At 28.9% G+C, this 267,346-nt stretch overlaps 4 protein-coding genes, 2 long non-coding RNA genes and 1 other non-coding gene across 12 annotated transcripts; 5 read left to right on the forward strand and 2 right to left on the reverse strand.

Annotated features, from left to right (window-relative positions):
* Nucleotides 1–19,476: 19,476 nt before the first annotated feature.
* LOC129957378 (110 kDa antigen-like) lies at nucleotides 19,477–21,927 on the reverse strand. The gene is made up of 2 exons (XM_056069670.1): nucleotides 21,714–21,927; nucleotides 19,477–21,250 (listed from the first exon to the last, which is right to left on the reverse strand). The coding sequence occupies exon 2, from the start codon at nucleotides 21,243–21,245 to the stop codon at nucleotides 19,761–19,763; it is 1,485 nt and encodes a 494-aa protein (XP_055925645.1). The 5' UTR covers nucleotides 21,246–21,250; nucleotides 21,714–21,927; the 3' UTR covers nucleotides 19,477–19,760.
* A 17,862-nt stretch (nucleotides 21,928–39,789) lies between these two features.
* Nucleotides 39,790–152,449, forward strand: LOC129957062 (proton myo-inositol cotransporter-like). 3 transcript variants are annotated; one of them, XM_056069198.1, is made up of 10 exons: nucleotides 39,790–40,474; nucleotides 122,616–122,775; nucleotides 123,960–124,165; nucleotides 125,639–125,753; nucleotides 126,615–126,778; nucleotides 127,833–127,947; nucleotides 128,638–128,879; nucleotides 129,220–129,372; nucleotides 131,255–131,414; nucleotides 145,507–152,449. In XM_056069198.1, exons 1-10 carry the CDS (start codon nucleotides 40,093–40,095, stop codon nucleotides 145,589–145,591), a joined length of 1,782 nt encoding a protein of 593 aa, XP_055925173.1. In that variant the 5' UTR covers nucleotides 39,790–40,092; the 3' UTR covers nucleotides 145,592–152,449. The 3 variants fall into 3 exon arrangements, 1 of the variants encoding a protein (XP_055925173.1); XR_008782730.1 differs by lacking the exons at nucleotides 39,790–40,474; nucleotides 122,616–122,775; nucleotides 123,960–124,165; ... (4 more) ...; nucleotides 129,220–129,372; nucleotides 131,255–131,414 and adding an exon at nucleotides 131,487–140,182; XR_008782731.1 differs by lacking the exons at nucleotides 39,790–40,474; nucleotides 122,616–122,775; nucleotides 123,960–124,165; ... (5 more) ...; nucleotides 131,255–131,414; nucleotides 145,507–152,449 and adding exons at nucleotides 131,487–140,182; nucleotides 142,956–143,116.
* A 7,463-nt stretch (nucleotides 152,450–159,912) lies between these two features.
* LOC129957983 (U4atac minor spliceosomal RNA) lies at nucleotides 159,913–160,041 on the forward strand. The gene has a single exon (XR_008783080.1). It is a non-coding gene; the product is annotated as a U4atac minor spliceosomal RNA (small nuclear RNA).
* Nucleotides 160,042–160,624: 583 nt separating this feature from the next.
* Nucleotides 160,625–169,540, forward strand: LOC129956504 (uncharacterized). Its single transcript, XM_056068424.1, has 4 exons — nucleotides 160,625–160,630; nucleotides 160,748–160,823; nucleotides 166,574–166,713; nucleotides 169,373–169,540. The coding sequence occupies exons 1-4, from the start codon at nucleotides 160,625–160,627 to the stop codon at nucleotides 169,538–169,540; spliced, it is 390 nt and encodes a 129-aa protein (XP_055924399.1).
* A 2,380-nt stretch (nucleotides 169,541–171,920) lies between these two features.
* LOC129957636 (uncharacterized) lies at nucleotides 171,921–179,949 on the forward strand. Its single transcript, XR_008782801.1, has 3 exons — nucleotides 171,921–172,026; nucleotides 174,228–174,324; nucleotides 179,310–179,949. It is a non-coding gene; the product is annotated as an uncharacterized LOC129957636 (long non-coding RNA).
* Nucleotides 172,830–228,186, reverse strand: LOC129957634 (mediator of RNA polymerase II transcription subunit 14-like). 3 transcript variants are annotated; one of them, XM_056070066.1, is made up of 24 exons: nucleotides 228,068–228,186; nucleotides 220,446–220,606; nucleotides 218,844–218,976; nucleotides 216,715–216,809; nucleotides 215,058–215,136; nucleotides 214,315–214,444; nucleotides 213,179–213,219; nucleotides 210,601–210,688; nucleotides 207,982–208,089; nucleotides 206,523–206,566; nucleotides 205,166–205,254; nucleotides 204,508–204,706; nucleotides 201,047–201,158; nucleotides 197,316–197,441; nucleotides 196,635–196,713; nucleotides 194,663–194,822; nucleotides 191,811–193,367; nucleotides 186,196–186,658; nucleotides 183,124–183,323; nucleotides 182,096–182,281; nucleotides 179,609–179,716; nucleotides 179,350–179,472; nucleotides 178,063–178,264; nucleotides 172,830–172,999 (listed from the first exon to the last, which is right to left on the reverse strand). In XM_056070066.1, the coding sequence occupies exons 2-24, from the start codon at nucleotides 220,550–220,552 to the stop codon at nucleotides 172,938–172,940; spliced, it is 4,491 nt and encodes a 1,496-aa protein (XP_055926041.1). In that variant the 5' UTR covers nucleotides 220,553–220,606; nucleotides 228,068–228,186; the 3' UTR covers nucleotides 172,830–172,937. The 3 variants fall into 3 exon arrangements, with proteins under 3 accessions (XP_055926041.1, XP_055926042.1, XP_055926040.1); XM_056070067.1 differs by lacking the exon at nucleotides 228,068–228,186 and adding an exon at nucleotides 227,761–227,926 and having other exon boundaries at nucleotides 204,508–204,664; XM_056070065.1 differs by lacking the exon at nucleotides 228,068–228,186 and adding an exon at nucleotides 227,761–227,926.
* On the forward strand, nucleotides 228,132–234,621 carry LOC129957635 (uncharacterized). Of its 2 annotated transcripts, XR_008782800.1 has the most exons (4): nucleotides 228,132–228,557; nucleotides 233,154–233,286; nucleotides 234,147–234,246; nucleotides 234,356–234,621. It is a non-coding gene; the product is annotated as an uncharacterized LOC129957635 (long non-coding RNA). The 2 variants fall into 2 exon arrangements; XR_008782799.1 differs by lacking the exon at nucleotides 228,132–228,557 and having other exon boundaries at nucleotides 228,698–233,286.
* Nucleotides 234,622–267,346: the final 32,725 nt, after the last annotated feature.

The following is a 267,346-nucleotide window of genomic DNA, read 5'->3' on the forward strand; positions in this document are numbered from 1 at the left end:
CTCCATTAAAGACAAAAAATTTTATTCCCTAAATAGTTTCATCAAATCAATTAATATTAGTTATGTCACATTTTTCTGTTATGAACAGTTACGAAAAATCGGAGACTTTGTTCCTTATTTCCTACGACGTATGTTAAACAATCACGTCGTTAGGGTTACACGAGCATTATCATTATCCCCTTGACCATTACCAAGGTATCAATAACAATCGAAACCAAAGCATTAAAGTTCCCAGCCATCCAGCTCCTTTGCACATACATTGTACATTAAATATATACACTACATACAAAATGCAGAATCTGGCATTTTCGCAATACGAGGATGCTACATCCAACATACTGTAAATATTTAAGTTGTAAGTAAACCCAACTGATCCATAATGAATATGTCTGGAGCTGAGAACCCAATGAGAAAGAACCTGCTCACAAACTATATACTTCAAATATTACAATTTCCACTGGAAAAAAATGTTCTGATATAATGCTTCATATAATTAATTCTACAACCGTAGCATGATCCAAAAAAACTTCAGGTATAAAACTCTTGATCCCTCACCTTTAGAAAGATCACAACAGAAAAGTAACAAGACCACCTCACACGTCATCGCTTTAGAAACAACGCTTTGCCCAAAATGGACTGACCCTCTGACCTTTCACTATTTTGTACATACAAAAGTGGCTTGGGAGACATCTTAAAAGCAAATTTGCGGACATCCATTTCAGAAATGTACGGTGCACACTGGACCACTATGTTTGTTGTTTACTACAGTTTCGTTTGCAATGCGACCTTCATCCATGGGCAATTCATAATAGAAACTTGTTAGTTATGTGTTTTTCAAAGTCCCTAGCGTTTGTCTTTAGATTATACATGCAACGATAAAAATTGTTTGCTTAGATCTGTATTATACTCATTTTTATTAAAAACTACTTTGCATAAAAGAAGGAGAGTGTGAAAGAACAAATTTACGTTTCTAAACCTTACGAATCACGGAAGTAATATAAGAAGAGAAAAAAATAGAAGGAAGGAAATAAAAGTTTTTTTTTTTTCAAAATATTTCAATTTCATTTCGCAAAAACATTCCGAAGAAAAATATGCTTCAAAATGGTGATATGATTCAAATTTTTATTCAGAGAAATAATGTCCAATGAGCGGATTTAGGAAAGTGACTGCTGAAGTATTAAGCGGGACACTCGTGAAAGAAGAAAGGACTTACCTGGAGAATCCTTAATGAAAAACATAATATAAATTATAATAAAAATTTCACTGATATAGAGGTAAGTTCTATACAAATGTTTACAGATCTATCAGTTGGCATCTGGAATAAGCTTCAAAGGAATCTGGAAAAAAAGACTTTCGAGAAAGAATATGCACAGAAATTTTATAGCGTTAAATTTTGTTGGATACATATAAATATTTGAACATATTGTACTACTGTATAACTTTATTATTGAATTGTATAAGCATTTTCATCATGATTCAGATAATATTGCCATTGCATTTATTTTAAGGCTGAATTCATTGCATTGAACGATTTTCTGAAATGGCCTCGATACATTTCGAAGAACGTTCAACGTTTTGTTGTAATTTTTTTTTTATCTACACTAGGAAAAATAGAACTGGCTGCCGACTTCATGAAACTTGATTATTTGTTTAGGTCCAAACATGGTTCTTGGAAGAAACTTGAACTTATGTTGTTGTGCTTGGGATTGAAAAAAATGTTTTGTGGCCTGCAGCCCTTCTAGAACATTCTGAGCACTTTCTTGGAAGCTTATAAAAGCAGCCAATGAACTTCGACCGACAAATTTAAAAGCTCCAGAATCTTGCTATAGATTTAGAGAAAAGCAATTGTAATAATTTTTAGTACGATGTCTTATTCGCGGAGAATAGGTACCATTTATCTAAAGTGCAATTTACGATGTGAGTTACTCAAACTTTTCAAGCGAAAGTATATAATAAACTATTAATAAATCGAAGTTCGAAAGTTATTTATAATTTTATTAAGAATTAAGTAAACTATCGATAATTTTCAAAAATAGTTTTAAAGAAATCTTAAAATTAAAAAAAAAATCTTTTACTGTTATTACCTATTTAATTTCCATATATTTTTTCCTTAATAGTTTTTTAATTTAATTTTATACTCAATATGTAAAATTCTTTTATTCATTTTTCATTATTAAGCTAAAGGACAGATATTATTGCATTAAAATTTATTAATGGTTTAGTTTAGTTATATTAACGTCCCGTTGTAAAGCAACACTAGGGCTATTTTTGGGGCGGACCTCGTCATTTTGAACCGCGGTCAGATGACGAGGACGACACCTGAGCTGGCACCCCCCTCTCCACACCACACCATACCAGCGAGGACGTTTGGCATGACGGATTTAACGTGCAACAGACCCCCTTACACGACGGTTCTTCGGTGGAATCGGGTCTCGAACTGAAACCCTACGGTTTACAAGCCGAGACCTTACAACCAGGCCACCGCGGCCCATTTATTAAAGAGATACCAGTATTTTTATAAAAAATATATTTCTATATAGACATTTTGTAAGTATTTCTTGAATGAATCTCCTACCCTGTTTCAAGTTTGTTTGACATGTTATCGATGTTATTAATATGATAAGATTCTTTCTCAATTATCATTTCTTTCATTAAAGTTATCGATGAATTTTCAATTTTTCTACGATTTATTTTTTATCGTATTTTCTACTCGTTAAAAACTGTTGCACCCACATTCTTTTCCTAATATCATCACTTTTATTTTTACTTACAAAACTTCATCTTCCCTCAAACAGTTGTTTATTTGGATTTAATGATTTACATGTGTTACCATTTAATTTAGATCATCTTAAGCAAATGTGACACTTCGTTGTTAAACATCACATAATTAAAAGAGAGTTCTTTTTGAAAGAGTTTCCAGCTGAGAAGAAAATTGCAGATTTCTTTTGCACTTGAAATCATAAATGTTCAATTTTTATTAATTTTTCACGCATTCATACTGATAGAATGACTTCCCTTTCGAAACGTATTGGCTAAAACATATATGTATGTAGATTACGTCATTCAAAATTTATAAAAGGTTGTGTCCAATTACTTACCACCCGAAACTTGTGCTGGTTGTTGTCGAAGTCCGCAAACGACGGCTGGACGTAGACGCCCTCCTCCTCGGCCTGCTCCCGCAAGCGTCGGTAGCAGCACCTGCAAAATATTTGAAAGAGACAAGATCAGTATTTATGGATATGGAAAAGAAAAAATAAAAGCAGATCTGCTGAACATTTAAACGAAATGTATGCTTATTGTCTTAATAAATTGTGATTTCGTCTGATGAAATAATGTCTTAACAGGCAGATTGACTCAGAATCCTTTAATAAATTTTTGAAATAAATTAAATAAAATATACCATTCCTCCCTTTTATTTATTATTTATTTATTTATTTTGAAATTTATATCCACAGTCTAAAACTTGACTTTAGAATAGTGTCTCATTCATCCAAGGTCAATCTTTTTCCTTGTCATTTTCCGCTTAATGTGACAATCCTTTTTATTTTTAAATTTAACTTAAATCGTTTGCTGCAATTTTTGTAGCTCTTCAAGACTGCGGACATCTGGGTGTTTTGGGACACAATTAGCATGGGGTTGGCATGCTTGGCGAGAAACAGAATATTATTATTAACTCTTATGCAGCATATAACTAATTAACGAAAAATTTTATTTTCTTTACATTTTATAAATTCTGAAATTGGAGGCATCTCCATGTTTCAAACTAAAAGAAGAAAAAATGAAGTTAAAATGTATTTCATTGCTAAGAAATGGTGTAATCGTTAATCTTAAAGAAAGCTTTATGACTTATTTATGCCCCTTTAACTTGCTTGAAATCATCTTATTGTTACAACAGCGATAATTTTTTTATATTTCTTTAAATTTTGCCTCTAAACATTTGTCTCATTAAAGCTTTAATACTTTACTGAATGTTAAATGAATGATCAATTGACCATTTTTGCATTTGATATACCATCTAAGATATATTTACTTTTTTTTTATTTCGAATGTGTCGGAAGGAGACGAGAAGAATTACATGTATAATTTTAAATGTTGAATAGGTTTTTGAAATTCTTCATGAAGCATTATATAAAATGTCTTATATACACAAAACGAAAGTATCCTGAATTAGTGTTTCTTTGTTAAGTTCATGCCCAGGAATACTGTGAAAGAACAGCTTTAATATATGGTCATTTTCGCCCAAAAAAATGGTTTGAAAAATATTCGAGCGAAATGGTCGAATGTGGCGCGAACGGTAACAATAGCGTAACGGTAGTTAAAGGAATTGTGAAGACTAATTTTTAGACTGGAACATCATGGATAACACATACGTCTCATATTTTTAAAGAAAAAAAGGCAGGCGTTTCTTTATTAAAAAAAATTATGATTTAAAGCTATTTTCTAGAATTTTTTCAAATATTTGTGGCAATAAGTATCAGTTTGTTTTAAATTTAACGATTTCTCCTCATTTATTTCTGCATACTAAGTTTTTGATATATCTTTAAGAATTCTTCTTTATAAAAAGCAATGTCTGCATACATCTGTGGTATAGATTTATAAGCCAGATAACATCTCCTGAACAGGAGTGATCACTTTTGTCTTGTGGTCTTGTTCCTCAGTTACGACCCCAAACATTGCGAGTTCGGTCCTCGCTATCGCCAATAGCTACACATCCTAACTACCTCAATATTAATCATGCCCAGGAATACTGTGAAAGAACAGCTTTAATATATAGTCATTTTCGCCAAAAAAAATGGTTTGAAAAATATTCGAGCGAAATGGTCGAATGTGGCGCGAACGGTAACAATAGCGTAACGGTAGTTAAAGAACCACCGAAAAACTGCCAACCTCGCAAGGCGCCAAATGACTGTACATGAAACCTCAGCCTCACTTTCAGAGCGCAAGACGGGTGAACAATAGAAAAAATTCAAATCTATTTACTTGAAAGAGAGCTATGCCAACAAGAGTTGAAATAAATATGGGGACAGGTTAAATCTGTATCCTAAACTATCGCCAATACGTTAATCTAAGTAAATAATCAAGGTAGTAAAATTGGCAGTTGTTTTTAAATTTAAATAGCTAATCATGAACTTGAATGTAAACTGTACGTGATAGCAAAGATAGTTTTAATTAAAGTCTTAAATTAAAGATATTTAAATCCGTAAAAAGCAATTAATCTCTGACTGAGATCCCTTCTTTGGAAATGGATTGCTTCTTGGATTTTTATCATTAACAGCCATCTTAAATCTTAGCTTTTGAGACTTGGCATCTTTAGACAATATTAAAGGGGATTAGAATTCAAAATGATTAAAAGGAGATAAGGAAAAATCTAAGATGATTTCCGGTTTATCGCCGAGTATCACAAAAGTACGCCACCTTTTTTTTTTTTTTTCAATCAATGCTCATCTTTGTGAATTAAAAAGAAACGAAAACTAATGCTTAAAATTAATATCTACTCGCCAAAGTTGAATTTTAGCCGATACTGACAAATTTTAAATTGAAACTCTAAAAAACGTTTATTCCCAGTCCCTTCCTATATGTTCACTTCAGGCGAGATTTTGAATAATTGGCAAGGTCTTATTGCGATTAAGATATCGGTCAACACTCTTTAGTATCCTTTTAAATAATTCTTTGGCGACCTGGCATTATTCTTAAGTGCAGTAAAGGATTATGACTATACGTTGTTACTTAAAAATCTTAATACCTAGAAACAAATTGAATGCAGCAATTTTCATGAAACTGTTCCTAACTGCAATGACACAATCTATAAAGATTTGGTACTTGTCAGTTTTAACGGCTATCAAAACGCGCCAAGAAAAAACTTCGCCAAATTATAAAAATATACTCAAGTGCATAGATATATATATAATAAATATATGCACAAATATAGATCAAATCACATACAAATCGCAAGCTACCAATTGAAATGACCAAATTGGCGAAATTTTTTCTTGGCGCTATTTGTTAGCCGACAAGTACCGAAAATTTTTGTCGTATGTGAAATACTGATTGACCATCTCTTTTCTAGAAAAGATTGTCAAATGTGTTTTATGTTTGCGGTACCTTAAGACAAAGATTATAGTTTGTATTTTGTAATTTTCATCAATATTTTGGCTACAGAAACGAACTAAATATTAGAACTAAACTTGTACTTTGACATTACAAATAGAAATTCAAGCGACTTCCTACCAATTGAAATTCTGCATCAAAAAATGTGTTGCAAAAATTTATTTTGTCGAGATAACTGTGGAGAAAAATTTTACTTACCTGAACCTCTGCATGTATCGAAATAACACAGAAATGTTAAGAAAAAAATGTAAATCTGCTCTACTATGAAAGAAACAATACATTTGAATAAAATTTAACGCATTACTAAAAAAGAATTTCGGATTGCTTTAATATTATGGTGCAGACAAACTCCTTAAATTTAGTATGCTGGTTTTAAATCTCACATTTTAACAATTTTAAATACTTTTTAGTAAATACAGATGAAATATCTTTACTACTGTTTATTCACTTTATTAAATTAGAATATCTTCTGAAATTAATTGAAAATTATTAAAAAGGGAATAAAATTTAAAATTAAATAGAATTGTGCAATTGTAGAACTAAACAGAATTATAGTTGCATCAATTATTTAGACCTATTGAAAGCCAGATTAAATTTGAAATATTTTTAAAAAATCAATTTGATGCATTTGAATCTTCTAAGTTAAAAAGATATATATTTAAATATGAGTTTATACTACTAAATTTCATTTTCAAAATTAAAGTTTGGACCCTACAGAGCTAGCTCATTCAGTAATCAATACAGTAACATAAATTTTTTTTGTAATTTAACGTAATCATGAGAAAGAAAAATATATTATATATGAAATAAAATTGGATGCTGAAATTAGTCTTTAAAACTTAATATTTTATTGGTAGGCAAATTAGTAAAATTTTCTGAAACAGTTAAAATAGCTATCAATTGTTAAAACTGATTGATGTTGAAACCAAGAGAGGCTGAATTATCACTTAAAGAAATATAAATTTTGCAGCTATATTGCATTTTTAAGTAACGAAGATAATTGCAGTATTTGCATTTTGGAGGTTTTTCCTAATACATTTTAGTTTTGTATTTGTATTATTAACTGCACGCTATTGGTAAACTTTAGTTACCAAAGAGCCTATAAGCATGCGAACATTGGCGATTAATCTCTGGCATGAAATTAATACAGAAGTACCAATAATTTTAAATATCTGCCTGATTTTTGCATATCTGCAATGATTATTAGTTGCTAGCAAGCTCGCAATATTCAGATCACTGTGCTGGGCAGTCATACATTAACCAATAAATGAATTTAAAAGTGTTTCTTCCCCTTACAAGAACAAAAAAAAATATTACACTATCAAATCATAAATTTGGTTTCATTAATGTGCAATCTTGGAATTGCCCTTAGGTGCGCCAAGCTTTGATGCTTAATGGCAAGCTTAAATGGCGGTTGCTTCGCAAATAGCAGAAATGACAATTTAAAAGAATTCAAGATTGGTGACTTTACCTCGTTTCCATTTCTAACAAGTTATTTAGTATGAATTTATCAATATTTATCACTTATCATTTACATTATCTTTTCGAAATTTTTTTCCCTCAAATCTGTAACTGGTCTGTTGAAGGATTTTAAAGATTTGTTTCACGGCAATATAGATATGTTCCATCATGCAATTTTAAAATATGTATTTTAAAAGATTAAAGTGTTAAAACAGTTTGTATAAAGGTTGTTAAAAGGTGTCTGTGATACTTTTCCGTTAGTCGGGCGCAAATGTCGCCAATTGTGTACCAAACGCGAATTTGGCGTAAGAAATTTGGTGAAATTCTACATTATTTGGCGATTTTTCGCTTGCGCCCGGCTAACGAATTGTGAACCAAACGCGAATTTGGCGTATGAAATTTGACGGAATTCTATGGTATTTGGCGATTTTTCGCTTGCACCCGACTTACGGAAAAATACCGTGTTTGTATTTTAAAAGTGTTCTTAAAATTTGTATTTTAAATAATATTATGATTAAAAAATGTAAGAAGAAAGTAACGAATTTGTACTCTAAGTGACCACAACTCAACGTTACATAAAAATAATTTGGTTGAAATTTCCAGTTAAATTCAGTAATTTTGTTAAGAGCTGCCGAATCCTCTCATTGCCAACACACCTCCAAGATGCTTATTTAATCGTGTTTGCAATGGAAAAGATTGGTAAATCTGTTAACAAGAATTCAAAATTGCCATTCAAAATTTAAAAATAAACAACATTTTTGTTTTATCTTTACAACTCCAAAATATTCTTCATATGTCAATGCACTGGTTATAAACAATTGAAATTTTTAATTAAACAAAACCACTAAAATGCGAGAACATGCAAATATCCATCTTATTGTTCCAGCAGTTTCTGAAATTCTTGCAATGTATCAAAGTCCTTTCCTTTCAATATATTTATTCCTCATAATTATGCTTGGCGACAAAATGTGTAGCGAAAAATATCGTAACTTCTTTAATTAAAACTAAGCATAGTTTCTATTAATTAAACTTATGTCGTAATCCAGTACGTTGAGGAATCGTAATTTCCTTAACAAGAACAATCTTTCGTGGCAAATTCCATTCTTTCCATTAAAATTTCATAATGAAATTGAAATTTAAGACAGATATTTTGATGAAAAAAAAAAAACAAATTCGTAAAATTTGCAATTTTTTTTAAACTCAGATTTATGGGCTCTATGTAAGAATAATATCCGCCGCTAAGTTAAACTTTTCTAGGAATATCTTTCAAATGTGTCCAAATTTTATTAAAATTATAAAAAGATATCATTTCTTGTAGCAACCTAACACTGCGGATATTTTACGCGGTTGGAGGCAATTGGTACAATTTATCGGGCACCCACACTCAATCAAATGTTACATTAAGAGCAATTTTGGTACGATTCAGTTTTAATAGCACCCAAAGAGAGCCAAGAAAAAATTTCGCCAAATTATAAAAATACTTAAGTGCATTATTATTTAATACAAAAAATATTGAACGTGCCAATCACATGCTATAAAGTATGGCGATTGAAGTCGCCAAATCGGCGACAATGTTTTTGGCGTTTTTTCGTCACCGTTAAAATAGAAAAGTACAGCAATTTAATTTTTTGGCGTTTTATTTTCGATAGAATGAATGTAAACACATTTTAGATCTCAAACATTATCTTGCAACAAACATAAAAATAATTCAAAATTATAGGTATAAATTAAATATATAGTATACCAATGTCGTCATTCACAGAGGAGAACTGCGTAAATTAAACATTAATTCCGTTCAAATAAATCCGTAAAAATTTTTTTATATAAACAACAAAGACCAAATCATTTATTATTTTATTGTTTGACTTTGGCAACTTCGTATTTTTGACTTGCGTAGTTTTGCGTATAGAAAGACGATACCAAATTTTCCTTTGGCGAGGTTTAATTTGGCGAGTTTAGATTTAAAAGAATTATAAACCTAACGGTCATCTCAAAGTTTTCAATAAATGGTTTTATTTCTGAATTTTAGGAACTAAAATGGCTTTTCTCAAATTAGTTCAATGAAAATAAGGTATATTTGATTGCCTTAACACATAATTCCAATCAGTATTAAAAACGTTGCACAACTTGAAAATGAATAGCACATAATAATACAAAATTATGAAGAAGCAAAGAATTAGAAATATATTGTAGAATCTAAACGTAAGTTTTATTCAAGATAAATAGGAAATAATATACATTTCATAAAGAAAAGTTTTAAAAATTTGAAATAACGAACTTACAGCTTCATACGGAACCAGTTCAACGCCATCTCTATTTCTATCTGAAAGAAAGTATAATTAAATAAAATATCAACAGTTCACAAATATAATACAGTATATGAATGAAAAATTGTCAAAATGTCACTTTTCAACAAGTTTTATCAAAGCAAATGTAGCTCTCGTAAAGTTGGTCAGCACAGAAAGCCAAAAAATCCAATATGGCTGACTGAATAGTGAAAAAGAAGCTTCTAGATCAAAATACGTCATACGTGACGTCATCACTTTAATTGTTTGCTTTAGTTTATATTGTTAGATGAACAATTATATTTTCAAAAATATTTAATGTTATAAACAATGACTGCTAAAAATCAAACAAAGAGTTCCTTTCAAATGTGTTTATATGCGGAAATGATAAAAAATATATTCATTCTTTTTTAATTTTTTAAAGCACAAAAAATGTCAGAATAACTTCTTAATTTTTTTTCCAACTAACGACTAAACCAACAAGTTTTAATAAAGAAATGGCTTATGAATTCTTTCACTAGTAGGATTAAATGAAAGCCAATTCGTTCCTCATTAAATCTGCTATGTTAATTTGAGACATAATTAAATCAAAAATGATTGCTAAGAAATTAAAAAATTGGAAAAAAAAGACAAACTTATTTACATGACAGGTTTGGACTTAAATAATTGAAGATATAGGATAAGGTTCTATTAGTTTTTCCTCGTTTTATTCTTTGGTATGATTCATTATCTAAATACTCTATAGGTGTATATTTTTTATTTCTTTTATTTTCTTTTTTTCCTTTTACTATTTTTAAATTTACTTCCTCGCATATGTAGTATTGAGAAAGTATAGTAGTCACCAAAAAATTCGAAAACGAGACTTTAACGAAATTTCAAGTTTCAGACCAAACCGAGTTCTGAAAACCCATTTTTTGGAGGGTATCCGTCTGTCTGTCTATGACAAAGATAACTCAAAAACGCTTTCAGCTAGAAGGATGAAATTTGGTATATGGTCTTTACACCAAATTTGCAGAGCTTTTGCAAATTTTCAGTAAAATCTATGTAGAGGAAGTACGTGTGTCGAGCTATTCGAATATAAGTTTACACGATAATTATAAAACGTAGAAAGCTAGATAGATAAAATTTGGTGCCCAGGATTAATATTTTTAGTGTAAACACTTGTTAAAATATGAGCCAAATCCAAAAGGGGATCGAACGTCTGTCGGACTGTACTTTCAGAAACACGTTAAGGTAATAACTTAAAAAGCAATGATTTTAACATATCAAATTTTGTTTAGAAAAATTTTGTTTTGAAGCAGGACTCGAACCCGGGGATCACGGGGAAGACGCACTACCCCTAGGCCAAACGCCGGTAGCATAATGTTATTAAAAGAATAAGTGCTTGGGTAATTTGTCTTCAAAATGTATAAAAAGTATGCTAACTGCCCTTTGTCCTTTGTGATAATATCACTTCACTTTCTGATTCGTCTTATAAACTGTGCAACTTATGCACAGAATCTTTCTTTCATAGCTTTCAGCAACAGTAGAAAATCACAAGATTAAATATTTTACGGCATTGGAAGATGAAGCCATAGAAATGGTTTGAATTTCAATTTATTGATGATAAATAATGCAAAAAATATGTTTTAACAGATTGCCAAAATTCACGAAAATTTTGCTCAATAAATAAATTGATATTACTGGAAATTTATTTATTATTTTTGAAATTTAAAAATGCGTAAATGTCGTTTTTGTGCAATTATATTTTCAGTAATTATTGCGGGAAGTTGCCAGATACTTTCAGTTTCTTAATTAATAAAAATTGTAATTAAAATTTCAACAAAAAAAAATCGCTCCGAAGTGCGCATTTCAATGATCAGTTTGCTTTAAATTTTATGGCTTCTTACTAAAGGTCTAGCTTGCAGAGCGCCAGTACATAGACATTACTGATAAATTTAAAAAAATCACTTGAAAAGTATAAATCTACCGTCTTTTTTAAAAATAAAAATAACATTATAATCTTAAATTCATTATATTGAAAAAAAAATAACACCTATTTTTTAAAATATATATTAATTTAAAAAATTTTCTCTAGAAATTTAGCAATAGAAATCTCATTAGAAACTATTTATTGTTCTTCTTTTAAATGTGTATTTATTTTCATATTATTGTTTTAATACTGATAAAAATACCTAAGTATAAGATTATTTTATTATAGTACATTTTAAAGAAGAAAAATATCTCATTTAAATTACAAAAAAACTCGCAGATGTTACGTTCAATTTTTCATAAATTTCATAATTTAAATGTTGTTCTATAAGCAGTATTTTGATAAATAAAATTCTAAAAATGGCTACTTGTAAAAGGAAAACTGCCAGCTCCAGCACAAACCTTCTTAAAAAACACAGCCTAAGTTTACTTTTTTACCATAGATATTCTCTTTTATTATTAATAGAGAAAACGATGGTCTAAGAAATAACCTGAAAACTACAAATTTGTCATCTTATTTAAAAATGACATTATATTCATCAAATTTTCTCTAGAAATTTAACAATAGAAATCTCACAAGAAACTATATATTGTTCTTTTTTTTAGATGAGTATTTGTTTTCATACAGCTATTTTATTATCGATAAAAAATATCGAATTGTAGTGTTATTTTATTATAGTACATTTTAGAGAAGAAAATTTTCTCATTTAAATTACAAAACAAAAAATATTATTTTAAATGTAATAAGTCAAGTTACTGACTTGTTCTATAAGTAGTATTTTGATAAACGGAAATCTAAAGATGTCTGCTTGTAGAAGGAAAACTTTCGCCTCCAGCACCAGCCTTCTAACAAAACTCAGCAAAAGTTTGTTTTCTTGCCAGGAAACGCGGCACGATGAAACAACCAATTTAAAGATACACATCTCATGAATGCCTCTGATAATGGTTTTCCTCCCATTGGCAAGAATAACTACATCTGATAAAATTAATCAGCGGAAGTGGTCTCCCAGAAACTTTCTCGTATACACTCTAATGAAGATACCATCCCTTACTCCCGCATAAAATTTTGAACCTTCGGCTAGGCCCTGAATACCTCGAATCCTCAGATTTTTACTGCTAGAATCAAACTCATAAAAATGTTATGCTTCATAGTATATTAAAGAAAATCGATATTTATATATTAATGGATTAGAAATGGCAAACAGTAGTTATGAAATATTGATCATACGACTGAATCTAGCGTTTTTATTGAATACAAAATGCAATCCTAAGGGGTTTTTTTGCGATTAATCTCTGGCACGCAAATAATAGACAAGTACTGGAAAATCGAATATGCATTTTGGATGCATTATTTTCCCGCCCAATTGAAACTAACATTTGGCATATAGAAATATAAGAAGATCTCGAAAGAAATACCTTATACGATACACCCGAATGCGAAGAGTTAAACATGGGCATTAAATATATTAGTAAATATTACGTTGCTGAAATATGGGCAATGACAGAGAGAAAAAATATAAAAGAGACTGTTTCTATATTTGAAAGAGGGATTTTAAGAAGCATGTTTGATGGAATTAAATGTTAAAATTATTGGAGAAGAAGAACGAACTCGGAAATTCACAAACTATACAAAAAGTCAAATATTATTATATTTATAACAACGCAGAGGATTAAATGGACAACACACTTAATAAGATTGGATGACAATCGAACCCCTAAAACAAAATTTTTGGCGAAACCGTTTGGTGCTCTAAAAAGAGGAAGGCCAAAATTTCAGTAGAATGACTGCCTGGAAAAACGATTTGAAAAGTATTAAGGCGACAAATCGGAAAACTTTAGGCAAGAATAAGACAGCATGGAATGGAATTATGAGAAATACCAGGCCTAAATGGGGCTGTCGTGCTAGTGAAGAAGTTTTTCATGGTTCTCCGTTATCGTGTTCATATTTATAACAGATGGACAGATAGAAAGATGGATTTCCTGTTGATGTATTACAACATATTCGCCAGTCGCGCTAATGAAAATGTATAGTAAAATAAATAAATAAAATAAAAATAAAAGAAGGAAAACCGATATAAATTTCGGAAGGCCTTTTATTACTTATTAAACTCAAAATTTGATGAAAAACTACAGTTTCAATAGCAAACTCAAGTAACAAATTTTACTTCTCATACGATAAAGTAAAATCTTTGAAATTGAAAGGTCTTGTAATTTTCATTGTTAATAGAATAAATTTTTAAAAACTTCGTCCAAAGATTTCTCTGTGGCTATTTGATATCAACCGAAATGTAACATTTTTTCCACCATAACTTCAGAGCAAATTATCACTGAAAAAAATATTCTATTTCAAATTTTGAAATTTCATCTTTTAAATAATACGAATTTCGTTTATCGAATCTTTCCTTTGATTGTTTCCAATTTGTTCACAATTTAATAAATAAATGAATAGATACAGATGATTGAGAAATGAATACGAAAATTTAAAGATATTCCTTTCCTGGCAATGGTAAGTATTTGAATTATTCTATTTTTATTTTTTTATATTTCTATTTTTATTTATTTTCATATTTTTAACAGCATTTTTAAAGTGTTTTAAAAGATTTTATACAAAGCATAGTTGCCAGAAACACATTAGCAAAATTTAAAAAGAAAAACAACTGACCGTTCCTATCAGGATTTAATAAATAACAATTTTGATTATTGATATGGAGAAAATTCGCGATTTTATAAAATCGCCTGGCTCATTTGATATTCTCATTTTAATTAAAAAAACATTTCAGACGATAACAAAATTTTGTTTATTATAAATATTAGATAATAAAATAAATTTTGCATTACAAATTTTAGATAATCAAAATATATTAATTCTAAGCAACGCCGGGTATATGAATTAATTAATAATATAATAGATTTATGGGCGATTCTTTTCTAACTTCATTACATTTCTATAACGTCAGATCTCAAAAGCAACTAAATAAAATAAGCTGAAAATAAATTTATTACCAAATTAAATATTTGTTTTTATATTTTATTTACTGTTTGTTTTTATACTAGACTTAAAACTTTTCTCTTAATTATAGCACCATTAATATACAAACAAAAAATATATTTAATTTTAGTATATTTTACATCTAATGTAATTGCGTGAATTTTAATGTATTTTATATTTAGTATATTTGTTATTAAAACAATGAAAAAAATTGTCGCAAAGCACAGCTTTGAATATTTTGATAAATTTATTAAATTTAGCGGAAGTGAAAATTATGCGGAAGTAAAAGTGATGTAATTGAAAATCTATTTAAAAAATTAAATTGGTATAAAAATAATATTTGTATAATAATAGGTTCTTGAATTAATGAAGAAAATGTTTAATATTTCAATTAATTCTAAATGAAAATCTACAAACAATTTGGAAGCATCTGCTGTAAAATTTGGTTGCTCTAATGAATTTGGATGTGGTAAGGATGTAACTTTTTCTTATTTAAAATAGCAGTGCGTAAAATATATTTTAATAAATATGAGTTATAGGACAGTGAACTGTTTGAAACCTTAAGCATCGTGATTATATCAGAATTATAATTATTAAGTCAAGCAATATAAATGATTGATAATATAATTGATATATTGTTGCACTTAATAGATATATAATTGATACCACTTAGTGCATTTTTACTTTCAATGCACAAAGAGAAAGTATCACAATCGTCAAAAAATTGAACTCGAGATTTTGAATAATTTTGACGTTTCAGATCTTCTGTGTTCGAAAAACAATTTTTAGGCATTACGTCTGTCTTTGAACAAGATAACTCAAAAATGGTTTGAACTAAACAGATGAAATTTAGTAGGATTTGGTTTTTGGTAGACTTTAGACCAGATTTGAAAATTTTTATCAAATTTTGAACGAAATTCATTCACAGAAAGTATATTTATTTGTATGTTTTAGAGCAATTGAACAAGCTATTTAAAAAAATATAAATATATGCAGATGTGGTGAAGAGCTTATAAGCCAGTTAACAGCTACGCTACACGAACAATTGCTTTTGTTTTGTGGTCATGTTCCTGGGCTGCTAACCGCAAGATCCCAGGTTCTAGCCTAGCTCATACCAAACCGTTACATTGGTGACCTCGGACGATGAACCTTCAACCTTCGTACAGCTGTGGCGGCGCCATCTACTCGCAACCCTATTAAGGTCCCTATCAAATTTTGAATTAAATACCTTCAAAAGATTTGACTGTCTGTCTACTTGTACTTTCGCATGCACGTAAACTGAATAAATGAAACCACTTTGATAAATAAAATTTGTTACACAGTTGTAGCATCCATTGAATAGATTAATAAAAATTTTGAACCAAATATGTCAAAGGATTGATCACTGTTAGTCTGTACATTCCATGCATGTAAACGTAAGACCCGATGGGCTAAATGAGTGAAATTTGGTATGTTATCTTGTAACTAAAATTGCAGTTGTGTATCAGACTTTGGTTTTATTCAGCTTAAAAAAAGGTATTCAAAATGCATATTCGATTTTCTTTTCTATACTGCGTAGTACTAAGTGTTCATGTGAGGGTCTTTCAAAGTGGAAATCTGAACATTCGTGGCTTTCACATCTTAAACCAAGATCCCAAAATTTTATGCGAGGGGTGGGGATTGCGCATTTATTACGGCATATTCGAGAAAATTCCGATGTCACCACTCCCTTTTGAAATCTACGACTATTTCATACGATTTAAAATCCAGTTTTTAGGCCATGATTAAATGGTTGCCCTGTAGAATTAGATAAAGAATTCCGTAACTTGCATTTGTGTCTAATATATATATTTTTATGCCGGCGTCCTGGCATAGGAGCAGGGCATCTTCCCCGTGATCTGGGCGTCCCGGATTCGAATCCCGGTTCGGGCATGGTTGTTCTTCATCTGTGCACTATCTGTGAGGTGTGTGAATGTGCCCCCCTGTAAAAAGTGGTTGTGCAAGCAAATGTGTGAGTTTCATCTCCATATGAGCTAGTAGTCAGACTTCTACCCTCAGGTGCTCAGGGGTCTTTACCCTCAGAAGCTACTGCACTCCCTTTCCGTGGTAACGCGGCCACGACATCAACATATATTTTTTATCCGATTGCTTAAGACTACATTTAGAATTTTCAAAAATCAAAATATTTTCACGGAAGTTTGAATTTTATTTCTTTATTAATTTTCTTACACTTGGATTTGCTGCAGTCTTCTAAATTATATTTTATTAATACATAATTTCAATTCTTCCCTGGGAGTCACGCGTTGCCTCATTAAAAATGACTTAAAAGTATCGAAAGGTTAAAGCCCCCATGTGTGATATTTCATTTAAATAGAAAATGTAACAACAGAGTAAATAATGCTAAAAACATGTATTCTGAAAAATATTGTTGGTCTTCTCAAAACTTTCTCGCATACTTAACACATTCACTGCCATGTGCATCACCCGTGGGTCACACTTATCTTCTAATTACTCTCTTAGATGGCATATAATTTAAGGATAGCAAAGAAAGGTTCATCTAATTTTATAGGGGTTCGGACAGAAGATTCGAGCCCATTATAGTGAATGGGTTAATAAGGCCACCAACCCTCACCCACCCCCGAATATAAGTGTGGATCTTGGGAACGGCAAAGAATGCGACGGTTGCTAAAATTTTAATTTTCACAATTTCGAACAAGATCTTTTTGTACTTTTGTGCTTTTTAAGATGGAAAACAGACTATTCATTTTAGACCTTTTCCTTTCTTTCTTTTTTTTTTCTTTTGAAAGATTAAAACCTAAATTTGACCTGTAACTACACTTTTAGTAACAAAACGACATATCTAAATTAATACTTATAAATATTTGTGTGTTTTTTGTTATCGTGTTTATTTGCATAGTAGAAACGCAGAACGACAGATGATCCGCTATTTCGTTTAATATTTAATACGGATGTATATTATACACTGGTGTGCCGCGTCGACTTGATGGTATCTCGTCTTCGGTGATGAAAGCTTCCAAGTTGGAGGTCCGAATCGGTCTAAGACCAGGCATTTAAAAGGATCGGCACATATTAAGTCCATCGTTGCTAAACATCCTCCCGCTCATGCGAAAGCTTGAAGAGGAGGTAACTCAGGTGTCGTCCTCGTCGTCTGGCGAGGTTCATCCAAATAGCCCTAGTATTGTTTCTAAAGAAGATGCTAATATAACTAAAATTGATAGCTTTATTTGATGAAGAATTTAACTAACGAATGCGACTAGGAAGGGTTTATAAGCATCTAAATTTTAAAAGACGAGAAAGGTTAAAAGTTAAAAATTTGACTCTTTACATATAGTGTGGGTGCTTTACCATGATTTTAATTTATTGTAAAATATATAGGCAATGTTGGTTCATTGAATATATGAAATGTTAGAAATTTGAATATATGAATCATTGAATAGATGAATGTTTGAATCATTCATTAAACTCTGCGAAACACTGAATAGTTTATAAGGCAATTTGCACTTGGACGGAATATATTATTCAATCTCTTGCAAAAACAAAATTGTCATATTCATATCACTGATTTTATTTTTGTAATGTCTAGATCCTTATAATTTTTTTACAAAGTTGCAACCAATAATAGTAATTATTTCTATTGTAATTAATAGTTAAAAATTTTGTCTCTAATGCTAATGTATTTTTCTCCAATAAATTTTTAAATTCTTGCTAATCAATTTAATAAAATTAATTGGTTAGTCTTTTTTTCAATAAAAATCTAATGTGTTACTTTTTTTCCTACTACGTATGTAATAAAATATTTACCTCTAGAAAGCATATCTAGAAATTTCGCGTTTATAGAATTTTTAGTTAAAAAGGAAAATTGCAAAAAAGCTTTTATTCTGTTATGATACAATAGTTAAAACTTTCTCTTATATTTTTTTTCCTTTTTCATACATCCTTTGTCTTCTCTTCATATTTCTGAAGTTTAGTTTAGCTTAGTTATATTAACGTCCAGTTTGAAGCAACACTAGGGCTATTTTGGGACGGATCTCGTAATTTTGAACCGCGGTCAGATGACGAGGGTGACATCTGAGCTGGCGACATTAGAGCGGCATTTATTTTAAAAATGTTTAAGTTTCATAAAAATCATTAAAATAATTTTTGAAATTTAAAAAATCCGATTTTTTATTTAAATAAATGTTTGCTGGTAATAAAAAAGTATGAGAAAAGAAAATATTTAAAGATTCAGTAAATCTATAATTTAAAGATAAATATAAAATAATATTTAATTGACGATAGTTAGGGGATATAAATTAAGCAACTATTTTCAGTTTTTGGTGGTGAAAGCGCACCAAATTTTCTGAAATACATTTTGGAATAATAAACTTTTTCACTTAATTAAGTATCGCAACTAAATATATAGACAGTTAATAGTATAGGCTAGATTGTAACAAAAAAAAAATACAAATAATGTTATATTTCAATGTCGCACTGACCAAGTGATACTAAAGTGATTCTTAGTTATCTACAAAAGAGGAAAAAGCGTTTATCTTTGAACTAAGCAAAAAACTATTCAAATTGGAATCAAAATTTCAGTCAACATAATGAACAATGGAGCATAATATTATAAATAATAATGAAGTGTAACAAAAAACATTTATTCAGAGTATTGACATCAAATATAGTAAAATATAGAAGCAGAAACATATAAAACCAAACATTACTATGTATTTAAAATCCATAGTTATAAAAAGCTCCAGTGACTTTGTCCGAGTTATCTAAAATGTGTTAAAAATTGCTTTTATCAGGATTTGAAATAAAACTGCAGTATTTTATGTTAAGATAATTGCATGCAATAGAATATTGCACGTTAAAAATCTTCAGTATCATACAATTAGAATTCATATATTTGATAGGTTTTTACCATGAATAAAACAAAATTTACATGATAAGGTGAAACTATGCTCTCAAGTTTCATCTTTGGTTCCCACAGTTTTTGGTGTATTTTCTGATTCTTCCTGAGGTGCATCCTGGATCACTTTTGGGACATTTTCCGATTCTTCCGGAGGTGCGTCCTGGATCACTTTTGGCACATTTTCCGATTCTTCCGGAGGTGCGTCCTGGATCACTGATGGCACATTTTCCGATTCTTCCGGAGGTGCGTCCTGGATCGCTTTTGGCACATTTTCCGATTCTTCCGGAGGTGCGTCCTGGATCCCTTTTGGCACATTTTCCGATTCTTCCGGAGGTACATCCTGGATCCCTTTTGGCACATTTTCCGATTCTTCCGGAGGTGCATCCTGGATCACTTTTGGCACAGTTTTCGATTCTTCCGGAGGTGCATCCTGGATCACTTTTGGCACAGTTTTCGATTCTTCCGGAGGTGCATCCTGGATCACTTTTGGCACAGTTTTTGATTCTTCCGGAGGTGCATCCTGGATCACTTTTGGCACAGTTTTCGATTCTTCCGGAGGTGCATCCTGGATCACTTTTGGCACATTTTTCGATTCTTCCGGAGGTGCGTCCTGGATCACTGATGGCACATTTTTCGATTTTTCCGGAGGTGCATACTGGATCACTGATGGCACATTTTTCGATTCTTCCAGAGGTGCATCCTGGATCAATTTTGGCACATTTTCCGATTCTTTCAGAAGCACATCCTGGACGGTTTTTAGCACATTTTCCGATTCTTTCAGAAGCATATCCTGGACTGTTTTCAGCACATTTTCCGATTCTCTCAGAAGCACATCCTGGACTGTTTTTAGCACATTTTCCGATTCTTTCATAAGCATATCCTGGACTGTGTTTAGCACATTTTCCGATTCTTTCATAAGCATATCCTGGACTGTGTTTAGCACATTTTCCGATTCTTTCAGAGGTGCATCCTGGACCGTTTGCGGCACATTTTTTGGTTCTTCTAGAGGTTCATCTTGGATAGATTGCTGCATATTTTCCAAATGGGCCAAAGATGCATCCTGAACTGTTTGTGGCACGCTTCTAGATTCTTCCATTTCCATGGATAAATCTCGTTGATAAGATGCATTTTTTGTCTGCTTTGAAGGTGATGTTGTCACAAACAGATCATCTTCCTTGCATACTGCTTTTCTTTTCTTCGTCGGCGATGGAATTAATGATACGTTGCTCAAAAATATGTCTTTCTTTTCTTTTACAGGTGATCGAGATATGTCTGAAGGAGATTTTGAAGGAGATGTTTTCTTTTTCTTGAGAGGTGGTACTTCAGGTACTTTAAAAATAAACTCATCTCCCTCTTTATTCGTAGATGTAGATGGTGAATCTCTGGATTGAGGCTTTTGACGTAGAAGTTCCTTTTGTAATTCGGACAACATTTCTACAGGTATCTTGATCTGTAACTTAGGTGGAATTCCTTGTTGTTCCTCAGATCGCGCAGATTTATCTTCTTCCTTATCACCAGGATTTTCAACGTTTTCCATAATTTCTGAAAACATAAAATTAATTATTGTATTTAATTGGAAATAGAACTGAATAATGAGGTTATCTGTAACATTCGCAATGATTCCATAGTAAAAATGCTTCACTCAAACTTCAGTCTAAAGTAAATTTAAAGCTTATGTTATCTAAAGCTTGCATTTTATATCGGTTATGAAGAGATACTATTTAGTTGGTTGGTGTGTTCTATTGGCGACAGTGCTATATTTGACAACGTTGCGCCAAGAAAATGGTAAAACCATAAAGCCGATATTATAACCATAAAAGCACACTTATTAAAATATAAAAGCAAATGTATCAACATAAAATTTGACGATACAAGTAATAAATAGGCAAGAATGTAATTCTGTAAAAAAGTTAAAGTTTGTAAAATTTTCTAAGTAAAATTTTGACAATTTTAGAGATATACAAACTGCTTCAAAGCGTTTAAGTTAATAATTATGAATACTCACATTTCCAAATAAAATATTCGAATCAATATACCTAACGTTCGTTTTAAAATCTAAAATACTAATGTATTTTATAAACTGTTGTTGTAAAATTTGTAGAGAATGTAGCTTCAAAACATTCAGCAGCTTGTAACCAACTTAATCTGCAAAACTTTAGAGTATCTGTAAAGCAGGGTTCACACGAAGCCAACTATTGCGCGCAATGGAAGACCACGTCTACCTCAGGAACATCATATGACCCCAACGGAACAATGGTTAATGGTTGTCTCCTCGAAAAAACTATTTGTTATTGTCCAATTGCGATCACGTGATCTTCCTGAAGTAGCCGTGACCTTCAAATGCGCGCAATAGTTGCCTTGTGTGAACCCTGCTTAAGGCTTTGTCTTGCACAAGAACTAAAAGGAAGAAACTGATTTTATGAAATGACAATGTCTATAACCAGTAAGTATCGCACTCAGGTTTCGATTTGTAAAAGTATTCCAAGACGGAAGTGAAAACATCGCACCTTTAATGCTTCTTGTATGATGAGTACAAACTTCGGTTTGCGTCATGAAGGTGCGATTTTTAACATCAGATTTAACCCTTGGCATCCAGGATGCAAGGTGTATCATTTTAATTGTTTTACTTTCTCGGATACGTAACATACAGGAAGTACAGTAATCGTTAAAAAAATTCGAAATCGAGATTTTGACGGATTTCCACGTCTTAGATATTCTTGTGTTCAAAAAATACATTTTTGACTTTATATCTGTTTGTCTATTTGTTTAAGACAACGCTAAACTCAAAAATAGTTTGAGTCAGACTGATGAAATTTGGTACTTTCTTTATAAAGAATTTATAAATTTCTATCGAATTTTCAGCGAACTCCGTTTAGAGGAAATCTGTCTGGCCATCTGTTCAAATATAATTTAATCCGATAACTAAAAACAAGGAAAGCTAGATAAACAAAATTCGATGCACAAATTTAAAATCTGTAGTGTATATACTTTTTTTTAAAGCCGAATTCAACAAGGGATTAACCATTTGCTGGTATGTACTTTCAGAAACTTGTGAATTTTGTAACCCCAAAGCGCAAGTATGCCAAATTTGGTATTGGATTTTGTGACTACAAGTATAGTTTTATATCAAATTTTTGCTCCAATCATTTTAGAAGAACACGTCTAAACTTCAAATTCCTTTTTTCAGATACTATTGCCAATAATCGCATGCCAGAAATTAATCGCCAAGGGTCAGACGATGGGTTCAGTAAAAATGCTAAATTCACGCCAAATGGTAATATTTCGTAACTATTGCACGCCAATGCAATGCAAAGCTTCTCTGGGATAATATGTTTATTAGAGAGTATGTGAGATAGTTGTGGAGAAATCACTCACTATACTTACTTACTTATTTATTTTTTAAATTTTGTCAAAAGTATCTCAAAGATCGCCAAAAGTATCTACAAAGTGGTAAGATTTATATTTCAGAGCAATTCAAATGAAAGCTATTATATCTATTTATTTTAACAAGTCCTTGTATTATGTGTGTAATTATGCATCGAATTACTTCTAGTGCAAAAAGTGTTAAGTAATGAGGTATATAATCCTACATCTATTCCTTCTGGTTCATCTATTTCTTTTAATCATATTCATAAAGATATTTTTTTACCAACTGCCTTTGGCGACCAATTGATTTGCCGGGAATATTAGATGTGTATAATTTAAATTAAAAACCCTTATGTATAATGATATTTATGTTCTTTTTTTTTTAAGAAATGTGTTTTTCTAGGAAAGTAGGTGACTATCATATCAGTGCCGTGAAAAAATTAAGCATCTAAGCAATCAGTTTGTTTTGAGGAAATGTAATTTACTTTTTTAATTTTTCGTATAAGTTGTGGGCTCTGATATTTTGTAGAAATTTTCTTCCTTAACTCGTTGAAGGCCGTGCTTTACATATTCGGCTCGTAGCAGAAGTTCTCATTCAGAGTAGAATTTGATGCTAGTTGAAAACGCCTATATTTAGTTATATCTCCTTTTTTTTTATCCCGTCGTTCACCGTGTGAATCGCCTGTGACTCACACCTAATATCTAATGATATATTCTTTTTATTACAATTAAGAGATAACAAAGTGGTAAGCATCTTATTAGGTAGTGGTTTGAATTAGAGACACGATTCATGGCAGCGAACATAGTAATTGCCAATACCGGAAGAAAATCACGTGATTTAATTATGAAAACTACGTAAATTTCACTGCAATAATGAAATCTGTTGAAAAAAGAGCCGCGGTAGCCTGGTGGTAAGGTCTCGGCTCGTGAACCGTAGGGTTTCAGGTTCGAGACTCGATTCTACCGAAGAACCATCGTGTAAGGGGGTCTGTTGCACGTTAAATCCGTCAGGGCCAAACGTCCTCCCGCTCGTGTGGTGTGGAGAGAGGGGTGCTATCTCAGGTGTAGTCCTCGTCATCTGACTGCGGTTCAAAATTACGAGGTCCACCCCAAAATAGCCTAGTGTTGTTTTACAACAGGATGTTAATATAACTAAACTGAAGAAAACTTTGAAAATTATTTTTTTTAATTGTCAGAAATAAGAAAAAAAAATACGTTGCGACAATTAAATTAGATTTATTAAAAAGGATGCTTTTCAAATTTTAAAATGGTCCAAAAATTAAATTTGTGTTATAATATTTTCAGAATTTATAACGGAATATTTCAAAAAATTCGCTTGATTTTTTATAAATTGAAATTATAATTTCAAAGAAAAAAATGTTTAAAGGTACGTATTCTCACCGAATCGTGATAACTCAAAAACGGAATGATTTAATTAAATATGATATTATACATTTAGAACATCGAATAATATCGTAAAAATATTGCTTAGTATCGTAATAATAAAGATTTGATTTATTTCACCTTTTTAAAACTGGAATTTTGCAATCTACTTTTTATACAATTCTTTAATTTTTGTACCGATGTGAATTCTATAAAAGATAAATTATTTTATAATTTTCAGAAGTTAGTTTCCATTCAACCAATTTCATTAACTAAGCATTAAATTATCTTTTATATCATTTTGGTTAATTTTAAATAAATTTTGGCAACAAATGATTATAGTACTTGCGAATTTGTGAAAAAAAAAAAAAAAAACGATAAAATTCTTCCTTGATATTTATAGTTATGAACAGTGAAATATATTAAAGACTAAAATATAAAATTCAATAAATGTTTTTGAATGTACATTTATTAGCAAACGATAAAATAAAGCTACATCGATATATTTAGAATATTATGATCGAATACATATAATAAATGCATCAAATTTTAAAAACAAACAATTCATTTGATTAAAAAAAATTGTTAAGTCAAAACTAAATTGTAAAATCTGTAAAAGGAAAAATGGCACTAAAAACAAAATAAGTTGAAAAATTAAGCCAAAATGGATGTGTAAGAAAAAATCTAATCAAACATTATAATTGAAAGTATATTTCAAATATGGTTAAAATTACAGTTCATTTAGATTATTACTCTGAGTGATTTATGTTTTTATGATGAACGTTTAATAATAAAAAAGGCCCATCTCTCTCTTTTTTTCTGAATCTAATGTTTTCATAATTTCTAACACAAAAATGATTGTCTAAAAATTGCTCGTTCCGAGGTCCACACTGAATGCTGAATTTTTAACTCACTGTTGGACTTTCGAATTAACTGCAAGGCCAGAAAAAGCAAAATCGTAATAACTCCAAAAAGAACGGAAATTATTGATCATAAGAGCAGCACGTGAAAGTATATTCATTCGCTTGTTAAAAAGGGCCATTCCATGTTCACGTGTTAAACGTAAAGTGACCTGTTCTAATATAAGTTTTGAAATAAATGAACATGAAATAGTAATTATAAAAACTGATCTTTTCTTGTTTGGAATCTTTTTTCTATTAGTTAAATTATTTTTCTGTGATAATATGCATTTGTGAGGCATGGTTATTAGTTATTAAATTTTGTTGAAATTCTTTAATGTCCTTCTGTTCTTATTTGAATCATTGATATTCGGTTGCATCATTAGTGTAAATGTTATCAGATTAATAATAACATTTTGTTCTAAAAGTATATGCATTTACAATTATATATTTAAAAATATTTTTTTAAAAATTAATGAACCTTTCTCCATAGTCGCTATTAATTTAAATTATTTATTAGATCATTTTTACCTTTTATAAGTTTGCTAATAATGCTGTGCGATAGGGAAACCTTTTGACCTAAAAGAACACAGCTCACGGAGAATGATTGACATTAAAAAATTCCTTATCGAATTATTAATCTATAGCTAAATATATCAGAATTCTTAAACCAAAATTTCAAATACTTTTTCAAATGACCATCAGCTTTTCCATTCTATTACAATAACCAAAAGTTGAACAATGATATTTTTTTAATTCTCAAAATGTTTGTGAGATGTAAACACAAAACAAGACAAGTAAAAGCAAGCTGTAAATATGAAATTTGCAGTTTATTATTGTTCTGAGATTGTGATGTCATTTTGGATACAATAATGTAATTAGGAATCAAAGAACATATTATACATTGTAATTTCATTGTTTCAAATCGTAGTTAAGCATGTGAAAATAGTGCAAGTAATCTCATTCACATTCAAATGTTCGAAGAGAAGGGAAAGGGTATTTTTACTTTTTTTTTTTTTATCTAAAGAAACCAAAAAGTTTTACGGCAACAAGTACCGAGTTTATAAGCTTGACAACAAAAAATTTCAAACATCATTTCAGTAGAAAATATGACTTATATTCATTTAATGCTAAACATTTGTAATTACTTTCATATTATTGTAGATGACAAAAAAAATTATTATTTTTTTAAAATACGTTAATTTTACTTTACAACAATAATGCAAAAGATTTCATTATTCTCCTATTTATTTTTTCTATGAAAACTATTATGTCAATGCAGACGATTTTTATTTTTTTAATTTTAACTAAGTTATTATTAACTCGATAAATTTTTTCATAATTTTAATTCATTTGTTTTAATGAAAACGAATTTTATATTTATGTATATTTAGTAAGTTGTGAATGGCATTAACAGAAGTTTTAGATTGAGTTGGAGCGGATTTCTCTATAGTAAAATTGTTGAATAAAATCTGGATAAATCCTTTTGTTTTTAAAGATAAGTATTTTATAACTGTCCTAAGAATAATAAAACAACCTTCTGATCACTGATTATTTCTCCATTAGATGATTGCTTGTTCGATTATATGAGAATTTACGTGAGCGAAAAACATAAGAATCTTCATTTCGAAATTTTAAAACAATCGTCTTCATCAGCAGTTATTATAAGTAATATTTCTTGACTGCTTTTTTCCTGTGAGTTAACTATGATAATCGATGAACATAATCAAAAGTAAGTGACTATCAATTTTATCTAATTAGAATGACTCTCCATGAACAAAATTGGATATCCCAATCAAAATTTGCAATTTCAAAAAATAAATCTTGGGAGGGTTAATTTTTATTTTCTATAATATTGTTAAATTGATAAGACTTAAAATTAGGATTTATACAAAAACCGATTTTTTGAAAAACTGGTTTTCAAATTCAATATTTCCAAAAAAACCGGTTTTCGGATATTTTTTTTTCAAAATAGGAAAAAATTTTATATTTAATTTATATAAAATAACAAAAAATGAAATCTATATCAAAGTCAAAATCTAATAATAATAATAATAATAAGGATTACATATAGATATTACTTACACAAAATAACAAAAACTCAAACAAAAATTTCAAATAATAGTTGTATTATTTTCACTAATTTTAATTTCTCTAAGAAAAAAGGATTAAAAAAAAATAGAATATACATTGGACAGTGGCTAAGTCTTGTTTCTTATTTTGGACACAATATTGCCTGAAATTGAAAATGCTCGTAAACTATCTGCTGAGCTTGGTTTTATAGTTTTCATGGCATCAAATAATAAAGTTTTTTGTTCTTTTATTCATTGCCTGAAATAATGAAAATTCGTCTTTCAGTGTCTTTTGATTTGTAAGTTTTCTTCAGGGTCTTCAAAAAACTTATGAATTGATTTTTCCATGAGTTCTTTTAAAAAAGCATTACTCTGATGAGTAGTTTCTTCGATTTCCCTTTAATCAGAATCGATTTCCATATAAGAATTCGGAAATATTCTAGACAATATCTTTCCAGATAACTTAATAATTTCGGTTTTTTGAAGCTAAAGAAAGTACACTAGATTTCTTCGCAGAACTAGAAATGTTTTGTGGATTTTGCAAATACAACAAAAGAGTTGCTAATTCCACTTGTCTTCTTTCTTGAGTTCGTTCTTCTAAAGCATATAGAAATTCCAAACTTATTTCATTTTAAATTTTTTAGTTCATTTAACAGAGATTCAAATATACCTTCACATGTTAATAAATTGGCATTTCGTCGCCCTAAGCCTTCAGCTGCTAGACGAATCGCTCACAAAACTTTATGAAATTCTAAAAATTTAGGATATTTATTTTATGATATGTCTCCAGTTTTCACTTTAGAATATTAAGCAAACGTGTCGTCATTCAGGACGGATTGCACATATGTATATGTACTAACATAAAATAAATCGGTTAGGCATGTCTTTTCCAAGTGCGAAAGATGTTCCACGTGTGGCCAGTGCTTGTGCGCAGTGCATAAGCACTGGCCAACGCAACTCGCAACGTTGAAAAAATATGTTTGCTGTCCGTTGCATAGAATGAATAGCAAATCAAATAAGTTTAAAATTTATTTTTGCGTAATAATATGAATTCTTTAAACCTGTTTTCTTAATTTAAAAATCGGTTTTCAAATGTGACAAATTTACTTTTAAAAAAACCGGTTTTTTAAACCGGATTTGAAAAACCGTCAAACCCTACTTAAAATAAACGTATGATTTCTCGCCAAGTAATCAAAATCGTGCAATCGTTTTAAAATTTACGAAAAGTCTGCTATCTTTGATGTTTACCAGAAATAGTAACAGACAGCTTTTCCGCTGCAGAAAAAAGTTACATTTGGCGAGAAATCGTCCCAAAATATTTCAACTTGGGGGACTGCATCGATTTTGTCTAGCCGCTAATTTTTACAAAGGGTTTTTATAAAAAAATTACAAATAAATGTTAGCAAAAATTGAAAATACTAAATTTGAAAGAAAGGCGCAAAAGTGAGGCAAGAATCTTATAAGGCTAAATATATACAATTAAGTCGCCGAACTAGAATTTTTCTAGAATGACATCTCGCCAAGGCCATCTTACCGTACTAAACAGTACGGTACGATCGCCAAACTGCAATTTTTTAAAGGCGATAAATTACCAAATATGATATCCAACTGCATTCTTTAGTTAATTTTTGAACAGTTTTCTATTGTTTGGCAAGATTTGACAGAGAGTGGGGACGAATCTATAGATTTATCCCAGATTATTATTTATTATGCTGAAGTTTAATTCATTTTATTGCATTCCTAAAATCTTCGGTTTGGATAGACAATTTTGGTTACAAGGCGGCGGATCTGTGGCGAGTTGTTAATATTTCGCATGATTTGATTTACACTGGAAAAAACAATACTGCATTTTCTAGTTTTATCAAGAGAAGATTAATGAAATAAAGTCGATGTTAAGTTGAAAGTTTTATGGATTGCCTTTACCACATTTGGTATATTTCATTTATACATTTCATTCAAAATATACCGAATTTTATATTTGGGTGTAAATAAACTGACAGGAAACTAATATTTCTTTACTTGGCTTGCTCTTCGGCTTTTTTTGCTCTTTTTATCGCATACCAATTCTTATTAATTATTTCTCTATTAAATCTTTGTAATTTTTGTAAACAAGTATAAAAATAAAATAATTATTAAATTTCTGTTTTATGCTTCAATGCATGTTATTTCATTATTTTTTTATCAATTAGTTTTTACCTCAGGAAAACGAAATTCTTTGATTAGATAACAATTTTTTAATTGGTCTAAATTGCATGATGATGAAGATTCTTAATTCGATCAGTTTTGGTCTCACATTAATGGATTTTTTTTGTGTGGTTTTGTGGAATATTTTTAAAAATATTCTCGTGTCAAGATTATTTAACTAAATATAAGGCTAACTAATAAGGCTGGGAAAATGTATAAAAATTAGTCACCTTAAATTTTGTAACTGTGCATTTATTGACTAATATATCATATTAACTAATATAACATACATTCTCAAATTGGAATGCATGACTATCCTAATTATTGTCATGTAAGAACATAATATTGTTTTGGTTAGGGAGTTCTGAAGCTCGAAATCGCATAGACAATGCATAAAGCATAAATGGCAATTTTTATCATCATCTTTTAATCGCATATATATTTTATCTGCTTTTACCAGTATTGCATTATTACGCGTGCTTCTTTGAAAGCAAATGCGTTTTTAAAAGGTTGGCTTAGAACTATGACATCATAGCTGTTATTTGATCTCAAAATCGGTCGAGCTCCAAAACTTTGTTTGCCAGCTAGAAAAATTCAAAATGAAAGTTTAAAAAAATTATCATTACATCATAGAGAGACAGAGAGAAGTCTCGCAATTGTTTCAAACTGGTTTAAACTGGTTAATGACTTAATTATGCCAAATAATGACTTAAAAAATAATAATGTTCTCACATGATAAATTAAAATTTGCGATCGTATATTTCATTTTAATTTTGAAAAAAAAATGTTTTATTTAAAAATCATTTTTTAGGCCATAATTAGAGAACGCATGTATTACATTCGGCAAGGCTGAAACTTTTACGAAAATCGGTGTTTACATCACACATATGCAATGGTTCTACAATAATCCATCTAGATGTTTCAACAACATTTTTTCAAGATACATTGTCACGAAGAGCATTCATTCCTTCTCAAACTTACTTCTTGTTTATCTCCTAAGTCACTATCACATTCACATGTACAGGAATCAGACAGAACTTATCTCAGGAGATTGTTTTTCGATTCCCTCAGGCATCGCCATTTCCAGAAGGATTCTGAACAGTTAAATATCCTTATCTTTTTCATAAAAGATTTAGCAGGAAGCTATTGCAAATGGTGTCTGTCAATTTTTCCAGAATTTCCATAAAAAATGTGGATGCCTAAATAAACCCAACCGGAGTAGTCTCTCCAGAACTTTCTTGCATACTCTCTAATAAATGCGCTAACACCATTCCTCCTGAGCAAGGCCGCGATTGTCTTGAAAGATATTACCTTACAATAGCTATGCGAGCATGAAAAATTTCTGCTCTAAAATTGTCGCTTAAATAGCATTTTGCATCATTTCTTTCCTTTTCATGAATTATCGCTTATTGTATGGAAACAATATCGGGCATTTGGTGGGTGAGAGGGTAAAATGCTCCCAAACCCAAGATTTGAGGTGGGGTCAGGGGATGGGTTTCTCTTTCTTTTTTTAATATTTTTAAAAACCAACCCCAAAACTTACTTACACACAGTCTAATAAAGGTGCTATCTCAGAGAATTCCATCCATGGTATTGGCGTACAATAGTTACAAAATATTAACCTTTGGAGCGAATTTAGCATTTTTACTGAATTTGTCTTGTGATCATTGGTGATATTTTTGGAAGGGGATTAATCTCTAACATGCGTTTAAAGGTACAAGAAAATCAAATTTATGTTTTAGATGAATTTTTTCCATCCACTTGAAACAACATTGAACAATTGTAATTACAAAATCACGGAAAGAATTTCATATATTTGATCCAATGCGTTTTTACAGAGTTTGTATGCTTTCGAAAGTACATACGGATGGACAGACAACTCTCTGATATTTTTTATCATGTGAGAACAAGATGTTTTGGCTTGAGGTTTTTGACGAGATTTGAGGCAACAAATTGTTGAAGTCTCAAAATGCGTGGGCAACAAATTGGCGGTTATTCCTTTTTTTTTTATTTTGGAGTCGGCTTTAACAGTATAGCTTTTTAAATATCTATTGCCTGCTAATGTAGTTTTATTTTTGAGTCGGTTTTCACAGTATAGCTCTTGAAATATCCATCGTTTGCTAATGTAGTTTTATTTTGGTATCAGCTTTCACAGTATAGTTTTTCCATTATCTATTGTCTGCTAATATAGTTTTATTTTGAAGTCGGCTTTCACTGTATAGCTTTTGAAATATCTATCGTCTGCTGAACTTAATTGTTATAAATCCCGCCTAAAAGAAATTTTTAAATGCTTTTTAAAATTATAGAAAAACTTGTATCGCAATGTAATTGCAAAGATTTAAAAGGTAATTAAATACTTTTTAAGATAATGTAAAAATAATTATTGTGCAATAAATATTTCCGAAATTATTGGCTAAAAACAACGAAAAGTATCTTAATTTCAGTTATTTAATTAAATATTTTAAGAATTAAAACCGAAAATACAACTATTGGCTCAGAAATATTCCTCAACATATCATGCACAATTTTCTATTTTACTATCATCTTATGATTATAATGTCACAATTTGTTCTTGTGATATCAAACATGCACTTTCTGCATTTTCTGCTTTATCTCATATTGTAGTTAACTTCTTATTTATGAATTTTCTAGAAATTTAATTCCAAGTTTCATATAAAACATATGGGTCTCCATTGTTTATTATTTGAATCCTTTGGCAGCAAAACAATTAGGGTATTAGGGTGTAAAATATACAATTGGGAATCATCTTGAAAATGCACAACTATCATGTTTTCGCAAAATATTACTGAAATGATCCCAATCTTGTATTTTTATAAAAAGAACCAGAGGGTTTGAATTTCATAAAACTTTCTTTCATACTCTTTCATAAATTTGTCATACTAGAGAACGCCTTGTATGGAAATGGCATACTATTGTTCCGTAATGTTAACTTTTGGCGTGGATTTAGCCTTTTTATAAATCTATCGTGTCATCGTTGGCGAGTTATTTAGCAATTAATCCCTGGCATACAGTTTTTATTGCATCCGAAAATCGAATTTGTGTTTTAGACGCTTTTTTCTCAGCCGATTGAAACAAAAATTTGACACAAAACTGCACTCGTAATCACAAAATCCCATAACAAATTTGATATATTTAAGTCATTGTGTTTTTGAATTGTCGCTTTTGCATGTTTCTGAAAGTACAGACCATCAACTCTTTGTTGGATTTGGCTCAAAATTTGACAGGTGTTTACAGTAAATTACAGTATTACAGTAAAGATCTTAAAAATGTACACCGAATCTTATCTGTCTAGCTTTCTTCGTTTTGAAGTTATCGTGATAACATATGTTCGAACAGCCGAACAAACAGACTTCTTCTGAACAGATTTCACTCAAAATTTGATAGAAACCTACATATTCGGTATAAATATATATATCAAGTTTTAACTGTCCAGCTCAAAGCGTTTTTGAGTTGTCTTTGTCACAGACAGATAAACGGACATTTTTTGAAAATGCGTTTTTCGGACTCAAGAAGGCCTGATTCGTCCAAATCTCGAGTCCGAAATTTTCTCATGATTACAATACTTTCTCCATACTTCGTATTTCGTATACGAAAAAGTAAAAATTGTGATATAATCTGATTTTAACAAATAGTTGTTAGCCATTATGCTACAAACAACATTCTTTCTAAAGAGTTTGTAATCGTGAACTTGAAATCCATGAAATGGCTGTTGTCCTCCATTTTAATTTAGTCTAAAAAGGTTAATGTTATTTCGAAACTACATTTAATATATAAAACAAATCTTAACATAAATGTTAAAATATATGAAGATGACAAATTTTGACTTTCTTTATTATAGTTTTTTCTTTGTGTTGTTATGACTTATGGCGCTTTATAAGCCCGCTGACAGTTATCTGTCAATGATTTAAGCCGAGATAGCGTCCCTTGCTTTTTCACTAGCGCCACCTAGGGCCAGGAGTACAACTTAGCTACTTCATGCGTTACATTCGCTTGCACAACCCCTTTTTACAGGGGGGTACATTCACACACCTCACAGATAGAACACAGAAGAAAAGCAACCATAGCCTAACCGGGACGCCTAGATCTCAGGGAAGACGCGTAACCCCTATGCCAGGATGCCGGCGTTTTATTTTTATAAGAAGAATATATATCGAGCTTAAAGATTCCAGCAAAAAAATTTAATAAATTTCAATTTCAATTTGCAAAATTATTCATTGTAAATGTTTCAATATTTTCTTATTCAAACAATTGCATATATTTAATTTCTTTAGGGTTAAAAAAGAATTTATCTGTCAAAGAAGTTCATTGAGAAGAATGTACAAAAAACAAAAGCTTTTTAAAAATTATTGATATCGCGTCAAAACTTCAATCACTTTTATTGCTTTATTTTTCATTCCACTTTTTATGACTTTTGTTAAGGTCAACTTCTTTTTAATAATTAGAGATTTTCCTTCAAAAGCAATAATTACTATAAATATTCTAAAGTTAAACTGAACTTAAAATAAAATTTTGGCTCTAAATGAGCAAACAGATTCTTTGAACAGAAGCTAAGAATAACACAGGATTCTTCGACAAGTGTTTATTGGTTTTTCATTAATGATTTCTAATCTTCCGAGAATTGTTATTGAAATAAGAATTGACGGAATACTTTTTTTATGTGTATACTTAATATTCGTGTACAATATCTGGAAGATCAAGCTTCGCTCGGCAGTTTTTTTTTTTAAAATTTTTATTGTTGCTGTAAAATCATGTTTTTTCGCAGAAAATATTTAGATATGAATCACATACTGATTACACATGAATATTTTTATATAGAGTATACATATGAATAGTAGTATACATAGAGTATACATAGAATATATAGAATATACACATGAATAATCATATATTCCTACTGACCTTACCTACATATGAACTGGTCAGCTAAATAAAAAAATCATGAATGCACTTAGTTTAGCATGTTATTCGAACCAATCTGCTATACTACAGTATTCATTTTACAGTTTATCTATCATTACTTATATTCACGAACTTACACTCAGTTTTTACCATGGTGAAATCGGGTCCGAGAGGGCGCTATATGTCATTTTCAGCATGAGAGCATATAAAAAAAGGCTCCAATAATTAGTTATAAAAAAATTGTATAAAGTCGAGTTTTTTCAGGTAATACACCTATATAGATAAACTTAAAAAGCAAAATCTTATCTAAATATAAAATTTGATCCAAATCGTTACAGCCGTTTCCGAGATACACGAAATAAATTTATATATATAGAAGAATTGCTCGTTTAAAATTATAAAATATTCGTGCACTAAATTCAATTATCGCTTTTTTACTGCAACAGATAAACATTTTTTTAAGTGAAAAATTTTTTTCCAGGAAATATTTTTCGATACACAGAAACAGTTTTTCTAATGAATATTCTAAATTCTTGAAAAAAGTTCTATATACGGAAATTTCCGATACATGGACATTTCATTGTATCTTTCATTTCCTAGAATTATGAAAAAAATTATTGGAAAATTAATTTTACATTTAAAAAATTATTCTGTATTTTTAGATGATTGCTTAATACGGAATATGTAATAGCTTTTTAAATATTATTGAGATCACATCGGAACTTCAATCACTTTGTCGCAACTTCATTTCCCTTTTTACGACTTTTATTAAGGTAAACTAATTTTTTATTATTAAAGATTTACCTTCAAAGGCAATACTTACTAGAAATATTCTAAAACTAAACTGAAAATAAAAATTTGGCTCCAAATTAGAAAAAATATCGTCTGATGGTAAGTTAAGAATAACATATGACTCATCAACAAGTGTTTATTGATTTTTCATTAACGATTTCTAGTCTTCCGGAAGCTATTATTAAAGTAAAAATTGACGAAATAATTTTTTTAATGTTTAGTTAATATTCGTGTTTATATATAAAAAAATTGAATGATCGCTTATTTATTGCAACAGATAAACATTCTTTATATGAAAATTTTTCGTCCAAGAAATATTATTCGATATACAGAAACAGTTTCTATTTAAAATTACAAATTATCGGAAAAGTTCGATATACAGAAACAGATTCTATTAACAATTAAAAATTCTTGAAAAAATTCGATATACAGAAACAATTGATATAAAAAATACAAAATTCTTGAAAAAGTTCGATGTACGGAAATTTTCGATATATGGGAATTCCATTTCATTTTTCATTTCTTAGCATTATGTAAAAATCAATTTTTCCAAGGTAACTAATTTTTTGTTTCTAAAATTATTCAGCATTTTCGGATGAATGCTTAATACGGATATACGTAATAATGAGGGACTGGAAGGAATGTTCAATAAGGAAGGAAATTAGGATGAGGATTTAATAAGGATATATGATTCAGACACTTCAACCATAGTTCCCAATACAGATTGGACTGGTTAAAACTAGTGGATAATAATTGACCCTTTTCTTTCGCCCTTCTGGATTTAAAATAGGTAACATATTTGGTCATGGATCTCACACGTGAAAATTTGTTAAAGCCGTCTTTATTATGAATATTGTTGAGTTTAATAAATACCAGCATTTGTCGGTATTATCTGGTTCATGCCAGCCAATAAAGTACTTTTTATTTAATTTATCAAACCAGTTTTCTTTTTTTAATATGCATTTGTGAGATAGTTTATTGTTAGAACTTAGCAAGACGTGAAATGACACGAAAAAAACTCTCTTAATAAAAATTTTCAAATACTTCATTAGCAAAAATTATATAAAAATCGAATTCTTAATCCGAAATATTGTAGCAAAATAATATTATAGTGATAAAAGCATTTTTTTTTTATTTTATCGTCTGCGTTTTTATAAAACTGTTTCGCTATTGTTTTTAAAACAAGTGTTACACATTCTGAAAACTATTTCAAAATAATATCAATTGTGATATATTTTTGTCAATTTTTAAAATAAAATGCACACATAAATAAGTTTTCTAAACTGAATACTTTAATTTAATGACGTATATTAGAATTTTCTATGTATAAATAAATGCACGATGAACAAATTATTCGAAACGCTGTCAAGACTAAATCGTTGGATATAGAAATACCAAATTTGGCAAGTAGTTATTTTTAGATATTAGATGCTCACTAACAAAAGATTTTTCAGAATTTTAATTAAGTCTTTAATTAAAATCTAATCGAAATTTTCAATAACTTCAGAGAATATTATTTCACAGGAATTATTTTTATATGTCACTTTAAAATTCATAAAATTATTAGGGAATGTATTTTATTTCAAAACTATTTTTCTGTAGTTTTGAAACATTAAAAAAATATTTTCTAACAATACTATCCTTTATTCCAGTTGCTGTATTTATACTCACGTGTAATGCGACGATATCAAATACAGTTTTTGTGTGCATGTGTTTACTGCTTTGTAATTAAAATGAAATAAATTAAAATAAAAAAAATCACCTGTGTTGTCATTTGTTAATATTTTTTGTGTATCAATTTGTATGTGAATAAATAAAAGTAGGTTTAATACAACAATTTATATTGCTTTAGGGATATGAGTTTGAATTTCAAGAAATAGGAAATTTCAGAAATAAAATGTGGCAACAAGAAGGAAAACAAATATTTCTACTCAGTAAATATTCGACAAAAAAAAAAAAAAATCAGACACTGAACAGGTGCTTTGATGACCCTTTATTTTTTTAACATGATAATGTTTATATGTCGGAATACTGTCTGTGCAATGTGTCATGCAACATATGGGATAAAAAAATCAATTAAAATTACCTATTGTTCGCCAACGGATTCTAAAACCCTCCGAGCTTTTGCATATGCGTTAGGATAGGTTTAATTCGACAAAATAGGGTGAGAGGAAAGATGAAAGAAAGAGATGTTTACATTTAACTATAAAGTAAATTCCGGAAATGCGAACATCTTTCCGCGTCTGCACCCCTTTGTGAGATAGAAACGTCGAAAAGCGGTAGTCTCAGGATATTGAAACGAATAGTACTAGAGTATTGGATTTAAATACCAAATTTGAATCTAACCAACATTTCTTGACTAATAAGTGCTCATCAAGAAAGAAATTTTCAAAATTTTAATTAGATTTTTAATTAAAAATAACGTTTACTTTTAATTTAACGTTTTAATAATTTCGGAGAATATTATTATACAAAAACTACATTTAATAATTTCAAAAATTCTGAAACTGAGCTACTAGAGATTCTAGTTAAAAGTTTTATTTTTAAACGTATAATAATCAGTGCAACAATTCTTAACTTTTAATAAATATTTCGAAATATTTTTAAGTATATAATTAATACTTTAAATTCTTTTAGCTGCAGCATTTAGACATATGTACATTGAAGCAATGGTAAACACATTTTTAAAATAAACACATTATCGTACACACACGTTGTCTTTGCTATAATGAAAGATAATTTTTTTTAAAGATTATCGAAAAACAGACGAATCATGTCTAAAATAATAAGAGATGTATTTGTATGTTTGCGAGAAGAGGCTCAACTTTTCTTTATTTTTTTCTAAATAAAGAAGAGTTTATTTGAATAAGGGCTATATGGTGAAAGACAATTTCACAGTTAAACTACTGAGCATTTCAATATAAATCCTTCATCACTTTGAGCATTCTTTCCTAGCTTTGAATATTCAAAAAATTCTCTTTACTTAGTTTCTGCATAATAAATTTCGAAAAACTTTTAAAACTTAAAAAAAAAAAAAAAAAAAAAAAAAAAAAACCGCAGAAAAAGGGTTTTATAATTTTAAAGATAAATTTTTGGAATTTTAACGGAGAGGTATCAGTTTTTGTGTGATTACATACTACGGCATTCTACGAGGAAAATGCTAAATTTTCTGTAAAGTATTCATTATTTAAATCTTAAATTAAAATTTAATGAATTGAAAAAATGGCATTTATAGTTGCAAAATTGCATTAAAAGATATGAAATGCAAATATAAAAATCAGTTTAATTCCCAAAAAATAGATTTGGAAATTTATTTTAACGGTGTCATAAAGAAACCTCTTCAAACATTGAGAATATTAAATAAAAAAATATTCATAAGTTTTAAAAAAATCGACTTTTTAATGTAATCACTTACCTTAATCCTAATAAAACAATTAAAATCTACTGGATTAGCCAATTTCAGTTACATTTTAAGCGAAAAGTGAAATCATTTCTTCCTACTCTCTTTTTGGTTATTTACACAGATTTTCACAATTGTTGATGACACACACGCACGCACACACACAAAATCAAATTAGCATAACAAACATTTCAGTCTTAAAATACATTTATTGTAATAAAATGTTAATAAATGAAAAAGAATCTAAATTTAAAAAAAAATAAAACGCATCAAAAATGCCTTATTGCCGTGTTTATTTTCGAGTACCGTCTATAAATTAAAAAAAAAATAACAAAAACACTAAATAACAATTTATCCAGTTTATCCGAGACAATTCACAATTTATCCATGTCACACCACATGACTTTTTTTTAATTATGGTAAATAAAAAAAAAAGAATGAAATATAAAGAAATTAAAAATAAAATATTTTCTTTTTGTAAATTTCATTGACTTAATTTTTTTTTCAAATAAAAATCTGTATTTCACTTTTATATAAACTCTCTCTTAAAAGAATCCTACTGACGCCTCTGGATATGGATATTAAGGATGAGCAAATTACGTATTTTAATATTTGCGTATTTAGAAATTATCAAAATTGAAACATCTCTAAAACCAGCTTTGCAGCGATTACTTAAGAGTTAATATACAATTGCTTATGTTTTCTCGGACGTATCAACTCTAAAGGCTGAAAAACCTGTAAAATCGTAAATTTCTTCCATTTACGTCACTATCAACAGATGTCGCTACGTGAGAGCGTTATCTTTTCTTTACAATCCAAACGCCGTCGCATTAAGCATTATTTAGAAACCTTTCTTCAACCAGTATTTTAGTCACACGATAGATATCCTAATTTAAACTAAATTTATCTTTTATCTAACAAACAATAGGTTTTATTTGCTTAAATCTCCAAATTTCATTCGTTGAAATTGTTTTTAACCACCATTCTCTTTGGGCGGTTACAGAATAAAACACCTGTAGGATATTAAGATCAATCAATCAATCAAAAGCATCCGCAGCGATCGCAGCGCCCTCTCCATCACGCAATGAGAGTATACTTGTCACAACAAACCTTATTTGTTTAGTAATGGTCTGCAGCAGGTTTGTTGTGATTTGACAGCCAGACGTTCGCTTGACAACACGCTCTTCGCGCGCTAAATTCTACTGCTCTGAGTTCTCCAAGCTTTTCCGAAACCTAGAACCTCTCTTCAATTCACCAACCACCTGCATCAGACTTCATCAAACAGCCTAGCGCTTTAGCATTGAATGTTGCCTGGTGAAGAAGCAACTTGTTGATTTTTTCAAATTTGACATTAGCATCTGAATCATAATGGAAGCATCAGAACAAAGCCCGGTCTTGGAATCTGCACGGACTAAAATGGGACCATCATTCTTCGTTATTGTAGTGGCCGGAATGTCGGCCATCGGTGGGCTTCTCTTCGGCTATGACACTGGAGTGGTGTCCGGCGCTATGCTTCTAATAAGGGACCGTTTCCAACTGAACAGTACTATGCAAGGAGTAGTGGTCAGTGTGACCATTCTCACGGCATGGGTATTTTGTTTGGGAGCTGGACAGGCAGCCGATCGTTTCGGAAGAAAGAAAGTAATAATCACAGCTAGTGTGATTTTCTGCATTGGCAGTATTGTCATGGGGCTGGCAGAAAATGTAGAAATGCTAATTGCTGGAAGAGTCATCGTTGGCATGGGAATCGGTAAGTAATAATCTTATTTAATGCATAACCTTAATTACTAGCTGCATTAATGAATACCTATATTAGTTTTGAATCTTATATTATTCTATATTTTATTTAAATCTAACATTCACCCAATGAGCTTAATAATAGTGATCACTGTCATAATTTACAACTTGGTCAGTGGCAAGAAAAGCAGTGAAGCAAGTATTGTATTTTCTAAACTTTTGTACCATATGAAAAAAAGAGTATGATCCACAGCTAAATAATCATAAAAAATTGTCACGTAATAACAATTCTTTTTCACAGTTTCGCACAATTGCTGCATACATATATATATTAGATTTTTAGTAGAGAATACATATATATTTCAAATTTTCAGTGGAAGTCAAAAGTAAACTTGCAATTGGTTTTGCAACGGAATTGAGATTAATACCACTGCAGCTTTTTTTGATGCAAGATTAGTTATATCTCAGTCAATCTTGTTTCGAGAGTAACTGAAGCGATTCTAAATTTCTTGTCTTCTTGATTGATGGCCAAATTTGGAAAGTGCTGCTGCATTGTAGATTATATATTTTTTTATTGAAATATAATTTTTTTCTCTTTTTTAGCAGTTGTAATATAGATTTTATATTTTAAAATTTGAATAATGGTATTGCCTAGAACTTTAAAATTAGCAACCCAATTGATAAGTTATATGTATATTACAAAGCTGCATTCCAATTTCTTTAAAGTATAGTTATAGGTATGCATTTGTAATATCTTAATTCTGTATAAATACAGGCAAAAAAATTTCTTTAAATCCTCTTTGTAAATCTGATATTAATATGCAAAACAAATATTTTAGTTACATTCATTCTGATTATGTTTTAAAAATTTACATTTTATTTTGTACTGAGCACTGTAAGTTGAAACTCATGAATACATATGTAGTTCAAAAAGATTTTATTAATTGATTTTATAAATTAAATTATTCTTTATTATTTGAGAATATCTTGCTTTGAAAGAAATTAAAATTTTTGTAGAATGGTTCTTGAGTTTAATAGAAATATAATAAATTTGAAGTTTGATTGTAAAAGAATTTTTTTAACATATTTGTTAATCCTGTAAAAGATGAAGACAAAAAAAAAATCCCCATCATCTCTAATAGTTATGTTCAAACAAGCAAAGAATTGCATTCATCAAGTGAAAAATATCAATTTCAAGTTTTAAAATCATTAATTTTCCATGAGATATGCCAAGAACATTTACCAGTCTTCAACAGTATGTAAATCCTTCGCTGTTGTTAGTACCAAAACGTGTTATTTATTATTTATTTATAGCTTTACAGCAATATAATTCAGCATTATAGTTCTTTTATAACTTTATGAGTAATTTAAAATTCTTAAATTTATTATTATAAATATTAAGAGTTAGGATCAATTGAATTGGAATTTTGGAAATGTATTTTAATTTAAAGAAGTGGAAAAGGCTTCTGTTAGTTGTTTGCTTCAATTCTGTTACTTTTTGACATATAAATAGTATTCACTGAAACTCACTTTTTCTTTTAGTTTCCATAAAATGTTTTTTTTTTTTTTGGTAAAGCTATTTAGTATATTTTTAGACATAATTTCTTGCTTTGTTTTATTCTTTCACATTTAAATAAGGATAAAATGCATTTATTATTGTTTTTACAACTGTTTTCAAGTTGTCTTTTCAAAGTAGTATAAAGGCTTCTCAAAATTAAAGTGTTATCTTTATTTCTACCACAGCAGTTGAATTTCATTAATTCATTTTGTATGTGTAGTTTTTAGTTATTACAATAACAATTATTACCTTTTATGAAAAAAAAGCAATAATTTTTAAAAACTAATTTTTTTAAAATTTCCATTTTACTTGTATAGTAAATTATTTTTAATCTGAATGCTGTATTTTGATCCTTTGTCCTTTTTATATATTTATAACTGTTGGCTTAATCATATCTGTAAATTTAAGAAATTTAGTTTTGTAGCAATTTTAAGTACTGTTTCTTGTTGTAGTTTATGTTTGTGTATGTTGCCTTTCCTAATTTTGGATATATTTCTAATAATCAAATTCTTATGCATAGTACCAAGAAGAAAAAAAAAAAAAAAAAAAATAGGAACTCTAAGTGTCAATATCAACTTTAATTATTCATAAAATTAGATATAAATGAACTGATCCTTTAAAATTTGCTAGAATGAATTAAACTACTACCAGAGAAAAAATTTTTAAAATGTTTTCACTCATGATAATAAATAAATAAAATATAAAGGTGAAGATGTTTTAACAGAATGTAGTTTACACGAATGAGTATTCTTGTTCTGACATAGGGGAATTTTTTCATAAGGAAATGTTAATTATATTAATTCTTTTTGTTTCTTATTTAATTTTATTAAAACTAATACAACTCGAAATTCTCTGATTTTTCCCCTCCTTTATTCTTTATGCTCGTATGCAATTATACAGCTAGTGTATAAATGTTATATATGCATAGTTATATCTGAATATGCTTCTTTTTATTAATATAAGGAATAGTTTTCTTCAGATATCAAAATGTTTGTAATTATTCCTGAAGAATTTTTTTAAAGGATTTCACTATATTAGGTAATGTGCTGTAATACATGTCTGTAAAAAATCTGCCTGGTTCAATTAGATATATCCTTAATTTTAATTTTCATGTTTATAATAATTCATAAAAATTGATTATTACTGAAAGGTAAATAGCTATTGTGCTGATTCTTGAAATATACAAGTAATTTTTTGGTATTGGTCAAAACAATTTATATTATTTTTAATACAATTTGCATTAAAATATTATTCATGTAATTTATTTAAATTTTAAAACAGTTTCGTAGCATGTGATAGATATCAAAATGTGCATAATATTTTGAGTTACTTTTTATATCATTATTAATTTTGAATCAAAATTCTTGTAATATTTTTTGGACACGCCTGCCTGCATGCATGCTGTCTATTTAAAATATGTTTACTACCTTAGTAACAGCATACAAATTAGTAAACATACAAATATCATTTTGTATCTTTTAATTTACTATATCTAATTTTGATTTATTTTTTTAAAATGGTATACTTTATGATGAGTCATATATTTGGATTATTTGGTCAATGCATCTGTAATAAGATAGGGAAGAATATCTGAGTTTTAAGTTCTTTTTACTGATTTGGAATTTTTTAATAAATATTTGTTTTTATTCTTGTTTATTTTGATTGCTATATATTCATAGCAGAAGTAAAGGTATAAATAACAAGAGTTTGATATTTATCATCATCGTCATGTATTAATAGTTGTAAATCGTTAATTCTCGAAACCGTAAAAAATTTCAGGATTTTTTAATAATGTCAGAAACAATTTGATGGAGATCTTAATACCTATGTCATAAATAAATAAAAATAAAAAAAATTAAGATCATGTGCCCTTTATATTGAGAATTATTATTATATTATTTTATTCCTTTTTTTCTTCAAATTGTGTAATAAACGTGTACTTTCTTTTCATCCAATAGACATACTTGCATGTAATATGATTATCTTATATTTAAAAGAACACTTTATTTAATGAACACCAAATGACTCCTCTAATTAAACATATCTTCATTTAAACAATCTCAGCTTGCAGTCTTGGCATCAAGATCTCCCCTCCACCTTTTTTTTTTTTTTTTGCATATTTTTAGTTTTTAACTAATTAATTTTGCTTTAGTAAAAAATTGCTTTTATTGTTTTTTGCACATTTTTTAAGATTTTTTTTCAGGGATTCTTTAGTTGACATTTTGACAATTCAAATAAGGCGCCTTGAATTTAGTTTCGTTGCCAACAGGAAGCAAAGGCAAGTAAAGATGACCCTAGCGCTAGTCATAGAGGGCGCCATGAGTACAAAACATTAGTGTGCTAATGTAACTTTTTAAAATAAACTGTTTTGAGGATGGGAAAAAAATAATATTCGAACGCCATTTATACTTGCTGAATGAGATTTCTGTTACTTTTACGTATACATATATCTTTTTAAATCGCATTAATTACAAAAATGAGGATGGGAACTGAAAGGCAGCTTAATGTTCTTGCTGAAAATCTTTCTACAAAAAGATTTAGATGCAATTCTTCTTTTATGACTAATGCTTTTTTAAAACGAAACTGATTCCAATTAATTCTGTGTTGTGCTTACATTTTTGGAATGGATCCCTTAATAATGCATTAAGAATGCTTTATTTATTTATTTTATTTTCGAAAAATTATCAAGAAAGAGATTTTGAAAGGAAATAGTTTAAATGTCACTAAATGATTGTTTCGAAGTCCACAAAAGTAATACCTTATATTGGTCACTTTATATCATCCCGTCATATTAAGGCTTGCTACAGTTTATACCAATTTTGAAGTCAAGGTTACAGTGGAAGTTTAATTTTTACTGGTTTTGAACACATTCTTTTTGTATTTGTATACAATCTTGTTGGCAGTACACTGCAGATAATTGGTAATAGCTTTCTTCTCGTTATAATAAGTACTCTTTACATGTGGTTTGTACTATATCTCTGATTTCTGAATTTAAGAAACGGTATTAAAGTTCCATTTCATTTTTTTTTTGTCGCTTACTGCATCAATTTTATCAACTAACAAAAGAAAAAAAAATAAAGTTATAACCTTGAATAGGAAAAGGAAAATAATCAGAACATTGGATGGAGCTTGAAAACTGATATACTGAAATTTATAAACGTTTTCTTTTCTCTCTTTATTATGCTTCCTTCACTTCAGCCTTAAACAAACAATTAAAGGTCTGAGTCAAGGGCACACTGCGAAATAACACTTTCTGTAGTATTCATGAAAATGCATCTTATGTCAGGCAAGGCTCTACCGATAACACACCCACGTCTTTTCCCATTTCGTAGTATTCCTTTATCGATAATGAATTTAACCATTTCTACATGCAATTTGTTTTCTCTGCTTAGCTGAAAGGAATCAAATGTTTAGATTTTTCCTATACATAAAAAAAATATGATCTTTAAATGTGAAAGAACCGATTTGTACTTCCCAGTAGAGCAGTGGTGTGATTTAAGTCTGACATCGTGAGTCAAACATCACCCTCCCGTTCGGATGCGGAGAGGAGAAGGATGCTAATTCAACCTCGTCATCTGACTGCAACTCAAAAGTATGAGGTTCGTCCAAACTCACTTTTATGTTGCTTACAAAGGGAAGTTAATGTATTTAAATTGAACTAGTAAAGCAGAAGTTCATAACTTGTGGTATAACTCCCTTTTTTTAGTATTTGATCGTAACATTGGTAATAGCGGAAAGCTCAAAATGTAGAGGGAAAAGATATTGAATTTTCTTTTTCCAAATTGATGAGAAAAGTTGGAAGTTATATCTCCAAAAGCTTGCTCAGTAGTGTTAAAAGAAAGGTATATCAAGAATTTGATATAAAATCATTAAAATATTTAATACTTTCTGCAAACATAGAATTAATGGAAAAATCACGCTGATCTAATGCTAATGATCTAATTAATAATAAATATTTCAGTAAGCTTGACGTAATTGCAGACATGAGATTATATGCTCGTTTCTGCCTAATTATTTTTAAACTGATTTTAATCAAACAAATACAAGGACTGTATTCAAATTGTGTAGCATTTGAATAGCTGATTATTATGATGAGTTATTATTAGGTTTTGTCATGAAATAATAAGAATTCATCTTGACGCTCTTTTTTTTTAAAATTTATTTTTCATATTTGTAATTAATAATAATGTGAAGAGAATAGAATAAAATGTATATTCAAAAAATAAATCTCTCGGATGATATTAAATTAATTCGAGTCGTTAAATTAATTCGTCGAGTTTTAAGTGAATTTAAGCCTTTAGCACCTTCTCTAATTCAATAAATGAAGTGGGCAGTATTCATTCATTTATTGCGAAATTCGAGAAATAAATATTAAATTATGATTTGATTAATGCAAATTAAATTATTAAAGATATGAAATTGAACTATTAAATCTCTCTAATTCAGAAATTGACTCCATTTACGGAGTGCATAATCAAAAATATTCAGGGAATACGAAACACAAACCAAATTAAAATGTACATAAAAAAAGGAACATCAAAGCTTAAAGAATCACGAAGTTCTAAACTATATAAAGGGTGTCCCAAAATTAACACAAGAGTTGAATTTGCCACCATTCATGGAGTAAAGTATTGGCAACTCTATTAAAAAAAAACCCATTTGATATCTAATAGGTTAGTAAAAATGGAATGTTATACGTTAGAACGTGTTTTCATTTTTGAACAATATTTAAAAAATAATGAAAGTCTGACGGCCACAGTTCGAAAATGTGAGAATTGCCCCCCTAGATCATGTGATTTAACACCAGTGGATTTCTTTGTATTGTGTTATTTGAAGTCAAATGTCTATGCCAACAAGCTCACCAGCACGCGTGTGTTGAAACAGGAAGTTCAACGCAGCATCAATGAACTTCAGCCACATTTATGCAAAAGCGTTATGGAAAATTTCGACAAAAGAGTGCGTATGTGCCAGCCCTATGTGTTATTCCATACATAAACCTATCCTGGTCCCTTTACAATTCAATGGAAATATAAAAATTTAAAGAAAAAAAAGCTGTATTTTTATTTAATTCAAATCTTACGTTAACACGTTGCCCTATCATGTAACGCTCCTTTTTTTACTAACCCTAAACTATCAGCTGACAAATATTTTTGTTTAATACGGTTGCCAATTATTTATTGCATCAGTGATGGCAAATTAAAATCTTGCGTTAATTTTGGGACACTCTTTATAAATAAAAATGCAAGCAACTAGCAAAGGTCAAAAAATAAACTACACACAAGCACAATACCAACACAGAAGCAACACATCATATAATGAATGTGAAGTTACCCAACGATCCCTTTAAATATCTTACAAAATTTATACAGATTAAAGCTTTTAATGTACTTAAATTTAAAATAAACATTTGAAAGAATACTCTGATTAAATAAAGATCTTGCAAGCACAGTGAAATTTATAGAACCCAGAATATCAATGCAATCGATCGAACCATTGATAGCCTTATAAAAGGAAAGAAGACATGAAATATCTCGTCTGCAGTACAAACTAGGCAAATTAAACATATAACGTAAGCAAGAAGAAGGTATATCTTGAGAGTAAAATCTACTTTTCTTTAAAATCCTGGACATTAGATCTATACATCGCCGGATACTGAGCAGTTTGTACGCGCAGGTGCATCACAGCACCTGCACGTATCTCTGTATGATCAAGTTCATTAATTGGGAGATAGGTTAACATTAGATCTAATTTATGGCAGATGATAAACACGCTAATTAAGTTTTATGTTTTGTATACAATACGGTTGACTTGACATTATTAAATTCCCATATAACGCAAAATAATGAATCTTTGTTGCAAGGATTCGTCTGAAAAGAGTATTAGTTCGAAATGGAATTTTAAAAAAATCGTGTGTAGAAAAACAATAGACGAATGTATTTCAAAGGAAACGAATCAACATTTTTATAATGTGTATCAAATAAATTCATTCAAGTATATTTTAATTTAGAAGCAAAACAAATCGGAAAGTGCCTGTAAACAGTTTTTTTTCCTTCATATAATTAGATAGTTTAATAATAGTTTTTATTGCAGCATTTTGCATAAATATCAAATCAAAGTATTAAGACTATTTGAAAAAGTAAAAGTTCTAAACCTTTGACGTAATGTCATTTTATAGACATTAAATTTCTTCGCTATCTTTTTTTTTTTTTTTTTGTATACAAAGTACAGTAATTGAAAGCATTGCAATGCTTAAAAAAAAAAAACAAAAAAAAAAAAAAAAGACAAAGATTTCGATGAATTTTTACATTTCAGACCTCACTGAGTTCGGACCTCACTGAAAACACCATTTTAGAACTATGTCTGTTTATCTGTTAGCTCCATAATTAAAATAAAATGCTTTGAGACAAACCGACGAAACTGTATGTGTTCTTTAACACCAAAATTATAAATCTCTATCAAATTTTGAACAAAATCCATTTTTAAGAAGACTGTCTATCCTAGTACAAGTGAATATAAGTTCAAAACGTAAAGAGCTATATGGTTAAAATTTGGCATATAAATTTAGCATTTAAAGTGTAGATTTGTATTGAATTTTGAAACCATTTCGTCTAGAAGTTGACCATTTGACGATCTGTGTGTTTCGCTTGCATGTAAACATGATGATTAAAAAATGAATAAATGAAATTAGTCTTTGTCAAACTGTAGTTATATGAAATTTTGATTCAGTCTGTCTCAAAAAAAGGTGCCCAAAATGCATATTTGTTTTTTCTTTAACTATGCTATGTCGCAGAAAACTATCATATGCTGAATTTTGAAAATAAAGTTCTGTACTCTAGTGTGTGGTGAAAGCTTATAAGCCAGTTAACAGCTACGCTACCCGAGCAATTGCTTTTGTATCGTGGTCATGTTACTGGACTGCGAACCACAAGGTCCCAGGTTCTATCCTCACTCATCCCAAACCGCCATCTACAAGTGCATAGTAGGAGACAGCATCTTTGTTAGAAAATATACAAAAAAAAAGTTTAGAATATATACAACTTTTACTATTTCTAATCAATAACATCGCCATGACTTATAAAAATACAATTTAGTTTGTCTGGGTGATTGATATCAAATCGTGGATTAATCAATTTTGATTGACGAGTCAGATGTATACGAAGCAGGCCTCTGTTTGTCATGTACAATTTCTAAGAAAAATAAAAATAACTTTTCTCAGCGGAGAATGTTTGTGGCCTTGAACCGCCCGTGGCCCGACTGAAATATAAACATTTTGAGATCTGAATTATCCAACAGTGCACTGAACGGTCTATTGATCCTCTGATGTAAACTCGTTACGAAATCTATTATTCTACGTCGGATCAAAAATCATCAGTTCCATCATCGTCAGTTTATACTGGATATCTGTACACTATGAAGCCCTCGTTTCAATCACTGCAGATAATCACTCTTGTACTCCTGTTCAGAACTAAACTTCGATTCGCTTTTAGTTTGTATAAACATTGTATTGATTATGTAATCTGAAAGTTGGTTGTAATTATTATAAGCTTAATAGATTAAGATAAACTTCATGATTAGTTGGGTAAATGGAACTCATTTTAGCTTCATTCAATGGAAATTATTAGTATGCCTCATGAGTTTTTTTTTTTTTTTTTTCCGCACTGATTTTAACTTGCTATATTTATAAAAAAAAAATGGACTTACTTGTTCGTCATCTGTGGCATCAGTTTCAATTGATCTAGAGCTCTTTAAAAGTATATTTCGTTGTACATGATAGCTTTTTACTTTCTTGTATAGGTAGGATAGTGAAAGCTTAATAATCGTCAAAAATTTCGAACTCAAGATTTTGACGAATTTCCACGTGTTAGATCTCCTTCTGAGTTCGAAAAGTATATTTTTGGAAAACATCCATCCCTCTGTCTGCTGTCTGTGACAAAGATAACTCACGATCGCTTTGGGCTATACGGCTAAAATTTGATCTATTGTCTTCATACCAAATTTGCATATTTCTATCAAATTTTGAGCAAAATCTGATCAGAAGTAGTCCAGCTGATAATTATAAAACGAAGAGAGCTAGATGGATAAGATTCGGTACGCATATTTAACACCTATAATGTAGACATCCGTCAAATTTTGAGTCAAATCCAAATACGGGTTGACTGTCCGTCGGTTTGTACATTCAGAAACATGTAAACGCGATAATTGAAAAACGCAATGATTTTAATATATCAAATTTGATATGGGATTTTTTTCAATTTGTCAAAATTGTGTCAAATTTGTGTTTTAATCGGTTGAGGAATACGTGTCTAAAACAGAAATTCGATTTTTGGATACTTTAACGCATGCCTGAGTCAATCGCTAAATAACTCGCCAAGGATGATAATAGATTCAGTAAAAATGTTAAATTCACGCCAAATGTTAATATTTCGTAAGTATTGTTCGCCAATGCCATATAAGGCGTTCTTTTTATGATAAATTTATTAGAGAGTCTGCGAGAAAATTTTGGGGAGACAACGCCCGCTGGTTTTACATGATTATTATGGCAGATTTGAGATACACTGAAGTGAATAAAAGAAATTGGTTTAATAAAAATACTTTTTGATTTCTTTAATGCAAAACAAACCATCAAATATTGTAAAAAGTGAAATTTGTAATTATTGTATGATGCAGTTTAGTTAAAATTATGTTGAACTCAATTTTTCAAACGTATTTTCATAAATCAAAGTAAATATTTTCTACTTTTGAGTAAGATATGAATTGATAATATGATACACTCCCTTTCATTCTCGAATTCCAAGCATTTCTGAGTCTGCGTAGTTGAGATGTTTATTCAATATAAGAAGTCAGAAATAACATGATTCATAATTTAAATGTATTCTTCGTTATGGTATAAGGTATATGATTTATTTTATTTTTAAAATATCTTGATATGATGTATTGCAAAGTAAAACTTAAATATCTAATAATTAATTTTAAAAAATATAATAATACTTGCAAGATATATATTTAATTAAAAAAAAATAGAAGATTAAGTTAATAAGCAGCTTATGTATGATAGAAAATTTGCGAAAATCTCTATTCTTTACTGCGAATTTTCACCTATATTTTAATGCCATTATGTGCTTGCTATTTAAAAATATTTTTCCTAAAAATCTTTAATTATAGTACTCTACTGAAATAATTAATAACTTAACTTAATAAAACTTAACTTAACTTAATTTAAATAAAAAATTAATTTATTTGATTGATAAAGCAAACGAGAGTTTTACTCATTCCAAATGCATTAATGAAAAAAATATTGTAAATATCGTCTGCTAACTTTTATATTAATTGCGATTTTCCCTTTCTGCTATAATAATTGATTTTTCCATAATTTAGATATACAGTGGCTCAAAAAATTGAGAGTACACTTTAGTTTTACTTCATAAATCCGACTTTCAATATAAATAACACATTACCGGGAAGTGCAAACATGTTTTTATTTTTACACATAACAAATGGTTAAATTTAGAGTAAAAATAAAGAAAAATTAACAAAAAATTTCTAAATTGAAAATTTTCAGAAGCATTTTAAATAAACATACGCAGAATTTTGCCTCAAAAAATTGAGAATACACCAATGAAATTTTTGCAATATCACGCATAGAAATAAAGTGTCACTATTAAATTGCATGTCTTTTGGCTCTTATAATGGCCTCTAAACGTCATGCTACCGATTTGACCAATTTTTGGTGGTATCTGAAGATATTTTACCCCATTCTTCTTGCACCACTTTTTTTAAATGGGTTTTGTTTCTAATTTTGTGTTTTTGAACCACTTTTTCGGGTATGGTCCACGAATATTCAATGGCATTGATGTCGGGGTACTGTGGTAGTGTGTGTAATTGCTATTTACAATGAAAAAGATACCATATTTTGAAGTTACGTGTATTCTGTTTGGGGTCGTTGTCTTACTGAAAAATGAAATTTCCATCTAAACCCAAATTTTTAGCACTTTTCTTTAGATTGCTGTGAAGTATATCCAAGTAAACCGTATCATTTATAATGCCATTTATAAAAATTAAATTTCCTACCCCGGATGAAGCCATGTAACCTCAAATCATCACGGAGTCACCATCATGTTTAATTGTAGGACGTACATTTTTTGGATACAAAGCAGTATTAGGCTTTCTCCATACAGTAAGATGGTTGTCACTGCCAAATATGTTGAGGTTTCTTTCATTACTAAATATAGATTTCTTCCAAAGGTTATTGGTCTTCAATTGATGAGTTTTTGCAAACTTCAAATGCTTTTTTTGGATTTACAAGCTGATGAATGGTTTCTATCTAACAATGCGACTTTTATATCCAGCTTGTCTAATGGCATTTAGCACAGTTTCAACACTTACACTTCTGCCTATCATTTGGAAAGTTTCTGCAACAAGTTGGAGGAACCATATGGTAGCAGCAATCTAAAGGAAAGTGTTAAAAATTTGGGTTTAGATGGAAATTCCATTTTCCAGCAGTACAACGACCCCAAACAGAATGCACGTAACGTCAAAATATGATGTCTTTTTCATTGTAAACAACAGTTACACACACCACCACAGTACCCTGACATCAATGCCATTGAATATTCGTGGGGGATACTCGAAAAAGTGGTTCAAAAATACAAAATTATAAACAAAACCCATTTAAAACAAGTGGTGCAAGAAGAATGGGGTAAAATATCTTCAGATACCACCAAAAATGGGTCGAATCGGTACCATGACGTTTAGAGACCATTATAAGAGCCAAAAGACATGCAATTTAATAGTGACACTTTATTTCTATGCGTAATATTGCAAAAATTTCATTGGTGTATTCTCAATTTTTTGAGGCAAAATTCTGCGTATGTTTATTTAAAATGCTTCTTAAAATTTTCAATTTAGATATTTTTCGTTGATTTTTCTTTATTTTTTTTCTAAATTAAACCATTTGTTATGTGTAAAAATAAAAACATGTTTGCACTTCCCGGTAATGTGTTATTTATATTGAAAGTCGCATTTATCAAGTAAACGTAAGGTGTACTCTTAATTTTTTGAGCCACTGTATATGTTTATTTTTCGAATAAAAGCTTTCCGTATAAATTAAAAACAGGTAGTAAAAAAAAAAAAAAAAAAAAAAAAAAGACTGAAGCAATACATGAAGAGATTTTTTTTTTACCCGAGATACATCATCATTGCAATGCTTTTTTTCCCTATAAAATGCCAATCATTGCTATTAAAATAGTTTTTCTTCAATCATTTTTGTTGTGAAATGCCATAAAAGTGTGTTCTGGCATTTAAAAGGGTAATTTTAATTTACCATCTCCTCATAAACGATTTTTATAGCTCTCATTTTTTGATATCATGCGTATTTGCGTATGTTATATATTTCGTTCTTGTTGGCTACGTCATACAAGAAACTTTAGTATTCTTTGGTCTTTTTTTCTTTTTGGTCATTTTTTTTTATTTGAAATCTTAACAATAATTATCTTCCAATAATTTTTGCTCTTACATCACCATTGAATGACTGAGTTCCCTGTGAAATGTGCATTTAAGACGCAGACCAAGGGATGTCACAATTATATGCAGTCAACACAATGTTGCGATTATGTAACTTATGATATTTCGTCAGAAATTTCTCGCACTGGTTCGCCAGGCGCGGTTATGTATTTTTTTTTTTTTTATGAAATCCAAAAACTGCCGAATTTAAGATAAAAAAAAGGACATAATTGTTCAGTTAAAAAAAAAATTGTGTTTAGCATATACAAAATGTAATATTTAATAAAATCGTTTTCTTTTATTCTGAACTTTTACTTCTATTTTGATGAAATACAAACGAATAAAAACTTACTTTAATGTAATGTTTTTATGAGAAAGAAAAAATCATTTTTTTAAAAATATTATTTGCTAACTTTTAAATAAATATGGTTTTGTTTTTCTGCTGTAAAAATTAATTCTTCCAAGAATGATTGTGAATGAGAGTTTTCCAAAATGAATTTTCCCAAAATTGTTGCGAAAAATGAAGGGCAAGTCCTAACAACAAATTTTAGAGTTCATTTCATAAGATGATTTCTATTCTTTTTTATCTTTTCTTTTATGAAACGTCGATTGCTGCATTTAAAATTGTTTTTATGGAATTATTTTTTATTGCAAAGCACTATAAAAGTATATTTTGAAATTTAAAAGCGTGATTTAAATTTTACTGCATCGTCATAAACATACTTATTTTATAACGCACATCTTTTTGGTATCAAGCCATTTGCTTATGTTAAAACATTTTGCGCTTAAAGACTATATTACATGTGAAACTTCACTCTTATTTGCTCTTTTTTTTTTTTTACGATGTGTGAATTTACTGGTTTATCTTGCATCGTATTGGCAAGAATCTTCCATCATTTTCTGTTCAAACACTGCCATTGAGTGACTAAGTTTCCCGTGCAGCTTGCATGAAAGCGCGGATCAAGGCCTGTCACAGTAATAGAAAGTCAACACAATATTGCACGCTTATGTAACTTGTGACTGAATATTTCGTCACCATTTTTTCCACTTTACGTCTAACTCGTCATTTTTTTTTATTATTATTATTAAATCAAAAGATTGCCGAACTTGAAAATGGGGAAGGAATTTGTGTATGTGGATTTATAACAGATTAAAGATAAGATAAATTTTTAAATATTCGAACTATTTTATTTTATTGTAAAGCGTTTATTTTTTTAATTAAATAACAAAATACAGTTTCAGGAAATGAAACTTATAATCTAAAACATTTCAGTATTCCCACTAGAGAATTGATGATTTTTCATTTGCATATAAGAGATTATATAATTAAAATATAATAAAATCTGTAAATAATATTCTTTTTATATGCATTTAATAACCAGATGCCGCAACTCCCCTATTTGCTCGATTTTTGTTAATTATTCTTGCGTAAGGCAAATATAATCTTTCCACAAATGCTGTATTCGAGAAAAGTATTAATTATTTTTAATTATTAATTATAAGTTTTTAAAAATTATTAAGTTTTTTTCGTGCTCTGTTTTACTGTCACCTTTAAGAGTTTCAGACACGCATAACCTTCCCCTTCAACGTAAACTTTGGAAAATTAATTTTTTTTTATTTGCTCTTATATAATATATAAATTTTTCAAAAAAAAAATGAATTCTACGTTTTGATGAATCTCCAAGTTTCAAATCTTCTTGAGTTCGAAAAACACGTTTTTGGAATTACGCCTGTATTATTGTGAACACCATAACTAAGAAACGCTCTGATCTAGACTAATGAAATTTGGTAAGTGTGTTTTTTAAACCAAATTTATAAATTTTTATCAAATTTCAATAAAATTTTTTAGCCCTTAAATGCATGATTACTTGTTTTGAATTTAAAAAAAAAATCTTTTATCATCGGAAATTAGTCATAGGTTACTTCTTTATACTTATAATAAAGCTCAGTGTGTGTGTTGGCGTTCTACAGGCCAGACCGTTTGACCTACAGATACCAAATTTGGTACATATATACCTTGGAGGTCGAAAATGTGCTCCTGGGGTCCCTTTTTTTGAATTTTTAATTTTAATTTTAATTATTAATTAAAAACTAACTTTCCCGCCAAAAAAATTTCATTTCCCCACCGGCCAATGAGTAAGGCTTCAGTTTTTTCCCCCACGCTAATGAGGCTGGGCTTAACATTTTTCGACCGACTATTTCAAACGATTCTGTTTATTGTTTTAATGTTTTATGCATTTAAAATTAAACATTGTTAATGAATCGATCTTTCTGATTCATCCTGAAGTACTTTTGAATTAAAATAAAACAGAATAAAGGAAATTAAAAATTTCTAATCTGCATAGCGTTACCCCAACTGGCGTAGAAAAATTCACGCATTTGCGTTACCATAACTGGCGTTGAAAATTCAAGCATGCGCATTGTGTTCTGATTGTCGACAACTATTTTCAACGGATTCGGACTTGATTTAAATTATTTTTTGGTTAGTTGTGTGCTCTTGTAATTAAAAATTGTATTTATGTTAGTCATATATTTTTTGTATGTGCTTATAGTTTTAAGTATATCGGTTTTTACGTAGTTTTTTTAACCTGTTTTCGACTGATTATTTTAAACGATTCTGTTTATTTTCTTAATGTTTGATTAATTTAAAATTAAGCATTATTAATTAATAGACCTACTCAAGATGAATCTGAGAAAATTTTGTTGACAAATTCTTGAGATATTGCATAAATTAAGAAAAATATTCTTTATTGCCCATAAGTTTTAAATGCTCAGTGACTCTGTTTTCGGTAATCATATTATTAAAAAAAATGCGTTGTTTCAGTAAAAAATATTATTATATTAATTACAGATTAATCATTTTCACTTTAATTTAAAGCGCAAATTCTACGGGAGCTAACAGAAAATTAGAGATATACATATTGCGTTATGACTGAAGGCCTTTATAATATTATATGACTATCAAAATTTGAAGTTTTAAAATATTTTGATGAAGAGGAATTAAAGTAGGTATTACATAAAATATTTAATTATTAAAATTTTAACGAACATGATCGGCGAGCCAGCTGGTCGGCAAAGGCGGCTAGTAATTTAATATAAACAGAATATCGACACTATTCAGTGCCCAACAACTAATTTTTTAAACTTTATTAATTGGTATATATATCTAATAAAAATAAACTAAATGAAATTAAAATTTATTTTACGTAGTTTAAATCAATAAATGTTCCGATGAATTAGCAATTTAAAATTTTATGCAGATCCTCGGTTTTTAGAGTCATATTTAATAAAATATTCTGTAGTCACTAATATTTTAAATTTAAAAAAATGTCCTTTCTTTTTCAATTAAAACTGATTGGGTTATCAAAATTTGAATGCCTGTATTCTATAAAAACGCACGATTTTAGGCCTCTCCATCGACCGTCTTGAGGAAAATACGGCAATCGGCATTTGGACATTTCCGAGACTGATTGTTTAAAATAATGAAATTGTTCGTTGTCCTAAATGAATAATATTCAAAGTTTTATAACTCGGTCAAGCGTGATTGCAGAGGATTGAAATGTTAGTTTGTCAAGATTATTTCATTAATATGGTTTATAGGATCGAAGGAATGTATAAAATTTAGACTTCATAATGGTTTTCAGAAGTACATTTATTGATTGAAATAAAATATTATTTATCGCATTTAAATCTGTTTGAAAGTAAAACTGTATTTTATACTGAATCAGAGAAATTTTTATTTAATAGTTCTTTGAAATATTGCATAAATTATATAAAAAAATATTTTGTGGTACGCATATATATATATATATATATATATATATATATATATATATATATATATATATATATATATATATATATATATATATATATATATATATATAAATTCTAATTTCAATTTAATTAATTTCCAAGATTTTATCTTAATTTAGCCCATAGTAAGTTCATTCTCTTATTTCTTGACCCAATTCCACTTTCTCTACTTAATTAATTCAAGAGAAGCTTTATAAAATTGCTGAATCGGCTAAACGCCGACACATTCTCAAGGTCCGCTTGAAGTGGTAGAAAAATGTCCAGTAAGCACATTCTTTCTTAAAAGATCCCTGTGTCTCCTTTACATGTGATTGGCATGCACAGAAATCCCTATCAGAATCTTATTAATATATTAACACTATGAAGAAATATTTTCCCTATCAAAATCTCAGGTTATATAAGACGAGGGATAATTTATTTCTCGATTATGCTTTCCCAGAATGGATATTAAAATTAATTTTAAAATGTAAAAAGTCTTTTCAATGTCTTCGAACCTGCCGTCTGCTTCACATAAAATAATGCTTACACTTTATATATATATATATGTAATGATATTTTAACTCTAATTTCAATTTAATTAATTTTCATAGTAACTTCATCTTAACTTAGCCCATAGTAACTTCATTCTAAAATATTCTCTTATTTCGTGATCCAATTCCACTGTCTCTACTTAATTAATTCAAGAGAAGCTTTGTTAAATTGTTGAATCAGCTAAAATCTAACTTTCCCACACTACTCGTGAAGAGATAACATACCGCTGATCAAGCAAATTCTTTTTTTAAATCTCCCTGTGTTTCCCTTACCGTGTCCACCCGTGTAACGAAAATCCCTATCGAAATCTCATAATACATTAGCACTGTAAAGAAATATTTTCCCTATCAAAATCATAGGTTATTTAAGACCAGGGATAAAATGTCTAAGAGCTCTTCCCTCATTCCTTTCTGTGTCGTTCTGTGTGCTCGTCGCTTGTACATATGCTTGCTTCTTCAAAATGAAATAAAACGACGTCACGAAATGAAAAGTATCTTCATTGTCTTCAAACTGCATCATGCTTCACAACAAATAATATTATATATATATATATATATGTTTGTAACACGGAAATGTAAATGTATGTCTTCAAGACCAAAAAAAAAAAAAAAAAAAAAAAAAAAGTACTTGCGACTTGCGTTCTCGATGATCATCAACAAGGCGCAATCACTTCAAGTGTGCGGATTGAACCTAAAAAGTCCATGATTTTCACATGACCAGTTGTATGTCGGATGTTCACGATTCGAACAATCAAGAAATATATTTATTTTTACTGAAGACGGAAAAACAAAAATTGTCTACCCTAAATCACTTGAATAATAAATAATAAAAAATTCAAATAATAGAATAAGTATTGTTTGTACTTATCCCTTATGTATCATTCAATTTCAATGAATATATTCACTATCGACAATCAAATAAATATCATTGTTTCTATCATTCCTAATTAATCAAGATAGCTATTTCAAATTTCCAAAATTATTTCTTCTGCGGCAGCAACGCGCCGGGTACCAGCTAGTAAAAAATAAATTTAAAAAATCCAGGTAATAATATGGTATATTTATTTTGAAAAAAACTGTGTGTTGACTTTTGGCAACATATAGTATTTCCCAAAAATTCAGCTTGTATCGGATATAATTTTGAAATACAACATCAGACATTGATAGCTTACCTGACAGCAGATGAGAAGTAATTTTTTAAAAATTAGATTAGATAGATCACTCTTTCATAGGGAACTTGGCAATAGGAACTATCTCTCAAAGTAACACACTGAACTGTCAATTTTTTTCTTTCATACATGATTTATTGTCTATAGTTATCAACGAGTTTTTGAATAAACTTAAATGGAACTGGATGTGGACAGTTGGCAACAATATGCATTGAAGAATTAATATTGTTTGGCTGTCTGTCTGGGTTAAGTACAAGTGAAATTGATAATTACAAAATCCACAGAGCTAGATAAATATGATTTTTATTATTATATTAATTTGTAAATATTATTTTAGCTTTTAAACTGTAAATCTATACCAAATTTTAAGCCAAATCCTTCATTAAAATTGACCGTCTGTCGGTCTGTATATAAATGTGATAATTTCAAATCGCAACGATTTAGATAAATGAATTTTGGTATGCAATCTTGTTAATAAAATTATCATAACGTGCCAAAATGTATATTTTGTTTTCTTCTGTGTACTACGAAGCACAAAATGCTCATGTGCGGAATTCAGAAAATAAAAATTTCAGTATTCGTTGAATTCACAGTTTTCCACTATCTCCACATTGTTTATGCAAAAGAGAGGAAAAATGCACCTTTAAGACGGAGTATGCAAGAAAGTTTGGTGAAAACCACTCCCCCTATGTTTTATGTTTTCCATTATCATCATCAAAGCTTTCGCCTATCTCTAACCTTAAAAATAAGGGGACGAGAGCTTGAAAATTTCTGATTTAGATAAATATGTGAGGTAAATTTTTAATCCCAGGATGCCGAAAACAAAAAATGAATACTTATTGTAAGCCCTAATGAAGATTTTTATATTTTTCCTATATCATCTGAGATAAAATCTCGTGGACGTTCTTTTTTTTTTGTATATTATTATTCTTTTTCTGATAAACACAAGAAGAATATGCAAAATGTATAAATAATGCAACTTTTTCTATGTTAGTGACGCGTCTCTGTCATGTGATGGTGCTGGTCCCCGCTAGCAGCTGCTACCAACCACTATGACTCTCTCAATTTGGAAATGAACCACCTGCTTTCTACTTAGCATGATTGGTCTTGATTTTTTACTCTCTTTCATTTTCCAGATGTGAATGTATTAATGTCTTCATTATTATTTTCCGCGATGGTTATGCTATCTGAAAGATTAATCAAGCAAAAAAGCGCGGAAATATTTATGAGCTTTAATCGTATAATACTCGCATTTTTTTTTTTTTTTTTAAACTTTTTATCCTTTGCTTGGCGAGAAAAATCTGTTTTAATCTAGATTGCTCCATTAAAAGAAATCACTGATTCTCAACTATTTATTAACTCTGAGGGTTGCTGTAATGTCTGATTAAATAGTACTTTCTTTTTTTAAAATGTTCTAATTGATATACAGGATGTTGCTGTGTGAGTGTGGCAAAAAGAGCAATATTTTGATTAATTACTAACTATTTAAATATTTAATTAATTTTTGAACTTTGAATTTATTTTTTATCTTGCTTTAAATAATAAATGTGTAAAATGGTTAAATTCGACCGATCTAATCACCGATTATCGATTGTCAATTTTTTAACTCGGAGGGTTCCTCTAATATCTAATTAAATGACACTTTCTGTTTTAAAAATGTTCTAGTTGATATACCCGGTGTTGCTTGGGATTAAAATCGTTTTATCTATAATAACTTTTAATGCAGTAAGTATTTTTATATAAAATATTATAATATGCAAAATCCTTTTCAAGACATATGTATTGGAATAAAAGACAAAAAAAAAAAAATAGTGTTATGGTAGTTTTAAGTCTTAACGTTGCCTAACAGAGGAGTAAATTTTCCGATTTCAAAATTACCTGCATTAAATTTTCTAAAGAATTTATAAGAAACGGCAGAAAAATTCCATAAAAATAAAGTTGGCATCGTAAAAAAAGTAAGTTTTGAAAGAAAATTTTTTTTTTTTTTAAGGCTGTACATTTTTTTCTTCAGAATGATTTTCTCCAAATTTTCTGTGAAAAAACAATTTTTTTTTTGGTTGATTTTTTATAAACTGAAGAGTCTACTGTTGTCGAAAATCTGTTTCATTTGATCTCAGGGGCTTTATTTTTCTTGACTACGTTTCTCCAAATCATTTAAATCTGCTTTTAGACATTGTTAAATCACTATTTTGAAACAAACGAAAATCTTATAAAAATAAAAGAGCAATTTAAACCGGGGGGGGGGGGGTAGTCTTCGAAAAACTTTCTTGCAAATACTCTAATAAACGTGTTATTCTAGAGAAAGCCAAATATGGAATTGGCGTTAAAATAATAACGAAATATTAACCTTTGGCATGAATATATCATTTTTACTGAATCTGTCATGTGATCCTTGGAGATTAATAGGTGGTATGCGGATAATAATATTCGAAAATCAAATTTGTCGTTTAGATGTGTTTTTTCCAATCCATTAAAACAAAAATTTGACACAGAATTACTTTTGTAGCCACAAAATCACATTCAAATTTGATTTACTTAGGACATTACGTTTATGAGTTATCGCGTTGAAAGTACATATCAACCGACGTTCAATCCTTCATTAGATTGGCTCGATAATTGTTTACACTGTAGAAGTTAAATACGTATATCCAATTTTCATTCATCTAGCTCTCTTCGTTTTGCAGTTATGTTAATTTATATTCAAGAACTAATTATACATACAGACTTCCTTTGGACATATTTTGCTCAAAATTTGATATAAATCTATATATTTGGTGTGAAAACCGTGTACCAAATTTTAACCGTCTAGTTCAATGTGTTTTTGAATTATCATTGTTCGATAGACAGACAGACGGACGGATATTTTCCAAAAATGTGTTTTTGACCTCACTGAGGTCTAAAACATGGAGATTCGTCAAAATCTCGAGTACAGATTCTCTATGCTAAGTACATGAGAAAGTAAAAAAAGAAAAAGAATTGAAATCTTTAACTTTTTTAAGATTTGAAAACTAATTCGGCCATCATTTCACAATCAGTTTATTTATTTAAAATTATATATATTTTTTTTTATATAAGAATAAATAAAGTTCGAAGTAAAAACATTGCAGATTAGAAGCACTTCATTTCCGCGAACATTGTCCGCCCTTCAACTTTCGGTCAGTGTTTCTTTTATAAATAGAAAATCGATGAAAGATAGATTGATTTTGATTTGAATCACGCTCGTTGCCATGAGATTTTAAATCCCATCATTGAATCTCTTAATTATCTGTAGCCGAACAAATGTTTGTTTTTCTCAAGGCGCTTCAAATCAATGGGTGCCTCTCATTAATCGGAAAATGATTTCATATCTCGGATGTTTATTCACTTTCAATGGGAAAAAAATTGGCCTTAATGGGAAAGCACCGCTTTTTTAGCCTTCTTTCCGAAGATAAATTGAATTTTAATCTGAGAGTGACCAGATATTGGAAGATCAAGGGATATGGAGTTATAAATGTAAGATCGAATCTAAATCAATTTCGATTAATACGGCATGTTTAGATATTTCGTCATTCTCTGTAATGAAAACATGAACCTCGCTTTGGATTAAATAATAAATATTCAAAGTAATTAAGGTGCAGAACTGGTGGCATTATTGTTTTCTCGTAAAGCATAAAGAAAGTATAGTTATCGTTAAAAAAACTCGAGCTCAGTATTTCGTCGAATCTGTACGTTTTAGACCGCTCTGAGTTCGAAAAATATATTTTTGGAAAATGTCCGTCCGTCTATCCTTCTGTGACAAAGATAAATTAAAAACGCTTTTGGCTAGACATATGAAATTTAGTGTTCAGGTTTACCACCCAATTTGTAGCTTTCTGTCAAATTTTGAGTAATATCCGTTTAGAGGAAGTAGTGTATGCGGCTGTTCGAATATAAGTTATCACGCTTATTACAAAACGAAGAGAGCTAGATAGATAAAATTTGGTATACAGATTTAGTATTTTTAGTATAGAATTATACCAAATTTTGAGCGAAATCCAATGTGGGATTGATCGTCCGTCTGTCTGTACTTTCAGAAACATGTGAACGCTATAACTCAAAAACACTAAGACTTATATGTATCATATTTGGTAGGCGTTTTTTGCGACTTTAAGTGCAGTTTTATTTTAACTTTTTGTTTCAATCAGTTAGGAAAAACATATCTAAAACATAAATTCGGTTGTCAGATACTTTTGACCGCATATTGTGATATAATCGCCAAAATATTCGCCAAAACACCGTTTTTCATAATCGCTGACAGTACGGAAAACGTACATATGCATCATTATATCCTAGTCCTATAATCTTATGTTTGATTCCTATTATATTTAAAAATAATCATCGCATCTGTTCAAAATACCAATAATCGATGTATTGTAATATAGTGTATAAGTTTAATATAGTGTAACTGTTATACGCCAGTGTCATACAAGGCGTTCTTTATCTTCCAGCAATATTTTGCAGCATGGTCCACAATATCATGCCGGGGGTGGGAGGGGGATCACACTTTTTTTAGAGTATGCGAGGCAGTTTGGAAAGATCATACCCTCTGGTTCACGTTCTGTTAACTTAATTCGTTATTGATTATAATGTAAAAAAAAATAATAATAATCCATACTTTTCTGCTGATGTTTATAAAAAAAACACGCATTTATTCCCGTTTTCTCCTATCAAATATAGTTCTCTTTTAATCATATACAGTACACTCCCGATTATCCGCGGAATTGGGTGACGCGGCCGCCGCGGATAACAAAAATCGCGGATAATCCGAAAAAAGCTAAAAACGGGTATAGCATAAGAGAAAACAGTCATTCCAACTTTGAAAAATCGTAAACAATAAAACGTAAAAGAAACAGCAGGAAATGTTTCACTAACGCTTAATATTTTAGTATATCACTCAAAACTAACCTAAAATGCATATTGTTAATAAAAACAGAAAAGTGCTTTGTACTTACGAGAGGCGTCAAGGATACACAGAAAAATGAATACATATGTACTGCTTTAATGCTATAATGTATTATGTAATTACAAAAGCATAACTGTAAAACTACACCTTTTTGAAGAAATCAGTCATTTGTGTTTGCTTCTTGCTTTGGAAGCATTTTCTCTTTGCTTGGAAGAAGAAAAAAAAAAACTTTGTACGGCAGGCGCGGATAATCCGCTCCGCGGATAACCTGCCCTCGGATAATCGGAAGTCTACTGTATTAACTTATCGAAAAAGAATAATGCTATTATAATGTTTCAAAATATGATAATCTTTGAACCAAAAACTTATCTGGATGTTCCCTGAGGGAATGGCAAAAATCGCCATTGCTTTCGATTTCAACCCCCCCCCCCCCCACACACACACACATCACCTCCTGATCCTCAGTTCGGCCTTCTGTTTTGTCTCAGTTCCGATCTGAAAGACTAGCCTCGTTTCCGCGTCAAACCACGACCTCCGTAATACAAGGCCTCACAACTCCCAACGCGTTCAGCCCGTGACGTCACGAGTTAGGATGAATTTTCAGGAAAATTCTAAAGGCAGCTGGTGTAAAAGAGTGCGGTTAGTCACGGTAGATGTTGGCGTAGCGAAGTGCTGGTATTGTGTTACTGGTTTTATTTAAAAGTTTTCTGATCTTTTTTTCATATTAATTTTAATTTATTGTAATAAAGATGCCTAGTGCGTGCTGTGTTCCTAATTGTAAAAGTAATTACACGAAAAATAGCCCCAATATTTCAGTACTTTCGTTTCCAAGAAATGAAAACACTAGAAGAGCATGGATCTCTGCAATAAAGCGGGACAATTTCGTGCCAACTAAATATAGTAAGGTAAGTTTCATTCTTTTTTGTACAATTTTTAGTTAATTAATTCTCTTGAACTGTGAAACATTTAAAATTATGTATAGCTTCCATTTCTGTCATTTTGTTTTCTCTACATTTAGTTGCTTATGCTTCCAATTACTTTGGTATTGTTTGCTTGAGCTAAATAAAAAATTTCTTTGTTTTATTGTTACTTCTCATAGTCTTTTTTTAAATTTGTTCTTAATATTTAAAATGTTTTGTTTCTGTATCTTTTTAATTATACTTCATATATATTTTTTTAAAATTTGACCTAAGCCTAATATTTGTTTCATATATGTAGGTCTGTGCTAAACATTTTCCAGAAAATCAGTTTTTAACTGTTAGAGAAGCGTTTAATACCAGTACAGGAGAACTTATTCAAGTACCAATGGAGTATAAAAGGTAAGTTTTTTTTAGAAATATGTAATAATTATCACCAAAATCTTACAAAGTACTTAAGTGATTTACTGTTATTATACTCTTATAAAAAAAGTTTAAAATCATCTAATGAATAATAAAACTTAATTTTTTATTATATATATCATGACTATAGATTGTAGCAAATTAAATTTATATTTTGTTCTAAAATATTATGTAAAAAAGTTAGATATAGTTGTAAAACAATATGAATTGCATGCTCATATAGGTTTAGAAAATGGGGGTAAACTTTCTTTCCCGCAAGAACATATTTTAAATGCAGTGCTCTATAATTTTACAGTATTTAAAAAAATATGCAACGAATATGAGTCTGAATTCCTAAAACTTCACGATCAAAGAAAAATAGTTTCTTGCCTTACATATTCTATTCTAGAAGAAAATGAATTCTGTGATAGTGGAGCATGTGATGAAGGTCATCAGTTTAATTCCATTATCTGGAAAGTTTGGTGCTCCACAAATATATTTTTAAATAATTATGTTAAGAAAAAAAATGATAATTTAGCTAAAGCTTTAGTTCAGAAAAAAAAAACCTAGCTGTAAAGAAAGCAGAAAAAAGAAAGGGAAAAAAAAAATTAAAAATTACTAACTTGAAAAAGAGGAGGGATGATAAAAATATTTAATATTAAATTTTCAAGCATAACAAGTAATATCAGTATAAATTGTTAATTGACTTTTATCACAATTGTTTCTTTTAATATTGTTATTAACTTTTATTTATAAATTTGTATTTTAACTTTATTTAATATTATAATTATTTTCATTTGTCTGTGTGAAATTTATAATAAAGTTAAGAAACAAAATGTATTTTGTTATTGTCTCTGAAAATAAAATGTTATGAATCAAATAGTGTGTGATTTTTTATTTGTGTTATCCTTTACTGTTACTTCAGATTAAGTATAAGTGCATTGAAATGTGAAATCAGATGTAATAAAAGCTAGTTTATTAAATTGTATGAATTACTAATATATTAAATGAAAACAATTCTTAATGTGAAAAAACAAGGTGTGAAAGTAATTCTTTTTTATCAACAGAATTAGTTGGTGTAAAATTTAAATCTGATATTAAATACATTAATGTTTTATTTGAAAGCTTTAAAATCATTAAGCTTTAAAAAGTCTTAATGATTAATTTAATTTCAAGCTTTAAAAAATATTTTCAAGGAAAAAATAAAACGATTTTTAACAGCTTTTAATAAAATAAAAAAAAACTATTAAAACAAGAAAACTAACAATACCTCAATGTATATATCTAATAAATTCACATCTTCGAAAGTTTGAATGTTATTAATTGGTCAATACGCTATAGAGGACTTTTAAGATTTTCTATCATGCCGTTTCTTTTATTCACACGGGAAAAAATAAATCTTGAATTTTATGCAAGATTCATGTCTTAATATTAGGAATAGTAAGTTATTTTTAAGTGAATTTAAAATATACCTACACATCAAGGAAGAAAGCAGGATTCTGCTCACGGCAGGCAATCATCCTAATTGTGTGACGTCACAAACTAGTTGTGAGGCCTTGTATTACGGAGGTCGTGGTCAAACGTGCGCATTCGACTGTCATGATCTCGCGGCACGTGCGTACAACTTGAAAGTTTTCCAAACTTTAAAGTTTAAAGAGGCAGAAAAAACGTTACAAAAATAATTTGAAGGTAATTTAACTGTATATCTGAGGCGTGGAATGCCACACATATTAGGTATTGATAACGTCATAAACTTATTCGAACTTGTCAAACAGGCGCGGAAAGTGAGAGTTTGTTTATCATAGTTTTCCATTTTTTTTTTTTTTTTTTTTTCGAAAACATTCCTAGTCGAAAACATTTCCTAGTCTTTTGTGTTTCCTTGATCAAGGTCAGAAACTTGTTCTTGCTTTTACTTGTGAATGAAAAGCTTCCTCTCCTGCTCATTGGCTCATTATTGTTTGAAGAAAGTATAACTGAAACTTTTGTGTGAAGACTATCTCTGAACAGATTTTACTCAAAATGTGATGGAAATCTGCAAATTTGGTATAAATGCCAAATATCAACCGTCCAGCTCAAATTGTTTTTGAGCTATCTTTGCCGCATACAGAGGGACGGACATTTTGCAAAGCTGTGTTTTTCGAATTCATAGAGGTGTAAAACATGGAGATTCGTCAAAATTTCGAATTCGAATTTTTTGACTATTATTATACGTTCTGTATACTACGTATACGAGAAATTAAAAATAAATTTTAACTATATTCTAATTTTTGCTCTTTAGTTTATAATTCATTGTTATATATATATTAAAGACTCTTGAAATCAGTTTTCTGAAATTCGCTATTTTGTACTCCACACATATGAATCAGTTTCATTGAATTTATCGATTGTTAAGCTTTGAAAATATTAAAACAATATTTTGCCATTGAGGACACTGCAAGCGTACAAAATGTCAGAACTCTTTCATATCTATAATAAGAAAATCCTACAAAATCTGTAATGCTGGGTGGAATTAAAAATAACCCAAATATTTTAGTCTGCATCATTATCTGTTTTTCCGCCAAACAACTATTTTTTTTTTTTTTACCATGCTTAAATTGATGTATCGTTGTGGAAACAAACCTAAATTTGAATAAAAATTAGTTATGGAATCACAAATTTCAAATTTAATTTGGATTTTTTATGATGGACTGTTGCAAAAGTTAATGAGCTGAGGTCTACAATTTTTATTACGTTATATTTATGCTGACTATTACTATACGCTTCTCATTTTGTGTGAAGATTATTGCTGATATTTTCTTTCCGCATTCTTTTTATTTTGTAATAAGTACTGCTTTTTTCTGTTTGTGGATCACTATTTGTTTTATCCTATTTTATGATTTGTTTTAATTCGAACGTTCGTGAACATTATAGATAGGAAAGATTCTACTGCGACGATAGATATAAGCCACAAGAGATATAATAAGATGGCAATAAAAATGAAAATATTTTGCAAATGTAATTGGAAATCCCATTTGCTGGGAGTATGTCTATCAGAGTTTTCCAGTTTTATAGATTTATTATGACTATTTTTATTTTTGTGTTAAAAAATATCTACCTTTTATTACCTTAATAAAAACATGTTTTCGAAAACTTTATTTTTAAGTTTGTCTTATTTTGCTATCTCATTCTTGCTAATCTTATATGTTTGGGTACTCTTAATGAGATTTCTGAAACATTGTTAGAACATAAAATTTTTCTGGGACTTCTTGTTTAATCTAACTTTTCCTGATGGTACTTTCTTGATCAACAGTTTTTTTCCGGTAGGAGTTTTAAGATCTTTTTCTGAAACATTAAGAAACATTATTCTTAAAGCAGCGTCGTATATTTTTAAGAAAAAACATTTCAGCGTGCTGTAATTTAGACTTAGGTTTTTAAAATGGGGAGTGTGGACGGAATCATTCATATATTAGAATTTTAAAACTCAAAAAGTAATAATTTGCTAGCTGATTTGCTGAAAATGGAGTTAGTGATTTATTAAAATTTTCATTTCATAAGTATAAAAATGGGGGACATTTTACGGAATGCATTTTTCTTTTTGTGGAATGCATTTTTTTTATTTCACTGAGATAACTATAATAAAAGAAATTATTATACTATTAACTTGCTTTTATTATAGATAGTAAATACAGTTTATTATAGATATATAGCAAATTTAATATCTATAAATTTAAAATAATATGGAAAACCAAAATAAAAAAAACAAAAACAGTCCTAACTATTTTTATTTTGAATTCATAACCCTTAGGTATGTCATCAGTGATTTCCCCCACTTAGAAAATCCCGATTACAAAGTGGCGAAATTAATTGGCGAAATCAGCTCAATTACTAAGTCGGGGAACTGTGTTAAGATTCTGTTTTGCGATATCTCTGTAAAATGAAAGACAGATGGGTCTTTGACATCGTCGTACGACCATTAATAGCATATCTAGGGTTCATGAGTTTTCATATAATGTATAAAGAGCGCATATAGTACCGTATTTTATGATCACTCGTGTATCCCCCCCTCCACCTTAGAAAATGCATGGTTAAGTAGCGTTGCTATAATTTCTGCCGAAAATTTGGGAATAGAAGAGAATAGGCGATCATTAATGACACCTTTGGGGACATGAGCTGACATTTAAAATAAAAGTTGACAAAATCGGATCGGTAGTTAGGACTGGAGAACTGATTCTTTGATTTTCAGAATTATTTTAAATTTATTAAAAAAATATTATTTTAATAATTTATTATTATTTATTATTATTATTATTTATTAAAAGTTGACGAAATTGGATCAGTGGCTAGAACTAGAGGACTGATTCTTTAATTTTCGTAATTATTTTAATTTTCGTAATTATTAAATTTCGTAATTTCTTTTTAATTAGATGAAAACTTTCTATAATGAAAAACTCAGAAAATAATATATATTGAATTACCGATTTTGTATTGTGCATTTGAGAGTGCAATTAGTCATTAATGGCATTACCGAGTAAATTTGTTTATTTGTATTATATTGCATTAGAATGTTTATCTTAAAAAAATCTATTAAATTTATAAAAAAAATGTGGGCTTAACTAGCAACCAAATTCATTTGACTCTGGAAATTCGAGAAATAGATTTCCACTTCTTTGAACGTACGCTTGAAATAAATATTACTTTGAGAGGAAATGAGAAAATCTTAACTGTAACAGTGACCCTATTTAAGTGAAGCATAAAGCGTATCAAAACATCGAAAACAACCTATTCCTAAACATTTTCATAAGATTTATTTTCCTCGACATAATCATTAAATATTTATCAGGTGGAAATAAAATATCTTTTGGCAGTTTGGGATATATATATTCGGCGTAAACTCATCTGTGAAAAGTAATTAACAGAATTGTCGCTTGAAGGGAATGGCCATTTTCCACTTCGTTTATTTTTACAGATGTACAGCAAATTTCATTTTGTCGGCGAGTTAGATATTGCATTTTGATACTTTGAGTTATGGGCTCTTTTTGAAGCGTTCATTGCTTGCGAATGAATTATGGTTCGTTTTATATTGTATTTTCAGGAGCTGGTGATGTGTATCAAGTTTATTTCGTAAACTTTTGTAGCTAGCTGTACAGCTACTAGAATGGATGTCATTTTTGTAACCAATGAATGCACCCGATACATTCTGATAGCAGTAACTTATATTTGAGGGGTTTTAATTTTTAAAAATTTTCTTATTTCCTCGTATACGAAATAGAAATATACAAAGAGGATGAATTGTAACCTCAAAGAATATGAACCCGGAATTTTTGATGAATCTCCATATTTCCGATCCTTCTCTGAGTCCTAGAAATGCCTTTTTTTGAAATTCTGCTTGTCTGTCTGTGAACTCAAAAATGTTTTAAGTTAGATTAATGAAATTTGGTATATGAACACAAAATCTGTAGATATCTATTCAATTTTGAATGGAATCGATTCAGAGCAAGCCCGACCAGCTGTCTAAATGTAAAATAACACATTAACTACAAAACAAAGCGACGTTTGATTCACAATTAATATGTTATTGTTTTTGTTGTTGTGTTCTAATAGCACTTGCCATAGACAGGTCGTCCACTGACTTCACAATTAATAAGTAAAGAGTATATATTATGAAATTTGGAGCCAAATTTTGTAAAGAGTATATAATATTATTATCAAATTTGGAGCCAAATTTTGTAAAGAGTATATGTCATTATCAAATTTGGAGACAAATCTTGTAAAGAGTATATGTCATTATCAAATTTGGAGCCAAATCTTGTAAACAGTATATATCATTATCAAATTTGGAGCCAAATCTTGTAAAGAGTATATATCATTATCAAATTTGGAGACAAATCTTGTAAAGAGTATATATATCATTATCAAATTTGGAGCCAAATCCGTTTATGAGAATTGGTTCCTATCCATCAAAATTGAATCCAAATCTGTTTATGCAATGACTTATATATGTGAAATTTGGTGTATGATTTTGTGGCTATAATTATAATTATGTGTCGAATATATGTTTTAATCGGACAAAACAGAGACGTTAAATATATACATTTAGATTACTGGTATTCTTGTATTAACTTCATCCTACCGATAAATCGCAATAATAATAATAATAAATAAAAAGAGGAGGTGCCAAAGATAGTATTATTAAGCTCTTTTGTAGCTGTTGTTCGTCTTTGGTATACAGTTAATAATACACAAGTACTGTTACTGTTATTAGAGAAATTTTCAGGGAGATTACATCCGTTATATTTTTGAGCTGTTAAAATGCCCTTTCAAAAATTCTAGGGTTATTTCTTCATATAAACGTTATAGTTTTTCTTTTTAAATGTTCGTGAAATGTAAGCAAACAAAATGCTGTTTATCATATTAATATAAACTATTTTGTATCGAAACTTGTACTCTGACATGAATTTTAATTTTCCGCTCACAATTGTTTGCATAGTGTAAAATTTTGTTTCTAAGAACTAATTTCTTTAATACTGCCAAGTTTAGCTACTTAATGTTACATGAAGAAGCTGAAATTCTCAAAAGCAATATTAAGAAATTTTTCTAATGTATTAGCTTTAAAGATTCTTCATTTCATTGTTTGACTGTCAAATCTTGTATATTTCAGTCTTCATTTTCGATTGTGACCCTAAAAATAAAATCGAAATTCTAGAGCGAATACAAACCAAATTTATGCTCTATTTGCTTCATCAATTTTATTCTTAACATGAATCTTTTGCTGCTTATCTGTGTAATTTGCTAGACAGTTCTGGTCCGAAATCCTGATTCTTCATTTTTCTTTTTTTCTTTTTTCTCTTTCTCTGTTTTGGATAAAGTCATCAATAATATGATTGATTGCTGTGGTATGCTAAATTGTATATATTTTGTTATTTTTGAATGTTTAGTATCAGCTGCTTATTTGAGAATATGTTTGTTAAATTTAACTATATGAATAAAATCTCATTATATAAAATTTATAAAAAAAAAAAACTCTAACTTCATAAGAAGAATTTTTAATATGTCCTTTTGTATTTTTTAAATAAATAGTGGCAAACTTTTGATTCTAAAAACACTAAAGAATATATAAGAACATAAAGATTTCGAATTAAATGTTTTAAACTTAAAAATTTTTATGTTTTTTATAATGCTTTTACGATTGAATATATTTAATTTGTATTCCTCTATTTATTACTTTTTCCTATACGTAGAATTGAGATGATATGAGTATTGGATATGTGATTTTATGACTACAGTTGTCGATGAATCTGTTTTCGAGTACAATTTTGTGTCATATTTCTTTTTTAATCAAAAATATATCTAAAATTTAAATTCGATTTTCAGATACCATCAGCGCATGTCAGGGATTAATCGCCAAATAACTCGCCAAGGATGACACGATAGATTCAGTAAAAATGCTAAATTCAAACTAAAAATTAATATTTCGTAACAGTTGTATACCAATGTCAAGGCGTTCGCTTGCATGACAAATATATTAGAGAATATTCAAAAAAATTTTGGAAAAACCACTCCCGCTGGTTTTTTTTTCCCCCTTCCTTAATGTTTTAGTTTGAAATTTCGAAATAATTTTTGCATTTTTGTTTTTCTGTATATATATATATATCTTAGCATTTTTTTTTTCAATAATATTTTTTCATTACATTTCGTACTAAATATTTACCACAATGTTATATCTGAAGAACAACGCGGCTTGAATATTTATTGTCTATTATAACTCCACTTTTAAAGTAATATACATATTTTGATGCATGCAATGAATTCAAACTCAGTAATACATGTCATAAAAATGTGGTTTATTTTTGTTGAACTGTTTGCTTGAAAATGCCTTCTTAAGAACTTTATTTCCTCTTGATTTCGTTGTTAAAGGTCTTCGCATATGAGTTATCGGATATCTTCATTTAATTCTTTCTTAATATTTAGAAAAAGCGGAAATAAGCGAAAGTTCCGTGGCAGTTGAAATCATAAGACGATCATTTTACATGGTAGAAATTATCTTCAATGAATTGTTTCAAAGCACGTGTTGATATCACATGATTCGGACAGAAAGGAACTTGCGTAAGTAAATCGGAATGATTTTAGTTGATGGAATAAGATTTTTGCCTGTATGGTTTGTCTTGTTTTACTTTCTACATATACTTTGCTTTACATTGGAAAATAATAAAGAGAAATGTGAAGAAAGCTAACAAACTGAGAGAAGTATAAAATAAACAAATAGTATATTGACTAAAAGATTCCTCTTTTCTCTTCATTTAAAAAAATAAAATAAAAGATGTGTTGCAGTGTCGTGCCATTTTTTGTTTCATTTATTTAAAAATTTGTATTTATGTAATTAAGTGAAATTCAGAAATCGTTTGCTACTATAGAAATTCACATTTGAGTCAATTTCTTTAAATTACGAACAATTGCTATCAAAAATAAGGAAGATTTCATGAAATTTCATTAGATAGTTAATTTTTTATTGGTCAAAAATTCCATGCATAGAAAATATTATTTCATCATTGGAGGTATTTTAAGTCATTAAATAATTTATGTCCAATTTGCAATTTATAATATTTAATTAAATTATATATCAATCTTTAAAAAAATATTATTAACTTATAAAGGAGAAATCGACTTTTTTTGTTTGTTTTATAAAATTGTAAAATCGTTTGATACAATCTAAAATTTTTCGGGAAATCTCAAGATTCTAGGAGTGAAATATGTTTTATGAGGTTAGCGTCAGTAGTGTAATTGTTTCATTAAAGCTGTAGACCTGATGTGATCTAAGAACTTGTTTTTACTTTTTTTAAATCGTTTTCAGTTAGTTTTCCACAATGCTGATTCAATAAATAACAACAATATATAATAAATAAATATTTAAATTAAATAAACGAGTAAAGGAGGCAGATAATGAATTAGTAACTCGGATATATGCTGGCGTAGGGCTGCGCGCCAACTTAACATAAAAATAACTGAACAAATAATCATTTTATTGAAAAAATTTATCAAATATTTTATAATGTGTAAATATGATACCAACATTGTTAATGTTTCGACAGGGTTTAAGTTTTTCGATGTTTTACACTAATATAATTCATGTTTTAAATTATATCCAGGTTGTTAAAAATGACGTATTTTGCATTCATAATATTAAATATACTCTCTTTACCAAATGTAATGAAATCTGCCACTTAAAAATTCTGCAAATTAATTTCTTGCACTCTATTGACGTGCTATGCACATTATCATACATGCCTTTGACAATTTATATTGCGAGAGGCTAATTTATTAATTTATATTAAATAATTGTATAAATTCATAATTGATATGCGATCTAATATTTACTGTTAGACATAAAGAAACCATTGAAAATAAATATTTCTTATTTAAACCACTTTTAGTTTCGATTTTCTCATTAACGATACAATATTTTTTTTCCAGACAACGATGAATCTTCATGATCTGTTGATTTGATTAAATGTCATTCAGTGTTTTGAAGCTTTATCAAATACTAGCCTCTTTCAGCGACCAGTTGTTCGCTCGCCCTATTAATAGTATTAATATAGTCATATCAATCCATTTTTATAAATTATACCTTATTACGACAGATGATTCTCCATAAAGATTGAACAGCAAAGTAGTAATTTTGAAATTTCTACAAAAATAAAGATTAATGGTGGGCAAGCGAATAGTGATGGCATATCTAGGTGCCACGATTTTTAATATAAAATAAAAATTGGTGAAATAGGAAGAGTGGTTAATGCTGGAGAACTCGATCATGGTTTCCTCCCACAGAGAATTTACAGTGACGTAGTGTTGTTGAGATTTCTCTCGAAGATGGAAGAGGGGCATATCTAAGAAGTATGAACTTTAATATAAAAGTTGGCGAAATCGAGCCATTGGTTGGGACTGGACAATTGATTTTTTAAATGTTTTCTAATTATTTTAAATATATAGTTATATTATAAATATATTAATAATTTTCCTTTGAAGTTGATTCTGTTTTTTGTAATATTCCTAATTAGCCTTTGGTTATATACAGGATATTTACCTTTCTTATTCTTTACAGTAATTGTAATTTTTGTAATTTTTCGCTGATATTCTCTGGTATAACATATTTGGGAACACGGTAATTTTTAGAATTCGTTTATATCAGAATTCTCTATTATTCTATCGAATATTCTATCGCTGTAAGAACTAATATAGTTTCATCTTTTTACGAGTGAAATTTGTTATTTCGAATGTTCGAATTGCACACACCTTCCACTAAAACGAGATAGAAGAACAATCAAAATCTAGGATTGCCGCTGCCCTGCTTCGATAAAGGAGCACCTTTATCAAAGTGTGACGCATTCCACCTACCTTTCTGGATTCCACGTGAACTGAAGGTACACCGCACGTTTTCGGTTCTTCTATCGCGCTAATGATAGATAATATTCTAAAATTTACACGAGACTGTATCTGACCAGTTTATTGCACCAGGAACGAAAGTTTACTACGCGAAACGTGATTGAAAATGAGAGTTCATTATTGTCATAATGTTTTGTTACGATATCGAAAAAAATATGAATTAAATTTTTTCAATTCGCAAACCCACTAGTGGCAATGGTCTCCCCCAAACTTTCTCGCATGCTCTCTAATAAAGGTGTTAATCCCAGAGAACGCTTTCCATGACATTGACGTGCAATAATTGTAAAATTATCACCTAATTCTTGGCATACGGTTAATAGTATCCGGAAATCGAATTTGTGTTTTAGACGCGTTTTTCTAACCGATTGAAACGAAAATTTTACAGGGAACTGTACTTGTGGTCACAAAACCTCATGCCTAATTTGATATATTTAAGTCATTTCATTTTTGAGCTATCGTGTTTACATATTTCTAAAAGCACAGACCGTCAACCTCTTGTTGGATTTCGCAGAAACTTTGATAGGTGTGTACTTTATAAATCGTAAATCTGTGTGCCAATATTATCAAGCCAGCGCTCTTCCTTTTGTAGTTGTCGTATTAACATATATTCGGATAGCCAGACAGACTTTCTGAAAGGATTTTGCTCAAAATTTGATAGAAATCTAAAAATTTTGTGAAAAGACCTTATGCCAATTTTCGTCCGTGTATCTCAAAGCGTTTTTTTAGCCATCTTTGTCAGACAGACAAACGGACATTTTCCAAAAGTCTGTTTTCCAAGCTCAAGGAGGTTTAAAACGTGGAGATCCGACAAAATTATAATACTTTCTTTGCACTATGTATAAGAGAAAGTGAAAATGGTAGCAAAATACAAAGTGAACATTAATTGAAATAGTTTAATAGAAAAATGTTTTATATAGAGTATTATAATTTAAGAGTTTTTCATCGAAATTTGAAATTTGATGTATAGTCCGTATAAAAATATCGCACCCTTCTAGTTCAAACGTTTCTGAGTTATCCTATTTATAGATAAGTAGATATATATAATTCTAAAAAATTGTTTTTCGGACTCTGAGAGGTTTATAACGTGGAGATTCGTCAAAATCTTGAGGTCAAATTTGTTGATGATTATTACAATTTCTCATACTACTTATACGAGGAAGTAAAAACATCTTTAAAGATTACAGAAAATATTTATTGTTATATGAAGCAATTAGAGGATGCTAATTTGTTATTGTCAGTAAATATTTTAGCAGACTAGCTCGTATTATGCTATATATCTAAATCACGTAATCCAAATCGCATAAATACATAACTATATATCCGTACCTATTACATAATTGAAAACAATACACACGGATTTTGGTAAAACTTCAAATCCAAACAATTGAAAAGCAGAAAATGAATGCTCTGCAATTTCATCATGCATTATTTCGCCATGTATTATTTCAACATAACTGTAAATTATGCGAGCGAAAGTGGCAATGAATAGGTGCTTGACTGAAACGCAGACAGCTGTAAAAACAACAAACGGGAAATGAATTTGCGTTTTGTTTTTACTCGAAAAATGCTCCGTTTGTGTAATAATAGTGAAATACAAGCATGCGCTAGGCGTGACTCATCTAATCAAAAATAGTTTTTTGTTCTTATTCGCATTCTAAATATAGGGAAAGGATTATTATTTATTTTATTTTTTGTGCTGTGTTAATAATGAAGAATATGTGATCTGGGCGTCCCGGGTTCGAATCCCGGTTTGGGCATGGTTGTTCTTCATCTGTGTTCTATCTGTGAGGTGTGTGAATGTGCCCCCCTGTAAAAAGGGGTTGTGCAAGCGAATGTGTGAATTTCATCTTCGTATGAGCTAGAAATCAGACTTCTGCCCGCAGGTGCTCAGGGGTCTTTACCCTCAGAAGCTACTGCACCCCCTTTCCGTGGGAACGCGGACACGACATCATCATCACTAAATAAATGTTTAATCGAGCATTTATTTATTTATCATATAATATGATAAAATGCGACCATGATTATCTGTTGTTTTAATATCAAAAAAGTCAACAAAAAAGTGTTTAACGTAAAAAATTATTGTTATTTGTTAAAAAGCAAATTACCAAATTTTAAGCACACAAGTCTTCCATTAATTTTTCTACTTCCCGAAGGGGTGAGATGCGAAAAGATAACGCATTTCCGGAATTCTTTATCCTTGCTTCAATAGATATTTTTTCGTTAAATTTTTTTTAACGAAAAACAAAATTTAATGTTTAGGCAGCCCTTAAAGTAAATAAAAATGCTTTAAAATATTTTATTGTGAATTAGCTTTTTTCCCCGACAATATTACGAATTACCCGCAGTTTTTACGCCTCGCAAATCCCCGAACAGTCCGAATTCACCTTATTGTTAAATGTAAACTTCTCCTCCTTTTCTCTCCTCACCCCTATTTTGATTAAATAAATGTGTCCTGACTCGTGCGCAAAAACGCGGGGAGAAATAAATGTGCAGTTTTAGTTATCTTAGACCAAGTATTAAATACTGTCTGTTCTTGATCGTTCTATTTTTGAATTATCGCTACAACATATTCGCGAATATTTACATAAACAAATGAACAACCTTAAATTGATTTGATACTGATGACGACACAATATACTGTGTAACCAACCTCTTTTAACGATCATAATTCGTTCCCGAACTTACTCGTGATTCGAAACATTTTAAATGAAACAGTTTTTTCCTTGGGAATCCATGCAAAGTAAGACAGTGTGTCCATTCCAAAAAAATATTCAAACAAATATATATTGATGTAATTTATTACTTACAATGCTGTTTTTTTTTTTTTCATTATAAAATTATCTAAAGATATTTGCCTTTTGCTATGCTTCACAATTTGGTGAAAGTGGGGCACAAGATTATCGTTAAACAAATTTTTAGTGCACATAGCTAGTGTCTTTTTACTTTCTCGTATAGCATGCTAGTATGAAGAAAATATTGTAATCGTCAAAAAATTCGAACTCGGGATTTTGACGGATTTTTACGTTTTTGGGAAAATGTCCATCTGTGACAAAGATAACTCAAAAACACTTTGATGAAATTTGATGTATGGTCTTTGCACCAAATTTGCAAATTTCTATCAAATTTTGAACAATATCGAATTAGAGGAAGTCTGTCCGACTTTTCGAATATAAAATAACCTAGTAACTGCAAAAACGAGTACATAAAATTAAGTATAAAGTTTTAACTTCTATATTGTAAACACTTTCCAAATTTTGAGCTAAATCCATCTAGGGATTGACTGTCTGTCGGTCTGTACTTTCAGAAACACGTAAACGCGATAACTTAAAAACGCGATGACTTAATTCTATCAAATTTAGCTTGGGAATTTATGACTACGAATTTAGTTTTGTGTTTAAAATTTTTTTTTCAAGCGGCTGTAAAAAACAGATCTGAAAAACAAATTCGATTTTCAGATACTATTAACAGTATGAATGAATAATTCGCCAAGTTAATCGCCAAAGATGGCACGATAGATTCAGCAAAGATGCTAAATTCGCGCCAAAAGTTAATATTTCATAAGCATTGTATTCTAATCATGCAATGCGTTTTCTGGGATAACACCTTTATTAGAGAACATGCGAGAAAGCTTTGGGAAGACTACTCCTACTGTTTATATTCTGTTTTATTATTATTATTATTTATATGAACCACTCGCTAAGAAAAGTTTATCTGTACCGATTTAATTCATCTTACTAGTTGTTCATGTCTTTTAGTTACCTCGTTCCCATGGACGTACAGGTAGATAGACGTTCTCTAAATATATTTCGTCCTGTGTTTCAAAAAATTTTCATGTTTGTTATAAAAACCACATATCTAATTTCATTTGTATAATTCGATGTTATTTTATTTTAAGTAATCGCATTTACTGACAGAACAGACTGTCATAATTTCGTATTGCTCCATTACCCATAATTCCATGTTCCAATTATGACACTCAAGGAAATCTGACATGTGGATATCTATCAAAACCCAAAGGCCGAAATTTGATTTACTTTCTTTATGTGTATTCCGGGGCCGGGATAGCCTGGTTGATATGGTTTTAGATTCGCGTCCCTTGGGTTGCGAGTTCGAACCCCGCCAGCCGAAGACTCCTCGTGTGTGTGGTGGCTGGCGCACGTATAAATCTGTCGCGCTCACAAAGTCCTCCATGTCGAGAGTAATACCACTGGAGGTACTGGATCAGGGGTGATCGTTCTCTGATTCAGGTCTAAACTGCGATCTGTGGATGAGTGAATGAAATGCATGAATGAAGTCCACCCCGTAAAAAGGGTTGTGACGTGTGTGGCTAAGACGTAGTCTTGGCCCTAGTTGGTGCTACTGAAAAACAAGAGACGCACCCTTGGCTTAAAATCACTAACTTGTAAAGTCAGTGGGGGGCTTGTCTATGATAAGTGTCATTAGAAATAACAACAACAATATGTGTATTCCGTTCGCGAGAAAATAAAAAAATGATAAGAATTTGCGTTTGCAATATGTTTTATATTAATGCTTGATGTCTTCATACATAAGCGTGCTAAAACGCTCTACCTGGCGGAACGATTCAGATCGCCGCAACCTTTTGAAAATACTTGGATTTGTTATTCCGCATAGTTTTTGTTCGATAAAAAAAAAAGTGTGTACGTGTGTTTTTATCTAACAGGAGGTGTGCTCCTTTGGAATTGATAGAAACCGAGTATTTTCGGAAATAACTGATAAAAGAAAACACATCCAGACAACGTGACATTTCGAAATAGGCAGCTGTCTTTCTGTGAAATTTTTTTACTTTTCGCAACTCCATATTTCTTTTACTGATTTTATTGTGTTGCGTATACCGACTGTGATAACTATTTTTCTACCACGTTTTCACGAAAATAAAATCTAATATAATTTTTGTTAACACTATCAGAAAATAAATTCTATAAACTTATTTTCAGGAAATGATTTATTCTTTTCATATACAACAACGTTATTAAAGGTTTATTGGAGTTCATTTTTATTCCTGCGGAAGATTCACGGTTTATATTGCTTAACCAGTTAAGTGCATTTGACGTGTATACATGTAAATCTAAATCATCATTTTGGCGCGGACGTTGTGCAATTTTTTTTTTATTTTCTTGTATAAGAAATAGAGAGAAAATATTTTTATTGTTAAAAAATTCGAACTTCGATATTTTGACGAATTTCCTCGTTTTAGACTTCTTCGCGTTTGAAAACTACATTTGTGAGAAATGTCCATCTGTCTCAAAAACGATTCGAGCTAGACGGATGAAATTTGATATACAGTTCTTATACTAAATTTGGAGATTTCTTTCAAATTTTGAACAAAATCCGTTCACAGAAAGTCAGTCTGGTAGTTCTGATATAAGTTAACATGATAGCACTGCAAAATGGAAAGAACTAGATAAGTAAAATTCGGCACACAGATTTAACGCATATAACGTAGACGCATTTCAAAGTTTGAGCCAAATTCGCCAAGGGGTTGACCGTCTATTGGTCTGTACTTTCAGAAACCCGTAAATGCGAAAGCTCAAAAACGGAAACACTTAAATATATTGAATTTGGTATAGCATTTTGTGATTAAAAGTGTACTATTGTGTCAAATTTGTGTTTCAATCGGTTGGTAAAAACGCGTTTAAACAGCAAATTCGATTTTCGGATACTATTAACCACTTGTCAGCGATTAATCGCCAAGATTCTCGCCAATTATCGCACGAAAGATTCAGAAAAAGTGTTAAATTCCCGCCAAAGGTTAATTAAGTATTGTATGCTAGTGTTATGCAAGGCATTCTTTGTAATAACGCAACCATTCATATTGCCTTCGACGTATATATGCGTCATCAATTGACTTTAGAAAAGGGGAATTTGAGGGACTTTAAAAATTTCCGCTGTTAACTGGTTAAAAAAGCCATGCATCCAATGTTGCATTGCTTTAATTTCTTCTTGTGATCTCGCTGACTGCAGAGCTATATTACAATGGCAAATGCTTGAATGTCAGCTCCCTGGGCACCCAATACTTAGCTTTAGTATTAAGTTGTCCAGCGAGCTTTCATCGGTTAAATCTTCCAACTTAGAAAATGATTGTTCCCTGTCTGATCTACACTTACTCTTAGTGTTCCCCTAATCCGCCTGTTGATGGTGGTTACTATACTCTTCTGATGGCCACTTTTGGAAAATTCGAAGATCTAATTGCTATTTTCAAGGAGCTGAAAGATTCTTTTCTCTTAAATCTATTGTTTGTTTCTTATACTAGACGTATAAGAACCTAGATGTACTTGGAACCCAGTCTGTCCATGGGTTGATGGCTTACGTTGGTGTGTACTTTTAAATGTATGCAAATGCGGTAGTTTAAAAATATATATATATTACAACCTTAGTAAATGGGGCCGCGGTGGTCTGGTAGTAAGGTCTCGGCTTGTGAGCCGTAGGGTTTCAGGTTCGAGACCCGATTCCACCGAAGAACCGTCGTGTAAGGGGGTCTGTTGCACGTTGAATCCGTCATGCCAAACGTCCTTCTGCTGGTGTGGTGTGGCGTGGAGAGGGGGCTGCCAGCTCAGGTGACGTCCTCGTCATCTGACCGTGGTTCAAAATGACGAGGTCCGTCCCAAAATAGCCCTAGTGTTGCTTTACAAGGGGACGTTAATATAACTAAACTAAAAAAAACCTTAGTAAATGAAATTTAGTTCACAATTTTGGCAACTCAAGCCTAATTTCTTATCAAAATTTGAACCATGTTTGTCTGAAGATTGCTCCTCTGTTGGTCTGTATTTTCACAAGCGTGTAAACGCAATAATTCAAAAATCCAGTGACTGAAATATATGAAATTTGGTGTGTGATCTTGTGGCTACAATTATAGTTTTTGTGCTAAATTTTGCCTTCAATCGGTCGTAAGATAGATGTTCAAAGTTCACAGTAGGCTCTTTGGTAACTGTTGCCCACCAATGAATCGGGGCTAATAATAGAGAAATACATTTATTAGAAAGTATGTGAGAAAGATCACTTCCACTGTTTAACTCTTGTTTTTGTAAACACTTGATCTTAAAAACATCAAAATATATATTAAACTATCAAAGTCTTCAGAAATCTTGTTAGAATTTTTATATAAATTATGTATATAATCGAATTTAATAAATACAGAAAAAGTTCTGCTCGGAACAGCAAAATGAATATTTTGTAAAAATATCAACACGATCGATCATATGATAGATGACTCTAAAAATAGATCAAACAGGGGGAGGGAGAAAGCACACTTAAGAAAGCTTTTGTTGAAGATAAGCTGAGTTTTCAGGAATTTGGAGCATCTTCAAAAATCAATAATTCGCAACTGAATGGAAATAAAAAGAGGCCATTTCAACAACAAAAAAAAAAAGTTATGAAGTCAAGTCCCTCCCTTCTAACAAAACCTTAATCTATTTATTTACTTAATATTTGACTTTGGCTACCAGCTGTATCCTCGGGGTTATTGGTTATATTTAATTCCAGTTAAATCATTTAGATATAACTTCGTGATTACGCCATATTATCAAACGTTAAAACTGTGCTATTTTAATTATCTTACAGTTGTTCTCTTTATAGTGCACATGGCCCTTTCTATTGCAGACAATCCCATAACAGCATAGATCTGTTAAAAACGTAAATATTTGATTTATTTATCTCTAAATGTCGTGATATTGTAATTTCACTTGTTTATTTCTCTTGTAAACTACACAAATATATTAAAGACTATTTTTCTCTATCTTTCAATATGTCATGTTCAACATTCAATGTCATGGGACTAGAGGACATCAAAGAGGTTCAAATAAAATACTTTTCTGAGAGAAATATCGAGCAAGTTATACATAAGATATTTAATTTAAATTATATATTATCAATGTAGACAGAACCAAGTCACCAAAGGCGACTAATAGGAAATAAGAAACTAAAGTTACATGATCGCAAATAGTTACATACATTTTGAAATAGATTCTGAGGACGCTTTATTTTGAATGGCATTATGATGTCATGGGACTCGGTTCCATTAGGAAGATTCATGTGATCAATGAATAGAACATGAATAAGGCTAAAATCACACGGTTTTATATCAGTTTTAATACTTTAGTGAAGAATGGACAATCTATGTATAAGAGATTTAATTAAATTTAAGCATTTCTACAGCTCCCAACAAACCAGCTGGTCTGCAAAGATGGTTAAAGCGTAAATACTTTATACTAAACATTATTTCATATATCAGACTTTCGAAATATTAATAATAACTGTTGAGTATTTGAGAATTAAGTTTAATGATATCTACCCGTTACAGTTAGAGTCAGTGTTTACGAGTTCTGAAATGGCCGTTGAATTAAGAGATAATACCCTAAGAAAATCGGGAGTTCTCTAAGAATGAAGGGGAAGAGGGTAATTAATTAAATGAAGGGAATGTGCTTGACTTTCTGTGGACGAAGCATTTTGGCGCACTGTGACCACATCTTTGGCGCCTAGAAGGCGCGCCATGACAGTGATAGATCTCAAGGATCTATATGAAGCATCTGATGGCTTGTTGTTCAAGAGAAAGAGAGAAGTATGGAGTGGAATACAGAGTTAGAATATGCTCATAGAACTGTAAATCTTATTATTATTTCAATTTAATTGGTTGCGATATCAATGACATATGAAGGGTAACTTTTATCTCTCTTCAGTTTTGTGAAACTGTTGAAGAATGGATTGTTTTGATCTATTCACAGAACTTAATGATGTAATCTTTCTATTATTAGGGGGATTTGTACCTTCTAAAAAATTCGATTTTTCAATTTGAGTCGTCTCATAAAATTGGAAACATTTCATTTATCGCAGAAATGTATAATGCACTTTGAAAAGCTCAAAGAAAAAGTTATAGTTCCATAAGATAGAAAAAATACAGTAGGTTTTTTTTTCCCTCCTTTTTCCTCAAACATTTTTTTTATTTCAAATTTTTGTCCATATAAATAAAATTCCTTTCATTGCATCTTATTTGACAACATTTACGAACCGCTGTGCATCTGTTATATCTATTTTTATTTATTTTTGTGCAATAATATATTTTTAAGAAGCTATTTATAATTTAAAAGTACCATATATAACATTAAGTATTCTTTAAATTGTTTTGTTTTATAATGGAAATAAATTCGTTGCAATTATTTAACTTATACTCATGTAAGATTCTAATTTTTGAATGATTTCATTCAGAATTCATTTTTCTGAACGCATTGATTTGTAGCTACGAACTTGAAGATTGCTTCAGAACGTATATTCGACGTACTGTTAAAAAGAAAATCTTTTAAGGAGCAAGTATTTTTTTTTTGTTATTTTATAGTAAAAACATCTTATGTTTTGATATATATTTATTAAATTTGAAATCAAATGTAATTCTTGGGGGGGGGGAATCCCTTTTATTGCAAGTTATTTTTCGAAGATTTTCTTTTGTCGAGAACATCTCAATTTCTTCAAGCAAATAAAATCAAATAATACAATAGAAACTTTTGTTTCAACTAAAAAAATTAATTAAAAAATGATGTGATATAAATAAAATAAGAAAAATGAAAAGAAATAAATATAAAATTTGAAAATAAATATGAAAATAAAATATATGCAAATAAAAAATTATAATAATTTTAATTGTGTATAAGAAAATATTTATTTAATTACAAAACATTTATTTTTTATTTTTAGTATCTGAATGTTTTAACGAAATGTTTTGTCTTCTTTACTGAGGGAAAACGATTTTTCAATATACTAGCGGTTATTGTCACATTAATTTTTATAAGATATCATGAAATCAAAATAATTTTCTTATGACGTCAAAGTAAATCAAAATTATTTTAATACTCCGATTTTAATTTTTGAATCGAGATTTCATTTTATTGCATTTAATTTGTAAGTTAATGTCTGTTGTTTAAAATGATTTACTTTAAAAACTTGTGTTTATATATTTATTTCCGAAATTATTATTTAGAAATTTTTAACATCGTTGAAAAAAAATCGTTTGGAAACTCTTTTTTTAATTATTTTAATGGTTTAATATTGTTCTATTCTTTCTTCCATTTACGATTTGATTTTGTATCAAGTCGTGATTTCTCGGTAAATTGATCGGAACGAAGTAATAGATGTATTATTTTTTTATTGTTTTTTATTCCAGATTTCCGCGAGTATCTTTTTCTCTGATCCTTTTCTTTCGTATTTTTCCTTTGAGATCTTAAATTGTTTTTCTGTTTACAGAGACATTATTCCCGGTTGTTTCGTTCATTTGTTTTCCTTTAATTACTAATACTTTCCGAATTGTTTCCTTTTCTTTATTTATTTGTCTACTAGTTCCAATAATCAGCGTTATCTTAATTTGTCGATTCCAAATTATTAATATTATTTTTATCATTATTACTTTGCCTTGGGAATAAATACCGGTTTTTCTTAATTGTAGTAACTAAATCAGTTGTGACTTTGTTTATTTTTAATATTTCGCTATGTTAACTAAAATTTCAACTGACTGAATCTAACCCAGTTTTGGGCTCAATGTTTCTGTTTCTAAAGATTTTTCACATTCAGTGAAACACCCCAATTCATTCATTTTTTTTATATATAAGCAAGTAATTCATATTGAAAAAAAATATTTAATGATTTGATTAGTTAGATTGAGTTTTGAAAAATCAATTTCGAAAAAAGTTCCCTTTCCATTTTTTGCTACATTAAAAGTATGATTAAATTAATTTTGTAGAAGAAATTGTTTGCTAATAATAAATTTACCAATCCATAAAATATTATATTATTATTATTTCTTAATTCTATATTAATTAAATATAGTATTCTATAATATATATTCTATTCTATAATATATAATATATATTCTATATTAATTAAATATAATATTAAATATATATTAATATAGTAATTAAATAGTTCTATATAATTAAATATAGTATTATTTCTTAATTCTTAAGAAATAATAAATTTACTAATTTCTTAATTTTTTAAAACTTGACTGCTATCAAAAATATTTAATGCTTATTTTCTTATGAGGAATTTTATGCAAAGACTTCTATGTTAAAAGTCCAAAAATTTGCTTCAACTTGAAAAGATATATCAGAATGTCCCCTTTTTAATTATTAGCGAATACTTTGCATGAAAAATTAAAATATTTTCTAGATTTAGATTTTTTAAAAACTGGTGTCTGTAGAATTTTTTTTCAATTTTCCCTTTATGCGGGATATTGTATTTAATGACAGTTCATTATAATACTTCTTTAAAATATTACTACTTTTAGTTACTTTTAGAATAATGCCATTATAATTATCTGAAATAAACAATCATCATAATCATCATCAAAATGCTATTATAATTATAATCGTGGCAAATGCCTCTAATCAATCGTATCAATAGATTTTTATTTTGACCCCTCTTCCGCTCCCCAGTACTAAAAGCCTTCAGATTGAAGTTCAGAAAATCTTGATTTGTAATAAAGGAGACGTGTGTCTGTTAACCCTTTCTAGGGACGTAGGAAGTATGCTTCCCACCAAATTTATCAATCTTTGTATGAAATTATGTAGGTTGGCATAAGTTCTGACAATTTTTTTTAGAAAGACAGAAACTTACATGCTTCAGTTCTTTATCTTATACAAAATGATGTGTCTTGATTTGGTTAATTAATTATTAACCAAATTAATTAATTAATTAATCAAATTAAATTTATCTAATAAGCTAAATGAATCCCTTTTCTTATTCTAATTTCAAGCCTAAAAATATTTTAACATAATATGACTAGAAAAAAATGGCCCTTTAAAGGGTTAACTTACTATACATTAGACCGTTTGTTCTAAAACTACCACATTTATACCTTGGAAGGTAACAAACAATATGAATTGCCAAAATTCAGGAAAATTTTGCGCGACTGTTAAGGTGACATCCTTAAATATACAACTTTTTAAAAAATATTGAAGTGGTGTAAAAATTATTTTGTTATTTTTAAAAGAACGTCAAAAGTCGGCTTAATTTTCAGAATTAACTTGAAATTTTTTAAAATCCTTCCGAGGTATGAATTTCCATCTTCTTATATATGTGTCAAATTTGCTAGTTGTACGACAAACGGTCTAGCCTGTAGAGCACCAACGCGCATACAAACATTCATTTTTATTTGTAGTAAAGATTTATTGATTTTTTTGGTTTGTGTCCACTAGTTTGTTTCATAAATTGCCTACTTGGGTCATCGTTGATTGAAACTAAAGTCTAGCCGCTCTAGTTTTAATCTTTTGGTCTGTTATCACTACTATTTCTTCTTGCATGCATAGAAAGTTCTTGAACATCAGGGTGTGGGAAAAAATGGTAGTGAAATAACTGCGTAACTTTTTTTATCGGACCTTTTACAATCCATTTATATTTCATCTATCAAAATATTTCGCCATGCAAGGGCAAATCTGGGTAACTACAAAAAGCTGTTATTTTTTATATACAACAAATATTTATAATTGATTGATTGAACAGCTGATGATAATTTTTTTTTATATATATTCTCGTGTTGGTTTCATCTATTTCATTTTTTTTTTCATCTACAAAGCTTTTCTGGAAATAGCTTACTTGCTTAAAATATTTTCAGGCTTTTTCTGGAATATTCGTTTTTTACGAATCGGCTCTACCGGTATAGTTTACATAATCGGAGCTAAGTTGATAAACCCTGTGAACTGGTTCTTTTAGTAATTGGTTGAATTTTTTTTTTTTACTTCCTTCATAATTTTTTTTATTTGTCTTCAAAATCTTCCTTTTTAAGTAATTGTATATATTTCAGACATCGTTGATGAAGTTTTATTTATGTAGTTTTATCTATATTTATTCCTTAATATCAGAACCTTCATACCAAGGGCAGAAGGTTTATAAAAAAATATACACGTGAGGAAATAAATATGAATGGATGAGAACTTTTTTTTATTTGTTTTTCTTATATGAGCTATGATTTTTAAATGCTCTAAAAAAGAAACCAAGTGAAAAAAAAAAATCCTTTTTTCAAGTCATTAGCAAATGTTTTTTTTTTCTGAAATATTTTTGTAAAGAATTTTATATATCGTTCTAAAGAATATAAATACATTTATAGTCGTTTGAGAATAGGTTTGACTGCTTCTTCAGGTTGCCCTGAATTTTTAAAATACATTTACAAGGTGGTGGTATTTTCCGCGATTATATAAAAAAAATAATTGTTAAAAAAATACTATTTTAATTTAACATATTGTTTGTGTTATATTGTATAATCGGTATATGGTATCTTGTATAATCGTTTATCTTCGTAATTCCGTAAAAAAGTTCCATAATTCAAAAAATAGAAAAGAAAGGGAGACTATAATTAATGAAAAATCTAAAAGAAAATGTGATTAGAAACTATATAGAAAATATTAACGAAGCTCTTTAAATCTAGATAATCTAATTTTGGTCTGTAATAGACCATGGGAGAATTTTTATAAGCCCAATATTTGCAATTGTTTTAGGAGTCGTTTTGATTCCGAGAATTCCTGTGATTCCGGGAATCTTACATTTTCTTATAAAAAAAAAATAAAGTGGATTTAAATTATGTTATTTAAATGGGAATAATTTATTTAGTTTTCTTCAAAATTTAGAATTTTGGTAGGATTTAAGAATGCAAAAATATAATGTGGGAATGTAACCAAAGATGGAGAGCATATCTTTGTAAAGCTATCAGCGGTTAAAAGTGATGCAAACTACACTCGATATGGGAAAACTTGTACTATGATGCAATAATTAGAATTGGGATGTAATGTAGGATTTGATTTCAAGAAAATAGTAATTAGTATGAGTTCTTGAAAGTTATTGAAGTGGTGAAATTTTACAATTTGCAATGTCCATACGTTTCTGTCTACTTGGATTTTCGTAAAATAAATCGCCTTTATCTTTATAAAATCCGAATTGAAAGCATTTACTAGATGTCACTTAAGCATTACATATGGTACCATCCAGCTAAAGTTGCTGATCTAGCAAGGCTGGAATCAGATAATCAAAGTTAGAAGCTAGCTACACATCTAGTTTTGAAAAAAGCTTTGAAACTTTTGTGTTAGCATTGAGACCATTTATAATTATTCCTATTGCTTTGATCAATAAAAATTCGATATATTTGGTTTATGTGCCGTCAACTCATTACCATCATAGTTATTTCCTTTGCCTTGATCGACGGACATTCGCTTTATGCGGTTTATGTATCGTTGATTAATTACCATTAAATTAATTCTCATTACTTGGATCAATAGAAAGTCGATATATTTGGTTTATGTGCCATCGATTAATTACAATCATAATAATTTCCATTGCCTTGATCGGTGGACATTCGCTTTATGCGGTTTATGTATCGTTGATTAATTACCATTAAATTAGTTCTCATTGCTTTGATCAATAGAAAGTGGATATATGTTTTATGTATCGTTAGTTCATTACCATTATAATTATTCCATTGCTTTGTTCTATATAAATTCGATATATATGGTTGAGGCAACATTGATTGATTACTATCATTATTATTGTCATCATGATGGTAATAACCTTTATGATCTTTCTTATGTCATTAAAAGTTCGATATATGTGGTTTATACATCTTCGATTAATTGCTATTATAATTTTCCTCGATACTTTTATCATTGGAAATTTGATATGCATGGCTTTACATCATTGTTCAATTATCATTAGGATTATATTTTTTACTTTGATAAATGGGAATTCGATATATGTAGATTATATATCGCCGATGAAATGTTATTATAATTTTCCCCCAGTTCTTTGATCATTGGAAATTTGATATACGTGGCTTATACATTATTGATTATTTCCATTTCTTTGATGAATGGAAGTTCGATATATATGATTTATACATCTTTGATTATTTAATATAATTATTCTCATTTCTTTAATGAATGTAAATTCGATATATGTGGTTTATATATCATCAATTAATCACCATTAAAATATTCCCATTACTTTAATGAATAGAAATCTGATATATGTAGCAAATGCATTGTGAGTTAATTACCGACACTGGTCAAGGGATCACTGAATTTACAGAAAACTCAATCTGTGTTTTTTAGTTTCATTTTGTAACCTTGGGTCCTACAGTATTTCCGAGTAATGCTGATCCATATTGAGTCACGTGTATGAGATCGTGACACGTGAATTCGCCCCACGTCGCATGTTCTAAGTCGGCGGAAATGGTATCAGTCTCGGAGATGGATGGTTCGAAAGCAAGTGAAGGAATAAGTTGCTTTCTGTTTGTATAAGAAACATGAGTAATTTCACGAGACGAGTTGCTAAATTGGTTGTGACCTTCGGGGGGTCTTTTGAGTGTCATTCAAATGCTGCTTCTGTTATAAATTAACTTGCACTTAGCAGCTATATCATATTATACGACCTTTCATATAAAATAATGACCTTCACAAAGAATATTTTTGTAATGAGATTTCTACGTAAACCCAGGATAACGAATACTGTTAGATTCTGCTTCTGCTACGTTGTGAATGTATATGGATAAACAGGGTCGACCCGAACAAAAGTGGGCTTAGGGAGAAAGTGATTTGAGGGTCCTTGAAAAGAATTTTGAACAACAAAATAATTTGTTGCATATCGCTATATACAAATTTGCGTGGTGAGGAATACGTGTAAATAATGAATAATTAAAGTGTTTTTGTAAATTCTCATCAATTTCAATCAAAGATATAATAGTTAATAAATGGAAAATAAAAATTATTGCTTCATCTATGTCTCTACTTATAATAAAGATGAATATATGTATATGTGTGTATATGTTGGCGCTCTACAGGCCAGGCCGTTTGACCTAGACATTCCAAATTTGGTTCAGATATATTTTAGAGTGTGGGAATGTACATTTTGGACTGATTATTTTGAAATTTTGATTGATTAAAAATAGGCTAGATTTTGGATGTTTCCTCGCGATAACTTCCTAAAATATTTCCGCACAAAAATAATTTTTATACTATTTTGAAGTCTAAAAATTATCTTTCCAGTGATTCCAATTTAATTGCTTTAATTCAATTAAGCCTTAAACATAATTCAAAGTCAACAATTTCCTCATTGTTATGAATGAAACGAAACCGTTTTCATTATTTCTTCAAATATTTATTTGATCGCGTGATTTTCTTCTTTTCTTGAAGGCTAAAGATGAATCCTGTTTTATAATATCTATGTAGTTTATAGGACGAATAAAAAAGTAAAGTTGCAATGAACCGGACATAGTAGCGCTATGATATCAGGGAACTGGTCTCCATTAGAAAAGTGTATGTTACAACGAACGGAATATATGTAAAACTATTGAAATAACTCAGCTTTAATATCTGGCAATATGAAGGAATCAGGAACATGAATCTTTATCTAAACGGTTTCACTGAAATTAAAACAGTATCTCCGCCGAACCATTGATCGCGAAAAGCTAATAGTAAACTTATAAAATACAACTTGATATGCAAATTGTTAAAATATGCTATTTTTGTTTCATTTTCCCGCACGTTTATAGCAAATTTCAGTATAATATTATTATAATTTCAGGGGGGAGCGCTCTAATTAGAATCAGATTGATAAAATGCTTTAAAAGGTCAATCGTTTTTGGCTAATACTGGATTTCAAGTATTTTTGTTTGTTTGTTTTCAATCTTTTAGTTAGATTCAATTCATTTGTTGTCCATTATAATAATTTAATTTCGCCTCCTGATTCCTGATGTAAATGGGTCAAATAAATAGCAGTTGAATACCTAATTATTTATTGCTTTTTATTAGTTATTAGTATAATAGTTATTGAATATCGGTAACATAAATGCTTCCCTTTTTAAGTGTAGAATTTTTTGGCACTTTTCAATTAAGTTCCCCAGATAATTTATTTTGAAAGTTGGATTCATATGTTTCTAAACAAAAAAAAAAAAAAAAAAAAAATTTAAAAGATTCGTTTTGTGTAGATTTTATAAATTTCTCTTGTTTTATTAATGTGAAACATTTTTGAAAATTATAAAAACATTGTTAGCATCCTTTTTACTATTCGTTGAGTGCTTAAAACGCTTCGTACACGTGTTGACCTGATTTGGTTATCAGTTTTTGATTGAAAAACGGAGTATTTGATCCGAGCTCTTATTGTTTCATATTATCTTACTATCGAAGTCAGAAATATCTTAGCAACAATTTACTTGCGGATTTCTAATTACAAAAACGTCATAAAACACGGAAATCGTTTAGGACGGGTTGTTATCGACGTATCTGTTCAACCTTTGAATAATAACGAAATTTTAAGATATGAATATGCACGTGTCCCATTAATATTCTTATGTGTAATACTCTTGAAAGTAAATTATTTTGAAATAAGATTTGAAGCCATGCAGTATTTAAAAAAGAAAAATGATTTTGTTTTGTTGTGTAACAAATTATATTATTATAAATTGGAAATTAACTTACCACTTTTGACTTTTGGCTATCAGCTGTTCTCCTGCCAATGACGTAATCAATACAGCTATTGAAGCTAAAGGATTCTTTTTAGATTTCCACCCTTGGACAATATAAAACTGTAATGTTTTTGGGATTTATTGCGAAAATGAAGGATAGTGGTAGCTAGACGACCATTGACGGCATAACTGGGAAGTCATTAACTACCATATAAATTAAAAAGTGGTGTTATCGGACCAGTGATTGGAGTTGAAAGATTTTTTTTTATCAATTATTTGAATTACTGGATTGTTATAATTAAAATTCGCTTCTTCATGCCTGATGGCTGATAATTTTATAATAATAATTGTACTTGCAACATATGCACATGATTGAAGCCTTATAATCTTTTGGTGTCTTCACCAAACTAGTTATTCTTTTTTATTAATGAAAAATTAAGTATTTCGCAATAATTTTACAATAACATATTTATATTTGAGGGTTTCATGTATCTATAACATTACAAATTTTTATAGAAAAAGTTACAATTATCACATTATATTTGTTAGTTAGCATTAAGTTACTTTTAATGAAAGACATTGTTTTATGCGATTTATTGTAATAAACAGAGCTTTTTAATTTATTTGTTATTTAAAATGTGAAAATCTGTTGCATCAAAGAATCTCATTCATTCTTAAAAGATTACAGACTGTTTCAAATTATGTTTTAAAACCGCAGAATGTTAATTTTTTCCTTAAGTTATTTATAATTTTTAAAGAACAATATAAAATTCTACTAAACAGCATGAGTAAAAATTTTAATCTTTTTACAGTTTAGAATATAAAAAATATATTTGAAATTCGGCCGTCACCGGCATATAAAAGTAAATACTAAAGTTAAGAATGAATTCTTAAGTACCAGAAAATCACAAACTTATTTTCGAACTATAGAAAGCTTTTTCAACATCATTAAGATAAAGGAAATCTTATTTAAATACTTTAATTCAAATATTTTGTTTAATTAAAATTTATTTAAAAAATCTTTGGCACTTCCGTTTTGTTTGTAGCACAATGAAAATATAGTTTCTAATTAATAGAAATTTTAACTGATAGCTTCATTTTAAGAAACATTTAATAAAGCCTTTTTAATGGTTCATACATTTTGTGAACAAAATTTTGTAAGAATATATTCTCTAATTTTCATTTCTAAAAGAAACAAAAACTCGGGTATTTTGGCTTTTATTTATATGGTCGAACCCATGACTACTAGCCTAGCCTTCTCATAGAAATATGAATTGTCAAGAAATTTAATTGTAAAGACAAGGTTTGACCTTTCTAATCGAATGTCGAATTTTCTAGCTTAGCCTATGCAATAGGTCCTAAAATTAAAAGTATAATGTTTAGATTGTATTTGTATTCGAATTTTAATCGCTTTTTCAAACAATATTTCAATGCTGAAGTTAAGAAAATTTTATTGTTATTGTAAATATTATTATAATTTAGACTTAAATTATTGAATGAATAGAAAAAATTATTTGTCAAATTTAATAAGAAACAAACATAATTATGGATTAAAGAAATGAATTCACATATTTAAGCACTCTTTTAAATCAAGTCATCTGTTTCCTGTATGTTCGGAAGATAATTAGAAGAAAGCAAACATTACTCTGATAAAGCAAATGAACCAAAATTCACAATAGGAAGTAATGCTCTTTACAATAAATAAAACCGAGAATCGTCTTGTTATGTCAACAATTCTGCAGACACGCGAGGTGGCTAGAAGAATATTATAGAAAAACATTTCGATGATTTGTACGGCGGGAAGGTCAAACAGCAGCTGAATCAGCAGTTCTCAGTAAAATGGAATCAGCTGATTCTCAAACAAAGTTTATTGACAATGAATTATAGACTATGCGGGTCAAAGAATTCGTATTATTCTAAGCGGATTATTTTTTATTTTTTTTTTATTTTTTGATGTAGTTTAGGGGAAATAAATTTTTGAAGTAGGGATTGAAATTTTTGTAGTTTAGGGATTGAAATTTTTAAATTTATTGTGACATTGTTCTTTTTTTTTTAAAAAAAACATTCTACATTTTGCATAAGGCGGACTGGATTTTTTTAAGTTTCAGCTGATTTCCTAGACCTTCACTTTTTTTACTTTCTTGTATAATGAAGTATTTATAAAATGTGCTTTTTTAAAGTATTCGATTCGAAATTTGAGAAATCGGCACGTTCCATATCCAGAAAAGACATTCTCGGAAATTCTCAAATCGCGCAAAAACAATTTTTGAAACTATGTCTGTATGTCTATCTATCTGCAAACACTGTATCTGAAAAACGCATTGAGTTGTAGTTCGTAGTAATGGAATGAACTGCGTAGTTTTAACGCCAAATTTTTCTATCGAAATTCGGGAGAAATCCATCTGTCTACCTGTCAGTCGATATAAACATGAAACACAATAATTGAAAAACGCAAAAAAAAAACAAAAAAAACTGTGTGGGTGAAATTTGGTATACAGATTTGGATCATGATTGTAGACATTGATTTTGGATCAAATCTGTCAAAGATATGGCCATATATTGGCTTGTATAGTTACGTGTATGTAGATGCAGTCACTCATAAACGCAGCGACGTAGATAAATGAAATTTGGTACGCGGACGCAAATTTAGATTGGAGACAAATTTTTTATCCAATTCATTCGAAAAAAAGACGTTAAAATGCATGCTCTGTTTTATTCATTATATTATGGCGCACAATATGAGGCAAATTGCTTCACTGCACGCGGAAGTCTGAGATGGGAGTATTCACTCTTGCGGATTGGCCTGACCTTTGGGAGTTTGCCGCCTCTTTCTCCACATTTCTCCTTTCACACTGTGCTATCAACGGGCAAAAGAAAACAGAAAAGAAAGTACGACTGTCTTAAGTAATGAGAGCGTTGAGGGGGCAGTATTGTCGCTATTTTATATTGGAATAATGCAAAAAGAAAATCTGGAAACGTTATAATGGATTTTTTTTTTTTTTTTTTTTTTACTTCTCATTTTAAGCAAATCCTAGCATCGTCCCCTTTTTTACGTAAAAAGTGCCATTTTCACGTCCATTCCATTTTTATCTAAAGACTTTTCACACCTGTTCCGTTTTTATCTAAAAAGTTTATTGCGATTTTTAAATTAGAATATTAGAAAATTTCTTCTGAAGAAAAAGTATTTGGTAGATTTTATTATTTTTGTTAAATGGAATAAGAATTTTATATTTAAAAATATTTATGTATGTCTTTTAATGACTTCTATGTCGGAAAAGGAGCACTTATTAAAGATTGCTATCTCATCATCATGTGGCCTATTCTAATCCTACATTTCTAGATCTTACTTAAACGAAATTCTTGAAATATTTTGTCTTTTTATCTCTTAATTATGGTTGATCTTTAAAAGATTGGTGATTAATTTTCCTTATAAATATCAAGGATGAAAAAAACAGCAATGTTGTATTTTCGATTTATCATATCTAAATATACGATTTGTTTGTATGAGATTTTAGAACTCTTTAATAAATTCATTTAATTCATTGCACGCGAAAGACCCTTTTCAAGTATTATTCTTGATTGTTCATAATTTTAATGTTTCTTTATTTCAAAAAATATAGAGGGGAGTTAGTTGTAAGATAAATCCGCAGTTTAGTATTCACTTCCCGACTTTTCCATACAGTTGGAAAATTAACTCCTTTTTGTTCTCTTTCTGTCCTACTCTGCATCCACTAAATATGTGAGAAAAAAGGCAACAAACCTTCGGAAACCACGACAATTTGAAGGGAAAAGCGAAAGTGCTTTATAAACTTTACGAATCCCACCACCCTATGACAGATTTGGTCCAAAATTTATTTCATGTGTACAATTCTTCTTTCTTTCGCCACAGAATATCCCCGAACTTGGAATCTCTAGGATTCGCTGTCGGTTGAAAGGATATACGTGGAAGTATTTATTAAGATAAAAGAAATACACATAAAAAGACATAAAATATCATCAATACACATGAAAAGTAACTATATACTATATCATAATGATGAAGGAGGTGTTTGGTGGAGAGTATGAGTAGATGAAATCTATTGAAGTTAATATATTCTGGAGAAGAGCTTGGTTGAGAAATGAAACAAAAATTTATACTGGGCTTGGGTCTGGGAGAAATCAATTCCTCGTTCTCTTGTAGGAACCGTACAAGATTTCTAGTTTTAACCTTGGACATCTTGTTTCTCATAACGTTGGTCCACCAGATATTTTCTAGGTCGTGGGTGGGTTTTTTGAGATGAAAAGATGTGGTGAGAGGGCAGGTAGTGGCATAATGAAGGAGAGCGCCTACTTCGCCGCAGCCACATTGATCCGATCCTTTAATATGGAATCTCTTGAAATATGAAGGGAAAGGGCCATGGCCAGTTGCAAAGATAATGTCAAGCCTATTCCAAGATGATGGGTTAAAGGACACTTTCGAGATGATTTGATGGATGTTTCTGCCAGTTGAGCCATTGTCCCATTCTTCTTGCCATCGCTGTAGGCTCAATTCATTTACAATACTTTTCAGATGGCTTCTAGGAGCTGGGTATTGGACTGGCATACCTGCAGAAATGGCCTGTTCACCCATGTTGCTTTTTGCGTATCTCAGTTATCGTCTTCATGTGGTCACAGAATGTCAGACTTCCGTTTGATAAATTTTGACCAAATTTGATATTTGTATATTTCATATAGGACATTATTAAAAAGTAATTATTTTTTTAGGTTTCCAATTTTTAAAATGTGCATTTATATTCAATAAACATTTATATCTCCAATTAGTTTTCCGCGTGCAAAACGTTAAATATAATTCAATTTTTACAAGATGCATTGAATCAGATATCACTCTGCTTTTAATTTTTAAAAAATAATGAGTAAAGATATATGTTTCAGATTGCTAACTTTTATTACTTTCATTACAAATAATTTACAATCACTATCTTAAATAAAGATGAAAGTACATATAAATAAACAACATGGTTGCATGCCATGCAGATTTCCATTATATTGCTCTAGCGAAGGAATCGCATTAATATTTAAATTCTCAATTTTCCGTTCCATTCTAAATGTCACATTCTGTTTGGGAATGTTTTATATTGATCGAGTTAAGAATAGAAAGTACTCTCGGGAAGTTTAAGTTCTCCATGTAATTTTTATTTTGAATAAAAGCGACTTTGAGCTGCTTAGTTTAAATTTACCGACTTAAAATCCAATAATTCGATAGATGCGTCGGATTTTTCAAAGCACGTCGAGCCGCAAATTGCGTTATATAAGCATTCTTAATGAATGTATCTTGCATTTTTAATCAATGTTTCAACTAAAGGGAAGTGTCTGGTCGAAATTTCTGAAAGAGATACGCGACAGCGGATGAAAAGAAAGCATTAATATGCAAAGTAACATTTTTTAAGTGCTGTTAAAGCTGATTTTCTGAAAGAGTTACGCGACGGCAGATGAAAAGCAAAGCATTAATATGTAAAGCACATTTTTTAAGTGCTGTTAAAGCTGATTTTCTGAAAGTTTGTTCGAGGAAGAGAAGAAATGTATTGATGACAATTCAATTTAAGAAATAACCAAAGAAATTTAAGCACAAAGAAGAGGGGCAATATTATAATATACTAACCGCTTTTGGCTACCAGCTGCTTCAGTCCAGAAATATTAGTTATATTTAATTTTAATCAAATCTTTGAGGCATAGTTTCATGTTCATGAAACCGTTAGCAACTTGTTTTGAAGACCCAGTTGTCATATTCATTTATGTCGTGTTATTTTAATAATCTTGCACCTATTCTCTTCACTGTATACATGAACCATTCTAACTGTGTCAAGTGCCATGACATCATAATGCTAATAAATATGTAAGATTCATCTATGTTCTCTTTCTTATTTCTCTCGTTAACTATTCGGATATTGAACACAATCTCTCTTTAGTTTTCAACGGTGAAAAAAAATTGCGAGAACAAATTCTTCACGAAATAATGGAAATAATGAAAACAATTTGAATTTTTTTGCAACAATCTAATCAGTTGATTAAAATTATGTAAGCAGACTTTTTTTTTTTTTTTTTTTGAAAAAATTTCCAGAATGCAGAAAAAATTTGCTCCACATCTAAATTGATGTCATTAAAAGGATATTTTTTTTAAATTTTAAATGGTATAAAAATTAATTTTTTGTATTAATATTTTTGGGGAGTTGTCGCAGAAAGACGACACATTCTCACTTAATTTTTAACTAGGGTGTTTTAACTAAAATTTCAAAAATTGCTCCGAAGTGCACATTTACCATTTCAAAAGCATGCTTGTGCCAAACATCGTAGCTCTATATTAAATGATTTGCTTATAAAGCTTTCTTCTTTATTATTACTGGAGATTACTTAATCATTAAAAAAATGATTTACACCTGGGACAAAAGATATTTGATTATTTCGCTGATCTTACTAATGGCTAAGAAGAAAAGTATAACGAAAGACAAGAACGCAATAAGTAGTAAGATTATAAAACATTGCACTGTCACCAAAAAGAAGAGCGCTTCACTTTTTAACTATTTTATTTTTAATTCGAATAGAATACACAAGTGTTACTTGGAATTGAAACTAGGATCTTTCGTGTGGCAACACCAAAATAAAAATATTAACGCGTAAATTACCTTAACTAGTGGAAATAGCGTATTTTAAAAATTTTCTATAACACGTTATGGAAGATATAGTATGTTGTAACTGGTGTTTTATAGATCCATTTAATTTTCACTTTTTTTCTGAAAATCGACCTTTTTAATATCATCTAAAATTGCGAAATAACATTTTTAAATTAATATTTTTTTCCCCTGTTTTCCCGCGAATTCAGATAGATAGGAAAGTACACTTATACACTTATTTAGACGAATCTGTTTTCATCATTGCATATTTCGAAGAATGATGTAAATATCTATCTGTAATTCTTGCCAGGTATTCTCTTCTGTGTAATGTGTACACAAGTGAAATTCCAAAAATTTAGCTGAAATTTTAAAAAAATCATGATAATTAAAATATTTTTCAAAATTTACTCTTTTTGTAATTTATTCATGATCGATTTGAGCTATCTGGACATTCGACGGCTTATTTGATTATTTTTTAATACTTTACTATTTAAACTCTTCCTCTCAGATTATTGGACTTTTATTTAAACACAGAAGGGAGAGGGACCGATGTTTCAACTTTCCTTTCCTCTTTATCCTTGAGGGCCGTGGTGGCCTGGTTGTAAGGTCTCGGCTTGTAAACCGTAGGGTTTCAGTTCGAGACCCGATTCCACCGAAGAACCGTCGTGTAAGGGGGTCTGTTGCACGTTAAATCCGTCATGCCAAACGTCCTCCCGCTGGTGCGGTGTGGCGTGGAGAGGGGGTTCCAGCTCAAGTGTCGTCCTCGTCATCTGACCGCGGTTCAAAATGACGAGGTCCGTCCAAATTAGCCCTTGTGTTGCTTCACAACGGGACGTTAATATAACTAAAACTAAAAAAAAAAAAAAAAAAAAAAAATCCTCTTTATCCTATCTGATATTTTTGTTATCCGGTTTGGATGGTTAACCCAACAACTTGTTGCCGCAACTTTTATATAGCTTTACCGTTTCGAAGAACAATTTGATTGGATTAGATTAATGAGAAATATTATAGCTATTATTCAGACTTAGATCTTCCAAATTATTTTATACTTATATACGAAAGATTGCTTGAATCCCATTCTTTATAATGTTTTTATTATAATTACTCTTTGTGACTCGTAATTTGACGTGAATCACTAATGTAATGCATTCCCCCCCACTTCACCCGACGCTTGCACGTGCCTCATGGCTTGGGAGGAGTTAAAAAATGTGATTTCCTTGTACCATTTCGAAATAATTCTATTAAAGCGTAAAATCCACAACTTCAGGTCTGTATTTGGTCTGCCAAATAGTTTTTCTTCCTTGATATGGTAGCAAACCAGCGAGAGTCGTCTCTCGCATAGTCTCTAATAAATTTATCATGGCAAAGTTACACGGCAGTAGAATATAAAAATTATGAAATATTAACTTTTGGAAATTAGACATTTTTACTGAATCTATCATGTCATTCTTGGCGAAGTATTTGGCGGTTAATCTCTGGTATGAGGTTAATAGTATCTGAAAATTGAATTTTTGTTTTAGTGCGTTTTTGTCTATCGACTGAAACAAAAATTTGATTTTTGATTTGAAAAACTGTGTTTGTAGTCGCCAATTTTCGTACCAAATTTTATATATTTAGGTCATTGTGTTTTTGAACTATCCCGTTTGCTTATTACTGAAAGTACAAACAGACAGACAGTCAGCCCATTATTGTATTTGGCTCAAAATTTGACAAGTATCTCCACTATGGATATTAAACCTGTGTACCGAATTTTATCTATTTAGCTCTCTTCGTTTTGTAATCATTTTGTTAACTTATATTCGAACAGACGGACTCTCTCTGAACAGATTTTACTCAAAATTTGGTGAAAAAATCTGCAAATTTGGTGTAAAGACCGCATATCAAATTTCAACCGTTTAACTCTTTTTTTTTTTTTTTTTTAAATCTTTGTTCAAGCACTTTTGTTTGTTCGAACGGATGGACAAGTATTTTCAAAAATTGGTTTTTCGAACTCAGAGAAGTCTAAAACGTGGAGATTCGTCAAAATCTATAGTTCGAATTTTTTGAAGATTACTATGCTTTCTCTATATTACGTATTCAGGAAAGTAAAAATAACTATCAATGCTTCTTGTGATCTTTGTGTCATCTGTGAAAATAAATACTTTTATTTATTTGCTATATGATATCATTCTGACATAATGCGTCTTAAAAGTCCTTTTATATAAATGCTTATTGATATAGTGTTGAAATTTGAAGAAGGGTTCTGTCGGCCAGGGGCTTTTATAGCCATTTAATTCTATTCCGAATTCACTAAATCCAACTCAAAATCATTCTTATATTGCCTCAAAATTAAACTAAATACAAGAAATATGCAAAATAATGCGTTTACTTTTTAGAATATTTCCTAATAATTAATGCTTTATTACCAAATATGTTAATAATATAAATTAATGTCATGTTAATAAAAATAAACAGTTTCAGAATCTTGATTTTTGTTATTCTTGGCATTTATATAATTCATTGATAAATAAAAAATTTCTGATTTCATTTATCTGGAATGTAATGTTATGAGCGTTACAACATCTTCCCGAAATCGTAAACTAACCAATTTTAATTTCCTTGCTATTATTTTTAAATATCGCATAACCTTAAATTGCTTATGACAAGATTTATTTTTTAATAAATTTATTTTATCATGATAACTATATTGGCAGATAAAAGTGTCAAAATTGCAATAAATATTATGCGGTAATAGACATTATACCGATGTCGATAAAACGTTTTTTGCTGGAAACTTCTTTTTACTTACTATTCCATACCGAAACAAATACAGGTGCTCACACTTGACGCTTTTCTGGAATAATTCCCTTCTCCTCACATGTAGCGCAGACGATTCCGAGTTGCCTCTCACGCTGGCTGAAACGCATCGAGGAACGAAATCGATCCGAATTCTATTCGGAATTTGTTCCATAATCCTGGAAATTCTTATTCCATTTCTTCTTTAATCGAAAAACGGTTCAATTCATGTGGCTTTTTATTACTTCGTTTTTTGTTTTTGTTTTTTTTTAATTTTATTTTCGTCGAGTGGGTGAAAGCAGTTATCGTTTGGTTATTTCCCTCTTCGCCTCTTTTGTTTGTATTCTTTTGGCGTCACGTGACTATTGACATTTTGATGACTGCATTCTTAATTCGGAACATTTTTCTTCACGAATTTTCTAAAGAAGACGTTTAAAGAATTTTTAATGAGGAATTACTCGTTCTTTTTTAACACGTTTTCAGAAAGTCGTTTCTGAATGAAAGTGGCTTTTTCGTTTTCTCATTTTTTCTCCCTTCTTTTTTTTTTTTTTTTTTTTTTTTTTTCTTCAAACTGTGATATCCATTTTTTTACATTGAATCACATACTGAATAAAGCGCACTTTTTTATTTAGCTAATGTTCTGACAAATAAATGAGCCCTAAATTTATCTCGAAATGACTAAAATGGCACATTCTACAAATTCTGTTTAATTTAGGTAGATTTTCTCGAGAAATGGTCTATTTTGCTGACCCTTATGCCAAAACTTGCTCCATCGGAGCTAAAACCACTCATCTTTCAAAAATTCACGCATATATATAATAGTTTCAATTTAATCGTGGTCTTAAAATTAATTATTTTGTAATTACTTCGATTCAAACTTCACTTTAACTTCTAATTTGCATTTCTTAGTCTACACTTCAGTAAGATTAAAATACTTGCTCAGCGAAATTTCAGTAACTTTTAACTATAAGATCTGAATGATTTTGCACAAAATGAAACTAGAATTAATTATTAATAATAAATCATTCAATATATCATGAAATTTAACAAAGAAATTTAAATGTATGTCTAAAAATTGAACTTGTTGTCTGATAAAGTAAGTTTTGTTGTCTTTGAGCTGGCGTGGTATATATTGTAGGGAGGATAAAATGCTCTAATGAGTTCGTAATTCAACCCATATACCTCAGCCTCCTTAATTATTAAATATTATATAATTAACAGTTGGCTCATTATAATAATAAACAATTTGCCATCCTTCTTAAAATGAAAATTATTAACCCTACTCATAAATAAAAGTAGCACAATCTATTCCCCCCCCCTTAATTCGCTGGAGGTCCGGTAATTCGAAATATAATTTTATTTCGGGACTAAAGAGATACGAAATCGACATTCGATTCTACGGAAAATCAATCCTTATTCATGTAAGTTTCTTGACGTTTTTTTTATGAGCTATTTTTACAACCAAGCTATGAAAATCCTTCATGATTTTGTGCATGCGCCAGAAAGCATTTATTTTATCAAAAAAAAAAAAAAAAAGAGTGCGAGGAAAGATAAAAAAAAGGAGATATATACATTTAGTAGCAGGGTGAATTCAGATAATTCACGGAATTAGTAGGCATAATAACCGCTTGTCTTTCTGCGTATCATCCCTTAGTGAAGTACAATCATCGAAAAGTGCTAGTCTCGGAATCCTGAAACGGACAGTTATGATGAAGCAAATAATTTGATGCACCACAGGCTAAACTGTTAGATTGCGAGAAACCAAATTTAGGGCATATATGCTTTAAATATTGGAATGTGGAACTTGGAAAGATTTGACTTTTTAACTAGAATTAGTTACAATTAATGAATTAAAATGAATCGAAATTTTGGCGTTTTTCCGCAATAACTTCCGAAAATATTATTACACAAAACTGATTTTCACATCACTTTAAATTTAAAAATTTGCCTTTTTGGTGATACCATGTTAATTGTCGCCCCATTTCCCCCTGGATTTTTTTTTTCAATTTTTAACAATAGATTTCATTTTTGCACTGTAGTTTTGAATGTTTTCATTGTTCTCTCAATTATTTAATCGTGTGATTTTTTTTTTCATTGCTTTATGCAAAGTACGAAAAATTCTATTTAATATCTCTATAATTCATTAGGATTAAGAAAGTGAAGTTATAATGCAGCGAAATCTAGAAGATAAATAAACTATTTAATGCATTATTTCTCTATGATGTCGTGGGCCTTAACTCCTTTGGGTAGGTTTATGTGTACAATAAATAGAACGGGTGTAAGGCTTTTAATATAGCATTGGTCTAATATTTATTACAATTTGATGCGCAAAAATACTTTTCCGAGAGTATGCATAAAAGATTTAATTAAAAGTAAATACTACAAATATTTCTGATGAACTAGTTAATCACCAAATGCGGTTGTTAAATAACTGTGGGACTGTAAATGGCTTGGAAATTCATTTAGTTTAGTAAATGCATGAAAACAAAACTTTTTTCAAATAAACACAAATTCAGTTTTTGAATACAATTCATTGACTTGCTTAAACGCTACTTTATTCCAAATTGACTTCAAAATTGACTTCTAATCTTTTCTGTGCGCGTTGTGTTGACTGCTGCAGAATAATGGTTGAGGAAAGATACATTATAACAAATAATAACATAAGCAGATAATTATAATGCCAAATCTCATAAGCAGATTAAATCGATAAAACAAACAGACTGAAATACTGATACAGAATGTTTACTATTAGAAAGTACCAGCTAGTTTTATGAAATATACAAAAATGTTAGAGAAAACGAATTTCTGGAAAAAAAAGATTAAACAATTGATATTATACAAGGAGTATTGTTTGATATATACAAGAGAATTAAAAGCCAACAAACGAGTGTGAGAAAAATGAATGTGATGGAACAATCTTTTAAAAGAAAACACGTTGCCTAATATAAAATATTTTGCTCCAAATAACCAACATAAATAAAGTGTTTAGTACAAGTGAATTAGAATGGAGAATGTTTGAGAACAGATAACTACCTGCAAAATGTTAAGAAATAGAACAAAATGGAACATGAAAATACGTGGGAAAACAAACAAAAACATTTCGTCAGAAATATTGGGTAAGTGATGTAATATATGAGACATCAATAAGAGAATGGGGAAAAATAAATTCAGATTAGTCAATATGACTAAAGTCGTATTCAGTAATCCTTGTATGTAAATTGGTGACCTTAGCTTTCAAAATGATTCTCTCACAAAAGGTTTTTATATCATCTTAAAACTCCATGAATTATCTTGTTAATGACCTTTATTTCTGTAGTATACTTTTTATTTTTTATTTTTAAGAAATATTTAAATGTTAAATACGCAATTGTAACAATTTTTCATAAAATTCAAGATTTTTTTTTAAGGAAATTCAAACTTTTTTTAACATTTAATCGCGTGCTTTCCCATTTTTTAAAAATTGAGACTAAAATAATAAAAAAAAGGCATTTTTTTTTTAATTTCGAAATATGATTTTTACTTCCCTTTTTATTTTTTAGTATTATTTTTTATACTTTTATTTTATAGTATTATCAATTTACATGCATTTTAATTAATTTTTGGCTTAATTTAAATTTATATTTTTGAGTCGTCAAATTTTTGAAATTTCAAAAATATATATTCCATGTTAATAACATTATGCGCGAAATATTATTATGCAAACACTTGTCAACGAAAAATGATAACTCAAGTGTGGGAAAAATGAACATGTCCCTAAATCTTTATCTCATTTCGGGTACTTTCTTTCAAAGATATGCCTTTCCCTCCAGATAATGAAATGATAAAACGAGGAAATTGTTCTGAATGTTTAAGTCATAGAAAATCTTACAAATGTTGAAGAATGTTGCAAAAACAATTTTTAAGAAATATTGAATGTTTGATTCTCTTTCAAAAAAATCATCATTAGGCCTATGTTGGAAGATAAAGATTAATAAATCAGTTTGAGGATGTAACTAATGTATTCTTATTTGGTCCACTAGAAACAACAACTTATTTAAAATCATTCAATTCATTCAGAATTGTTTAAGTAAAAGAGCTGTTGCAAATGATATAATTTTAAAATGAGTGGAAGTGATGCTCCCAAGATTTTCTTCCATATTTCCTAATAAATGTGTATATTTTTAATCGTTTGCCATTGACGAGCAATAATGACGTAAAAGTCTATGAATGTCCGATCTTTTACGATGAATCGCTGTGATGCAGTTAACATACCAGTATATCGAATATGAATATATTTCAGATAAACTTTTTCCCGTTGATTTAAATCAAAATTTGACAGAGAACTACAATTGGAATCCCAAAATCAAATACCGAATTTCATATGCATTTTTGAGTTATTGCAATGACCTGCTTGTAAAAGTACAAGCCGACGGGGGGGGGGGGTCAATCCTTTGATAGATTATTTAAAATTTGACACATACTATATTTTAATTGCTAAATCTGTGGGCAAAATTTCATCTCTCTTTTCGTTTTATATTTTCATGCTTACTTCTGCGGGCGTCCTGGCCTAGGGATAGCGCGTGTTCCCCGTGATCTAGGCGTTCCGGGTTCGAGTCCTGGTTCGGGCATGGTTGTTCTCTTCCTTGTGTTCTCTCTGTGTGTGTGCTACTTTCATTTGAGCTAGAAGTCAGACTTCTGTCCTCGAGTGCTTAAGGGGTCTTTACCCTCAGAAGCTACTGCGCTAAAATTTGGCTTAAAATAGTTACACGACGAAAAAAAAAAAAAAAAAATGCTCACTTTTATTTAGACAGCTGAACAGACAGACTGCCCGTGAATAGATTCTGTTCGAAATTTGATATAAACTTACTAATTTGAGATGAAGATTAGCTATTGTCTAGCATTTAGGTGGGTTTTTGGTTGAACGTATTGTAATGATCATTATCTTTTTTTCAATTATTTTTCTAAAAAAATTGGCACGTAAGATCTGACATGTAAAAGTTTTTAAAATTTGATTAATGTTATCTAAAATTCATACATTGTATGTGATAATATGCTGCATTTCAAACAAAAAATATCTATGTATATGGTTATATTAGTTTAAGTAAAGTAATTAGCTTATCGCATTGTGAACTAACATCGTTTTGGAATGATTCCTTGAATAATGTGGAACAGGTTTAACTGTAAAAGTATCCCTCCCCGTTCCTCAAACCCCTGAATAAACTAATAAAATTAAATTAGCATATATTTTTAACCCCAAAAAATGTTTGATTTGCATTGCCTATATGTCATTTTATTTGAATTTGTTAGAATTTTTAACCAATGTACTCATAAAATCCAATATTTAAAAACTATGCGGCTCAGAAAAAAAGTTTATAATGCTGTTTGGCGTAAAATGTTTCTTTAATGATTTTAAAAATCAGTATTTTGCGTTCATTTTTATAAATTATAATAAAATTCGAACTTTCTTTTTCAGTCTTCATTATTGAGTCCCAATTTCAGGGGGGGGGGGGGATGAGGATGAAAAGTGGGAGGAAATTCTGTTGTTAAGTGCGAAATTTGTTTGCCTCATACAGAAAGCGGTATTCCACTTCTAGTTTTTCGTCATCCAATATGAGATAAAATATGATGTTAACGTTCTCTTTTGTATTCCGAAAACAAAAGATGAAGAAACCGATGGTATGCTTTCGTTAATACCAATTGTTCTTTGTAACATTGCTACAAAATCGGCGCTATCAGTGGCACTTCAGATGACGTCTATAAAAGTATGCGATGTGTGTTCTAAAATTCACACCTTTTTTATTTTCATTCCACTGATAAAGAAAAACAGGTTAGCTATCAGTATTGAATTAAATGTTTTCTTTATTTTTCTTCAACATGTGAAAGCAGCCGCTGATAAAAACTCATTTTTATTATTCCAAAATCAATAAGTATTTATTGCGCGAATAAACATTTACTCGTAACTCTGTGTTACAGAGATATTACAAAATGGTTACAAAACTGAAAATTCGCTCAAGTAGGACAGATAAATACTGCACTTATTGATGTTGTGTTAATGATTAGGAGTGCTGTGAAGTATTAAAATATTGTCATATTTCCTGAAAAAAAATGTGAAATAAACCAACTAACCCCCTTTGCTAACCAACTGTTCGCTTCCTATATTAATAGATGATCATTTATTTAGTAATACCTACTAATTTTGATTAATTAATCTGTACCAAATGAAATTATTGTTTTAAATTATTTTCGCATAATAAATGGGGAGTATTACGATTGGTTAGTCGTGTGCACAAAGTGGAAAAAATTGCTTAGCGAAATCGGTCCACTTATTGAGGCTAGAGGGTGATTTTGCGATATCTCTCGAAACGGGGCTTGTTACAAATTGCTCGAAATTTTCCAATTTAATTCATTATGGACAATATGTGCTTTATACCGTACTTTTGATGTGTGATTGGTGACGACCAAAAACTCGGATGTGTGAATCGATCTAAGGAAAATGGGATCCCACCAGTAAAAGCAGGATAACACGGCAGTGTGTCGATTCCCTGCCGACCAGCAGACGAGCGGCTGATGATGAACTGGATGTTATGAGACGCCTGTTAGACGAAGTTGAGGAGTCATAACACGACCATTGTACTACAATCGGTATTGAACATTTTTGACATTTTTTTTCCATCATTGCTGTCGGCTATGCAGTAATGTTCCGCAACCGTAACTTCGAAAAATACCTACTATTGTCCCATTGTCTAATTTTCACTTACTTTGCACAGAAAGAAAGCATTTTTATCATCAGAAAATTTGATAAATCAAATGATTTTGATAGATCTTCAATTTTTAAACTTCACCGAATCCTGAAAACATATTTCTTAGAATAATGTCTCGCTATCCATGTGAACACGATCATTCAAAAACGTTTTGAGCTGGATGAAATTTGGTATATTTTCATTTCTGCAAATTTATAGATTTTCTATCAAGGTTTGGACGAAATTCATTCAGAGGAAATGTGTCTGTCCCATTATTCGAATATAAGTTAACACAGTTACTTAAAACAGAGTTGAATGTATAAAATTTGGTGCGCAAATGAAGCACCTGAAATATAGTTCTATATCAGATTTTGGACCACATCTCCTGTAGAGTCTGCATTTCGAATTTATGGTCTGCATTTTTCGAATGCATGTACACGTGATCATTCAAAAACGCAGTGACTTAAATATGTGAAATTTGATCTGGGATTCTGCCACTACATTTGTAGTTCTGTGTCGAATTTTGTTTCCCATTGGTCGGAAAAAGGATGTATTCGGTGTTCTTGTGCTTATGTATTAACCGCATTCTAGCGGTTAATCTCAAAATAACGCACAAATAGGCTCTTTCATAATTAATGTTCGCCTATGGCATGTGATTAATAAGCACAAATACATTTATAAGAGAGCATACGAGAAAGCTTCGGAGAGACTACTCTCATTGCTTATTTTCTCGCATGCAATAAGAAAAATTGCAACGAATAAAAAAATTTGGCCTCGATATTTTGAAGGATCTCTACGTTAAGATTTCTTTGAGTCCGAAACGCACGTTTTTGGAATGATGTCTGTCTACTATATGAACACCAGAATACAAAAATAACTTGAACCAGAGCGTTAAAATGTGATATTCGGGTTTAATACCTTGATTGTATATTTCTACCAAATTTTGAACGAAATCTATTGAAGAAAAATCTGTCTGTCCACCTGCATGTGGACAAAATGATTCAAAAAATGCAATGAGCTATATGGGTGGAATTTGGTATCTTGATTTATCATGAGAAGTGAAGGGATATTTTAAATTTTTAACCAAATGACCATTTGTTTGCCTGTTTATACAGATGAATGCTATCACAATAATTAAAAAAAATTGCTATGACTTAGATAAATGAAATTTGGTATTATTAAAATTTGATTCGATTAGGGAAAAGGAGGAACGTCCAAAATTTGCACTCATGTTTTCTTCATTTTTTCCCGAAACAAAACGTTTCTTGTTGAATTACATGCGGAAGTCAAATGACGGAAGAGAAATCACTCTCGTAGAATTGCTCTGACCTTGAAGCGTTAGTTGCCTGCTTCTAAATGCTATATTTTCTAAATAAACGAGAAGACGGATGGGAGAATAACTGTCAATGTCAAACGAATATTTTTGCTCGTATTATTTTATGTTGTACTAGCCACCTTGATTTGCCATATCATTAGCGCTATTCCTAATTAAATCTCTTATGCGTAGTTTAAGGCTGGTGACTACTTAATAATTCGTTTTTTTTTTTTTTTTTTGTTGCGAAATTATGATTTTTTTCTTTTATTTTTTATTTAACATTCTTAATATTTGAATAGGATTCATTATAAAACCATTAGAATTTTTTTACTAAGTCTATTTTGGAGGAAGTTACACTGATATTTATATTTGCTTTTACATGTTTAATGTAAACATTTAAGTTTACATTTTTAGATAGTATTTTCTCAAATTCATATCTTTGATCGAATTTTCGTAGGAAAAAACCTCTTAAATTAAAATAGAATGCATGTTTATGGTACAAATTGGATATAATAATTTATCAATATGCTTTGGCAGTTCCTGAGCTAGAGAATAACTAATCTATTTATTTAGAAATATTTTTTGTTTCTTTAAAAAAAAGGTTTTCTGAAGAAAAAAAAATTGAAAATCTCGTGCTATTTATTAGTGCAACCCCAATATTTTAGGAATGGATAGAAATACAGCTCAGTTTTTTAGATTAGAAGCTCGATAATATATTTCTTAAGTTATCTGCTAAATTTTAAGCTAATCATTTAATAAAGCTCTAGATAATTCCAAAATAATACCATAATTCACCATAACCGTATTCATCATATATTTCACCATCATTCCAAAAATGTGTTTCTCATGCTCATAGATGGTGTGAAGCGGAAATTCTTCAGAATCTGTAAAGAAAATTTATTGATGATTTCAGTACTTTTTCTTTGCATGATTCATATATTCAAAAGTGAAAGTTCGGTGATTATCCTTCAAAGAATTTTGAATGCATTCGGATCTCGAGATGAATAGTGTCTTCAGATGATCTTTAATAATTTTTTTTTCCTTCGATTGTAACATTTTCTTTTATCTGGCAGATATCAGGTCATATGCGCCAGTTTATGCTGGCTCTTTGGCATAGAAACGTCATGAAAATGGAAATTACTCGTCAGAAATAATGGACATTTATTATGCGCTGCAGTCGTTATCGCTATAATAAAAACTTTAAACCGTCTTTACTGCATCTGCTGACGTATTTTACTCTGCTTATTTAATCCGTCCTTCACTAACCTCCTTTCCTGTTGTCATCCTTCCCCCACCTATAGTTGTAACTTACCTTTTGGCTCTTTGTTTTTGCCTATATAGTACCTAATATTTTCATTTTCTCGTATCTGAAGTATACAAACCTGTATACAAAATTATACGAAATTTCTTCATATACTTCCTAATAAAGGTGTAATCCCAGAGAACACCTTTCATAGCATTGACGTACAATAGTTACGAAATATTACATTATTATCTATTAGCATTTTTTATGAACATGATGAAAATTTATAAAAAAAACATTCTGTCGGGAAATTTATTGACAGGAAATTTGTCTATCTATTTATCTATCTGGCTGCGAATTCTTTTTGGTTTTAAATTTTATTATTATTATTTTCTTTTAACATTCAAAGACATGTGTAATATCTGTGAATTGTATCATTCAAGTCGAAATATCGTTCAGAATGCTCTGTTGACTAGACCGTTAGGCTTAGAGCTGCTAAATTTGACACCTAGTTATTTCTTGGATAGTAGATGCGCATTTCGGAAAGTTTTTTCAAAAAGAAAATTGTTTACATTTTTTCTTAGTTAAAACTCAGTTGGAAATGTAATGTTTTTCATCAATTAAAGCATATTATTGTGCAAAACCCCTTTTTTATGTCATTTTAAAATCTAAACAATTAAAGTTTTTCAGTTATATCAGTTTTTATTTTCATAAACATTTTCATTAATTTAAAGAATTTTTAAAAAAATATTTGTAATTTGTGCTTTTTGTTTTATTTGACTGCGCATGTACTTACGCATGTTACGACGATATTAAATATGTGTGTGTGTGTCATTGTTGCTATATAATTATTATTTTTAATGAAATTTTAAAATGAAAGGAAAAAAATCGAATCAAATCAAAAATCTTTTCATACGTTTCAGATTAGAAGCTATTTTTCCTTTATTAATTCACCCTTCAATTATTATTTTTATTGAGTATCTTCTTTCCTATATCCTAATGATGTTTTTGTCTATTTTGGCTAAAATCTCATTGGAATAAATTCGCTTAATAAACATTTCTATCCATTATCTAATGATACGTTGTCCTTGTATTCTTGTACTATGATGTCATATTGTACTACCAGCAAATGCAAAACATTGGTTTCCAAAATTTTGTTGCATGAATTGGCAACATTTAAAATCTGACAGATGATGGCATCTGGAGAGATTGTTTTTCCACGATTTTCTTCTCTGCAATATTGCCATTGCGGAATGCCGAAATAGCTAGTACGGATGAATGTCTTACCAGTGGCATTTACTTATTGTAAAGTTATTTTCTTCTCAATCATTGCACTTAATAAGCCCTTAAATAAATAAAGAGAATCTGTTGGCGTCATTCCTTATTAGCTGGGATTGAATGAGTGATTTGAGTATCATGCCACTTCCCTGTTTTTTTTTTTTTTTTTTTTTTTTTTTGTCGAAGAAAAAAGAGTTACTATTGTTTTAGTTTTATTTTTACTTACTGTTGTTGCTTTTTTAAAAATTTATTGCGAAAATCCTTTAATATTTTTTTAAATTTAATTTCAAGCTAGTTGTCTTCGGCGACTAGTTGTTCGTCCATTGCTAGTTCGGTTTAATAATGTCAACTAACTTTGATTAACTTCATTTATTACACCAGATGAAAGCACAGTTTTAAATAATTCTTACATCATAATCATAGAATATTCTAATCGAGTGGCAAATAAAATAGAGAAAATCGGTGCAGTTGTTGAAACTGGTGAACTTTTTTTTTTCCCCTTCAGAATATACAGAAAAGCAGTGTTTTTAAGATTTATACCGAAAATGGAGGTAAGAATGGGGGGATGGTGGCCATATTTCTTGTGGTCATGAGTTTTCGTATGAAATAAAAACTGTCGAAATCGCACTCGTAATTGAGGCAGGAGATTTGTCTTTCCCTTTTTTAATTATTTTAAATGTATGAATTTGGAAAAATTATTTTATATAATATCCAATGTCTCGTATAGTAAATTCGATTGGTGATTTCAGAGAAAATTTTCAATAGTCAGATTTCAAGTCAAGAGCAGATTAGATGGGATTGGGACAACTGGCCCCTTTCTTTAAATGTCTAAAAAATCTATTCAGGGAAACCCCGTCTCTCCGGCTGTTCGAATATAAGTGAACACGGTAATTACAAAACGAAGAGAGCTAAATAGATAAAATTCGGTACATAGATTAAACATCTGTACTGTAGATATTCATCAAATATTGGGCCAAATTCAACTACGGTATTGACTGACTGTCCATCTGTACTTTCAGAAACATAAACTCGATAATTCTAAAATGCAATGACTTAAATATATCAATTTTGTTATGGGATTTTGTGACTACAAGTGCATATTTGTGTCAAATCACTGTTTCAATCGGTTGAGAAAATTGTGTCAAAAATCTAAATTAAGATACTACTAACGCGTGCTGGAGAGAAAGTTGTGGGAAAGAGAATATGCGAAAAATTTTTGGGGTGACCTCGTCAATGAGTCGGCTGTCTGTCCGCATGTGATGAGTGAGCACGATTTTTCAACACCGTGAGCTAGAGAGATGAAATTTGGTATGCGAATTTGGTGTCAAACTTATATTTCTATACCAAACTTTGGATCAAATTGTTTCACTGGAAGTATAATTCTCATCTCTTTATTTTAACTAAACACAAAACACACCATGTTGTGAAGAATTAATAAGAAATGCAATAACTTAGCGAGGGTGAATGGTGCCTGGGGGCATAATATGAACTTTCCCGGCTGAATCGTCTGTATTGCTTTAGTCAAAATAAATGACGCCCGGACATATTATTTTACCCCCCCCCCACTCTTTCATGCATAGTAGTATTTTGAAAAGTAGCATAAATGCAATAATATTTTGCCACCATGACCCCTCTAAAATGGATGGCAGGGATATTTATGCCCCCCCCTTCGCCCCCAGGTGCTACACCACAGGAGGAATGGAATTTTTTTACTTTAGTGTATCCTTGAAATGACTCCTTGAAATCCTTATTAACAAAAATAAATAATAAAACATTGAAAGCGGACTGACCGTCTGCAGGGTCAAATTTCTTGCGTAATGAATCCAGTTTCAGTGAACTGGTAATCTACCAGTTTCATCTGTATACAAACTTCCACGAGTTGAGCAAACTCACTCCATCTCCTTGCTTCTTGGCCGGTTTATCTGTAATGTTTATAAATAGTCATTAGGCGAGTCTAGATAACAGATTGTCTTGAGGTGCGAAAACGAATGTTTGTCCACACTGCTTCCCCCCCCCCCGAAAATCGTTTATAATGGGAAAAAAACCAGTTTTCGGATATCCATCGGTAGAATGGAAAACCGGTTTGATTCAGTTTACGGATATTTGTGGGAAACTAAAATGAATCGTCCATTTTCTCAGAATTGTTTCATAGTTATTTATAGAACCATAGATAAAACCCTGAAAAATTTAGGGCTGGATTTTATGTTTTAAAAAATGGTAGTTTCTTATTGTTCAGAATATCACCGAGAGTGTATATAAATTGAAAGGAACACCTACGAAATGATCTATGTAAGTTGTGGATTCACATTTTTACGAATTAGATGGTAATTTAATTAATATTTCGTTTTACAGAATTTTATACGAATTCCGATCTTTCCTCTGGTATGGAACGGAGAGCTAAATCAAAGATTCCGACAGACATGCTCTTATCTTTACTTTACTTCGATATGGTTGTCAAAAGAAAACGACTCTTGTAGTTCCCTAATCTATATATTTAAAATCATTTTGAGAACCAAGAACTCATCCCTCAATCATTGGTCCGATTTCGTCGTTTTTTATTTTATATGAAAGGTCATGACCTCCTAGATTTTACAAAAAAAGAACAATAAACTCAAAAATTCTGTAACTTATTCTGCTTTCCATGTTGAGTCGGAACCCATTCTATTCCATTGTCAGAATTTACTCCTGGCGTTCACACTAATGCCGCGCCATCTATTGGTAGATACAATATCTAAAAGTTCATTCATTTTTTTAAAAAATTATTCAGTCATCTTAAGGGTCCATTTATCCGCATTAATTGCACCCAAATTAAATTAATCGAATAAGTGGCGAAAAAAATAGATTCTTTCTCATTATAAAACTACATTTGTTTATATCGTGTGAGTTAAATGAGTATTAAGGCAAGGTTCTGTATTTTTTGTATATTAAATACTCTTTCAATATAAAATGTCATTACATGAAACATGTCAAAAAAATATTTGTTTTACTGTTTTTATTTGGGAAGATGTGTATGTGGTGGGATTACTCCCCCCCCTTTAAGCGATCTGCATAATTGAAATTCTGTTGCCAAACATTAATTCGTATCTTTTCTTTTCTTTTCTTTTCTTTTTTTTTTTTTTTTTTACTCAACTTTTCTCGAATTATATAACTTTCCATCGGTTATCAATTTTTTTTTCATCTAAAAATTGGTTACATTAAATCTGCAATTAAAAATTATTTCACCAAGTTGGCACAAAAAAACAAACAAAAAACAAGGGGATGAAGATAAGAATTATTTATGTAGATAAAAGTGGAAAATGAACGGAATTAACTCTTTTACACTTGTGCTTATGCGGCAAATTATTGTATTAATTTAATTAGGATTTTAAAAAATCTAGAAACTCTTAGAATTTTTAAAAAGGAATTTTGTAAGCAATTTTTTTTTAAATTACTTTTGTTGTAGTGTAGATTTGTGAATTTTGCTGTCGTAAAATTTGGAGCAGTTGTAAAGTGTGTTCTTTAAAAGTACCGAAGTAAAAAACTTAATTTTTTTTTCAGAGAAAAAATACACTTTGTCAAAAACAATATTATTAAAAATTGTGATTTCATTTGTTAGTGTTATTCATGCTTCAGAATTATAAAAATTATGATGTCTTGGTTCCGTTTATCATAAAATACTGTAGTACAAATTTTGTGAATGAATTAGGTTCATGTCGTTTTAATGGAATATTTTTCTAAAATACGACGATCTTTATTACTCTTCATTTGCAAATGAACCAGATAAAAATTTTTTTTATCTGAAATTGAAAAATGAATAAATTAAAGTCATTTTTAAAAATTGAGGAGTGTATATCTTATACTCTTTTTCTATTTGTAAGTATTTGAAACACTTTTACCTAAACAAGTACTTTTTTCCGATTCATGATTGCTATTATGAAATTTCTATTTTATACATATTATATATTGTTAACAGCTGTATTACAAATACAAAATATTTCATTTGACGGTTATTTCCATTATATTCCTTTCATTGTTTTTGGGAAAATAATAGTCTATGTTTCCATCGCATTTCAAATTGCGTTAGTTAGATGCGCTATTCGAAATTTTTTTTGAATTTTAAATTTGTTTCAATTGTTTATAAACTTCTTGCGCGCTGTTTCATACTAAAAAGAAAAAAATATATATATATAATAAATCATTTTTTGTGAGGCTATCCTTTCTCTTTGTATTCTTACGTATGTATTTACGCAACATTGCACAGAAAAAAAGTAGTAATAATAATTTTTCAATCCTAAGAAAAATTAATAAATAATAGAAATTTCTAGAATATATTAAATTCTATACTGCAATGCATTCTCATTGATTTCAGAAAAACACCCGTCTAATGGACAAATATTACTTAAATCTTATTTTGTCTTTTGTAACGTTAACGCTCAAGTATTAGTATGTTTTCACAATTGATCGTGACCATAAAAAATTTGGAGGTCTTTTCAATTCAAGGAAGTTTAAAGGTACTTTCAAATATATCGTGTTTTTCTGCTTCGTAATGTAGTTATAAAGTTTTGTTTTATTCCAATAAAATACTCAATTTTTTTATGTTTGTATATGCGACTGTGATTTCCCTTGTGTTTTATATGAATTAATTAATTTCGTCAAAATATATTCATTCTTTTAATTATTTCAATCGAAAAAAAATTAAATTTTTACTTTCTCATATGCGTAGTATAGCGAAAGTATAGTAAACATTTAAAAAATTGAATTCGAAATGTTGACGTATCTCCACGTTCAAAAAACTCATTTTTAGAAAATGTCCGTACGTCTGTACGTACAAAGATCATTCAAAAACGCTTTGAACTCGACAGTAGAAATTTGGTATATGATCTTTATACTGAATTTGCAGATTTCTGTCAAATTATGTATAAAATCCGTACAGAGATAGTCCGTCTCTCTGGCAATTGGAATATAAATGAACACAATAATTACAAAATGAAGAGTGCTATATAGGTGAAATTTGGTTAAGATTAACATCTATATTGACTATCACTTGTCAAAGTTTGAGTCAATTTCAATGAAAAATGGATTGTCTGTCGGTCTGTACTCTCAGTAACATATAAACGCGATAAATCAAAAACGCAATGACGTAAATATATCAAATTTGGTATGGGAATTTACGACTGCAAGTGCAGTTTTGTGCCAATTTTTTGTTTAAATCGACTGAGAAAAAACGTGTCTAAAGCAATAATTTGATTTTTGGTTATTACTAATGTATGCCATGGAATAATCGCCAAATAACTCGCTAAGGATTATAGATTCAGTAAAAGTGCTAAATTCACGCCAAAAGTTCATATTTCGTAGCTATTGGACGCCAATACCGTGCAAGGCGTTCTCTGCGATGATAAGTTTATAACATAATATGCGAGAATGTTTTGTGGTCTTATCACTCCCGATCATTGTTATAAAACTTCTTTTCATCAATCTCAATTGTTGTTGTTTTTTCTAAACAACATATATTATTGCAATAGAAATTGAATGAGAGGGAAAAAATGGAATGCACTGTTAACCATGTATTTAATTTGTTTGTAGTACTAGTACTGTCATTTTTCGCTAAATTTTCCTTTGTATGAAAATTAAAAGTGGCATTTTAATCTATGACGATTGTTACTGATTACATTATTGATTTCTGGCAGCTTTTGGAATATGGGTTGTGTTTAACTTCAATTAAATCTCTTATGCATAACTTCCGCATGCTCATGATTCCCACAAAAAATAACCCCCCGGTGGAGCATCTGGAAATGAGGATGAGATGCTTCCGGCATGGTGGTTGGATGTCGCCACCCTGGAGGGTACACTAATGGGGGGGGGGGATTTGACTCCTCCCATCGATGACGGGACGTACTTCCTTCGGGGAGGGTTGTACCGTCCCCGGTGACGGCCCTTAGGATTCAACCACAGTTCCCGCCAATGTTGCTGTTGCAGCCGTCCAGTCATTCAGTTTTTATGGTTCAAATTCGCGTGCCTTCGTGGCGGGTCGGAGAGTTAGATGGTTGACTTCCCACAAAAAATATTTTTAAACATCAAATTAGGACAGTTAATAAGCCTTGCACATGTTCTATCGATCGTAGGCATGAATGATTCTTTTGCAAGAATATAGTTTCACTTTCTGACTTCTAAATGAAAGCGAGCAAATAGTATGCAGAAACGTTCTTCTTAAGCAGAAAGAAATCCGCGCTGTTAAACATTTGATGAATCTATGAAAATGGTTTTTAATTCCATTGCAGTGAAATTTTGGTTAAAAATGTGTGCGAAAAAACTTTTAGCTATTAAAATTTATGAAAAAAAAAGCCGACATTTTAATGAGTATACTTAAAATGCAATTTTTTAAATTTTAAAATAATGTAAAACTCAATTCTGTGCAATAATATTTTCGGATGGTATTGCAAAAAACGCTAAGCATTTTTATTAATTCAAATTCTTAATAAAATTGCAACAAAAAGAAAACATTTCGTGGTCCTCCTTCCAACTCACCAAATTGAGTTCTGATACCTCTGAAATCTGATAGCTTTGTGTCAACGATCTATTCTGTAGAAAGCCAACACACATATACAAACTTTCCTTTATTCTAAGTAGAGATTTGAACTCCGATCTTATGTTTAATGGCGTGTTTACCGTAAATGAAAAATTAAAAAGAAATAAATACCAACTTATACATCACGTACAAATATTTTCTTTGCTATTATAATTAACGTTAGATTCTCTTTTTAAATTAAATCATTAAGTATTAATCAGTATTAATTGACCCTTTAATTTTTCATTAGCATAATAAAAATTTCGCTTTTGTAGAAATCGGAAAAAAATTTACTGGAATAATTTTAATTGCCCAACTGATATTATGTAAGGAGAAACTTAATTTTATAATATAATGAGCAAGTAACGTTAAGCGCAAATGTAAAATTATTGCATTAACAGGAGAAAAAAAATATTAATAATAAAAATTTATAATTTTTTTTTTTGTACAAAAAAAAAATAATTGAGCACGGGAGAAAACTGAAATTTCGAATTTTAAATGTCCGCAGTATTACTTTCATTCCAAACACATCATCAAAATATTAGTTTTGTAGTATGCCTTAGTGAATTCTTGTGATAGGATCAATACAAAAAATTCTTGCACATTCTTTCATTTCCTTTCTGAGGCAGGCTCATTTTGTCGAATGCAATTCGCATTTGCTATTTTTGTAAGATAACCAGCGAAGCATTCATTTGTAGCGGACTGGACTTTCCTCTGAATCACTCTTCTTACGTTTCCTTCTTTTCGTTCAAGGAGGTTTGCCCCTTTCCTTGTACTTCCAACAAGTTGTTGAAAAGCAGCAAATGTTTTCTTTATTTTGTTGTTGTGAATGAATCAGTTTGTTCGGTCCAGGGGAATTTTTCTCTCTGCCTTCCTTTCTCTTCCATTGTTATCTTGCCTTTTTTTCCCCCCTTTCTTTGTTTCTCTGCTATTTTTACGTTACCTTTTTACCCCAGTATCTCAGTCTCTCTTTTATTACTTTTCAATCATTATGTGAACTTGCTTGCATGACAATAGCTGAAAGATGAATTTAAGTAATTAATGAGAATAAGAAAAAAAAAATTTATAAACCTTTTTAAAACCTTAGTTGCAATTGTAGCATATTTTAGACTGTATAAAATTGAAATACATTTTCAGAATTAAAATGACTGGTCATTTCATAATACCAGCGATTGATATGATAGCAATTATGGTGGCTTCAAACATTTTAATATCATTTTAAATATTTCTAAAAAATTTTAGGTGAAATTTAAATATTTAATGATAATTACATCAGATTTAATAATTTTTTTAAAAAAATTTTTAATAAAAATCTATTAAAATTAAAATTATTATAATATTTTTATCACTGTTTTTTTTTTTTTTAATCTGTTCTAGAAATTTTTCTCCAAAATGTGTAGCCCTTATTATTGCCAATTGAATTAAAAATTCCTTGTGATTTTAAAATCAAATAATGACTGATGTCATAATTGTTAATTTATGTTAAATTTTGAGATTTCTCCCCCCTCCCCGTCTTTTTCTGGATTTTTTTTTTAACAGGTAGTGATTTCCTAATTGCTGTTTTTGATTCTTAATATGAAATGAGAACAAAATTTTAAAATTATTTACAGCATAAACATTTATACAATGCCCATGTTGTTAACAGAAGTCTCTTGCTTAAGATCATACCACATTTTATTTAATCTAGGCGCCTTTGGCGCTCAGGTTCTACGCCCAGATTATAAACTTTTTAAATGATTACTATGGAATATTTGAGTTATAGCAATGACTCATCTGGTGACAGTTGTCTATTTTGGCGTTTAATAAACTTTCTGTTGGCACCTGTTTCTTGATTTCTTTTATATCTTGTTTCTCTGACTGAATGGAATGCCAGTCATTTTCAAAGCATTTCTAATAATATTTTGCACCTTTTAATAATTAGCAAAGCATTGAATTAAATACAGCTGTAAAAAATGTCTGCGAAGCAGTATGAAAGTTCATATTGCTTTGTTTGTTCTAAAGTGTTTACATTTGACTATCGCGATTAGGTAGTAAGTAATAAGCAATATATATATATATATATATATATATATATATATATATATATATATATATAATTAATTCTAACTTCAATTTAATTAATTTCCAATATTTTATCTTCATTTGGCCCATAGTAAATCATTCTAAAATATTCTCTTATTTCGTGATCCAATTCCACTTTCGGTTTAATTAATTCCTCTGTAAAGCTAATGCGCCGTAAGTACTACGTCTCAAATGAAAGTGATGCCTTCAGTGCCCTTGAAAATTAGTCAAAGGTCACCACGTGTATTGGCGCGTGGCCAGAAATCCTATGTTATATAAGACTAGTGATCATTTGTTTCGCGCTTCTTTCTTACTTCTGCTTTTGTGCCGCGTTTCTGCTTGTAAATAAATTGCTTTCCCGGGATGGATATTAAAGAGAATCAAAAATACAATGTCTCGTCTATGTCTTCAAACCTGCACTTTGCTTCAACCAAAATAATGTTACATACATACATATAAAATAAAGAGAAAGATATATTTGTGTCTGGTGTCCGTGACAAAGGTGAAGTTATCTGACTGTCTGCAGGGACATCAGGCATGAATGCTATCTGTTCCATTGTAGGATTGTTCTTTGTTGAGAGGGTAGGCCGCAGGAAGCTTACTCTTTACTCCCTCTTTGGTAAAATATTATTTCCTTCTTTATTTTTAGGGAAATTTGACACTGTTTTATGAAAATTAATGTAGCGTGTAAGCATTTTCCCTCCTTTTCTAAAATTACATTCTTAAAATTGTATCAAACTTTATTTTTTTCAGATAGTCACTTATAGAACAAAAATAATTTTTAGATGCACAGGCAAGGCAATTCATATTAAAATATTTCTTTTTATGTTGAGTTGTTATTTTAAACCGAAACCTTCTCTTTCTGTTGTTGTAACATATTTCGCTTGTTTTTTGGTAGGTCTGGCATCAATGTGTGTGCCTATGTACATTGCTGAAGTAGCTCCTATGGAGAGCCGAGGTCTTCTGGTGACGATCAATAACTGCGCCATCACTTCGGGGCAGCTGTTGGCCAGCATCGTGGCTGGGCTCTTCTCTCATGATCATATAAACGGATGGAGGTAAATTGGATGTTATTTTAATCCCGAAATGTCAATTTTCTTTTCATTTTTTGTTGCTGTTTATCGTAAACACATCAATCAAAAATCACATGGTATGAGATCCGGGGAGCATGGTGGCCATCTGAAATGAAATGCACAACTCATTATCTGCTCAACAGTAAAATGTTACCGTAAAATTTGCTGAATGCATAATCCCTCCTATATAAATATAATTGAAAGCAAGTATATATTCTTCGCTATTCTGATCGTAGATGTTTTAAACTAACAATGTCAAAATATAATTTGTAAAGGAAATTGAGATTTCTTTAATTCATTCAATTAAGTAACTTAACCACGTATTTAAAACCTCATACTGCTGTTTGCGGCAACAATCGAATTTTTTTTTTTTTTTTTTTTTTTTTTTTTTTTCTGTATGAATCGAAATTTTTTGCTTAAAGTAATATGTGGACCAAATTTGGTTTTATTTGCAGTAACGTATTGTTGCAACGTGTACAAGTTCATGAACTGAATGGCCTGTAACTATTAACGACACACAAACAGAAATTTATTTACATTAGTTATTTAAAAATATTTACAGTTAATGAAACAAATATTCTGTTTTAAATAAATTACAACAGCAACGCAGTAGTTCATTCACAGTACATGTGAAGAATTCAAAACGCTACTTCACATTAGTTTTGAAATTTAGAATGCTATCATTTCATTGAAATGGTATGAAGTGATTGTGAATGCTCAACTTAAGGATTTGTATGTTTGAAATTCTTCCAGTTTTTTTTCTTATGTGGTAGCATGTGATTTAAATTGTATATTTTTATTGTTTGAAATATCTTGGATAGATTATATGATTTTACTTCACATTTTACATAATATTTTTTATCCATTTACTGAAACATTCACAATGTTATTCAGAATATATAATACTGGCTTGTATCAACCAATTTTTACAAATATTAATACATTCAAGTTTCTTTGGTAAATCTTTTGATATTTTAAGATTTTTTTCTCACATTATTTAGAATAATTTGTTGCTTGTTTACTGTAATATTCACATGAGGAAAGGCTATGTACCCCATTCTATTTATTAAATACTAACTTATAAGTCAGCCTTTCATAAACATATGCATGTTGAGAATGTTAATATATAATTGTGTTGATTATTTTTATCGTTTGATTGATTTATGTAGGTACATGTTGGGTTTGGCTGCCATTCCTGCTTTCCTTCAGTTTATTGGTTTCCTCTTCATGCCAGAGTCACCTCGGTGGCTAGTGGCAAAAGGGCGATATGAAGATGCTGTGAGTGTGCTTCACAGGGTGCGGACCACAGATGATGACATCCAGGAGGAATTCCGTGCCATCCAAGAAAATTGCCAAGACAATCAACTTGCCAATGGTAGGATTTTAATTAAATCAAAAATAATGTACACTTGATGATATATTTTTCCTGTGGTGGAAAATGAATCATACTTATAGCTGTACAATAAGTTCTTGGCATGTTGTAACATTAAATATAATATCTACAAACAATGATGAGAACAAATATGAGAAGAATTTTAGTGCAAACTGCTGTGATTACTTACTATTACTTGATTTTATATTTCATTTTAAAGTATGTTAAGTATTTTTTTGTACATCTTTTATATCCAGAATTGTTACTCTGTGATTTTTTTTCTAAAGTTTGATTCATTTTGTACTCTTTTGAGTGCACAGTTATAATAGACAAAAAATAATACATCTTGATGGTACTAAAAAGAATATAATTATCAGGGAGATATTTTATTGAAACAAATTCTAAATTATTAAAAAAGGTTTGTCTGTTCGTGTTTGGTTATTGGACCCTGCTTGTAATGGTTAACTTGCTTCCAGCACCAATAAATTATTAAGTGCTGATTATCAGAGTAGCTCATGAACTGGGCTTCATGAATTAACCCTTTGAACAGCAATTTATTTTCAGTTCAGATGATTCAGGCAGATGATTTATTCTTCTTAGTTTTAAAAGACAATTCATATAGAAACTTAAGGGGGCTTAAGGCTTTTCCATAAAAAATGTATCAACTCTCAATAATTTCTGGCGAGTGTAGCTCATCATTGTCAGTTTGTTCAAGGAATTCATTTGATATAAATCATTTTTGTGTTGAAGTTCTTTATGATTCAATGAAATATTGGCATGCTATGAACCTATCTGAATCGAGAGCACTGTCTCAAACTGACAATTGCCTTTCCCCACATATATCAGTTTCAGATTTCTTATTATTCTACATAGAGATGAAAGCCAGAGTGACATCTAGTGACATGATGGATAATTATAGCAGTTACAAGATTAGAATATGAAATCATAATTAATACCATTTTATAATGTAATTAATATAGATGCCAATGCAAAAATGTCTAATTTCCCAATTGCTTTATAAATCTCATGCTTAAGGGTTGTTTATAACTGAGTGGAAAGAAAATTACTTTCACATTTTGCAAAAATGGATATATTCCCATTATTTTCTGGGAAAGGTTTATTGCTGTATAAAAAGAAGAAATAATGATTGAGACAGAACATATGTAAAATTAAGAAAAGGAGGAAACAGTGTATAAGCTGAAGCTTTCTATTCTGCTCTTTGTATGAAAGAATTATTTTATCTTTAGAATGAATCAAGAATAATCATGTAAACTTTTGATTACTATGATTATGTAATGTAATTATATTTGATTGCATTACATTTACTATGATTACCTTTTTTTTTATTACTTTTTTTACTATGATTATGCATTGTAATCATAGTTCTAAAAAATTTGGAAATTTCTTTTTTAATTTAAGTGATGAGTGTTGCTTTAAGCTCTATGAGGTATTTAAGCATGCGGTTTACTTTTCCAGATGGTTGGTTAGCTGTAATGAAAAAAGTATGTAGTAGCTCTGCTCTGAAGATGGCTCTCCTGGTAGGTTGTATGCTGCAGGCTATACAACAGTTGGCCGGTATCAACACAGTCATGTAAGTACTTTCAGCATTTAAAAAGTTATCACTTTCTCATATTTTCTGATATTGACTCTCAATTTATGAAGGATGGTATCTTGTTTTAAAACTGGAATGTGTGTGTGTAAAAATCCAGAAAGTATTCCTCGCCCTTTTCCCTTCCAAGAAGTAATAATATCTTGGGATATAATAATCTTTGATTACTTTCAGTTGTTTGTGAAGTGTGGATTCACTTGCTATTGTTATTCTTCATTATCATTCAATCTAGCCATCAACGTCTTTTTATACAGCTATCTGCCTTTGATGATTAATGGTTTCTATCCCCCCTCCCTATTTTTTTTTTTTTTTTGTAACTTGGTTTTAATTGCTTTTTTAGCAAAATATTTTTAAACGTGAAATTTTAATAGACATTCATTTTAACTTTCATTACTTTAACAGCCTTATATCATTCTGCTCATTGTACTATGCAATTTTCTTATACTCAAATGATAAATATTGATAAACTTTGTCTTAAATTATTATATTCTGCCACTTTAATTGAATCAATCATGTCTTCAGTTCCAAATTGTACAGCATTGTGATCATTAATTCATTTTGTACCAGGAAATTCTAGGATTTCTTTAAAGGTATAAAATAAGTTTTGATTCTTATTCAATTTAAAGTTTTAAGTTTTAAAGGCAATATAATACATTTTTATCTAAATTTTATTAATTGTATTTAAATTAAAAATTTAGAAACTTAAATTGTGAGAAATGTTTAAATTTCTATTAATATGCATGTCAATATCATTGCATGTTAATAAGATGTCTACATTCTGAAAACAGAATTCTGATAATGAAAATTTATTATTACACTTATTATGCTTTTCATATTTTACAGGTATTATAGTGCAAGTATCATCGAAATGTCTGGTGTCCGTGACAAAAGCGAAGTTATCTGGCTGTCTGCAGGGACATCAGGCATGAATGCTATCTGCTCTATTGTAGGATTGTTCTTTGTTGAGAGAGTAGGCCGCAGGAAACTGACTCTTTACTCCCTCTTTGGTAAAATATTATTTCCTTCTGTACACAAAATTTATATCATGAAATAACAGAAATAATTTTCTTACAGGGATAACTCTTTGCTGTGAATTTGATATTATACTCCACATTTCTGCTTTTGGACTTTCTGGAATAAATATATCAAGGGAATTTTTAGTTCTTTTGTCATAAATGGGTTCTTTATTAGTTATATTCAAATCATTTGGAAACAAGTGCCAAAAATTGTAATTTGGTATTTTTCAGAAAATGTCTTTAATCATAATTGTATTGTACATATATGCTCTAAAATGGAACAAACACTACTTAAGTAACTGATGTAAGAAAACAATCAGTGTCAGTAAATCTCTCTGCTCTATAAAATTACTAATGCAGTGACACATTTTATTCATTTATTTTATCTGTTAATTTTGTTTTAATATTTCATCTTTAAATTCATAATCAGTTATTAAATTATGAAGTTTTCTCATATTTGTTAGCTGTAACATTCATACGAGTTTTTCTAATGAATTTGTGTAGCTAGAATCGAGTTGCAATAATGACTGCTATAATCGAACAAAGTTATCATTTAGAGATCTGTAAATATTGCCAGGAAAAAACACAGTATTTTTATTTATTTGCTTATTTACTGATATTTCAAGTTTCATTGATTAATAGTATGTGAATTTGGAATGAGCATTCATTATAATTTTATTGTTAAATGCCTTTTTTGAAATCATTAATCAATATTCAACTTTTAAAAAAATGCCTGTGAATCATCCAAAAAAAATTATATGCAGCTAAGTCGAATCAAATGTGCATGATAATTCTTTTTCAGGGTCTGACAGTTTGTCTCCCCCCCCCCCCTTTGACCTTCAACATTCATTTTTTTAGTGTTATTATTACATAATGATAGAGAACTAATTTAATAAAAATGGAGATTTGTAACTTTTTTTCATTTAATGCATTCATAGTTTGAGAAATCATTATTTAATGTGGTCAAAGTGCTTGTGAATCTTCTAAAATAAAGAGTATATGTTGTGTGATAAAAACCAAAAGCTTACAAGAATTCTCGTTGAAGGTGTGGCAGCTTGCTTGTTTCTTTTGGGTGCCAGTTTCAATTTAGCTGACAAGGATGCTCCCCCAGTTTCTTATCATGATCCATCGGCTAATGGAACTGCCTGCTTCACTATTGAGTAAGTTTTTAACATAAAATTCTTATAAATTGTGGAATCTATGAAAAAAATCATTTGAGTAAAAAAAAAAAATTCAAATATGTTTGAACCATGGCTGGATCTATTGCTTTTTATTAAATTATGTTTTCATTAATATTTATTTTTATGATGATTTGTTTAATCATTATATTTGTAACGATTTTTCTTTTTAACTAATGAGAACTTAACTATACAATTTTAACTATATTAATTTTATGTATCTAGTTCATTTTTTTTTTTAAATTTATTCTACATAGTGAATACAAAGTTGCATCTTATTCAAGACAGTGGGGGGTGAGATTTTGATATTTCTAAAAATAACAAATAAAGATATAAACTGCCAGTATGATTATGTCTGATTGCTTTCTATTAGTTACTAAATAATGTCTAGCGTCCAGCAGCTAATATTATTTTTGCAAAGTATTTTTTTTTTATCCTAGAAAACCTTTTTCAACATGAAGCAGAAAACATGCTCTTAAATGTTTCCCATAAAAGCAAAATTCCTTTTTTTAAATAAGAACTTTGTATTGTTCACTACAACTGTGCTTTTTTGCTTTCTTCTAACATTTTTATTGCATTCTCTTTTTCTGTCAATAATAACTTGTATCTCAAAACCATATCATTATTTCTATAAATTTCATCCCACCCATTTAATTAATTCATCTCTTGTAGCTCATGTTCAGCATGTGTCAGAAGTACATCATGTGGCTTTTGTTTCTTGGAAGAAGGAACTCGTTCTTATAATGGTACATGCTTACCTGTCAGTCCTAAAATGAATGACATGTCAGTGGGTGGAGAATGCAACACCACTGAATTGCCCCCACACATCACATGGGCCTTCAACTGGTGTCCTTCCATGTATTCGTGGATGACCTTTGGAGGACTTCTGCTGTATCTTTTCTGTTTTGCCCCTGGTAAGTTTCCTTCACTATTATAATCAGGTTTGCAAAATGAGTACATGTATAGCCATTAACAATAGAAATTGTCAAGAAAGACTGAAAAATTGTAAAAAGATTCCAATTTTAAGATGATGATTGTATTCAAAAGATAATATCGTGGCATTTACTTTAGATTGATCTTCGATGTTTCAGTGGATTAATTAATAAATTTATTTAAATTTTTTTTAAATGTATAATTTTTTTAAAATTTGTTCATAGAATTTTAGAATTTCTTTGTTTAAGTTTTTGCCTCTATTTATTAAATTTGTTATATAAAACTAGGGAGAACAATAATAATTTCCCCTCATTTTTATAGGAATGGGATCTATGCCATGGACCATCAATTCCGAGATCTATCCCATGTGGGCCCGAGGCACTTGCTATTCCATTGCCACCTCTCTGAACTGGCTCTTCAACTTCATCGTTTCACTGACATTTCTGGATCTCATGCAATTGCTCACCAAGGAGGGTAATGCAACTGACCTTTTTTTAAGTTGTTTCCTCTATTTTCCCATTTTTTTTTTGTTTGTTTGCTTAACCAATATTAAATGGGAGAAAAAAAGCACGAATCTGAAGTGGATATTCATAATATCAGGAATTATATATTATATTTTTTTCCTTCCATTTCTCTTTTTAAAATTTGTCCAATTAGTTGCTTTATCTGTTTGTCTACACATCAATGCATCGTTAAAGTCTGTTTTTTCATTGACAGGCTCTTTAATTCAAAAGTTTTTGAGATACATTCTTCCTCTTAAAAAAGCTGTTGATCTGCATGATTAGTATTAAACACAAATTCTTGCATTCAGCATTTGTTGTTCCATTCTTTTTTTCGTCTATAAAATACAAATTATAAGTAAAATTGTGAATTGCTGAGCTGTTTTATATTTAAACAATTAAATTTAAGTGAGTTTATTATTAAAACTATTTCAGAAGTATGCATAAATTGTTCACCATATTTCTAATTAATGTTACACTGCTGTTAAAAAAATAGTATTCCAAAATTGATTTATTTTTTTTCCTGTCATTGAAAATAATTCTTGGAATAATTCATTGATTATAAGAGACATTTTTAAAAACTATTTTAATAATATGTATTAAGCCAGAAATATTTCTTGTAAATATTAAAAAACAATGAAACCAAGAAAATAATTAAATTTGGGGCTAGGGAAGAGCATCAAAGTGATTTTCCCTTTCTTTAAAAATCAGCTTCTTCATCCAGAGGAACCTTTGCAATTGCACAAATCCCAATTTTCTCTATTCTCATTATCAATACAAAAAGAACTGCTAATATAACAAAAAAGATAAAAAGTTAATTTTTTAAATAATTGCAGTTACAAAAAACAAATATCCACTGGATTGTGTTAGGCCTTATGTTTTAGAATAAATTATTCTTTTTTCTACAAGTTTTCATATTCATCCTTGCTATTTGCATTAAAATAAATAAAGTGCAGTTAAAATATAAAGCAATTGTATTTTGCTATAAAAATAATCCAATAACTGGCTACATCAAATCTGCAAAATTTGAGAAATGATTAGAAATGATGCTATTATATTGAGAGGTTATATCTGAGAATCCAGATATTTTTATCTCAATCGAAACAGGAAAATTAATTTCCATGTGAACCTTAATTAGCATATATCTTTAAAATGTTGTCCAAATTCATTTTCTTTTTATTTATAATTTATTGATAAAATCAAGAAATGTGACATTCTTTTAAATTTTATTTTGCATTTTGTTGAGACATAGATTAATAAATGGATTTTTAAACACTATTACTCTTCAAAAGAGAGAATATTCACTGAATTGTCTTTTTTAAAAAGAAGAAAAAATTTTAAGAAATAAAAAAAAAATGTGAAAAAAGAAATTATTTAGCATTTGCTTATCATGATATTTAGGTTGGGTAGCAAAGTTTTTAAGGCATCTACTATTCATATATATATTGCATTTATCATTTTTCAAGTGCAGATTGAAATTTTTTTTTAATTTTACAGCAATGGAAACCTTTTTTCTGTAAATTTCAGACTTACTCATTGTATTTAAAACTTGTTGGTTTTCTATATCATTTCATCATAAATTTGAAACCAATTTCGAGTAACTTAACTTATTATTTACAATTTGTATTTGATTATTATGTCATGAAGTCCTCATGTAATGCTACTCTGTACATACCAATCTATACCAGTTGCATTTAAAACTTGGTGACTTTCCCAAATCATTGTGCCATAAAGTTGAAACGTATTTTACATATCCTAACAATTTATATTCAATTTGTATTTGATAATTGTGTCATGAAGTCATCCTGTAGCGCTACTTATTACAAAGCTATTTAATTCTAACCCTTATTTTACAGGAGCTTTCTACTTGTATGGTATCCTCGCATTTCTTGGCTTTCTTTTCCTCTTCTTCTTCTTGCCTGAAACGAAGAACATATCCCTGGAGCACGTCGAAGAACTTTTTGAAGTTCCATGGTGGAGAGACCGGACAACCAGCTCTGAGAAGAAAACTCTACAGTATGTACAGGTCCATGGCATCAATCATGCTTGCGCATATGATGACTCTGAGGAAGACAGTTGATTGCACCTCTCCCATCTGCAATGAGATCTCTGTTTACCCATTCGGGTGTCAAGTCGTATCTTATTTCAGTAGAACAAAGCAATGCAGCCATTCCCTGCACAACATAGCTTAAAAAAAGTGCATCTTAATTTAAGCCTTACACATTTTGAATTTATTTGACTCTGAGAGTCGAACCCTGGTTAGCTTGAGTTGTGTGGTAGTAAATAGCATTATGCTTTAAAATATGATTATGAAACAAGAGTTAGCTCTCGTAAATTTTTATCTTAGATTTTAGGTATTTCTTGTAACTTAAAACTGAAACAAGGGGCAAATGATCAATTTTTATTTTTAACTTGATAACTGACATTTCTCAACTTTTTAAAAGGTTGGCTAATATTATGAAAGTTTGAATTATTATAAATTGTCTTGCAGTACAAATTGGTGCAAAGAATTTTGTTTTATTTAATAACTGACAGCTCAAAATTACAAAATGTGTATTTTTGCAAAACCCATATTATAAAATTTAAGCTTATAAAAGTCGTGTATTTCACATTATTAATATTTTAAGGTTGTTTTTTTTTGGTTGTGTATGCTTATACATATATCAGAAACTTATGAAGATAAGCATAACTCTATTAATTTAGGCATATAATTATCCTAATGCTTTTTTTTTCATACATTAAAAAAAATGATTTTACTGATCTCGGTATTGCTACTACCTAGGCATTCAATATTACCAAGATGAAGTAAATTAGTTGCATTCCAACATAATTTAATGTTGTATTTGATAAAACTATATTTAAATCTTTTTTTAATTTTTTGAAACATTAAAACTTCCGATTTGAGACTCTAATTTTAGGATTTTAGTTAAAGTTATCATTGCTAGTGTTTCCAATATGCTTTTTAGAACACTTCTAATCAAGAAATATATATATATATATATATATAATCAGTTCCCTGAAATATTAATTTATTAACAGGTTAAACAGCAAACATATCAATATTACAGGAATAATAATTTTAAAAATGAAATTGAATTGCATTTACAATGCACAGTTACATTAATAATTATAACAATTCACATCACAGTTACAGTTGTCATGACAAAATTAAAAATATCATCAGTACAATTTTTGATTTCAGGATATACTTTATTCCATACAAATCTTGTGCAGTTATAAAAGCAAATGTCCTTATATAATGTATCAAATATTTGATTTCCCTAATAATAATGCAAGTTGGAATGTTTATTATTTTGTAATTGTGAACAAAACTAGTTACTGTTGGGTGCCAAAAACTATTCTTGCTAGGGAAAAACAAAACTCTTAAGGGAAAAAAGCTTAAATGACTTAAATCTTTTTAATGAAACATTAAAGGACATAACACACGAAAAACAATAATAGGACAAACAATTAATAAAATCATTTAAGGAAACGTACAATTCTCGGGGTTAAACATGGTGCTTAATCCATGACTCCAGAACACAGACTAAAGTTTTATCGAGCGGCCGCTAGGTGGCAAGCTGGAAAAATGGTCCGGTTACAATTTGAGTTTTCAACTCGCAGCATAGTAAAAAAAATATTTACGGCCAAATTGCTCTGATGACCATATCATTTCACTTGGTGATGAGTAGCAAATTGTAATTTGGCCCATTTTGCTAAAGACGTGACTTGTATATTGCCTGATCATAAGAATATTTAATGACATTTATAATTATTTGTTTTTAACAGAAGTGAGAATTCTGTATGTTTCAGTTTTATTGACACTATCAATACCTTTGTTTGGTCATAACAAATTTTATTGATATAACAATGACATGTTGGATTAAAATAAAAAAAAATCAAGCATGGTTATTTTTTTTATATCGATAAAAAGTAAATGAACTAAATTTGAAAGAAACTACACACTTCAGGCATGGTCAAAAATTGCTCATATGCCATAAAACATAAATGAATCTGGATCATTTTTATTTGAAATCAAATTATCCATGAGCTTCTTGTTGTTACTCACCATCATTATTAATGTTTATTGAGCAGGCTCTGTAATTTGAATTTCAGTTACATATTATATTTCTACTATATTATTGCCGGGTATGAATATGAAATAAATAGACACAATTTCATCCTTTCTTTTAAAATTAATGTACTGTTCTTTAATATTGGTTTCATCTAGATAGAATAGTAATTTCAGGTATTCCATTTAGTTCTTAGAATTTACAATTGGAGTTGAATGTTTTGAAACATTCTGTATTATTTCGAAAAATCCTATGTAATTTGATTACATATTATAAAATATTTTAATCTAATTACAACATATTTATTAAAAAAGTTTCAATTGTTTTTTTTTTCCCTGGAGAATTTTTCAATCTGCATGGACTTGCTTAGAAGAGCTTAAATCTTAACTTTTCTGTCCAACAATAGCATTTACATGATAGATAAGGCTCTAAAATTATATTTTCAAATGATTGCTGAACATATATTATTGACTTTCAATTTCTTTAAAGAGCCAAGAAATTCTAAAACTCAAAATTCTTCACTTATTTGATTACATCAAATAATATTTGAATGCGGGAAATTTGAATTAATTTTCAAAGATACTGCAGAAAAAATTTGTTGTTTTTTTTTTAAATATTTTCCATTGAATAGATGAATTTTAACTTTTATTTTAAAACGTTAGTATGCTATTGGCAAAACCTATACCAAAAATGTAATTTTAAAAAAAAGGTAGACGTTAATACAGTACTTACATTCTTTATAAAACTTTTTAATTTGGCACATTTGTAGTGATTTCAAATTTAAAATATGCTTTGGATCTCAGTCTTTTACTGAGAAATATTCAAATGCGTTTTGAAAATCATTTTACTAAACAGAACTCAGAAACTAGCTGGATTTTTCTTTCACTTAAAACTGTACAGTTAATAATATAAAATGAGATTTCAAACAGCTGAGTTAAGAATTGTTATAAATAAAAATTGTTTTATAAGTAAAATTTGCCAGATTTAATCTTATTCTGAGAAAAGATTTATTATTTAGTCACTATAAGGTTTAAGCTTTTTAATTCAAATTTTTGATAATGGTTTTTTAATGTGTTTAATATTTAACAAATAAGATTTGGTTAATATTTTTAAAATTTATTGGTACCAACTCGATAGTTTTAATTATATTGAATATCTTGTGATTTAGAAAAGAATCAGAACTCATTTCTCCTCAATTTTTAATTTGTGCATTTTTGAGCTCGAAGTGTTATTTGATTTGGGAAATACTTGTCATGTTTAAGGCATCTAGTTTACTAAATGTTCAAGTAATTAAACTGCAAACAATATAGTCATGTGATATATCCCTGCAGGATTGGTTTGACAAAAGTTATTTCCCTATTCTGGATGCTTGCTTTTCAGTCTTTACCCAAGTCTAATGATACTTTTAGTCTGATGCATAACCTGTTATTATATAAGAATTGTGTTCTGGTCCCTTTTTATTCACACGACAAAACATACTTTTTTTAAATATACACAACTTTCATGATGATAAGTATTGTAAACTGTTTCATATCTAGTAATTTTTCTATAAAAATCATACTGAAGAGTCCAAATTTGCTTTAAATTTTACACAAATCATCTTAACTACTAATCTAGATTATCAAGACACAAGTTGTTACGAGCGCCTTTGGCTAAAAACTAATTTTAACTTTAATCATACTAGAGCTATAACTTGCTTTTACAACTCTAAAATCAGAATTAACTGCGCGCGAAACCAATGTATGTTTTTGTATATGGCAACTAAATATAAATATAGCATGTAAATAGAATTGTAATTTAGATAGATAATAAAATGGAGTCGGATTAATAACGAGTGGATTATTTCACATTACGATCCCACATCTTTGAATCTTATTAGCGGAGAAACGACTGAATGAAATGAAATTCAGGTAGAGTCTCAACATTGTGGTGACCCGGACGTGATTGCTAAAAATACGGTACGTCTGTTTTTATTTGCAATAAGAATTAAGTAGTGAAATAAAAATGGAGATGTCCGTTAAGAAGCGAATACCTATTAGATCTAACTTTACGAAAACGTATAATGTTTTAATTGAAAGATTAAAGGTCGATGAACCTCAGGAAAAAGAGATTAAATCACTTTTCGGCAATTTGGAACGAATTTATTCGGATTTGGCCAAATTAGATAATGAAATATGTAGTTTTCTTCTGGAAAATTCTGATACCGAAAAGTATGAAGATGAGTATATGAAAATCGAAGAATACAGCACAAAAATGATTGAAGCGAAAGTAAATGTGGACATATATTTGACTAAACTTTCTTACGCTGAAAAGGAAAGCGTTGGTTCTGTTTCTCCTAGAATTAAACGAAAACTTAAGTTACCTAAAATAGAACTCGTTAAATTTAACGGTGAAATTAAGAATTGGCTGGCTTTCTGGAGTCAATTTAAGCGTATTCATGATGATGATAAATTAGAAAATGAAGACAAATTTCAATATTTGATCCAATGTGTAAGTGAAGGAACTAGAGCTCGGGAAATTATAGACAGTTATCCTCCAACAAATGCGAATTATTGCAAGGCAATAGAAAGTTTAAAATCGCGTTTCGGAAAGGATGAGTTGCTTATTGAATACTACGTTCGTGAGCTACTAAAATTAGTTATAATAAATGCTTCAGAAGCTAAAAGGAAATTAAGCACGTCGCAAATTTATGATAAATTAGAAACTTACTTAAGAGCTCTAGAATCAATTGGTTTAACATCAGACAAGTATTCAGCAATGCTTTTCCCCCTGGTGGAATCCTGCATACCTGAAGATATATTCAGGGTATGGCTGCGTAATCCAATTATAATAGCAAATCATGACCCGGAAAGCAATGCTTATTCAGAAAAACTGAAAAACTTATTACTCTTTCTGAAAACAGAAATAGAAGGTGAGGAAAGAATTCGCTTAGCGAGATCAGGATTTGCGCCTAAGGTGTGTAAGGAGAGGAATTCTGATTCTGTGGCTACTGCTACAGATTTGTTTTCAGGAGGTACAGAAAAAAGAAAACATAATACCATCTGCGTTTTTTGTGAAAACCCTCACGAAAGCAAAGAATGTTACAATGCCAAAAAATTTGATTTTGAAAAGAAACAAAAGATTTTGAAAAATAAAAAATGCTGCTTCACTTGTTTAAAGCCTGGCCATAGGTCAAGAATTTGCAAGTCAAATGTACAGTGCCTGCTTTGTAATAAGAGGCATTGGACTTTGATGTGTCCAGATCTGCCAACAAACAAACCAAAAGTCAAAACACCTGAGGTGGAAGAGAATCTAAATGTCAATTTATCCAATCAGTGTGCTGCTGAAGAAGTTCTCCTTCAAACATTGCAAGTTAATATTAAAGCAGAAGGAAAAACACGCAGAGTACGAGCTCTTATTGACAGTGGTTCGCAGCGATCATACTTATTAGAGAAAACAATTAAAGAAATGAATCTGAGGCCCATTGAAGTTAAAAATATCATACATTCGGTATTTGGTGGATCTACGTTAGAAAAACAAGATCATGGACTATATGAAATAACCCTTCAGAATTTGAATACGGGATTCACTTACGATATGCAAGTCCTCGATCAACCAATTATATGCGGAAAAATACCTCGGATCCACAAAGGAAATTGGCAAAAGGAGTTGAAGAAAAAGAATATAATACTCTCTGATCAAGGCAAAGATTGTCCGGACATTGAATTGCTGATAGGAGCTGACTTTTGCGGACAGTTATTCTCAGGAAATATATATGCTCTGAAATGTGGATTAGTAGCATATGAAACAAAATTAGGCTGGCTGATCATGGGTAAAGTTTTTGGAGGAAAAGAGGAAAATACTTCCGCTCAACTGGTGACTTCAATGCTAATACAAAATAGCTCTATCTCTGATCTTTGGAAATTAGAAACTTTAGGTATTATGGATCCAGTTGAAACTAAATCTAAAGAAGAAATGAAAAGAAACGCAATGGATCATTTTATGAAAGCAGTGGATAGAGATGAAAATGGCAGATACATAGTTAAGCTACCTTGGATAGAAGCAAAAGAAATTCTACAAGACAATAGATCCACAGCTGAACAACGTTGTATCCGTACTTCACAAAAGTTAAAAGATGAAAAGAAATATGCAGAATATGAGGCTGTTTTTGAAGAATGGCTTGAGGAAAATATAATAGAGAAAGTGCCCAAAATGGAGGAGGGAAATCCAAGTTATTATTTGCCGCACCGAGGTGTTTTTAAGGAAAACTCATCAACCAAAGTACGTCCAGTGTTTGACGCTTCTTGTCGAGTTAAGAAAGTTCCGTCCTTAAATGACTGTCTGGAAAAGGGACCAAATTTAATAGAGCAAATTCCACCCATTTTAAGAAAATTCAGACAAAATAACATTGGGGTAATTTCTGATATTAAAAAAGCCTTTCTTCAAATCTCATTTGCAAAAGAGGATCAAGATGTTTTGCGATTTCTTTGGTGGAAAGATTACGAAACAAGAAAATTTGAGATACTTCGTCACCGCCGTCTTGTTTTTGGCCTCACTTGTAGTCCTTTCCTCTTGGCAGCGGTTTTGATGAATCATCTAGAGGAAAGTAAAGAGTGCTTTCCTGAAACCTCCGAAATATTGAAGAATTCCTTTTATGTAGATAACTGTGTGACATCCGTGCGCAATGAAGATGATCTTACCCGATTCATTCAAGAAGCAAAGCTGTTGCTTTCCAAGGCTTGTTTTGATCTTCGAGGTTGGGAATATACAAGGGACCTAAGTCGGGACGAGCCAACTGTTCCAACCTCAGTACTTGGACTGTTATGGAATACAAATGAAGATTTCCTTTTCTGTGATTTACAAAATACAGAATTTAATTTTGATGTTTGCAGTAAAAGAAATATTCTGTCAACGTCTCAAAAGATATTTGATCCACTTGGATTTTTATGTCCTGTGACAATATGTTTAAAACTCTTAGTGCAAAATATTTGGAAAAGAAACTTAGGGTGGGATGAAATTCTACCAGATGACATTCAGAAAAAATTCAAAACTTTGATTGTTGATTTGAAATTGCTGTCTGAAGTTAAGATCCCTAGATGTGTAAAGATCAATGGCTGCACCGAAGGACTAAGTCTTCATACCTTTTGTGATGCCAGCAAAGTTGCATACAGTACTGTCGTATTTTTGAGAAATACCTTGGGAGAGGAAGTCAAAATATATTTTATAGAGGCAAAAAGTAGAGTAGCACCTTTAAAGGTTATTACAATACCTCGTCTAGAATTACTAGCATGCTGCATTGGAGCTAGGTTAACTTCAGATATTAAAAATTCTATGTCTTTGAGAGACGTACCTACTTTTTATTGGACAGATTCTTCTGTTGCTCTTCATTGGATTCAAAAAGAAGATCATTGGGGTACGTTCGTGAATAACAGAGTAGAAGAAATAAGAAGTCTTTCTTCAAAGGATGCTTGGAAGCATCTCCCAGGCACTTGCAATCCTGCTGATCTCCCTTCCCGTGGTTGTTCAATCCAAGGATTTTTGAAATCGAGATGGTGGGAGGGCCCACAGTGGTTGAAACTTCCAGAAGAAGAATGGCCAGCGACAGACTCTGAATACAATTTTGAAGAGGTTTTCCGGGAAAGGAAAAAGAGGGTCGTAACTTTAGTCAACTCTACAGATCTGAATAAATCCTGGTATTTGTACAAGTTCTCAAGATATTCCAAAATTGTGCGAATGATAGCATGGATGCTACGATTTGTACAAAATTGCCGAAATCCAATTAACAAGATGAAAGATCTTTTAACTGTTGCAGAACTAGATGCCGCCGAAAGAAAGGTGATACAAATCGTGCAACAAGAAACCTTTAATAACGAAGATGCAAGATCAAAACTTAAATCACTCTGTGTGTTTAATGATTCTGATGGACTAATTAGATTGAAAACTAAAATTACTAGACGAGATGATGAAGAAAATTTTAGATACCCTCTAGTATTGCCTTGTAAGCACCCATTAGTGGGAGATATTGTTATAATTGAAAGTGATATCAAAAAGCGACTAGACTGGCCTTTGGGATTGGTAATCGAAGTGTTTCCTGGGAAAGATGGCTGCATCCGAGTAGTGAAGCTAAAAACAGCGAGTGGGGAACTTGTGCGTCCAGTGCAACGTTTATACCCCTTGGAATTAGACCATGACGATCCTGTGGGTGCGAGAAAAAACGAACCGGTTGCTTCGTATGAAGAAATCGAAATCCCGAGCTCGGAAAATAACGACTATGAAACAAAAACTAGAAGTGGAAGAAAAGTGGTTAAACCTTCACGTTTTAACTAACTTTTAAACTTTATTATGTACTTTTCAAATATGTGCATTTCATGTTTTGATTTCTAAATATTTTGAATGCAATATTTTGTTAATTTTGATTTTGTAACCTCCTAATTTAAAAATCAAAAGGTGGGAGGATGTTACGAGCGCCTTTGGCTAAAAACTAATTTTAACTTTAATCATACTAGAGCTATAACTTGCTTTTACAACTCTAAAATCAGAATTAACTGCGCGCGAAACCAATGTATGTTTTTGTATATGGCAACTAAATATAAATATAGCATGTAAATAGAATTGTAATTTAGATAGATAATAAAATGGAGTCGGATTAATAACGAGTGGATTATTTCACATTACGATCCCACATCTTTGAATCTTATTAGCGGAGAAACGACTGAATGAAATGAAATTCAGGTAGAGTCTCAACACAAGTATTTCAAATATATATTTTTTATCTATATAAATTTGCTTTTGAGCATTAAATATACTGGATAGAACTAATTATAAAGCCCATTGAGTACAGTAAACATTTACATTTTATTGATTCTTTACTACACTCAGGTAGTAAAAACCTTAAAATTCTTGTTAATGCATGCCCTTATTTTAATATTCAATCTTCAATGTATAAAAACAGTATAGACAATATAAATACAACAATACTTCCTACTCATTTTTAAAAAAATGTATAAAAAAGGATTTTCGACGAATTGCATAAATATGGCGGATTTAATTTTTCATTCCCAAACATCTTGCCTTAATACAGAGAATAAGATTTGTTGAACATTTGAAGAATTTTAAAGCTAAACTACACTGCTGTATGTGCCTCTAAAATTAAGAAAGTAATTTAAATCATATTTTTCTATATCAAACAGAAAGTAATCAGATAAAAAGAAATCAGAATAATATTTTTAAAGCAAGGAATTGAGAAGTTATATAATATTTTATAAAATACTATACAAAATTTTTTTTTTATTTCTTATAAATTGTAGTTTTCAAGTTTTGTTGACATTTTAGTTACTTATGATTTTAAAAAGTTAGATTATTATATATTCTGCAAACGCACTTTAAAGTGATATCAGGAAATGCCTGTTTAATGCTGTTTATAAGATAATACATAACTCAAGCAAAACCTTATTTCACAACATTTAATCTTAAAATGAACAATTGTGCATGTTTATTTCACTATAAATCTAGTCAGTGTGTTTTAGATAGTTATGTACTTGTTTTTTTTTGTTTTTTTTGCTCAGAGTACTTTTTTTGGCATTCATTTGCTTTTGCTATAGTTACCCATTAAGAAAACTTTTTCCTTGAGGGAAAAAAAGTGCTTGTTGAAGTTTGAAGAACAATCAATGAAGATGAAAAACGAAACAAGTTTATTTTGCAATGTTTTTTACCAGAGCTGAAATTTTGCAGCAAATGTGTGAGAGGTGCTTAGATGTCATTTTATTTTAATGTATCCAGTAAATACTTGTCGTACCTCTCTTATAAGAACAATTGTTTGAAGTCAAGCAATTGTGTTAAAGTCGTATATTTAAAAATAAGAATATATTGTTGAAATCTTTATATTGTAGCTGCCTGACAAATCATATTCTATGTGAAATTGCTTGCATAAAGATTAAAATCTCTTAATATGGCTGGATTTGTGTGTGATAGTTCTTCCTGAATCTGTGTATTAATTCAAACATGAATTTTGCCTAATAGTTTAAATTTTAACCCAAATATTAATTCTGATTTGTAGTCAAAAAAATATTTATTGCCATTCTAAATTTCAATAATTGGTATTTTAAAGATCCATTGTAGCATTGTAGAGTTTCAGCCTTTCAGACAGGTTACAGATTTGAGACCCATTTCTATTAAAACATGTCTTTCACTCAGACCTTATGTTAATCAAATCAAAAGGGTCAAACATCAGCTGGTGTAGTGTGAAAATCTAGTGGAAAGTGAACTTTTTTTATTAATCTCATCTTCTGGCAATGCACTAAAATTATAATGTTCATCTTATGTGTTTAATACAATATTCCAGTTAAATTAAAATTTGTAACTTTTGATCTACAGATTTTGGAAGAAATGTCATGCAATTTGACATGGTGCTTTAAATAATAATTTTGTATTATTACTTTTTTGCGATTTTTTTTTCTAACAATTGCTGTGAGGCTTGAAGATGTTTGGCTGATACATGTTCATATTAATGTTGTGCCTGTTTGTCATTAGTGTATATTCTGGAATGCCTGTCATCGCTTTTGATTTAAGTGTGCTTTGTGACTAACATGAATTATGTGTTCTTTCTTATTGTTTGACAAAAAAATGTGACATGTTTCTCTTATATGTGCTTCTGTTTCTGTATAGTTAATTTATTTCCTCCTTTTACTGTGATATGTTATTGTCTTTTTTTTAATTAAAAATCTTATTGTGTATAAACCAGCTGCTCATTTGAGTTGCTGAAATTTTTATCTACGTTTTACTGTGTCTTATTTAATATCTGCTAAACTCTGCTTATTTGAAACCTTAAAAATGAATGTTTATGCATCATTTATAAGATTCTGTTGGCAGTGTTTGTGAAATATTTCATAAGCATTAATGTTTGTCACATTTTCACCCTTTACTATCCATCGAATATGCCATTAATATTCCTACCAGTTTAATTGTTCATGTTCTGTCCGTGTGATGTATAATTTGGGATGTCCTCTAAATAATCTTAAATATTGTTAAAAGTTTTGTTGTTACCTGATAATATCAACGAAAGAATATTTCTGTACTGTTTAAAATTTTGTTTAATGCAAGAACTCTTTTATTTTTAATACCTATTGGTTATTAATGGCTGTAAATAATTTGGATCAGAATATGAGTTGTTTGTTACTTAGAGAGTCTAATCATGTTACTTGTGCAGATACTTATTTGCACTTTCCTGAATCAAACGAACTATGCAAGAACTTTGAGTTCTGGTGATACATTTGAAAATATATTTTGATCTCATGAATAGGACTTTCAGAAGAAGATTTTTTTTTAGCAGTATTTGAAACACTTTTAAAAATGAAGTGTTGAGATTTTACTAAGTTAAAAAAGTTATTTTTACTTTTTTATGATTTTTTTTTCTTTATTTTTAATAGGTATTAAATTAATATTTATTTATTTTGAATTCATAAACGTTTTGTACTCCTAGTTATTTTGTGATTTCCTTTGTAAATAGAAAAATTCAATAAAAATCGTCATGTGATTGAGTTGCTTATTATTTGTCAACTGTTAAATGATAATAGAAAGCAGATGCTTTTCCATGAGAAAAGGTATGTAATTTTACAGTTGTAAAATTAATTTTTAGCGTGAAATGCTTTCGGTAGAAATAAATAATTTTTGTTAAATTTATATTCCTTCATGACTGTGTGATTTAATATTTTGAGAAATTTAGTGTTAATTTTTTTCTTTTTTAAATCAGAGAAGCATTTTAATGTTCTATATTTTCAGTGGGATTAATTTGGATTCATTCGGTTCCTTAAAATGATTACAATTATTTTAATTTTTAAAAAAAATTAAAATTTTGTTAGGAATTAAAAAGCAATATGCTAGATTTTTTTTAAAAAATTAGCAAATTTTTATTTTATTAAAAAGATAGTGCCAAATAATATTTTGACTTCCTGCATTTTTATGTTACAATAATAATTCACCCAGCATTTAAAATTAAACAGAAATTCCTTTATTGCCACCATTTTATTATTTTACCTTTATAAATATTACCTCCATTGGTAGCATATATTAGTTATTTTATTGGGGAATGCTTATTTTCAGCCTATTAAATTAAATTTAAAAAATGATGATTTAGAATTATTGTTAAATACATGAATGGTGTGCTTTTGATTGACAGACACTTTCTGAAGGAAGAATTAATTAATAATTGCTATACTTACAGTATAGCAATTATTGTAAATAAAAGTTTTTTTTTTCCAATATCAAAATTTTATTTATTTCCAAACATCCCTTTAAAATTTAAGGATAAAATAAAATTGTCTTGTTATTTAAACTGTGATTGTGGAAAATTAAAAAAAAAAAAAAAAAAAAATGTTTGTTGAAATGGGATTGATTCACATTTAAACCAGACATTTTTATCCAAAATTTATAATTTGTTCCAATTATTTGGATGCCTTCATCCGCATTTTTTCATATTTTACTGGAGATGTCATTTTGTAATCTCTTTACCACAGTAACCTTTTTATAGTGTCATTCTTACAGCCTACATGAAAAATTGGAAAAGAAAAGTAGAATAGATTCTGCTCGGAATGCTGAAATTGTGTTGGCAAAAAATTCCTCTTGGTTTGCATTTTTGTTATTGCTGTGCTTTGTTATATTTTATATATATATTGCTTTGTCGTTTATACTAACCTGTTTATTATAATGTGATGCTGCATTGTGATCTTAAATTTTTATCATTTAAAGCTTCGAATTGCTATCAAAATGTGTATTGCTTTATTGTTTTTCCCCTTTCTCTGTCTACCTAAAAAACAAATCAGCTTTCTTTTTGTTTTTCTATTTTGTTCTCCCTTTCATTAAAAGTTCTGCATGATTACATTTCTTTTGTGAGCATGTGCATGACTTATAATTTTTATGTTATTTATTTTAATTGTTAATGATTTTGAAATCCTTCAACTGCTAGTAATCACTTAATCTTTTTTTTAAGAATTTGTCTGTGTTTATTATTAATTATGTTAATGAAATATTACAAATAATTAATCTTTTTTTGTAAATGCATATCTAACAGTTTTTATTAATTCATTGCATGTTGTATTATTTCTCTTTTATTTTGTTTAGTTATTAAATAGTTTTGGATAATAGCATAAAATTCTGGTAAAAAAATGAATCAAAATCTTATTGTCCATTTTGGACTATCCCAGATCTTAAAACAAACAATTTGCTTTTTTTTAAAAACATTTTATGTCATATTAGTTATTAAAGAATTTTAATTACAAAAAATAATTACTGAAGTTAAAAATATTTTTGCACCATATATTGAGATGTTTCCTAGACTAAAATTCAAATATTTGCTATCAAGTCTACAGTATTTTTTCTGCATGTTTATTTCTATATAAAATTGTGATTTAAAAAAATTAAAGAATTGCAGCCTAATTTTAGCTTGATAAAATAATGCTTTGCTATCTTTGAGTCCCTTTGAATATGAAAATAAGTATTCAAAAAATAATAAATGGTAAATTAATTTTTTTGTTTATTGTATTGCTTTTCTACCTATTAAACTTCACACATGATAAATGACCTTTAAATTATAAGAAAAAGTAAATATATTTTAATTGCAGCCTTTTTTTAAAAAAAAAAAATTCATTTATTGATAAATTGAAATAATTTTTAATTTTATGAAGCTTAATAGAGAATAAAATGATTATTAAATTTTATACATTCTCATTCTAATTTTATTCCAAGTTTGATCAATGAAAATTCTATTTTACAGAATTCCTTAAGATAAAGCTGTAATAGAGCACATGTTGTTAATTTGTGAATCATGGTATTAAACAAAAGCAAAATGTTAATCAATAGCTATTGTTAGTGATTTAGTCCATCAAGTATTTGTTGAAAAACATTTACTGTTAGTGATATTTTAAAACATTTTATAAATCTTTTTTTTTTCTTTCACAATCTGTAGTTGAAGGATTTATTTATTTATTTCCCCTTTTTTTGCATGTATTATATTTTCTTTTGAGTTTTAGAAACTAAAATTTATTGTTTCATTTTGCACGTAGATCTCAGCCGGGAGTAGGGAATACTACTACCATCGCACATATTGAAGATGTAAAATTGAATTCCATTAATAAGAATGGCTTCTAGCTTAGAAGGATATATTGTGGAACATTAAATTGCTGCAGGAGGTGGTGACATGCAAATAAAAGAGTTTGCATTTGTATAATACATTTTTGGAAAGAAACGTAAGATAACCTTAAAACATCTTTATTAACAGGTGCCAGTGGCATGGATTTTGGAACAAAGTATTGCAATATTTACAGAAGTCATGAACAGTTCTATAATTTATACCTTTGAGAGTCTTGATCTTTTTTAGAGTTATTTATTTTTCTGAAAGTCACTTTTATATCATATATATTTTTCCCTTCAGTTTTCTTTCAAAATATTAAATTAATTCAAATGTCTATTGCAAATGAAATGTTACAATTAAAAACTGTAATTTAATCTAAATTAGTATATTGATTTTACTTCCTTTCCCCCTTTTTTTAAAAAAAAAAATGTATGTGTTTAAATATATAGGCACAATGATAGTAATTTTTATGTTATTTTCCTTAGTTTCATTCTGATAAACCATTTTGTATGAATTGTCAGAAGAATTTTGGAAAGGGAAAATAATATACTGAGAAAGAAATGAACAGCCTAAAATTTTAATTGTGAATGTCGGGAAGTATACTCATCTACATTTGTTAAGAAACATTTGTTGTTATATATATATATATATTAGTTGTATTGAAATAAGTAGTAAAAAGTTTGTAGGATTAGTAGAGTTTGTTATTATTATTGTTGCATAGGTTTATTATTGTTATGTTCCTTATTTATGTTTTATTATGTAATTGTATACATCTGTAAGTTTTGAACAAAATGTATAGGAATGATCTGTCAAATAGGTTGTTGGAATCTCTGTTCCGATTTTTTTTTAAGAGATGATTTCAGTATACCTATTGTATACCACACTATTGGCTCAATATTTTATATTTGTTTAAATCATTTATACTGGTTCTTTACAGAATTTTTTTCACATTCAGCCACAATAATTGTAAATTAAATTTATTGTACTGTTATCACTGTTTTAAAAAATTTTATCATTCACATTGATTTTAATGAATTTTTAAAAAGAAAATGAATAAACATGTTTACAAAAATGGTTTTTGAAGAAAATTAATATCTTTTATCATCATATACAAATTTTTATGTGGAATTCTAAAAAAGTATTTGTGTATCTTCATAATTTTGCTCAGTTACAGTCATTTCCCTGGTACTTGTACACTGGTGCCTCCAAATCCAAAGACAAAGAACATTAATTCTTAAAGTTATAGATTCTGAATATTATAATATCAAATTTTCATGGTAACTTTTTTATACTCATTTGTGATAAAATCAGTACAATGTTCAACTTCAATCTCATATATGTTTTATCTTCCATAGCATTATCCATTATTTTTATTGACTGCATTTTCTTGTAGAATTGCTTACATTGTTCATTAAGACATTGAAGGTCTTTATTCTTAATAATATTACAAAGGTCTTTATCCCCATAAATTATATTACAATTAAAATTTTATTTCTTTTTACACACAAAAAAAAATCTGTATTAATGCATAGTAAGATGGATAATTTTATAATAATAAGCTGAAATTCATAATACAGTAATGAAAAATTAAATGATTTAATTGAAATAAGTAAAAAGAAAAAATTAAAAATATTAAATTATAGTAAAATTATGGCTTTGATACCCACTCAGTTTGTAAATAAATAACTCATCATTTTGAAAATCGATTGCATTAAAAATAGTATAGAAATAGAAAGAACTGGAATTAATATTGAATTGCATATTTTATTTAGCAGATACCACTTGAAAATAAGGTAATAAAATTATAAATTAAATTGTGAATTTTATAAATTGTTTATCAGTTTGGAAATTTATTTACTGATTTTATTAATAATAATAATAATATCCAGTTGATCAAAATAGTCATAAATTTTATTTTATTTTAACAAAAAAGTTTCCCTGGTGGTCCTTTTCTCCTTCACAAATTTAATTTACAAATGAAACATATCAAATGGAAGCAAGATGTTTTATGAAAACTACCAATTTTTGCTCAGTTATATTAAAGTTGTGGTAGTTAAATTATACTTTCAATCAACTGTTGCCTTAACGAAAGAGGCAGGTGATAGATAATTTCTTTTAATCAATGAATAAGTTTCATTTTAATCTCTTTGTTTACACTTACTTGAAAATCAATTCTTGTCCTTGGATTTGAAGTGCCAACCATTTTGGGTCATGTGACTTTAAATGTGTATAGCAGAAGTGCGTGTGTTGTACATATCAGTTGATCCAATTCCAAACAACTTTGAATGAATTTGTTCATTTATGATTTGTATAGTAGGTATTGTTTGGGTTGTTATTTGTAAATAATGAATGATGATCTTATATTATATGTATTGTTATGTTACTCGTTTATGTGATCTATATAATCAAGATTTTTAATTTTGTGAATGTTTCGTTTTTCTTTTATTTTGTTATATCTATGTAGTGAACAAAACTAATTACAACTTCCAAATGTTTGTAATTTCGAGTAGTACATTTAAGGAAGCGACCAAAGAATGTGTTTGTATCAATGTTTATACAAATTTTTATTCATTTATATATTTTTTCATCATGCATTGATGAATTGCTTTGTGAAATTTTGTTTAAAAATGTATTCAGGGTGTCTACCAACCACAGAAGTACTGTATGTCAAATCAAGTAATGATTTTTTTTCACTGAATGAAAACTCCCAAAACTCAGTGCTCAATGAATTAAAACTCCCATATTGGATTATACAAGCAATAGATAATTTTAAAAAAAAAAGTTTTTTTTTTAGAATTATAGACAATTAATAACAAACTTAATTGCAAAACTTATCATTAATCTGAGCTTTTTCATTTCCAGCTTTACATTGAAATCATAAATTTGTTTTATTGATTTAAACTTAGAACTCTAATAAGTAGACAAAAAATTGAATGTATATATAGTAAAATTTTTCAACATACATATTTTGTGGCACTGAACTGTTTAAGGAATTTTACAAGGAACTTGTAGACAAAAGCTTGTAGTTAAAAAGCATATGATAATTTTTTTGAAATTGACATATAATCTCTTACTTACTTTTTTTTACCAGTTTTATAGCAAATTAAAGATCAAATAATCTCAATAATATCTTTATTAACTGAATTTTTATAATTATTTTTATTTCATGAACAATTTTAAAAACTGTCTAACTATCTAAAGAATACTTAAAAAATAAAGTTTACAGACTACTTCTCTTTGGACTTCATAGACACCCTGGGATTTAGTTGTGAAGATGGTTGTTTCGCCATTCCATTTATACTGAGTGATGTAAAAGAAAAAAGTGATGAAAAGACTTTGTGATTTTAAAGCGATTCAAAAGTATTTAATATTCTGATTAATTGCTGATAAATGTGTCTTGAACTGTGCATTAGTTAGATATACCTCATTTTTAAAGGGTTCTTTTCTTAGAAGCTGAGGTGCAATACAAAACTAATTATAAATTAAATTTTATAATAGTAAAATTTTATTTTTGATTGAAATAATGCAGATTTGCCACAATAACTTTCCTAACTGTTGGACCTCCTAACATTTGATAGCATAAACTAAGCATAGGAATGAAATAATAACGAGCAACTCCGTCCTTTAGCATAGTACCTGTAACATCTTCAAAATACTTGCCTTTTAGATAAACAATCCATTCTAAAGTCGTATTTTCTTGTTATTCTACTATAAATCATAATTTCTTGATAGAACAATCTATACATGGAAGAGATATTTTTCTTGACAGATTTCACTGCACGGTAGAATTATTTCTGAAATCCTCTGTCCACTAACTTTCATTATCTCGAAATAAATTCTTATTCCAATTATTATTTCATAAATGAATGTTCAAATTTTTCCATATTAAAGGTCATAAATTCCTTCTGATATAATCCTTGATATTCCTCTTTACAAAATGGCAATACAATAGTATTCTTTGTTTATTCATAATTATTTTTGTTATTATTCTTTCTGTTATTTTGAAGACCCAGTTTTTTAGCTTGTTATCTCATTTTTATCAAATAAGAACAATTTCAAATTAGTTATTTTGTAATTGAAATTTTGAGAAATGTTATAAGTAATCTGTAGATATATTTCAAATCATTCTGTTTAAAGGGAAAAAGAGCTTCTGAGATTCAGATTGGACTTTTTTTGCGGATTTTGTTGTGGTTTTAATTGAGAACTGATATTTTATTTACACCTTTTAAAATTGATATGTGTGTGGTTATTATTACTAAATTTCTATTTTCTGATTTTAAATTCCTTTTTAAAGCTATATCGACTTTATTTATACTTTATCTGCTGTTGTTTTTTAACCAAGATTTTCATACTTTAGGTCCATTTTTTTTAATTTTTTTTATAATTGATGATTAATTTCTTTCATAGGAAACCATTTTATTTATAATAAGTCAGTTCTGTCTAATGTTCTATTTGCCTACTTCTTGAATTTGATATCTATTCATTTTGGAAAGTATTTGAATCAAATATTTAATATTTTTGCAAATAAGCATGTTTTTGTAAATTTGTATTGGATTAATTATTCAGTGATCATGTTTTATGGACATCAGGTCTCACTTTTGTATTTTGGCTTCTTTAAATTTCTCAAACTCATTGCCTACTATATATAAACATAAAAAGTTATCTGCTTGATGCTTAAAGTTAGATGCCTTTCCATCATATGTTAAGTTTTCTCTTACAATTTTTTTTTTAACTTTATTTTCCTTCCTGCCTTGTCATTTAAAATTGTATAACTAAAGAATTCTGTGGTATAGCCAAATAATGACAGTGATAGTGGTCTATTCTGGGTGGGACTTCAAAAAAAGTATCGCATATTTTGATGCAAGCATCTATTTAATACATTATAACCATTTATTAAAATTAGGTTTTATCTAAGATCATCAATAAGCAATTTGATATTAAGAATTCTTGCAACATTATCTGTTCAAAATAAACTAAATTTTTTATAGATTTTATTGTTATTATCAATGATTTTGTTCATGAAAAAAGGCAAGTAAAGTTGTTTTGTAATTTTTTTGTTTCACATTTCTTGATACATTAATGGTTTTTTTTTCTTTAAATTTATTTAAAAGTTTATGTACCCTTGCAATTTGCCAGGAAATGAACACAAAAATCACAGCTGAGCCACTATTTATGCCTTATTTCAAGCAATAAAAATATTTACAATGACTCTAGTCAGATTATGAGAATATTTGAATCTCACTAATTAATTATGAAGCTCCAAAAGCATAACTTACTGTTTCAGGTTATATGCTCTTATCTTACTAAGAATAAGTAGTTGGTAGTTTTGATTTCGGTAAATGTAGTGGTTTTCTTGTATTTTTTCAAACTAGTGTCTTGCATAGTGACTGCCATTTTGTAGTACAAGCCATCCAGCAGAAGGTTTAGTACCAGTTTTATGAAGTATGTTGTTTCTCTGGTTTTGATGATGTTGAAAGCTTGCAGTCTGATCAATTTTTTTCTTTTGTTGTTTTTATATATAATATTCATAAAAAATTTTTACAGCACTTGCATAAATTGTAAAATTGTCATTCACTTGAAATAAAAGCTGTATAACATTTTACTAAATATATCCATTTTAGAGGATTTTATATTTTGAAATTTTGTCGACGAAAATGCTTATTCTTGTACAGTTTTGAAAATATACATTAATGTTTCTAGCAAATGTTTTTCTATTACAAATAAATTTAACTGTACTTTTTAAAACTCTCTAAAACCTAAAATTTGTAAATGATTGATATTTTTAATTCAAATCTGTAATATCACTAATTGATTCCAAGAAACCAGATTTTATAGAGCTGTATTTTTTCCAGAGTGTATAATTGTGTTCAAATGATAGCTTTTCATTTTAATTCCATTTGTACTCTATAAAATTCTTAAATATTCAAAAATGTTTTTTTTAATGCATAACTTTGCTAGGACAAATAAAAGAATGTCGCCTAAAAGCAGTCCTTTTATTTCATAATTCTGTATTCCAATGAGTTCCTTACATTTCAATATCGGCAATTAATTTTTACTTGCTTTAGTCTGAAACTTTTATTACAAAATGAATTTTCAGTCTTTATATCCATGAAAGGAGCCGGAGAGGGATTTTAAAATAATTTTACTAAGTGATGGGAAATTTTCTTATTTTCACAAAACTATTACAGAATTAATTTTTATGTGTGTTTTTATAAATTTTTATAATTTAGACAGTCTTGTCATAAAAAAATCAGTTCTTTTTTTTTTTAATGGAAGTATTGTAATAAATTTTTCCCCTGCAAAAATCATTGGCATCTTATTCAAATTGAAATATAAATTAGTAATTCTGCGAGATTATTTATCGCTCGCAAAAAGCGATTAAGAATAAAATTATAACAACAGTTCCTTTAACATTCTGAGACTCATAATTTAATTATAATATCTAAAATTAAATAAGAAGCGGAACAAATTTTTTTCCCACTCAAATGTATTTTCAAAAGAAAAAAAACCTGGCACACCTGACTACATTCGTTTTTAATCAATTGTCACCACAACGTATGAATACATATTCCTGAAATATTGGGACTGCTTTTCTATTCAGTGTTTGTATATTACGATTGAGGTCTAAAAAGAAGGCTACATTGTGAGTTAGCTTGCACCTTGGCAATTCAACCTTCATGAAGGTCAAAGCAATAAAGCGATTCCGTCTTAACACTTTCTCGTAGACAATGATTTCCCATAGTTGTATACTCTATGCTGCTAAGTCAAAGTACATTTTTGTGTCGCGTTTCTTCTTTTTCTTGTATCACGTACTGTATGCAAGAACTGTACTTATTTTTCTCGATATTTCATTAAAGATTATGCTGAAAAAAAAAGTGTCTTTTCTTTCGTCTGTTGATTTTATCCTAATACCAGGGACGACGGGAGTATCTCACTTTTGGAGGGGTGTGAAGTACTTAAAATATTATCGTACAAAAACAAATATTTTTGATGTGTCAAGTATGTCTTTTGATGTTCAAAATGTCTTTACATTATTATGCGTAGTATCATTTTCGCGTATTTTTTTTTTTAAAGTGGTATTATTTGAAAGAATGAAAGCAGTTATGTGTCGATGCGAAAGGTTTAATTTGTGAGGAAAAAGGACAAATAAAAAAAACATAAAAAGCAATAAAAAAAACAAATATCGGAAAATAAATTAAATGTTTGAAAGTAAATACAGAAAAAAGAATTGACTGAAATAAATTTATTTATTTACTTTTATGAACAGTGATGGAATATATGAAGATTTTTTTCAAACAACTCAAGCCTACTCTTTTTTTTTTTTTTTTTTTTTTGTACGAATGTTAATTTGAACAATTTTATTACAACATTGCTAAAATTAAACCTATTCTTTACACCCTTAGAAGGAAATAGCAACATAAATGAAACCAAACTTTCATCGTCCATATTTAAGAATAAAAGGTTAAGTAACATGAAATTTTTTAACAGGAGAATGATTTTCGGCAAACTGCGGGATGCTTTTGCAAGTCAGTTATACATTTTCTACATAGCAGACCGTTAGATCTAAAACTACCTAATTCGAGACGTTGTTACTTCTTGATAATAAATGCTCTCAAAAAGAGTTTAAAATTTTAATTAGATGTTTAACTGATTAAAAAGTCATCAAATTTGAAAACTCCTCTGTCTTTCTGTTAATTAACCTGAACAGCTTTAGGAGCTTAAAAATAATTATAATAATCCCTTAAAAATAATTTTTAAACACTTTTTAAAATTCAAAATATCAGTTTTATGGTGATACCAGTTTTAATTTCGTGCATTTCTTTTTTTCTCTTTTTAATATCTTTCCTATATTGATTTTAGACACAATATGTTACAATTTTTTTACTAAACAATAAAACATTAAACAATGTGATTTAATTTCATCATTTTTCAATAATGTTTTTCTTCTTTTACTTTTTTTTTTTTTTTTTTTTTGTCAACTTGAATGAATTTATGATTGAGGATTTTTTTGTACTTTATAACTTTCAAAAGTACTTGCAAAGTTTTTATTTCATATTATGATAAAGTTATATTTCAAATTGTTGTGTAAAAATAGTTGAAATAGTAAATAGTAAAAATAGTTGCATAAGATCTTTTGGTCAGAATTTGTCTCATGTATACAATGGAATATTAACTTCTTGACTTTATGCTCATCACTCAATTGTGGCTAAGTATTTTCCTTTTAAAATAAAACCAGTTGCAACTACACTAGACTTCTTAGAATACAATAACTACTTTTAAAAAAATGCAGCATTACAATTATGTTACCGATGTTTCTTCCTCCAGATGGCGCTGTTTAGCGTCTTAAGTTAAACATACTTGAGCAGGCAACGAAAAGGAAGTCTTTGAAATAGTCTCATATTTGTATCCATGATAATTATTTTACTATAAATAATGCACATAGTTTCATGTAATTTTTAATAAGAATAAATACTTAAAAAGGCTATCTGAAATGCCTTCACCATTGAATCATATATGCATATACGATTTGAAACAACAATGATGTGTGGGGTTATAGGGAAGCTCCTAGGCTCGGTGGCCTTACACAAAAACAATAACTTTTTAAACGGAAAAAAAAACAGCCTGAAAAGGTCTTTTCTCGTTTACTTTGAGGTGAAATGTTAAGTCCTGATTAATGCATTGGCCATTAGCGGATGACAATCATGTTGACGAGGTGCGGTAGTGGGTCAGTTATAGAAAAGCTGCTGGATCTTCTATTCCTGTTACTTTTTGGATCATAGACTGGGATTTCACTAATCGCTTAGTTGCTGTTACTGTCTAGTTTTTCAAAATAGTTAGTGGCTAGCTTTATAAAAAATTCTTCGATTGAAGATAACTGTAGGTCTTCCAGGATGTCTTGAACTGGTTCCCGAATGCATAATTGCAGAGCCGTATTAAGCCCTATAAACAATCCTTAAGCAAATAAATGTGGAAACTTTCTTTTTCCAACCTAAATCTTCAAAGCCAGGTATTTTGTTATTGGTTTTGATCTCTAAATAAGCCATTTGTAAGGAATAAAGATGCCCAACTTAGAGAAAATATTTAATGGTGAGTCACTTTCAAGAAAGTCAGTTTCCATTTCTTCCATGTAAATAAAATTAATTTAAAAGCATTTTTTTAAAAGATGATAAATTATTTCAAACTCTCTTAATACAATTTAAGATTTAAAACAATCTTACAAACTTTTAACTTAATACAATTTTATAAACTGTTTACTCGGTTCCTCTCAGGCATTGTTGTGATTTTTTTTTTATTGTTATTATCTACAGAATAGTATGGAAATGTAGATGATGAATTTTTCGGGAAAATTAAAAAATAAAAATAAAAAACCAGCACATATTTACTTTTCGGAGCAATAAAAATTGCTACCTGGCATTTTTCTGCTAAATACAACTCTCTTAATATTACTGAACTGAGCTGAAATTCCATAGTACTTTGGAGCGGGGATATTATTTGGGAGCAATTAGTTCAAACGAATTTCATCAAAGTATTCCATGAATTCTAAATTGAAATCAGTACGTCGGCAAAAAAAACGGAAGATGACATCTAATTAATTAATATAATAAAAGCACAAACAGTTGAGGGGTTATTTGTAGAATTAATATGTCTAAATATTAAGAAACATCAGAAGATCATTTAAAAATGATAGGTTTTAAGCATACACACTATTTTATACTTGCATGATACCCAATAATAATGGTTGAAAAAGAAAGATGGATCAAACTGGTAATAAACAATAAACTAAGCAGGTTTCATAATAGTTTGTTGAATCGGAGATCAAAATGAGAGACGAGTAATATTCAACGCCGAAATTTCTACTAGATAGCTGTCTAGATCCACTTAGCTGAAGGGGGCGCACACAGGGCGACTAAAAAATATTATTATTGAAACATTTATAAACTCCTGCCTTATGAAATTATTGAAACATTTATAAACTCCTGCCTCCTACTTAAATAGTGTTGTGCATAAATGTGCATATCGTAAGGCCATGATTCATATTTACTTTTAACACTCTAGTAGCACACACACACACACACACACACACACACACACACACATATATATATATATATATATATATATATATATTGTATGATATTAAACAATATTCGTAATATTGTGTAATATTGTTGAATATTAGGTGATATAATATCGCACAATATTGTGAAAGAGGATGCGCTATCTGGATTAGAGATGCATAATCTACGATTTTTTGAATAACAAATAATTTTGCTATTGTTATTTTTAAATATTTGTTCCAAATATCTGTTATTTCAATCATATTATTAAATTAATTAAAAATTATTAATATTAAATATAAAATGTATTAATTGTAATTAATATTTAATTTACTAATTTAAGTAACGTGTGATTGAATTAATTTATCCATTTTAGCTTACTTGATTTACAATTTGATTTTTTTCAAAACTATTTATTTAATTTCTTTATTGGAATAAACCATTTTCTGAAAAATTTGAATTAAATATATGTCCTTTCTTTAAATTGTTTACTTTAGTTTTATATTCTACCAATAGATGGCGCCAGCAGTAAACGGAATATATGCAAAGTGAAGTCACAAGCAATAAAAAAGGATTTGTATGGAATAGTGCATCATCAAATGCATATATCGGAAAGTCAAGATTACTCTCATGAAGTGGAGCGGCGACTTCACACTTTCCAGTGAAGTCACTGCTCCGATAAATTTCATAATACGATAATTCCAATAACCGGTCCATTCACTTTTCAATCCATTCACAGATTTGTCCTATTCTGTTTTGTTTGTTCGAGAGCTTCCATTGGACAGATCGTATCGATTGTTACTTTCTGGTGAAGTCACCGCTCCGGTTAATTTCAGTGATATCTTATCCATTGTTACTTTCTATCGTCATTCAAAACCTGTAATCGAAATATTACCAGTAAGATCGTGTAGTGATTGTAGCGCCACCTTTCATTCATGCCATCTAAAGCGCTGTCTATCTACTTTCCTTAATACAATTTATGTTAATACTTCGCCCGGGAAAATCCCCGTTCTATGTACAAGTGCGCTAAGCAATGATGTTCCGATGGTTATTAGTGAAATAAAGAGTTAATTTCCTAATAGCGATAAAATGCTTTATACCGCACTCTACATGAACATCACCACAATCGTATCAAGGATTTGAATCACACCCCTCATTGAAAAGTATTGATCACTGGTATTTGTGACTTTATGATATTGGTTACGTCATTTCCGCTCGTAAAAAATTCGTCATCCCTAATCTGGATAAAGATGAATATGTGCAATGCACATTATGCATGTATGTGTGTTGGCGCTCTACAAGTTAGATCGTTTGACCAGGTGAAACCAAACCTGGCACATTTAAAATGAAGATGGGATTGTGTGGCTCGGAGTGATTTTTTCGAAATTTTAATTGAAATTCTCATCGATAAAAATTAAGCGAAATTTTGGCATTTTACCGTAATAACATCCAAATATATTATAGTACAAAATTGATTTTTACATAATTTTAAAATTAAAAAAAATTATGTTTTCAATGATGCCAATTTTTAACATATATATTTAATTTTTAATTTTAAAGAATTTTTTAAAAAATAATTGAAGCATATTTTTCAACAATTTGTTCAGCACAAAATAAAAATTAAATGTAATCTGTACGAGTATGTTATGAGTGCCTGGGAAAATTATCTTTTAACAATGTGTTGCCATGACGTTCAAAAAAGCTGGAATTAAAAGCACAACCAGTTATAAGATTCCTGTAAATTTACGCATGCTCTGAAAGAACCACCAATAGCAAGTAGGACAATTGTCCTTGATGGGACAAGTACTTGCTACTGTACTGTCCCTGCGCATGCCGTGGTCTTACTGAAAGGATTGTAGCTGGTTGAATGTAAACTCTTACTGTACTCTTACTGTAAACTAAACCTAGAAAAATGCGATTTTCCATAAGAAATGAAATAAACATGAAGCATGATATTTTCTAAAATGATAAGTGTAAGAAGATCATTTCGGCAAGCTTTTAAAATATTTTTATTATTAATTCCATAATTCTGTAATATTTACGACAACATGCTTTATATATAAAGCTCTAATCGAATCCTTATCAATGAAAAAAAAAACTTTGCTGATAAAGAATGATTCACAAACCTTATGAATTTTTATTTAATTTATGGTTTTTTTTTCCACAAAAATGGAATATTAATCCTTGTTATCAATATAAAGATATAATTAATGCCAAAGGAGGTTAAGGATCTAATTAGCCACCATCTTATATACCGATTTATTTTTCCCCCTTTATTTGATAAGGTCGTAGACAAATGAATGACGACTATACCTTATCATTAATTTGTCAAAGTGCGTGTATTAGAAAGTCAGAATATCTTAAATAGAAATAAAGATGAATGAGTGTGTCTGTTGGCGATCTACAGAACAGATTGTAAAAGTTAGAATACTAAATTTGGCTCAAATATATTATAGTACTGAAGTTGTGCATTTCGCAGTTCCCTCTCACCCTCTCTCCAAATTTTAATTATTCAAATACTAAGTCAACTTTGGTGTTTCCGGCCATTCATTTCTAAAAGAGTCATCGCATAAAAATTATTGTTTTCAACTTGTTTTATACGTAGTACAGAGAAAGTACAGTAATTGTTAAAAAACTCTAAATTTTGACAAATCTCCACTTTTCAGACCTTTCGAATTCGAACAACGCATTTTTAGAAATTATTCATCTGTCTGTTTGCGACAAAGAACTCAAAAACGCTTTGAGCAAGTGTGCTGAAATTTGGTATAGGATAATTTTCACCAAATTTACAGATTTCTATCAAATTTCGATTAAAATCTGTTCTGAAGAAGTCCGTCTGTACAGCTGTTCGAATATAAATTAACACAACTACAAAACGAAGAGAGCGAGATGGATAAGATTCCCTACATAGATTTGACATCTATGTTGTAGACATCTATAAAAGTTTGAGACAACACCAACAAAGGTTTGACTGTCTGTGGTTCTATATTTTAAGAAATATAGAACGACATAGGTAGTTCAAAAATAGTTAGTGACTTGTATATGTCAAATTGGATAGGGGATTTTGTGACTGCAAAAGTAATCTTGTTTCAAATTTTTGTTTCAATCGGTTGGAAAAAAACATCGTTTTAAAAATACCCTCTCGATGACCCATCAACTTGTTAGAGTAGTTAAATATATCGAAAAGGGTTTTGCCAACAATCAAAAGTGCGCCGCTGTTTTTCTAGATATTCAGAAAGCCTTTGGCAGAGTTTGGTAAAAAGGCTTTATTTACAAGCTAATTATTTATAATATTCCTCCTTACATTATCAAAATTATTATCTCCTATTTAAATTACAGATTCCTATTTAAATTAAAGAATCTGTAATTATCATTACAGATTCTTTTGTGTTCGCTTTAACAACAATCTTTCAGACATCAAACTTATTAAAGTAGGCGTAGCCCAAGGTTAAAAAAAAAAAATATCCCAATAATGACTTGTTCCAACTTTATACAGCTTCTGCTAGCAGTTATTAACATTTTATTGGTTCCCAGAACAAAAACAGTAATTTGTTATTAAAGTTAGAAATTACAATCCACTTCATCACTGTGTTTGTTATTCAGATTAAAATAAGAATAATTTTTTGTATTGCAAATGTTTGTATTGAAATCAGAATTAAATTCTCTTTAAAATGATATGCAAGAGCTTGCATTTTGTGAAATGCAACATTTTCTATAAACATACAAAGTTAGAAAATATAACGATTTTCGTGTCCACAATTTTGGCTAACACTGTAAATGTAATGAAAATGCATAATCTATTTAAAAACAGGCCGCTTGCAGCGCCATCTACTGGTGTAATTTATAACTAAAATAGTGAAGTTTCTTCTGAATTTCCTACTGCTTTTTTTAATAAAGATACTACTGATTTCATGCTCCACTTCCAAGTTATTAATTTATAAATTTAGGTTTTTGTCGTAAAACACTCTTCATTTATCTTTGGTTGCTCATTTAAGCATTTTCAAACTCGGGAAAGAAGGTATTATATTTGATATTTAAATTTTAACTTTTTACAATTGAAAGAAATTTTGCTATTGTGCACGTTTTTCTGGGTGGAAACTTGCAGCGGATGTAAATAATTACTCATACAAAATTTTTTGCTCAAAATAGTATAATAAATTTAAAGATATACAATTAAAATATATACTTCAAATATTAAAGTTGTGAAACAGTTGAATTTTCTACCACTAAGTTTGTAAAGAATCATATTATATAATATTCTGTTAAACATTTAGAACTCAACCGTTCTTGTCTTGGGCAGTATCTGTTCAATGAAGGTCACCTGAGAGCAGAGTGCTGACGATCATAAGACACATTTACCCGCACCGCCGAATTTATCATAGTTTGGTATGGGTGCAATTTTTGGAACCCTAAGGGGTGATCGATGTTTAATGTAGATATAAGCACCTAAAATAGTGACATTAACTGGACATTAATCTCATATCAGCTGTTAAGATTCTTGATAAGTTAGGTAAAGCAGATAAATTGTATAATATGAAATAGGAAATATGATGAAAGAGATTTACAAGCATCTTCATCTTAATATTCTTGTGTTTTGTGCTGTATCTCTTCTCTTGTCATTACAATACAATAACTTAATGCTCGTAATCAAATATAAATTATGCATGTTTTATTATAAAAATCTCAGTCGCCGCCTTAATAAGCTACTTTTTAAAGAAATATAACAATCGCTTCAATGCAAATTGTGATCGATCGTAGCGCCCCTATTAAGTAACCGTTAACGCTGCCTTCTGAATTTTAAATCCCCAAACTTGAAAATACAACAGAAGTTGTGTTTTCAATTTGGGTATCAATATAAAAATGAAACACAGCCGTTACTTGTCAATTTGATAAATTATTGAAGTGCTTACGCATTGTAAGACATGTGATCATTAGCGCCACCTTCTGATTAAGATGATGTCTCAATCTGTATTAAATTTAAAAGCTCGAAAAATGGCGGTATTTGTTTAAGTGAATATTTTTTCACTCTGCCTAATGAATTGATATTTTGTGTGAATTTTTATTCTTAACTAAATGCAATTTTTTTATGATACCTTCTTATTTTTTAAGAAATAGAATTTTAGTTATTCGCGGTTAGCATTTTTGTTAGTTGATGTAAAGAATGTTTCAAGATCCATCAAAAATAGGAAAAGTAAGTTTTAATCTTGTTTTAAAATTTTATTAAATGTTAAATAAAAAGAAAGTTTATTTTTCTGTATAAAATGTTTTGCTGTTTTAGTATATGATTAAAATATCATTATGAAGTAGTGTGCTAAGTTATGCGTTATTTTATTTTTTTTATTTTGAAAAATTTAAAAGAAATTTTTCTGAAATGAATCAAAATATTCAAAATAAAGTATTATCATAATATAACTAGATACGTATTATTATTCTAATCATAAATCTTTTATTAACACAAGCAGAGTAAACAAAAGTTTACTATTAAATCAGAATAACGTGTGATTAATATATTTCTTATTTTATTTAAGTTTTGCATATTAGGATTGTAATATTTTCAGATGATTCCGATATTTGGGAATTGGTTCTAGTTGGAATAGGTGTTTTATTGTTTTAGAATGTGTTCGTTTGATTTTTTGATAAGAGTAAGAAAAGATGCAATATGATTATATACTTATATGTCGAAATACTTCTCTTTTTTTATAAAAAAAAAAATATTTTTGAACAGAGTTTGATTTGGTTTTTTGGCGCAAGGGCCATAGATTTGGCCATGCTGAGCCAGACTAAGTAAAATTCTTTCAAGTTAAAATTTCGAAATTTCTTGGTATAGGAAACAATGTGGAATAAAAATTAATAGTAGGTAATCTTCAAAAAAGGAAAGTAGACTAAATATATGAATAAAAACCAATTGATTTTAAAAAGGGTAAGAGGTTATCATGAAGAGCTTTTTCAAGTAAGGTAGATAAAACAATATTACTTAATTTAAAAAAAATGTAAACTTTGTGTATAAAAATTTGGGCATTCAGAAAGTATATGTTGGACGAGACAAAGTGCACTTGCACCGAAACACATTGCAGCTGGTTCTCCTAATAGCATATCGAGTATGACTTACTCGTGACGTTTTGAACATAAGTAATAATTTAAAGTTAAAAGTGGCCCTTCTCAAATTGATTATAATTTCTTTTATATTTCTGACTAAAAATTTCCTTAAATGATTTCTGTCTCCTTTTTATTATAGTTATTTATAAATGATTATCTTGTTGTATGATAATGTTTGAAATTATGTAAAGCGAGATCTGACTTTGGATACAAATACATGCAAATTTCAATTAGAAGCAAATTCCTCTTGGATAGGAGGAATTTCTTATAAAAGCATATCATTAAATTTTCAAAATAGTATAATAGATAAACAATCACACTGAATGAAGTTATTTTGAGGTTGAAAACTTCATAAAATCTAATTAATCTTCTTGCTGACACTAATTGCTTTCTCACCTACTAATTCTTTTGTGTAACAACTAATAAGATGCTCTGCAATTTTGTTGCATCTTCCTGATATCATGCAATATTCAGAATATCTCACAATATTATAATCTTCTAGGAATTAATGTCAATAAAATTTTAAAATATGGCTTAACGGAAACCAGTGCTTCTGAAATCTTTCGGGCCAATGCTAAATTTCATTAATTCTTTGACTATTAACGGAACGCGTACATCGCATTCAGCATTTAAAATTAGCTATTTGCAAAGGATTGGGGGAGGGGGGGAGCGTGTTTCAACATCACATTCCAACCTCTGACTTAAAAAATTATTTGAAAGAAAAATTTCAAATAAATTTTCTTTATTCGGAATCTAATAGGACACGAGGAATATCATTAGGAGCGCCATCTCCGGTCGACTAAAACTTTTTGGACATGGCTACATCGTCTAGTCATGAGTAAGAGATCGGAATCTAATAGTTTCACTTGTGGAAAATAAAGAGAAGAATTTTCAAAACAATCGTGTCAAAGATTTAGACCCCAATTTAATTAGTTTTTCAAAAATAAAGAATTTTTAAAAAATCTTTCAAGATTAAAATATTTTGGTGTTAATTATGAATATAAAAGTTAAACCAGATTAAAATTCATTCCATCTTTTAATCTAGTCAATTACTTAAAGTTTTGATTATGAATTCGCTTGCGTTTTTCCTGTATAGGTGAAAAGACAAAAGTTTCACTAAAGAGTTTGGAAATTTGCATTGATCTCCCATATTCCTTTCGAGCAATGTCATTTTTTTAAAACTATTCTCGAATCATAACTAAATTCCTTATCTGTTCATGAGTGGTGATGAATCATTTTGAGTACAAGGACCAACTTTGGTCATGCTGTATCATGCATTATATTTATTCACAAATTATTGATTCCCCGAGTAAAAAATATGCTCAAAAATTTAATAAACCATAATTTAAACCAATGAAAAAGTTGCAACTAACCAATTTATGCACTACCTTTTGTTTTCTAATGATCATGGCATTAATTTGATTTGGCATAATTCTATTGTCACATATTATTTATTGTTAATTTTTTTTTTTAATATTTCCGCGTTTGATATAATTTATGAACATCGTCATCATTCGAATATTTTCTGAAAAATTATATCCTCGGACAATTTTTAATAATCGACAGATATTCCCTCAGAGCAGATTCAAGTCATTTTTTAAAATGAAATTTTATCTATATATATTTAAAATGAAGAATAAAATGAAGAAAATAAATAAATAAAAATTGGACAAAATTAGTTTAAAAGTGTTCGTTCTCTCATGGAATTATATATCTTTGAAGAAAACTTCAACTGCTTTTTTTGGAAAATTTTGTAATATATCCCATAGAAAATGGAAAAATGACTTAATTGCGATGAATTCCAGTCTAAAGATTTTTGCATCGCTTTACAGGAGACATTGAAGGTCAGTCCATAAAACTGTTTTGTCAATACTGTGCAAAATAATTGGCTGATCCACAGATTGTTACCTTGAAATGAAACCAATAAAATTAAAATTCATAAACCATATTTTAAACGAATGCAAAATTTACCAAATAATTTATGTAATGTTTTGTTTGTTTTTGTTTCATTATTGCCATGAGATTTTGAATTCATGATCAAATGCTAAATTCGGCTATGCTACATGTTTTGTTAGGATTCTTTTGTTTTGCATTTCATTGTCTTAGTGTTTGAGTCGGGAATAAAAATATTTTTAATATATATTATTGCATCCTTACTTAATTTTTCCTTGTTTCGAGGCGACATGCTTCGGAAATTGCAGACAAGCAGGATGTGCTTTATTGTGTTTTGTTTTTAACACTAATATTTACAAAATTAAATATGTTTGTTATATGTTACAAAATTGTATGTACGTATCCACATCCTAAACACATTTCCTGCATGAAACTCGATGACTTTAAGCTTACTTAATATATTTCGAAATAATTTCATTCTGACTTTTTCACAAGGTGACAACAAGTTTATTTTTCACGTAGCTCACGATTTCATCAGTACAGTATCTAAATATCATATTTATGTTATAGCTGTTGTAATTTTGAATTAAAAAGTGAAAGGGAACAACGTTACCTCAGAATCACCTGTAATATTTATATGCAATATTATATATGTGTCTATTTTAATAATTCTTGGCATTAATGAAATGAATTAAATGAAATTGGATTAAATGAAATTCTAAATGAATTTAAAAATAGGAATAATGATAGTTATATGTAAAATAAGAGAGCTTACTTTAAGTGTTTCGGCGTTTTCATTTGATTTTCGTTCTGAAGGTGTTGCTTCGTGATATTTCTGGCATTTTCAATAAACTCTGATGCTGTCATTTGTGATCACAGTAAGTAAAACCAATTAAAGTGTTTCAATTATGATGTCTTAGCATTGTAATAATATATTACGTTGGAAATAACCAATTTTAATTAAACAAAAATGATGACTAATAAAAAGACCATGTTTTGACTACCATTACAATAATTTGTTTGTTATGTATTACTAAAATATTTTATAAATAACATTTTGTATGATATTTCTTTAAAAAATTTTATCCTAAATTTTAACTTTAGATATCTTTTTTTCAAAAGTGATTTTCATAACTACATATTTTTTTATAGACATTTATTCAGTTATCTAATTAAATAATTCATATTGAAAGAAATTCATTCGTATTCATAAACATTCGGGACAAGATACTCTTCAAAAGACAACAAACACCCAGAGATGAACCCAAATCATGAGCATAACTGAAATAAAAATTATCTCCTACAAGAAAGAAAAGCTTTCTAAAGAGAACTTCCTATCCTGATTGAAATAACAAAAAATATTGCAGATAGAGAGAGAAAAAATTTTAATGCATCTAATTAAAATCTTTCGTGATTACTACACCATTCAATGAAAGAACAAGAATAAAATTGAATGGAATGTTCGCGAATGGCCGACCAAGACGGTTGGACGAAAAATTGAAACATGCAGGGTGATCATCTATAATTGGCTAACTTTACATGCACACTAAAATTGCATTGGACTAATCTTGATAATAACAGCATAAGAAATGAATTTATATAAATTACTCGACTCAATAAAATAAAAATAGTGGTGTGGTGATCATACTTCAATGTATAATGTTTCAACAATTAAATATGATGAATTAAAACATGAAGCTAAAACTTAAAATATATGTTTGTCATTAGAATTGAAACGGTTAAATTTTTAATTTATGGATATTTGTTTTAGAAATCTTGATAAAATTATTAAAGACATCGATTTAATTCGTTGTCTGCAACTCATTTCAAATATTGTTTTGTTATAACTTTGATAATTATTCTGCTTATAATGAATTAATATTTGCCCTATAAAATTGTGAAACTTTGTTTTCCAACGTTTTGTAAATAATAATCTTTCTCGATAAAACCAAATGATATTAAGTATTTAGTATTTATCATAATATATTATTTAATTTGCTGCGATTGAAAAAATTCAGAAAAATGAATTTTAAAAACGATTCTGTTCTAACAAAAATGTGATTAATTATAAATGTTTTAAACATTGTGTATAAAAATTAATTTATTGTTGAAGTTTAAGAAAAAAAATAGCAGAATAAAACTGTATTATTTAAAGTTTAATGAAAAAAAAAATCCAATTTGGCAGAACTGTGCACATCAAGAGAAGGAATTTATAATTTGAAAAACACTAGGTACTTCGTAAATAATATATTTTACATGTTTCATTATTAAAACGCAAGAAAAAGAGAAGGCTTTCCATTGTTTTGAATGTCCTGAAATTAATTTTAATATGAATATGAAAGGGAAAATATTCTGAGAATGACGTATAAGTACCGCGTCATTATCATCGCAATACGGATTCCATTTACTCCAAAGGCAATTTAGAGACATTTTTCATTTGTGCAACAAAAGTAGCACTACGCGATGTTGATCGGGTTAATCTTAACTTCTAAAGTTGTATGAGAGCATGCATATTTCTGTTCAAGTGTGTATCATTTCTCAGTCTCCTCTAATCCTGTGTGGGTTTTGTCGTGAACTAACAAATGCTGTGATACGAGAATTCTTTTCTCCCTAAATTCAACTCAGTGCAACCGTGCTCTGATTTGTTCATCTGCTATTACATACCATATGAGATCGTTCATTGCGTTATTCAGATTTTTCTAAAAATCATTTATATCTCTGAATATAGTGTTCGCACGATGATACTTAACAATTCATTGATAATCACATTGCTGTCCTTACAAAATTTCAAATTGCTTGATGGCTATTGAAATTGTATACTAATTTAATAATCTACTGGTGTTTTGTGTAATCTCATAATCAATCAGTGACTTTGTTTCATTTTCCTCAAAATCTCATCCATAACAATAAATGGGGCATCTGCAAAATTTTGGTTTTCATTTTGCTGGATAGGTGGGATTATTGATTACATTGAAACCAGGAAAGTGAACATCATAGGTGGAGTTGATTACTCATGCATACTACGATATCGAAAGCTTGCTCCCTCTCTTTGCTTCTCACTACTCGAATATTCAAATATGGAACCACCTTCAGTAAGTTAAAAACATTTGATTCTCTCCTTTGTGCTCCATGATTTGTCCTGCAACATTGCCCCGAGCAATTTACACGAGTGATAAAATGACAATTACAAAGAATCGATGTTTATATTCCATCGCTAATCTGAATTAAATGTTATTAAATCCGTGATATCTTCTTCCTTATAATCTAAGAACCCTGATTTCATTACGTACTTTATAATTCGAATATAATTTATTTTAACATGCGAATAATGACGGTTAAGCAAAAAAAATTAATGTTTGCATCAACATTAAGATAAAATTATTTATTATGCAGGTTTCATTTTGAAAGGAATTTAATTTGCTCTCCGTAGATCGTTGAAAGGTTGCAGCGCCCTCATTTGTGAAAATTGGAAGTAGCTACTTTAAGTCATTGCAAACAAAAATCAACTTAACTAACGCTGCTTTGGTTTTTAAAATACCTTAGAAAAGAATCATTCATGTCTATAAAATCCCGGTCATTGAAGAGTTTCGAATTTAAAATTTCAAATATACTTCAAAATTTTAATAAAAAGTAAATAAAAAAAAGGTATGTTGAAAATTTGTTTTTGCATTTCTATATAAAGCAATGTATTATTGTGCATTTTCTGAAGCATTATAAAATACTTATCACCTTGAATAATCTGTCACAATATTCATTATTTCTTAATTTTAAATCTTTGCAGGGGTATTTATTAAAGATATTATTGTAAAAAAAATATTTTTGCTTATTATTATTATCACTTATTATTGTCACACTAATTATTATTATCAAATTCTATTATATGTTATTGCAAAATTTGGTAAAAAATATTGTGCCACATTACCATATATTTTTTACAATATTAAAACAGTGTAAGATGTAAAACTTTTTGTTGTGTTGGTCATTATTAGATTCCAATATTGTTTAATTCTCGATATTCTACTATGTAGTTTCTCCATATTGTACCTAAGTGCTCTTAATAATACAAATATTTCAAAAATTAATTTTCACTGCCTATTAGAATATAAAGAAATTCATAAACAAACGATATTGTGAAAGATATATTTTCAACCCGTATTTGCAATATGTTTCTATATATGTTGAGTATTTTTTTAGATAAATGTGACGTTTAATCCACAGCATTCACAAGATCTTACAATAGTTATGCTGAAATTACGTTAATAACATACGGTAATAATATTTATTTCGTTAGAAGTGTTAAAATTTATTTCTAATTTTCAATTGTCCTTTTAATTTAATGAATTTTTACGATATTGAGTTGAAAATGTAATTTGAAGTAAGAAGGAGCGATTTCACTCGTAATTATAATTTATTATTAGAATAAAATCTGAAATCAGGTTGGGAAAAAAAAAAAAAAAAAAAAAAGCTTTTAAATGCATGAAACATTTTTAAAAAAAATTTTTTTTTTCAAAACTGTTTGCTGATTTTTGGTTTTGATTTGATTTATAAAAATTAAAATTTCAGTATTAAGAAAAAATTGAGATAAAGTTTACTCTTTGTAAAACAAAGATTGGTAAGCAAAAATCTTGATAGTTTACTAAATTATAATAATTTTTTTCATGTTATTATATAGTAAAAATGGAGAATTTTCCAAATTAGATTTTTTATATCTATAGCTAATTAGATTTTTTTTACTTAAAAAAAATTTCTTTAATTTTCTAACATGTATTTTATTTTAAATAAATAAAGGGCTAGCTATGTTTTTTTGCACAATTAAATATCAAATACTTGTAATTAGGACAGAGAATTCAACATCAAGATATCTACAAATGTGTCTGGATTGTCTAATCCCATTAGGTAAAATAAAAATTAAAAAAATCTACTGAATAATAGACTACAATATTGTATTGTTAAATAAAAAATTAACAGTACTGTCATCATAATGCGGTTCAACTCAGAATTTTCAAATTTGTTATCACAACGTTGTTGAATATAGTTTTTACAAAATAGTTCTAAAAAAAATTTTGTATCTTTGATTATTTAATGAATTTCATATTTTTTCTTAAAATTTCTAGAATATTTCTACATTAAGCTTTCTAATTCCGTTATCTTTCTCGACCTTTAATCAGTGCATTAATTTAAACAATATATCTCTAATTTAAAAATCAAGAATGATCAGAATGCCTTTGTTCCTTGATACTTATTTTCCTGGCATGTTCAAAGATTTTCTTTGCTTTTTTACGGGCAGAATGTTTCCTTCGTTGACTGGCAAGAAGCGAAATTGAGAAACCAAGAATTATGAAAACTGCTTTCATACATTTTGATTTCTCATTTAGTTTGTAGAAAGTTATATTGACAATTTTTTAAACACATTTTCATTTTCAATGATGTAATTTGATATTTACCTTTTATAGTTCACTGCGAAATATCATTGTCCGTACATACTAATACTATTTTACAGATGACTTGGAATTATCCAAAAACATATGTACTCACTTTGAATAATTACATACAATATATAAAAACTTCATACCTAAATTAATTACCATTACAGGTTAGACATTAATTAATTAAAGTTGAACAAATCAAAAACAAATTTTTTAATTTTCTTAAATTCTAATCAGTGTAAAGAAGAAACAGCTTAATGAATATCACCCTTGAAAGATTTTTCATCAAAATATCTGAAATAATGTTAATCAAGATTATTTTCAGGTCAAAGTGAGGATAGAGAATTTGAAACCTAATTTCATCAAAGAACCACATTGTAAAGAATTCGAGGCCAAACCAATTGAAGTAGAGTTCTTGTCAACTAACCATCGTTCAAAATTACAAGGCCCATCTCTAAACAGTCATAATGTTACTTTAAGGCATGATGAATAAAATTAAAGACAATTAGAATTGGCATATTGAGAGCACCTAAAAAGAATAAATACAAATAGCAATTCATGCTTTGCAATATTTGCCAGTTTCAATTGCTATTAATAATTAACAAACTGTATATTTATATTAATAATACATGTAATTGTATGTTATAAATTCTTCAAGTAATAATTATTTGAAATGTGTATATATATTTGGGGCACCCATATGCTATAAGTTTACTATCACAAAATTTTGAATCTATAATGATGTACAATCAACTCTTTCAAGCTGCACTTATATTTCTGAATGATTTGTATTAAAATATTTAATGAATGGTATTTCACTTAATGAAGAAAGTATGATTTTAAAGCAAGGCGGTTTATTCTGTGAACCACATTTTAAGTCTTATATTTCAAATATTATGTATATTACAAATATTTAAAAAAGATGGAAGCACGTAGCTTCTAGTCTTGTTCCAATTTAAAAGATAATATTTATCATTCAGTTGATCTATCAACTTCAATTAAAATATAATGAAGAATTTATTCAATGACTTTTTTACAATCAATGTTATTTATATGTTAAATTAATGTTGATGATTAATTTTTTAAGATTTATTAAAGAAAGAACAATTTTGAGCAATTTATAAATTAAACCACCACAATTCATAAAATTAAGCTTAACCTCTTTTTTTTCCCCCCTATTTCTATGTATATTTATTTTCTATTTCTATATAATAATAATTTTGTACTTTTAAAATATATGTAATTTTTATACATTATATTGAATTTGTCCGATTATCTAAGTAATTCAAACCAAAATTATTAAGAAATTAAAAAAAAAAATCAGTTTGTTATTACCTATTTAGATTTTTTTAAAAAATCTCTTATTTGCTTGGATTTCTAATTTTTTCATTAATTCATGATCAATGTAGACTATAAAAGTACAAATGAAGCATTTTTTAAAATTTTAAATTAGTCACCACAGATGACCAGCTAATCCTCAAAGAATTTTGATGTACTTAATTTAAAATATATCGCCTGTATATTTCATATCCATGATTCCATCAAACTGACAGACATTAATACTGTATTATTTTAATTGCCTTGCTTGAATTCTGTTCATTGTGTATATGAACCTTTCAAATGGAGATAATCCGTTAGCATCATAATGCTATTAAAAACATAAATATTTGGTTTATCTCACTTCTAACTTCCATGGTATTCTAAATTCATTTTTTTTATATTGTTAATCTTGTAAACTAATTTTTTTTTTTTTTTTTTTTCCTTTTTTTCAACAATAGAAAAATTTCAGGTCAATAATGTAATTTATGGATGCAAATCAGAAGGGGGGAAAAATAATAATAAATAAAATAAGGAACATTTTGTCATAATTATTCAGGGTTGCTACTCAAATATGGGTGGGGGGAATCCCCTAAGAATACATACAAACATCCCCATAAGAGGAAATGTACAAACAGTACTTATGTGCTAGTTATAATTAAATAAAAATTCCTCCTAATTTTTAGCAGTACATTAAAAAGGGAAGTAAGCAGCAATTCAACATTACCTGAAATAATATGTTAAATGAATGTTTATATTTATATTTAAAAAAATGTATTACCTAAAATTCATATTAAAGGGAAAAAGAAGATATTGATCATTTTCCTCATGCTCTTTAATTTAAAGTCATGCAAAATTAGATTCGAGTAAAATGAAACAAAATAACATTCTTACTATCATTATACAAAGAATTTAATTATTATATTTGAGTATTAATTTCTGTTACCTCTGCAGATTTTTCAGTCATCAGTTCTATTTTTTTCTTATTGTAAACATTTAATTTAGAAAACTCCTTAGTGTTTTTTGGACTCTATTTTTTTCCCCTGAATTTTTTTTCTGCTTTTCTAAAGCTTCATAATACCTCACACATCATACAGAGTTTTTAGACCAATAAAAGAATCTTCTTTTTTTACAAGCATATCCTTGTGGATACTAAATCTATTTTCTAAAGCCACACTGCTATGTGCCAACCAACATAACAATTATTTATATGATTTCCCAAAACCTAAAAAAAAAATTTAGAACCTCAAAATATAAGAATAGAAATCATATTAAATGAATTCTTTATTAAATTAATCAAGCTGTTCACTTTTTAGTACCTCCCAAGAAAATTTCAAATTGGACCTTTGCAAATTCTGAACATAAATAGAAATTTGCAGTTCGGAATATAGCAGAAGCAATCAATTATTTGCTTTTCGCATAATACCGTATTATTTTTCAATAAATATTGGTTCAAACAAGATGTAGTTTTTAAAACATCCTAAAAATTTTTAGATATGCATTCAAATATATATATTCTCAACAGTAAAACATTCTGCTAAAATGTATATTTTTTCAGTTTCAGTAGCTTCACTAGTATTCAATGTTAATAGTGACTGCAAATAACTTGTAGTCACTATTCCAAAGTTCTTGGAAATCAGAGCGATTCATGCAGAAAAAAAGGTATGAGTTTTCATGGTTTAACAATCATAACGATGACGATTTTTTATTCTAGCAATGTTTAAAGAGATTAAAGCATTTTATTCTAGCAATGTTTAAAGAGATTTCTCAGTTTTTTTAATTTTATATTTTTCATCTACCTGCTAAACTTTCCTTCACATTTTCTGCTTCATAGCTGATTTTTTTATTTCCTGTATTTTCTCGATGCTGTGATAACCCTGTTATTAAGAAGATAATTTTTTTTATAGTTTTAAATGTTTTTGAAAACAGTGGAAAAAACCATTTTTTTGTGCAATAATATTTTTGAAAGCTCGGATAACATTTTTTAATTAAAATTCTAAATGAGAATATAAAAATATTTTCAAGAGTGCTAAATCAAACAGTTTGGTCGATAATTGTCGATGTTTATTATTAGATATACCATAAGGTGAGGCAGAAGTTTCCCTTAAGCTAAAATTGCTAAACTAAAATTATAACTGTGAAATTTAAAATGACACGAATGATCTGTTATTTAAATCTTATTACTATATGTGCTTTCAAAGGGTCAAAATTTAATATCTGAAAGCCTGGTAGTACAAAGTTTCGGCCCAAATTTTAAATTGTGTTAAAAAATTGCTTTAGAGAGTAAAAATAATATTTCTAAAAAATATAAATATTTTTTTAATCATATGTGTGCAACAAGGGAATTATTTTTACATACATTTTTATGTCTGAAAAAATTCAAACTTTTTTTTTTGAAAGCGCTTCAGCAAACTTACAATTCTGTACTAAAGAAATATACAATACAAATAAAATTACTACATACACAGATTTATAAAATATATATTATCCATTCTACAACGCACAGTAAAATTCTACAAGCAGTCACAATATTTTACAAAGATTTCTTGTACTTGACCATCAAAATTAATGACTCAGATTGGGACAACCAGATTAGTGAGAAGCTCCCTTATGGCTGGGTAAATGCTGCATTCATCTATAATAAAGAAATAATCGATTAAATGCATGTCATCGATCAAAATTCTTTATTAGTGTCATAAAAATTTATCATAAATAGGTAGTCTAATTACTCTGCAAATTAAAACACCATATCACAATCCGAGATAGGTTGTAAACTGCATGGGAAATGGAGTAAGTATAATCTCACTGAACACTGATACATTTTGCTGGTACAAAATAAATTTTAAACCATCAAAAGTTTTCTCCTGAAAACTTTCTTGCATACTCATTAATAAAAGAACCCCTTTCCCCATTGTGTAAAAACGGTTCACTTGAGCAAAGCTGTAAATGCCGTGACTGCTCAAATTTTTATTTTTGGAGTCCAACACATAAGCATTTTCTGATTCATAGCATAGTGAAGAAAACTAATTATACATTTTAGAATCCTTTATGACTAAATGATTGAAATTTAACACAGTACTACAATTTTAGTAACAAGATCACATACTAAATTTCACTTATATATGCTATTGTACTTTTGAGCTTATCACCTTTACATACATGTGAAAGTATATATGGTCAGGACAAGCCCTAGATAGATCTGATTCAAAATTTGTTATGGATCAACATTTTAGATCCTAAAGCTGTGTATTAAATTTTATCTGCCTAGCTTCTTATATTTTGTAATTACTATATTGTATGCTGTTCGTGTAAATAATTTCCAAAACTGCCCTTCATTCCTTCAAACAGTTACATGAAAACAAAACTTACATTTTTGCTTGCATAACAGAATATTGTAACTGACACTGTAAATAATGAATTTTTATCTTCTCTGTGCAGAAAAGTAACCATTTTTTACAGCTATTAACCTGATTAGTTTAAATAGAAACTTTAAAAAAAAAGGATAATGGTCAGATTTAAATATTAAGCGCAAAAATAAATCATCGATAAATTAACCACTAAAAAAATTACTAGCATTAATTACTGCAGAACGTGTAACCCTAATAAAACAGTTTATCAGAGAGATTTATGAAATTAGCAATCATTGTGGCTTACAAAAATAAATAATCTATGCAAACTTCTAAAATACAGTGCTAAGCAAGAGTTATGGTTTCCTCTTCATTCATTGGGAGGGAAGGATAGGTTAAAAAATCTTCATTATGCTCAATGAAGACTTGCATTATTGAATTTCATTTATAAGAATAGTATTTATTTAGATAAATACTTTAAAAAATAATTAATGCTTTTTTTTTTTTGCCTGACAGGTCTGAATAGTTGAAGATCAGTTCAAATGATATTGAAGAATTCTAAGCTTTCCTTGAATCTCACCTCATAGATTCAAATTTTTAGTAAATACACAAGGTATGTTTTCCATTTTTGATTTTCCAGAAAAAGTAGCAATAGACATATATAAATAATGGACAGAAAGGTTTCGGTTCCAAAATTAGAAAAGATGTTTTCCCTTTCTGCTTTCAAATCCTAAAATTTAAAAATAAAGCCTAATAAAAGATGAATTATTCATGTAATAAACTTGTTTTTGTAGGAGCTATTAAAATTTAAGTCGATTTTTAAATTATAGCACACAGTACGGTTTTTACAGCAGCATTCAAAGGAAACAAATTGAAATATGATAGAAAAAAGGCTGCTACAATGTTGATATGTTCAATAAAATGCTACCATTTTCTGCTGTAAGATAGAATGAGACCAAGTCAGTAAATCAATTTAACCCGTTTCCGCCCAGCGTCATATTTATAGGATAGTTCATTTTCACCATTATAAATAAAGCTATTCAATGTTTCGCCTATTTTTTTTTCTACCTCCTGAAGAGTAATGGTTTCACCCTACTTACTTAAACTGGTTTGGACTGGATGGAAGCATTTTTCAGCCAGCTGCAGACGCGTAAACTTTGCCATTTTCATGATTTTTTCTTGCTGAATTTCATTGTAATCGTACAAAAAGGTTTTAAAGGTAAGTTTAAATATTTTTTCAGAATTTATATTTCAGATATTCTGTTAACAGATATCTTATAACATTTTATTAGTTTTAATTACAAATTTAAACTGCTGGGCGGATTCGTTAAATTTTCTGATATTTAGTTTATTTCATAGGTGCTCAAGATGTCGCGGAAAAAAGTTTTTAAAACTGCCGAGAAAGATTTAGAATATCTATTTTCGTAGGAATTAGAGTCTGAAATGATTGCTTTGCCACCTGAAATTGATAAATTAACAGATGAAGATTTTGATGACACTGAAACTCTTGACCCATCTGTAAGAAATGTTGCAGGCAGTATTGAAATTTCTGTGCCTTATGAAAACCATGATGATCAGAGAGAGAAAGATGTAAAAAGCGAAGTTGCTCGGAATCAGGATCAAATACACGTAAGAAAGGTAAAAAAGAGTTAATAGCAGATTGGAAAAAAGTTCTGCCAAATTATAATTTTTCTGATGAAAGTAATGCCTCAACAATAAACTATGAAAAAGCTGTAAGCACTTTAGAGGGTCTATCGCCCATAGAAGTTTTTGAAGAATTTTTGTCTCCGACATATTTGGAGCATATTTTAACAGAAACAGAAAAATACGCCAAACAATGGAAAAACAAACCAGATTTTTCCTTAACAACTGACGAATTAAAAACATTTATCGGTTTTTTTATTTTCTCTGGATATCATACACTATCAAGTGAACGTGACTATTGGTCAGATGAAGATTTAATGGTTCCTATAGTAAAAAACTCAAATGACTAGGAACAGATACTTAGAAATAAAATCTATGATTCATTTTGCTGATAATAATGAAGCCAAGTCCCAAACAAATGACAGAGCTTTTAAAATTGGAAAATTAATTACTGAAATGAACGCAAATTTTCAGAAATGGGGGATTTTTAACAAGCATCTATCTATTGATGAAATGATGATTCGATATTACGGTCACCATTACTTCAAGCAATACATTAAAGGTAAACCCATAAGGTTTGGGTATAAGATGTGAGCATTATGTGGGAACAATGGCAACAGCTATAATTTTGATTTGTATTGCAGCAAGGAAGTTGTCGATGCTGCTTCTACCGTGGTTCTTTCAAAAGAGCCCTTGGGAACTCGAGTTGTAAAAAAATGCTTCAGCCAGTTACTGATCCCAAGAGCCATATAGTTTATTTTGATAATTTTTTTAATTCCTATAATTTGTTAGTTGACCTAAGAAAGAGTGGATTTCGAGCAACAGGAACAATAAGAAGTGACAGAATACAGCATTGTCTCCTTGAAATTGATTCTACTTTCAAAAAGACTAGCCGTGGTTCACATGATTTCTATTTTGATGTGGTAAAGTGGAATGATAACAAATGTGTTACACTTGCGACAAATTTTGACATAATTGAGCCAATAGCATCTGTTTCAAGGCGTGAAAAAGAAAAAGATGAAAAAAATAAAATCGAACAGCAATGTCTCGTAAACAATTATAACAAAAACATGGGTGGTGTAGATTCTCATGATTGGCTTTTAGAGAAACATACCATAAAAATTTGTGGAAAAAAATGGTATTGGCCAACTTTTACCCGAATTGTAGACATGGCTGTTGTAAATACCTGAGTTATTTACAACATGGTAAATGCAGAGAAAAAGAGTATCAAAGAAATAAGGAGACATATTGCAATAGCCTATCTGGAAAAAGGCAACACAGGACAAAAACAAATAGGTAGACCAAGTTATAAAATTTCATCTCGAGTGAAGAAAATAGACACTGTTGGACGTGATGGAGTTGGCCATATAATTGGTAAAAGAGAAAAACAAAGATGATGTCAAATGCAAAATTGTTCAGGGAAACCTCTTTTTGCATGAAATGTAATGTCACTCTATGTACAAAATGTTTTCCGAATTACCATATCTAGTGTGAATATGTTTAAACTTAATAAAAAGTGTCAAATTTATTTGTGTTTCATTTTATTTTGTATTAAATATTAAAGTTCAATTGTTTGGGAACAGAAACGTAATCAAGTAACTAAAAACAAAGGAGAAGTACCAAGTGTTAAAAAACTTCCATATCCGCCCAGCGTCCTATTTATAGGACAGTAATTATCTCGGGTCCTAAATTAATGGTGTGGAGTTTAGTTGCATATTATATTTAATTTAAGTTGGGCGTTAACGGGTTAAGCAGAATAATAAAATGTAAGAAAGAAATTTAATGAAACAAAGTATGCATTAATATATTGGTAATATTTAAGTAAATTTTTTACACTGTAGACAATAAAGATTAGATATCTTAAATGCTAATCTCTTAAACATTAGAGAATTGCACCATATAACAAAGATGCTAATTTGAAGTATCTGTTATTTGTGTCAATAAATTTATTGATGAAAAAATTATAGCTAAATTTTCATAAACTTTTCAATGAATAGGCATTCAGTAAAATATTCTTTATACATTAATATCTCAAACAGGAAAAGTTAATAACTTTTGAAAACTATAACTAAATTATGGAGCTTTAAATAACATTATTACAAAACCATTTTAGACAATTAAACTTTTTAATATGAATACTGATTGGCTTAAAACAATGAAATTCAAAGATTCATAAGTCAATTTTGATCACAAAAGAATTGAACTTTTTTTAAATATAAAATAATTAATGTGTCAAAAAAATTTTAGGCTCTACATTTTTACAATAAATTCAAACTTTATGGATCTTTATGTCATTTGGCACTTTTTAAAATTAAATGCATATGTCTGATTACAATGGTGTATGACGGGCTGTCAGAAATGGTTCAACTAAATGGACTCACCTGGTATAATAATTGCAAAATACATCAAATAAAATGGAGCTTGTATTTTTTTGCATTATCATCTGAAGCTATACAGCAGGCAAAATCAATTAATTACTGTCAAAATAAATAGACATTTTTTCTCATCTACCCTTGATGATAACCTGTACCGTCATTTCTACTATAGATTGATCCAAATTAGTATTCAAAAGATTAAAAGTGCAATAATTAGCTTTTGGTCTTCCTTTAAAACGAACATCCTATGCATAATCAAGCAGAGTGAATAAAATGAAAGGCAATATTAAGACAGAAGCACTTCGATTCTCAAGCAGAAATAAGTAACTCACTTGGATTAGGGTTGTACTCAGCAAATCTCTTGAGCATATTGGTAATGATGTAAACTGGATCTGTGGGAGAGATCGGCATGGCATCTCTACGATTATCGGGCACAGTTGTAGTGTTCATCTTAATATCATACACAGCAGCAAATACAACACTCTGAGGTTCAACTCCAGGGGCTAGATTAAGACCAATCCTTGTCAACTGAGCCTAGGAAAAAATATTTGAATATTAATAAAAAAATTAATATTTCTTAGTGACATTCCACCATGCCCAAATGAGCTTCAAACAATATTAATGATGTAATCAAATGGCCAATTTCTAGCTTTAGCAATCTATGTCTTAATCATGAAAAATACAACAATATGTTCTGGCTTAGAAAAATGGGAGAGTAGAAAGTGGTTAAGAAAGAGACTGTTCAAAGATAATGGCCACTTCTAATGTTTATTATTGAATTTGTTTATTATAATAATGAAGCCAGCAGGTTTTTGATCCCTCAATAGTCAGTTTTCAGACACTATCTCCTTTCGGTTTAATAATATCAACTAAATTTAAAGAACTATATCTTATCATGCAAGACAAAAATATTTTAATTATACTAACACAATTCATTACAGAGCAAAATTCTATATAACTATCAATTCTAGCCTGTAATTGGTTAGTCACACATACAAAAAGGTGAAATCAGTTCCTGAGATTGGAGGCTGCACTAAGGTTTATTTTGCAATATCTCTCGAAAATGACAAAAAAGCTCACGACTTTTAGATATATGGCATAAAAATTGGTTGGGTTCTACCAGTCATTTTAAATATATATATATCTATATAATGGAAATTTCAAATTTCTTAATAGCCAGGTTCTAACTTCTGTAGAAGGTAAAATTGAAGGATTTCTTTTAAAATTTGTAAAGCTCAATACTTATTTTGGACGCTGCTTGTGTCAACTTTTGCCCCAAAAATAAATATCAGCTTTCTTCAATAAGAATAGATAGGTAGAAAATACTAATTTGCAATTTTAGAAATCATATTAATAAGAATCTGAAAGATAGCTTCAACAAATAGGAGCAAGTTGGGAAATTCAACGATTTGGTAATCAGTAACTTTAATTGCTGGCTCCTTTTAGATTACAGGCTAGAATTGATAGCTATTAATTATTACTGTAATATTCATTCATTTGACAGAACTGAAAGTGAAGCATTTTAGAAGTCAATGTAGTCCAATTATATGAAACATTTTGCTTTTTATTTATATTTTAGAACTTGATGATAAATGATCAAAATTGTTTATCACACTTACGAAGAAGAGCATTCTGTCTTTAACCATGACAATAGCCGACATTCCTGGTGGTGCAATCTGAGGAGCAGCAGGTGGAATGGTGAGGCACCACTGGATGGCCCACTTCAGAGAACGGTCTGGAACCTATAAACATAACACATATTTAACAAATCTCTGCACACATTTGCTATGCTACTTGGATTAATGTAATGATATTAAAGTTAGAAATGTTGGTGTTACTTTGTCTGCAATTACTTATTTTCAATGCAATATAACTTACCATCTCCAGATGCATGATGTGGATGCAATCTTTAAATATCCGGAGTGGAGCATTCAGAATCCTTCCAAAGGCAAGGAGGGCATTTGGCTTGTATGGAATTGACACTACCTGAAATATACCAGCATTTTTTTTTTATATTGTTAACATTTTAAAGTTTCATTAAATAGCAAACTTTTTTTTTTTTAAATCTTAAGCTGCAATTGATTACACTCAATATTAAAAAGCACACATATATCTAACTTGAATAAAAAAAAAGCAATTAGTTTATTTAAAACAAAGAGGGGGGCAATTTTTAAATAATGTTATTGAAACCAATAAAAGTAAAATAACATACAAGTTAAACCTAGCTATCTTCTTCACAATTATTCTATTCAAATTTAATCCTTCTTTGTTCACATTTCTATTTCCAAATAATCTGATTAGAAGTAGAAAATCAAATCACCCAGCATTTCCTATATGCATTTTTGTTTTAAAACAAACAGATGTTTGCTTTAAAACAAAAATAATATAAAAATATATTGCATGTAATTATAAAATTATCAAAATACAGACAAGTGTAAACAAAATTGAAAGCAAAAGTAGGAAATGAAATATTAGGCAACTTGGTTAGTTCTCACAAGAATCAATATTTAGAATATATAATCAATATTTTATATATATATATATATATATATATTGATTCCTATGAAAACTTAAGCCATATTAAATTAAATCTATTCCATTAAAAATACTATTTGAAATATTATTTGATAAGATTCAGATAAACATATACCCATTTGTTAGGGGGGGGGGGACTTATAAATGTGCAGCAAAATATAAAAATTTCTTGCACTTTAAAAAAGGGGAAACAATCATCTATAATTTCTTATTAAAAATAATAAGACATATTATTAATATTCCCTGCATATATTACAATATTCTCCATGATTATATAATTAGTAATCAAAAATGTTTAAAAAAACTGTAAATTCTATTTCAATGAAACTTAGTTAATTAAAACAGTTTAAAGATGAATTTTCAAGATCATTGTATCTCCTATTAATACAATTAATAAATATCAATAATGCAAACTAATTTTGGTTAATTTAAAACCATAAATATTTTAAGGCTCTTTATTCATTCAAAGCTTTAATTGCCATGCTAAATATTCAAGTAGAAATTCTTTTATTTTATAATACTATTGATTTAATTAAAATGCTATATACTATGCAAATGTTTTGTAGTTATTTTTGGATTATTCAATTACAATTATTATTAAGGAATTTAATAAAACTATTCACTGCTTAGTAAATATTTTTAAATATTGAAAATAAATATTTACACCCTTTTTTAGTTTATATACAGTAATTTTCTTTAGCTGTTCTTATTTTTTCTATTTATATCATATACCAATGTTATATCATTGAATTTATCTCATCAAAAATGCAGTATTCTACATAAGTATTTAAACATTTTTTTTTATTTTTTTTTTATTATTATTATTATTAAAAGGGGACTTTAAAAAGTATTAATAATTTCTCCTAACAGATTTCCGAATGTTCTAAATCTGCGACAGTGAATTTTAAAATTTCACACTTACAAATTTTCAGGAAAAATCTTCATGCATCTGTTAAGAAATTATTTTATACACTTTTTAATCTGTTTTTAAAAAGTAGTATATAATCAGGGGTGTTTGTGGGACCCCAAAAAATCCCCGGAAACTTTTACGGACTTACTACCGACATTTTGGAGTTTCGAGAAGGGGGGGGGGGAGAAATGAAAAATTACGATTATGAAGTATTGAATGACCTAATTATAAAAGTTCAATGAATTACTTTTTTTGCAAAATTAAGACCTTTGAACCCAGGTCACGTGATCGCACATCTGGTCGAACGAAGTCTCTCCCTTTTTTTTCTGCCGCGCCTACTTGCCGAAAAGAATCCAGAAGAGAATGTCCGAGAACCGGGGGAATGAGTCATAACTCGCAATAAGGAAAGAACAAAAAAGAAGTTTTTCCCCCTTTTCACGCATTATCACTGCCTTTGGAGAAAGAAAGGAAAAGTTTTCACCACACACACTGACCTTGCGTTTTCTGCTTTCAAAGCAAACAAAATTACCCAGATCAAAATAAATAATTCATTATTATTCCTACTTCCTTTTGAACGACGATCCCCGGAATTTCCGGGTATCGAAGTTCAAAATCCCCGGAATTCCGGGGTTTCCCCGGAGCACAAACACCCCTGATATAATTTTTTTTATATTTAAATATGAAATTTTGCAATTGATTTTATGCTAATTTCCCAACGAGCTATGCTTGATGACAAAATTTTTGTCAAAAAGACAAGAATGTGAACTAATATTGCATTGTCATCGAATTCTGAGCTATGTTTAAAGTCCCTAGCTCATTGAGAAATTAGTTCAAAATCATTTGCAAAATTTGCATCGCACAGACAAGAAAGAAAGTTAGTTAAAAAAAAAAAAAAAAAAATGCTAAAAACGATAACATACTTTTGCATCAAAATATCTTTCAATGACTTGCAACTCATCCTGAGTCCACTGATCCTTAAATTCAGGCGTTGGGGCAAGTTTCAGATGTAGCGACTGTAGTGTTTGAGGATTAAGGCTTACACGGCATTGTAAAGTCTCAGCCTTGAAGAGAGTCACACCTACTTCATTGGTTGGCATAGCCACCATCTGAAACATAAATTTTTATTTACATCTTTATACACTCAACATATAATTGCAAATAAAATATATTCAAAGTAATAATAATGATTATTTTATATAAAACAAACTCAAAGTAAACACTGAATTGCAAATCGGCATTTATCCTTTAGCAAGATTTTACGCTAACATACATATGCATATTATATAATTATATGCATCACACTCCTTATAGTTATAAAAATGTATTTTATTCATAAAAATATAATATAAAAATAGTTTCCTCCACTGATAATATTGATATTAATTTTAGTTTACTAAAATCTATGTTGATCAATGTTATCAATTGCAGAAAACATTCTTTTCATTAATTCTTTAAATTAATTGAATTAATCCCTCTAATAAAAATATGCATTAGCTAAAAAAATTATCTGAACAACACTGATTAAAAACTTTCCCACGTTTCCAAAATGCCCAAATTCATCTTACTTTTTTTTTCATTCAAATAATTGACACAATAGCCTAAACATGAATACAGTCCTAAACAGTTTATTAACATGCAATCCTAAAATTCCTAATTTGAGAATTGTTCAATTTAATAATGGAGAAAGGAGCTTTTAACATAGTTATATATATATGTTCATATGCTTACAAACAATATATATGTTTCTCTTAATTGGAAATATGGAACAATGATAGAAAGATTATAATGTATTACAAAACACATTTTAATACTCACATTACTTTTACATTTACATTACATATATATTTTAATTACACAGATATATTTAATTTATATTTATATTTTAATAGTCACATTACTTGTTTTGTTTTTCTCTCCATAATTGCAACAATATTTGAAAAATACTTACATTCTCTGATTGAATAACACGTCCAAGGCTCTTTCTCATGTAGCAACAACCCAAGAAGCGTTCAAGAGGAGAGGTGTGTACCTGATTGCCAGTTAGGGGACCAGGAGAACAAAGCTGGTCGAAAGATTTATGCGTCAAAAGAGTAGGTGTACCTGCCTGCCATGAACAGTGGAGTACTCTAGATGATCCACTGCTTACACCTGCAAAAAAAGAATGTTTAAAGACTTTTACAAAAAGTTCAAAAATTTCATTTATTAGTTAGTAAATTTAATTTAAGCATTTTTGCTTACAATAATATATCAGACTCCAGCACTAAATTGAAGAATTATCTATACTTTGAATTTAATCAAAGTAAAAAGAGTGCTCCCCCTTAATTATTTTAAATATTTGGACAATTTAGCATCTTCTTTTCTATCTCCTTTTGCATTCCCTGAACATAGAATGTGGATGGATTCATGATGGAAGGATGGCAAACTCTCAAAGTTCATGGCAATCTGAAAGAATGACAGCTCCTTTTCTCTGACTTTCAAATGAAGAGACACAGTATAATATTTTGTGCTTCAAAATACAATAAAGAAGATTGAGTACACATTTTTAAATGTCTTCTTTTTCACAAATTGGATCCAAAATTTGATCTATGAATATGTACAATTTTGGCTACAAGACCACATACTAAATTTTATTTACCAAAATTATGTATTTATGAACTATGTTCTCATACATATGAAAATACAACACTTAAGAATGGTTTCCCTAAGGAAAAATTGCTCTAAAAATTAACACACATTTACAATGTGAATGATAAATCTATATATTAAAATTTATTCTTCTTAGTGTTTTTAAGTAAGATATTTTTATGTAATGTGCAAAGACAGGCAAATAATCATAGATAGATTTTTTAAAAAAATTTTAAGACTTTTTTTACAAATATGATACTAAGAATACATATCAAATATCGTTGATCGAATGCAATATATTTTTGAATTATGTTCTTAGATACAATTCAAAAATATGTTTTTCAAGCTTCAAAAAAAACTTAAAAACTGAAATTTTATGGTAGCTTGAATACAAATTTTTAGATGATTACAATACATTCTCTCTGATTTCTTCATATACAAGAAAATAAAACCCCAATTACTTGGTTGTTGAGAAGTATCTCAAATGTCCTTTATGTTCTTTTATAGCTTAAAATAACAAACATGCTCCAAACATAATCTGCAGTATAATTCAGAGGTGTAACATATTGCAGTATAATAATATCCCTTAGGCTATAGATAAATCTATAGCCTAAGGGATCAAACACTAGAAAAATTCTCTGAACATTGAATTGAATGGTATTTATATCCAGATGGGTCCATTTCCGCTTTATTGCTGAATTTCTTATTGTTATGATTAATTTTTTTTTCATGAATGGCATAAGATATCAGTTTAGCAAAAAATAATATTAATATGTTAATTATATATTAGCTGAAATTATTTGCATTAAGTATTAAAATCTAAAACAAAATTTAATACATAATACCAGTAGAGTAAAAATATAAATTTAAATTAATATTATTAAATTAACGATTAACTAATAAATATATATCATAGTTTCTTTTTTCCAAACATGATTGTTTGCTTATATTACTGAAATAAGTAAAATTTAATTTAACACCCAACATATCATGTGAAATGACTGTGTTTCAATGCATTAGTGCAGTTTCAGTGCATTTAGTGTTTGTACTACGATATTTATTTCGATTAAAAATCATTTCTATCTCAATATTTTTCTCAAGACAGAATAGTCGTGTTTAATATAGCATCTAATATTTTTACAATACAAAAGTAAAGATTATTACAGAATTAAGATAAAATTAATCATGCGGCAAGTAATTATCAAGAAATTCATAATATATTCCATTTTGTATACAACAAATATCAAGTGGTAAAAGTTGTGAATTTGACAGATAATATTTAAAAATTCAATAAAAATGCCTGAAGGTAACGAGCAGTATTATTCTCAATTTATTGGGATGGGGTGGGGGTGGGGGGAATTGTTTGAAGAAAGTGAAAAGCAGTTTATCTCATTTTATAAATAATTTTATTTGATTTTCAAATATAATAAATTATTAACTAAGCAAAGATAAAAGAAATTGTAAAAAACGATAATCTGTGTGGTATAATATTGTTATCAAAAAATTTATATTCTTTAATGTTTAATATTTATATTTTTATGAAAACATATTAAAGAAAGGAGCAAATTTAAACAAACAGATAAAAACTATAGTTTTCATAAAAATTATAATTTTTCAAAGCATCTTTTTAGACGGCATGCAAAAATAAGATATGTATGCATATAGAATAAATCAGAAAATACATATGAAAAAGTATAAGATATAAAGGAATGTAAATTGATAAGCTCATTTGAGCTTTGCAAGTAGAAAATTCAATACCTAAATTTTATAATGATTAATTCCCAATTTTTTACAGTTTTCATTTCCTATGGGAAACACAGAGGCAATTACAATCTTGTTTCAAAAATTCAGGAAAATTATTGTGTAATGAAACACTGGAAATAATTTTAAAAATAAACATATATTTTCTTGCAATTTCAATAGCAAAGAAAAACGAACAGTTTAAAAAATGTATTAAAAATAATTATATTTTAGTGCATAATTTTTCTAAGTTTCTTTTTATGCTTTAAAAAAATCTCATTTTCAGATGGGTTAAGCTAAGACTGGGAAATGATTATATTTTTCTTTATAAAAATTAGTTATTATTAGTATTATCAGCAATTTTTAAATAGATGACACCTGCATCTTACTAATTAGTATTGGCAAAGAGTAGAAAATAGTTGCTTATAAATATAAAGAGCTTCAATAACTTATCCAAATATTTCATAATAGAATTCCACAAAAATAGCATCTTCAAAGGAATGTTCAGATTTTCTGAGATAAGAAGTATGAATTATTGCTTATTTGGTTTAAAAATTATAAATTATGTAATATCAGAATTATACATTCATTTTAAAACAAAATTTGAGAAATTAAAACAAAAGACTATATTCACCGCTCCCCCTGTCATTCTTACCTGATGTTTTTGAATGATCAGACAATCCTCCAGCCTGTGGACTGTGCAATGCAGGGTGACTGCTACTTCCTGGGCTTTGAGCTGTCCCTGTCGGTCTTGGACTGGGCCGTGGAACTGATGGGCTTCCTGGCCATGCTCCAGGTGCGGGTGAAGACATTGAAAGATTACCTGCACTAGCAGGAGCAGCAAATGGAGAGCCTGCATCTCCATGGGATTGCTGCCCAATGAAGCTAGTGGCAGGTGACTGCATTGTCACTTGTGAAGGAGATGGTGTTGGCAAGAAAGAAGGAGAAGGTGCATGTAGAGGATTAGCTGGGGAGTTGGCCGAGAAAAGGTTTCCAGGAGACTGTGCTTGTACATGCAGGATAGAAGGTGAAGGACTGACATGTTGCTGTGACTGTGATCCCAAAGATGGAGGAGAGGCAAGTGAGAAAGAAGGATTAGGAGATGCTCCATAACCTTGCTGCAAAGAAATAAATTTTTATTAGTATACTAGTTTTAAAAAATGCATTTCAATATTGCGAAATGAATACAATATAGAGTCCTATATTAAACACTAGAACGAACTCCTTAAAGCTTTGATGACTATTTAACCACCAAAATGAATGGATTTCTTTCAGTAGTAGCTAATTTATTAGGGTTGCAGAGCAATGGCATTCACTAATATTATTTTAAAAACTTTTCATTTCAAATCTGGTTTGGTTATTTTTTTTCACTTTGTAAGTTGAAAATGAAAAATGATAATTGCAACTATTTTGTTTTGTTTAGGCACTACTAAAATAATAAGATGATGATGCAATATACACAAAATTTTTAATAAATGTTGCTGCCAGTTTAAATAAATGTTCATCATATTGTATAATCATCTAACATTTTTACATAATTCACATCTCAATCACCATCAGTTTACTATGATGCAAAACTTACACATTAAAAACAAACTAAAGCAGTTTAATAAACTGGAAATACATTCATTGGAACTGCCAGAATCTAGTTCCAAAAATCATTGAAATCCATTCAATATGCAACAGTTGCAGGTAAAAACCAAAGATTCCTTCCATTGAGTATGGTAGTGACTGGGTCACTCTGGCCACAGATAAGATTTGGCACATGGTCAATTGTGAGATGCTCACCTCCTTTGTCCCACAAAAGACTAACTTTTGCTCTCTTAGCCCTCCACCTCTTTTAGTTTGTTTTCAAGTTTCATCATCTACTTTAATTCCATTCATTTTCTTTTGTTAGAAATATACAAAAAAGATGTCAATTTCCTAAAATTCAATTTAGATAAATACAATTAAAAATTTAGGGCTTTGTATGGGTAAATCTGGTTATGAAATGTATTATTTTTTTTTTTTGAAGCACCCCTCTAAATTGATGATTAGCTAAGTTCCAAATTCAAAGTATTATTACTTTGACCCCTCAGGGGCTTAACTTCTTTAGTTTGGTACGGGTGTCCCAATCAAGAAGTTCCCAGGGATCTTTACTTTTTCTTCTCTCTTCCTACTCCCTCCTATCCCTTTTCTCTTCTTTATCCCCTTCTCTCTTTAAATTTACTCTCCCCTTACCCCTTCTGTTTACTTCATCCTTCCATCCCTCGACGATAAGCAAGGGAGCTCTCAATGAGAAGCCGACGCCGGTCTGTTTGCTTCTCATGAACAGTCAAAACCCCCCATGTGTTTGCCGTGAGTGGCAACCCATCAGAAGGGTGGTACATTTTGGTCCTTGATGTATCAATCGGCCGGTATCCCAGACATTTGACTGGGCTGTTGAAGGGGATCAAGTGAAGGGGGGGGGGTCACTCCTTGGACTTGGCGTTAAGGGTAGTCACTGTCCCCGGGTATGACTCCCAGCGTATAGGTTCCGGCTTGCATTATGGCAAGTGCTGAGGTTGGGATTTTCCAGAGCCTGTAATTGCCTTCCCATGTTTGGCTCCATGGTGGGCGATGCCATAGAGCCCGAATCTTTTCTAATGTCGCATGGCTAATTCTAATTCACACTACAGTAATGCTTATCCTAATTTGTTTTTAATTAGTGCTGAAAAAAGTACTTAGAGCAATTTATCTCCTATTTTAATTCACAAAACTATTCTTTCAGTTAATGGAGAAGTGAAATCGATCAAGAAATTAAACGGTGGAAACCTACTTGTCAAAGTTTCAAATTCAAAACAATCTGAAAATTATCAAAACTTGAGAAAATAGCAAATATTGAAGTTACTGTCAGTCCACATCGGACAATAAACCATACAAGGGGTGTTATTTCACTAAGTGATTTTAAAAGAGATACCTAAGAAGATATCCTTAACGCTCTCAAAGCACAAAAGGTCATATCAGTTCGTAGAATATCAATAAAAAGAAATGGTCAAAATTTCCCAACAAAACGCCTAATACTGACATTTGATACTTCTATGTTGCAGAAATCTGTCAAAATTGCTTACATTAATTGCCCTGTTAAACATTATACACCAAATCCACTTCGATGTTTTAAATGTCAAAAATTTGGTCACACAGTAACAGCCTGTAAATCTTTTAAACAAATATGTGCTTACTGCTCTCTTCCAGACCATGAAAGTAAAAGCCTGCTCTTCTATCATACCAAAATGTTGCAACTGTTCCGAACATTCAGCTTATTCAAAAATTTTAACACGTTACAAACAAGAGAAGGAGATACATGCGGTTAAATTTACGCGAAACATTTCATTTCCAGAAGAGCGAAAAATAGTAAATGACAGAACCCCCCAACCTGAGAAAAGAGATCAAGATATTTTAAACTCTTACAAATAGTGTCCCTACTAAAGCAGCTATCCGATGATGAAATGCTTACCAGCGACGGCGAAGTCCTTCTCGCTTCTCCTTAGTGTTTTTGTCCTTCTGTTTTAGGCGGTGTCCCCCTTTTTAGTGTTTTTTTTTTTTTTTCTTTCTTTTATGGCCTCTTTCATTTCATGGAACTGTCGTGGTTTCCAAAACAAGAATGCTGAATTAAAGGACCTCATTAACAAACATCATCTCGCCTTTATTGCAATGCAAGAGACTTACCTCAAAACTGACAAACATAATATCCGTCATTATAAAATTTATAGCAAACATCATATCCAAGAACGTGTTTCTGGTGGTGGTGCAATACTTGCAGCAACTGATACTCCTTCCATGCCCTTGACCCTTAATACCAACCTGCAGGCTGTGGCTACACGTATTCAGACACAAACCTGAGTTACCGTTTGCAACATTTACTTACCTCCAAATGAAAATATAAGTCAAATAGATCTTAATAATTTGATTTATCAACTCTCCACCTCCTTTTATAATTATAGGCGATCTTAATGGCCATATTTCCGTATGTTGTAATTCTGATAACAATTCCCGTGGTCTGCAGATTGAAAAATTTCTTTCAGATCATAATTTGTCTCTTAACTTCTGATGAAAAGACATTTTCATTTACCCACACGCACATTTCATTCAATTTGTTCTTTATCTCTCTTATCTTTTTTGAATTTAACAGTTGACAATAATCTGTATAACAGTGACCATTTTCTATTAATTATAACCGACAATAGACATAATCCAAATAGTAATTTCTGGCTAGCTAAATATATTTTAAACGCAGCCAACTGGTAAAGGTTCACTTCATTAGCTAATATTGATTCTGAAATTATTAGATCTTCCACTATCGAAGATGTACTTAATTAAACTGTAAAAATCGTAACTGAAGCAGCAGATAAATCAATACCCAAGACGATTGGTAATTACAGAGAACAAAATAAACCTTGGTGGAATGCCAACAGGCGTATAAGAAACAAAGGAAGACGTGGGATATATTTCGCAGACGTACCACTACCGAAAGTTTTATTATTTTTAAAAAGACTAAAGCGGAATCCAGAAGACCGTTTGTTCCTGTTTTTCATTATTTAAATCCTTTTACAAGTTTTACCAAATCTGACACATCGGATATCATCTATCAAAAAACTTGTTTTGAACACAGGCAGCATTATGTTGACTTTATTCCAATTTATACAGATGGTTCCAAATCAGCTAATAGTGTATCTTTTTCAGTCATTTTCCCAGATATTGTGTTTTATTTTAAAATAAATACTTTCTGTTCAGTGTTCACAGCAGAAATAACTGCTGTTTTATATGCATTGGAAGACATTTCTGATAGTCTGCAAAAGAATTTCATCATTTACACAGACTCCCTTAGTGTATTAGAGTCTCTTGAATCAATTCCTCCTCAATTTCATTATCATCCTCTTGTTTTAAATGTTTTGGATATTTTAAATACACTAGCATCTCGAGATTTTAAAGTTTTATCATGCTCGAAACCATCATCCTGTGTTGGGATTGTGGGTAACGAAAGAGCAGACAAAACTACCAAATTGGCGACTGCAACAAAGAATACTACTGCACCTTTGACAGATTTGAAAAAGTACATAAAAATATTTCTTTTAAACAAATGGCAAAGAGAATGAGATATTGAAAGTGAAAACAAGCTTCATGGAGTTAAACCTACTGTCAAACTTTGGCCTTCTCAAATGAACAGAAAAGTGGATACAGTTCGCACCAGTTTACGAGTGGGTCATACTCGATATATTCATCGTCATCTGCTGTTAGAAGAACAAGCTCAAATGTGTTCTCGGTGCAACTGCACTCTGTCCATCCAATACATACTTTCCAAATGGTCAAATTTTTATACTCAGCGTTTACATTTTTTTAAACCTAATAATATATTTTTATCTACTTTATTTGGAAAAACTCCAAATAACCTCTTATCCTTTTTAAAATCAATAGGTTTTTATTCACATATTTAGTCTACTTTCCTTCCTTTTTTGAAGGTTATCAATTATTAATTTTTTTTCCCCACATTGTTTCCTATATCAAGGAATTTCGAAATTTTAAATTGAAAGAATTTTACCTAGTCTGGCACAGCATGGCCAAATCTATGCCCCTAGTGCCAAAAAACCAAACCATTATTATTTTGAAATTTCTTTTACTGATTTACTTTAAAAATAATGCAAGAAGGAAAGAAATCTTTTTTTTTTTTTTTTTTTTTTTGAAAAATTTTTCAACCTATGCTTTGAAAATTTTACAAATTTTACTCCCCATTATTTTAATCTTAATATTATAACATAATTTCAAGAAATATATTGAAATTTATACTGCATATTAAATTGTGAATTAACAGATTAAAAAGGTACCAGAGTATATCCTTTGGATTTTTTTTTTCATGAATAAAAAATCTACTAAGATACATATAAGCATTTTAATATAAAATACATTATTAATTAATTATAGTGTAAACAGTTCTGCTTATTTTTTAAATTATATATTAATTTATCATTCAATAAGTTTCAGCATCTAATGAAATAATTTTAAAATGAATTAACTGAACCATATAAACATTTCTTATATAAGAGACTCCTTATACAAATTATATTCCCTTATATAAAATCTGTTGAATTTACTTATAAATAAAATCTGCCATAGCATTTTTTTTTTTTTTTTTTTTTGTCATCAAGTTAATAATTTTAGCAATACCAATTGCTAGTAAAATTAGAGTCTTTTCTAATATTGTACATAATTTTTTTTTACATCATTTATTGCTGAGTAAAAAAAACTTTTACTTACCTGTGATAATACTGATGTATGTGGTGATGCTGGTGTATGTGGGTTAGATCCAGAAGGTGGTGTCATGGGCAGATGGAATCGTAGTCCACTTCCACTATCCTGCCCACGACATGATTGGGCTGGACTGCCTGGTTTTACTTGGCTAGATACAGACAAAAAGCCTGAATCAAGAGAATCAAGTGTTGGTACAGGAGACAATGGATTGCTATCCTCTTCAGTTTGGGAGCGACGACGAGCTTGTGTTGCTGTTTCATCTACAAATTTGCTGAGGAAAGCCTTGATGCTGTTGATGGTGGAGAGCTCCTCCACAGCCTTTTGCTTGTCAAAGACACTGTATGCTCCATCACGAACAGCAACGAGGCCCTCCGGTCGGCATTCGATATCTAAACAGAACATATTTCTATATATAACACGGAAATGAGTTGAGGTTTGAGGCATGATAACAAAGGTTTGAATAGGAAGAGCAGGTCTGCTGTGAACCACTCCAAGTTCAGAGGCTGTGGGCAGTTTGTTGATGGTCAGCAAAGGTGCATATGTCTCATGCAGACATTGCATGAGAGTCATGACAGACAGATGCTGGTTAAATTCATGTTGTAACTGTGCTGCAACAATAGTATGAGGATTACTAGCAGACACTGTTTGACCAACAACACCAAAACCTAAATGATAGCGTTTGTCACATGGATTCCAGTATATATTCACCATATTGGCCTTGTTTGGTCCATACCCTATAACCAATCTTTTGTAAGTGAAAGATTTTATTTCCATGATAGATGGAAACATATTGTGTTGGTCACATTTGAGTGCCTGAGCAAAATCTAAAACCACTTTGTATAAATGTCCCATGATGCACCAATCCTTCAACATTTCCTCCACCATTTCTGCCACTTGTTTGTTAGTGCCTGCACCAAAGTCATAGGTGTAATGCAAGGCTCTACAGGGTCCTTGTTCTTTGGGACACACACTGGGTACAGGGCAATTACAGAAAACAAATTCCACAAACCAAGTACGGGCACCTTTGCCATTCAGACGAATAGTACAACTGAGAAGTGCAGAATGAAGGGCATTGAAAGTTTCTGTCTCTTTGACATCAGGAACAGGAAGTTGTACAATCTTAACTTGATAATTAGAGCCATGAGCTTCAATCTGTATACCATTATGGCAAACGTCCTTTTTATTCAATTCTCTGCTCAGTGCTGAATAAGGAATGCGTTCATCACACATTGCTACAATATGTGCCAATTCAGAGATGAAGAAGCCAGTATACTTGACTTTCTTCACACCAGTATCACTCTGAACCATCAGTCTACGTTTTTTCCCAACACCTTGGTGATCATATTCCATCTCTGTACCTGGTCCATGAGTTGCTATGAAACTATCCAGAGGAGAGAAGTCTACTATTTTCAAGTAAGTTTTCGGCAATTCTGTATCCATAACTGTTGTTTCAACTTTTTGATCAATGGTGTCATCTTCCAGAGGCTGTGGCGAGACAGTCATCAAGTAGTAGGCAGGAAGGATTTCACAGCGATTTGATGGGTTTTCCAATAATCGCACAATCTATAAAAGTTAAATATTAAATTAATCATAAATTAGCACAAATAAACAGCAAAACAATAGTCATAAAACTTTATTGGAAAATTTAAACTGCTAAAGAGCCTTTGATATCAAGAAAGATGAGAAAAAGTGAATAAGATGAATAAATAAAATTTCTATTTTAAGAAGCTGAATAAACAAAAAGATTGTTATATCTTTGGTTATTCCATTAATTATAATTTAAAAGTTACAGTTTTATACTGCTATCAGTTTCAAGTTTTTGAATTATTTTATTTATCTTAAACATTGTTAATTTTTTCTTTTTAATTCTATCGGTAATGAAAGACAACTAAATGACCGATCAATGGAACTAAGATGGGCATATGAGACATAGATATTGCTGCAATTAAATGTGACTAAGTAAAAATCTAAGGCATGTGCTTTGTTCATTAGAGACATTCACCAAGATTGATATAGAGGACAGGGAGATCTTTTGGGAACACTGAAAAAATGTCAGAGCCCACATTTAAATGCCATCAGTGAAACTGAGTATTCTTTCAAACATCAATCTCTGAAGAACATGGTTGTCACTGTAGTTTTTGAGGAGGGTAGAAGGTAGGGATTTTTTTCTCACCTATGAAAGATTTTAGAGGGGGGGATCAGTATTCTCAGATATATGAGCTTGAATTATCTTAGAAATGAGAAGATTTAAAGCTCTTCTAGAAATTGACTTAAGATATTTCAAAATTGCTATGAAACTCTTAACAATTGCCATACATTAAAGAAATTTTTAAAAACTGATAGAAATCTCACTGCGATAATAAAGCATCAAGTTTTTTAGTTTTTACCAGCTTCAGACAACATCATGTTTATGCACACTAGTTTTTGTTATTCTGTCATTTGAATGTAAATATTTCTCTTTTCATAAATGTAGGTATGTTAATATTATATATAATTACTGGGGATATTATTCGAATGATCAAATTTATGTCTGCAACTGAGAAAGTACTAGAGACAAGTGATGATTTCTTTGATAGATAATAAGTTACTTCTAATAAATATACATTATAATTTTTCTCCTATTTGCTGCTTTGCTTCTATATTTGTTGCCATACTTCTTTCAATGTGTTAAAAATAAATTCAAATAACAAATTCAATCAAATGGACAGAAAGAAAAACATAATTTCATCGGAAAGCTGTATTCATAATTAAAACACAAAGAAACTTGATTCTTCATCTTTTTTACTTAAAAAAAACCTGTAAAATCAAAGTTAATAGTGAAAGAAAAGTTTATGCACTGAAATATGTATCTTACTCACAATATAATATTCTTGATGCCTGCATAACTTGATGTAGAGTTTGTGTTTAGAAAACTTGTTCAGTTCATGATCAGGTTGTATAATTAAAGGTAAATGTTCACTTGCTGTGGCTGGAAGATGCTGAATTGTCTTCTCGCATCGCCTGACAGTTATCCAGAATCTAAAAATATTAATAATAAATTAAAACATATTATTTTTGTCACTTTTATTAGAATTCAATTAATAAGGTTATCTAATTATCAACTTATTCAAAAGAGAGATACAACTTATTTATAATGAATAAAAATTCAATTAAAGGCACCATTTCCATAAAAATAATATTCTTTCATGATTACATACAGATTGATTGATCAGCTTTATTAGACTCATATCCTATTTCTAAGTTACATAAAAATGATCAGGAATGAAGCTTGAAATTTTGAATTCTGGCTATATGAATACGTGTAAATATGCAAAAAAGCAACAAAACATAAGATTAATTGAAATACCTTGCCAACTGTTTATGACTTTTTTTTTTAAACTTTTGTCATCACTTCAGATATCTAATAAACTTTTTTTTTTAAATGGAAGCAATTTCTAATTATTATCTGCATATAAACAATTGCCTGTTCAACTTTATAATCACATAAGATATATATTCTTCAAAAAAAAGAAAAATGTAATTTCATATGTTTGAAATGCTTTATTTAAAATTTATGACTATATTTGCTGAATTCATAATTAGACAGAAATAAATCCTTCGAAAAACATATACAAAAATTAATGGAAAATAATTTATGCTTGGCTCTTTTAAAAATTTGCAAGATACAACATTACAACCAACAATGACAACTGAAAGAAGAAACTATAAAAAAGCTATATTTTTGTATCAATCTCAACAGAAAAGGAAAATGATACAATTTATCAGTTCAAAGCCCAAAGCAAAAAGAGCCAAATTAGCATTACTTCAATTATCTTCCTTTGGCATATATTAAAAATTATAAGGGAACAACAAAACTTTACATGTGGATATTGACTTTCGAAAATTAAATAATAACTAGCACACAAGCAATACTGATACAAAATAATCTAAAGGATTCTAAAAGTTACAAAATAGAGTTTGTTCCAATGTATACCTTAAAAAAATCTTTGTACAATATTATAAAAGTTTATTATTAAAATAAAATTTATTGAAAACTTAGACTAAAAAAAAACACTAAAATATTTCTCAATGATAAGTTGTATAAATGCAGGTAAGTAATGTTTCTATGATATGCATTGGCATGATATTAAAATACATAATAGAAAAACATGATGCAGAAATCATGCATTAAATAAGCAATTATTAATAAAATTTGAATGATTAAAAATTTTATATGTTTTCCTCTCATTGTTTCCTCTTATTACTTATATTCTTTTTTTACTTTTTTAAGGGGTAGAAAATTATTTATCCAACAAAAAACATTCAAAATACTGTTTTCATACACTGACTTCAAGAAACAATTTTATAAATACCTTGCATTCATTCCTAATATATTCATTTCTAGAGGAAAGTAAAGAAAAACAAAAATACTGACAGAATGCATTAAATTCTGACTAATGTTTCATATATATTATTACTAATATGAATAATGGATACTTTACTTCATAGATCTAAAAATTTTCAAAGATTATGGACGGAAACACAAGTTGGACAGAAGCAAAAGGTAAAAAAATAAAAATTTAAGGCTGAAAGTAAAACCCTTTGATATTGGCATATGAAGATCAACACAAACTGCTGCCAAAATAATACCTTTTTTCAATTCCAATTAAAGTACATTTCTATGAATAATTTTAAGACTAATCAAAATAATTCGATGCTTTTCTGCCTCTTCACTATTTATTTTATTTTACTATAAAATAAACAATTTATGGAATATACAGATTGATATATATACACATATATCAAAATCATTTCATCTTGAAGAAAATAATTTCGATATCAAAATTTTACCTAAGTTCAGAGATAAGATTCTCCACCTTGGTTGGGTCTTTATTCAAACAATTCTGAATATCATCCATCATCGGAGGTTCTGCAAAAGATGTTTTATACACTCAATGCAACTGTTAATAAATGAAATTTAAGCACACAAAAGTCGGCTTCATATGCTGATGGAATTATATGTTTATAACAAAAGTGTGGAATATCTATTAATACCTGCTTTGTAAATAGAATTTTATTCAATATAAAATAATGAATTTCATTAATTAATCAGTTTTTACATGTAATATTTAAAAGGGGAAAAATATATAATGTTTAACATGTTGGAAAAGTTTCTGCTGAATGAAAAGTAAAGAATTTTTAACAAAAATTATTTGAAATTAATTCTCTAAGGGGAAAATAATTTCTTAAAATCCTTTGTCATTCATTTGCTCTTTTTAATTTTTTATACACAAAAGAAATTGAATATAAATTTTATATTAATAAAGATTAGCAAATGATTAATAAAATTAATGATGAAATCATTAATACTATACAGATTAAATAAATAACAGAGTGTATAAAACTCTAAAATTAAAATTACCATTGTTATTTTTTAATATATTGCAGAAAAAGACTTTCATATACATAAGATATAGTTACAGAACGAAGTTTAGATTAAAGTGTGTGTTATCTGTATGAGAAGAAACTTACCAAACTGAGGAACATGGGCCAGAAAATGGCCAGTGTGCGTATTGACAGTGATGAGGAGTTCTTCGGAAATCATGCAAGGTTGTAGAATGGGGCAGTGCAAGACAGCAGGAGAACCACTAATTGTACCTGAAATTAATTCAGATTATTCATTGCAACATTCAGACTAAAAAAAAAAAATAATAATATAAGCATGATCAATTGATCAATAAAATGAATGAATTTATACAAAAAGTGTTTGAAATATTAAAAATATTGCAGAATTATTACATAAAATTAAACTATCGAAATGTGTCATATTTGATTGCTGAATGCAACTTTCCTCCTTGTAAAAGAGATTTATTATTAATTCTAAATAGTAAAAAATCGGGACTTGATTATATTATGAGATGCTCATAATGTTTTTGTTTTTTTTCTGCAGTATCCTGATTGCCTAAAGCTAAAAAAATTTAGAAAACTTAAACAGCTAAAAATTGAAATAAATACAACAAACAAACGCCAAAAATAAGCCTTATAATAATATAACAAAGCCAAAAATAAAACTTATAATGAAAAAAAAAGTAATAAAATGGAACTACTGAAAATAAATTGTAAAGAAACCATTTATTTTTTTTAATCAGAAAATCCATTTTGGAACAACATTATTATTTGTGAGAATCAAACCATATACATAATTCTGGACAACTAAGAGAAGAGAATAAAATGTAAGCTACTGCATCCCTAAAACCTTACTAATCAGATCCTTGATCAGATTTACCACACAAACTTCTCAACATTCTCCAAGTGCAATATAAATTAAATGTTATTTATTTTTACTATATAACCAAGATATACTTCCAAGAATGTCAGATATCATGACTTACATAATTCACAATAAGACACCAGATTCATGAAATATTGAGGAATAAAACTTTAATTAGATAAAAACAAATAAAAAGTTGCTATATATATTCAAATCTTAACTGATCTTATGACACATTTGAAAAAAAAAATTAATTTATGTAAAGCTGTATAAATAAATGATTGGAATTATTTGATTCAATCAAATAAAAAAGGAAAAATTAATTAAATTTTGTTTTATTAATTTTTTTAAAATGAATTCAAAGCATTATTTAATTATAATTACTTTAAAATAAAAATTTTTCTTTACCAAATCAAAAATTAATAAAATGTTTTTTAATCAATTATTTAAAAAAAAAGAATCACCTTTGTTGTTACAGTTTGTGTTAAATATTCTTTTTTCAGCAATAAAAAAAATTATTCAAATCAAAACATATATTGCGATGAATATATTTTTTTAACAGAACATAACTGTAAATGTACTATACTCAATCATCAGATCATGACCAGAAAACTTAAAATCTCCATGAATTTTACTCCAATTTTTCTTTTTTCAAATCATTGAACAAGAATAAGTGGTGGGATCATTGGAGAGAAAATTTCACATAACTAATGATACTTCATATTACCAAAATTTAATAAAATTTGAAAAATTTAGGGCACATTAATAAAAAAAAAATGTTGCACAACTTAAAATTTTTTTTAAGACAATGAATCTATAAAGAAATAAAGTAACAAAAGTAGCAACATGATAAGATAAAAATATTTGCAATGGAGGTATGGATAACGATACAGATAAATAAAAGCTACAATTTCATCTCAACTAATTTTCCTAAAACATTAAATGTTTTTAAGTTTGTTTAGGTTTTTTTTACAGCTTTTCTTGCTAATTATTCACATATTCAATAGTACATTGCCTAAGATAGGGATTTAATTTTGTTTAGAAAAAGAATAACAGTTATAATGACACAAATTCTAAGACTTTATGTTACTTTTTCTACATGATATAAACGTACTTATTAACAGCTATATTTACCTTCTCATTTTTTTCTTCTTCTGATGTATGCATATATATACCTATGTTGTCCCCAAACAGTAATTTTGACTGCTTGGAAAATTTAACTTACTTAAATGAATTTTATTATTGAATTTCATAAATTTTATTTGGAAATCGCAGAGCAATTTAGTGTTTATATGCTCAAGAGAACATTCCTTTTTCCTTATATTTTTCTTCACTTCATTATTGTCCATCATTATGCATGCAAATATCTCACATTGTATGATACATATATTACTTTCTCCAGCAATAAGTGCAGTGCCAAATACCACAAAATATTAGTTGCACAGCAAACAAAAAGTAGTACTTTTTATTATTATTCTCACTTCAACTAGTTTTCCACCAAATATGGAATTACAAAGCAAAGTAATTTAACAGAAACACGAGAACCCACAAAGGTCAATCACAACAACAGCAAATACTAGACATCTTAAGCAATACAGAGTTTCTAAAAGTATGATTTTGCTATAATAACAACACAAATAATCTTTGAGAAAAAAGTAAAATATATGTTCAGTTAAAATGTATGCAAAGATGAATTTCCACATTTATTTGCAAAATATGCACAAATATTAATAAAGTACTTTGTTTTCACACTGAAGTAAATTTTCTTTATAATATAAATTAACATTATGAATTAATTTTAAATACATTTTTTCATGTATTGGTTATTCTTTCACAAAGCAGTTTGAATTGTTTTAAGCAACATATGCATTACTAAATTTCAATATTTCTACTGTTAATTAATGTGTATTTTATTGCGTGTGTGTGTATGTGTGTCTATTAAAGTAATATCATTGCATAATTTAATTTCAGTATCACAATGTAATATCATTAAAAGTGGTTAGTTCTTTTAATAGTACTTTCTATTAGCTGCCTCATTACTAACTATTAATAGTTGTATTTTAATACAGTTAAAAGTTTATAACATGACTGATCTACATTTTAACTTCATTATGCTTGCTTTTCATAATTACTACATTTACTATAACATTTTCAAAGTGATTCATTGGACTTGAATTATTAACGCAGTCATTTCTTTGCCAGAATTTTATAGCAATATCATAGTTTCAACCTTCAAATACCAATCAATTCTAGAATGTCTATAAAATTTCAAAGATAGGAAAAAAATGTCAGGCCTCGAGATAAATCATATGAACATATTTTGTGCAATTTTGAGTTTTAAAACTATTAATATTCCGAACTGTAAATTTACAACAATTAATTACAAATAATAATAATTTCAAATTTAAAACTTAAATTTATCATGAAATTTACAAAAATGTTTTTTTTATAAATGTTAGATCTTGAAGTTTAAGGCAATTTATCATGAAATTTACAAAAATGGTTTTTTTTATAAATGTTAGATCTTGAAGTTTAAGGCAATTACCTATAAAATTCAAGCATAATTAAACTGATGATATAAAAATTAAAATTTATACACACTTTTTAAAGGTTCTTAATTTGCTTTACATAAAATATATTTATTTTCAATTCAATATTTTTTAAGAACAATAATTTAAATAACAAATCAGAAATAAATTTCTTCCAATTACAATTATGTATTAGCAACATGCAAATTTTTAACCTAAATTGGAATTCATGATTTCAGGGGTCTTTATTAACATCAGTTCAGCTTTTCTATTTCCAATTAGCTATCAAATTATAGATATATAATACATTACTATATTATCAGGAAATATAAATAAATTTAAAAAAAATAATGTCATTCAATAATTTGAAACTTTTAAATTTTCCTATCATATTTTCCAGTTAAATAAACTATTAATACAAATAATACATATTGATTATCCTGCGATAAAAAACATTTACTCACACTCAGGTAGTCCCAGCAGAGGTTTTAGGATTTCGCTTAATTCTTGTAGCTTGTGTTTAGTGCGAATATGTACAGTATGAATCAGAAGTTTCTCCACAGATAAAAAGTCAGACTGAAATGAAAAATTATATTTTTTAATATGCAAATAATCAATTGTATTAATTTAAATACAGAAAATTTAAATTAGCAGCAATGCTTAATTGTCTAGCACAGATCTTAACTTATTAATGGTAAATTTAATTTAAATCACCTATTTCTGCAAATTTTTTAAAAGTCATTTTAAAACAACAAGACAGTAGCATAAATTTTTAAAAAATTTATAGGAAACAATTAAATTTTTTTAGTACATACATTAAAAGTTTCCTTAAGTATATATAAATATTTAAAACAAAGATTTCTTCCTAAAATATCAAAAAGACGGCGTTCAGAATTATTAAAATATGGCTAATGGTTGGTATATGCTTACTGAAAATTATTTAAATTTGCAATTGCACATTAAATTGTTAAATAAAGAGAAAAGGATATAAGGGAAGCATTCATTCAGATATGAAAGGGAAATATAATAGTCCTACAAATAAGATGCTGGATATTAGCAAATTAAGTTTAAGAATGATAATCTTATTATTAAACTAAAATTTACAGCTTAAAACCAGCACAATGTACTAGTGTATTAACTGCACCCTATTGTCAAACTATAATTACAAAAAAAAAAAAAATTATCTTTATTTATTTTTTGGGGGTGGGTGGGTAGGGGATTGAGCACTCAAATGTGATCATTGCACAAGCAATGGAAAATCAAATGTGTATTTCAAATTATGTGTATTGGAAATGTGTATTTTATTGACCAATTAAAGCCAAAATTAGTCAATGAATTACAATTGTAATCACAAACTCACGTTCAAAATTTCACATACTTAAATCATTGCATTTTTAAGTTATCATGTTCTTATATGTTGACTGGCAGAGAGTCAACTCCTTGATGGATTTGGTATAAAATTTGATATATGTCTATACTTTTGGTATTAAATCGCTGATCAAATTTTATCTATCTAATTTTTCATTTTGTAGTCATTCTGTTAATTTATATTAGGATAATCGGATAGACAGATTTCATCAGAATAGATTTTGTTCAAAATGCGATAGAAGTTTATAAATTTAAAGAAGTCATTAGCCAAATTCCATCCATATAGTACAAAGAGTTAGAGTTTTTATTTATCAAGAGCAGACATGCATAATTCCAAAGTGTATTTTATGGACTCGAAGAGGTCTGAAATTACAACACTTCCATTTTGCATATTTCGTAAATAAGTAAAAAATTATCATTTTCATAAAAAGATAAAAATGTTCAATTAATCAATTCTAAAATGCAGTAAGCAAGAAATGAGAAGGGAAGTATGAAATAAATATTTGTAGTGAAACATTCTTATCCTCCAACTAAATAAAAGAAATGTATTTTAAGAATCTGAATCTATTTAAATAAATATGTAAATACTTGTTTCTTCCAAATCTTAAATCAAAGTTCTCAATGATTGTTTCGCAATTTCGGCACAGTATTACATCCGAATACACTTATGGTTTTATATATTTATTTAAAAAATGTCACCCCTGTGACAAGTACAAAATACTTTTTAAAAAAACATACCACCTGTTAAACATAAAAGAAACAGAAATTACACTAAATATTTCATGACTCCCTTTCAATGTTCCCATTTTAGGATTTGTTAATGATTTCCAGTTTCATGATTCTATTCCATTGTTTCTAACTGCATTGTTAGATTGCATTTTCAGGGATTTCAATTTCTTTTCATATGCACAATTATATGTTACAAGTTCTTAAGTCAGCAAACTAGACAATCCCTGTATCTGCATAGACAACAGGACAGCAAAAGATATTGTGTACCCAAAAGCATTGTGAAACAAAACATATGAGAAACCTGTACTTTCTCTTTTCTATTTAACCAGACTGCATCACAACAACACATGGCTGAGTACAAATAGTATTTAAATAATAATTTAAGTTTTTTTCACTCTTTTTTTTTATCAAATTTAATTCAAGAAATAAAGAGAATTTGAGAACTGTAGGTGAATTTAAAAAGAGAGAGAGAGAGAGAGAGAGAGAGAGAGAGAGAGAGAGAGAGAGAGAGAGAGAGAGAGAGAGAGAGAGAGAGAGAGAGAGAGAGAGAGAGAGAGAGAGAGAGAGAGAGAGAGAGAGAAATATGTTGTAAATTCTTTCTAAACTTAAATGTATATTCATTATTAAGTCTTTTTTAAAAACTTTACACTGAAATTAGCACATGAGGTTATAAACTGTATAGATGGCAATTCATAAAATTCCAATCACCTTCTGTATTTATGAATTTTCTATAAAATTTATGATTAAATAATTTAGTAGAAACATTTTAACAGAAAATAGGAAAGAATTCTGAATCCAGATTTTCTTGTATAAAAAAACTAATGTTAACCACAAAATTAGAAATTTTGATTTCAAGTAATTTAACTTTCTGTAACTATGAAATGTTTATACAAGCTAGGCTTAACCAGTTTCAGTTAAAAAAATGAACTCATTTTCCATCATACAGAAAACATCATTCAAAACTCAAGCCACAATAACTCATTCTCAATAAGAAATTTTTTTAATGGATTTTTATTGTTTCTATCTTCTTTAAGTATTATCAAGTGAAGTTTGTTGCAATGATAGTTACTGCTCTAAAAAATACCCATGTCACAACACAATATGTAATAAAAATATCATACATTCTGTAGCTTAAAGCTCTGCAGAATAATACAGAGACATCAACTAAAACAAAATGTATGTACACAATGATAATGAAATTTCCATACTATTAATCTACTATATGATAATGCCTGCCTTCATAAAACCAATTGATGCAAGAGTAACTGGATGCTTCAATTTCACTAATACCAAACATACTAGACTTCAATAAAAATTATCTATGAAATTATGCTTCCTTGGCTGCTATAACTTCTAACTGGAATTATTTTATATTTATTTTGTTATTCTTCCGACATTCATCTAAAGAATGTTCCCAAAGTATAACTGAGTACAAACTGTATACCAAAGTATATACTGAGAATAAAATTTCTTCCAAAACAGGATATTTGACAGAAAGACAAGAGGACATAAGAAATCAATTCTAAAGCAAAATTTGTCTCTGTTAACTACATTTTCCACAATAGTTTGAATTAGCAAACTTATACACCCATCCTCCCTCAAATTTCTAACCATCTATATTTACTTCACTAGTTTTGATCGTTAGGCTTTGTATACATAGTCTATACAATGTATGTAATCTCAATCAGATACAACAAGTCTGTTTTGTAGCATTATGTTGGAATGATGAAAATATGAGAAAAATCCATTGAAATGAAAAATTAATGCATTAAAAAGTACAAACATAAAATGGATAATATGAAATAAAATATTTAAAAACCAAACTAACTTTGATGGCTTGATCTGCCAGCTGAGCATCTTTGTGATTGAGGTGGGGGACATGGGTCACCTGCAAGGGTCGACTGGGATCAGTTGGGTCCATCTGAACACATAATTTGCAATTGTTGCTTTCTCTTTCTGCAGTATTTTCCTCAAACTTCGGAAGCCTGTTTAGAAAAGAATTTTTGTCCATAAAGACATAAGGAAATCTAAAACAAAATAAATATAATTAATTTTTTTTATTTGTTTAAGAAGTCAGATAAAAGTACAGCTATAGCTAAAATAAAACATTTTCTTTAAATAAAGATCACAGGCAATAGCAAATCACTAAATCCAAATAACATTAATTTACCAAATCAATTATTTTGATTATATATTTATATAAAATAGTAAACAAAATCATAATCAAATTCAGTAAAATTAACAAATTTGAAGAAAATAAATTTAAGATATTGTCATCAGCAAATAATCAGTTAATTTTTAAATAGATTTATTTTCAAAATTATTATTATCTAAATTTGCCTTCCTGTTTACAAAAATCCAAAAAGATAATTTTCATTGAAAAATATTGTGTCAGGCCATTTAAATGAATATAAGGTATTAGCATATATGAAGCAATACATACTGAAAAATTCCAATATGTTTAACATGTATGAAATAATACATACCTCCAATAGCATAGTACTAAACGGCTTCCAGCTGTATATTCTTCAACGACAATAAAGTCTCGAAGACGATCACGGCATAAACGCAATACCTAAATTATTTACAAGTAATATATATTAATCTTTATTCAAGATTTTATAAAATATAAATAAACTCTTTTGTTCTAAAAAACAACATCAGTTTAAAATATTTTGTTTAATTTTAACAGTGTACTTCCTGTTCAACTTGCATATCTTGATTTTTCTCGATAAATAAATAAATACTAAGAATTACAAAAACTTGAAAATTAATTTCGTCTTGACATATTTCTAAATAAATAAATAGATAAAATTTAAGCCTACCAAAACATATTAGTTAATCATTTAAAAAATATTTTTAACTATTCAAGATGGTAATTTAATGAGAAAATTTCACATAGCAGTCATATCATGCAATTTTCAAAACTAAGCCCCTTTCTATCTTTTTTTACCACATGCAGAGTTATAAAAGACTGTACTAGTCAGGTGCTTGTAGTAACTTGCAAAGTTTAAAACAACACATTTCAGTTACAGTAACTTTGAAAGCTCTTCAAACACATAGCTTGGAACTGAGCATTGCTTAGGTACACAAAGTGAAATCGAAGAATCTCACAATGACATTTAGAAATTTTAATGAAGTATTTAATAACATTCTACTTTATAATTTTTGTTTTATATAGTTTTGGATTCACTTGGAAATTATTTAGATAATCATCAATATTAAAATGTTGAAGAGCTACATAGTAATTGTATATGTTTTCACAGTACATCCATAGACAAATAAAAAATCTTTGCATTATGATATCTATTCAACAGCCCATAACAAGGTAATGGGCAAAGCTTTTAGCCATAACTTTACAACAGAATTATAAACTAACTAAATAAAATGATACTAACTAAATAACAAACATACTAAATAAAATGATCAAATGGCAAAAAAAGTCAACAATTCTCTGATTAATGCTTCAATATTTAAATTAATAAAATATTTTTATATTATGTAATATTTAAATTAATAAAATAAAGGATATATAAATATTGTGTACTTTTTCTAATAATTTAAAAATTTGTAACCAATATTCAAACAAATATGCATTTTAATTTATAGTATAAGAAAAGAATTATTCATGCAATCAAATTTTATATATCTAAACAGTATAGAAATAAATAAACTATAATCATGTGCATATAAACAATCCACATATATTTAACATTTTTACAATGTGACTGATATAAATACAATGATTTTAAACTATCCTGGCTTGACAGGATAGAATCAACATTGCCAGCTATTGCAGGTCAATAGTAAAAAAGTTAAGTTTAAAAATAAAGAGGTACTAACCTGTGAATGTAAAACTTCCAGCTGAAGACTCTGGCAAAATGAATCTAAATAGAATTAAGGTAAAATGATTCTGGGCAAAAATGATTTTGAAAGCTCACAGATGCTTCCATTAACCAATCTTCAGCAATATATTTCAGTAACTACAGAACATGCAATTCACTCATGTGCTTTATTTCCAGTTACTATCATACCTTTGATCACTAACCTTGTTGGGGAGGGGTGGGGATCAGTTTCTAGAATTTGATGCTTAAGCTTACAAATGTGAAACCACAAAAATATACATGTTATATTTTTTTTTAAATATACATGTTATATTTTTTTAAATATATATGTCATATCTTTTTCTTGGGGGGGGGGGGGAGAAAAACTTAAATTAGAACATTTCAAATTCTTGCTGAAAAAAATTTATCTACCGTTCAGCAATGAGGTTAAGGAAATTATCTACATTTCATAGAAAATATCATTTTATGGTTCTACAGAATGTAATACAAATCAAATGAAATAAAAGATAAATTTAGTTAATGTTTCTTGCACTTATTCTCATTTTGTTAATGGAAAACCAATGTAGGTATTTACATTTTGTTTATTTGGTTTATTTTAACAAATCCCAGGTTTACTTTGCAATTTTCAGATTATGTCAAGATTACCAAGTTCTCTTATATGTCATGCAACATCTTGGTGCTATATTTAGACCACTAGACAATAAAACCAGGAGCAGTAAATATAAACAAGCACCCAATTATATTATGGTAATAATAATCTACTTAATTTGCAACCGCAGATATTTGCATGAAAATGAATATCAATGTGAATTTCAAATTTCAGATGAATGGAAATAAAAAAATAAAAGTTTTGAACAATAGCATACAAACAGACACAAACATATTTCACATTAAAATGTATTACAACCATGAATTGCAACACAAAGCTAACTCCAAATTATATATTGTGAGATAAAGCTTTTCAATAAACTACAATACATAAAATTCTAACAATACAATTCTCTTAAATTATTAGTAAAAAAAGTAGTCTGATGTACAATGAATTGTAATTGATTTAATTTCGAAAAAAAATATATACTAGTAAACACAAAATCCATAGAAAGGTAAATTACTTCTAATTTAATTCTAATCCAAGTATCTACAAAGATGGCTCTTAATTTTATGTACTTAAGTAGAGGAGATGAAAAACATATAATTAACTTCAAAGGCTCAATCCATTTTTATCTTCTTTTCATTCTCTTAAACTCTGCTTAAAAAAATTCTCCATAATACAAAGATTCAATCACATGTAAAAAACAAACAAACCAGAACTCTCCTTTTCTGAATACTAACACAAATTTTATCAGATAAAAAAAACTGATACTTGTATGACCAATAGTAAGCAACTAAAAAGCATTTTAAGTAAACTTTCATACAACTTTTGTAAAATATGCATTTGAAAAAAAATAAAAGGATACGAAGGCAGTTATAGAGTTCATGAAGTGGCTTTGGGTTGTCGATGAGGCGTGATTGAATGAGCTGATGAATATAATTTATTTGAAGTGAATGCACAAGAGCCTCTCCATCTGTAAAGACACAATGAAAGTTCAAATACAGTATATTAAAAATATACTTTTACATGCAGAGTGATTTGCCAACTGGAAATTATTATAATCTTGTTGGAAATAATAACAAGTAGAAAAAATTTTACATATAGAAGAAAACGTGGTATGCTGTTTCTAATGCAGTGGCAATATTTTATAAGGTCGATTTTAAACAATATCATTATTTTGTTGCATTTTGTCTTTATGACTTTTGTATTTACAATAATGAATAAACTTAAAAGTACACATAAAGAATACACTAGGATTTGAAAAAGAAGCATAATTCATAATCATGGCCATATTAAACTTCTCAGGAATTTTTAGACAGCACTAGTTTCATGACTTTTTCTTTTTATCCATCTTAAATTAGATATTTTTTTAATGATTTTAATTTAATCTCTATATAAATGGTTTTTCAGTAATAAAAGCAATGATAAAGTAAAATAATTTAAAAGGGGAAAAAACCCCAGTTAATCGCAAGTCATTAAGTCAACCTTAAAGATAATAAGTTTTTGTATCTTGCATATATATATATATATATGTATATATATATATATTGTATTATTAACTTTTATAGGCCAATTAGCCAGTTTGGGGAAGGGGGAAATCACAATCATCTCCAAGTAAATTTGAAAACATATAAAATTTTTTATATATATATATGTTATCCTCTACAAATATTATCCTATTATTCTTCTCAGATTTTTATCTCATTAAGCTAAAGTACTTAGTTCCGTAAATCAAAAGAAATACAAACTAAATTATTCTGAAAATACTACATAAGATCTCGTGTTCAAAAAGGAGCCCAAAAGCAATTTCTTACTTAGCTAATATTTTATATCCTGATCCTGTTACATTTCAGACAATATCAGGTATGAAATGGATGAATAATATACAGTGTTAAACACGTATTCTCCCACCCTATCAATGGTCTCATAAAAATATCATTTGTGAAGGGTAGAAATTTGAATGAATATATGAATATCATTAATACAAATATAATATTGAAAGACATTATTGACTAATTTCAAGGATACATACACGTAAACAAGTATATTTATAACAAGTATTCAGTATTTCTTCATGCAAAAATTATTATGACAGAAAAATTAAAATTTGAGCATTAAAATTCAGTAAAATATGATTATTTGTTTTCTAAACTACTGAATCATTATTGATATGAAATCAAAAAAATTTGAATATTCTTTAAAAAAAAAATAAGAGCATCCAAATTAGAAATATTCTGAAACTTAAACCCTTAAAAAGGTTGAAAAAATAATAAATATTTTTTAAAATCAAAATTTAAAAAGCATGGATGGCTTATAGTTATAACACAAGATATTAAATGCATATAATACAATAACACAAAAGTAATCAGAACACAAATATTAAATTCAAATAACGAAATGGCTGAATAACTTTTGTAGGAATAATAACATGAAGAAAAAATTTCACACACATAAGGAATAATATCATAATTTAAAAATTATATTCTATAAAGTACAAAATTGATTAAAAGAAATCTAAAGTTATAAAATTATAACATAATAATCATAATTTATTAATTATAGACTTTGCAAAGCAATAATACGGGTAATGCATCAACTGATTTTTTCACTTCCCTTCATATAAATATATTATTGCTCATGTACAGAAATCAATTAACAAATCACTGTAAGCAAATATATTCTAAAACTTAACACAGTAAAACTTTGTTTTGGAGCTTCTTTTAAAATCTAGCATATAAACATATGCTTTGTCAGAAAATATTTAATAAAATAAAGCAAATACTAAAGAAAATTGATAGAATTTATTGTGGAGAGCTGCGATGATGTTGGACAGTTCACTCTCTGTTATTACATATTACATATACAATGTAATGGCTTTTAAATTTTGGTATTAATATAGGCAAGATGAGAAATTTAAACACCTATTATCAAATAATTTCAAGGGAAAATATGTTACTGGTTTCATCTGTTCTGTATTTTGTAGGAAATTTTAAAATATTTCACAAATAAAATGGATTTGTGAATTTGAAAATACGATAAGAATATAATATATAGATTTTTTTTTCAAACAAAATATATTTACACTTTTTATATTACATATCAAGAATACTCAATTTATTAAATTAGTGATTGCAATTAACAACATACTAAGAAAGAAACAAAATTAGTTTCTATAGAAAATCCCTGCTATTACAAATCTTTTTAGATTTCCTTTTTTCTTCTTCTTTTTTTTTCCACATAATTTTTATCCAAGTTTTGTTGTTGTTGTTGTTGTTGTTGTTCATAAATTGCAGTTTAATGAAAAAATGTCAGAATATCAGGTGTGATCCTTTTAAAAGTTTGAAAACAGAAAATATTAATCTAATCAAAATTTAACATAAGATAATTCCATTTAGATTGTTGCCATCAATGAAACATATAAACTAAGGAATAATATATATATTTTTTTAAATAGAAAGGTTAATTGAATCAAGTATAATTTTACCTCCTGTTTCTTTATCTTCTACTAATATATCAATGTCCAGAAGGCGCCAAGACACAAGTGGGCTATCGCCCATCAATGTAAGTGATACCTTTTGAGAAAAAAAATTACAGGAGATTATATTCTCTGTGTTGACATATCATAAATAAACAATATTTTAGGACTGTCTCATCTGTATTTTATTGCTATTACAATTGCTAACTAATCTTAATAAAAACAAGAACACAAAAATGTATTTAATTTCATTGCAAAGCTTCTGTTTACAAATGTATCTACTAAAACATTGAAAAACACTGTTGTAAAACATATTCAAAAATATTTTTACAAATTTGTTAAAATTAGAGAAGGGAGAATTGCAGAAGAATTCATATCACGCAAAAGGAAATTTTTTTGAATTTTGAAGTGATGTAAAAATGAGTCTTATATGATAATATGCTCTGAAGTTATTGAAGAAAAATTATACAGTTTTGATAAAATTTTAATTAAAATGTTGAAAATCCTTTTTAAATCAATATCTAGAATTCAAATAATTTTCTGTAAAATTTGATTCCTGTATATCCAATTTGATTCTAATATGGCTATGCATTATAGGTTGGCACATCATCGGCAAATTCCAATATGTGAGGTGCTACATACACGAAATTAATGTCTTGCAAATTCTGATTTGCTCTGCAGAGGAATTTGCAAGACATTAATAATGAATTAAAATCTCATATATTGCAATTTGCTGATAATATATCAGCTAATTAAAACACTGTCATATTAAAATCATATATTAAATTTAACATACTTTTATATAGTAGATAATTATCTAATGAATAAAATTCCTTGTTATTTTTGGCATAATATATGAAAAACAATAAAGCTTCTCCTTTTACAGCAACAAATTATATATAAAGAAATTATGGGCTAAAAATACTGTTTTTCTTAATGTGTATCTCCTATTTATTTTAGCTTACACAAAAATAGTTAACAGAGCAGAAAATAGAGCAGAAAAATTAAACACATAATGAGGTAGAAAGGAGAAAATAAGAGTGGATTTCACTGGTTGTAACAAGTAAGTATTCTCTCTAGAATCAAACAATGGCTACATATTTTGAGTGATTATTATTTTTACTATTTATTGTAAAATAAACTTACAGATTTCTCATTACCTATATATTCCTTTAAACTGTCTCATAATTATCTTAATTTATTATATGCTTATTAAATTATTTTTTAATCGTATTTACTTAATAAAAATGTTACATTTTACATGACAAACTTAATTATAGTAGTGCATATTGTATCATGTCATATTACAAATAATTAAATATACAAAATTCAAAATAAAAAGACACAATTAAAATAAAGTAATACAGCAATAAAGTAATTAATTATTCATCTAAAGAAGTGGGTTTGTGCCTTTTTATATTTGAAATTACAGAGTAACTAACAAACCTCATAGTTATAACTACAGCCAAAGGAGAAAAATTTAATGAATCAACATTTAAAAAGTATTAGGTTCAATAAATTGTAACTTATATTGAATCAAATGATGAATTTGGAAATTTTAGAAATAAAAAAAAATACTATTATAATTAAAATTAAAATAAACTTCAGAAAATTTAGAGCATATCCCTAATTATCACAGAGCATCCCCCCAAAAATGCCCAACATCAAAACATTTTACTCTAAAAATAAAGTCCTAAAGTATACATTTCTGCTGTGCTATATTCTAACTGCAATAAAGCAGGTAGTGAATTGCCAATAACTTATATTAAATAAACAAAAAAGTAACACACAAAAGAAAGGTGTTATTACTCAACTTTTCATTATATTTATTTTTACTTTTAAATTTATCTTTAAGGAAAAGGAATGCCAAATTTGGATCATAACAGTACAACCAAAATAAACAATATGAGTCTACTAAGAGACAAAAATTAATTACCATCAAATATCTTTAAAGAAAGAATCAATAACCAATATTTATAAATTTTATTATATGTATTATTTATCAAGCAAAAGTTTTAAAGAAATATTAAAAATATAATATATTTTAATTCAGTTACGATTTTCTAATATACAATTATTTCTTATATAACATTTTAGCTTTTGTTCAGTTTATTCAGCAACTAGAATACTAGAATATTCTAGATTTGTTTATAAAATCATACAAAAGAATATTTTTTGATGTAGACATATAATTTAATTATATATCTGTATCAATTATACAACATTTTATTCCTCTTTAAGAAATACAAAACATTTGGAACATGAAGTCACAAATTTATAATATCATGAGTTAAAGGGAAAAATTTTTTTGAAATACCCTATTTGTTTCAAGTGAGAGAGAGAAGGATAGATAGACAACAGATAAATTTAGACACAAAAATAAAAGTTGTAAATATTCATATCTAAATATGAAGGAATTATTAACAGAATTTCTATATATTTTAAATTTTAAAAATTTTTAAGTTAGCAACATCTCTACTTTTTTTTTAATGCTGCACATAATTTATATGAATAAAAAATAAATTTTAAAATCACCATTTTTCAGCGATTTATAAAAAAAATGCAAAAACATAAATTTATTACTTACTTCAAATTCATGTTCAACATAAAATGTTACCCTTCCATTTTCTAAAACATAAAAAAAAAAAAAAAAAATTGTATTATTTTTGAAAACTAAAGAAAAATGTAACTTTTTTTTGGCACAAATTAAAAAGGGAAAAAAAACAGATAGAGAAAAATCACACCAAGAAGATTTTGGCTATATAAATTTAAGTACTAATATGCATGTACTATTTCAATTTAAAGATCAACAGAAAATTCTGCTAAATCTTCAATAATTATCACTTCATTCAACAAAAAATATAACGATACAAATGTAGATATCCAAGTCATTAAATGAATATCATGAATTAAATTCATTATTCTTAATGAAATAAATTCCTGAATTCCTGAAACAAACCAATGAAATTCCTGAAACAAACTTTTTCTTTTTACTGATCGAAAATTATGATAAAAAATGTTCACAATATACCCCCAAAAAATAAAATACACTATGAAAGTTGATTCAAATGTTATAAATTGGATTCAATGTTATAAATTGGCACAGCACTAATGCATTAAAGTTTTCCATTTGAAACCATTTACTAAAAATATTGTAGAATGAAGAATGAAGTAGAGCACAAATAGCAAGGCTGCATAATCTTACAGAATTACTAAACAAAAGCAGAATAATTTTGAAATTTTGCATAGTTATTAGATAATAGGGGTAATCAAAATCTAATGATGTTCAGATTGAAGCCAAATTTCAGAGTTGGAATCCTAAATTTTACAAACACTTGCAGCTACATTTGAAGGTTTAAAAACTGGCTAATAAAATTTTTTTCCCATAGTTGGAAGTAATTACTTTTACTAATGAATGCAAATGAGTAAGATCTCTTGTTAGACCCAGAATTAATATCATTTGCCTTTGATTTGCTTTGTTGCTTAATTAATCATTGTGTCTCTTAAAATATCTCTCAAAGTATGAAGGATGGCAACAGGGAAGGGATGCCAAGTATCAAACAGAAAACATTTAATTTCAAAGTTACCTTTCTTTTACAATAAAAAAATTACATATATACAACACTTTTAATATACATATAACACTTATGGGGCTTTTTTTATATAACACTGATCCTTATTTGATTAAATTTAACCAAAATAGCAAAAAGTTAAAATATATACCAATGGTTAGATTCCTCATTTGAGGCGGCAGCTCTGAAGAGACTAGTCGATATTGGATGATCTGGTTGAGACGCAAAAGTGTAGCACGCTTCTCTGCTGGAGTAATGGGATCAGGAGGAACAATCTTGTCCTATGGAAAGAAAAGCAAAAGTTATTATAACTCAAATACTATGAATATCAGAAGAATCAAATAAATTTATTATATGATAATGGTAGAATGTGAAAAATTTGTTACTGGCCTGGATCACAATTATGATAAATCAGAGGTTTAAATTTTGAATAATACATATCATAATTTAGATGCACAATCATTTTTATGCCTAATATTTAACAATAAACAGTTTTCTCAAGGATTACTTCAGCACCAAATATTTCAATGCAGCATATTAGTCTTAAATCACATAAGAAAAAAAAATTAGAAAGTATACCAAAAACATGACAATAATATTTATGGTCATTATAAATCTTAAAAAGTGAAATTTTCATTTAAATTTCCCAAAATGCAATTTTTCATTAAGCCTAGATATGATTAAAGATACTACAAAAAAAGTTTCAGTTTTTAATAATATTAGTCACTTTTCAAAATTATCCATTTAACTTTATTTGTATAGATTTAATTAATTCATTCAAAAATTTTATGATTGGAACAAAAGTGATTTATAAATCTGCAAAATAAGATTTATAAATATAAATCAATTGAAAATTTACACTTGAAATTATGTATATATATACAAGGAGCTTACCCGAATGCATGTGGGGAGACGAGAATAAGTTCCAAGAGTTAGAACTTCTACAGCGCAAGGCAGATGAAAACTTGGTAACCTGCAATAAAATATCAATCTTCTTATAGCTCCAATATTCATATATAACAATCAATTTAAATAATCTTGTTATTTTCATTCAAAACTGACTTTCAAACAACTTATCTTATTCCAGAGTCATTTAAAAAAATTCTTCATTAGTCAGTTTATAGATGAAAAAGAATATGAATTGAAACTAAAAAATTTGCTTACAATCAGAATTTGATATTGGAATTCCGAAATTAGATTTATAAATGAATGAATATTAAAATATTTTACAGTTAAAACATAACAACTTTGGAAAAAATTATTCAAATATTAATTTTGTCTTGATAGGGCTTATATCAAAATAATAAGAAAAGTATAAAAATTTATATAAGAAAATTAGGTTTCAATATTTTAATATATTAGGTTAGATTAGGTTTAATATATTATAAAGTATTTATAATATATTAGGTTCAATATTTTACAGTTAAAATTTAATAACTTTGGAAAAAAGTTATTCAAATATTAATTTTGTCTTGATAGGGCTTATATGAAGATAATAAGAAAAGTGTAAAAATTTACACAAGGAAATTAGGTTTCGAAACAACTGACACTGCAAAGTCTTGTAAAAAATTCTAAGAAAAAAATTCCAGGGTTTGATTTTCAATCAGAATTGTTATTGAATGTAGAAGATAAAAAGTGGAGAAATAAATTGTCATTCCATATAATCCAGTATTTTCACTACAAAATCAGCTATATTTAATTGGCAGAATTCTGATAAAAGTGCTGTTCAATAAGTTACATTTTACAAAACAATACTGGGTAAAAGAAAATTAGTGGTATTTTATAATTAGAAAGAACCTTATTATCACTTTATCTCCTTCACAAATAAAAATAAAATATTCTCATACAATGTTGTTGCCTCTATACCACTTAGAACCTTAATTATTTTTAAGAATTAGAATTATTTTTTAGCTGTAAATTTTGGAATTTTAATGGCTTAAATTAAAATATTTTTGCATTACTAATAAACTTGTAAGAAAAAGGACAAAAGAATCGCATTTTCTATATGTCAGTAAATTTTTATAAGAATTTTATTATCCAACTCAATTACAAACGAAATAAATAGAAAAGATTAGATTTAGAATTTAAAAATCGCATTTTGAATAGCTACTGAATCCATCTTTTAATAAATCATTTAAACACCAAATACATATGAAGAAAAAATAAAGACTACTATTCAGCTAAGAAATATTATACTAGATAAATCAGGTTATATTTTAAGAATGAAATTTTATTTTTATATTAAAATATAACTGTATAATTAAGTTCTAATATTTATTTCCTTTTTATTTCGCATATTATTTCTCATGTTTTCATATTTATTTCTGCAGAACTATATCCTACAGGTAAAGAATCACTATTGGAATGGAACATATAGCATTATAAAAAAGTAAACATTTTACACTAATTAAAATATTTTGAAGATATATTTATATAATGATATTCCATAATTATTTTTATAAATAACCTAAATAAAATAAAATTCAAATTTCAATAATTTATTCATATTTATCAACATTAAGATATCGATAAAAAATTGAAAAAATCTTACCTAGCATTGACTAGGGTATCTCTGGACATGACTGAAAGCATGTCCGCCATTTCCACAAATAACATCGATTGTTTGTCCAGAAATGACATAATGGACTGAGGGGAAAAAAAAAAAAAAAAAAAAACATCAACACATTACCAAAAAAAAAAAAAAAAAACGATTTCAGCAAAAGATTCAATTTTATCACATAAAATTCAAATTTCAATTTTATCACATAAAAAGTAGTAATTTTGACAACAATTTACACATTTAACGAGAACAATTTATCTAAATACAAACATCATAAAACTTTTGAATAATAATTAAAAATTATTGTGAACAATAATGAACAATGAAGCATATGGAGCATAGCAATGAATAAGCATACATCCAGTAGCAAAAACTACTGATGAAACTATGATGATAAACCCATCAATTTAGTAAAACTAGGAAAAATTTGATTATTTATGCAGATTCATAAAATTGCTTACATTGCAATGGAATAAATATATTAAAAAAATACTATATTTGTTCTTTTACAAGCCGTTTTTAGTGATCTCCCAATTTGTTGAAAATCTATTTGTTTTTAAATTCCTTATATATTAATTGAAGTGTATTCTTGATAATTTGATATAATTTTGATTATCGACTATATATAATTTAATATAAGCATTAAATTGAAACAAATATTAAAGATGAAGCATCTTAAAACTCTTGCACCTGATCTGCTTATTGTGCATATGAATCGTTCTAATGGAATTCAATCTCATGGCAGAATAATGTCATTTAAATCCTAACTACCCATGTATCTTCAAACTATGCATTGTCTTCCAAGATTTACATTTTCATTCTTCATGTAAACTGTGTAATCACTAAACATAATCTTATTTTCCTTAACTTTTTAAAAAAAGGAAAAAATCATGCTATTAATTATCTAATGGAACAATGACAAATATTATTTCAGGAAACAAAAGCACCATTGAAAATAATGATAAATTTTTTTTTTTAATTGTGAAAATTTTAGGGAAAGGAAAATTAACATAACAAATTAAAATAGAAATAAAAATAATTAACAAGGAGATATTTTTTTTTTAATTTTTAAATGCTGTAAAAAAAACTATCTTTCTTAGAATGGTATTATTAGCAGCTACAACTGAAAAATTCTAAAATCATGTTTAAATTTTAGTTAAATAAAACTGCAATTACAATTTCAAAAAATATCTTTGAGGTGCACCCTTGTGTCTTTTACATCACATTTGAGGCATTGGGCCAAATAGTTTGGCTTGTAAAATACCAGCCATTAGTCTTCTTTATAAGTAGTAATCATTACTTTGATTTTTTTATATGTCATTTTCATTTTTAAATGTTAAGTGTGAAGCATTATTAATCAAAAATACTTTAAGTCTAAAAAAGTGCTATCACATATCTATACTTAAATTTTATTGGAATTCTTACAGACTTCCAAATTAAGTATATATATAACTATATATATACACACACGCGCATACACACAAAGTACAGACACTAAGGCATTTTGAAATCATATTTGGAATGAGGAAAAACTACAAAGAAAACCTACAATCATGATTATATGTAACTTAATGACTGAAGGAACAGAACAAAAAGATTAGATCACAAAACTCATTAAATAGCAAGCAAAAAATTAAAAAGGCACTGAAATATAAAAGACAATCAAAATATTAACCATTTTTAGCTTTAAAAAAGTATCATGTGTATTACAATGAATATTTTTTAAAAATCTAAGTTTTAAAGAAAAATAAGTTTCCTAAAGAAATAGAAAAGGAGAAAGTTCATTTTAATCACAACAGGCATTAAAATTAAAGATCTTAAACACAAATGTAAAGCAAGAAGAAAAACAAGTTTTTACAAAAATGGAAAGCTTCATTTTAATCATAGCAGACATTAAAATTAAACACAACAGACACTGACACTAAAGATTTTAATCAGAAATATTAAACAAGCAAGTTTTAAAAATAAGTTTCCGAAGCTAATTGGGAGGAAGGAGGTTCACTTATCACAACAGACATAAAAATTACAGATTTTAAACATAAATCTAAAACAAGCAAGAAAAATGGGGGAGAGGGCAGGAGGTTCACTTTAATCACAACAGAGTGAAAACAATTACTCACGGCACACTTCTCCACTTTGGAGGCACTGGCGGCCCACTTGACCAGTGCAAGTAGGCGAATAAATAGTTGTCGAGTACGGCTAGCAAATTGCACAATTTCGATTTTACGCTCCATATCTGTCTTTCTGGGTAGACTATAAGTGAAATAAATATAAATGATTAATGATAAATTATAATTCAAATCAAAAGAATTGTAGAGGACACAATTTCTGCTGGTGGCATACATATCATGTATCTCCTTATTAAGAGGAAACTCCAGAGCTCTCAAATATATATATTTATTGTATGAGTTTTTACAGAAGTGAGCAGTTTACAAGAAAGAGTATGTATATACATACAAATGAAAGCAAATGCGCACAGTGCCACCTATGCCTTAAACATTGTAATTCTTAACAAGATTATTATCAAAGAAAAAAACCCATCAAAACAACAGTTAAAATATTAGTTACAGAATATATTAAAGAGTAAAAATCAGATCTAATCAGTTATTTTGTGCCAAAGAATTTTTATTCTTCATTACATGAAACACAAAAGATTCCTATCATCTGGTTTAATGAACATTGGTTTTTTCATACAATGAATGAAATTCACTATTCCATATTTGATTAAAATCCAGCAATTTTTCAGATGAATAGCAAACAAAATTTATTAAAAACAGTAAACAGATACCAGTTACTATTTATTGTTAAGTATATGCAAAAAGTAATTATAAGTATTTAGTGTAATATTCCGCAATATTTCTAATGTGGAAATTTTTTTCTCCAATCTACTGCATTAAACTTAGACAAACTGCTCTTTCAACAGATACAGTATGTGATGTCTCAAAAATATATTTTGTTTTTGAACATATTTAAATATGTATTTAGCATAAATTTTAAGTATATATTAAGTTTTAAGTGATCAAATTTTCTGAAATTTGGAAATTTGAATAAGCAACCTATAATGCATTAATTATTGAAAGTAATGGGAAGTGGGGATATGTATTAAGTACTAAAATGGGAAATATATGAAATAGCCATTTGAGGTAAAAAAATTAAATTCAAATAATGAAAAAGTAAATTAATTTTAAATAATTTTATTAAGAATTACTTTCTTCAGAAAATGGAATGAAACAAACTTACTTAAACACACACTCCCCTCAAAACCATTACTCTGAATTTATAAATATCTAGTTCAAAGAGTTTGGAGCATTGAAATAATGCAAGTACAGACTTATACTTTTATATAAAAAATCAAATAATAAATAAAAATAAATTTTTTAATTGCATTTAAAAAAAATTATTTAATAATAAGCAAATAAAATTCTTTAAAATCATCATCCCTAAGAAATTAGAGTTTTTAACTATTCAGGAAATTGCATTTTTAAATCTTTGACAACTTCTATAATATAATAATATAGCCTGGTACTTTTATTTTTTCCAAAAAAAATTATTAAATAAAAATTTTACTTTTTCTGTCATTAAGGACTTTAACTGCTCTTGCTTATATATAATATAATATATATATATATATATATATATATATATATATATATATATATATATATATATATATATATATATATATGATATCCGACCAATAAATATATAAAAAAAATACTTACAGCTCGGCCAGCACAGTAAGCTCATGGTAAGTCCTTTGTAAAATGAAGTCAATGAGTCTAGCAAGGCTGATGGTATTGTTAGCAGGTGGAATTGCTTGTTGTGCCATGGTTTGTAGTATTCAGAATGATAATTAGTGTCCCTCAATAAACTGTGGGACCATCTGAAAAAAAAAAAATACTTAACTTATACCTTACATTTATAACTAAATAACTAGATTTTTCAAACTTCAGACAAAATGTTGAGATACAATATGGGATAAAGAAAAGTAAATAAGATTAATTTAGCATGAATTATTTACTAAAAAAAATCCTGACTTATTGCCAAATCTAGTAACTTCATTTCCCTTCTATGAACTGATGTATAGAATAAATAATAATAAAAAAAGGTATCTGACAGAATTACAATATTAAACATGATGCATCAAAATATGGTGCTCATATGCTGTATTAAAAAAAGTTAAGGAATTCTTCAGAAGTTTTTTTTAATATGCAATTTAATGTACTTTAATTGTACAATTGTAATAATTTAATTTAATGTAATGTAATACTTTTTATATACATTTTTCATATAACTATTAATTTATATGATAAATCTTGATAATTTCGGACAAATTATTTAAATCTGGAACAGAATTTGAATGTTCTGAGATTCTTCTGACCAATTAATATCATCTGATCCTTTATATGTGATTCATCCCAGAAAAATAAACATTTCAGAGAGCAAGCTTCTGTCTCTTCTTTATTCTGACTAATACAGGGAATATGGTCATGATACATACATGATTCATTTTTAATACATTTCTAAAACCAAACCATATTGTATTCTAAACATCTTCGAAATTTTAGCCACTACATTATGTGCATCGAAATATTTTTTTTCAAACTATAGAAACAAATAAACATCATCAGAAGGGGGGGGGGATGCATTGCTTAAGACTGATTCAGAAAATATTTATGTTAAAAGAAAATAACTATTATAGTTAGCTTGTTCTTGTTTTTTTGCAATAGCTCTGCTAATACTGTAGTGTTTTGATTTTTACTTCAGTAATATCAGCTGTCAAATCAGAACATGAATTAAAATAATATTTTTAATTTTAAGCCAAAGACAGCTTTTTTTTTTTTTTTTTTAACTTTTTCCCCCTTGAATACAAAGTATAGAGAAAGTATTGTAATCATTAAAAGATTCAAACTTCAGATTCTGACAATCTCCAAGTTTTAGATCTCCCTGATTTAGTAATTCTCCCTGAAAACACATTTTTGGAAAACGCCCATCTGTATGTCTGCCTGGCTGATACAAAGATAACTTAAAAACATTTTGAGCTAAAAGGGTGAAATTTGCTACATGGTCTTTACACTAAATTTGTAGATTTCTATCAAATTTTGAGCAAAATCTATTCAGAGTAAGTATGTCTGTATGGTTGTTCAAATATAAGTTAACAAGATAACTACAAAACAAAGAGAGCTAGATAAATAAAATTTGGTAGATGGATTTAACATCAATACTGTAAACATCAATCAAATGCGGAACCAAATCTAACAGGGGGTGTGATCATCTGTTGGTGTACTTTCAGAAACATACAGACGCAGTAGCTCAAAATGCAATGACTTAAATATATCAAATATGTTATTGGATTTTGTGAATACAAGCGAAGTTTTGTGTCAAATTATTGATTCAATCGAGAAGAATGTATCTAAAATCCAAATTAGAATTTCGGATAATTTTAAACGCATGCCAGGGACAAACTGCAAAAAAAAAAAAAAAAAAAAAAAAGCTCCTAGGGGCACACAATAGATTTAATAAAAATGTTAAATATAAGATAATATATCATAATTATTATATACTAGTGCCATGTAAGGCATTCTCTGGGATGGCACTTTTATTAGCGAGAACATGAGAAAGTTCAAGGACTATCCCTCTCACTGGTTATTCAGACAAAATTAAACAACAAATTTCAGTAAACATTATGATTATATAATTTATTTCTCCATTTAAATTAGATTAATCATACCTTATGCTATGAAAAGTTCAGAAAGAGAATTCTTCAAAAGCAAACATTTTAAAAATTAAACCTAGTAAATATTTTCACATATCTTTTTACTATGAACAACTAACTTATAAATAGGGGGGAAAATAATAAAAAAATAAACCAAGAAACACAAGACAAGATTTTTAAAAGATTGAGCCTCTTTCTAATCTGATACATATTACTCTATTGTTGCTCTTTCTGACATGTTATTTGACAATGTAATTTTTTCATGTTAAAACTTGAAACTTTCTTCCTTTCATTACATGATTTGTCTATTTAATGTGTTCCTACTCAACACCTAAGCATGTTGTTAGCACAAACAAAAAATATATCATTGATAAAAAATATATCATCAAACACAAAAAATATATTATTGATAATTCAGTGATATTTATATGATTCTCTATACTCTGATATACTCCAGACACTTTATACTCTGACAGATGCCCAGTCCCCATATGAATTGGATGAGAGAGAATCTACTGTACACTAATATACATTTTAAAGTATATTTATACAATACACAGGTACATTTTATATATTTATTTTCAGAGGAAATTTATTGTATTAAAAAATTAAAGAGAACAAAGAAACTCAAGTAATTATAATGCAGATATCAAAGCAAACATTATTAACGTAATAATCACAGGAAAATAGAAAAGCAGAATAAAATATCTAAACTAATTATCTTATATTTCGAAACCGCATTGAAAACAGTATAATAAATTCTTAAAACCAAATAAAATTTAAGAAAATTCTGACTTTAATCATAAAAATTTTTTATGATTAATACTCAATGTTCATTAATAACTCGCATTAGGAAGAAGAAAATCAGCATCAGAAAATAATAACGAAAGTTCTGATATGTGCTATACAGCTTCATAGCACAATAAACCATAAATTTTTCAGTTGACAAAATTATTTGAGTAAATATTTATAACATATAGTTCCAATATTGTAAAATATTTACTTCTGTGTATTAACTTAATGCCTGATCCACCTTGTTACTCATGCTTTCGTTTTACTTTAAATTTCTATTGTGTGACAATTTCAAAAATTATAATCAAAGAAAAGATACTTAAAAATAAATTATTTGAAAATGCTAAGATGTCAGTAATGAAAAATTTAAATAGCTTTTTGACACAATAAGTAACTATTATTTTTTACATAGATTTCTCCTTTTTCATTCATATATGGATCTTATAGATTTTAAAAATCTGAATTTGAAAAAACAGCCACGTATTTTTTTTATGCAGTTATTTAAATCTTGGACTATGAATGGGCATAAGCATATAAATAAACAAATGAAACATTAATTCCACACTAATAAAGGATTATATAGGCATAGGTGTATTCTTAGTAGATATAACTTAAAAACTATTAAAGTAGAATTATTAAATTTTGCAACTAAATATCTTGGAAAGAAATGAAAACAGCATTAGGTAATTTTTTATTTCCTATGTTCTAATTTTGAAAAGTTAATTTGAAAATACACATATGAAATTAGTTACCATGTTTAAGTATATATGAAATAAAAAAGATATTACTTTCAGTCCTGTAAAACCTTTCTAAAATTGATTTAAAAAATATAATTTGCCATAATATATCCTTTTTTGTCCAATAAAATTCAAATTATCAACAATTTAATAGCTCTATTCTATTCTTATACATTTTTTTTATTTATCTAAATTAGGGGAGAGTGACTCGCAGTCTCTACTCTACTGTACTTCTCAATTTTAATTAGTCAATAACCATCACAGTTACAAGCTGATAACTGCAAAGACTAAAAACAAGCAACTGTTTGCCATATAAACTTTTGCAATGGAATAATAAGTATAGGTATAAAATGACAGAACATTATATTAGAAAATGAACCATTTCGATAAAATTTCATTAACTTTTAGAGATGGAACAGAAACATTATCTATTTATATTATGTAAAAATAAAAACAAATTAGAGAAGCTTTTATTTATTTCTGAATAAAAACAAATTAGTTGTTTTAAATTACATGGTATAACTTCATATGCAAGATAGTAAAAATATATTTAGCAACAATATTGATACAATGTCAATGCACACACAAAATAATTTTTTTTAAATTAATCCAATACTTCTTTAAAAATGATTTTACATAAAATGATAATTTTAAAATAAATAATCATACCACACAAAATCTCAGTTTAAAATTTTATAAATAAGTTTTTGATAGCATAATCAGTTGAAAAAGACAGACAGTATGAAATAATTAAAAAAAACTAATAAGAGTTAAGTCTTAGTTTGTCATCTCTTTGTTAGAACAACAAAAGCTAAACTAACATTAAGTAATATTTCTTATTTAAGTGAAATATTTGAGATAAAAAGAATCATATGAAAATAGCTACAAAGTAATCCACCGATAATAACTTTATAAAAATACACACACATTTTTATCTTTTAAAAAATAATTTTGCAAATTTTCATAAAACAATAGAGTATATAGACTGATTATAAGCAACAGTTAATTTCATTTCCCCCTCCCTTTTGGGTTGCTAAGTCACTGAATGTCATATGGTTAAATCTTTATGATTTTAAGTTCATGACTCCATGAAATATTTCATCCAATGAAATTTCTGTTAATTCCTTTAAAATTTATGTTTTTATTAATTAATTCATTTAATTTCCCAATCATTCTATTTATATTCAATTCAATCTTATTGAATTTTATGCTTACTACATTATTTTTGTATATTATAGAGAAGTAATTTGGGAAAAAAAATATTTATTATACACATGAATTTATGAAATCAGAAACAACAAAATAATGTTTCTTTTGTTGTTATTTCTTTTAACTTTTCAAATTACAATTCTAAAATTTACATGCAATTTTTACAAAATCGGATATTAAAAACATTCATATACTTGTTAACCATATGAACCCAAACTCATTGCATTAAAAAAAAAAAAAAAAAAACCTTGATTCTAGTCTTTTTAAGTGCAATCTGAAATCTAGGGATGAAAGATAATTTATGACCAGATGCTCATATAAAAGAGATAGCTTCAAACTGTTTTTGCATCGCTTAAGATTATCTTGAGTTTTGAAGCACTGGAATTCTCACACTTACTAAGCTCATAAAGTTAAGATACATGCTTTAATTCACTTTTTATAATAATTCATATTATAAAGGACACAGCAAGCCTTCCTCCCCATTTTTTTTAACTGAAAAAACACACAAGCATCACCATTATAGAAAAATTATTATTCATTGAAAAATTAAACAAAAAATCATTAAAAAGTAAAATTAAGTCGCAATATACATGCATGCTTTATTTTTAACAATTTTATCCATTACTAAAGATATTTCTTTACTTAAGAAATTTTCCTCATCAGTAATGCTTATAAATGTGTAAGAAATAATGTTTTCATTTTGCCATAGCAACTGAACTTTTATGCTTCTTATAGCTGAAAATACATTGTATTAGCTCTATTCTTAGAATCTTCTTCAATATTACTTTGACCTTTATTTTGCATTAAAGTTTTATTGTATTTTCATGAGTTGTAAATTTCACTGCTAATCCCATTAGGTTTTCTACTGGTACAATTTGATTTTCATTTTGAAGGTTTTATCTATTTACTTTTCAATAAACATATTGATTCTGTGCTTTAACAGAAAAATATACTCTATTAATGTAATTCAAAATATAAAAAAAAAAAATTTCATAACTTTTATAAATTAGGCAGAATTATCTAAAATCCATCCTAATAAGTTCCTTATTAAATTAGTAAAAAATGAAATAAAAATTCTCTGGTTTAATGATTGAAGTAAAAATATGTTTGGTCATTTCTTTTTAATTTTGATAAAATTATGGTGATTTTTCTCATAATCAAAAAAATGTTAGAGTGAAGCGTATTGTATAAATGGATTTTCCTAACATTTAAACAATATTGCAGAAATGCCTAATGTATAAAAGTCAAATAAACTTACACAGAATTAGTTCAAGTTCATAATTTTTCTGTTAACATCTAATTAAAATTAAAATAATAAGACTAAAAATAGAACTGATAGACTTTATTAAGATTTAAAGAGAAAATTTTTTGCCAAATTATAAAACTATACTGAACAGTCATAGTACATGGAAATGCTGTACCATGCTGTGCCAAACACAAGATAATTTCATGAAAATAACGCAAGCGATATCGAAATTACAATTTCCAATAAAATACTCGAGTAATAAACAGATCCAAAAACTGCTAATTAATTCAGAACTTATCAATTCCTTTGCTACTTATAATGATAAATTATATTTGTTACTTTATTAAAACAGATTTTACTTTAAATTGCAATCATAAAAATGTAACAATTATTTGTAAACAAAATTGTCACTACAGAATCATAAGGTAACATGCAAACACAATAAATATTTATTAGAAATAAATAATAGAAAAAAAAGAAGAAAAAATTCGACAGAATAAAATTACATGAAATTTCATTTTGTAAAACAAACATAGACTAAATGCAAATTAATAAAATTTATATTAAATGTAAGGACACCTATGGAAATAAATCTTAGTAATAATAGTACTTAAACGATAAATTTTTAAAAAGTAACAGTATAACTATATTACAAATCTTACATTAGGTAAGGCAAATTATCTTTATACATTAAGGTTAGACTAGTAAGGTCATATAAAACTAAGAACTATGCCATAAGAATCCAAACACATGCCTCAGATAATTAAAAAAAAGAAGTAACAAAAGTAGAACACAGAAGTAAAATAAGTTTTTAAAACAGATGTTCTGCTTGATTTAAATTTCTTAACTATTGTAACTAATGACTTTTAGAAATAAATGTGCGATATACAAAATATGAATACTTTGTTAAAAAAAATTTGCGACTTTTACATCATAACTATATTTAAAATAAATTTCTTGACCATTCGCCTGTTTATAATGAAAATAAGTCAATATTATAAGTGTAAGCTATAAAATTAGATTCATTACATTTTTTTGAAAATTGAATCTTCGTTCTTCTACAAAACAACTAGACAAAATTACTTTTTCAGAGGAACACATGCCAGGGTTCCCGTATATCAACCGATCACATATGTATAAATACGATCTACGTAAATTACCGACGATGTAGAAATATAAACCTTTAAGGAGATCAGACACTACTTTTTAATTGCATTAGATCAGAAAAATTACAAGTAACAGAAAACAGTTACTAAATTAATTTCTTGTCAAATTATACTTCCTTTAAAAGTAATTAAAACTAGCAATATTGAAGTTAATTCATAAAATAATCTTACCTCTTTACTCAAACAAAAGAAAACACCCCTCCATCTTATAAAGAATTATTTAAAAAAATATTAAAAACTTTCACCTGATTAAATTTAAACATAAATAAATACAGATGACAACACAAATGGATGTATTTACTAATTATATTTTACTTCTCGCTCTCCCTTCACAGCATTGGCATGGCTGTTGCCATCTTTCAACATATAAATTTCGAAAAAAATCGAGGTTTAATGACACAGAAAAAATTATAACTGACGTCCAGAAAATAAAGTGCAAATATGGAATGCTGATTTTGATACTTAAAACTATATTTACATTTGCTCTTTCGTTGATGATACAACCATACTAGTTTAAATACATCATAAAAAGGTTCCATCGTGGATGGTGCGCTCTTTGACGCGTCGTCATTAAACCGGCGTATTTATATTCTCCAAAGGAAGTTTCGGAGAAGACTACGAACCCTAACTTTCTTTAAAGATAATTTCAGGTCTAAAGAAGTTGAATATCTTGAACTGATTCTCGATAGCAATTTTATTTTCAAAAATGTGCTTATTAAGACGCGAGTTCGCAAATTGTACAGACTAACTATTGCAAACACCGACGTGCAGTGATTGGTCGATTTCTTCGCACAGACTTTCTGTGTTGTAGCTGCTGGAACACAATGTTGTTTATTTGGTTCCTGCGTATTTCTTCGTCTGCTCTTTTTCGAAATGGAGAAATTAAATTTAAGTATAAACTAATTCAGATTGATGAGAATACAGCTATTTTTCGCATTTCGGATATTATAAATAAAGAATTAGCACAGGTAGCAATTTTTCAATGAAGCATTAAAATAAGACTTGAAAATCAAGTTTTTATTTGAAGGAAAATTATTCAATTTTCATATTAAAATTATTAACATAAAATATCTATATGCAAATATACTATATTTATGAAGATATTTAGATAACATAAAACGGTATAGAAATCATTACAATTCTTACTGAATATGCATGTAAAATAAAATAACACATGGAGAGTTAGATTTTTTTTATTTCAAATTAAAATTATTACTTTAAGATGTCTATCTGCAAATTTGTTATATCTATTAAGAAATTAATAAAATTAAATGGTGTATGCATGTAAAATAACACAAGAGAAACATAATTGAATCAAGAGAGATCAAAATAAATGAATTGAGAATCAAACTTTTGATGGGTTTTTCAATTTAAATTTAATATTAAAAATTATCTATGTTTTATCTGAAAAAAAATATAATTTTATGAAAAAAAAACTGCTTCACTTATAAATTGATATTCTAAAATATGAAACATTGATGGTATATATCAAGAAATAAATAGCAGATAAATGATGTAAAGAGGTGGGCACTAGCTGCTCCTTGAATATTTCAACTTCTGTTATGGAAAAAAAATCATAATATTTCTGACTTATCTTGCAATGAAGAAACAACATTCCCAGTGGTTTCGTTTTTGTAAGGGTTGTCCCAAAATTTCTGGTTTTTCTTTGAGTTCTAAATTTTTAAGAAGTCCCTTTTCAACAAACTGGAATTTTAACTGAACTCTATTTAGCATATCAAGATTTATAAATATATAAATAAGTTTATTCGTCTCTTTTGAATATAGATTCTTTTAGCAGTTTTCAAGAATTGATAAATGGTTGATGCATCTGGGCACGCAGACAGATTAAATCATCATGTTTACTTTTTTATTTCTCCAGGTGTAGCTAGAGGAGTACCTATTGAGTGCATCATCACAAATGCAGAAGAAATGAAGTAAGTGGAAGAGTGAAACTTCTTTGTGAGTGTTTCCCTGAAAAATATTGTTTATTGTAAATTGGGCCACTGATTATTATGACAGATGATGATCTGAAAGAAAGAGAAGTTCTGAATGAAATGTGGCCAAATTCCACTTACTTACTCTATCAGTTTCATGTGCTGAAAGCAGTATGGCGATGGTTTATGAACAGTGAACATAAAATTCTAAAAGAGCACCATCAAGAACTGTATTTTTCATTTAAAGCATTGATATAAGCAGAAACTGAAATGCAGCTGAAAGAGTTGCTTAAAAATATGTGGAGAATAGCACGGTCAGGAAATATGCAAGTGTATCATATATTTGAGCAATTTGTTCTCCAAAAAGCAATTATGGTGCACTTGGAATTAAGAAGGAAAAACAATTATGGTCATGGAAAAATGCTTTTAACCAGGGGAAACAATACAACAAAGTTTGTTTAAAGTTTTTAAAAGAGACCATACTTGGACGAGTGAAAGCATTTAGCTTAGTTCAGTTATTGGACTTCTTCCTCACTAAGTTTGAGAAATATCTACATTGTAGATACTTAGACTTTAGTTTTAAGTGTTCTTCAAAAAAAAAAAACTAATAAAAAAAGTTTTTGCTTGATGATAAAAGGATTCAGAAAATGAGATCACTAAATAAGGACAACACTTATTTTGAAATTGATCACCATTTTGTTGATTTGGAAAATTCCATTTGTACTTGCTTTGTTGGTATGAATGGAAAACTGTGCAAGCATTTAAGTGCTGTGATTCTGAAGCAAAATGAAAAATCCACATTTGTCTATTCACTAGAAAGTAGGAAATTAATGTATGAAGTGGCTACTTGGAAAAAATTGGATCCAATTAGTACTTTCTTGCTACCTTTAAGTTTTAACCCATCACAAAGCAACTTTCCCTCTTTCTCAATTTTATGATGCACCACAAATTTCTACTGCAACACTTCCACATTCTTCTAACGATATACTTGCGAAATTTGATAATATTACACTTCCACATTCTTCAAATGACACACTTTCACCTACACATATTGACAATTTTTCACAGCCTTGCAATGATAGCAACATAGTTCTACCAACTATTAACACTACTTCATAGACTATTGCAGCTACTTATCAAAACTCAGACAATGAAACAGATGATGATGATGATTTTAAAAAATTTAATGATATAATTAATCAAATTAAGTCTGGGTACAAAAACAATCCTGATGTTTTTAAGCTAGCAATAAAAAAATGGTGAAGAATGTAAACAAGTTTGGAAAAACAGAAACTGGATTGGTGTCTGCATTGCATAACTTCGGAAGGTACTTTTTTAAACCTATTTTGGTAGGCTTGTTAAGTTTACATTAGAAAATTAACAAGAGAGAAAATAAGATTTGATGTGTAGCAGTTTATTGTAGCAAATTAATTTTTATTTTTAAAGACTAAACTTTTTTATCCAGTTTTGAAGTCTGTTTAGCTTTAGATTTCTTAATTGTTTGACGCTTTTCTTTTAATTTTTATTGCTGTAAAAATTGAAACTGAAAGAGTGATAAATTTAATACAATATACACTCAGTACATGAATTAAAAAATATATTGTTGAAATTTGAGCTAAACAGTGTATGGGTTTCTATTAATTTTATTTTTATATACTTTAAAGTATAGCTAATGCTATTTACTATGAGTTAATACTAATAACTTATCATTTTTTACACCACATTTAAAGAGTTTAGTGGAAGAAAGTGTCAAATGGCAGTTTGAAAACTTATGCATTCATCTTTAATAATATGGTAGGATCTATTCTATAAAAGAATTAATAAGATAGTTTCAATATGAAAAGGAGTTTTGTACGTGGCTTTCTTGTATTTTTATACATTCTAAAGCTAAATTTCTTTAATTCATTAAAATGCCATGTAGAACTTTCTTCCATTGACCTCTTCAGCTGTATGATGAAGGTTGGAGGAAATTTACTTAGATTTCTTCTTTTATTTTTCCCTCTGAGTTTTGAAGTGCAGCAAAAAGAGAGGCAATGAAATATCTGTCCAAACTACAGCAATTGCGAGATGAAAATCAATTTTTTGTGAAAGGAAAAGTGAAGTTGGTGGAAGACCAGTTAAGAAAGCATTACTACCTGCCCTAAAAGAACATGTATATGGAATTTTCTCTGAGTTACCTAAAAAACATCCAAAAACAAAGCATAATTTGAGACACTTTATTGAAAAGAATGTATCTCTTCCTAGTTAATTGTTGAATAGAAGACAATAACAGTTATACTTGCTAACAGGTCTTTTTTATTAACTAATCAGTACTAGACAAAAATTCTGCTCACAGCTTGTTAAGATGATGTCAAAAAGACTCTGAAGATGAAACTGGATATTAATAACTTTTGACGATGTTGTTAATTTATACTTCTAGCTAATTTATACTAATTTTATTACTATCATGCTGCAAAAATATGTGTAATTGTAATTTTTTTTCTTTTGTACAAAGAACATACTACTAGAACATAGTAACCATTTTGTACTAGAACATAGTAACAGGATTTGTATGGTGTTAAAATAATTGGTATTAATAAGGTATAAAATTTTAATGTAGTTATGGTATCAAATAGAACTTATTTCACGAAACTGTTATATGTTAAATAATTTTCAATTTATTATATATATATATATATATATATATATTATATATTATAAATTAAAGGAGTTAAAAAAAAGTATTTACAAGTTGCTCTGTTGTATATCGAAACATTTTCAGAAAATGAATAAAACATACCTTTGAAACCAAAGAGTCCTGAATTTTTCATTGATGTTATTTGTATTCACATATATTAACCATAGTTTTCATATAATCAAGCTTGAGCTGTTATTTGATGGGATTTGAAGTTATTCTTTACTTGTACATTCTAAAACTGCATTAAATCATTCTTCCCTTGCACCTTTTTTTTTTTTTTTCTTAGTTTTTATTATTTTTTGCAACACTCTTCAAAATTCTTGAATAAATTGTTAGTGTTAAGCAGTGTATAAAAGAAACAAACAAACAATGGATAGACTAATTTATAATTTTTTTAATCATAAAAAATAGAAGTTTAAAAATTATTTCCTAGGGATGTAGAAGGGACATTGGGAAGCACATAGCCTCAAAGGATTTTCATTTTCCTTACCAGCTGAAAATTGAAGTAGTTAGTGACATAAAACATAGTTTGTGCTTATTTAAAATATAAAATACTAGGAATTTATGATTAGACATCCGTTTAATAGAATTGGCGAGATTTTTTTAAAAACTGTTATTCTTTTTTCACCCTTATAATTAAATTGGCTAGTCAGGCCAAAGGATGAAAGGCAAAGTGAAGAAGGGATTTAACACAGTGCCTCTACTTAAAAATGACAAAAACATTTTATATTAGAATATATAAAATATTTTTTTAAAATTCAAATATAAGAAAAAAAGGTACTTACGTATTAACGCCACCGCAACTACAGATTTGGCGGCTTTTAAGTGTTGTGTGCGAACAACAGGATTGCTCTTTATTGGCATATTAGCACAAAAAATGCCAAATCTGTAACTGTGGTGGCGTTAATATGTAAGTACCGATAGCAGTTTAATAATAAGCTATGTCCACACAGAAAGAAAATCACAGATTTCATTCAGGAATTTGATAATGGATCATAGTCCCCATTCGCAGCAGGCAGAAATACAAATCACCATCACCATATTTTTTTGTGTTAAGCTTGGTCCTGTGAGGTTGAAACGGGACGTGTAAGTATAATCTTATACATTTTGTATATTAATATTATATTTTGTATTATTAATATTATATTTTGTATATTAATATTATATTCTACGTTTGCTTTTATTTTTTGCTTAGACTTTTTATTTTATTTCTATTTTTTTCTCTATGTATTGTTTTTTCAAAACCAGCGAGGTGAATGTGAATGCCAAAATGATTGGAATATTAAAAAGACATTAAAAACAGGGGAAACCAAAATATTCTATATGTGAAAATTCTGGATGAATATTATTTTGTATATCTACTGATGAGAGCAAGTATTTTAAAAAAAGATCTAAATATTTATTCATTAATATCTTGAACTAAAGAAAATTTCGAATAAGTTTATTTAAGAATATGTATTTCGTTTTTGCTAAAAAAATTTATAACTTCCACTTGTGGCATTTTAATTTTTGTCAATTATCATTCATATAATAATTATTATAATAAATTTTCATCATATGAATAGATATATCTATCATTGATATTTTGATAAGCTTTAATAAAGTATTCGAAAATTTTATACTGACACAGAAAATTCATATTATATATTATTTTCTACATGTTGAAAGGGGTTATCTTAAGTAAAATGGCCATTTTGTTTATATAAATACCCATTTTTTTTAATTTTAAAATTTTTATAAGGGCATTTATTTTTAATTTAGAATTCTTTGTTATAAATATTATAGACTTCTGAATAATTTTTCTAGTTGATCTGACGTTTAATAATCAAAAATAGTCAATTAATTTTGACTAAGTTCCGTTGATATTAAAATAATGTATTGCTATTATTAATTAAGAATTGTGCAAAATTATTAATTCTTAAGTTAAAATTTATTTCAAATTTCAGTCTTTTCAGAACCATGTGAAATAAAATTGTTTAAACATTCATTTAATTCTTCATATGCTGCACCAAATACATGAAATGGATTGTTCACCGTGAAATAAAGGTAATTTGAATAACATATTTTTTCATAATTGTTAAAGTGGGAATTTTGAGTGGCGTTTATACAAATATTACATAATTTGATCCTAATCAAAAATTTTTTGTTTTTTTAGGTACTGAATCACTTTTTTGCAGCTGCCTTGAGTTTCCAACTGCTAAAAGTTAAGAACGTTGGACATTTTCACCACAACTTTTATGTGCAATGTAAAAATCTGAGTATATATGATTTTAATTATTAATAATAAAATACTACAGAATTAGAAGCACGGACTTCATAAAGGATTTCGCATTATAGAATATTCATTATATGTTAGAATTGTTATTCATTTTTATTATTTTGTCAATTGCTGTATTTGTTCAGTAAAATTATTTGATATTATTTTATTTTTTTATTTCATGTGAGTGTTGGTATTATTTTGTGTACTAGCGTCTCAATCACAACATTATCTCTATGAGATGGACGAATCCATCATAAACCGCACTTTTCACAGGTAGGTACGTTTGATTGAGAGGGACACCAAGGATAAGTGTTGTAGATCAACGCATTTCCTGGTTCAGTTGAATCGTTTTTTGATGAGAACGAGGGAAAACGTTGTCATTGCTTTTGTACGTAAATGCGGATATCTTTTTTTCCCCATTAAGAACAGTGTTGTTATCTAGCGAGTGTGAATAATTAATCTTAAATTTCCCTTAATTAATGTCTATTTTTAAATTGCTATTTCTTATCTTTGTAACTGATGTTTTTGCAGTTCACAAATTTGCTCTTATTATGCATTTCATAAACAGATCATATAAAATCTTTAGAAATGTTTCAATTGCATTGTGAATGAAGAGATTATGTGATATTGATATTCATATCACATTATAGGATCTGATTACATCCATATATCTAATACGGAAATAAAACAAATCATTATCCATTCTATATATGTTGCTTTTTATTTGGTCATTATATTACTCTTATGCTTTATAGTTTTAAGCAAATGCATGTTAAATTCTTATAACTTATAATTTTTCAATAACTTAAGGTGATAAACTAACAGAAATTCATATCTGTTGTCATAATTAAATATTTTATGAGTAGAAGACATAACTAAAACTTAATGATCTAAGTCATCTTTATTTTTAAAAAAATTGAGTAAAATAACATTAACATAAATTTAGAAAAATAATTTTTTTATGTGCTCGCTGTAAAAACAACTTGATATCACAATTAACTTCTCAGGGAAAGTATTTAGATCTTTTTCTCTCTTTATTTTCAATTATTCAGTCTTCAATTTATTTCTAACTTAATTCAAGCTGACTAAACAAAGAAATAGCATTCAATAATAGTGGTATAATAAACATGACATGTTGAGTAAGTATATATTGTAATTTTCATTGTATATCAAGGCAAGTCTTTATTCAAGAATCAGGTTTTTTTATATGTATTCTGATTTTATTGAGAGTATTTTGAAATTGATTATTTTTAATTAATTCAGAATTAAGTTTGATTGAGATTTAGCTTACTGTATGCCAATATAGGGTAATATATTATAAATTTCTAAAGTTTTTGAATAAATTTTTTGTTACTACAAGTTATTCCCCGCATCTAGACAAATAAAACAAACTGTTTTTTTTTTTGTTTGTTTGTTTGTTTTTTTACTTAATATATAATTTTCAGTAAATGAGCTATAAAAATATGATGAATCTTTTTAATGCATGAAATAAAACCATATTTCAATTCATGTTTTATTGGTAATTTAATCATTTATAAATTATACCATAATTGAAAATAAACTTAAAATTTTTCATTTGATAAAGTTATTTATCAGCCCAATTAGTGTTATTTCAAAATAAGCTGCAGCTGTTCATGATTTAAAGTTGCAAAGAATTGTATTTTATAGTTATTTTTTTAAAACATAGAACTATTTAAATCCAATTTTCTAGTGACAATTCATACAAAGCCATATTCTGTTACAAAAAATTATTTAAATGTAACTTCCTGCTAATATATTGGAGGACATAAGTTTTTTTTAATACTATTTTTCTAACTGTTAAGTCATATTATGAAGAGTTTCATGTCCATACTTGAAGCTTTCTCAGTATGTTTCAAAATGTAAAAAAATATTGAAAGATTAATAATAATGGTTGATTAAAAGTTGTTATGAATATTCATAATATTGCAGCTTGTTATTGGCACTCTGAATATAGGAAAGGAATCAACTTCCACTTTAAAAAAAATATTACTATATTTTTTCAATTAATAATTTAAGCAGAAATGACAATAATTAAAATAAAATGCTAGATGTTGAACTAATATATCATACAAATATAGAAAGCTTGACTGTTTAGCATGTTCATAATTTCAATATATAAGAATTGCCATTTTTCAATTGAATAATATACTGCTTAGCCAAACAACATAGCTAAACATGGCTGTTGACTCAATTAATTCTAAACAATTCATAGGAATCGATTAATAAAGCATAGATTGTTATGTCAGTTTCTCGATAATTTATCGAAATACAGAAAGGCAATAAAGTAAATTTCGTTGTTGCTGCAACTAATGAACAGAATGGAACTAATGCATATATAGACTAATGACAACTGCAAACTAATGAACAGAATGGAACTAAATTGCATATATAGACTGTGGATGACACAGGGAATTAAATTTCACATACACAAAAAAAAAGGTTAACAGTATAATATATTGTATAAATGAAAGAGCGCTATATTGAAAATGTTCCACATGAACCTTGGGATCCTAATGTTTTGGTTCCAGTAGCGCCAATATGTCTCCATATTTTTTTTTTTTAACCTTTAAAGAGTGTTAATGGAATTTGGCTTAATTCTATTTATTAGTTTTAGTTATAAATGCCACCAAATAGGCAAAGTTATTTTATGCTCACCCTATAGTTTCATTATACAAATTTTTTTGAAATGTAATGAAATTATAAGAATTCATAAAAGAAAAAGAAAAATTGGAGCAAATAAACTATAGTTAGGGAAGAATTAATTTTACTTGCTAAATCATACAACATTTTTTTCATGTTAAGGAGAATGAATATAATACCCTGATAAGTCTATAGTTAAGTAACTGGATTTTGAATGAAGCAATAACATTTAGGAAAATAGAAATGTAGTCAAATATCGAGCGCCAAATTCTTATTGGTTTGATAGTGTAATAAAAATAATTAAATGGCAAACAAATGAATCAACATACGAAATAAAAATTAAAGAAAATAAATAATACATAGCACTGTATTACTTCAATTATTTTAATAAGTTCACATCATAACCAGATAGTTTAAAGTGACGAAAAATAAAATTCATTAATTGTCAGCCTTATGTAACTATAAAATGTAAATAAATGTGTTAATGGTAATTTCTTTCATGTTGCTGTTTAGTTTCACAGAATCATATTTGCAGTGCTTGTGGATAAAGTAATGCTGTCTTCTTCCTCTTGAGAATAATTGCAATATTTATTAATTTGTTTAAAAAATTGTGGTTGGTTTCATTGTGTCATAAAAATGAATAAACATAATTCTTATCTAGAGAATAGATTTTTACTTAATTTGTGATAGTGTTGCATATTTACGAAATGCACAGCCTGAAACATACAAATTGCCAACAAACAAAAATGTCACCGAACAAAGGAAATTCACAATAAAAAAGAAAAGTACAAAATGAAACTAACTGTAATAGAATGAATTTATTCCTTACTGAAATTTAACAAAGAAATATGTCACAAGTATCATTGGTATTTAATATGTTTATCTGTAGATTAATAAAATAAATTTCTTGGCTTCAACAATATATTCTTGCATGCTTATTTACATAAGATTTAATGCATTGTATAATTTATATTTCAACAATAGTGTAAATATAAGAATTAAAGTATCAATAATAGGTAATGAATATTTATTCAGTTTTTAATTATGTTCTACTAAAAATTCTTGCATGATTAGTAAAAAAAATGTTTAAAGACATCTGTGCATTAGCAATCACATAAAAAATTAAATATAATTACTGAATTACAATATCTGAATAGATAAGTTTATTGAGTGAAAGAACTTTTCTTTCCAAATTAATGCATATTTCTTTTAATTTGGGCTCCAGTTAAATATAGAAATTACTAAAAAAATGTATGCAAGTAATATAATAAATGAGTTTTTTTATAGTCCTGTTTTGTGGATTAGATAATGCAAACAAAAATATTTACATAAATACTACTGATGACTTACAACTCTACACATTATTTTGTTAAATGCTGCATACCATATTTTGGCTCCTGTATTAAAACTATACCAAACAATCTAGTGAATCTGTAGAACTTCATCTTTCAAGAATTGCGAAATTGGTGATAGCTCAATGATAGTTAATAGATATTTTATAGAAATTTTTAATTTAATAAACTTTAAAAATAATGATGTTCTATAAAATATCTATTGCAATCAATTTCTTTTGTTATCATTATGGTATATAACGTAAGAAATGAAATACTTTTTAAACTTAATTTAGATACAAATCTTAATTTTTCAGGGTTTTTTTTATTCAATAGCAATTTAATTTTTCTATTAGTTTATTGTATCTAATTATTAAAAAAATTAGCATTGCAGCTTCATTAGAAACAAAGCATTTTGCAAAAGCATATAATATATTTCAGCATTTCATAAACTTAATTTGGGTTATTTCACTTTTTGAGCCGGAATAAACATATATAATAAAATATATTAAAAGAATACAATGAAAATAGTTATTTCCTTTTTTATTAGTACTTATACAAAAATATGTTCTTTTGGGGATACTTACTTTATTGTGGATGGTCGGAAAGTGTTATCGCCAAATAGTAAACAAAGCGAGCGATAGCTCAGCGACGTCAGTTACCCATTCATTTCTTTCCTGTGAGTTTTATGATCTGTTAGGTGTGAAGCGGTTCTTTTACATCCGATTTGGCAAATATATATATATATATATATATATATATATATATTTTGCCTTCGTAGAAATCCGGGTAGTATCCATTCATAATTCTCGCTTATAATGTGCTTATGATGGTTTTAAAAAATTCAGTTTTAATTTCAGAACCAAAGATTTTTTTGCTTAAACTATTTACAACGAATATGAGTTTCCTGCGCATGTCATATCGGGTGTTTCAAAAATGACCGGTATATTTCAAAAATCAAGAAAAACTAAATGGGCAGCGATAAAAATGCACCGTTTGTTGCAATATGCTTGGGAGAACAGTAAATTTTCAGGCAGACAAACTTTCGAAATTAGTTACAATTTTCAAAAACAGATGGCGCTGCAGCCTGGAAAAAATCTAAACTACGATATTTTCCAAATATCCACCATGCGCAACATGGCGTAGTCTCAGAATGAAATGAGCAGAAACCCGTGTAAATGTCTCAGGCGGGATGGCTTCACATGCAGAACAGACATATTGCTTCAGTTGTTCAATTGTTTCTGGATTGTGGCGGTTCACCTGATCTTTCAAGTGTCCCCACAGAAAGAAGTCGCAGGGGTTCATGTCTAGCTATTTCCAAATTTTTCAAACAGGTTCTTTATTGTATCGCTTTTCGGCTTTTTGGTTACATTAAACTTTCGTTGAAAACTTCGTCTTGTTGCAATAACACTGTGTTCTACGCGGTGGAATTCCAACACCAGAAAAATCCTTTGTTCTAAGGAATAAACCATTTTTCACAACAAACTTGCCAGAATGGCTAACTCAGACTGCGTTTTCTTCTATATCTTTCAAATCGGCTGCAGCGCCATCTGTTGTTCTAAATTGTAACTAATTTCGCAAGTTTGTCTGCCTGAAAATTTACTGTTGTCCCAAGCATATTGCAACAAACGATATATTTCTATCGCTGCCCGTTTAATTTTTATTGATTTTTGAAATATACCGGTCATTTTTGAAATACCCGGTATTTAAGTAATAACATATTGTATTTCTTTCACTCACAATGATTTTACTCTACGCAAATGGAAAGTTGTTTAATCGTGCTTCTTTTCGATATTGATATATTGTTACTTACAAATTTCTCATGTCAAGATAAAAAGTTAATTATAAAATCGCTATTTGGAATTTCCGTTTAAAAAGACGCAGCCTCCTCAATTTTTTTCAAACATCCCTGTATTTTTTTCTTGTCGCTCTTCACTATTTATTTAGTTCAGGTTTAACGTCATCTAAAAAAAAAGTTTTGAAAGAAATATTCGTGACGTTTCATACATGAAATACAGTTAAAGAAATGAAGAATTATGCAATAAATGAACATGTTAGCCATTGCAAAAGCGTGAAAGAATCTGCAATGTTATGTTTATCCTACCACTAAAATAAATTTACGTAATTCTGCTCAAATAAAATAACCAATCTCGAACATTTGGGTAGTGGAAGCGTGAGGTGCTTGAAGAACTGAGTTTAGACCGCATGTATACGGCAAATCTACTAGACCGGTTTCGGAGAGAAACCGGCAATATGTTAACCAGGAGATGTACAGAATCGGTTCAATCTTCTGATGAGAACAGTAAAGCATCTGTATCACTTTAGAACATTTGATAACAATAGAAAATGTTTAAAAAAAAATCTTAATTGTCAGTTTACAAGCCTTCAACCTTCCGCTTTTTGCGTTCTGAAAGAAAGTTTGAAGTGGATGTCGTGACTAGTGTTGGAAAAATTTTAACTCAATTGTTCGATGATGTCCGCATTTTATTCGTTACGCACTTATATAATTAAAAATCTGCCAAAAGAGTCATAGCCCAGATAGATGATGATGTCTCAAATGCATTGCAAGATTGTCAACAATAAAGTACATGAAGGTGTCTTTTTTTTTCTACATATATATAATATCATGTAAATACCTCTAATAAGAATAGTGCATCTATTTTACACAAATAAATGGTGCAATCAACACTATTCAGTAGATTGTTCAAAAGACAACATGCATGGGATTCATTTCATGTAAGGAATTAATAAAGATATATTCTTCATACATAATCATGAGGCGTAGTGTTGGAATTATACAAAGTATGCAGAATTCAGTTGCTACAAATTTTAGTATCAAAATTCCGGAATCCACGTCTTTTCTCGCTCCCTCTCCATTTCTTTATCCAAATTAAAATAGGAAGTTGAACTCCTTCGTTATTCCGATAGATGGCGCTGGTCGTTACAAATCTCTTCTGGGCAAATCAGCAGGATTCATGGTTTCTGTTTCTGGTATATACTGTTGCATATGTGATCTAGTAGATATGGAGTTATAATTTACCTTTCCAATTATTTATTTACTTAAATTATGTACATATTCAAAGTAATTTCATTTTGGGATAGGATACTCCGGCGCCTCCCATTTTTCTCCATTCGGTTGCTTGCCACACAAGTAACATATTGAGATGTAAAGCAATACTCAACAGCGCCATCTGGAGAAACACAAATATGTAACTTACGCCTCCAATCTTTGATAGCTGTCAATTGCTTTGCTTCCTTAATTATGTTGTGTATATATATATATATATATATTTACGTCTGCAATAGGTGCCTGTAATGTAGCCTGTGAAGTTGAAGCAAATGTTGCAATTAATCTTTTCCAATTGATCAATTTAATTTATTTGGTTCCATTTTTAACACCGCGAAATAAATAAAAAAAAAAATGGTTAAAATTATTGACTTGTTTTTTGAAGTTTTTTGTGTTCTTGCTCCCCCCCCCCCACCACCACCACCACCACTCATCCCCTCTGCTATCCAGCTAGACGAGACTGCGAACTGCCGGCCTGCTCAAGAAGGGGATTCCGCCTCACTGATCTGCTTACTACATAAACAAACCCAATTTTTTCTCTGCAATGCAACTTAAAACCAACACCGACTTTTTTTTTTTTTTTTCTTTCTTACCAACTTGCTAAGTAAAAAAATTATACAATTAAATACGAAAATTAATACACCCCACTTTTTTTTTTTTTTTACTAACAATGCACAGTAGAATTATGTTAGATTATGTTGTTATGTATCTGCCTAGCACATCGCACTGGAATGGAGGTTATAGGCGCTTCGCGCCCGGGTCATCCATACTAATTTCTCTATCGGCTGGTTAATGCTGTGAACATTCTTTTCCCTTCTTTAAAAATATTAATCATGTAACATGGTATAAAAAAATTTTTTTGTATGGAAATTATTTGTGACTGCTATTAATTTATTGATTTCTCAAATTGTTCCTAACATTATTTAATCTGATGTTACATTTCTCAGCACAAAATTCTGGGCAATATAGATATATTTTAATTGCTTTAAATTTTACGCCGCTAATAGCCATTCCTAAACGTACTTTTTCGAAATGAAAAAGTAGACTGGTTTTTTTTTCAGTTGCAAATGTGGCAAAAAAGACGAACCAGACATGAACGTTGATGATTTGGTAGTAGTACAGGATGATAAATTGTCATCATTACAGCGGCGTTCAGATAAAGAAATTAAACTTTTAGCAAGTGCTGATGGAAATGTGCGCGTTGTAAACCTTACAAAAAAAATGAATGAATGAGCTCAATCGTTCTATTGGCGAACTCATCATTGCCATTTGGCTAATATAATGAATAAAGAATGACTATAAAATTTGCATTGATAGTTAATAATAATTGTTTAATCTCATTTTAATTTCTTGATGGTGTGTTATTGCATTGTAGCTATTGGCGATAGGCGAGGACTGAACTCGCACTGTTTGGGTTCATAACCGAGTAACAAGACAAAAGTAATTACTCGTGTCCCGTAGCTGTTATCTGGCTTACAAGCTTCACCACTAAAATTAATGTCGATGGAAAAAGGACAGTTTTGTTAAGACAGACAAACTGATTAACCACGTCACTTAGCATAGTTAATTAAGTTTATTAATACAATTGATCAACTTCTATTTCAAAACTTTTCCATTACGGAGATAGATTTTCTTTAATAATTCAATTCAGCGGATCTCTTTATCTTTCATTATTACCATTTTGCCAATATAATGCAGAATGACAATAAAATTTGCAGCAATAATTAATAACTATTTTTGGTTTCATTTTATTTTCTTGGTGTCGTATTTTTTGCGTAGCTATTTACAAGTACAGTCGCCAACAAAAGAAAACTTTTTTTTATTATCGCCCCTCTGTCTGATCCAAAAATATTTAACTAACTGCGATATTATAATTCCCGCTAAAATTCGAGCTTCATAAAATGTAGATCTATAAATGCAAATAAATATAGTATATAGATCCTCAAAAAGTGGGTTTTGCAAAGCGACTGCTGGAATTTTACAATTTCCGTGAATATTTCGAAAACTATTTGGGGTATGCGCAATTTTTTTTTTTTTTTCGTATTTAAAATTTTTTTAAGATAAAATCACAAACCATATAAATTTGTTATATATAAATAATTCAAAACGTAATTCATATTTTTGAAAGAGTATTAAATATTTAGATTCATATATATTCATGCACCTAGAAAATTTAGAAAAGAAAATAATTTTATATAAATTAATGAAATAACCAAACGCAATTTATAGGAATATTAATCTTGGATCAGTGATAGTCTTCATTTCAGTACACAAAATGTAAATCACGTGGTATTAATGCATTCCATCTTATAGAGTAATTCATGCAAGATTAAAACGCAATCGATGCATTTGATTATAAAAAGTTTATAAATAATGAAAAATATTATTGCAAGAAATACTATTCCATATGATTAAAATGATAGTAATAAAAATTAAGGATAATATCACAATTTTTCCGTGCACAAATTATTCATTTTCTAATAAAAAAAATGGGACACACTTTGTGAATTAGCTAATTCGATAGTGTATTTCGTCCAAGTTTAATATTTTATCGTGTACCCGATTTCAAATGGGGATATTCCGCAAAGCTGTCTGAACATGTTTTTCCCAGTTTAATACCGGAATTGATTTATAACTTCGACTTCTAAGAGAAGCGCTGCGATCGCTTAAAAGTTACAGCGAACATCCGACTTCGTATTCACTGCTTCACTTTATCACTTGCGTCTCAGGCGATACTGTAGTTTTATTCCCCTTCCTCACACCACATATCATGACCTTTCCTTTGTTATTAGCTTTTGTTTCAAAAGCTTTAATGAGACAATCTAAAATTAACAGAATTAACAATATTATACCAAATGCAATGTATGGTCTATTTTTATAAACGCAATGTATTTACTTATAGTGGTAAGTAATGAAATGCCGAAATGGAGGAATCTTTTTCGATTAGTAACCAAAGATTTGCACACTTTGCTTTCGTTATTTCGGTTGATCTCATGCAGATGAAATCTTACTAAATGAGATCGAATCTCATTACTTTTTAAACAGGTTGATTAAACGATATATGTGAGAAATGGAAAAAAAAAAAAAAAATGATCTGATCGGACATGATAAATTTAGGCAGTAGTAAGCACATTAAATTTAAAAGTTATACGTATTAATTTTGTTGTTTTGGGAATATAGAGATTTCCTACACGTTTTGCATATATATATATTTATTATTAAAATGTAGTTTTTAACATTCGATAAAATATTACAAAGGAAGAGTTTAAAAATTTTAAAACATCATCATCACATCTAAATTTTTGCATGAATCAGTGATAATTCCATTTTTAGCATACGAAATTTCGGTTTATTCTTTTGAATAACTTTTTTCATTAGATTGATTCTGATATAATGTATTTATGCTCAGGCACAAATTTTAAATTTTTATTTGGTATTTAAAAACTGTTGATCATGAATTTCTTTTATCGAATACTATTTTGAACGTTGTTGTGAAGTGGAAACATGCGAAGAATTAAGCTAATTTTAAATTTGACCAATAATGTCTGAGTTTGTAGCAAGTTAGAATGTAGGATTGTTTTTACTCGCCAGCATGTAATATTTCACTTACATGAAATTACTGAGAAACGGGAATTTCTTCCGACTTTCTTCATAAATATATTTTAGGGTTGTAACCATTTATTTTTACAAATTTTCGGATCAAAATTATTTCTGTTTATAATTAACGCATAAAAATAGTTATATCTTTTGAAAAGATAAGAGCCAATTTTTAATTTAATACTTATACTTAATTTTTTTCTAGGTCCAAAATTTCTAGTGAGTCTTAAATTTTTTTTAATTTATCTGTTGTTATTGCAACTATTTTAATGTAGTTAAAATTGTAAGCAGAATTAACGTGAGGCAAAAAAACATTAGTATAATTTTACACACACACATTAGTATTTTACATTCATTTACATTCACATTACATTTTACATTCACATTTAGTATAATTTTTTCGATCGAAAATATATTTTGCAGTTATTTCCTATCCTTGTGAAAACGTCCAATTTGAATGATTTATAAATATTGATTAGTGATTAAATATTTAATTTATATATTAAGTATATTTAAAGAATTTATTCATAGTTCTTAAATAATTCTAAAAGGATTGTCTGTTGATACAAAATAGATTTTAAAAAAGTATGAAACTGAAAAGCAAAAATTTAAAGTAGAAAGAATTTTCGAATGAAAATTGCAAAGAGAAACCACAGCATCTAATCTTCCTTCTTGATAGCACGAGCAGAGAAAACTTCAAAATCATCCAAAATTTGAAGCATTTTTTTATTCCTCAGGATTAAAACTGAACCTTAATAAACCTTATAATATAGTACGTTAGTAATTTAATATCTTCATAAATAATTGGAAAGGCAAATTATAACTCAATATCTACTAGACCACATATGCAACAGTATGTACCAGGAACCTTGAATCCTGCTGATTTGCTCAATAGAGAATCGTAACAACCAGCGCCGTCTATCGAAATTACCAAGGAGTTCAAATTCCTATTTTAATTTAGATAAAGAAATGGAGAGAGATCGAGAAATGACAGAGGTTTCAGAATCATGATTCTAAAATTTATAGCAACAGAATTATAGTATTTAAAAATTAGTGTTTCTGATGTCTGCAATAGTAATAAATAAGTGATTTTCACTAAAAGTAGTTGCATTGCTGGCTGAATAATGTTGCTCATACGATACAGTCAAAATAAAATGGTGGCAAATACTGAGATTGTTTTGAATTGCATAACGATTATATTGGTTGCTTTGGGAAAAAGTCAATGGCTAAAAAAATAAAATAATAATAACCTAAGAAAATGTTCTAAGATTTTCTGTCTAAGGCAAAGATCTATGAGTAAAACTAAAAACATTGAGTGCAAAACGCAATTGAATATCAATACGTATTGTATATGGATCTTTTCGTAGTGAAATATGCGAGTACTAAAAGTGAAAATTGAGGCAAAAACACAAAATAACATTTTGTATTTCACAAATATTGTTTTCGAAATTTCCTGTGAAGGAAATTTTTGATATGGTATTGCCAAATTGTAGAAAAATTAAGCGCGTGAACTATGTATTGAAAGTAAAAATTGGAAGCATTTTTGTGCATTTTTGTTATTCTCAATTGCACAAAAATTTTGCATAATTTATTTAAGAGAGATGATTTGGGAATTTAGTGAAGATTTTGTTTTGATTACCATATTGAAACTACTGACGTCCCAGTTGTACAGCAGTATATACAGAGTGTTGCCGAATTCGACCGACAAATTCATAGAAATGACAGTAGACATCAAAAAGGATAAAAAATCACCTCACAACAAATGACGTTTAGTAGGTGGAAATCGCGAAAATATAGGATGTCCAAGATTTGTTGGAAATTGTAAAAAAATATCAAATGATGTTTCAACCACGGATTCTGTAAATAAAATCATATTCTTAAAATTTTTTTATTAATGTAGGAAATATGCAGATTTGATTATCCAGAAAGTCGTAATATTAGTGAAACTGAATTATCTGCAAAAGTATTAGTAAATGCAGACAAATAATATAAAACATAAATTTTTAAGGAATTTTAGACTTTTTAATTCGATAAAATCACGTAGTATAGTAATAATAATTTACTAAAAAATGCCACAATTTTTGCATAATTAAAAAAAAAAGGTTTAAAATTATATACACGTTTGAAATTTCAAACAGAAATTAATTTTAGGAATAGTACTCTATAATGAATATTTCTCTGCTTTCTCACTAACATTGCATTCAGATATAAAATAAAAATAAAAGCACTGCAGAAGCGAAATATCTGAAATTGAAATTCATAATGGAAAAACTAGAGATTAAATCAAATTCTGCAGAACATTTTTTAATCTTTGAAAGGACCCTCAATCATTATAATCTTTGAAAGGACCCTCAAACACCAAAATTGGCCATTTCCATCTACCCTCGGCAACCAAAAGGATCAGAATGATAGGCGTAAAGCCATTTACACAGAATTCCAAAATGCTTATTGTTCTTAGAGATCCTAAAAATGCAAAAACAAGTACGTTCCGTCAAAGAAATAGGCATATCCCATTCCAAAATTATTATTGTACCTCATACCTACAGGATTTGATTCGATTTGTTTTCGCTGAATTTAATGGTGGGAAAAAAATGCCCTTCTTCTTGCACCAAGTGTTTGATTTGACTCCAGAAGAAACGAGCTTTATCTAACGGCTGCTCATTCGTGTACTATAAATCTTTTAAACTTTTTGTGTTTGATGACAAGTTTTAATTAAAAAATAACTTGAGATTTTTAAAATTCAGAGTTACATTTAACTGTATTTCCAAAAAAAAAAAGCGAAAAAAATAGTTTAAAGTATCTAAAATGTTGTTAAATATTAAAAAAACGCAACAGAAGTTAATATTTTAAATATGGATTTTTAATGTTCCAAATTTAATTAAATCTTTGTTTTCTAACAGTGCTTTTTTTCATTATTTAAATCCATGTTTATTGTTTTCAAGTTGACTGTTATTGTTATAAGAAGATCATTATTATTCCAAGTTCGAACAATAATTTTTACATTATATGAACATCGTCAAAAGTTATTATTATCCAGTTTCGTCTTCAGAGTCTTTTCAACATCATCCTAACAAGCTGTGAGCAGAATTTCTTTCTAGCACTGATTAGTTAATTAAAAAAACCTGTTAGCAAGTATAACTGTTATTGTCTTCTATTCAACGCAGGTAAATTTTTCTCTTTCCAGTGTTTTTTGTATCTTTTATTCCAAATGTTTTTATATACTGTATCGAAAATTGCTTTTTACATAAATCCAAGCAATTCCATAATCATTTTTCACAAGATGTATGCTTAGAAAGAATCTTTCAACCGTCTTCACGAAAATATTTATTAAAAGGATTTTGATTTCGAAAGACTTCAAAAGAAGTTCCTTTTTAGAGTCTTTTAACATGTGGAGCCATCTGTTGCAGTCAGATTAATAATGAATTTCTAATGTATAATTTAAAACGATGTCATTCAATAAAAAATGTGGAAGCGTGGGGTGCTTGAAGAACTGAGTTTAGACCGCATTTATACGGCAATTCTACTAGACCGGTTTCGGAGAGAAACCGGCAATCTGTTAATCAGGAGATGTACAGAAGCGGTTCAGTCTTCTGATGAACAGTTGAATATATTTTGAAATCAAAAGTTTCTGCAAACTGCAAATATAAGTTCTCAATGTCATTTTTTTTTTTTTTTTCCCTTTTATGAAGAATATTTGCAAAATTTTCTTATCTGACATTTCTTCTTGCACTGAGGAATAAAATTTGGATTTCTGTTTTGTTCCCAACTGACTTTATATTTAAATAAATATATTGAACGATGCCAGATATTTAAATTTATTTCCCCTGTGTTTTTTTCCTTATTTTTTCCCCCTTTTTGATTAGTTTCGGTTAATGAAACTTGTTACCTTAAATCAATGAAAAATTCAGCTTTTTAAATTGGTTTTCAAAAGATATTTATGGATAATCCTTCACTGGGGAGTGCAGTATCTCAAACCGCTAAAGATTAGTTTTAGCTCACCACTATTCTATTTTTACCTCAATCCAATGGATTACCCCTGTAGTTTCCCATTTCCTGACCTTCGCTACATGTGCTCTTTTTCAACCGGTTTCAGCGGATGCTATTTTAAATATTTCAGCTATTTCTTTGCGCGGCGTGTGGGGGACCACGCTCCAATTTTAGTGTTCCAGTATTATACAACACTTAGCAGATGGCTTTAAAACTTGATCCTCGAAATATCATTTAATCTACTGATCCTCTTTATGAAGCAGAGTTCCAGAGACTTTTGGAGGCAGCAGAAAGTGATTTTAATGATCAAGATAATTGCGCAGAAGATTTTTTCGATGAAAGTTTTCATAGGACTGATTCAGATACGTATGTTAAAATATAATTAAATTTTCTAAGAATATTGTATTTTGAAAAATTTCTAAAATATATTAATATACCAATAGAAATATCTACAGAATTCATAAGCTGATTTTTATACTAGTTTACTTAACCTGTATGTTTAAAATACCCTCGTAAACCGAAACCGATAATAAACCAGAAAATGAAAATAGAACCAATTTTACCCATTGACAATTTTTTTTTTCTTCATATAATTACTGTATTTTCCATTATATTGTTTTCTACATACCTTTGTATACTGGAAAAATAAATGATTTAAAAAGTAAAAAAATCATATACTTTTTTTCAAGAATTTAATTTGTCGTAATATGTAATTTGAGAAGAAAATGTATGTTCAAACGAAATTACTTTATTCGATGATAATATATTTTGAAAAATTTCTAAAATAGATTTGAATATCAAGAAAAATATCTTCAGAATATATTGGCTGATTTTCGTACTAATATTTTCCTTCGAATATTTAATTTCAGTGTTAAAAAATGCGCTTCTTAATTAACCGTATTAATAATCTTAATTAATTCTTAATTAAACCGCACTTCTCCATTTAAGTCCAAAATTTTCACCTTCGTAGTTCAGGGTGAAAATTGTTTCTGATTTTTTTGCTGAATACTTTGAGAATTTCCAAGGAATAGGAAAAACATTTAACGAAATATAAAAACATTTCGAATGGAACGTTATTGAAATTTATTCTACCCTTGACTACTTAATTTCTGTTTTGAGCGAAAGGTCAACGCATTTCTTATGAAGAATCATTTTTCTGAAAACTATTTTTTACTGATCGGTTATTTATAATAACACTAGTATTTCTGTGTAAATCTCTGCCCATTCTGTTTGGACTATTTTAAAGAGACGGCCAGTTTTTTTCAAGTCATCAACTCAACGTATGATTTACATTATTTTTGGCAGATGCGGAAATAATACGACTTAACCGAAAGGCAAATTATTTTATTATAAGGTATGGCAAGAGGCGTGAGGCGTGGAAATTAAATGTTGCAAATATTTAATTGGAAATTAAATGACGGAAATTAATATTATTGGAAATTAAATGGTGCAAGCATTTTTAATACCGGTTTTGAATTTGACTATAGATTCCTGCGTGAAATCGAAATTAATGACATTGCAGATATTAAACCAGAACATTTAAATTCAAAGAAGGGAAAAGAGGAATCCTTCAGGAAACTTTACATTTTAGACCTACCTGTATTCGAAAATATCATAGCTTAAAAACATATTAGGTTTTCTGGCGTTTTAATCTCATCCCAGCGATTGATTGCCAAAAAAATTGCCAAAAGTTGCACTCTAACAAGTTTTTTCGTAATTATTTTTCGCCAATAAAATAAGGTTAAGGTTAACAATCAACTGCCCTTTAAAAGATGTTATTAAACAATGGAAAATTTTCTTCTGTATAAAACTTTGCCAAAACAGAATGTAGTATTCCCACCTACGAATTCTTATTGTTCCAAATTTATTTTTTAACAATGTTAGGCTATTTAAACAGATGCTGATTACCTGTAACAATAAATAGGTGGCCTGGTGGTAAGGTCTGGGCTTCGGAACCGGAGTGTTTGAAAATCGGAACCCAATTCCACTAAAGAATCGCCATGCAAGTGGGTCTGGCGTACTTAATATCCGTCAGGGCCAAACGCCCTCCCGCTGTTGTGATGTGGAAGCTTGGAAAGTTGGGAGTGTCTGCTCAGACGTCATTCTTGTCATCTGCGCGTAGCTCAAAATTTCGACGTCCGTCCCAAAATACTCCTAGTATTGCTTTAAAAACGCGACTTTAATATAAGTAAACGAAAATCATTATATTTATAATCTTACTTTTCTTAATACAAATGATGGTTATTGCTTTAAATTATTTTGTGACATTTGAAAAACTATCTAAAGAATCAACGTAAGTTTAATGCTTGTTTTATCATCATTTTATGAATTTGGAGAAACCACAATCTATCTGAATCACTCACGTGGCAAGATTGCGCTTTTAACAAATTCGGACAATACCCTGAGGGTTTGGCATCCCTGTAGGCGTATTTTAATTACTGCTCTATAAAAAATTCAACAATAATTCAACGCAATAGCATTTTTTTTTTGTATTTAGTAAATAAAATATACAAAAAAATATATAAATAAATTTTTTTTGTTATTAAGAAATAATTTAATTCATAATTCAGAGATTTGAAAAAGTATAAAATAGTTAGATTGATATGTATTCATACCCCTAGAAGATTTAGAAAAGAAAACATTTTTATATAAATTAATGAAATCACTGAGAATAATTAATAGGAATATTAATCTTGGATCAACGACAGTCTTCCACGAAATGTGAATCACGTGGTATTAATGCATTTTATCTTATAACGTAATTCATGCAAGATTAAAACAATTCGACCTATTTGATTATAAAAAAAATATAAACAATAAAAAACATGAATACAAACGTACTATTCCATATGATGAAAATTATAGTAATAATGATTTACCCTAAAAATGTTACAATTTTTTCATGTCACAAACGAAAATTATATAATTTCTGTGCAAAATTGTGATACATTTTGTAAATTGGCTTATTAGAAAATTCTTCCATCCAAATTAATATTTTAGCATGCACCCGATTTCAAAAAGAGAATTCCTAAACATTGTCGACGCATGTTTCCCCCCGTTTAATGGCGGAATTGATTTGTAATTCCGACTTCAAAGTTAGAGGCGCTGCGATCGCTTAGAAATCACAAAGATAGCTCGACGCATATCTGACTATGGTTGCACGTAGTTCCGTTCATGTCCTGCTAGCCTTACCTTATATATTAGCTTTTGTTTCAAAAGCTTTAATGATAGTGATTTTTGTTTACATTTGAAATTAAACTAATTAATTTTGATATATATTTTATAAAATAATTTTATTTAATAAAAGTGGTGCGTAAAGAAATGCCGAAATGGAGGAGTCATTTTTTATTGATAACCAAGTATTTGCACACTTCGCTTTCGTTATTTTTCATGATCTCATGGGCGAAATGGAAAAAAGAAATGGTCTGATCGGACATGATAAATTCAGGTAGTAGTCAGTAAATTAAATTTAAAATTCACACGTATTAATTTTTTTTTACGTATTAATATTGCCATTTATAAGATTTATTTTTCTTGTGTTTACTAACCACTTCTTTTTGTTTAATTTCGGTGATGGAGGCAGCGGAACTAAATTCATAAATCACATTTTTTAAATTCGCTCCTATTTCTTGGAATTAAGTGTACTTCAGTTTTTTGTTATCATAACTTAATGTACGTCACTTATACTCCATGTTCTCTTTGCACATGAGATAATTTCTTTGAAAATTTTAATTTCAGTCCCAAGTTAAATAGCTCAAAATTAGGTTGATGTATCTTATGTGGCATCCGATTTCTTCGATTCTACATTTATTTAACTATGGAAAATTTTATGATTTAAGAGTGGAGTAGTTATTGGACTGATCATATACAAGTAATGGAAGATTTATGTATCCTTACGTCGTTGCAACAGATATAAATGTATATATATTATTGGTTCTAGAAAGATTATTTTTTCCTACTCAAAGACTATAAAAAATTTAATAACAATTTTTTTTAATAAAACATAAGATGAAATTACTAAACTTACTAATTAAAAAATACTTTTTTAAGCAGAAGACGTGCAATATTTGAACAATTGTCAGTTTATAATAAAACCTACTATGAAATCAGGTTATTCATTTATTTTTTTAAAAATGAATAGTACAAAATACTGGAGCTTACATTACTTTTAAACAAGTGAAAATCAAATAAAAGAATGCGCATCGAATAAGATACTCAAAACTCTCCTGATAAAATAGATTAACTTACACAAATTTCACTCAAAAATTGAAAATCAAAAACAGTTTTGAATTTTTAGTTGAGGGATGAAACAAATCGTTATGCATATTTTCTTTCTTAAATTTTGATTAATCACTTGTTACCTGCATATCACTTCATTTTTACATGTATGTTTAAAGGCTCTAATATGTACTTCAACTTAAAATTTATTATGTGAATTAATAATGATATATTAAATTTTTATTTCCTTTTCATATTGTTTTTTTCCTGTGGCATTTATTACAGAATTGAGTCAAACTTGCCCTAATAAAAGATATAATACAAGAGAATTTCTGTACCTTAAATATTTCAACAGAAAATATATTCCATATATATAATAGCACACATCTTAACAATTTTCCTTAAAAACCTTCACATTTCCACACCGTATAAAAATAAATGGTTCTACTGCAAATGATGGTTCTTGCTTAAGATTATTTGTAGCAGTTGAAAAACTTTCTAAACAATCAACGTAAGCTCAGTACTTGTTGTATCGTCATTTCGTGAATCAAGAGAACACAGAATTTCTTTGAATTACTGACGTGGCAAGAGAGTGCTTTTTAGCTTTTAACAAATTCAGATGAAAGCCTGTAATTTTAGTATTACTGCAAGCGTATTCAAATTACTGCTCTATAAAAAATTCTGAAATAATACAAAGCAATAGCATTTTTTATTTTTTTTTGTATTTAGTATTTTTTTAAAGATAAAATCGAAAACCATATATTTTATAATAGATTAATAGTAAATAGTTAAATAGATATGTATTCATATCTCACAATGATTTAGAAAAGAAGATACTTTTATACAAATTAATGAAATAACTAAAAACAATTAATAGGAATATTAATCTTGGATCAGTGACAGTCTTCGTTTTAGTTTACAAAATGTAAATCACATAGTACTAATGCATTCGATCTTATAAAGTAAATTCATGCAAGTTTAGAACAGAAACGACGTAATTGATCATAAAAAAATTTTATAAATAAGGAAAAATATCAATGCAAGAAGTACCATTCCATATGATGAGAATTATAGTAATTACAGTAATAAAATTGCCAAAATTTTTCTGTATCACAAATGAAAATCATATAGTTTCTAGGCAAAAATTTGAGACATTTTGTAATTTAACTTATTCGAAAATTTCTTTCATCAAAATTAGCATTTTAACATGTACCTGATTTCAAATAGAGAATTCTTAAACATTGTCGGCACAAGTTTCCCCTCAATTTAATACCGGAATTGATGTTGGGTTACTGTCTTGGATCTGTCAAACTTCTAATGAGGGTCTTCTAATGGATGCTGGGTCTGTCAAAGACAGAGGCGCCGCTCATATTTCACCCGGTCTCATGACCGCACCTAATATGCGTTTTAGCTAAAAATTCTCAGGGTTTCAAATTCAGGTACCACAGTCACATCCATACTGAGTAGAAGTGTTTTACACTGGCACTCAACAAAACATCTAAAGTCAGTCAGACAGAGGCGCTGCCATCGCTTAGATAATCCATAAAAGAAAATCGGCTACGACTTCACTTTTGTGTCATTAAATTTCTCTTATCTTACGTAATAGAACTTCCCAGAAACCTAACATTAGAACTTCCCTAAAACTCGTACACTAACACACCAAGTTAATAACTATGTACTAATTAAGGAACTAAAATACCCCCATCACTAATTAATTAATTTAATTACTTCTTAGACATGTAATTATTTAACTCTCTTCTTTTTTTTTCCCCAATACTAACAATGCACAATAGTATTAAGTTATTAGCACAGATAGCACAATAGTATTAGTTATTTTGTAATGCATTTGGCCAGCACATCTTTCAGGAATGAGGTTATAGGCGCTTCGCGCCCGGGTCCTCCCAACTAATATTCTATCGGCTGTGTCATTAAATTTAACTCACCTGCGCTAGCTACAGTTTTGTATTCCTCCGCCTCGGAATAAATCATAGCTTTCCTTTGAAATCAACTTTTGAAACAAAATTATATATTAATTACACATAATGTATATTAATGATCTTCAGTTCTTTGATAACGTTATGTTAATGATATGTTTTTTAAGTAGTAATAGCAGATAAGGTGGGAGGTGCTTGATGACGCTCAAGTTTCTATTGGCTGTCAGAATGCGATAGGAGGTGCAACAAGGATTGGGAAATCGCTGCCAGGGCAATTTATTAAAGATATGAAAAAATTAAAGTTGAATAAATAAAACAGAAAAACAAAAAATGGGGGTTAAAGCAGAATATTACGGGGCCTTTTAATACGTAGATTAGGAGTGTATTTAGGAATAGCAAGAACTGATTCATTATCGTGAGAATCAAGATTCTTAAAAAATTTTGTGGCGAGTTTTTAAATAAATTTCTTAAGTGGTGGGTAAGCAAGAGCTTTGTACATGTTTGTGTTAGGCATGTACCAGTGAGAATTGCAGAATCTTCTAAGATTGTTTTGCTGAATTTCAATAATTCTTAAATTTGACTTGGCAGCGTATCCCCAAACCGGACATACGTACGTAAGAACTGGGCGCAGATAAGCGGTGTAAATAAGTATTTTGTTGTCCCTATTCATTTTAGAGATTCGAGAGATTAGGGGATAACATTTATGAGTTAGGTCTCGAAACTTGTTTTTAACATAAATAAAGTGGGGTTTCCAAGTAAGTTTATTGTCTAAAATAACACCTAAATATTTACATTCCTTAGACCACGGGATAATTTGATTTAATTTTAACTGGGCGGAAATCCTTGTAAACCTGATTTTTGGTGAACATAATTGCTTCAGTTTTATTCGGATTGATTTCAATTTTCCATTTAATGAACCAGTCTTCAAAGGTTTTAAGGTGTCTTGTAAGAGCTATTGAGATGAAATTTGGATTTTTATTTCTGGCTAGTATTGCAGTGTCGTCAGCATACATGCAAAGCATAGTATTGTTTTGGAATATCGTTAATATAGATTGAAAAAAGGATAGGACCAATTTTGGTTCCTTGGGCAATACATGCTTTAGTATGTATTGCCCAAGTCTTTGATGTCTGAAAGATTATTGTTAACGCGAACACAAAAGAATCTGTTGTTTATATAAGAGATAATAATTTTGATAATATAATGAGGGATATTATAATAAGTAAGCTTGTAAATAAGGCCTTCTTGCCAAACTCTGTCAAAGGCTTTCTGAATATCTAGAAAAACAGCGGCAGACTTTTGATTATTTGATTTGATTAAAACCCTCTTCGACATATTCAACTACCCTGACAAGTTGATGAGTCGTCAAGAGGTTATTCCTAAACCCAAATTGTTCCGGACAAAGAATGTTGTTGTCTTCGAGAAATTTGTTGAGCCTGTTTAAAATGATGCGCTCAGCAATTTTACTAATGGAAGGAAGTAGCGAAATGAGTCTATAACTGGCCGGTTCTGTGGGATCTTTGTTCGGTTTGAGAATGGGTGCAACAACAGCTGTTTTCCATTTTGTAGGAAAGTGACCAATGGTCATGATTTTAAAAATGATAAGTTGAAGCATAGAAATTAAATTTTGGGGGAGATTACGAATAACTTTGTTATTAATTCCATCAAGGCCAGGAGCTTTGTTGATTTTAAGATTCTTAATGCAGTTAGTAATTTCAGTGATAGATGGTGGAATAACATCATGAAAGTAATTAGGAAGAGTATTCTGAAAGTCTTTGACTGTGTTATTTACAAGCGTCTCTGTACATCATGTTTAAGATTATTAAATTGAAACTGGGTCTCAAGGCTGTAAGCCAAGCAGTTTGCTTTATCAATGTCAGTTTGAACAATACTAGACCAGGGCTTTAAGGGCGGGAAATTTTTGAGTTTTCTTTTTAAAGGATGAAACAAAATTCCAGAAGGTACCATCATATGTGTTAGTATTAACAAGTTTATTAATAAATTCAATAGAATTCATGAAATGAGGGTAGAAGAATCATCCTTATCAACTTTTTGCGTTTCTCGTGGCGCCATCTGCCGTGCTTCAGCAGGTTTAAAAGGATTAGCGAAAGATGTATTTTCACGGATACTGGCCTTGTTATTATTGAAGGTAGCTTTGCGCTGGTTAGTAATGTTGTTACGATTTTGTTGGGGGGTATTCGTCTTGGGGAACGCCTTGCATCCTCTGTATGAGGCAACATGCCCACTTTTGCCACAATTGAGGCATTTCGAGATTTCAATGCACTCCTTGATTTCGCAAGCATTGGTCTCATGAGTATCACCGCATTTAAGACAAAGTGGCTTGATGTTGCAGCAATCTGCACTGTGGTGGAAATAGTTGCATTTGAAACACTGCCTTGTCACATTGCGAGCACGATATGGCTCAATGGAAACGCGAAGATAATTGATGCTATTAACGTTGTAAATACTATTGGTTTCATCATTATGTTCCAGTTCGACTAGAAAGAACGGCAGCGCCCTCTTTGATCTTGTTTGTGTTAGTTGAACTACTTTGGTGACTGGAAACCCGAGTTCATTCTTAATGTATGCAAAAACTTCTTCTGATTCATGATCAATAGGGAGACCTTTGATGACTACCTTAACTGGGCGTTTACTCTTTGGTTTAATGATATAGTAGTCATAGCCCTGAGATGTTGCACATGACTGAATATTTTGGTGTTGTTCGATAGTATTAAGGAAAATTTTAATGAATCCGTTATTAAATTTATTTTCTGTAGGGCCACAGACTTTTTGAATATCAGTTAACATTGTTTGATATTTGTTAGCGTACCTAAGAATGATGGGTGAGACTTTCGTGGGCGCGACCTCGGTTTCGCGCTATTTTATACTATCGATTGGTGCAAATCTATTTTTAGTGGTAATTTCTTGGTTGAAAATTTGAGAAGGGTTATTCCTTGCCGTTTTACGTTTAGTAGGGGATTGGATTGTTCGTTGACTTGCGTTTTAAGGAAAGTTGGGGGATTGAGAGCTTTGTTACATTTTGCATCCTGACAGTTATAAAGAGAAAGATTACCTTGAACTTCCTCCAGTCTTGAGATGGCGTCAGCTCGTTTGGCGTCTATGTCCAGTAAGGTAGGGGTGATCTTGGGGCAGGTTTGGGTTCTTTATCCAATTTTTCATCGCCTTATTCAACCCATCAAATTCCATTTGAATGCCAAAAATGGCCATTTCGGTGAAGCTTCTCTGGCAGGAAGGTCCATTCTGAGTATTTAAATCATTTTCCTGAAGGTCTATTTGCATTCCATCTTAGATATCGGCGCAAAAGCGCTGGCTCCCAGCATCCTCCAAATCCCCACCATTCATGACAATAGCTAGCGAGAAAATGAACTGTAAAAGAAAATAAAATGCAATAGTATGGTATATGTATTTATAAGAATAATTGACTTAATAAGAGTGGTAAACAACCAAACAAAAAAAAATTCAGAAATGGTTGAATTATTTTCAATTAGTCATCAATTATTTGCAGCAGTTTGCTTTCGTTATTTTAGATGATCGCATATAGAGGACATCTTCATATATGAGATCGAAATTCATTACTTTTTAAACAGGTTGATTAAACAAAATGTGTGCTATACGGGAAAAAATCGTCTAACCGGACATGATAAATACAGGCAGTAGAAAGCACATTAAATATAAAGGGCATACGTATTAATTTTTTGGTTTTGGGAATATAGAGATTTGCTAAACGCTTTGCACAAATATTTATTATGAAAATGTGACTTTTAACATGCGAAAAAATATTACAAAAGAAGAGTTTAAAAATTTTAAAACATCATCACATCTCAGTTTGTGCACGAATCAATGATAGTTCCAAGTTCAGCATACAAAATTGCAGCTTATTCTTATTAATAGTTTTTTTCGTTACATTGCTTCTAATATAACGCACAAATTTAAAATTTTTATTTGACATTTAAAAACTACTGACCATGAATTTCTTCAATCGAATACTATTTTGAATCTTGTGAAGTGAAAAGGTGTGAAGAATACGCTATTTTTAAATTTGCCGAATAGTGGTTGGCTTTGAGGCAAGATAGAATTTTTTACTCTCCGGCATATAATTAATCATTTGCAAGATATAAGAAATTACTGAGAAATGGGAATTTCTTCTGGCTTTCTTAATAATTGCTTTTTAGAACTGTAACCATCTATTTTCTCTAAACTTTATGATCGAAATTATTTCTGTTTATAATTGATGCATAACAAAGGTCATATTTTTTTAAAAGACAAGGGCAATTTTGTTATTTAATATTTATTATTCTGTGTTTTTTGTGCGTCCAGAATTTCTAAGCCAGTCTTAAATTTCATAAAATTAACTGTTGTAATGGCAACTATTTTAATATTGTGTGTAATGATAAGCGGAATGAACTTGAGCATCAAAGTATTACTATATGTCACATTTAGCATTTTTTCGATCAAAAATATATTTTGCTTTTATTTCCTATCCTTATGAAAGCGAACAATTTCAAAGGGCGTGTTTCTTTTTTTCCAAATGGCGCTGTTGAGTGTCCTTTTATATCTTAATGTCTTACTTGTGTGGCAGGCAACAGAATGGAAGGCGCCTGGGTAGCCTATCCCAAAAAGGATATTATTATAAATATGTATATAATTTTAAGTAACTTAATAATTAATTAGAATGGCAAATTATAACTTAACATCTAATCTCTCTCTGTATTTGCTGTGCTAAATATGATGATATACCATTTTAACAGCGATTTTACGTAATTCGATTCATGTAAAAAGAAACCCGAATTGGCGAGATGCATGCTGGGAAATATTTTTCCACCAGCATCTTGAAAATTTGTAAAAAAATTATTTTCATTTCTGAAATATTTAAAAGAAAGTTTTCGTTGTGTATCTTTTATTGTTTGCTCATTTCTGTTCAAAACATATTAGAGATGAGATCCTGTATAGATAAGTTGAGAAGAAATAGTACAATCAAGATTATTGATTGTTTTGAAATTCTTTGGAATCATGTAACTTCTTTAAGCGACAAATTTTAGATTTTCAATGCTTCTTTTTCAATTATGAAAAATAGTTGCAAAGAATTTGTGCCTAAAATATCTTGTAATCAAAGACAAAGTTTGGATTAGTGTTCTATATCTAATTAACGCCATTTTTTAAGTGAATATATTGCAAATTGCCATTTATATATTTATTTTTCTTGTGTCTGCTAACCACTTCTTTTTGTTTAATTTCAGTGAAGGAGACAGTGAAATTAAATTCATATATCACATTATTAATATTCACTCGTATTTCTTAGAATTGAGCGTGCTACATTCTTTTGACATCATAAATTAATATGCATCACTTTTACTCCATGTTCTCTTGGCATATGAGATAATTTATTGGAAAATTTTAATTTCACTTCCAATTTAAATAGCTCAAAATTAGGTTGGTGCATCTTATGTGGCATCCTATATCTCCAATTATACATTTATTTAACTATAGAAAACTTTATGATATAAGAGTGGATTAGTTATTGGACAGATCATAAACAAGTAATGGTAGGTTTATTTATCCTTAAGTCGTTGCAACAAAAATAAAAGTTTAAAAAATATATTTTTTTGGTTCTAAGTATATTATTTTTTCCTACTTAAAGACAAACGAAAATTTAAAAACAATTTTTTTAAAAAAAATAAAACATAAGATAAAATGCCGTTTTATTACTTTTATTATTTTAAAAAAATAATTTCAATTACTAAACTTACTAATTAAAAGATACTTTTTTTAAAGCAAAACACATACACAATTTGAACAATTGTCAGTTTGTAATAAAACATACTATGATACCCAGTTCTTCATTTGTTTTTATAAAAATGAATAGTACAAAATACCCTAGCTTACATTACTTTTAAACAAATGGAAATCAAATTAAAGTATACGCATCAAATAAGATACTCAAAACTCTCCAGATAAAATATAGTAACTTACAAAATTTTTAAACTCAATAAATATACTCAAAAACTGAAAATCAAAAAGGCTTTTCAATTTTTATTTGATGAATGAACCGAAATGTTATACATATTTTCTTTTTTAAATTTTGATTAATCACTTATTACCTGCATATCACTTCATTTTTACATGTATTGTTATGACTCGGAATTCTACTTTCGTTTTCGAATCAGTTTATTTTTGCACAACACAAGACGGAGAGTTTCATGAGGTTATTTACACAATGATGATAGAAACTGATGAGAGTATTTACAGATGACGTAGACTTAAATTCATTAAACAATTGATGTGTTATTACTTCAAAGAGATGAAATACCGTAACGTCCATACTTAAAGCAAACACAGGATATTCTACTTAAATCGAAACCGGGTTGCCAGATTCCTAGTTGGAAAAAGATGCAACAGAAACAAGAAATATAAAACTTATTAGGAGTAGCAATATCCTCCCACCTTTTGTATTGCGGGCAAATTTGCCTAAAGCAATACAAAATGAAAACAAGAAATATACGTAATACAATGAAATGATAATATGTAATATATGAAAATAATATACAATACATGGAAATTACAACTTAACTAATAATAGGTAATGATATTAAAGTCATTAATTTAATTTACAAGTCCCAATCGTTTCACTGGAACAATTCGTCGTCCAAACCGGAACTGGAACAATTCCTCACTTATGTCCAAACCATTTCGAAAAGATCCCCAAGTTTTAGTTGACCGGAGATGGCGCCCACCAGGCGCCGGCGCTCCACACCTTTTTCCTTGTGTCCTTGTATGTATTCTCTACATTTGTAATTTTTCTGCAGTAAATATCATGAAAGCTTTTGAAACAAAAGCTATGTTCAAAGATTATATACTGAATTTTCACGATCGGCAGAACGAAGTTGATGCCCACCACGCCAGTGATATAAAAGCTGATGCATCAGGACGGTGTCGGGCTCTATGAGTAATTTCAAAGCGATCGCAGTAACTCTCTCTAGGGGAGACTTGCGCCGACAATGTTTAAGATTTCTCTTGTTGAAATCAGGTACATGCTGAAATACTAATTTTGATGAAAGAAATTTTCTAATAATCTAATTTACAAAAGTGTGTCTCATTTTTAAGAAGATATTAAATAATTTTCATTTGTGCACGCAAAAATTGTGACATTATATTTGGTCAATCGTTATTACTCATAATTTTTATCATATGGAATGGCACTTCTAGCATTGATATTTTCCGTTGTCTATAATATTTTTTTATAATCAAATACGTCGATTCCTTTTTAATCTTGCATGAATTACTTTATAAGATTGAATGCATTATTACCAGGTGATTTACATTTTGTAAACTGAAAGAAGAATAGCACCGATCCAAGATAAATATTCGTATAAATTGTTTTTAGTTTTTTCATTAATTTATGTAAAAATGTTTCCTTTTCTAAATCTTCTAGGGTTATGAATACATATGAATCCGCTATATTATACTTTTTCAAATCTTTCAATTATGTATTGAATTATTTATAAATAACTAAAATATATGGTTTTTGATTTTATCCTTAAAAAATACTTAACACGAAAAAGAAATTGCCATTGCGTTGAATTGTTGTTGCATTTTTTTATAGAGCACTTATTTATACACCTAGTGATGCTGAAACTTCAAGCTTTCGTCCGAATTTGTTAAGTTTAAAAGCACCCTCTTGGCACACGAGTGATTCAGATAGATTATGTGTTCTCCTGATTGATGAAATGAGGGTACAAAAAGCTCTAAACTTACGTTGATCCTTTAGATATCTTTTCAACTGTTACAAATAATTTTATGTAAAAACCGTGATTTGTTTTCATAGAACGTGGAATTGTGAAAGTTTTAAACAAAATGTTAGGTTGTCATGCTATATATATATATATATATATATATATATATGGAATATATTTTCTGTTGAAGTATTTATTCAGGAATGGAAATTCTCTAGTATTACGTCTTTTATCAGGGCAAGTTAGGCTCAATTCTGTAATAAATAAATAATATGAAACAGAAATAAAAATCTTAATAATATTTCAGAACATAATTAAATTTTAATTTGAAGTAATAGATTCTAGTTAACTTCCTTTCCAGATGACTTTTATTTAGAAAAATTTGGGTATGTAGTAATTGATATTTTAGTTTTTAGTAAATTAGGATTTGTTTCCATGAACTGTGACAAAGGTTTTTATTTTTTTTTTAATTCATCTTTATAGGGAAAATGATTTAATAGCAATAGAGTCAACTAATATCTGCTTCACAAATTTACTAAATTGTTACTGTAATTCGTTGTTATAATCTTATGAATAAAGAAATAATACTTATTAAAATGTAGTATTCCGTTTCTGAAGCAGTATGCAGTTCTGTAGTATTCCGTTCAGTAGCATAATTTTTTTTTAAATTTTGAACTAAATCTATCAAAGCTTAGACAGTCCGTCAATTTTTAATTTCACATGCATGCATGAGGATATATGTACCAAATTTGTTACCTAATTCGTCAACAAGTTGGTTGTTTGTCTGGCTGAACTTACTCTTGAATGAAAATGCAGGAACTCCGAAAACCAATAACTTGGTTAAGAGACATAGATTTCAGCATATTGTCACGTAGGTACTTAAGTAGGAACTCAATGACACACACAGGAAGTAGAGCTAAACCAATTTATTAACACAACTATGAACTCGGAACACAATGACTGACAGATCTTCTGCTTTTATACTAACAGGGAAAGTTCCAGAATACTTTTCTGGAGACTGTAAGAAAAGTCCAGAACACTTATCTGGTAAAGAAATGTCCAGAATCTGCTGGAACATGAAATAAAGGAAAACATAAAATCAAATAATTTAATATTTACACAGACTGTGAATCGCATTGTCTATCTGGATTCGATACTTTCGATCTCTTGATTAAGAGACCAGTGCTATGACCATTCGGCCATGGAGAGTCGACTGCCTGTTTTCAATGCGGCAATATATGTAAAAATATTTTTAAATAATTATATATTATAAATTAAAATATGCACCAGAAAGAAGATACCAAAACGAATGTCTCCAATTTGCTACTTTTATTTTATTTACGATAGAATTTTTTCTAAAATTGTTTAACTGGTGAAATTGAAATTTTGTGAACTTTTAATAAATATTTAAAAATACTTTGAGAAGTGAGAAAAAGTTTTTGCTTTCAAAAAACCAGTGTTTTTATTCGTTCTACCGATTGCAGTTGACATAAAAAACGCAAAAGCAAACGTTTAAAGACCGCGATATTTTCTCCGTAGGATAACAATACGTTTGAAAATTGTAGGTGGCATGTGTACGGCATCCTTAAATTCACTGATTTTATCAATAACAAATGCCATTAGCTACAATAGAATTTGAAAGCAGTTATAATTACAAGAATATATATGTATAATTAGGGGGCTTCGTCCTTCTCGCCAACCACGATACTGTCCGATACCGTGCCCGATGTTCGTCAGTTCCGTTAGCAAGTTTTTAAATTCCACTGCCCATTTGCTCAATACCGGAAGCTTAATCTTTCAATGATGAGAACACACATTTTCCGATCGAACTACTCGTAATTCAAAGTATAAAAGTCCCACAATGAGAATATTCTTCGCTTATATCTCTAATATCTAAATATTGAATCAATTTTTCACATTTAGTCGCCAACTTAGTAGTTTCACGTTCAGCTTTTCTTTTCAAATTGCTAGAATCTCGCCTGGCCTTCATATTTTTTTTCTTCATTTGATATCTCATTACTATTTAAGAAACAACGCAGGGTTAACTAGCCAAAAGCCGAAAAATTTCCGTTACGCGAAAATGAGAAACCGGGAAACTATTCATTAAAAACGTTAAGTAGAATTAACAAATATTATTGTTTTAAATTCATTCATTAAAGCTTCATTTTTTCTTATTTTATTCGCCATGAAGTGCCAATAAAAAAATAATTACTCCAAACATAATACTTTCATTAAATATTTCAAACAATCCTGCAAAATAAACTTTTAATATAATGCATCAAGTGACTTGCTAACTACCAATCACAAAGCAATGATTACATAATTTTTTTTTTTTATATAACTGATAATAAATATCCCCTAGGAAGTCGTTAAGAAATATCCAGTTTAATAATCGGAAAATTTCGACTTTTTTAAAAACTAAACATAACAAAATGAATTCAGTTAAATTGGCATTTATCAACCAAATATATTAAACGGAATAATGAAATAAATAAAAGAATTACAAATTGTAATAATACATCTAAATATAATTTATCAAAAATATAATAATTAGAAATTTGTTAGTACATATATATTTAATTTTTGCATTCGTATTTACAAGTTTAAATTTTTTTTCAAAAATAATAGTGCTTAAGCAGAATTATTTGATAAATCACGATTATTCATGTAATAAAGGTCAAATAAAAAAATGACCGGTAATCTATACTTATGTAAAGCTCAATGTGTGTGTGTGTTGGCGATCTACAGGCCAGACCGTTATACGTACAGTTACCAAATTTGGTACATGTATACCTTGGAGATCGGAAATGTGCACCTGGGGTCCCTTTTTTTGAATTTTCAATTAAAAATTAACTTTCCCACCAAAAAAATCTTTATTTTCCCCACACTAATAAGGATAGGCTTTAGATTTTTCGCTCTATTATTTCAAACGATTCTGTTTATTTTCTTAGTGTTTGATGCATTTAAAATGAAACATTGTTAATGAATCGATCTGGTCATGATGAATCTGAGAAAATTTTGTTGACAAAGTCTTGAAATATTACATAAATTAAGAAAGATATTTTTTAGTGCCTATAAAGTTAAAACGCTCAGTGACTGTTTTTAGTAATCATATTAAAAAAAATACTTTGTTTCAGTAAAAAATATTACATTAATTGCAGATTAATCCTTTCCACTTTAAATTAAAGTATAAATTCTATGGGAGCTAACAGAAAATTAGATACATATTACGTTATGACTGAAAGCGTTTATAATATTATGAGTGAATTATATGACTATCAAAATTTAAGTTTTAAAATATTTTGATGAAGAAGCTATTAAAGTAGGAATTGCATTAAATATTTAATTATTAAAATTTTAACGAACATTAAGATTGTCATTTATAACCTTTTTTGGTAAATATTTTTTTAAAAAGTAAAAATTTACACAAAATTTATAATTAAATTTTTTATTATATATATATATATTTAATCAAGAGAAATTCTTATAACTTTATTTCTCAAGACGTTTCGACATCCATGTAACTATGAAATTTACCATCTTTAATTTTGATTCTTTTCAGCCTTTCCGTTAAACACCAAGAGTAAAAAATGCGTATCAGTATTTTTTTGCTGAAAAAAATACTGATAAAATATTAATTGATACTGCGTGAATCATTAAAAGTGTTTGAAATTTATTTTCTCATTGTAGGCAGTACATGCAAGATAATTCACATCCAAATATTAATACCAAATGCATAAATTTAATAATCTTTTTGATGCCCGATTTCTTTTATTCCATTTCTGATTATATATAATATAAATAATTGCAATTATAGCAGGTTAATTTTGAGAAATGTTGAACATACAAATTCAAATGACCCTTCTCTTATTAGAAATAGGGAGTTCTTTATGCATTAATTATCAAGAGAAATAATTTGTGAAATTAAATTGTTACAATCATACAAAATATTTAATAAAATTTCAATTTTTCAATAATTCTGTAAGTAACATTATATGAGCCATCAGTAAAAATTCCAGCCAGCTACAAGGAATAGAGATGACCCTCTGCATTTAAAAGTAATGGCTATTAATGTAATACAGCGGCAATGAAAAGCATTTTTTTTTTTACTGCAGATAAATTTATTAAATATATACTTCTATTTTACAGAAACGTGGAAAATAATATCCGATTCAAGAAACCAATCGTTAGTATTTGAATGCCAAATAAAACGCAGCCTAAATTTTGATTGTACCCATCCACCCCCTTTTAAAGGCAAACTGAAAACTTGTTGGAAATAGCTGGAATTTTGCATTTCCTTATAAATATAATTTTTCTGATATTAAAAATTATATTTTATAAT

The sequence above is a fragment of the Argiope bruennichi genome, chromosome 11 (genome assembly GCF_947563725.1).
Source record: "Argiope bruennichi chromosome 11, qqArgBrue1.1, whole genome shotgun sequence".
Taxonomy (NCBI): Eukaryota; Metazoa; Arthropoda; class Arachnida; order Araneae; family Araneidae; genus Argiope; species Argiope bruennichi.

Coding starts and splice junctions, on each gene's coding strand:
- LOC129957062 (XM_056069198.1), top strand. CDS start 40,093: ATGGAAGCATCAGAACAAAGCCCGGTCTTGGAATCTGCACGGACTAAA. Junction 125,754..126,614: donor GCCGGTATCAACACAGTCAT/GTAAGTACTTTC, acceptor CATATTTTACAG/GTATTATAGTGCAAGTATCA. Junction 126,779..127,832: donor GACTCTTTACTCCCTCTTTG/GTAAAATATTAT, acceptor TTCTCGTTGAAG/GTGTGGCAGCTTGCTTGTTT.
- LOC129957634 (XM_056070066.1), bottom strand. CDS start 220,552: ATGGCACAACAAGCAATTCCACCTGCTAACAATACCATCAGCCTTGCT. Junction 210,689..213,178: donor ATGTTGAACATGAATTTGAA/GTAAGTAATAAA, acceptor TTTTCTCAAAAG/GTATCACTTACATTGATGGG. Junction 179,473..179,608: donor ACATCATGCATCTGGAGATG/GTAAGTTATATT, acceptor TTATGTTTATAG/GTTCCAGACCGTTCTCTGAA.
- LOC129957378 (XM_056069670.1), bottom strand. CDS start 21,245: ATGGAAAACGTTGAAAATCCTGGTGATAAGGAAGAAGATAAATCTGCG.
- LOC129956504 (XM_056068424.1), top strand. Junction 160,824..166,573: donor ATCCATCAAAAATAGGAAAA/GTAAGTTTTAAT, acceptor TTTGCTGGATAG/GTGGGATTATTGATTACATT. Junction 166,714..169,372: donor CAAATATGGAACCACCTTCA/GTAAGTTAAAAA, acceptor GATTATTTTCAG/GTCAAAGTGAGGATAGAGAA.